Below are 202,143 nucleotides of genomic sequence, written 5' to 3'. Positions count from 1 at the left end.
GGTCAAAGGTGTCAAAGGTGTGAGAGGGTCAACAGTAATAGTCTTCATTTAAGCACCATTTGCTACTTAATTCAACTTAAAATTTAGCAGATAAAATTTGTTTTGAAGAGTAAAATTTTTTAACAGGTTTGTACATGTGGGTTAGGAATTTATATCCCTCAGAAGTATTTTTTTAATTAGTTCTGTGTACTGTCGCTTACTCGCACCTCAAGAGAGTCAGTTAATACTCACTGTTCTTTAAGGCTGAATTTAAGAAAAAGAGCAACAAGCATTCCAGACCAGGGGAGGTAGCTGTACACTGAAGTAATTCTGAGCCCCGTGTGATAAGTTTATATTCATCAATAACTGGCCTTCTCAAGCACATAGTGATAGACTTACCACCTCTCTAGCCTCAAGCAGCTTACATTTAGCTTGATATGACAAGCTCACTTGAAGTATTAGAATGGTTATAGTCTGGAACTCAGTTTAAAATTATCTTGGTTAAGGGATCACTCAACTTTCATTTTAAAATCTAAGATTAAAAAAAAATTTTTTTTTAAATTAATAAGTACAGTCAGTTGAAAACATCCAGACCAGGCTCCTGCTCCCTATGAAGATGCCTCTCATCCCTAACCCACTGCCACTTTTTTTTAAATTAAAATTTTCTATGACATTTTTTTTTAAGAGCAGTTTTGGCTTCACAGCAAAACTGAAAGGAAGATGCAGAGATTTCTCCCTGCCCCACACATGCACAGCCTCCCCCATTACCAACATTCCCCCACCAGAGTGGGACACTTGTTACAGCTGATGAGCCTACACTGAGACACAATCACCCAAAGTCCATAGTCTACATTATGGTTCACTCTTGGTGCACATTCTATTACCACCATTATAAATGTATAAAGGTGCAATGGCATACAATTATAAATGTATAACGGCATCTATCCATCGTGTATTTTCACTACTAAAAGTCTGTGCTCCACCTATTCGTTCTTCCTCATGCCATTCCCCACCCCCTACCCACTGGCAACCACTGATCTTTTTATTGTCTCGGGACTTCTGCATTTTCCAGAATGTCACACAGTTGGGATCATTACAGTATGTAGCCTTTTCAGATTGGCTTCTTTCACTTAGTAATACGTATTTAAGTTTCCTTCATGTCTTCCCATGGCTTGGTAGCTCGTTTTAGTGCTGAATAATATTCCGCTGTCTGGGTGGATCAAAGTTATTTATCCACTCACCTACCAAAGGACATCCTGGTTGCTTCCAAGTTTCAGAAATTATGAATAAAGCTGCTATAAACATCCATGTGCAGGTTTTACTGTAGACATAAGTTTTCAGCTCCAAAGAGTGAAACTGCTGGATCGTAGGGTAAGAGTATGTTTAGTTTGTAAGAAACTACCAAACTGTATTCCAAAGTGGCTGTAGCATTTTGCATTCCCACCAGCAATGAATGAGCTCTCTTGCTCCACAACCTTGCCAGCATTTGGTGGTGTCAATGTTCCAAATTTTGGTCATTCTAACAGGTGGGCTTTAATTTGCATTTCCCTGATGACAAATGATGTGGAATATCTTTTCATATGCTTATTTGACATTTGTATATTCTTCTTTGGTGAAGTATCTGTTAAGGTCTTTAGCCCATTTTTTAATCAGGTTGTTGTATATTTTGGAGAATAGTCCTTTATTAGATGTATTTTGCAAATATTTTCTCCCAGTCTGTGGCTTGTCTTCTTAATCCCATGACACTGTCTTTTGCAGAGCAAAAGTTTTTAATTTTAATGAAGTCTAGCTTACCAATCTATCATCATTTAGGAAAGAGAATTACAGATACTGAAAGTCTGGCTAAATAAATAGATCATTGAGGGTATTGTATAACCGGGGTATTACAAACGTAAATAACTATGGGAACAAAAATATAAACCTCACAGAAACCTACACACAGAAAACAAAGCAAGGAGTTTATATAGTAAAATACTTTAAAAGGTATAAATACAGAAACTATAACAATATGACACAACTAAGACCATATATATCCAATTAACAAATGTAAATGAGCTAAATTCAACTATTTAGAGAAAAAGAATTTCAGACTGAATCACAAAGCAAAACTCAAATCTGTTCTAAATAAAAGACCTACAACAAAAATGAAATGATTCAGAAGGGTTGAAGATAGAAGGATGAGTAAAGAGATACTAGAAACAAACAAGTAGCAACATCTTAGTAATAGATATGGCTGGATTCAGTCCCAAATTAAACCAGACCAGGAAAGGGGGGGGTACTCTGTAATGCTAAAGGTTACAATTCACAATAAAAATGAACAGTTATGAATATCTGTGGATCAAATAACCTTGCAACAATATTACATAAAATCTACAGAGGACATAAGGAAAAATAAAAGAAAAACATAGGTAGTAGGAAACTATAATTCATCTCTCTTGGTCCATGAGAGGTCAGTAATTTAAAAAATAAGATATAGAAAATCTTAACATATTGTGGTATACTTAATTGACATATATTGAGAAATTCTGAGAAGGGAAATGGTATAGACCTGGCATAACTAAGATGGATAGGATAACAAAGGACACTGACAGAGCCTGTCACCTATGCCAACAGCAAAACTCTCAGTCTTCCAAAGAGGCTTAGACAACTGACACTGCTTTTTTTTTGACTCATCGAGGTGTCTAAAATCAGAATTTAGGTCCCAGCCAGCAGAGACTTTAATGGGTCTCTGCTGGCTGCCAGCTAATCTGCAGCTCACCCCCAAAAAACAAAATCCATGGTTTCCAAACTACACAAATTCCCATTTTTGCTTTTGCTAGATGAAATTAATCCATTACTGGTTTCCCTTGTGTACGAGTAAATAGTGTACTAATAATTAACTATACCTAAGTTTTCTTTCATAATATTAAGCTCTAATGTGAAGTTTCACAAAACTTGACTATGTATTAACCCATATAGAAAACAATCAACTTCAAAAAGTAAAGTTAATGTAGAAAACATACTCTCATGAAAGTGCAATGAACAAAAAATACATAATAGGACCTCCCAAAAAATCTCAAACAATTCTTGGATTAAATAAGAAATCCAAACCAAAATTTCAAGAGTATGTACAAAATCACTATTGTGAAAATTCTACACACCAGGAACTCCAGAATAAACCTAAAACAGTGCTCAGAAGAAAATTAACATCCAACTGAAAAAGTATGAGAAATAACAAGTAAACCAAACAAAAACAGAAGGAAAGAAATGCAGAAATTAATGGATTATTAAAGAGAAAAACAAAGAAACTAATACATACATGCATGCAATGCAGCCAGACAAAAAAATACAGTTTAAAAATTGGAAAGGAGGAGGTAAAATTAGCAATATTTGCAGACATGATTGAACACCTGGAAACTCCAAGATAATCAATTGAAAAACTAATACAGAGAATAAGTGAATTCAATACATTGTCTGGGTACATAATTAAAATAGCTTTTATGTATACAAACAACCACCAGTGAGATTTACTGAAAGATATACTCAATTACAATGCCCACCAAAAGAAGGTAAAATGCCTAGCAATAAATATAAGAAATGTGCAAGATCTACATGAAGAAAACTTTAAAATACTTGTGAGTGACACATAAGAATACTTGAACAAGACATACCATACACTGGGGTAAGGAAAATCGACATGATAAAGATGTCAATTCTCCTTAAGTTAATCTATAAATTTAACAATCTCACAGGCTTATTTTTTTAAATGAACTGAACAAGTAAGAATAACTAGGAAATTTCTGAGAAAGGGATAATGAAAGGAGATAAGCCCTCTAACATATTAAAATACATTATGAACATGCAATAAATAAAACGCTATGGTACCAACAAATGACTTGACAGATAATTCAATGAAACAGAATAAAAATTCCAAAAATAAACCTAAATATATATGGAATTGAATATGTGATAAAGGTAGCACCTCAGGTCAGTGGAGGAAAACATGGATTATTCAATAAATTGAGTTGGGTCAGTGGGTAGCCACCTGGGGGAAAAAAAAACTGATCCCCATCTCAAAACATATAAGAAATCTAGAAGCTATAAAATTTAACTATATAAATTAAAACTTTTTTCCGCATGGCAAAAATCACCATAATCAAAGTTAAAAGACAATCACATGGGTCAAGTATTTGCAGCTGATCTCTAGGCAAGGGCTAATTTTCTTAACATACAAAGAGGGAAAGATATAAACAGGCAGTTCCCAGAAAAAGAAATACAAATGTCTCTAAAGGAAAGATGTTTAACCTCATGTTGAAGTTTGATGACAGTGTTGGTAAGGGGGTAGGCTTTATCTTACATGACTTATGTAGTGTCTGATTAAATAAAATTCTATGAAGGGCAAATTGGCAATTTGTATCAAAATTACAAATGCAAAAATATTTTAACTCAGAAATTCCACTTCTAGGAATTTATCCTACAGGTAGAGTTACATACATGTGAAATGAGCTAGGCACAAATTATTTTACTATTTATGATAAGAGCAAAAGATTCATAATCAACTTAAATATTCATCAATAAAGGACTTTGTTTTACTATCATAAATGCATTTAAAAGAACAAAGTTGAAAGAAATTAAAGATGATACCAGCAGATAGAGAGATATACCATGTTCTTGGATTGGAAGAATCAATATTGTGAAAATGACTATACTACCCAAAGCAATCCACAGATTCAATGCAATCCCTATCAAATTACCAATGGCATTTTTTACGTAACTAGAACAAGTCATCTTAAAATTTGTATGGAGACACAAAAGACCCCAAATAGCCAAAGCAGTCTTGAAGGAAAAAAAGGAGCTGGAGGAATCAGACTCCAGCTTTGTAGTATGACTTCAGACTATACTACAAAGCTACAGTAATCAAGACAATATGGTACTGGCACAAAAACAGAAACATAGATCAATGGAACAAGATAGAAAGCCCAGAGATAAACCCACACACCTATGGTCAACTAATCTATGACAAAGGAGGCAAAGATATACAATGGAGAAAAGACAGTCTCTTCAATAAGTGGTGCTGGGAAAACTGGACAGCTACATGTAAAAGAATGAAATTAGAACACTCCCTAACACCATACACAAAAATAAACTCAAAATGGATTTGAGACTGAAATGTAAGACCAGACACTGTAAAACTCTTAGAGGAAAACATAGGAAGAACACTCTTTGACATAAATCACTGCAAGATCTTTTTTGATCCACCTCCTAGAGTAATGGAAATAAAAACAAAAATAAACAAATGGGACCTAATGAAACTTAAAAGCTTTTGCACAGCAAAGGAAACCATAAACAAGACGAAAAGACAACCCTCAGAATGGGAGAAAATATTTGCAAACGAATCAACGGACAAAGGATTAATCTCCAAAATATATAAACAGCTCATGAAGCTCAATATTAAAGAAACAAACAAGCCAATCCAGAAATGGGCAGAAGACCTAAATAGACATTTCTCCAAAGAAGACATACAGATGGCCAAGAAGCACATGAAAAGCTGCTCAACGTCACTAATTATTAGAGAAATGCAAATCAAAACCACAATGAGGTATCACCTCACACCAGTTAGAATAGGCATCGTCAGAAAATCTACAAACAACAAATGCTAGAGAGGGTGTGCAGAAAAGGGAACCCTCTTTCACTTTTGGTGGGAATGTAAATTGATACAGATACTATGGAGAACAGTATGGAGGTTCCTTAAAAAACTAAAAATAGAATTACCATATAATCCAGCAATCCCACTACTGGGCATATACCCAGAGAAAACCATAATTCAAAAAGACACATGCACCCCAATGTTCACTGCAGCACTATTTACAATAGCCAGGTCATGGAAGCAACCTAAATGCTCATAGACAGACAAATGGATAAAGAAGATGTGGTACATATATACAGTAGAATATTACTCAACCATAAAAAGGAACGAAATTGAGTCATTTGTTGAGAAGTGGATGGATCTAAAGACTGTCATACAGAGTGAGGTAAGTCAGAAAGAGAAAAACAAATATCGTATATTAACACATGTATGTGGAACCTAGAAAAATGGTACAGATGAACTGGTTTACAGGGCAGAAGTTGAGACACAGATGTGGAGAACAGACATATGGACACCAAGGGGGAAAATTGCAGTGGGGTGGGGACGGTGGTGTGCTGAATTGGGCGATTGGGATTGACATGTATACACTGATGTGTATAAGATTGATGACTAATAAGAACCTGCAGTATAAGAAAACAAACAAACAAACAAAACCAACTAATACTAAACTTTCTTTGGGTTATTTGTATGGAAATATGTTAATATAAATGTTTCAGACATTACATGAAATCTCTAAAAATCTTATATGTTCTGGTATAATGTTATAAGTCATAATTCTAGTTATTACTTTAAAATGTATATCTCAGAAATAACAACAACAAAAATAGAACAAAGTATTTCTCTATATAAACTGATGTGGACAATCTCCAAGATACATCAAAGAGTGTAGAGTATGCTACCATTACACCAATGCTCACAGGATCACATGAGGTTTCTGTTTGTTAATGTTCACTGCTTTTTTTTCTGATTGGTGAACATAGAAAATTTGGAAAATGAAAAATATAAAGCAAAATGGCATAACTAATAACCTCCTTTTGGTATCCTTCCTGTACACACATATACACTTACATGGTTTGCACACTGAATATTTAATTCTTTTTGTATTTCATAATACATCTGCAATATTTTTATGAAATTAAAATATACTCAAAGTATATCCAAATATATTTTAGAAGAATTGTTGGTGCTAAATTATGTGAATACAATATATATTTTAATCATTTCCCAATGTTTTGAAACAATTAAAAATGCTCTAATGAACATGTATTTTACCATTTTCCTACAATGGACATTATTATCAAATTTTTTCATCTTCGTAAATATAACAGATGAAGATATCTCATTTTTGTTTTCATTAAATTCTGAATGCAGTTGAAAAGCTTTGAGTAAGTTTATTGGCCACTTATAATTCTTCTATGAAATACCTATGCCATTCTTCTATGGAATGTCGATTCATTTGCCGATTTCTCTTCAGTTGTTCTAATTTTGTTTTAAAAAGCATTTCATATAGTCAGGAATTAGCCTGCTAGCTATTTTACCTGTTACAAATATTTTTACCAGTTAAAATTTTCTTTTAAAGTTAACTTGCTTATAGCGTTGGGGGTACATCTTCCTATCCAAGAGTAAGATATACCTATTTATTAAAATCTTTGATGACTCTCAGTACAATTTTAAAGTTTTCTTCAGATAGATCCTACAGATTTCTTGTTGCATTTACCTCTGTGTATCTCACCTTTTTAAAAAAATTATCACAATTGTGAATGGGAATCAAAAACTTGCATTTTTAAAAGGCAATACAGAGTATTCTGGTACAGATAGTCTTGAGACTGTACTTTGAAAAACTATGCTTCATATAATGCAGAAACAAGGTACTTCTGTTGTACATGTGTTTCTTTTCCTAAAGGCTCCCAAGACACCAGGTGACATCTTTTCACCATAGAAGGCCACCTCATTGTAGAGGGCAGGGCTAAGTGGCACGCGCTCCAGATTGCAGCCGTGTCCTTGTACTGTCTGCAGATTATTCCTGTACCTACCTCCATTCCTAGATATTAGGTTACTGGGCTAGCATCGCATCCAGGAAGGGTGACAACCATGGCTAAAGTCTGGATCTCTTATATAGTTAAGTGGCATCAGAACTGAGCTAGTGTCAACATATGTCCTCAAGTGCTCTTTGAAGGTTATTCTTAACACAATTGCTAGTACTCTTATTAAACACTACCAAACTACTAGGCTTCAGGCATTATGTGTGGCATTAGAGGGAATTCAAAAATGACTGCCAAATGCCACCACTAATCTCCATCCCAACACACCAAAGGCAATAAAGTGGCTCAGCAAATGTTTTGTGTCTTTGCTTCTGGCACAGGTGCCTCATGGATTTCAGATAGTAGGGAACTGGCTCGCTATAATCTGAGATGATAGGACCATATCCTTCAATTTCACACCTCTCTCTCTTCTTTCACACACCAGAGGGAAATACTGTTCATATCTTTAAGAGAATAAAGCCTCTACTGGTCCTATTATCAAAGCATCACAAAATGTCATCCTAGAAACCATGATCTCCAAGAAGTACTGAGAACCACATACTGAAAGGATTGTTTGGGTATGTGCTGCAGATTAGCAATTAATACATTTAGGAAGACATGCTTTACAGAGATTCCTCCCAGCGAAGTGTGAAATGAGAGCAGTTGTTGGATTATTGAGAGGCTCAAAGCATTCCCTTATTCACAAATCACTTTAGGGTATTCCACTGGGTATGTTTAACTAATTTAATTTGATCATCTCAAAGGATGTTTGTCAAAGGCTTTAACATAGTTATTGCTGAGTAGTGGGCCTGTGGATGATTTTTATTTTTTCTTCTGTAACTTTGTCTGTGTTCTTTTTCTACAGTAAATATGGATTACTTTTACAACTGGAGAAAATACATTTTGTTTATCTATCTTTTTAGGGAGAACAAAAAACCTCTCAGATCAAGTAGACTGAGTTCTTCATTATGCCTCAAAGAGGTTCTAGATGAAAGCCTTAGAAAGTATTTCTGCAGGTTTCTTTTTAATAGGATCCCACTCTCAATGCCCAAAGATGTTTTACTTAGCAGAGAACAAATAAAGAACCAGCATGCTTTCAAGAAAAGTCATTTATATATCAACTTCACAATAAATCAATTCACTCTATAACTACAGACACTCTAGGTCAAGGGTCCCCAACCCCCCAGGCTGAGGACTGGTAGCAGTCCGTGGCCTGTTAGGAACCAGGCCGCACAGCAGGAGGCGAGTGGCAGATTGGTATTTACAGCGGCTTCCCATCGCTCGCATTACCACCTGAGTTCCACCTCCTGTCAGCATTATGGTGAGCTGTATAATTATTTTGTTATATATTACAATGTAATAATAATAGAAATAAAGTGCACAATAAATGTAATGCACTTGAATCATCCCGAAACCATCCCCCCCTCCCCTCCCAGTCCGTGGAAAAATTGTCTTCCATGAAACCGGTCCCTGGTGTCAAAAAGGTTGGGGACTGCTGCTCTAGGTGACCCAAAACATTTAAATTAAAACCCAGAGCTTGTGAAAAGATTAAACTTTTGGCATTATGTTACTGTTGAATGTGTAGCTTGAGGTGTCCTGCACTTTTCTTATAAGGTTACTGAAGTTATATGTTTCTGCCTAATATATTTGCTACTGGTGATGAAGACAGATAATATCACTTGTAGAGACTTATTTTTGTATAATGGTAGAAGTTTTGAATTTTATGGGATATTTTGTCAAGTACTGAAATAAAAATGACTTCACCATTAAGAAAAAACAAAAACAAACAAACAAACAAAAAAACCCCAGAGGTCAGGGGCTTCCTTGGTGGTGCAGTAGTTAAGAATCCGCCTGCCAGTGCAGGGGACACAGGTTCGAGCCCTGGTCCAGGAAGATCCCACGTGCCGTGGAGCAACTAAGCCCGTGCGCCACAACTACTGAGCCTGTGCTCTACAGCCTGCGTGCCACAACTACTAAGCCTGCGAGCCACAACTACTGAGCCCGTGTGTCACAACTACTGAAGCCTGCGCACCTAGAGCCTGTGCTCCGCAACAAGAGAAGCCACCGCAATGAGAAGCCCGTGCACCGCAACGAAGAGTAGCCCCTGCTCACCGCAGCCGGAGAAAGCCCACGCACAGCAACGAAGACCCAACGCAGCCAAAAAAATAAATTAAAAAAAAAAACAAACCCAGAGGTCTCTGGCTACCTAACAATAACACCATCAAATAAAGCCCTCAAGAAGATGGTGATGTTTTTCCATTTCGGAGAGGACACATTTCAGCATAAAACAGCTTTGAAAGAGGGGAACCCAACAGACAGACATGTGCTCCCACTATTTCCACAAAAGCAAAATAGTTTTTGCCAACTGTCAGAAACATGATAAAATTATAGTATATAAATTGTGTAAACAAAACATGTTTTATTTGTTCAATAACAGTATAAAATCATGTTATTTTCATCCAAACAGAAAGGCTTATTCCTCTAAATCCAAATAACCTAAGGCACCAGTTCCCACCCTAATACTTTTGATGTGCTATGTATAAGCTTTTGGAATGCCCTCTTTTGTGGGCAGTTGTAGAGCAGTGTGCTCTGTGGAAACCATTTCCGCATGACTGTTTTTATGACTCTGGAAGAGTTTCCCTTGTATCTGGATAAGTACTCTGATAACAGACACTAAGTCAAAGACCTTGAATAAGATTAAGCCTATCATGAAATCCTCTGGAGATGGTCAACCAAGGTGCCATTTACTCAAATGTCACCACTATCAATTTTTTAAAAGCCCAGGTGCTGTGGAGACAAGCATTTACCAGAAGAAAAAAACCTAAAGCAAAATATTTAAAATCATTATACCTATTTATTTTGAATTTTTAATGACCAGCATGGTAGAAAAATTCCATGCTGACATTTTGTTCATCAAAGTATTGTCATCACCAGAAATAGAACTAACCTTAGAATCTGATCCAGAACTTTGGAAGAGTATGGAAAACAGAACATCACAAAAGAAATCTGAAATGGTAACATTCTAAAGACTTTTGGGATGACGCTTTTTGTTAATACTAATAGGAGTTTTCACAGACTGTACTGAGAGTCCTTGGACTTTAAAATCTGGTTTCTCTCATCATAACTTAACAATGATCATTGTGAGGCACCTTCCCAAGCAGGTAGCTGTGACTAAACTCAGTGTCTGGTTTAATTCAAGAGTCTATTCAAGGGCTCAGAGAATATCTGGACAGGGCTGTAGACAGGAAGTGTATGACACAGACTGTGTTACCTACCCAAACACATGCTCTCAGTCAGCCTTAGTAACAAAACCCCAATTCTCAACTGGGCACATATGGTCACCGAGCCTAATTTCCCAGCCTCCCTTTCAGTTAGGTAGAGCCCTGTGACTAAGTTTCAGCAAATGAAATATAAGTGGAAGCACTCTTTGAGACCTCCAGAAAGTCTCCTTTAAAAGGGAGGGGGAGGGAATTCCCTGGTGGTCCAGAGATTCCAATGCAGGGGGCATGGGTTTGATCCCTGGTCAGGGAATTAAGATCCCGCAAGTGGCTAAGCATGGCCAATATAATAATAATAAAAATAAATAAATAAAAGGGAGGGGGAGATATATGCCGAAGGCCACACAACCAGTAAGTAGTGAAGCTGGGATTCAAATGCCTAACCGTGTGACTCCTCTACACCCTAAGGGGGTAGCAAAATCTTGTGAGCCATCTAGAGCAGAGTTGGGCAAGCTTAGGCCTGAAAGCTAAGAATACTTTTACTTTTTTAAATGACTGAAACCTCTGTGTTTCCTGGCTTGGCTGGAAAAGTACCAAGAGGGTCACTTACTGAACCAAGGGGTAAGATGAGTACTTTCTATACTCTCCATCTAGCCAAACTACTCTGTCCCTAAAATGGCTCATCAGTCCAAGTATGGAAGCAGAAGGAGAAGAAAACTGGTTTGGAAGACAGTCTAAAGTAGTAGTTAAGAGCATGGGTTCTAGTGGCAAGCTGCTTGGGTTCGTATTCTAGAGACACTACTTAATAGATAGAAACTGTACTTTAGTTTCCTTATCTGCAAAATGGAAATAATAATAATGCCTATCTCACAGGGCTGTTATGAAGATTAAAGGAGACAATCCAGGTAAACTTAGAGCAACTGGAATACAGTAAGCACACAGTCCATGTTAGCGATTATTATCATTTCTGACCTTGGGTTGGGTTTTATTGGGTAGGTGCAACAGAAGGACAAGAGTGCAAGAATGTAGTGGTTGAAGTGATGGGAAGTGGAAAGCAGAAGAAACTGATAGAGAAAGAGTAGTGCAGTCAAGGGCTTGGAGTCCTTGAAGCTGAAGTACAGATGCACTAGAAGTCATTCAGTTAGAAAGTTGGGAGAATGGGCAGAAAGTCGAAGAGTTTATTTTAAGCTTTTAAGGGTGAAGCTGACATAAATGATGACAAAGTCCAGGGAATGAGTGGCGTTGCAAAAAGGTAAAGGTCATTGAATTTAAGGAAGTCAAGCAACTGAGGGGCCAGGATATTGCCTGGGTTACCCATACAGAATTTTTAGTCACGTGGCTTAAAGGTGGGACTTGGGGAAGTAAGGGAAACTTAAAGCCAGGTACCAAAAGTCTTTGGTGAATGAAAGGAAATAAATGAGAAAGACATGAACATGAAGGGTCAGAAAGTGCTAGTGTGAGCGTGTATAAAGATCAAAAATGGGGAGTGAGGAAGCCAGTGGCACCTCCTGACCCCAGCTGAAGCTAGTTGGTGGGAAAAGACCACAGATACAAGGCTGCTAAATATCCTGCAATGCTTATGAGAGTCCAGTGGTGATGAACTGTCCTATCCTATGTTAACGCTGTCCCTGTTGAGAAACACAGCCACCAAGCTGCTTAGAGGGCTTTCACAAAGGAGCCTGTCTCTTCAAGGTATCAAAGCTCTATGAAGCCCCTCCCCTCCCCTTTATTTAATATGCTCTCCAGATTCTGGGAAGAATCACTGCTGTCTCTCTCTACTCCATGCATACTTTCATCACAGTATGGATCATCCTTCATCAACAGTTATATGTTTAAACATCACTCTCATATAGGTATTCCCAGGCTGTGGCAAGGTGTAGTCATCTTTTCATGTCTATCTCTTAACCCTGTGTAAGCACTTCATAAATGTTGTTTCTTAAACAAAAGACTTCTCACAGTCACCAAAGTTGGAGGCAGAGCATAAAAATAATATTCTGCCAATTAAAATGGGCCATCAAGAATTTAAGCAATTAAATATAAAGATTGATTTTCTAATAAAGATTAGAAAGGAAATTTAATATTTCTTCACCAACTTGTAGGATAACATTTATGAATACTCCATATTAAAAGAAGTCATGGGGGGAGAACTTCAAGATGGCAGAGGAGTAACATGTGCAGATCACCTTCCTCCCCACAAATACATCAGAAATACATCTACATGTGGAACAACTCTTACAGAACACCTACTGAACACTGGCAGAAGACCTCAGACTCCCCAAAAGATGCCAGAGGGTGACCTACACGCAGAGGCGAGGCCAAATCCAAAGCTGGACCTCAGGAGCTGTGCGACCAAAGAAGAGAAAGGGAAATATCTCCCAGCAGCCTCAGGAGCAGCAGACTAAATCTCCACAATTAACGTGAAGTACCCTGCATCTCTGGAATACCTGAATAGACAACGAATCACCCCAAAACTGAGGAGGTGGACTTTGGGAGCAACTATAGACTTGGGGTTTGCTTTCTGCATCTGATTTGTTTCTAGTTTTATGTATATCTTAGTTCAGTATTTAGAGTTTATTATCATTGGTAGATTTGTTTATTGGTTGCTCTCTTCCATTTTTTAATATACACAGACATATATATTTTCTTCCTTTTTCTCTTTTTGTCTGTATGTGTATGCTTCTTTGTGTGATTTTGTCTGTATAGCTTTGCTTTTACCATTTGTCCTAGGGTTCTGTCTGTTTTTTTCTTCTTGTTGTTCGTCTTTTGTTTTGTTTCTTTAGTATAGTTTTTAGCACTTGTTATCATTGGTGGATTTGTTTTTTGGTTTGGTTGCTCTCTTCTTTCTTTCTTTCTTTTTATTACTTAAAATTTTTTGTATTTTTAATAATTTTTAAATATTTTTTATTTTAATAACTTTATTTTATTTTTTTCTTTCTTTCCTTTTTTTCTCACTTTTTTTTCTGAGCTGTGTGGCTGACAGGGTCTTGGTGCTCTGGCTGGGTGGCAGGCCTCAGCCTCTGCAGTGGGAGAGCCGAGTTCAGCATACTGGTACACCAGAGACCTCCCAGCTCCATGTAATATCAAACAGCAAAAGCTCTCCCAGAGATCTCCATCTTAACACTGAGACCCAGCTCCACTCAATGACCAGCAGGCTACAGTGCTGGACACCCTATGCCAAACAACTAGCAAGACGGGAACACAACCCCACCCATTAGCAGAGAGGCTGCCTAAAATCATAATAAGGTCACACACACCCGAAAACACACCAGCAGACGTGGTCCTCCCCACCAGAAAGACAAGATCCAACCTCATCCACCAGAACACAGGCACCAGTCCCCTTCACCAGGAAGCCTACACAACCCACTGAACCAACCTTAGCCACTGGGGCAGACACCAAAAACAACAGGAACTACGAACATGCAGCCTGCGAAAAGGAGACCCCAAACACAGTAAGTGAAGAAAAATGAGAAGATAGAGAAACACACAGCAGATGAAGGAGCAAGGCAAAAACCTATCAGTCCAAACAAATGACGAGGAAATAGGCAGTCTACCTGAAAAAAAAATTCAGAGTAATGATAGTAAAAATGATCCAAAATCTTGGAAATAGAATGGAGAAAATACAAGAAATGTTTAACAAGGACCTAAAAGAACTAAAGAGCAAACAAACAATGATGAATAACACTATAAATGAAATTAACATTTCTCCATAAGGAATCAATAGCAGAATAACTGAGGCAGAAGAACGGATAAGTGACCTCGAAGATAAAATAGTGGAAATAACTACCACAAAGCAGAATAAAGAAAAAAGAATGAAAAGAATTGAGGACAGTCTCAGAGACCTCTGGGACAACGTTAAACGTACCAACATTCGAATTATAGGGGTTCCAGAAGAAGAGAAAAAGAAAGGGACTGAGAAAATATTTGAAGAGATTATAGTTGAAAACTTCCCTAATATGGGAAAGGAAATAGTCAATCAAGTCCAGGAAGCACAGAGAGTCTCACACAGGATAAATCCAAGGAGAAACAGGTCAAGACACATATTAATCACACTATCAAAAATTAAATACAAAGAAAAAGAATTAAAAGCAGCAAGGGAAAAACAACAAATAACATACAAGGGAATTCTCATAAGGTTAACAGCTGATCTTTCAGCAGAAACTCTGCAAGCCAGAAGGGAGTGGCAGGATATATTTAAAGTTATGAAAGGGAAAAACCTACAGCCAAGATTACTCTACCCAGCAAGGATCTCATTCAGATTCAACGGAGAATTTAAAACCTTTACAGACAAACAAAAGCTAAGAGAATTCAGCACCACCAATCCAGCTTTACAACAAATGCTAGAGGAACTTCTCTAGGCAGGAAACACAAGAGAAGCAAAAGACCTACAATAACAAAGCCAAAGCAATTAAGAATTTGGTAATAGGAACATACATATCGATAACTACCTTAAATGTAAATGGATTAACTGCTCCAACCAAAAGATATAGACTGGCTGAATGGATGGAAAAACAAGACCCATATATATGCTGTCTACAAGAGACCCACTTCAGACCTAGAGACACATACAGATTGAAAGTGAGGGGATGGACAAAGATATTCCATGCAAATGGAAATCAAAAGAAAGCTGGAGTAGCAATTCTCATATCCAACAAAATAGACTTTAAAACAAAAACTATTACAAGAGACAAAGAAGGACACTATATAATGATCAAGAGATCAATCCAAGAAGAAGATATAACAATTGTAAATATTTATGCACCCAACATAGGAGCACCTCGATACATAAGGCAAATGCTAACAGCCATAAAAGGGGAAATTGACAGTAACACAATCATAGTAGGGGACTTTAACACCCCACTTTCACCAACGCACAGATCATCCAAAATGAAAATAAATAACGAAACACAAGCTTTAAATGACACATTAAACAAGATGGACTTAATTGATATTTATAGGGCATTCCATCCAAAAACAACAGAATACACTTTCTTCTCAAGTGCTCATGGAACATTCTCCAGGATAGATAATATCCTGGGTCACAAATCAAGCCTTGGTAAATTTAAGAAAAATGAAATCGTATCAAGTATCTTTTCCAACCACAACGCTATGAGACTAGATATCAATTACAGGAAAAAATCTGTACAAAATACAAACACATGAAGACTAAACAATACACTACAAAATAACTAAGAGGTCACTGAGGAAATCAAACATACCTAGAAACAAGTGACAATGAAAACACGATGACCCAAAGCCTACAGGATGCAGCAAAAGCAGTTCTAAGAGGGAAGTTTATAGCTGTACAATCCTACCTCAACAAACAAGAAACATCTCAAATAAACAACCTAACCTTACACATAAAGCAATTCGAGAAAGAGGAACAAAAAAACTCCAGAGTTAGCAGAAGGAAAAAAATCAAAGGTCAGATCAGAAGTAAATGAAAAAGAAATGAAGGAAACAATAGCAAAGATCAATAAAACTAAAAGCTGGTTCTTTGAGAAGATACACAAAATTTATAAACCATTAGCCAGACTCATCAAGAAAATAAAGCAGAAGACTCAAATCAATAGAATTAGAAATGAAAAAGGAGACGTAACAACTGACACTGCAGAAACACAAAGGATCATGAGAGATTACTACAAGCAACTATATTCCAATAAATTGGACAACCTGGAGGAAACGGACAAATTCTTAGAAAAGCACAACCTTCTGAGACTGAACCAAGAAGAAATAGAAAATATAAACAGTCCAATCACAAGCACTGAAATTGAGACTGTGATTAAAAATCTTCCAACAAACAAAAGCCCAGGACCAGATGGCTTCACAGGTAAATTCTATCAAACATTTAGAGAAAAGCTAACACCTATCCTTCTCAAACTCTTCCAAAATATAGCAGAGGGAGGAACACTCCCAAACTCATTCTACGAGGCCACCATCACCCTGATACCAAAACCAGACAAAGATGTCACAAAGAAAGAAAACTACAGGCCAATATCACTGATGAACACAGATGCAAAAGTCCTCAACAAAATACTAGCAAACAGAATCCAACAGCACATTAAAAGGATCATACACCATGATCAAGTGGGGTTTATCCCAGGAGTGCAAGGATTCTTCAATATAGGCAAATCAATCAATGTGATACACCATAATAACAAACTGAAGGAGAAAAACCATATGATCATCTGAATAGATCCAGAAAAAGCTTTTGACAAAATTCAACACCTATTTATGATAAAAACCCTCCAGAAAGTAGGCATAGAGGGAACTTACCTCAACATAATAAAGGCCATATATGACAAACCCAAGGGCAACATCGTCCTCAATGGTGAAAAACTGAAACGATTTCATCTAATATCAGGAACAATACAAGGAAGTTTTAGCCACAGCAATCAGAGAAGAAAAATTAAAGGAATCCAAATTGGTAAAAAAGAAGTAAAGCTGCCACTGTTTGCAGATGACATGATACTATACACAGAGAATCCTAAAGATGCTACCAGAAAACTACTAGAGCTAATCAATGAATTTGGTAAAGTAGCAGGATAAAAAATTAATGCACAGAAATCTCTTGCATCCCTATACACTAATGATGAAAAATCTCAAAGAGAAATTAAGGAAACACTCCCATCTACCACTGCAACAAAAAGAATAAAATACCTAGGAATAAACCTACCTAAGGAGACAAAAGACCTGTATGCAGAAAACTATAAGACACTGATGAAAGAAATTAAAGATGATACAAATAGATGGAGAGATATACCATGCTTTTGGATTGGAAGAATCAACATTGTGAAAATGATTATACTACCCAAAGCAATCTACAGATTCAATGTAATCCCTATCAAACTACCAATGGCATTTCTCATAGAACTAGAACAAAAAATTTAACAATTTGTATGGAAGCACAAAAGACCCTGAATAGAGAAAGCAATCTTGAGAAAGAAAAACAGAGCTGGAGGAATCAGGCTTCAGACTTCAGACTTCAGAATATACTTCAGAATATACTACAGACTTCAGAATATACTACAAAGCTACAATAATCAAGACAGTATGGTATTGACACAAAAACAGAAATACAGATCAATGGAACAGGATAGAAATCCCAGAGATAAACCCACACACATATGGTTGCCTTATTTTTGATAAGGGAGTCAAGAATATACCATGGAGAAAAGACAGCCTCTTCAGTAAGTGGTGCTGGGAAAACTGGACAGCTACATGTAAAAGAATGGAATTAGAACACTCCCTAACACCATACACAAAAATAAACTCAAAATGTATTAAAGACCTAAATGTAAGCCAGACACTATAAAACTCTTAGAGGAAAACACAGGCAGAACACTATGACATAAATCACAGCAAGATCCTTTTTGACCCACCTCCTAGAGAAAGGGAAATAAAAACAAAAATAAACAAATGGGACCTAATGAAACTTAAAAGCTTTTGCACAGCAAAGGAAACCATAAAGAAGATGAAAAGACAACCCACAGAATGGGAGAAAGTATTTGCAAATGAAGCAACTGACAAAGGATTAATCTCCAAAATTTATAAGCAGCTCATGCAGCTCAATATCAAAAAAACAAACCACCCAATCCAAAAGTGGCAGAACACCTAAACAGACATTTCTCTGAAGAAGATATACAGATTGCCAACAAATACATTGCTCAACATCACTAATCATTACAGAAATGCAAATCAAAACTCCATTGAGGTATCACCTCACACCAGTCAGAATGGCCATCACCAAAAAATCTACAAACAATAAATGGTGGAGAGGGTGTGGAGAAAAGGGAACCCTGTTGCACTGTTGGCGGGAATGTAAATTCCATACAGCCATTATCGAGAACAGTATGGAGGTTCCTTAAAAAACTAAAAATAGAACTACCATATGACCCAGCAATCCCACTACTGGGCATGTACCCTGAGAAAACCATAATTCAAAAAGAGTCATGTACCACAATGTTCACTGCAGCTCTATTTACAATAGCCAGCACATGGAAGCAACCTAAGTGTCCATTGAGAGATGAATGGATAAAGAAGATGTGGCACATATATACAATGGAATATTACTCAGCCATAAAAAGAAACGAAATTGAGTTACTTGTAGTGAGGTGGATGGACCTAGAGTCTGTCATATAAAGTGAAGTCAGAAAGAGGAAAACAAATACCATATGCTAACACATATATATGGAATCTAAAAAAAGAAAATGGTTATGAAGAACATAGGGGCAGGACAGGAATAATGATGCAGACATAGAGAATGGACTTGAAGACAAGGGAATGGGGAAGGGTAAGCTGGGACGAAGTGACAGAGTGGCATGGACATATATACACTACCAAATGTAAAACAGATAGCTAGTGGGAAGCAGCCGCATAGCACAGGGTGATTACCTCGGTGCTTCGTGACTGCCTAGAGGGGTGGAATAGGGAGGGTGGGAGGGAGACGCAAGAGGGAGGAGATATGGGGATATATGTATAGCTGATTCACTTTGTTATAAAGCAGAAACTAACACTCCATTGTAAAGCAATTATACTCCAATAAAGATGTTTAAAAAAAAGTTAAAAAAAGAAAGAAGTCACGGATGAGACCTCAAAGGAAAAAAATCAAGATCTGAGGAATAAGGTTGTTAGGGAACTTGTAAAATCCTTTACCCTCAATATACCAAACTAAAACCAGATATCTTAAATTAGCAACATTGGGGCTTCCCTGGTGGCGCAGTGGTTAGGAATCTGCCTGCCAATGCAGGGAACACTGGTTCGAGCCTTGGTCCAGGAAGATCCCACATGCCATGAAGCAGCTAAGCCCATGGGCCACAACTACTGAGACTGCGCCCTAGAGCCAGCAAGCCACTACTACTGAAGCCCATGTGCCACAACTACTGAAGCCTGCGTGCCTAGAGCCCATGCTCTGCAACGAGACGCCACCACAGTGAGAAGCCCGCGCACCACAACGAAGAGTAGCCCCCGCTCGCCGCAATTAGAGAAAGCCCGTGCACAGCAACGAAGACCCAATGCAGCCAAAAATAAATACATTTATATTAAAAAATTAGCAACATTGCATTTATATTCCTTGCCCTAAAGAGTAAACGTAATGCTTATAAATTCACATTTGATGAAGGTAAATAATATGAGGGCTTAAAATTTTTGTTTCTAGTCCTCCTTTCAAGCGTCCCATGCCTTTCTGAGTTTATTATTTTGCATCAGTGAGATTCTCGCCAAATGACAAATTTTCCAAATTATCTACATTTGATATAAATTCTTCTTTTACTGTGACTTATTTATAGGAAAACCGAAAGATGGAGAAAAAAGTGTGGAAATAGTAGAAATTTTAAAGAAAAAAACTTTGAGGGGCTTCCCTGGTGGCGCAGTGGTTAAGAATCTGCCTGCCAATGCAGGGGACACGGGTTCGAGCCATGGTCTGGGAAGATCCCACATGCCGCGGAGCAACTAAGCCCATAAGCCACAACTACTGAGCCTGCGCGACGGGAAAGGCTGTGACAGTGAGAGGCCTGCGCACCGCGATGAAGAGTGGCCCCCGCTTGCCGCAACCGGAGAAAGCCCTCTTAAAAAAAAAAACAAAAAACTTTGAGGTAGTACAAAGCAATCATTAGGTACTTAAGAAATTCTTCAGTTATTGAACTCAAGGAACATATTTGCTCCAGACTTAATGAAAAATATCACTCCTCCTTGGAGCACTCGCCAAACCTTGAGAGGAATAAGCCTTTAATCAATAAGCATAAATTATTTTTAAAACCTCAAAAAAAAATGAATTGTTTTATTTGGGCCCATAAAATAACTTCCTGTGGGCCCCTGGGCTTATTCTCCTTTGGGTTTGGGGATTCGGGAAAGTATACATTGATACGGTCTGTGAAAGGAAATAAGTACTAAGAGGGGTGAACATTATTCCCTCCTTATTATTACACAGGCAATAACTTATAAAGGAATAAAAACTGCATTTTCTGTGAAAAAGGGTCATGAGAAAAGCAAACTGATAGTAGAAATTCAGAGAAGTTACTGGTTAATTTTCATTCAGTAATAATGTGCTGCAATGTGGTACAGAGTTTATTTTAGTGATAGAAATTTTAGTAGCTATGTAAATGACTTTATTTCTATTTAGGAGTATTAGTATTTAGTCTTTAAAAGTTAGGCATACAGGCATATAGGCCTTCCAGAATCCTGTGATGAAAATTATAGCTATAGTCATATTTAAGAATTGAGGGAATTCCCTGACTGTACAGTGATTAGGACTCGGTGCTTTCACTGCCAGGCCTGGGTTCAATCCCTGGTCGGGGAACTAAGATCCCACAAGCCACACAGTGGTGGGGACGGGATTGAAAGGATTTTGAACATTCTGGATCTATCCATCATGAATGTAAAGTAACTGCATGTATCTCATGTTTAGACAGACCACTGTGTATTTTGAGGGTAAGATATTGTTTGTTGACTTTTCCCAAATCCCTTTCATGATACCTCACATCTTGTTGGCCTTTCTGGCTACAGAAGAACACTTAGTTGATTATCTCCAGATAACAGTCTATACAACTGTATAATAATTCCTATGCCTTCTTCCTGGTTCTAACTGAAAGTGCAGGTATCATTAGACATACTATATAGTTGGGATAATTTCTTTAGTTACATTATTTTACACTTGCCCACCCCAAAACCTAAAACACTTTTCTGCCCATTCACATAGTTTCAAACTATTGTGCAATTATAATTTATTTTCATCATTCATAACTCAGACACATTTGTACATTTGGAAGAATGGCATGCTTAATCACCTCCAGAATACTCATAAAAAGTTAATAAAGATATGAAATAACATTTTCCAACTTTCGTTAAATTGAAGATCTCTGTGATTCCTTTTTAAAAAGTCTCTATGTTGGCATTTCAATTTTTATCATCCTCTTCAAGGACCAAAACATACTACAAATTAACACAACACTGTGAATCAACTACACTTCAATAAAGTTTTAAAAAAAATTTTTTTAAATGTACTCCACATTTGATGACAATCAACAACAGTAAGCAGAAAAGATGTTTGGAAAGAAACACCACTGTTTTTTAACAGTGCACTTTTGCATTCAAAAAAATGTTAGCAAAATATTTTTGCACTGTTGATACTATTATATTTTACGTCAACTTCAAGTAGAACACAATTTTTTAAAAAGTTGTATTTGCAATATGAAATGAAGATTTGCTTAATTCATTCAGTAAATATATATTGAGCATTTACTACATGCTAGGCATTGTTCTAGCTATTGGGGATTCAGAGGTGAAAAAGACAGAAATGATTCTTACTTTTCCACTAGCAAGAAGCTTACGTTTTATCTTGAATCATTTACATTAAAAAATACATAAACCAGCAATAAAATGTTATTAAGTCACAGATGTCATAGAACTGAGGTTGAAAAGGAGCTCAGAGATCACCTATGGTCTGTCATCAATTCCAAGATGCACAGTATTTTACATTCTGACATCTCTGAAATCAGCCACATCTTACAGTGTGGTCAGACCAGGCAGCAATAGAGTTGTCACTGCTAGCATGTGTGCATCAAAACTTATGGAATGAGTGTCAGGGGCTTGGAAGAAAATCCAGCAGATAATGGTGAAGGCACCCTTTTAAGGATTTTTGATGACTCAGGATTCAATAAAGTATAATAGTTCAAAGTGTTCATCTGTTACAGCAGAGGAAAATGAAATTCAGAGAGGTTAAATGACTTGCCCTAATTCACAAAGCAGAGTAGGCAGGACAAGAGTCCAGGTCTGAGTTCCAATCTCATTCTTCTTCTACCTAAGTCTTCAGTTAATGGAAGGAAAGCCTCTAGTACACGGCTCTAACTTTGGGACCAGGGGCAAAGATCTTAATCCCTCTTTGCCTCATTTCTCTATCTGTAAAATAGGAAGTTTAAGAGACCTAATTAATATGTTACTTTAAGTATTAAGCGAGATAATGCATGTATAGGACTTAACACAGAGATTAGCAAATGGTAAGTGCTCCAAAAAAGTTAACTATTTGAGATCAAACTTTACATTTGGTAGAAAATAAACTGATCATGAATTATCCCACAAATACAGATCACTATATGAAGCTCACATCTAGTCATTTGGCTAAAGTTTCAGAAAACTAAATAGACTGGTCAAACGTTTGAACTGATTAGTGTAATAAAAATGTCCACCTTAACAATGCTTTTGTCCAGGTCCATGTGGTACTGTGCCAAGACCCCAGCAGACCTACCTGCAAGAAACCATACAAAAAGTAAGAATCTCCCCCTCCACCCCTGACCATCAAATTACCAGTACTCTAATGTGTACAAATGCACTTGTAAACACAACCTCAAAGAACACATAAACAAGGAAAAACATTTAAAATGTATAACAGAGCATTCATTTTTGGTTTCTTTAAAATACTACTACAACTGTATATATTAATACTAGTACAAGAACTACATGTTTGGAGCTTAAAATGCACCACAGGGAGACATGATTTGGCCAGAAGAGTGAGAGTAATAACTGTTATGATTTATATATTACTTTATATATTACAAAGCACTTTCTCATCCATTCTCAATTCAGTGCTTTGCACATAGTATGTAATTGTAAAAACAAATCCCAGGTGCTTTCTAATGTCATTTATTTTCCACTCAAACAACAGAATATTCAGAGAAGGGGTAAATGTTCACATTTCTTTTTTATTTTCTTCATTTTTAAGACTTCCTAGGTCAGCTCTTTTAATTTTGAGAGTTTAAGTGAAAATCCAAATTACAACACATTACATTACATTGAATCAACCTGCTTTAAATATTAGTTTCCATATTTTTGTTTCTATAAAAATAGTAATATTCTGTATGTCTTCACACATTATCAGCTCATTACCTATTTCAGACAAATAATGGTTTCAATTGAGATTTGGAATCCAACAGATATACAGTTAAGCATTTAGGAAGTAATTTTAACTTCTTAAAATTACTTAATAAGTAATTAAGCACTTAAGAAGTAATTTTAACTACTAGGAAATATTAATCAACTCACATTTGTTCCTGTTTCACCCGATGACAAAACCTATAGGGCACCCTGCAAGAGAACTAACTCAAATTAATATATCTAAACCTAGAATTACTGTTGCACTTTCAGAACCTTCTGGCAATTAAAGCCTTATCGTGAGGTACAATTCTGGCATCTTCATGTTTCATCATAACTGCACAGCAGCAAAGCTCAGTAAAAGAATGCTTTTGGTAAAATCTAATAAGCACTAGCATGTTATCCAAATTTAAACCTTAAAAGAAAACCACCACATGACTCAACATGCGAACTTTCCCTATTCTAAAACTTACTAACATTATTAGTTTGCTTGTATTTGGGACCAAAAAAACCCAAACCAATCACATACTGCATTATATCAATACATATCCTAGATGTTTTTGAAGATCAAAGTTGAGTAAAGCTGGGTCGGCAGGGAAGAGCTCTATGGCTTACTCGGAGCGCCCCTTGGTGAGAAGCATCTCAGCCTCTAGCGGCCAGGCTCCAGAGGGGGCGGCAGTTCGGGGCTGTACTCTAGGGCGCCCCCAGCCTGGCCGCCTCAGAGTCGCCAGCGCGCCCCACCTATCTCTGTTCTACACTCCGGCCCACCCGCTCCTCCCCGGCCAGCCACCGCACTGCCCCCTCAGCTCCTAAGCAGCTGGAAAAGCCCGGAACAGAAACCCGGCACACAAAGAAGTGCTGGGTAGGAAGCGAGGCTCCACCCTGCCAAGAGGAGCGACTCCTCTAGAAAAACTTGGCGGCAAGTTAACAGGAATCGCGGAGGCGCAGTTTCTAGGACCCTTTGGGACACCCTGCCGCCCAGCGATCTCATCTTTTGTCCTTTGACAGGCCTCCTTGAAGCCCCAAACTCTGAGGGCTTCCCGAGCAACTCTTGACTCGACCTCCATTGCGGTCCATCACTGATAGCAGCCATGATAACTGCATCCGGGTGTGTCGGGAAGCCGCGCGTAGCTCTCCCGGAAGTGACGCTAGCGCGGAAGGATCGCGTTCGGCTGAGAGGGGCTGAGGTGAAGAGACAGCCGAAAGCCGGAGCGGAAGGGAAGCTGTTCGTGGCGGGGAAAGGTCGGGGACTTTGTGACAATCAACTCCCTAGAATAGTTATCACGTGTCTGGCATTGTGCTTAACACCAGCATTGCCATACCACTTAATCCCTTCTTAAACAACAGTCCCAGGAGAAAGAAATTTTATCATTTCCATCTTATGTACGGGGAAGCTAAGGCTAAGAGAGGGCAAGTGATTTAATATCATAGAGCTAGTATTTGGTGAAGCTGGTGTAACCCCGTCGTTTTCGCTGCGGAACCTGTGTTTGAAACCTCCTGCGTCGTGCTTTATTTAGAAAAGTTCAAACCCCTGGTGCTTGTTATCCTGGTGAGCCACTTCTGCAAGGGCTGTTTACCTTCAGCTCTGCATCCTGTTGCCCTAGAAGTGGGGCCGAGTCACAGCCCTTGTGCATTTTACGGTGGGCACAAGGCCGAGCGAGTGCCCGGGTCACCATCGCTATCCCGATGACCTGAGATTTCTCTTGGTCTCCTATCCCTTGACCCTGCACCGGCCCTCACAGTGCAGGTTAACTGAGGAAACTGGCACTGGCTATTCGGCTCGGGGAAACATTTAAACTCCTGTTAGGTACTTGTAAATTCGGGACTGTTAAGACAACGGGAGGTCAGCATCATCAAATGCAGTCTCTGGTCTTGACAAAGGGCTTGACAAGTGTTATCTTGGACTTTCCACCAAGTCAATTATGTTTCTTCTGGTTTCTGTTTCTTTAGAATATGACTGAGAATCAATCCTTTGATCTTATGTCTACATAAACCCTCAAATAACAAAGTGTGAATAGCCACTAAGGTCATATTTTTGTAAAAACATTATGCATAGAAAAAAGCACTAACAAATACATCAAACTTAACAGTGATAGTACTTGAAGAGTGGCCACTGAATCCTTTCATTTCTTTTATATTCGTCTACTTTCTATTTTCCATATCTGCTATATCTTTTTAATATAGACAAATTGTCCACAGTAAAACCTTTTTAATTGCCTGACATTATAATGAAGGCAAAGATATGTTGTCACATTTTGACAGATGACAGTCCTTGGTGCAAGTCACATAGTGGAATCCTGTTTGCCTGGAAGAGCATTGAGGTTTTATCAGGGTATTATCAAAATACAGTTTGGGTGAACAAGCCTCACAGGAAAAATGAAACAAATGAGTAAAAATTGATGTTTTTCACGAACTGTTATATAAAAAATATACTATAATCAAAAGTTTTTCTTCTAAAGAAAAAAGAGAGGAAGATATTTTGGGTTCTTGAAATTCTAGGGAATAAGTATAGAAAGCTATTTTTATTCTGCCTTCTTTGGGGTACAGATTTAAGCAATTTATCTTTTTTCAGACTATGCAAAATAAAGACTTCATTCTCTATTCTCTCCCTATATGGTGGAAAGATAGAAGAGAGAAATGAGAAGAAATCAGGGGAAGAAGAAAAGGTGGAGGAATAAAGGAAGAATCTGATATTGGCGTTGAGGTTACTTTGGAATTCCAAGGTGGCATGTAGCAAGCGTCTCATCCGAGTCCTGGCACAAGCCCAGTTGCCCATCCAAAGGTAGATTCACATATACAGTGTCTCCACTCACACACTCAGCACCCACAATGATAACTGTGGCCAAAATTCACTTTGTACTTTTACAAATTAAACATATATTTTAACAAAACTGGGAGTCACTGAACAACGAGAAATATAAAGTCCCATCATTTTCCATGGTGCTCCCTCTTACCATACCATTCATTCATCTCATGATTAATGGCCTAAATGGATATTGAATTGGAAGTTTTGCCTGCAGTATTACAGTGCAACAACTATGAAACATCAAAATGAGGTGCTGACAGACGCATGTTTTTGAAGGAAATATCTTTGTGTTAGTCTGATCCTATGAGAGGTGGTTGCTAAGATGAAATTAAATGTGCAGCAGTTTTATTAGAGGAAACACTTGTGAGAGAGAATGGGGAGGGAGCCAGGGGAGGCTGGGAGAGCTATCCAACTGTGATACAAGTCTGAAACTGAGTGTAGGAGAGAAGGAGGGAAGGTTGGTGGAAGTGTCCTAGACTTCTACACAGTCTGAGGAAGATTCAGCAAGGCTGTTGGGGATCTATAAGCCGAAATCACTGTCAGAGGAGTCCTCCTAGGGAAGAGCCTGCCTCATTATCTGTGCTGCACTCGGTCATTGGCTGGAGTAGCCCATTGGAAGCTTGGCTTTTGGTGCAAATGTGGCAGAATCTAGGACTTTTGGTCAATTTTGCTCCCTCTATTTGGTCACCACAATCCAAGAACTAGTTTTTCAATTATTGGAACTTTTCACCAGTTTCAGGCCTAAAAGCAGACTTTTGAATGAGATGATTTCATGAGGAGGAGTTTTGGAGAGAGCCATTGTTATGCTTTCCCATGCCCCTTCACGTCTGGTGAGTGAGGCTTCAATGGCACTACTCAGAGAGCTTGATATATGTCCCCTGGCTTTTGAGAAGTACGATAGTGTCTGACTCACATCTGGGAAATCCTAAGGGTAGGAGAAATGGGTCAGTAAGAAGTTTTGGCACAGGAGCAAAGGAGAGTTGCTATGTTGGGATCAGCTGTCCCTCCCACCAGGGAAAATGATGTTTGAGTATTTCTCATGCACCAGATGTGGGGCACATGAGAGAAAGAGAGAGCTTGCCTGGAGCCTTTTTGACTCTTTCCCAAGAGCCCTGCCTGGAAGGGAGATGGGGCACCAAAAGAGAGAATCTGTGTGGTGTGGCTTACTAGAAAATTCAGAGCTGTAAATGAAGCAGTAACTGGGGGAATAGAATGCATTGCCCATCTAGGTTGACCAGCTTTTCCAAGTTTGCCTGGAACTCTCCCTGCTTTAGTATTAAAAATCTTGAGTCCCAGGAACCCCTCAGTCCCAGGCAATTCAGGATGATTGGTCATTCTACATGTCACAGAAGGAGTTGCAGTCAGAAGGCACCCTAGCAGGAAGCCTCCAAGAACCCAAAAAATTGCTCGTGAGAGTAAGAGTCAAGTTGAAATATCAAGCAGGTCCAGAGTATGTGAAGCCAGCTTATGACCAGGTCGGTGTTAAAGTGGTTTTTATCAGAGGACAATTGGAAAATGATGCTGAAGCAGGATCTTCTTCTCCACACTATCCTTTTGGAGTATGTGTTAGTCTGCTCGGGCTGCCGTAACCAAATACCACAGATTGGGTGGCTTAAACCACAGAAATTAATTTTCTCACAGTTCTGGAGGCCAGAAGTTCAAGATCAAGGTTCTGGCTAATCCGTTTCTGGTGAGAACTCTCTTCCTGGCTTGCAGATGTTCGCCTTCTTGCTGAATCCTCACAGGGGCTTTCCTCACTCTGTGTGTGTGTGTGTGTGTGTGTGTGTGTGTGTGTGTGTGTGTGTGTGTGTGTGAGAGAGAGAGAGAGGAGAGAGAGAGAGGTATGTCTCTGGTGTCTCTTCTTATAAGGACACTAATCCTATCAGATCAGGGCCCTACTCTTATGACCTTATTTAACCTTAATGACTTCCTCAGAGGCCTCATCTCCAAATACAACTACACTGGGGGTTGGAGCTTCAACATATAAACTTTAGGGGGACAGAAACATTTATTTCATAACAGAGTATGACTTGGAACACAGAGATACCTTTTTTAGTGGGGAGCATAAAAATATTAGGTCTGTCCCATGCCTCACACCCTTATGGAGAAGATATGCTATAGTGTATCTGTATCTTTTTGTGAACAACAGTAAACATTATATTTGGAGATCATTTATGACTCTTTTAGAGCTCTTCAGACATTATTTTAATCTTATCAAGGTAAAGATGGACCCACCCAGAGGACTGTTTTCTTCTGTCCTACAGAGCAGAGGAAGACACAAGCTAATGCTAACACTACCTGACCCATAGAGAAACCCACAACGGACTGTGTAGACAGTGATCAGGACTTGGACTAAACAGAGATTTAGCAAACATTGGGACTGTTCTGTATGGTGCTGCTTGTATGTATGAAATTTGACATTTAAAAAAATGTTACGTGAGAGAGAGAGAGAGAGAGAGAGAGAAAGAGAAGAGAAGAGAATTGGATGTCTATGTTCATAGAATTGAATGTTGGATAGCATCCACTTGAACCCCTCCAGGAAGCCTAGCTGTTTTTGTTTAATTCCTTAAGGGCTTTAGTAGTTGGAACTAGGTTCAGCTGTGAGCACAGAGTAACAGAAGGCTCTAAAATGAAAGTTATTTAAACATGACATACATTTATTTTTTTCTTTCAAGAAATCTGGATGAAATCGGTCTGGGATTAGTATGGTGATTCATGGGGTGAGGTTCCTGCTATCTTGTTGCCTACTATGTGTGGCTTTCATTTTCTAAATTCATTTCAGTGTCCAAGATGGCCACTAGAGCTCTGGCCATTGCAGTGAACAGGGAGGATGAAGCATTCGAAAAGCATAACTCTTCCACTTAGGGCAATTCCCAAAAGTTGTACCCAAGCTTCTGCAAAAGAGGCTGGGAAAACGTAGGGTTTTTTGTTTTGTTTTTTTTTAATAAGCCAGTGACTAGCTAAAAAATTGGGGATTCTATCACTCTAGAACAGAGGTGCAGCAAACTATGGTCCACAGGTCAGCCGCCTGTTTTGTTTTCTTGGTTTTTTTTTTTTGGCTGCACCGCGCAGCATGTGGGATCTTAGTTCCCTGACCAGGGATCGAACCCGTGCCCCCTGCAGTGGAAGCACGAAGTCTTAAACACTGGACTGCCAGGGAGGTCCCAGCCACCTGTTTTTATAAATACAATTTTACTGGAATACAGCCCTGCCCATTTTACCTATTGTCTATGGCTACATATTTGTAAATAGCTTTATTAACATATACTTCACATGCCATACAATTCACTCATTTAAACTGTACGATTCAAAGGCTTTTATTATATTCACAGAATCATGCATCTAAATCAATTTAGACCACAATTTAGAATATTTACATTACCTTGACAAGGAGCCCCATACCTCTTAGCTGTTGTCCTTGAATCTCCTGTTTCCTCTTCCCCCCAAGACCTAAGCAACCGATAATCTACTTTCTGTCTCTATAGATTTGTCTATTCCAGACTTTTCATATGAATGGAATCATACAATATGTTGTCCTTTACAACTGGCTTCTTTCACTTTGCATAATGTTTTCAGGGTTCATCCAAGTTGTAGCATGTATTAATACTTCATTTCTTTTTGTGGCCAAATAATATTCCATTGTAGGGATATGCTACATATTGTTTATCCATTCATCAGTTAATGGAAATTTGGATTGTTTCCACCTTTTGGCTACTGTGAATAGATTATCTATAAACATTCATCTACAAGTTTTTGTGTTGTATGTTTTCATTTCTCTTGGGTACATATCAAGGAGTGAAATTGCAGAGTAGTATGGTAACCGTTATGTTTAACCATTTGAGGAACGGCTAGATTACTTTCCAAAGTGGTTATACCACTTTACATTCCCATCAGCAGTGTATGAAGGTTTTGATTTCTCCACAGCCTTGTCATGCTTATCATCTCTTTTATTATAGTCATCCTAGTAGTTGTGTAAAGATATCTCACTGTGGCTTTGCTTTGCATTTCCCTAATAGCTAAAGATGTTAGCATCTTTTTATGAGCTTATTGGCCATTTGTATATTTTCTTTGGAGAAAAGTCTATACAGATCCTTCTTCCATTTTTCAGTTGGGTTATTTGTATTTTGTTATTGAATTGTAATAGTTCTTTATATATTATAGATATAAATCTCTTATCAGAAATATAATTTTCAAATATTTTCTTCCATTCTGCTGGGTTTTTTTGTTTGTTTTGCGTTATGCAGGCCTCTCACTGTTGTGGCCTCTCCCGTCGCGGAGCACAGGCTCCGGACGCACAGCCTCAGTGGCCATGGCTCACGGGCCCAGCCGCTCCGCGGCATGTGGGATCTTCCCGGACCGGGGCACGAACCCGTGCCCCCTGCATCGGTAGGCCGACTCTCAACCACTTCGCCACCAGGGAAGCCCCTGCTGGTTGTTTTTTTTACTTTCTTTTTGGTACCCTTTGGATCACAAAAGTTTGTAATTTTGATGATCATCAGTTTATCTACCTTTCCTTTTGTTGCTTGTGCTTTTGGTGCTGTCTGTGGCTGCTTTTGTGCTACAATACCAGAGTTGAGAGTAGTTGTGACAGAGATCTGTAGAGTCCTATGGCCACATAGCAATCCTAAAATATTCCGTATTTGGTCCTTTAAGAAAAATTTGCCAACTCCTGCTCTAGAAATAGAGGGGAATGGATATATTGGGCAACTGCTCATAGTCCCTGTTGTGAGGAATGTATTTTGACTGTGGGAAACCTTTTCTAAAGCATCCTAGTATAGTAATGTGCTAAATATTTCAAGTACCTCTTTTCATCTTCTAATAAAAAACCCTATTTTGCTTCATAGCTGTTGAAAGGGTGCCAAACACTACAAACATTGTAGATCTCCTACAGCTTCACTCTTCTGCCAGAACTTTTAACCTCCTGTTTTAGTATTGATAGAATTATTCTCTTTGCCATGATAACAGCAGAGAGATGAATGAACTGATAAGTTAATTAGTACCAAAGTGGCATATTATCATTTCTGCTCACATGAACACAACACCTGTTGAGCCCAAGCTCAAGGTTAAGAGGATCACATTGAATATTGGGAATGACTCCTGGGCTTATTGTAGTCCATTCCTGCCGTTTCTAGAACTAGGACTGATTAGAGAGATGTTTGGATCTGAGCACAGACCTAACACACAGACCTACAGTTTTAAAGAAGCAAGCCAATAAGCAAAGAGAAAAACAAAGATCAGCAACAAAGAGAGAAGACCCTATTGTTATTGCAACTGTCCCCAGGGTTGGCTCTATACCTCCACCATCTGAGATTTGCTTATGTGAGCAAATATGTCCTTCTTTTCATTTACTAGTTTGCTTTGGATTTCTGATATTTGCAACCAAAAGAGCTTCAATTAATACAGAATGTGAAACTGCTAAAGCAGTTGTGCAGTCATGGTATTATTCATGCTAACAAGAGGTGGTTTTATAAATAAGCATCTGCAAAATACAATAAGCTGTTTAATATCAATTGTTATAAAAGTAAATAGCAACTACCAATATCCATTTTCTCCTGTTCCTCCTGGGCACACAGCCAGACTATATTTCCCAACTTGACTTGTTTCTAGATGAGTTCATAAGTCACCAGTGGAATGTGGGAAGAAGTAATGTGTGTCATTTTTAGGTTGTGATGATTAAGAGTAGGTATTGGCTTCTTTATTTTCCCTCCTTTTCTTTTTCTGAAGTCCAGATGTGGAGAATTTGGAGGACTCTGAGCCCCTTGGTGGCGGTGGAGTCCCTAGATATAGGAAACCTAGGTCCCTGAGTGTCTGCATGGAACAGAGCCCCCTCCCCGTGTCTGTTAACCCACATTGGACTGGGACATGAGAAAGCAATAATCCTTCATTTTGTTAAGACACTGAAATAAAACAAACAAACATATCAGCAGCTTTAAAACACTTCCTTATGGATTTTGATGGGACTGACTTGTTTGGGCAAAAATATTGTGTAAAGATATCAACCATCTAAATAAATGTGATTAAGATTTAACCAAGGTTTATGAGAAATAATATAGTACTACAGCTGTTGGCAGTCCCTATTCAGAGTTACATACTAGTTCCTAGTTTGTGAAAGGGTTCTCAGCAATGCTTAGAGATGAGATGTTACCTACAGTCTGCGTGGACATAAAGACATGGATGATCTAGATAATAGTCAATTACCCTGATGACAATGTAAAAGTTTTCACAGTGGATGTCCATCACTGGAATCTTGCATCATTTACATTGTCCTAAATGTATTCTTTGAGGTAAGAGAACTCAGAGTACCAATCTGAATGCCACATATGTGGTTCTTTACAAACCATCTCCCTTACTGCTTCCTCTTCTGCCTAGAACAAACAGATAAGTATACAGACTCTATGGATAGTTCTATGAAATCTTTGATGATAAGTCTTTGATGATAGTTCTGCGAAGTCTTTGATGAAGCTGAAGGGGTCAGCTTTCTCTATTGCTTAGCTATAATCGCCAGCTCTAGATTTGGGTAGCAGAAGTGTAGCAGTGACATAGAATGAAGCTGACATGCAAACAGTAACTGAGATAAGAGACTGATGGAAAAACATCTGAGAATTTTTATTTTTTTCAATTTATTTTATTGAAGTATAGTTGATTTACAATGTTTTTTTAAATTTTATTTATTTATTTTTGGCTGCGTTGGGTCTTTGTGGCTGCGCGTGGGCTTTCTCTAGTTGCAGCGAGTGGGGGCTACTCTCTGTTGCAGTGCGCAGGCTTCTCATTGCGGTGGCTTCTCTTGTTGCAGAGCACGGGCTCTAGGGATGCAGCCTTCAGTAGTTGTGGCTTGTGGGCTCTAGAGCACAGGCTCAGTAGTTGTGGCGCATGAGCTTAGTTGCTCTGCAGCATGTGGCATCTTCCTGGACCAGGGCTCGAACCCGTGTCCCCTGCATTGACAGGCGGATTCTTAACCACTGTGCCACCAGGGAAGCCCTGATATACAATGTTGTGTTAACTTCTACTGTATAGCCAAGTGACTCAGTTATACATACATACATATATATATATATATATATATATATATATATATATATATATATGCACATTCTTTTTCATATTCTTTTCCATTATGGTTTATCACAGAATATTGAATATAGTTCCCTGCGCTACACAGTGGGACCTTGTTGTTTATCCGTTCTACATATAATAGTTTGCATCTGCTCATCCCAAACTTCCAATCCATCCCTCCCTCATCCTCCCTCCCCCTTGCCAACCAGCCACAAGTCTGTTCTGTACGTCTGTGAGTCTGTTTCTATTTCATAGATAAGTTCATTTATGTCATATTTTAGATTCCACATATAAGTGATATCATATGGTATTTGTCTTCCTCTTTCTGACTTACTTCCTTTAGTATGATTATCTGTAGGTCCATCCATGTTGCTGCAAATGGCATTATTTCATTCTCTTTTCTGGCTGAGTAGTATTCCATTGTATATATGTACCACATCTACTTTATCCATTCCTCTGTCAATGGATGCTTAGGTTGTTTCCATGTCTTGGCTATTGTGAATAGTGCTGCAATGAACATCGAGGTGCATGTATCTTTTTGAATTAGAGTTTTCTCTGAATATATGCCCAGAAGTGGGATTGCAGGATCATATGGCAACTCTGGAACCTCCATACTGTTCTCCATAGTGGCTCCAATTTACATTCCCCCCAACAGTGTAGGAGGGTTCCCTTTTCTCCACATCTTCTGCAGCATTTGTTATTTGTAGACTTTTTAATGGTGGCCGTTCTGACTGGTGTGAGGTGGTACCTCATTGTAGTTTTAATTGGCATTTCAGATCTGAGAATTTTTATATCTCTGATTCTGGGAGTTTCTGAGACCCAGTAACATTCCTGCCCTTTCAGTAGTTGTATGTTTAACTCTTCCTTTCATTACAAAGGATATCACACCTTAGTATTTTTCCAATAAATTCATCTTTTTCAAGCTAGTTCATTTGTTTGAAACTAAAAGTGCATACATGATCATTGCCAAAAATAAAAAGCAACTATTATGCAAAAAGTGGGGGATTTCTCTTTCCATCTCAGTATTCCCATTATACTGAGTTAACTACTCTTAACATATTTGCTTAATATCTTCCCGTATTTTTTTCTAGGCATGTTACACATATGAAATCGTATCACCTTAGGAGTACTTTCATTTACATTTCACTCAGCAATCTGTTGTGGAATTCTTTCTAGATTAAGATATATACAATATACTTCATGTTTTTAATAGGTATATAATATTCTGTTATATGGTTGTGCCCCCAGTTTATTTAATTTCCTGATAATGGATATTCAAAGGCTGTTCACAATTACATGCTATTACAAAACAAAGATATAAAATTCTTTCATTCATTTATTAATTCAGCAAAAATTTTGGTGCCCATACTAACTGCCAGGCATTTTTCTAGGCATGGTAATTTCTGGAGTTTCTATTCGTGGGAGGGGAAGAAATAAACAAGAAAACAACTAAATGTGAGCTAAATAATTTCACCTAGTGATAAGTTTTGTGAAGACAATGAAACATGGAGATTTGAAAGAGTGAAGAGTGTGTGTACAGAACTTCTTGAGATTGGGGGATGTGGGCAGTGTTTCCACGGCTGACCTTTGACCTAAATCCAGAGTGATACATAGGAAGCAGCCCTGTGAGACCACAGCAGATGGAACACCAAGAGCAAAGATCCTAAGGCAGTAACATCTTGGCAGTTTAGAGGAAAAGGAATGAGGCCAATGTATCAGTTACAGTTCTCAGTGACAACCAGTAGAAACTAATGTAACAGTTTAAGGGGAAAAGGAATTTACTGAAAAATACTTGGCAGCTCACAGAATCTTTGGAATTACCAGAGAACCTATCTTAGAGATTGACTCAGCAAGACAAACTCCCCCAAATCCTACCACAGAACTGGTCTAGCGGGGGCGTCACTGCTGTGACTGCTAGTTATAGACTCTGTGGCTTGCACCAATGACAATATTGCTACTGCTGGCTCTGAAATTTCAATGTACCTGCCACCATTCCCACCCATCCCCCAGCCACCGCCCTTATTTGCAGCACCAGTTTCTAATTTAAAGCCAGTATAAGTTACTCGCTCACATAGATCCTAAATATGTATCTTTGCACATTCGTGCTGTTATTTCTATAGACTAAAGTTCTAGAGGAACTGTTGGGTTTAAAGGGAAGCACATCATGGACATATATACACTACCAACTGTAAAATCGATAGCTAGTGGGAAGCATCCGCATAGCACAGGGAGATCAGCTCGGTGCTTTGTGACCACCTAGAGGGGTGGGATAGGGAGGGTGGGAGGGAGACGCAAGAGGGAGGAAATATAGGGATATATCTATATGTATAGTTGATTCACTTAGTTATAAAGCAGAAAATAACAAACCACTGTAAAGCAAGTATAATCCAATAAAGATATTTTTAAAAATAAAAATAAAAAAATAAAGGGAAGCACATCTAAATTTTTGACAGGTACTGCTAAATCACTCCTCCCTAAAATGTTGTAGTGATTTATACTCCTACAAACAGTTTACAAGTATGCCAATTTCCTCAAAGCCTTATAAATTCTAGATCTGTGTTTTACAGTAGTTTTGTAAATCTGGACTCACCTTGCTTGATTCTGGCCCCATGACTTAGTAATTGTGTGCCATTGGGAAAATTAGTCCATTCTCTGGGTTTCATTTACCTTGTAGTTATGATATGGAAATGATGACCATGTTGCTGAAACTCCTAGTTGTCCCTTGATATCAATTTCCCCTTCTACACTCACAGAACCCCAATTTTTAGTTAGATCCATAGCTGTCCAGGGTCAATACTAATTTACTAGTTTCTTTTAGTCATAACCAGCATCAAAACCTGCAGAATGGGTGTAAGCTGTGTGTAATAATATCCTGGAGGTAATAGTTAATCACTTTTTAAAGAAATGCTGGATCACAAACCTGTGTTATGGTACAGAGGGTGACACCCAATAGAAAAACTCAGATATTTATGCCTCCAAGTTAAAGTGATTGAGAACACACTCTGAATGTGAAGAAAATTTTAAAATACCTTGGATGATTTATTTTGCTTACATATTCCTTTTTATATATACACAGAAGTAATATGTAATTAAGTTCATGTGTAAGTAAAGCAAAAAGTTCTATTTCAATAAGTACACAATAAAAATTCTAAGTGATAAGCATTGTCACACTTTTATTGGGGGAGTTTTTTTGTATTCTTAGATTCAATTAAGAAACAAACAGTAATGGTCTCAAATATCCATTCTTGCCTTCTTCTGCAGTATAGAACTCTCAAATTTAGTGGGTCACAGGCCTGCCAAAAACAAAAATTCAGCTTCCTAGCAATTGGGTCATATGACTTAGTTCTGTCCAATAAAGCATGAGCTGAAGAGATGTGTGCAAATCTCAAGGTTATGTCGTTAAAAGGAAAAGATGTGCCCTTTCCCTCTCCTTCTCCCTTCCTTGCTAATGGGAATCTAGATACAGTAGTGAGTCACCTTGGGCCATTAACCAAGGGTTTTTATTTGAGTAAAAGTCCTTCATCAGACCGTTGTTTTGCAAAAACTTTCTCCCAGACTATGGCTTATCATTTCATTCTCTTAACAGTGTATTTCACAAAGCAGAAGTTTTAAATTTTAATGAAGTCCAACTTACCAAGTTTTTCCTTTCATTGATCATGCTATTGGTGTTGTATCTAAAAAGTCATTGCCAAACCCAGTGTCACCTACATTTTCCCCTGTGTTATCTTCTGGAATTATTATAGTGTTGCACTTTACATTTAGATCTATGATCCATTCAGTTATAAGTTGTGAAAGGGGCAAGTCTGTGTCTAGATTCTTCTTCCTCTCTTCTTCCCTTCCTCTCTCTCTCTCTTTCCCTCCCTCCTTCCCTCTTTCCTTCCTTCCTCTCTCTCTCCATCTCTCACTCTCTCTTTCTTTCCTTCTTTCTTTCCATGTGGGTGTCCAGTTGTCCCAGCACCATTTGTTGAAAGACTACCTTTCTTTATTGAAGTGCCTTGCTCCTTTATCAATAATCAGTTGAATATATCTGTATGTATCTATTTCTGGACTCTCTGTTCTGTTACACTGATCTATTTGTCTATTCTTTTACCAATATTACACTGACTTTATTACCATGCCTTTATAGTTAAGTCTTGAAGTCGTGTTGTGTCAATTCTCCTACTTGGTTTTTCCTCTTCAGTATTTTGTTAACTATTTTGGGTCTTTGACTTTCCAGTAAAACTTTAGTTTGTTGATATTCACAAAATAACTTTCTGGGTTTTTATTTCGATTGTGCTGAATCTATAGATAAGATTGAAAATGTTTGGTTGAGAAGATGTTAAGATGTTAGTATATTTGGTTGGGAAGCCCAAACATCCTAACAATATAGAGTCTTCTTATCCATGAAGTGGGATATCTCTACATTTATTTAGATCTTACATTTATTTCATCAGGTTTTAAAAATTTTCCTCATATAGATCTTATATTTATTTTGTTAGATTTGTTTCTAAGTACTTCATTTTTTGGTGCTAATATAAATAGTATTTTGTTTTTAATTTCCAATTTCACTTGTTCATTATTGAAATAAGGAAAGCAATTTACTTTTATATTATTAATGTTGTATCCTGAAACCTTGCTGTAGTCAGTTAGTTCCAGTTTTTTAGATCAATTCTTTGGGATTTTCTACTTAGATAACTATTTCATCTCAGCCTAATTGTTGCTCTTTATTTCTAGCTGGCTTTATGTTTCCCCCCTCCCCCTCTCCCTCCTCCTCCCCTCCTCCCCCTTCTTCTTCTTGTGTGAGTGTGTGTGTATTCTTCAGTTTGTCTAAACTGTCTCTAGGTATAGTTGTTTTTCTATTTATCTTACTTTGTATTTGCTGGACTTCCTGAATCTGAAGATTTGTGTCTTTTCATCAATTGCAGACATTTTTAGTGTTTATTTATTCAAATATTGCCTATCCTGCATTTTGTCTATCATTTTCTTCTGGAACTCTAATTAGACCTTTGCTGAAATTCTCGCTTCTTTGTATCTTAGTTCTTTTCATTGTTCTTTTCTGACAGTGCTGCATTCAGGAAATATCTTCAGATCTATCTTCCATTTTACCACTCACTTCTTCATGAGTTTCTAATACATAATTTCACATAATTTTTGAGTTTTAATTTTCAGTTGATATATTTTCATTTTCTGGAAATTCTACCTGGTACTTTGTAAATATCTCTGGTCAGTTTTGATAGGCTCTTGGCTTTTTTCTCTGAGGTAATTTGTCAATTTTTAGAATAGATGAACATATTCATAACAGAAAGAATCAGTTCCACTGGGCTGAGGAGACAAACAACTGGAACTTTAGGGACAAAATTCCACAGCAGAGAGAATCAAAGGAAAGTGAGTCCAAAAACCTGTATGCCATCTTGCCTCAAGACAATTGCCAATTGTGGAGCTTTATATACACAGGATGATATTCCAAGAAATCCAGTATAAAGGAGTATCTTTGAGGCTAAAGAACTTAACAGAGATTCAGCAACTTCAATGTGCTAGGAAGACAGAGGATGGACTTAGACATTGGCAAAGGTAGAGAAACTATGTAAAGAGAAGAGACTACAGAAAAGCCATATCTTAGGAGTAAGGGCAAAAAGTAAATCATCTTTAACAAAGCCTAAAACCAAGCCTAGATAGGATTAAGATGATCTATTGTACCATGCCTATTTGCCAGAAGAAAACTTAATTGGCTCAGGAAAGAGATAGTGTCATACATTTTTAATACATGATGTCTGGTATCCAGTAAAAATTATGAGGCATGCTATAAACAAAAAAAAAGGTCCAAATTGCCAAAATCCAGATGGTGGAAAAAACAGATGGTGGAAATATCCCCACTGGTGGTTCACCAGTGCATACCTAGTCCTCATGCTTACCTAGTCCTGATGTAGATATAAAATTTTGGACTTGATGTAATGGGATGAATCTTTTGAGGATGAGTGTGTTTTGCATATGAAAGGAACAGAGTGTAGAATGTGGTAGCCAACCACCAAGATGGGCTACAGTTATTCTACTCTCTCAGTGTTAACACATTTGTGTAGCCCCCTCCCCCACTGAATACAGTTGGCCTCTGTAACCTATAGGATATTGTGGAAATGAGGGAGTGTAACTTCTGAGACTATGTCATAAAAAGCAATGTGGCTTTCATGCCAGACCTACCTAGTTAAGCTGCTTTTGGATCCCTCACACAAACTATATAAGATCTTAAATATTTATTGGTTTTATCGGCTAAGCTTTGGACAATTTTTTATGCATTTATAAATAGCTAATACATAAAAAATTTCCAAAACTGAGGGGTTTTTTTCATTAAAAAAAAAGCTGAGGGGTTGTTTTTACATACAAGAAAGAAAATCATAGTAAGCACTTAAGAACCAAACTGCTGAAGTCCGAGACAAAGGGAAATTTTAAAGCAAAATTGTCTCCTTACAAAGATTTTAAGAACACGTTATTTTCCATGGAACAAAGATTGAATAGATAGCTGTGACTTTTCAATAGAAACAGTGGAAGCCAGAGACAACTTAAAGATATCTTCAAAATGATGTAAGAAAATAACTGCCAACCTATAATTAATTCCATACTAAACAAGATACCCTTCAGTAATGAAGGTGAGATAAATACATCTTCAATGACACAAAAACTGAAAAAAATGAATCACCAGCAAACCCCCACTAAAAGACAAAAAAAGGGTATTCCTTTTAGGCAGAAGGAAAAGAATCCCAGCGGGAAGCTTGGAGTTGCAGCACATTATGAGGGTAAATAAGTCTGAATCAATTATGTCTGTATAAAAAAGTAATAACAAAGTCTTTTGGCAGTTAGAATATATAGAGAATTAAAATACATGAACAACAATAGAATGTAAGTCAGGAGAGATGGAATTAAACTGAGTTAAAGTGCTTTGTTTTCATTGTCCAGGAAAAGGATGAAGTACTAATACATGTTAGACACTAATAAGTCAAGGGTCAATAAAATAGGCTACGGGTAAAGCACTTACAGAGAATTAAAGAATAAATAACTACCAAGTTGATAAAAGACAGAAAAGAATACTAAAACAACCAATCAATACAAAAGGAGAAAAAAGACCACAGAAAATGTAGGACAAACAACAACAAAAACAGTAATACCATAGATTTAAGTTCACAAATGGCCAAGAGTATCCACAACAGTTTGAAAGAACAAGAGGAAAAAGGTGGGAAGATTTTCTCATCATATATCAAGACTTATATAAAGTTACAGTAATGAAGACAGTGTTCTATTGATTCAAGTATAGAGAAGTAGAACAATTGCCCAGAAGACACAGTCTGGAAATAGACCACATCTATGTGAACACTTGATTTATGAAAAGGGTGGTTCTGTAGAACAGTAATGGATGGACTGTGTTTTCAATAAATAATGTTGGGCAAATTGGATATCTTTAGGGCAAACAAATGAAGTAACGTCTACTTCTAAATGTGAAAAGTAAGCAATAATACTTCTAGAAGGTAATATATGAAAATATCTTCCTTCTTGGTGTGGGAACATAATTCTTAAACAGCATTAAAAAAGGCACCAAGTCTAAAAGGAAATATTAACATGTTTAAAAGTTTTGTTTATCAAAAGATACCATTAAAGGAAGTTCTATCATTTGTGACAACATGGATGGACCTAGAAGACATTATACAAAGGGGTATGATCACTGCATGCGTGATTCCTCTTATATGAGGCATCTAAAATAGTCAAACATATAGAAGTAGACAATAGAATGGTAATTACCAGGGGATGGAGGGAGACACAGGGAGTTGTTGTTCAATAAGTATGAAGTTACAGTTATATAAGGTGACTAAGTTCAAGAGATCTGCTGTACACCATAGTGCCTATAGTTAACAGTATAGTATTGTGAACTTAAACATTTGTTGAGGGCAGATCTCATGTTGTGTTCCTATCACAAAACACAACAAAACAAACTACAAAAGGATACACAAAAAATCTTTGGAGGTGATGGATATGTTTATGACTTTGACTGTGATGATGATAAATGAGTGTATGTATACATATGTCCAAAATCACCAAATTGTATACATTAATTATTTAAAGGTTTTTTGTATACCAATTACACCCCAATAAAGTTGGAAAAAAAGAGATTGAAAGTGCAAGCCACGAAAGGAAGATTGTATTAACAACATATTTAATCTACAAAGAACTCATATCCAGAATACCATATCCAAAGAACCTCCTGTAAATCAATGAGACATACAACCAAATAGAAAAATGGATAAAAATTTACACACCACACAGAAGAGAATCCACCTAGGCAATAAGTATATAGAAAGATGCTCAACCTCTTTATTAAGTAGTAGAATACAAATCTAACTACATTGTCAAGTATTTGTGTGCATGTGGAACCATTACTATTTTCGTATGTTGCTGGTCAGAATGCAAATTAGTATAAGCATCTTACAGATGATTTGGCAATATATGCTAAAAGTAAATATACACAGTCATATGATCTACCAGGTTCACTTCTAGGTATATATCCAGCATAAATGTGTGCACATGTACAACAAAAGACACGTGTAGAGTGTTCATAGAAACATTATTTGTGATTATCCCAGATTGGAAGCTGTCCAATTGTCCATCAACAATAGAAAGGATTAATACATCATGGTGCATTCATACAATGTAACAGTTTATAGCAATTTTAAAATATCTCATGCTACACAAGAAAATGGATAAATGAATAAATACACACAAGCACGCAATCACCCTTTATAATTTCATTTATATGAAGTTAAAAGGACAGGCTGAACTAATTTACGAGAAATAAAAGTCAGGAAAGTGATTACCTCTGGGAAGAGGAGAGTGTGTAATGATTCGGAGGAGGCATGAGAGTGGCTTCTGAAGTCCTGGCAATTTTTTTACCTATGTCGTGATTATATATATTCACTTTGAGAAAATTCATTGTAGTAAACCTTTTTTATTTGTGCATTTCTCTGTACGTTTTAAAAAATATTTTGTGAAAACATTTTTCATGAACTACTTACTCTTCTTGGGCAATAGCTACATAAAAACACCAGTTCTTGGCAGCCATGTTATGGCAGATGCACTGAGGACAATTGCTGGCTCTGGTACTTGTTTATCCCTGTGGAGTCATTTTTGCTCTGGTCTCTATTTGAGTTTTTTACCTCTCTACCTGATCAGCAATATTTTTTTTAATTTAAACTATGTTTGAAATTTTAGGCAGCATTTTTCAGGACTTGGTACTGGGGAATGTTTCTCTACACATATAATCTACAAAAAAATTCAGAAGACATTAATGTATTTAAATTCTGAAATGTGTTCTGTCTGAAGTCAGATTCAATATGACTTTTATGAAAACATCAGTGTTTCTTACAGAAAAGCTGGCCACTGAAGCATGTTTCTATAAAATACAACTCACTACAAATGTGACTATGAAGTTTACGGTTAAAACACTGGCTCTGCAAAAATCATCTCTTTCCAGAAAGAGATATACCTCATTAAAATGTTGAATTAAACAAATGTTTGTGAAATCTCCATATTCTTCAAGAGCAAGATGAAAATGGCAATCAACACAGCAAATCTTCTATTTTAAGATTATTTATTACTCCAGGTCAAAGACTTATAACAACTGGAATATGAACAGGACAACACTGAAATGGATATGGATGACTTTCTGTGGAATCTCATTTACATGAGATGACATTAAAGAATATTAAAACTTTACTGGAAATGTTTTCTTTGAAACAGACTATAATAGTTTACATATAATTAAAATTCTAGACTCAGAGTCATCACATGGAGATAGGATTATTTGACAATGAAGGAGACAGATGAAAAGATTTGACATGACTTTTAACTCCCTTCTTGCCATTTTCCATCCTGGTATAATTAACTTTCTAAAAATTATTAAATGTTACTTCATTTTCTATTTTTCACTTAAATTAAATTTTATCAATTTTGAGGTAGCTGCTCAGGTATTTTCCAATAGCTTATCTTTCGTCACCACTCTATTTGTAGTTGAATGATAGGCAGGTTTAATGATTATATTTTTTAAAAATTGTGTTTTGCATACTATGGTTTTTTTTTTTTTTTTTTGGAGTATGTTGCTTTACACTGCTGTGTCAGTTTCTGCTGTACAGCAAAGTGAATTAGCTATGTGTATACATATATCCCCTCTTTGGATTTCCTTCCCATTTTGGTCACCACAGAGCACAGAGTAGAGTTGCCAGTGCTATACAGTAGGTTCTCATTAATTATCTATTTGCATGCTATTTTATAACATATGTTTTTAGGTTACTGTATTTGAATTGTATTTAATATTTAGTTTTTCTCTCTTTTTTTTTTTTTTGCTGTACACGGGCCTCTCACTGCTGTGACCTCTCCTGCCACGGAGCATAGGCTCCGAACGCGCAGGCCCAGCAGCCATGGCTCACAGGCCCAGCCGCTCCTCGGCATGTGGGATCTTCCAGGACTGGGGCACGAACCTGCGTCCCCTGCATTGGCAGGCGGACTCTCAACCACTGTGCCACCAGGGAAGCCCTAGTTTTTCTCTTTAAAATTTTTCATTAATCTTGAAAATTTTAAAGAAAATACCCATCTTAATATGCATATTTCACTATGATGTGAAGTGAAATGAAACCTTATTTATATTGTCATTTTATCCTAGTTTTGGAATCATTAGGTTGTATGGTATTAATTCTAGGAAATGTTTTAGCACTTTGTGTCTTAAAATGTATTCAAGTTTTGTATCCCATTTTTCTATTCTTAGCTTTTTAAGTGCAGGAATATATAAATTAGATGAAGCTTGATGGTTTTATTGTTTAAATCTCTATCCTTCCTAATTTTTTTTCTGCTTGCCCTATCAGTTTCTGATAGAGTGGTATTAAAATCTCTCTCTATGATTGTGGATTTCTCAATTTCTTTAATTGTTAGTTTTTGCTTTAAAAATTCCAATTTTACGTTATTATGTATAAATTCAGGATTGTTATACCTTCTTGGTTGATTGTTCCTTTTATTATTACATATAGTGACTCTTTTAAATCCCTATTACAACTCTGTCTTTAAATGATATTTTGGACTCATATTAATATTTTAAACCTGTCTTCCTCTAGTTTAATATTTTCTTGGTGTATCTTTCTATCCTTTACTTTCAAACTTCATAGTTTTTTTTACATTTTCTCTTGTAAGCAGCATAGAGATGAAATTTGCTTTTTGTGATATATTCTGAGAATCTCTCTTTCAATATGCAAGCTTAATTTGTTGAAATGATTATTGATATATTTAGACTTATTTGTTACCATAGTACTTGCATTTTTTATTTACCACCTTTTATCATTGTATCTTTATTTTTTCCTTCATTATGTTGGATTGAAAAAAATTTACTGCCTTTTACTTCCTCCTCTGGTTTGGAAACGATGGAATGCATCTATTCTTTTCATAGTAACCCTTAATTTTACAATTTTTCTGACAATATGTGTAATTACTCAGTATTTCTATCTTCTGAATACAACATAACTTTTATCAGTTGAACACCAATCTTGTAGTTGTTGCATAGATTTTTTTCAAAGCTAAGATTTTTTTTGAAGAGTTATTAATTTACAGAAATACATTGTAAGTTTCAGAACTTACCATTTTTGTTAAATCTCAAACCTCTAGGTTTACTTACCTTCTGGCTAAAATTCATTCTTTTAATAGTACTTTTAGGGAGGATATATGGGGAATAAGCTTACTTGATCTTCATATAATGGCAAATGTCTTTATTTTGCCCTCATTATGCTAGTTTAGCTAGACATGAAATCCTAGGTTGACAGTCACCATCTCTTAACGTTTCAAAAATCATGCCACTGTCTATGGCATTTACTAAAGTATTGAAAATTCTGTCTTTAGGCTGTCAGTCATTTGTATTTAATCTGTCTTATCTCACTGAGAATTTAAAGCAATTTTCTCTTTACTTTTCATATTTTAAAATTTCAATATGGTGTATCCAGGTATCTTTTTATTTATCCCACTGATGGTTTGTGGTACATTTTTAAATGAAGGGCTCATATTTCTTCAATTCAGAAAAATGCTCAGCTTTTATCTTTCAAATACTGCTTTTCCACCATTAACACACATGCATACTTTTTGTACTCCTCCAACAGATGTATATGTTTGAGACACTCAGACATTTTAAATTTCCACGTCTATTACCTGTTCTTTCACATGTTTTAATGTATTTATCTCCCTTTACTGCATTTTGGGGAAATTCCTCAGAGCTTTCTTCACATTTATTTTCTTTTCTGTAGCTGCTGTAGACCTTATCCAGTCTGTATCATGTTATTTCAATGGCTATTCCAGGATTATCTAATTGTATTTTAAATCGATTCTTTCAAAACATCAGTCTATTTGTGTTTCATTCCTTCCCGCTTCATAATTGTTTGCCTGTTCTTTTTAATAACATCATTTCTTCATTTGCTTTTATGAGTGAGGCAGTTCATTTTCTTCCAGAGTGAATTTATGTTCTGAAGTTTGATGTTATAGGCTACTTTCATAACATTAGATTACTTTATGAGGTTTGGAATTTAATTTAATTTAATTCAGTGAGAAGTTTATCTTTTGTTTGTTCTCTTGCTTGCTCTTACTCTCTCACTCTTTGCTCACTTTTTCCTGTCTAGTTATTTTGAAGCTGTCTTTTTCAGCCTATCTCAGCCCTATGGAATGGAACAAGGTCTTATATGATAGATTACAAGCCCTCTCTTCCAGAGTAAATTGAGGCTATCACAGTTCCCCCACAGATCCAGTGGATGATTTTGTTTTGTTCCTGGGACTTTCTTTTACTATTACACTAGGATTTTCTTGTTCTTTCTCCTGACTTACGTCTCCTATGTCCTGGTTTCCATGTCTTCCTCTTTCTTGGTTTACTACCGCAAGAGAGGTAAATTTTGGAGAATTTCCCTTTCTGAAAATGTCTTGACTCTACTCTCATGTTTAGTTGATAGTTTGACTGGTTGTAGAACCCTATGTTGAAAAAAAATTGGAAGGTATTCAGAATTTGAAGATATTTTTTCAATTATGTCCAGACATTTGTGTAATCATTGAGAAATCTGATTCTATTTTTATTTACAATCGTTTGCATGTGACCTACTCTTTCTCTTTGAAAGATTATAGGCTTTTTATATCCTGATTTTCTGAATTTTGCAATGATATATCTTGGTGTAGTCATTTTGGTGGGCATTCAGTGAGTAATTTCAGTATGGAAATTTGTGTCCTTCAGTTCTGGGGCATTTTCTTATAATTTTTACTTAATGATTTCTTCTCATTTTCTGGAACGCCTATTAATTGCATGTTAGATTTTAATTTGTTAACGTTTTTGATTTTTTAATTCTGAATTTTTTTTCTGTTTTGGGGGGCAGTAATTAGAATTTTATCTTCAAAACTATTTATTAAATATTTAAGAGTACACCTTTAATTTTCAAGAGTGCTTTCTTGGCCTCAGGATATTCCTTTTTCATAGTATTTCTGCTCTTCTTTCATAGATACAATATATTTTCTTATCCATCTGGAGATATAATAGTGCTTTTGTTTTGTTTTGCTTTCTTCTGCTTGCCGCATTGAGTCTCTTCTTCAGTTACTTTTTCTGTTTTCGATATTGTTTTTACAAAAAACAGTCTATGTTTTTGTAAGCTTTTCTTAAATTTCTGACGATTTTTGGCTCCCTAAAGCTTTTATATTTAAAGGTGAGGCACTTGAGTGTTGAATGGATTGCTTATGACTAGTGGACTTTATTGAGGAGGCTTAGAGTTTTACTGAAAGACCCTAAATGTCAACCTCTATGATAATTTTCTTGAATCCTTCCATTTCACTAGAGGGGGGAAAAGGCAGTGGTGTAATTTCAGTGTCCATCTGGGCATTTTTTCATTTAAATCCATTGGATCTCCACCCTTTGTCCTAAGGACCAGTTCCTTTTGCATATCTCTGGTTTCTTGTTTTTTGAGGAACATTGGCCATATTGGTGATAGGATAAATTAAAGTGAAGACCTATGGTGTATGGAGATATTTCTCTCTCGCAGTTGATTTATTCAGTAAATGGAAAACGGACTCTCAGGATAGTATCTCCCTTTTCTGCTGTGGTCTAGTCTTCCCTCCAAGTTTCCCCCACTGTTAGGAAATCAGTGAAATTTAAAATGTCTTGACTATAGGCTCTCCTTCAGCTTCCCTTCCTTCCCTTTGTAACAACTTTAAAAAATATTTTACTATGGAAAATATAAAAATGTAGTGCATATACCAAAAATAGACAGAATTTTATAATGGTTCCTTCTATGCCCGTCTTCCAGGGCCAACAATTATTAACTCAAGGCCAATGTTATCTCATCCATACCCTCACGTATACCTCTACCTCTTTATTTTGAAGTAAATCTTGGACACATTATCAATTTCATCTGTAAATATTTCAGCATGTATCTCTAAATGATAAACTTTTAAAACATAACAGTATATACATTACACCTAAAAAATTAACAAGACAATTCTTAATATCATCAAATATTCTCAGTCTTCAAATTTCCAATTGTCTCAGACATGTCTTACGTGTGTTTTGTCTTTTGGCTTGAATCAGGATTTAAATAACTAACTTCTACATATAGCAGTTGATTGATAAGCATTTTAGGTCTCTTTTAATCTATAGATATCCCTTCCATCTCTCTTTTTTTTTTTCTTGCAATTTTTTGTTTGGTTGAGAAAACAAGTCATTTATCCTGTGCAGTTTCCTAAAGCTCATAGCAGATTTTATCCCCATGGTGTAGTTTAATATGTTCTTCTGTATTTCCTGTGAATTGCTAAGGTTACTTTATAGGTACTCTTTTGTTCTTCCATAATTCCTGGTTATCTCTCCCTCTTATTTTGATAGTAGCAAATGCCAAACATCTTCCACTGCAAACCAAAAGTTTCATTGCATCCTCCTCCTTGCTAGTTAACTACTATTTTTTCTCAGGTGGCAATTTGCCCATTCCCAGGGTATAAATCATAATTGATTTAAATCAATCACAACAATCCTGTTTTCCGTTGCCATTTCCTTTGTTCCAGGGGAGAGTATGTTACTCAGTCCTGGCCAATAAAATATAAGGAGAAATTTATTGGAATAGGTTTTTCTCCCTGATAAAATAAGACAGAAAATTTTGCTCTTGTCTTTTTATACTTCTACATTTTTCCAATGATTTCTTGCTCTTGCTTTATATACTATCTTCCCTCATCTCTTTATGTACTATCTTACCTCATCTAAGTATATTTAGCATGTTTATTTTAAAACATTTGTCTTTCTGTTATAATAATTCTTCATCATATAGTATATGTTGTTTGGTTTGGTATCTTTGTTTCTGTTAATTTTTCTTTTCACGTGTCTGGGGAGCTTGTGCTCCTCTTTCAGGTAATGTGTATTTGGGTCAGGTTGAAAACATATAGTCAGTATGTGTCCATTAGTGTGTGTTCCTTGGAGTGTGAGTTTAAGGAGAGAGGAATGAAAGAACCCCAGAGATGAGAGACCAGGTACCACAAAGCCACTTCTGATCACTGTGGCCAATCCACTCATCCCATCACATCATGAACAACTTTTTCCTTTTTGTTGATTAGCCCTAATTCACCTTAATAATTCCTGTTTCTGCTTTCTTTCTTTCCACTGAAGAATTGTTTAGTTTCTCTGAGCAAGAGCAAAGCAAGTCAAACATTTCTGAGATTATTTGCTCTTAACAGATAAGATTTCCAGCACTTTCCCTTTATCATACAGACCATATGTAGACCATACAATTATAGTCCAAACTGGAACACTTTTGACTGGAAGAGTGAGAGCTAGGGAAAGCAGGCATTAATCAGGGCTTTCCAGGGCAAACTGAGTTGTATGGTCCCTGTATTCAACATAGATGAACCTTGTGTCTGAGGGCAAGAGCAGGTCTTTGTATCCCCTGGCCCTTAGCAGGCATTCCAAAATGATTACTGAACTCTGGGCCACTCTTGTAATTTATACTTTGATAGTATCATTTATCTCCTCCATCTCTCCGAGGCTTTCTGAATCTATTCTCATATCAATCCTAGCTGTGTTTTTGTGTGCCTTTATATTCATCCACATGGTTTCCTCTGTGTTTCCAACTTCCAACTGATATCTTTCCATACATATATGTAAAGTTTTAGAATAGAGCTTTTCTGCCTCCTTTGCACTTAATTCTTCCTTCTTTGACAAATTATGCTCTTCCTATTGCTGTGTTATACACTTAAATCCTTTGCTATCCTAGTTCTCCAGGGTTTCCTCATCACCTTGACATTTTCTAATGTCAATAGGAACAAGGCATGTAAAGCTAAATGAAATGAGTTATTGGTTCTTTTAAATTTCATAATTGTTTCTCATTTATTCCATCAGACATTTCAGGATATACTTTAAGGACCTGTCTCCTCACATCCTCCACTTTCCCAACAAACGACATTAACAAAAACAGAACATGAACCACAACATTAATACAATTTTAAGACTTCTGAGGCATCATATATAGCAGTATTAAGGCATTATTAAAAGAAGTAAACAACCTGGGCTTAGGCTTTTATTTTTTAAAGAGAGGAGTTAGAGAAATGTGCAGATGGATGTAACTTGGAAATTTTGGAGTAATGAGCCATAATAATCTACTCTTACAAGTTCTTAAGTGTAATTTAGAGATAATAACATGATGCAGTGTCACTGGTCTCACAGAAATTAGGTTTACCCTTTAAAAAAAAAAACTTTCCACAAAACATCAAATTAATTTACGTAGTATTTAATCTCCAACAACAATGAAAAGAAAGAGAGAGAGAGAGAAAGAAAGAAAGAAAGAAAGAAAGAAAGAAAGAAAGAAAGAAAGAAGAAAAGGAAAACTCTATACTTTTATTTTTTTAAAACTTTAAGTAATGAAATGTACTAGTCATATAAAAGTATACAAAGGAGTATATATAACATATATATGTACCAGGTTTGTTCTTAAAAGAAATATAATTAACTAGCATTCAATTCCCTCTTTTTAGTTTTGCAAGGCCTTGAGTTATCTGAGCCCTCTGTTCTCTTGCCTTCAGGATACAGTGAATCTTAGAATTTTACATAATTCTCTCTAAGACAGGGAAAGGTGCCCTAAAATATTTATGTAAGGCCAATATAGTTTATATAGTTTAACATTCTTCACAGTTGAATATATTATCCACTGAAAGAATTAAGAGAGACTTTACTATCTTTAATAAAAACAATAGAAATAGCATATCCAAAGTCTTGGTCATCTAGGAAGTCTGAGTTGAGAGGAAACTGGCAGGGATGCCTACCCTAAAAAATATCTTTCTCATCACCTATCACAGTGTCTGAAATCCCACCTTTGTAATTGCTGTGTTGAATCATGAAATCTTTTAGGTATCAAAAATCTCCCATCATAATTGTTACTCCATGAGGGGTCATGTCTTATCACTAGCACAGTTTCTGGCACATAAACAGTGTTCAAGAAAATGTCTGCTGAATAAATATTGAATAACAAACATTGCAGAGGCCATTGGGAAGGATGATACTTGAAGCTCATGTTCAACTAACACTTGTTTGATAAACTGAAGAGAGTAATCAACCTATAATTTCTTAACCAAGAAGTGTGAGCACTTTAAGCTAGATCACCCAGGCTCTTGGTATCTCTATTTTTCCAATTCTGGTTACACTTGTTTATATTTTTGGAGGTAGGGCGTGTGGACTTGAGAGATCAGCAAAAAGGAGACAGCCATTTAAAGAGAATTGTTCTCCAAATTAATATCATTTAATTCTTTAATTATGGTTGTAACAGTTATCATTTTTATAATGCTTATGATATACAAGCTACAACTAAAAGCGTGCTTACATTTTTGTAAATGCATATATACGCTTGTTATAACTTTATTGTGGTATGATGTTATCTATGATTCGAAGGTGTGAATCCCTAGAGTGACATGTAATTTCCACTTATATGTTAACTATTTTTGTGAAGTATAGAATAATCCAGACTCCTTTCTTAAGCTATGTTTCAATATCCTCTTCTTTGTATTCTTTCTCGCTCTTTCTTTTAACCATCGTCTTTCCTTCCTTGTGTTTCATTCCCTTTTATGTGCTAATCTTAATGTTCTAAAAAGAGGGCAAGAGAGTGGATGGAGGTTGTGTGATACAGATGGAGGAAGAAAAGAGGGAAGAGACAGGTTTGGGGCCGATATAAACGTACAATCTAATTCTTTCATAACATATGCAGGTTTGCAAGATTTTTTAGGTGAATGTATAATGCAAGGGTGAAGTTGTATGTACTGCAGAGAAAAGGGGTGAAATTTCTTAATGTGAAAAACAAAAAACAAAAATTATATCAAAACACAAAATAACTGTTCATGTTCCCAATTATCATCTTTTTTGCTATTAAAAAAAAATCCTACTTCTCTTTCCTCTGTGATGTATGTGCATGTCTGACTTGCATGGAAATAAAGACGGGAGAGAGGAGGAGGATGTTTAATGCAAAATAAAATCCATTTTGTAAACATGTTCTTCATTCCATATTGGCATTCCTTTAGGTGTTTATGTAAGATTTCTCCTTGTGTGTTTTATACAGGCATACGAGTACAAGATATATGAACACACCTAATGTGTACTACCCCTCATTTCCTTTTTTTGAACTATGTAGACCAGTAGACAGTGGTAAGAAAATTCCTTAAAGACAGAGTGAGGATTCCACAGATTACATTTTTATTAAAGGATGCAGAAAATCGTGTGTATGGTTACATGTCAACATTTTCAAATCATACTCTAAGACAGTGAAAAATGTTTAACATTTTAAAAGTTTTTTTTTTCAATCACAAACGGCATATATACTTCCTAAGAACATATGGAACATAAAAAATAGAAGACAAAAATTCTATCTCACTGCCCCTTTTAATATTTTGGCATATCCCTCCCCTCCAGTCACGTTATTTTTTTCATTTAAAAAAAAGTTGCCACCATAACAACCCCCACCCCCTCCCAAGGAAGGTTAATTTATGTAAAAAAGTGAGGTCAATTAATAGATTTCATTTCAGAAATCCGCTAAAGGATAGAAGAGCCATACTGGCCCCTGGCGCAAACCTAATCATATTAATTGACCTCTTTGTCAGCCCTGTGTGTAGTGTTGGAAAAGATTCCTTTGATGGGGATGAGAGCCTCCCTTGTTGAACGATGGTTTTCAGATCAATTATTAAATATGTACATGTTTGCAGTTCAATATGTCTTCCAGCGCTGCTTGTGGCAGCTTCCTTCGTTGACATGGGCTGCAATGGCTGCTAAACCCTGCCATGTCAAAAGGAAGGAGTGGGGGAGACGCCATTTGCAAAGCCGGAAATGATTAAAATCTCAGGGTTGAGACCATTCCCAGTCAAGCAAGGGTTTGCCAAGAGCACAGTTCCTGCTTCTGATGTCTTCTCTGAAGAGCATAGAATGGAGGTGTGTCTCTCATTCCATTGAAAGTAGGCTCTCTCCAGCTGCTGGTGAGCCAAGGGGGGGAGCGAGCCACTGCCGTGTCAGGCACCCGTGAAGCGCGCTAAACGAGAGGTCAGCAGCGAGCCCAGCTCCGTGGCCTAGACTCACCAGGGTGGGGCGAGGACCCTGCCGGCCTCCGTCCTCTTCCGCTCGCCTCAGGTGCGGCACGAATCCCTCCGCCTCAGCGAGCGCTCCCGGTAGTGCTGCGATCGGCTTTTCGGCAATACCCGGATGGAAGCATAATGGCCGCCATCAGGGACTCGCAGGCAATGGGGACCACGACAGGTATTCCCCGTGAGCGGGGCCGCCCAGACCTGTTAGGATGCCGGGACTTATAGAGAGCCAGCCAGAGAGCAAAGGGCGAGTTTGTGGGGGCTGGAGGACCCCCCGAACCCTCTCAGGGTTCCGCCTCTCGTGATAGGAAGCGTCTGTTAAATAGTCCCGGCCATTCAGCGCTTCCGCCTAACTTGTCGCAAAGTTTTTCTAGAGAAGTCGGTCCTTTTTCTAGGCGCTCCTAGGCTGCCAGAGCTAACCTTCAGTCCTTTAGCCTGGGCTTGCTTTACGTCGAGGCTTTTTGAACTCCGCACTCTCCCACAGTCCAGGAACGGGAGCGGGAGCGCGGCACAGTGTGCCTCCGCGAGCCCGAGGGGCAGCCGAGCCCCGGAGGAAGGGGCGGATCGGGCGCGGTGTTTGGGACGGAGCGGGGCGCGCGGCGCTCGAAGCACCCACTCGGCGCGTACCGGGGCTGGTGGAGACTGCTTGGGCACCCCTCAGACCGCACCCCTCGAGCTGTAGGTTCGCAGGTCCACGGCACCCCGACTCGACGGCGTCCCCATTGTGGGTTCAGTCTGTGGTCTTTGGAGGTCTTTTTGTTGTTGCAGATATGCTCAAGTCTCTGGCGCGCGCGCCCTCCTCCAGAGTTGGCCAAGGGCGCTCTTCCGTGCAGACCCCAACCACACCCAGTGGCAGATGGATTTCTTTGTAACTGGCTTTCTTACTTGTAGGGTCCATTTTGAGTCTGTTCTTAACATGATGTCCTTATTGTCAAGTAGTAGACAGTCTCTTCCTAGATGGCTATGGTAATTGAAAATATATAGGATGAATGTATGTAAGGTAAAATGTTATAGCTCTTAAGTAGACCAATGAAACAAATACGGTAGCTTTAACGTTCTGAATGCAAAAGTCCAGGTTCAGTTTTCTTTTTAGGTTTAAATTTGGGGGCGTTTAGTGTTTGTGAACAATTTTAGCGAAAACATTCGTTGGGTATGTTTGGATATCAAAACTTAAAAAAACACTAGAAAAGTAAAATAAGTCAATGTTTAAAGAATACATAATAGTGTTGAACTCTGAGCGGTTGTCATGATGATGAAACATACCACCAAACTGTACATCAGGGTGGGAATTTCGTTAACTTTGAACGTCTATGTGTTAGGCCTAGTTTACTGAAATGGTTGAATTGTTTTTCATGCAGGAAGGGATCTGATTTGAGTGTACTGTAAAGTTATTGTACTCAAGTTGAACAGATAGAAATCACTTAAATGGATTCTGTGAAGTACCCTAACATTTTTCAGAGTTTAACTGCAAGTCAATAGAAATGGGTTCATTATCTTTCAGCAAAACTGAATTTTCCTGAAATTCATTAAGACATTGCATTGTATTAACTTTTTTCAGGGTGTTAGCATTTCATGAGGACGGTAAGCATAGTAGACCATGTTGATTTTTGTTAAAATTCTCATAAATAAGATGAATCCTAGATCTAGAAAATTAACAAAAGGGTGGGGAGGGAGAAAAATGTAGGTATCTAACACCTGTTCTGCACATCCAAATATTTCCTTGTTGTTGCCACGAAAAGTAAGTACAAGTATCAATTCAAAACGTTTTATGTCTGTTATTTGGGAAGGATAAAAGGACAGCAACCACAGTGAATATCTACTTTGCACATTGATAATGTATGAACTTTTAAATGCTTGCGATTTTTATTATCACCCTTCAGATCTTCTCCTATCCTGTCTGGTAATAGTGTAGTCTGTTGTGATCCCAAAGTTTTTATATCTTGAAACATTCCAGAGGGGATATATTTTAGCATAACTCTACAGTTTGACTTTAAAATATACTTTAAACATGCTCTTTTAATATATTTTTATTGTTTACTTTCCTGTTTTTTTTGTTAAGGCATTGTGTACTGTAGATCACCTAATACAGCTTTTTTTTTTTTTTTAAAGATAAAAGACTTGGACCTTGCCCAGTTTCCTTCAGTTACTCTACTAAAAGTTTTTTGGCAAAGCACTATAAGCAAAAGAAAAGAGTTAAAGTTGGAAGTATTCTTAGTTATCTTATATCAGATGTGTAGGCTATGAGTATTTCGGTTCTATATGGGGTATTGGCTTCACATGGTGAGCAGTTTTCATGGAACCATAGATATCAGAAGTGAGTATTAAGAGGTAGCATTATCATGGTAGGATATCTAGGTTGGAATCAGATCCAGATTCTAGTTCTAGCTTTGTGAATTTAGACAAGACTCATTTTCCTTATCATGTAATAAATGAAGATATTGAATTAGATTGATTCTAAGCTCCCTTCTAAGCTTTGAGTTTTGTGACTTGTAAATTGATGACATGTTATCACTGGGTGTCAATGATAGGTTATTTGTCTTAAGTGCAGAGAGATTTTTTTCTTCTAAATTTATACACATACATTGACTATGAAGCATAACTGAATCAAAAGTTTAAAAACATTTTATTGACAGTTTTTGCAGTCAAAGTTTTAAAATTTTGGTCTTCATTTCCAGATATCATCTCTTCTTTTGATCACTGCTCCTGATTGTGGCTTTGTCCAAGCATTAAATTGTGTGCCTTTTGTTCCTTGAAGAAAGAGGTATGGTGAAGATTGAAGTACTATAGTACATAGTCTATTAAGTAGTAAGTTAATATGTTTTAATATTGGGCAAAATGGAATAGTTACCTATATATGAATTTCCGTAAGTTATAGTTTTACTTTTGGCCTAAATAAAATACATGTGGGTTTTCATTTTAATGGAAGCAAAAAAAGTAGTTTTTTGTTTCATAGTTTATGTTTCAACATTGCATTAGAAATCTAAAGATGATTTTAACTGTATCATCCTTCTAAGTATAAAGATGACATTAAGGGCTCCTAGGTAATGGATGATGGAGATAAATACGGTAGGAAGATGTTTTGAAGCTGTATAAATGGCCAGAAGAGTGTTTCTGTTTTGCTCTAGTAAGTGCAAAGTAATGCACCTAAATAAAAATTATCTAATGTATATTTGTATTGTGATTAATGATATCTGCATTGTGAGACAGAAAAGGGACTTAGGAATCACTATAGAAGTTATGACTGGTTTCCTGGAAACAGTCGTCTGAATATCCTGGTTTGGACAAAAAGAAGGAAAAATGCCTGCCAACAAATCCATGGTGTTATAATAAGGAAGGCTTTGCACTCAGTGGAAAATACTTTACCCTTGTACGAAAACGTGGCATATTTATCCTTGAAACACAAGTGCCTCTTGCTGTTTGTGTTGGATAGATTTGGGGATATCACAGTATCATATAATTCCCCTCACCAAATGTATACCCATAAGTAGAACCCTAAGTTAGGAATAAGATTGTGTATGTAACTACTAAAATAATTTAAGTAGACTATACCAACTTAAATTATTACTTTAGTAATTGTAACCATGTTCTGTGAACTTTACTAGCAGATGGATTTTTTTTTTCAGGCCATTTTTCACAAAGGTACAAATTATTTTATTAAAAGTTAAGGTAATATAACAACTACAGTAAGAGAGCAACAAAGCTAAGTTGAGATACCAGGTTATCATTTATGTTCATTTACATGTGTCATTTCTTCGTATATAACATTTGTTTGATCTCTTACCGTGAGATTCACATGGGTACTGTGTTGCTACTTAACAGAGAAAGTAAATGCTGAGTGCTAAGAGTTTTCTTTGCTAAGTTTGAGCCAAACTACTCAAAAAAAGTAACATGGTGAACAATGAAAGCTTCACGTGTAACGAAGTAAATAAGAGACTGCTGTATGGTAACAGATCAAAATGATTTGGATTATCTGAGCTTAAAAATTATAATCAAAATCTGACTAAAATTTTAAAATCATGATTGGTGTGACTGCATGAAACCAGTGTCAGAATATTGGAATGCAGGTGCATGACTTGAAGCTTAGGAAAATTAAGTGGGTTTCATGTGGGTCTCATTTCAAAAAGTGGTAATAGCTGAAAACAAATATTGGCTTTATAGGAAGTCAAATAATTTCAAAATATGGTAAAGTCATCACCAATTCCTAATTAAAATTGAGTTGTTGGAGGTTGTGGCTGGTAGAAGACGTATATATATGTGTGTACGCATATTGTTTTCGTCAACCCAGTATCTCTTCGTTTGGGGAACCATCCTTCCCCTGTTATGAGTGGTTGGTGTCTTGTCTTATGAGTCAGTGTTATAACGCAAGCCCAGTCGTCCCTGTTGCAACAGTGATTGCCCATTACTCAAGCAGAGCCAATCAGAATCCTTTGAAATTGATATATGAATGCTGGGAGAAAGATGCTCCCTTTTCTCTAATGTTGTTAATCTGGGAGGATGCTAGTGACATTCTTTCCTATGTGTATGAGAACCGCATTTGTAGTAGGTGAAAGTGAAGCCATATAGATGGGAGATAGATGGAGGTAGAGTACCACTTTTAGTCCCAGGAGCCATGGTATGAGGTATCTATGGGTTTTTTTTGATTCTGTCTGCTACCCTGGTGTCCTTTCCAGTCCCTTGGCCCAAAATTCTGCATATAAGTTAGTTTGAATTGAATTGTAGCAGAAAACCTCCTGATGAATATATGGCCTTTATGAATTTAAGATCTATAGCTTCAAGTTGATCATTCATGTCCATACATAATTTGCCCTTTCCCTCTGCCTTATAAAAGATACCTTTTATTCATGCATGCATGCATGCATTCATTCATTATACATGTATTTAGTCCTTCATTCAATCTACAAATATTTATCGGATACATAGTAGTATGTACAAGTATGTGCACCTGCCTGGGTAGTCAAGGTTTGTACATACTTGGCTGAGTGGATGGTGGACTTTTTCTAATACAGCACATTTTTATATACTTAGGTTACACAGATCAACAAGCGTGTGTTGAGAATAATCTGTGGTGTACTTAGCTTTTTAGTAATATATAAGAATAAGAGGAGCTCTTTGCTTTCAAAGTGCTTATAGTTTAGTTAAGTAATCCAGATTAATATACATGAAACATAATACAAATGGCTAAAAAGGTTAAATGAATGCACAGTCATATGGGTTGTAAGTCTGAGTTCTGATAGGGAGGAAATTAGTGAGGGCTGGCCCAGTCTAGAAAGGTTTCTTGAAAGGAGATATAACTTCAAATGGATTTTGACTTATGAATTGGGTTTTGATAGGCATAAAGAATAATTGAAGAATGGATGGAGTTGAAAATGATTAAGTGCTCATCCAAGATTGGGAAGAGACTGGTTTGACAATAACAATTTGTATTTTGGGGGAATGAGAGGTAATGGGAAATAAGGTTGGCTGTTTTAGGTAAATCTATGTGTGAGGTATTTGGAAAGCCAGGCAGAAATTTTGCTTCTTTCTAGTAAGGTGGAGCTTTCTTTGAGTAAAATGTTTGTATTTCTTTCAGTGTGATACCATTTTTGTGATGCTAAGATATAAAATAAGTGTATTCAAGTGGTGTATATTTATTTGTCATGGAAAAGATCTTGTTGCTAATAACCATCCACCTTGAAAATTAAAAAAAAAAAAGTAATTAACCTGCGATGCTGTTCTGTGTTTTATATGTAGTTAATTTCTTCTTACCTCCTCCTTTTTGAGAGCTCCCTTAGTACAGTGGCGAAACCATACCTCCTCTGTAGAGATAAAGCCAGTTCAAAACTAATATAGCGATAGTTATAAAAACATTTGAAAAGAGATAAGGAGTGAAATTAAAGTAATGTTTGATTACTCATAGAATATTTGTTTAGAGCTCCAGGTATTAGGAATGATGTATAGGTTAATGTGTCATTCTCACTAAATGCTGTTGTTTCCTAGGTCTTTGTTTATCTTCTTTCTTCTTTGTTTATCTTCTTCTCTTTTTCTTCTTTCTTCTTTGTTTCTTCTTTTCTATCTGGTCCTCAGCTCAAAGAGTTAACAGAGATTCCAATATACCAGGGTTGGCAAACTTTTGCTATAAATGGCCAGGTAGTATATATTTTAGGCTTTGTGGACATATGGTTTCTATTGTACCTATCAGGTGCTGTGTAACACCAAAGCAGCCATAAACAATATGTAAATGAATGAATGTGGCTGTGTTCCAATGAAACTTAATTTACAAAAATAGGCAGCAGGCCAGAATTGGCTGTTGGCTGTAGTTTGCCAACCCCTGTCGTAGACTTAAATGAGGCATTTCTGTCCACAACCTCTCACAATAACATCTACCCACCTGCTGATGTCCTTTTCTTTCTCTTCAGTAACTACAGGTGAATTATCTTTGTTCTTTTCTAAGTTCAACTCTTCCATTTGTTCACTAGATTGCATCTCTTCTCACTTACTAAAGGACATTGCCTGCATTTCTTTTCTTTCTCTCTTCCATCACTAATTTTAACATTTTTACTGGATCATTTTTATGAGCATACAATCATACTATAATTTCTTCTACCTTTAAAAAACAAACAAATCAAAAAACTCCAACTCCTCTATTTCTTGGTCCTTTGTAGTAAAATTCCTTGAAACAGTTGTCTGTATTACACCTCTATGTCTCTTCCCATTTTCTCTTAAATTCATGTTTGTGAGCCACTGAAACCATTCTAATCAGTGTCACCAGCACTCTTGACATTAAGTCCAGGGGTCATTTCTCAGTCTTCATCTTATTTGACAGAGTTGATCATTATGATTCTGGAACCACTTTCTTCACTTTGCTTTGAGGGTACCACTCTCCTAATTTACCTTCATTCTCACTGCTCATTCCTTTCAGCCACACCAGCTCTTCTCTTCTTTATCCTCTAAATGTTAGGGTATCTTAAGGCTCACGCCTTGGACTTCTCTCTTTTTTTACTTACCCCTTTCATTCAGTTCTATATACAAAAATACATACACATATATATACACAGACTAATAACTCCCCAAATTTTATCTTAACACCTAGACCTCTGTATTTTGTATTCGGTTACACATTCCATGTTTCCATTTGGATGTCAACTGGATATCTCCAATTCTACATGACCAAAACCAAATTCTTGATATCCTTTCCAAACCTACTATTCCCACACTATCTTTTCTTAGTAAAGAGCAATGCATTTCTTCCAGTTGGTGAGGTCAGAACTTTCAGAGTTATCCTTGATGTGTTTCTTTCTCTCATAGACCAAATTTAGTCTGTCAGCAAATCCTATAGGCTCTATCTTTAAAATATATTCAAAGTCTGACCATGCATTATTGTCTCTACCAAGCCACCATCTCTTACCTGGGTAATTGTCGTATAATAGTCTCCAAAGTGGTCTCCTTGCTTCCATTTTTACCTCCCTCTCAAATACTGGGTTCTTAACATAGCAGCCAAAGTGATCTTTTCAAAAAACGATTCAGCTCATGTTATTTCTCTACCCGAAATGCTCCAGCAGCTCTCCTCATTACTTCTTTGATTTCATCTTCTCCGGCTGCTTTCCCTCTGGTGCTTTCTGTTCCCATCATACTGACCAACTTCTTGCTGTTCACCGGACATGTTAGGCACACTCCACACTCAGGGTGTTGGCACTTACTCTTTCTTTTCTTTTCTTGGAATGCTGCTTGTCTGCCTCAGCTCCTTAAGATCTTAGCTCAAAACAGACCATTTCAAGTGAGGTCTCCCTGACTTTGTATTTAAAATTAGAACTCTGGTTCTGCCTTTCCTTCTCTACTTTGTTTTTCTCCACAGCATTTGTCACCTTTGACTATATTATATAATTTACTTGTGTTGATATTATCTAAATAACCACTAGAGTGTTAGCTCCATGAGGGGAGGGATTTTTGTCTGTTTCATTCACTGCTGTATTCCCAAGGTTTAGAACAAAGGCCGGCACATATTTGGTGCTAGCTACAAGGCCAGCACTGTGCCAGATGCTGGTGGTATAGCAAAGAACGTGACAGGTGTGGTCCATGTGTTTATGTGCTTTTATTCTAGTGGTAGAGACAGATAGAAAATAAATTGACAAATAAATAAAATATTGCCAGAGGGGAAAATGTTATAGAAAAAGAAATACAAGGGGCTAAAATAGGGAACAATTTTTTTTGTTTGAGGAGGGAATGGCTTATAGGTTGGGGAAAGCCTCTCTGAGATGGTGACATTTGAGCTGCCTAAAAGATAAGAAGGATCTAACCATTTGAGGAATGGGAGAGAGAATATTTCAAGCAGGGAGTAGCAGGTGCAAAGGCCTGAGATAAGAAAGATAGGAAGGGAGTATCGAGGAACTGAGAGTCTATATATGGTAGCTTACTGGAGTATATTTACAGATGGGAAGAGTGGCATGAGATGAAGTTGAAGAGTGAAGTCCAGGACCAGATGTCACTGTTTCTTGCAGGCCTTGGCCAAGAGATTAAATTTTGCTTGCTAAGTGCTTTGGGAAGCCCCTGAGGAGTTCTAAGCAGAGAATACTGTAACCTGTTTTATATTAAGAAGATCACTTTTGCTTCTGTGTGGAGAATGGATTCAGAGAAGGGTTGGTGGGCAGGGGAAAGCATGAATGCCAGTTAGGAAGACTATTATTTTAATCCAAGTTAGAGACAGTGGACTAAGATGATGCCAGTGGGGATGGAGAGACGAAAATAAAAGAATAAATGAATTAAGAATTTGTTAGGTCCCTGTGTGCCCAGTCTTCTTGGTTTTTGAGAGGGATAAATGAGAAATACAAAATAGAACTTATTTTTAAGATGCTTATAAGTTATCTTGGGAGGTAAAACTTAAAAATGAAATGATGTATCAATAAAAGTGTAATAAAGTGATGCGCAATGGCTATCCTTGAAATGAATATTCAGAGAAGGGGGGAAATTAGTGTGTATTGCAGAATGTTTCATGTCCCTACAGGAAGTAGAATTAGAAAAGAAGTTTGACCAGAATTGAATTAAGAGAAAGAGGGATGACAAGCCTGGTGAAAGGAAACAGTATGAACAAAGGTAAATATAGGTGTATATATTGGGGAGCAGAAAGCATCTTATGTGTTGGGCTGTGTGTGTGTGTACAGTGAGCAGTTACAGTTTCAGAGAGTAAAAAGAAGATTCATCTGAGTCAGGAACTGCTTCTGTATTTTAATTTTTATTTTAAACTCCTTCATAATTGTATACCAGTGTCACAAATCTACCTGAATGGTATGTGGCTTATATGTACACTAGCATTTTGAATATTTCTATATCTGTACTTGATCACATTTGCATACTTAACTTTTTATTTCTCTTTTTTGTGGTAAGTTAGGTCATTAGACCACAATGATTTGAAGGGAGCTGACTTTCAATATAAATTTCTACAATATTTATTTTTCACTTGTTTAAAATAAGATAGGTGTCAGCTTCTGGGGTAAACTTTTTAAAAACTTAAAACAGCTACAAAAAGAGTAAGCCCAAAATGTTCCAAGTCATGAAAAGATAATAGTTTATTTTGAGGACATTAAAATAGGTTCTGTTAGTTTCTACTAACACAACATTGTAAAACAACTATACCCCAATTAAAAAATAAAATAAAATAAAATAGGTTCTGCTTTGAAAATAAGAGTTTTAGTATTTTGTGTATTCTAGGTTCCTTTTAGGCAGAACTTTATGTTTTTCAGCAAGCACTTCCTGCTGCATGCTGCTTTGTTCTGTCTCCAATTGTATGTTTATATGATTGTTTTGCATTCGGTTATCTCTGCAGAGAAAAATTCAATAACTCAAGGAATGCAGTAGTTATAAAAAATAATGACTAATCAGTTTTCTTAACTGTGTATGGACAATTAATGTGACAAGTTAGGTTACAGAGGTACATGCTGAGTCACAAATAGGGCTAAACTAAGAGTTTTTTTAGTTCTTTGTTTAATGTTTGAGCAACTAGAACGTTGTGAGTTAGCACATAGATTCTTTTTATACCTTTTCACTAAAGCTGAACACTGTAGAATGTTTTTGCTTTTTAAAGCAAAACAAAACTCTGTTGTAGAAAGCAAAAAAAACTCTCCAGGAATGGCACTTTTTGATTCACTCTAAGTCTCTATCCTTGGCATTTTATTCTGGGAATCATCTTTTAAAAACTTTCTCTGTACCTACTGTGTGATTCCTAACATATGCTAACACTGCCAGTTCTCTGGTTCCTCACTTTTTTGTTTGGATTGTCACTTAGTCCTCTTAGTTTTCTCACTTCTATTTTTACTCTCTTTCTCCAATATATCTTGCTGTCTAGTAGCATTCTAATACTATTTCTAAAGTACTGCTTTCATAACTCTCTGCTCATAAAGTAATATGGATGGCTCCTTGTTACCTTTCATTTCAAGTTCAAATTTGTCCTTTGTAGTCTTCTTTTTTTTTTTTTTTTGCGGTACGCGGGCCTCTCACTGTTGTGGCCTCTCCCGTTGCAGAGCACAGGCTCCGGATGCGCAGGCTCAGCGGCCATGGCTCACGGGCCCAGCCGCTCTGCGGCATGTGGGATCTTCCCGGACCGGGGCACGAAGCCGCATCCCCTGCATTGGCAGGCGGACTCTCAACCACTGCGCCACTAGGGAAGCCCGCCTCTGTAGTCTTCTTACTTAACCTTGCCATTCTGTCTGTGATCTAGATCCTGCAGTTCTTCTAATATTTCTTTTTTTCTAGTCTAGATAACCTTTCCTCATTTCTTACATGTTTAAGTCGTTTAACTCTTTAAAGGATCATCACAAAACCTTCCTTTCTGTGAAATAAACACAGTCAACATTGATCTATTAACTTAATGTCAGCGATGCAGACGTAGAGAACAGACGTGTGGACACAGGGAGGGAAGGGAAGGGTGGGATGAATTGGGAGATTAGATTTGACATAAATACACTACCATGTGTAAAATAGATAGCTAGTGGGAACCTGTGGTATAGCACAGGCAGATCAGCTGGGTGCTCTGTGATGACCTAGCTGGGTGGGATGGGGAATGGGAGGGAGGTCCAAGAGTGAGGGGATATATGTATACATATAGCTGATTCACTTCCTTGTACAGCAGAAATTAACAAAACATTGTAAAGCAATTATACTCCAATTAAAAAAAAACAAAAAGAAAGAAACTTTGGTTACAAGTAATAAAACTAGCTTAAGCTAGTTTAAGCTAATGTTAGCTGAAAAGGGGGAATTATGTTAAGGATGCAGAATTTCCTAGAATTCAAGGGCAGGAATATACAGGCAGGCCTCAGTAAAGACTTGTGGTAGTGACATTGCCTTCTTGGTTTCAGTCAAGGTTCTTATGAGATCTGATGATTCTTTCCCTGTTGTTTTGGTTTGTTTGGTTTTTTGTTTTTGTTTTATTTTATTTTGTTTTTGCTGTGCCATGCTGTCATTCCTTTAAAATAAATTAACCTGTTATCAGTAGTTTGAAGGATATCTATAAATTTGTCTATGTACAAACATGTACTCATAGGATCTTTGCTTCTGACATAAAAACAAGGCTCTTTCCTGCTAATTTAAAAATATATTACATGCCTTAGCCTGCAACTTCCTTTTTTGAAAACTAAAAAAATTTCACAATAAATATCTTTCCAAGGCAATTCAATACATATACCTCTTTCTTTATATTGTTTTCATGTGGATATTCCATAATTTACTTAATCATTTTCCTATTCGTGGACATTTAAGTGCTACTGATACATATCTCTATGTTGTGCTTTTATTTCTGTAGGATAGATTGTTAAAAGTAAGGTTTATGGAGGTATACTTAGAAAATGTGAAGGAAATTGCTTTTTTTTTTCAAGGAAAACATAAATTGCCAAAAGTGATTTAAGCAGTAGAAAACCCAAAGATCCCAGAAACCGTAGAAGAACTTACAAAGATTGTAAGTCTAAAATTTAAAGAGGTACCAGACCCATATGGTGTGTTGGTGCAGTCTGTGTAATTTTAAAGAGCAGGCAAGTCTCATGTTCAGTGAACTGTTCAAGAGCAGATTAAATGATGGAAGGTACCCCAGTTCATTTTACAAATTCTTCATAATACCAATACCAAAACTTAATGAGAACACTAGAAAAGAAAATAAGAATAAATACAATTTTGTCAGATCAAAGCCAGTACTTTATTAAAGAATTATATGCTTAACTACTGCAAAAACAGTTCAACATTATACTTGCTATTTATTTCTTTATATAGTGTATAGAAAAAAAAAGTCAAATTTAGATTGATGTTACAATTTTTATTCTTTCTTTTAACAATGTACCAAGATCAGGAATCGTATTATTAGTTGAATACTATTTGTTTTCTGTATAAAATACATACAACTTTTTATTTGTTTAACAGCAGTGCATACATAACTGCTATTCTGGTGGTGCCAACTCTCTTTTTACTTACTTTTTAAATAACCTCATGGCTTTCAAATTAATTGTTAAATTAAAAAATTTCTCTTCATAGCATGAATTTATGAGGTATAGTGACATCTAATAGCATAGTTCTTCATTCTCTGAGTATTATGTTTGCCATTAGCTTTGTAGCTGTTACAGTGTAATTGGGTACCTGTGTGTTGATAAGGGGAGGACAGCGTTGAATAATACCTATTTTGTTTTAATTTCTTGTCCACCTTTAGTGTCAACATTCTTCAATTTTGTACTGGTGTCAAGTTTACTATTTTGAGTTTGTTCAGGAAAAGCTTAGTTGGTTTACCACAAAGTCAGTTGCTTTGTTTGAGAATTACAAAAGTTTCATGGATTCATGCCACTTTTTTTGATAAAGCTTCATAATAGTGTGGTCTAGGGACAAAGAGATTGTCATTCTTGTTACATCCAAATGTAAGCTATTTGCTTGTGCTATGATAAGGAAGTATGCCAGTGTGGAGGTCATAGTAATCCAAGGATAACATTTTAAGAAACACTGACCTAAGGATAACCAGTAATCACTATAAACATTTTTTGTGTGTATGTTCTTGACTTCTTACTGAGAGTTTGTAGGGGACCATGTGTCTGTTTATCCATCTATTTTCTACCCATCTAATAGTTGAACAAATTAAATCCTAACATGTCTACTGTTTGAGTTCTGTTTTTTTCACTTAATGTGTCTTGGATCTCTTCTTGTTAATAAATGTGGGTTTACAATGTTGCTTTTAAAATTGAAGAATATTCCATTGAATAGAAATACCGTATTTATTGCTGGGCTTTTAGTTATTTTTAATTTTGTGATTTTGTAAACAGTGCTTCTGTGAACATCTGATTATTACCTTTAGGATAGATTTCTAGGAGTGAATTGGAAGTTAATGTACTTTCTCCCCCAGCATATATGTAGATGTAGATATGTTTATATTTATATTATTTTATAAAAATTATTATAATATTTATAATAAATACATATATTTTACAAACTGTTTTTTATGAAAGTTCTGTCAGCTTACATTCCCATCATTAGTATGTTGTAGTGCCTTTATTTCTAGAAAATGAAATTTTATAGGAAATCCATGCACAATGTTTATCGAACGAAAAATAAAATGATTTTTAGCATGGTAAAAAACAAAAAAGAAAATGAAATTTTAAAAAGAAAGCATGCAAAACAAGCCCACATTTTTATTGTTGGATTCAACAGACATAAACTTAACACTGTGAAAGTGCTGTTACAGTTTCTAAATGCTTACTCAGTTTCTGTACAAATCTTGTCATGGACTGGTGACAAATGGTTCATGGATCATCAGCAAACCACATTTTTAGTAGCCCTGTTTTAGCCTAGGAGCCAATTGGGGCATGGCATGGGGTTTGTGTCTCATATGTATATGGTCATTTAATCCTCTTCTTTTTGGTGTGGTACCCACTTTCTCAGCTGTGTCTGGTATCCTGTATTTCAAAGATTCTGTTTTACTTTCTGCAGAGAATAACCTCCAGACTTCTGCTGTGGTTGGGGAACAGCAGTAACCTAGCTTGATGGAGTGGGGAAGAGAATCTTAGCATCTAACCAAAACTCAAGCAGCTTTCTCCAAAATTCTCTCTTTTTTATCTTCCTCCTCCTTTCTTCTTCCCATTTCAGAGTGACTTGGTGCTGCCAGTTCCTAAGTCTTTTGAAGATTCAGAGTATAAAATGGGTTAGTTCTTAGTTTGCACTGTCTGCCTGGGATTGTTTTCTTGAGTCTGCAAGGTCATTTACTACTTATCTCCTTTCCAGTATCTAGAATTTTGTTGCTATTGTCACCTCTTCTGTTTCCCATCGTTAATTTTTCTGTAAGGGCTTCTTATATATTTGTCATTTTGCAGATGTTCCTATTCTCCAGTCTTTTCTGCTTTCTTAACTGTGTTTACAAAATATTTACATTTATTTCTCTTTTGTAGATGTTATTATTGACAGATATTTCTTTTATATCACATTATTTTTTTTAGTTCTTTTTTTTTCTGACTGAAATTTGGTTTTTGCTGAAGTATTAAAAATTTTCCTAGAAACAGTGCATATGTAGTATATTCTCTGAATCTTTGCATATCTAAAATTGTGTTTTTCCCTCCCATATGAGAGTTTTCCTGGGTATAGAATTAATTCTTGGGTTAATTATTTTCCCTCAGAACTCTATAAATGTTATTTCATTGTCTTCTAGTGTTTCGAATTGTGAGTAAAATGTCTGATTAATATTGATGTCTGATTAAAGTTGGTGCTGTGAATATCTTTTCAGGTAATTCCCATTCCACTCTTTTTTGGTAAAATTTCATTTTTATTTTTTAATTCAAACATTTTACTAGGATAAGTTTAGATAATGAGTTTTATATTTTCCCACTAATAATCTTGCCTGGCATTTTGGGGAGCCTTTGATTTTGAAAATTCAAGGCTTTAAAACAAAAAAAGCAACAACTCCATGTAATTTTTTTCTCCTGTTTTCAAAACCATTATTTCTCCCCCATCTACTTTGTTCTCCCTTTCATGGCAGTATGTGTTTTTTTTGTTTTTTGTTTTTTTTTTGCTGTGTGGGGGCCTCTCACTGTTGTGGCCTAGCCCGTTGCGGAGCACAGGCTCCGGACGCTCAGGCTCAGTGGCCATGGCTCACAAGCCCAGCCGCTCCGCGGCACGTGGGATCTTCCCGGATCGGGGCACGAACCCGTGTCCCCTGCATCGGCAGGCGGACTCTCAACCACTGCGCCACCAGGGAAGCCCGGCAGTATGTTTTATTTTTGTTTTTTGTTTTTCTCAGTATACTAGCTCAGGTCTTAGTGACATTGCCAGTCACTACTTGATTTTTTTTTTTTAAGCTTTCTCCGTTTTCCTCCAGTAACTTTCATTGTAGTTATTCGTTTTCACTGCTGGTTGAGAGAATGGGTGAGAGGTTTCTCTGAGTGTTCAGATTATTTTCCCTTTTTTGAGCTGCTGCATCCAGTGATGTTTCTGCCTGCTTATCTTTTTTGATGGCATTGGGAGTTGAGATGTATTGTTGGAGAATAAACCAAGATTTTCGTAGTTGGTTAGATGAAGTGGAGAAAGTTAATGTAATTTTCTTCTGACAGCTTAGAGTTAGTAATTTACTTACATTGAGAAAAGGCAGCACTCTTAAACAGAACAAGATGGCCATGGATTTAGGAAGATGTATCTTTGTTCAGAAATGATGTCTTCTTTACATCTCTCCTGACAGCTGGTGCTAGCAACCCCCAACTGTGTCTGGTCTCTGGACCCAGCTCAAAGCCCTGGATTCATTCTCTTCCCATACCTCAGCCTGAGCCTTCTGTCACCCCAAAGGGCTTCACACAAGCTTCCTCTCAAGCCCTCACTTCTCTCACAAGGTATGTTTAGGAGAGGGAGTGGGTGGACTTGTTACTTTTTTACTTAGGGCGTAATAGATAGATACTCATTGAATATTGGTTGAATGAACGTCTCCTAGTGTGCTTCCTCTTTAAAAGTGGTGCTTTAAAAGTGCTGCTTGATCAGCATTTGTTTTCACTCTTCTCTCTCTGGACCTTTTCTTTCCAAACACCTTGTGGCATAGCTGTGGAATGTGTTTTAGTTTCTTGCCATTTTGTAGGATTTGTTTTAATTATATTTTTTGGTTTGTGTTTCAGTTGGGAGAGGGAGAAAATCAAATGGCTTGAGTTGCTATCTTGATGCAGCAAACTCTCGGTTACTTTAAAGGGCCAGTCATACTTTAAACAAATAGTATTATTTTAAGGCTTGATGAGATGTTGTTCAAGTCTTATGAGATAATAATACATATATGTAAGGCAGTAATTTAAGTAGGAGATTTAAAATCAGTAATCCTTGTTGGTGGGGTGTAGAGATTGGTCTGTAGTGAAAATAGCATTAGCTAATAGGTTGGAAGATTAAAATTGTAATAAAATTTCTTTCCTTTTTTTTTTTTTAATGGAACACATTTTTTCCCCCCCATAGATGGCAACCGTAGTATAATTTGCTACCAGGTGTCATCTTTGATTGCTTCCACATAAAACAGGTTGAAAAAAATAAAACACATTCTCCAAACTTAAAATTTGAGGGCAAATAAACCCCAAAATACCTAAAATGCACAAACTCTCTTAAAGCTTCATTATATATGCCATACATTAAATATAAAAAATAATGACATTCAACATCAGTTAATTAGCAGTTATCAGACTTAAGTAAAAGCTAAGTGGATTTCTTAATGAGGTGGTCTCTTTTTTCAGCATTGTTTTTTTTTTTTTTTGCGGTACACGGGCCTCTCAGTGTTGTGGCCTCTCCGGTTGTGGACCACGGGCTCTGGACGTGCAGGCTCAGCGGCCATGGCTTACGGGCCCTGCCGCTTTGCGGCATGTGCGATCTTCCAGGACCGGGGCACGAACCCGTGTCCCCTGCATCGGCAGGCGGACTCTCAACCACTGCGCCACCAGGGAAGCCCTTCAGCATTGTTTTGTATGTGAGGAAGGGGCATGTACACTAATGGGTGAACTCTGTGGCGTCTGTTTTGGCTGCCATGCATCCTACTTAACTATTTTCTATTTTTTTGTATTAGAAGCTTAAGGTTGCTGGATGATCAACTCTGAATAAGCAGTATATTAACTTATTTGTCCTGCCTCTTCCTTTAGATTGCGAGTTGCAGTTAAGGGTAGGGACCATGTTTTTGCATCTCTCCATAGCACTCATCAAAATGCAACACATTCATAATAGGTATTTTTTTAGTAAGTATTAGTTGATGAAGTTATTTAAATCACACTGGTTGTCAAACTTTGGGATATGTGTTTTCTTCTAAGAAAAATTTTAAATTATATAGGTATTTTGAAATGAAGTTGATGATATTTAGAAATATTATCAAAATATGTAATTTTTTAGCATTATACATTTTTGGAAACATAATATTACTATAAGAAGCAATTTGCCTTTTGTAATGAAACCTATGATACAGACTTCTCTTGATTATATATAGAAATACAAAAGCTTGGGTATGGATAGTCTGGAGTGACCACAATATGGTATCCAAATGTGGAAGAATCATTACTTAATGTGCTTTAAAAGTTTCACATATTTGAGCCCCACCCTCAGATTCTGGTATGGTGTAAACTCCATAGATGACCATGATGCTTGTCACTCACTGTTGAGAATGTGTTACTCTGTAGAGAATCTTCTCAGTTGGTGTGAAGTATCCACCAGGTATCATTGAACTTTTTCCAGCCATTTATTATTATTCTTACTTTTGAAGAAAAAGTCTTTACATTTAGCTTTAAATAATATAGTAAAAAATTTAATATTTTTTTTACTGTATTAGGCATGGTATGTAAAAAAATTTTTTGTCAGTAAACTCATACCCTTCTAATGAATTTATTTTCAAGTCAGCATATATATATTTGAAAAATATTGAAGGTGTTTTTTAGACCCAACCAAAAGTTTTAAGTTTGAGAAATATTCAAAGGGCCTCTTAGTAGTAATGTAAAGTAATTTAACTTTTAATTTTATTCTCTCAGAAGGGATTTTTAAAACAGTGAAGTTCCTAGTTACTTAGATTAATTGAAGTTTAGAGGTGAGACCTTTGGATAGACATGGATGAAGCTTAATGTGATTTATACTTTATTTTTTTAGCTTACCTAATTATATCTATTACTCATATACATATTTAAGACCATGAAAGTAAGAAAATGTAGTACTGCTTGATATATTTGCTACTGAACCTTCAGTAGTCAGATTCCATTCTCAGCAATATATTGTCACATCCTTTTTTTTTTTTTTTGGCCCTGCTGTGTGGCATGTAGGATCCTAGTTCCCCAACTAGGGATCAGACCCGCACCCCCTGCAGTGGAAGCATGGAGTCTTAACCACTGGACAGCCAGGGAAGTCCCTGTCACATCTTTTTAACTCTACTGTTTTCTGTTCCTCTGCACCTTGAATCATAATGTCTCATACATGGTGATCACATACAGTAATGGTGGTAGCTACAGTTTATATAGTACTTTACAGAATTCTGTTACTTATGTGTCCTCATTTAATCTTTACAACAACCCTGTGAAAGGGGTAGGGGAAATACTAATTTTTTTTTTTCATTTTATAGATGAAGAAACTAAAACACAGAGATTGAAACTTGTCTAGAGTAACACAAACCAGTAAGTGTTTGAATTAATGGAGGCAGCTAGTAATGGGTACATTCTAATCTGCCAAGGGCTTGCCTTGCTGCCACCTGACTTAGTTCTAGGGACAAAAAAAGCCAAAATGGTAGGGAATCAGAGGTAGTAGCTAGACTTAGGAGTACCCCAGGGAAATGTGTTACTCCTTTTAATTTCTTCTTTTTTTACCAGTTATTAATGCTAACTTGAGACAGCAGGCAATGTCTTTTTGTTATTGTTGTTTAGGTGAATGAAACTTTTATTTTAAACGTAAATTATCCCTGAGGCACTAGGGAAGTAGAAAATCTGCAGAGAAGTCTGTTGAAATTCTCACAAGGTAATAGCTATAGGGTCAACTAAGTAATTGAGAAAGTTAATGGTATATATGTACAATTGGAACCATGTGTGTCAGTGGAACTTAAGTTTATAGGGCTCTCTTGTTGAGATTTTTAAAATCCTGTTTAAAAACTGTAGTATCAACTTTATATAAAATCTTAGAGCTTAAAGGTGCATATCCAATTGTGGTTTTCTTTAGATGAGGAAACTGAGGTGCAGAGAAGTCAAACCTTACCCAGTGTTACAGAGCAGAGCTGGAAGTAAAGCTTGTATTTCCTGAGATCCAGATTAGTGTCATTTCTACTTCAGACTATTACTTCTTGGTAAGCTGTTCTTAAAATACTAAATAGGTCTTTTCTGTCTTTTGTTTGATCAACATTCTTGCTTTGTGCCAAAATAAACTTAAAATATGAATTTTACTGATACTTCTGTGATGAAAATTTCAGTTCTTTGTTTGATTTTAGGTGAGTTAATGTGGGAAAAGTCCTGGTATTTTGAAGATGTCTCGGCACAGTATTGTTTCCTGTTCAAATTACAAGTAACTTCAAGAGTTTGCAGGAAAAAAAGAAATTGGGATATTTTTGGTTAAATCATGCCATCTGAACAGAAACATTTATTTTTTGATGAAAAACAGAATACTTTAAAAAGAGATTATGATGTGAAAAATGAGAGAGTTGATACTATCAGATCAGTACTTAAACCAAAAATTTCAGAAAGTAGTTTTCATTATGAACTAAAAAATGTGAAAATTGTTTTGCCGAAGATAAATATTCCAAATGAGGTCCTATTGAAACATGAAGTTGACAAATACAGAAAATTATTTCAGCATAAACCACAGACTGCAAGAAAATCTATCGGTATAAAGACTGTAAGCTGTGTAGAGGAGTGTATGTTACTCCATAAGTCTGAGAGAGTTGAAGAAGAAGGTACAAAAATGTCTGCAAAAATACTCAACTTCAACTGTTTGAAGTGCCGAGATAGTACTCGGTATAGCCCAAATGATTTGCAGAAACACTTCCAAATGTGGCACCGTGGTGAATTACCTTCATATCCTTGTGAAATGTGCAGTTTTTCAGCAAACGACTTCCAGGTATTCAAACAACATAGACGAACCCATAGAATTACTTTAGTAAAATGTGACATTTGTAACAATGAGAATTTATATACTTTATTAGACTTGACAAAGCATTTTTCATCCACACATTGTGTAAATGGTAATTTTCAATGTGAAAAGTGTGAATTCTCCACCCAGGATGTTGGCACATTTGTTCAGCACATACATAGACATGACGAAATCCTTTATAGATGTGGTAAATGCCATTATATATGTTTAACCAAAGGAGAGCTTCAGAAGCACCTTCATATTCATTCTGGTACGTTTCCCTTCACTTGTCAATATTGTAGCTATGGTGCTACCAGGAGAGAGCACCTTGTAAGACATGTTATAACTTTGCACAAAGAACATTTATATGCGAAAGAAAAACTGGAAAAAGACAAATATGAAAAAAGGATGGCAAAGACTTCAGCAGGACTTAAACTAATATTGAAAAGATATAAAATAGGTGCATCAAGGAAGACATTCTGGAAACGTAAGAAAATCAACAATGGAAGTGACAGAAGTATAGAAAGAAACACTCAAGTGCTTAAAAAAGTGAACAAAACACAGGCTAAATCTGAAGACCAGAGCCATCTTGTTCAGGAACATATAAATGAAGAAAAGGATGAAAGACTATACTGTGAGAATAATGATAAACCTGCTGAGTCAGAGTCAGAAAAGCCAACTCTTCTGTCCACTGGGCAATGTAACGGAGCTGAAGAGGGATCAAATTCTACTTCAGGTTTCTTGAAGACTGCTGTACAAGGACCTACAGTGTTAATGGTAAAAAATAATAGAATAACAATTCCTGCTAACTACAGTGCTAAGTTTATGGGCTTTAAGATGGTGGATGGAAAACAACATATTGTAATAAAACTGTTGCCTACCAGTAAACAGAATTTATATTCACCAGGCTCACAGTCAGGTGCTGTAAGGGACAATACTGCAATTTTGCAACCCCAGACTTTGGACACTACTGCATTTTTAACAGGAGTAACAACTGAGTTAAATGACACAGTTTACATGAAAGCAGCTACTCCATTTTCATCTTCATCTCCTATACTTTCAGGGAAGGTAACTTCAGAAAAAGAAATGGCTTTGCTATCTCAAACAAGTAATATGCTTCCAACAATGGATGATGGAAAAAGTGTTTCTCCTTTGCCAGTAACATCAGAATTGAGCACAGCATCGGTGAATTTGACCACAAAAGTAGAAACGAGAGAGAATGTTGACTTATGGGGAAGTCATATTACTCAGTGTCACCCTGAGGTATCAGGTAGTGCCATTAAAAGTCAAGATAAAGTCACCTGTACTACCAAACCAAACTCATACAACAGTGGAGATATGCATAACTATTGCATTAATTATGTCAACTCTGAGTTACCTGTTGACTCTTCCAACCAAGGATCATTACCTTTTCATAATTACTCAAAAGTGAATAATTCTAATAAACGTCATAGGTTTTCAGGGACAGCAGTGTGTGAAAACCCTCAAAGAGAATCTTCATCAAGCAAGACAGCAGTTCAACAGCCAATAAGTGAGTCAGTTTTATCACTAGTGAGGAAGGAGAGCTCAAACCCAGATAGCCTGTTAGCATCTATTAGTCGTTTAAATACTAAAGATGGAACTTCAAAAGCACAAGCTGAAATTGAAGAACAGTGTGTTTTAGAAAAAGGACAAAACATTGATGGGCAGAACCTATACACTAATGAAAATCAGAATTTAGAGAGCATGACTGAAAAGCCTAAATGGGATGACGTTTCTAGTGTTGAATCACCTATGATGCCTAGAATTACATCTGTTTTCTCTCTCCAGAGCCAACAGGCGTCAGAACTTTTGCCACCTGAAATAAACCAGTTACTTCAAGATGTATTAAAAGCAAAACCTGATGTAAAACAAGACTCTAGTAACACTCCAGATAAAGACCTGCCGCTTCATTGTGACCAGTCATTTCAGAAACATGAGGGAGAAGACAAAATAGTTGAATCTTCAAAAGACTTGAAAGTACAAGGCTTCTTTCCAATTCCATCTGGTAATATGGGGATTAATGTGGCTACAAATTATCTGAATTTAAAATTTAGTGGAAAAGAAAAACAAATGTTGTCAATGTCACAAGATGTGAGAGATTCAGAGAAGACTCCTAGAATTTCTGGTTTTGGCACATTACTTAAGACTCAGTCAGATGCAATAATTACACAGCAGCTTGTAAAAGACAAACTACGAGCCACTACGCAAAATGTAGGTTCTTTGTATGTGCAGAGTCCACTTGTAAATTCAGAACCAAAAAAGGCTATCTTTGTTCAGACTCCAAAAGGCTTTTTTGTACCATTGCACGTTGCTAACAAGCCTACATTACATGTTTCAGGAAGACCACTTCCATTGGTTAATACACAAGGTGTCCCTGCCTCTCTCCTTTTAAACAAGAAACCTGGGATGATTTTAACATTTAATAATGGGAAACTTGAAGGTGTTTCTGCTGTCAAAACTGAGAATGCTCAAGCTTGTGGAACTACAAGTAAGGAGCCTTGCAGAACACCTTTTTTAAAAGTAGAACCAAACAGTAATTGTCTAACCCCTGCACTTTGTTCCAGCATTGGCAGCTGTTTGAGCATGAAAAGTAGCTCAGAAAATACTTTGTCATTAAAAGGCCCTTACATTATTAAAACGCCAGCAAGTTCTTCAGTGAAAGGTGTTCCTGCTCCTAATACAGTATCTGAGCATCAGGGCACTAAGTTGAATATCTCAGATTCAGTAAAACAGCAGAACAAGATTTTTCCAAAACCACCTCTTTACACTCTTTTGCCTGATGGCAAACAAGCTGTTTTTTTAAAGTGTGTGATGCCAAATAAGACTGAGCTGCTTAAGTCTAAATTAGTCCAGAATAGTACTTATTATAAAAATATACAGCCAAAGAAACCTGAAGGAACACCACAAAAAATATTGCTGAAAATTTTTAACCCTGTTTTAAATGTGACTGCTGCTAATAATCTGTCAGTAAGCAACTCTGCGTCCTCATTGCAGAAAGACAATATACCATCTAATCAGACTATAGGAGGAGAGCAGAAAGAGCCAGAATCTTCTAGAGATGCCTTACCCTTATTACTAGATGATATGATGCCAGCAAATGAAATTGTGATAACTTCTACTGCAACATGCCCAGAATCTTCCGAGGAACCAATAGGTATCACTGACCATTCAGAGGCCAGGGTATTACGGTGTAAAACAAATTGTAGAATTGAGAGAAACTTCAGTAAGAAAAAGACTTCGAAAAAGAAATGTTCAAGAATAAAAACTCATGAAAGAAGTAAAGATTCTGAAACTTCCTTTGTATCTAGAAACAGAAACTGTAAACGCAAGTGTAGGGATAGTTACCAAGAACCTCCAAGAAAAAAAGCATTACACAGAAAGTGTAAAGAAAAAGCAAAGCCTGAAGATGTCCATGAATCATTCGGATTCAGCAGACCTAGGCTTTCAAAAGATTCAGTCAGAACTTTGCGGCTTTTCCCCTTCAGTTCCAAACAGCTTGTGAAATGTCCTAGGAGAAACCAACCAGTTGTAGTTTTGAATCATCCTGATGCAGATGCCCCAGAAGTAGCAAATGTAATGAAAACTATTGCTAAATTTAATGGACGTGTACTTAAGGTTTCATTGTCAAAAAGAACTATCAGTGCGTTACTGAAACCAGTTTGTTATAACCCTTCTAAAACAACTTACGATGATTTTCCCAAGAGGCACAAAACATTTAAACCTGTTAGTTCTGTGAAAGAAAGATTTGTGCTAAAATTAACTCTCAAAAAGACAAGCAAAAACAATTACCAGATTGTGAAAACTACCTCTGAAAATGTTCTGAAGGCTAAATTTAACTGTTGGTTTTGTGGTAGAGTATTTGACAATCAGGATGCTTGGGCTGGTCATGGTCAGAGACATTTAATGGAAGCTACTCGTGATTGGAACATGTTAGAATAATTTACTGTAATTACCAAGGAAAAGAAAAGTAAAATCACCTTAGAAGAAAATAGTGGGTTGAATTACTAATGCAGACATTTTTTACTTCAATATAGTACCTGAAGTTAAACATTTAAAAGTTGACTATATTTCCATGGAAGAACAAAAGTTTTAGTGTGATATTTGAAAATGCTGTCAGTGCACATGTAAGTTTTGAAAGAAACTAATCAGCACAGATATACCTTGATTTAATTTTTTAAAATGTGTTCTCGGGAAGTTAGGGCTAAAAATTTTGATAAAACAGTTTTCCGAGTTTAGTGACTCTTAGTAGAGAGTAACAGGTGACAGCCCCATTCCCTCTCTTCTTCCACCAGCCTTATGATTCTGATAACTGTAGCTCCCCTGAAGAGGTTGAGAGTTCTTTCATTATGGAACTGAAGGAGTTTCTCATCATTTGTGAAGATACTCTAAGAGAACTTGGGTAAAGAACTTACTCTACATCTGCAAAATGTAGTTCTTTTGAAGGTAGTTAAGCTCCTTTGAAGGTACATTTAACTCACTACAGTTACACCTCATATGATGGTTGATAAGAGTTTTTGACAAGCAGATCTTTTTTCCTTGTAAGCTGTGTTACATGTCATTGATTGGAACACCCTTCCAAGGTGATTTTCTTTTTCTAAATGGCTCTCAAGCGTTGCAGTAGATGGGCAATCTCGAGAGAAGAATTAAACTCTTTGTCTAGTTTGAAGTTCATTTAAAGAACTTGAACATTTTTTTGAATTTGGTTATATTCCCCAGTGATTCCCTTCCACAGAACTATGTTTATTTGATTTAAATTGTTTGTCCCCTCATAAACCAAGTGGCCAATTTTTTTCTTGGTTGCCATCCCTTTAAAAAGAGTGAAACATAGAAGCACTTCCAAGGGAATGGCTTTTCTTGAAAATTAAAAATTATTCCTCAGAAACAATATTTTGAAGTAAGATTAGCAAAGCAAATCATAATTTTGTGTTTATTATTAGTGTCTGAACATGTCCACATTGGGACAAACCATTTTTGTTAGCAACTTCTCAGTATGACTGACAACCCAAAGCAGATTACTGATTGTTTGCAGTTGGAAATTGAAGAAGCATTAATAGTGGACTCAGTGACAGTGCATAACACTTCAGGACAGATTCCGAAGGGATATGCCCAACAGGTAGAGTTTTAAAATGAATATTTTCGTGACAACAGAATCATCAATTTAAACTTCCCACTTTGTAAGTTTGAATCAAATTTTGTTGGACCATTGGACAATGGAGTTCTTGTATTAAAAAATTACATACTATATAATTTTTGTTACATTGTTACTACTAGTGTTATGACATTTTCATTGATTGAAAACTTCAGGGCTCCTTTTCTGTATATAACAAAGAATTTAAAACCTGTACATATTTTTGTACCTTTCAGTTATGTAAATTTTGCACAGAAAGTTTTTGACATAAAAAGTTTATTTTCTTTCAATTTAGTTCTGTGCATGCACTAATAAAACTTGTCGTTTAATTTAAAAGGAATATGTAAGACTTTACCCATGTTATTTTTTTGGTTTTCATTTCAGATGTACAATTTCTTTTTTTTGATAAATTCAGTTTTCAGGGATTGAACACTATTGTTAGCAAGTGCCTAAAAGATGTGAAACAGTTTACATACGTCAACTGTAACATTAGGTCCCAAATGGGCCCACTCCCCCAATAATTTTATTTTAAAGAAAGCCATACATAGATGCTTCAAGCTATCTTGCTATGCACATTATACATGTACTGTTTTTGTGCAGTTTGTCTACTTTCTTAGAAGTGAAGTATTTTTTGTATAAAACCTGTTACAATTGTGTTTCTTAAATTGAGCCTAAGAACGGAATTGATTGGAAATATACGGTATATATTAATAATGTATATGGTGTTTAAAGAATGGTAAGCATTGTTAAAATCTGTAACGAATGTCTTCTTCAATTAAATTTATCTTAAGTTTGTGTTTACATAATTTTTTTTACTATGATGAAGTCAAATGGGAATTTTATTCTAGTGGGAAATACTTAGTTTTCAAAGCTTTTTTTTTTTTTTTTTAATGCTAGTGAATGCAAAATGAAGTTTGGGATTTTATTCCCCAGAAATTATAGGTGAAATTTTGAGATTTTGTTTGAGAAGGGTAACATATATTATAATTTAACTATGCTGGTAAGAAAAGCCACAGAGAGGCTTATGTTCTTCAGTACCCTAATGGCAGTAAAACTGAAATGTTGCTCTGTTATGGTTAGATCTATTATGATGCATCACCTTCTGTGAATAGAGGAGAGAGAAGGAACTGTCTTGCCAATGTTTGCAGCACTATAAAAATACATTTCAGAATAGCCATACCAGTAAAAAAAAAAAAATCTAATGTCAAGATACATACTTTTTGCCTTAAGGTTTTAAAAGCTATTTTAAAAAGCTTCATGCCCCAGATACTCTAGTTGATACCTTTTATGAGTTTTTTTGTTTTGTTTTGTTTTTTAAACTAGGTTATTCTGAAGGAGGAAAGCCTGCTTGGAGCCTCTTTATTGCCAGAGCAGAAAGTCTGAAAATAAAACCCTCTATCCTTTCTTTCCTTCTGGCTGAAAGTTAGCTAAAGATGGCTTTCCAAAATATGATATTCATTAGTTTGAAGTTCTTATTACAACTGGAAGAGTTAGTGTTATTTTTGCAATCCAACTTCTGGGTCAGGAGATTTTCATTTTTTCCTATTTGTTCTTCTGCATTGAAATGGGCCTCACTATTTGTCATTCACTTAAAATAATAGTTCAACTTTTACAGTTTGAAATATAATTTCAATACTAAGCATTCAGCACAGATTGAATTCTAATAGTTTTTTATAAAAATTTTTGTTTTCATTAAGGAGTCAGGTATTTCAGTAAAGGGTCAGACAAATAACTTAGGCTTTGTAGGCCATTAGTCTCTGTTGTTAACTACTTTGTCATAATGCAGAAGCAGCCATAGATGACACATGAATGAGTTTGCCTGTATTTTAATAAAACTTTGTTTAAAAAAAACCTGTCAGTGGGCCAAATTTGGCCCATCAAATGGTTTACCAACCCTTGCTTTCTCTCAAAGATCGGTTTTTAGATTGAGATTTTTATTCAAAACAGAAGTTTGATATAGTTTTTTTTTGTGATATACACCAGCTATATAAAAGTTACAAGTATAAAAACTAAAATGTATGTATATACAGTTAACCAAGGTAGATGTATTTGTTTGAAAGTGAAGTGAATGTAAAGGTAATGAAAATAATTAGTGGGTGAAGTAGATAGGTCTTTTGTGTGCTAAGGGTAATGCAATTTATGGAGAGATTAAAAATGAGATCAGTTGCTGTGAGAATTTATGTCCAGGTTAGATGAGAAATAGATACTAGTTCTTTTAGTGACTTGAAATCACTGGTGAGAAAAAGTAATAGGAATTCTTTAGGATGGGGGGAAATGGAGGTTAGCTGAAAACAGAATGTTGTATTAATTCCATGCAACTCACTTCAGATTTTTTCTTTTTAGTAAGATTCCTTTTCACCATTGACATCTGCTTACTTAGGATATGTCCCATTTGTGTTGAGGTGTTGGCTCTGTTCCTTGTCACAGCAATTTGTTACGATCTTTGTTTTCAGCAAAGTGCCTTGGGGATCTCACCTGGTAAAACTTGCTGGGGGATGTTAGTTAAGAGTGCAGTATTTGCAAAAGAATTTCCCTATAATGGAGAGCTGAAATAGGATCAGCTTTGTTGATTTGGGTATTCATTGCTTTAAGTATGCTTCCTTTAATAACTAGACAAGAAGTAGCCAATATCTTGGAAGAGGTGTTTGATAATCTTATTTGAATTATTTTTTGACTATTTCTCTGTCTAAAATGACTTCTGTTAATAAATGCCCCAAGTTTAAGAATCTTTTTTCTTTAAAAAGTGAACATCATAAATTATTATAGTGTAAACTTGAGTAATGTAGGAGGAATGTTAATGTACATCAATTTTGAAAATCATGATTTTAGTCAATGCCAAGAATGTACTTATAAAAAATATTAATGCCTAGTAGAAACATTTTTAATATGTTAAAAGAAGAATTCTTCCTTAGTAATTTAGAGTCCTTCAACCAAAAGTGAAGGTTATATTCAGGCTGCAACTCAAATTGCCTCTTTCAATTAAGTAGTGAAACATAGGTGCCTACTGTCATCAATTATTTCATAACTTATTGCTATGTTATTGTAGGAAAGCAAAATGAAAACTTGGAGAGAGACCAAAATACTATTTGCAAATGACTTTATTTCAGTATTTTGAAAATCCAAGAGAGTACGTTGAGAAATAGTTTTCTGAACACTTAAGAGTAATCATTTGGGAGGCAATAAAAGAAGACCCATTTATAATAAGAGCCACAAAGTAAAAATTGTGTGAAGCTTCCAAAAGAAAAACCACAGAACCTAACTGGGAGAAATACAGTGTTTCTGGGTGTAAGGTTAAATATACTGCTGTTCAGAAGATCTCATTTTCCATTCTTGTGCCCCACAGAAGGCTTGTATTGAATAAGGTGGTGGCGGCTGGGTAGTGGTGCCCATTGCCCCATTCCTAATTCATGCAGTATAAAAATCAGGACAGGGCAGCTACAGAACTGTGCAGTCCCCCTTTCCCTCACAGCTCTGTTATAAGCGACTTAACCTGCTCTGGTTGGATTGGCAGTCATGTGGCAGCATACATCTCTCCCAGCTTTCTTGGGGCAGGAGAGCTATTGTGTGTACATTCAGCAGCTGGTGAACCTTGGCACATTCTAGTCTCCTCCTATGCCTTCCCCAGCCACCAGCACAGGTGTTCCACAGGGAGTATTCAGGGAGCATTCAATGTAGACCCAGTTTCTCAACATTCCCCCACCCCACAACCTGCTCCATAGCACAGAGGCACAGGGGTCCTGTTCAGGGGAGGGTTGGAGTGAGCTTCAAAGATTTGGTAAACAGGCTGTCTGGGGCCTGACTTTATCTGGATCAGACTGGAGCAATTTATACCCTATAGTATTGTTGAAAACAGTAGAGCAATCATCTAGCAGTTACTGAAGGCTAACAGTTGCTGGTGATACCACTAGATATCACTGAGAAGCTTAAAGATGAGAGAGAGAGAGAGAGAGAAAGTCTGAATAAAACTGCAGACGTCCTTTGTAATCAGAAAGAATGTGTGCATGCTCAAGGCTGCAACTGCATAGGAGCAACACTTGCTGAATGTAGGGCAAATCTTGTAAACTCCCTAAACAGTGAAAGCAGCCTCCAAGTCACAGATCCAATGGTAAAGGGTGTAAATCTCTTACTGATTCAGGGGGCTTAAGCACAACCTTTGATCAATCTGGCTGGTTGCTAGGTGGTGTTGACTTGAAAGCAACCCCTAGGAAGTCAGGCTTAAAGATAAAAATGAGGGGGAAACAAGTTGAGCAGTGACAACAGAGGGTGCATACTGTGAGGGGAAAAAGACTTGGTGAATTAGTTTAGCCAAATTACTAAAAACAAGTCCAGAGTGGGCGAGGAGTATGCAGAGATCCTACAATATGTTACCTAAAATGTCCAGCTTTCAATATAAAATTAGACATTCAAAGAAACAGCAAAGTGCGACATATGAGGGAAAAAGGCAATAGAAACTTCCTTTGAGGGGTACCAGATGTAGGATAAATGTTAAGCAGCTATTATAAATAGGTTCAAAGACCTAAAGGAAACCAGATTTAAAGAATTAAAGTATACTGACAATGTCTCATCAAATGGAAAATATTAAGAGAGAAATTACAAAAAAAGAATGAAATGAAAATTCTTGAGTTGAAAAATACAATAACCAAGGTGAAAAATTTACTAGAGAGGCTCAACAGTAGATTTGAACTGGCAGAAGAATCAGCAAACCTGAAGATAGATAGAAATTGTGAAATAAGAAGTACAGACAGAAAATAAAAATGAAGAAAAACAGTCTTCCTCACACCACATACACAAAAATTAACTCAAAAGGGAGTATAAACCTAAATGTAAGAAAAAACTATAAATCTTGTAGTAGAAAATACAGAAGTAAATATTTATGACCCTTGTTTAGTCAAAGCCTTATTAGACTTCTTCTTTGGTGTCATCACCAAAATCACAAATGAAAAAATAAGAGACAAAAGATATATCGAGTTTTTATTAGAAGAAGACATTGTAAAGCTGATCTATTTCACCTAGTTTGGATTAATACCAATTTAATTTCAATAATAAAAACTTTGCTCTGTAGCTTCATCTCTCCACCTCCCCCCATGCTGTTATTGTCACAGATTATATAGCTTTATAAATTGTGTGCCCATCAATGTAGATTTATAATTATTGCTTTATGCATTTTTCTTTTAAATGAGAGGGAGGAAAAGTTACAAGTAAAATGTATGTATTTTTTGTCTTTTATATTTACCTATGCTGGTATTTGTATTTACATTTATCAGTTGTGTATTTCTTTGTGTGGAATTGCATTACTATGTAGTGTCCTTTAAACCTGAAGAACTTTTTTTGTAGAACAGTTCTGCTAGCAATGTTTATCTGAAAATGTGTTAATTTTTCTTTCCTTTTTGAAGGTTAGTTTTGCTGAATATAGAATTCTTGGTTGGCAGTTTTTTCTATGCAGAACTTTGACTATGTCATCTCACTGCCATTTGGCTTCCATGGTTTCTGATGAGAAATCAGCTGTTAATCTTACCGAGAACCTTTTGTATGTGATGAGTCACTTCTCTCTTGCTGCTTTCAAGATTCTCTGTCTTTCAATAGCTTGATTATGATATGCCTTGTGTGCACATTTTAAGTTTATCCTACTTGAAGTTCTTGAAGCTTTGTGGGTTGATAGACTAATGTTTTTCATCAAATTTGGGAAGTTTTTATTTCTTTAGATATTCTTTCTGATGCTTTTTTTTCTCTCCTTCTGAGACTCACTTTTTTTTGTTTGTTTGTTTTGTTTTGTTTTTTGCGGTACGTGGGCCTCTCACTGTTGGGGCCTCTCCTGTTGCGGAGCACAGGCTCCGGATGCGCAGGCTCAGTGGCCATGGCTCACGGGCTTAGCCGCTCCGCGGCATGTGGGATCTTCCCGGACCGGGGCACGAACCCACGTCCCCAGCATCAGCAGGCGGACTCTCAACCACTGCGCCACCAGGGAAGCCCTGAGACTCACTTTTTAATATGCTGTTATGCTTGATAGTGTCCCACAGATCTCTCAGGCTCTGTCCATTTCTCTTCGTTTTTTGTGTTTCTGTTTCTCAACATGGGCAATATCAATTGACTTATCTTTAAGTTCATGGATTCCTTCTTCTGCCTGTTCAAATCTGTTGCTGAGCCCCTCTAGTGAATTTTTCATTTCAGTTATTTTACTTTTCAACTCTATAATTGAAAGTTCTAGAATTAAAAATTCTTTTCATAAATTCTGTCTATTTATTTATATTCTCTATTTGGTTGAGACATCATTGTCTTACTTTTTTTTCATTCTTTAAACATAGTTTCAGCTCTTTGAACATATTTAAAATAGCTAAATTAAAATCTTTGTTTAGAAAATCCAGTGCCTGGGCTTTTTCAGGATTTTTATTGATTGCTTTTCTGTGTGTCTGGGCAATACTTTCCTCTTTGTTTACATGCCTTGCAATTTTTTTGTTGTAAACAGGACATTTAAAATATTATAATGCGGCAACTCTGAAAATCAGGTTCTCCACCTCCCCACACACATCTTCCAGGGTTTGTTGTCATTTTTGCTTGTTGTATTTGTTTGTTTGTCTAGTAACTTTTCTGAGCTAAGTTTGTAAAGTCTTTATTCTTTGTTATGTGTCACCAATAAAGTCTCTGTAATGTTAGCTTAATGGTCAGCTAATGATTGGACAGAGAATTCCTTATATACTTGGAATGAAAAAGTCTCTCAGTGTTTACCAAGGGACACTGTGTGTGTTTTTGTGGTGACCCTGCCGCACTTAGCCAGGCAGTTTACAGCTCTGCCTTAGCCTTCACTTCTTACTTCAGCAGAGCCTCCAGGTCAGCCAGATAGGAGAGCTTATGGCATTCTTAGGTCTTTCCTTAGTGTACACACAGTCGTGGGCATGCGTGTGACCTTCTAGATTCCCAGGAGTATGTTAAAGCTTTACAAAGCCCTATTGCTTTTCTCCCTAGCTTTTTGGTTAGGAATAACCGTAACCAAATCGCCTCAAATTTTATCTGTCGCTTCAGACAGCAGTGACTAAAACATCTGCCTGTCAGTGTTTTCAACATGGCCCCTAGGTAGCAGCTGTATCTCTCTGCCAGCTTCATGTCAGGCAATAGCCAATCTTCCAGGAAGTCACCAGAGTAGTCAAAACAAATAATTACAATTCTCTATGAATGAAGTCTGTTTTGTTTCCCTCTGATACCAGGAATGAGGTTTTTTATTTATAGGACTCTGCTGACATCAAACTTAAGGGTGAAAGACTGACAACTTTCTCTTTAAGATCAAGAACAAGAAAGGATGTCCACTCTCACTGTGTCTGTTAAACATTGTACTGGTGGCAGTTAGGCATCCAAATGGGAAAGGAAGAATTAAAATATCTCTATTTTTAGGTGACATGATCTTATGTGTGGAAAATCCTAAGGAATCCATTAAAAAACCTCATAACTGGGCTTTCCTGGTGGTGCAGTGGTTGAGAGTCCGCCTGCCGATGCAGGGGACACGGGTTCGTGCCCCGGTCCGGGAAGATCCCACATGCCGCGGAGCGGCTGGGCCCGTGAGCCATGGCCGCTGAGCCTGCGCATCCGGGGCCTGTGCTCCGCAACGGGAGAGGCCACAACAGTGAGAGGCCCGTGTACCGCAAAAAAAAAAAAAAAAAAAAAACCTCATAACTAATAAAAGAGATCAGCAAAGGTGCAGAATACAAGATCAATAGAAAAATCAATTCTATTTCTATACTTTAGCAGTGAGCAATCAAAGTGAAATTAAGAAAAAAATTCCACTTGGCATCTAAGGGAATAAAATGCTTAGGAATAAATTTGACAGAAGAAATGCAAGACTTTTACACTGAAACTACAAATCATTGTTGAAAGAAAGAAGACCTAAATAAGTGTAGAAACATGACATGTTTGTGCATTTATTGTTAAGATGGCAGTACTACCCAAGTTGATTCACAGATTTGATACAAGCCCTGTCAAAATTTCAGCTGCCTTTTTGCCAGAAATTGACAAGCTGATTCTAAAATTCATATAGAAACAAGATACAGAATAGCCAAAACAATTTTTAAAATTAATTAATTTACTTATTTTTGGCTGTGTGGGTCTTTGTTGCTGTGCGCAGGCTTTCTCTAGTTGTGGCAAGCAGGAGCTACTCTTCATTGCAGTGTGAGGGCTTCTCATTGCAGTGGCTTCTGTTTGTTGTGGAGCATGGGCTCTAGGCACGTGGGCTTCAGTAGTTGTAGCACGTGGGCTTAGTTGCTCTGTGCTATGTGGGATCTTCCTGGACAAGGGCTCAAACCCTTGTTCCCTGCATTGACAGGCAGATTCTTAACCACTGCACCACCAGGGAAGTACCAGCCAAAACAATTTTGAAAAGAAGAATAACATTGGAAAACTCACACTTCCCCATTTCAAAACTTACCACAAAGCTACTGTAATCAAGACAATGTAGTACTGATTTAAGAATAGACATATAGATTGGTGGAATAGAATTGAGAGTCCAGAAATAAACCCAAACATTAATGATCAATTTATTTTTGACCAGAATGTCAAGACAATTCAACATGGAAAGAATAATCTTTTAACATATACTGCTTCAACAGCTGGATATCCACATGCAAAAGAATGTATTTAGATACTCCTTCATACCATGTATAAAAGATAACTCAAAATGGATCAAAGACCTACATGTTAGAGATAAAATGATTAAAATATTAGAAACATATAAGTTGAAATTCATTAAATTGAAAACATTTGTGTTTCAAAGAACTCAAGACAATCCACAAAATGGGAGAAAACACTTTCAAATCATATATCTAATGTGGGAATTGTACCCAGAATACACATAAATGATTACAACTCAATAATAAAAAGACAAACAACTCAGTTAAAAAATGGTCAAAGGAGGGAATTCCCTGGCGTCCAGTGGTTAGGACTCTGCGCTTTCACTGCCGAGGGCCCGGGTTCGATCTCTGGTTGGAGAACTAAGATCCCACAAGCCATGCAGCCCAAAAAAAAAAAGAAAAATTGTCAAAGGATTTGAATAGACATTTCTGCAAAGAAGATATACAAATAGCTAATAACAACATGAAAAGATGGTTAACATTTTTAGTCATTAGGGAAATACAAATCCAAAGCACAATGAGATACTACTTCACACGCTTTAGGGTGGTTACAGTTGAAAAGACAATAACAACGATTGATGAGTATGCAGAGAAACAAACTCATACACTGTTAGTCAGGATGTAAAATGGTGTAGTCACTTTGGAAAACAGTTGGGTGTTCCTCAAACTGTTAAGTATATTTGCCATAGGACGCAGAAATTCCACTTTTAGATATATACCCAAAAGAAATGAAGAACATACATCCACTCGAAAACTTGAACAAAATTGTTTATGGTAGTAGTATCCATAATAGCCAAAAAGTGGAAACAACTCAAATGTCCATCAATTGATTAATGAATAAACAAAATATGGTATAGCTATATAATATATTGTTCAGCAATGAAAAGAAATAGAGTACTGATACTATAACATAGATGAACATTGAAAACAGTAGGCTAAGTGAAAGAAGGCAGTCACAAAGGACCACATATTGTATGATCCCATTCATATGAAATGTCAAATATGCAAGAGTCTATAGAGACAAACTAGATCAGTGGATGACTAGGATGGGAGCTCGGGGAGAGTGGAGAGTGTCTGCTTATAGGTATGGAGTTTCTTTTTGATGTGAGAAGATTCTAAGCAGATTGTGGTAACGGTTGCCCAACTCTGAATATAGTCAAACCCACTGAACTGTATAGTTTTAAGTGGGTGAATTTTATAGTATGTTAATTATATCTCAATAATACCATTAAAATTAGCAACTAGTAAAAGTTGGTTAACTATTAGAAGGGGAAAATTGGATATTAAGGAATGCAGAAATGACAAGTGAGAATAAGCAAGAAAGAAACTAAGCACTTAGAATAGGTCTCACCAACCCCTAGTCTGAGATTCAGGCCTTGTTGAAGAGGTTGTAACTGCCACAGGGACATTCAGGCTGCTGATAGTGAAGAAATTTTCTAGAAGGTGCAGACCTGACTGAGCCGGTTTGTGGGAATAGTCAATTCAGTGGCTGTGAAACTCATTGGAGGGTGCTGGTCAGCTAGAGCTGGTCTACTCCTGCTAAGAGTTAAAGAAACTCACTGGAAGGTGCTGGCAGCCTTGAGCTGGTCCACAGGAAGTTTCCTCACCGAGTGGCAGACAAACTCATAGAGGGTGTGGCCAAGCTAGAGCCTACTGGGTGGCTGAGAGAAATTCATTGGTGAGAACTGGTGGGATAAAGCCAGTTAGCAGAACCTGGCCTGGGGGTGCTGCAGAAAAGCTCAGTGGAAGACGCCACAGCCCAGAACTGGTCGGCAAAAAGTGACCTGCTAGGTGGCTGAGAAACTCAGAGGAGAGTGATTGTCACTGGGCTTCCCTAATCCACTGATAGGGAAAAAGCACACTGGAAGCAGGGAGGGAGGGATATATATGTGTATATATATATATATATATATATATATATAAAGCAGCACCATTATTGGCCCATACTCTGCCTCAATTGATGCCATATTCTGTTAGCCTTATCCACAACTCTGTGAGCCCCCTTGATTGGTATCCTAATCTTGTTATGATAATTGAGACCCCCCCTGGCTTCTGATATGTAAGTGCTGCTATCAATGTCCCAGGATTTAGACTATTAGCCCTAGCTACCATTAGCCCTGGCCAGCAGAACAGGGCTACCAGTGAACTTCTTAGTGATATTTGCTCCTTTCTTACCAGTGCATTTCTAATGGCCTTGGTGATCACACTTGTCCTTTGGGACATAATTCTCTGGTGGGCCTTCTGCCCTCACATAATATATCCACTCCAGCACGCTCAGTTCCCTGAGCCTTTTAATTCCCTCCTCTACTATCTGCCATAGCAATTCAGGCATTTCACCCTCAATCAGTGAAGGTCATCACCTTTTCTAGTCTTCCAAGAGCCACTCAATGAGTTTGCATCATCTCCTAGGGTCATTGCCAGAGTATTAAATTATGTATCCTGAGAAGCGCCCTTAAGTTAATAAATTATTCCTTATCCAATCTTATATTCTGGCTTCTTTGCTCAAGTGTTCTCAAAATCTAGTTCCATGGTACTCCCTCAGCTCCTGCCAGTACATGGTGCCTAATTCATCAATCTCTTTCAGGATGTATTCTTTCCTCCCTCAGCAGGCCTAGCACATTTATAGCTGATTTAAGCTGCAACTTAACTTTAGTTATTGGCCTAGCCGCCCGGACAGAAGGTAGGGGCATATCCTGAGGGGTATTTCTGTTGCCTTGCAGGGGAGAGGCCTCTGCAGTGTCTTCCCACACAGGCAGAATGCTATTTCTTAATGACAGGGGTTAACTCTGCTGACTCTGAGGGTTCAGAGGAGTCTGGGAAGCCAAATAATTGGTGGCATTCACCATTAATGATGGTTTTACCATCATTCATCCCCAGATGTTCTCATCCCATCTGTCAGGGTCTCAGGGTTTTTGAACTAGGACTCTGACCTTGGTTGGACAGACCTGTCTTGGTTTAGCATTAAATTATCTTTGCATGGAATTCCCTGGAGGTCCAGTGGTTAGGACCCAGTGCTTTCACTGCTGTGGGCCTGGGTTTGATCCCTGGTCAGGGAACTAAGATCCCACAAGCCACACAGTGTGGCCAAAAAAAAAAAAAAAAAAGAGTTTTGCAGTTCAGCAACTGTATTAAATCCTGAGTTTGGTCTTCAGCTTTTTCTTCTCTCCCACTGCAGGAGATTAGCAATTGGGTCACCACTTTGTACCAGGGATGGTTCATGCCTCAAATACCCCAAGGATGGAGTCCTTATTGTCAACTGGGTGGTGAGTAATCTGGTTCAAAGATGCCATCTTAATGCCTACTTTCTTGAAACTACTCCTGGTACTAAATCTGTCATTTGGGTCTTCTGGGGAGAAGATGCTGAGATGTAATTAGGAGTACAAGAGGTTTATTGGACAATAATGCCTGGGGGATGGAGCAAGATTGAGTAAGAAAAGCTTTCACACCGTAATGCAGATCTGATACTCGTGAAAGAAAAGGTTGGTGAGTGGAAGCAGAATTAGGTATAGAAAGCCTCAGACTTCCATGCACCACTGACAAAGTCAGCCAACTCAATGGATACTTTAGGTTAAAGACTATCCATTAGTTAGAGGAATTCCATGTTGGGCAGAATTAGCGAGACCGAGGGCTGCTTAGGAAGAGCATAGGCTTGGCTCAAAACCCAAGGCAGATTCTGAAGGCATTAACAGATAAAGGCTGTCAGCTAATTGCACTCCTACAGCTGAATGCCAAATTTTTTCCTGATGGGAGATCCAAACAGTGCACCTCCATGGCTGCCATACAATGGGGCAATATCAAGTAGTGTGACATTCATGTAACTGGAGTCCCTGAAGGGGAGGAGAAGAAGGATAACAGAAAAAATACTTGAAGAAAAAATAATAATTGAAACTTTTCCCCTAAATTTGATGAAAACTATAAATACAAAGATCCAAGAAGCAACATGAAGCTCAAGCAGGAAAAAGAAAACCATACCAAGACACATTATAATCACATGTTCATCATCACAGGTGATAAAGAGAAAAGTTTTATTGCAGCCGGAGGAAAAAAGCACACATTATGTACTGAGAATCAAAGATAAGAATTACTGCAGACTTGTTGTCAGAACCGCTGCAGGCCAGAAGAGTGGAATGATATCTTTAAGGTACTGAAGTCATTCTAGAATTCTTTCTCTAGCAAAATTACCCTTCAAAAATGAAGATAAAACAAAGAAAATTTCACAAAAGAGAAGTCTAAGATATGTCATCACCAGTAAAGTTGCTCTATCTTAAATGTTAAGAGAAATTCTTCATGTGGAAAGAAAATGATACCAGGTGGATATTAGATCTATACAAAGGAATTAAGAGCGCTGGAAATGGTGAGTAAACAAATAAATATAAAAGTGAAAGGGGGGTATTATGACATTTAAGAATACAGTTATTTTTATAAGTGAGTTTGTGAGTTCATAACCTTCTAGAATTTCAAAATCCTTTCAGATTGCTGTCTTACTCAGTGATCAAGTGCATTCCTCATTTAATTATTAGATTTATCTTAATTAGCTGCTTTATCATTTCAGTGCTGTCTAAAGTACACAGTAGGATAAAAAGCTTTGATATGACAGAGTATAATACATTGCTGGGACAACCTAAGACCTTGGATACGGCTGCTCACAATGGTATCTCTTTTATTCCTGAGTGTTCATCAATGTCTGCTTTTCTGCCCCTGTTCTGTGGGCTGTTTCCCTAGGCTTTTTTTTTTTTTTTTTTTTTTTTTTTTTTGCGGTACGTGGGCCTCTCACTGTTGTGGCCTCTCCCGTTGCGGAGCACAGGCTCCGGATGCGCAGGCTCAGCGGCCACGGCTCACGGGCCCAGCTGCTCCGCGGCATGTGGGATCTTCCCGGACCGGGGCACGAACCCGCGTCCCCTGCATCGGCAGGCGGACTCTCAACCACTGCGCCACCAGGGAAGCCCTTCCCTAGGCTTTTAATCTAGTTTTGCTCTCATCCCACTCTGAACCTCATATCAAGTTTAGGGTCTATTTAATAGACATGCAGATCAAAGAGGGTACAATTGTATTTAATAAGCTAAGCCAACAACATAATCATGGATAAGAAAGTTCGTATCTGTATACATCTCCCATGGTTGGGAGCTCACAAAAAGGAACCATTACATCCCCCTTATTTGTATTTATAAATATCATATATTATCTATATTTTATTTTCTACACATTAAAATTTTAACCAAGGCAATTTTCAAGCACTGACAGTAGGCGTCCTAGTTACACTGGGGCACTAGGACCATTGTGGTGGTCTAAATTTTCAGCAGCTTTGTTTTATCCAAGAGCATCATTTTCTTTTTCTGGAAGTAGCGCGTTATTTTCTTACATGACTGAAAATACTTTACACCTGTTTTTTTAAATAAAGACATTTATTTGGAGAATATTAGTAGCATATTCTCAGCCTCACCAGATATTAACAGTTCATCAAGTCAGGCAACAGAACATGTCCATATGAGCTTCTTATAAGGAAATCGACGACCACCTCAACAGCTGCCTCATCTTCTATTTTATTACTGGACGATTCATAATCCAAAATATGAAGTTTTTGGACTTTTTCCTCAAAAGTAGAAGTAGGTAAAATGTCTGAAGCAATGATGTTGACTTCCTTTAAAAAATTTTTTTTAATTTATGAAACTTTAACTGCATATTTCAGTCTTGTGGAATCTTTTGTGTTATTCTGACTGTCAATAAGAACCAGGGGACTGTGTTGATGATTCTTGATGATTTCAGCAACACTTCCAAAGTACTAGAACAAGAAAACATAGATGAATTATAAATTGGCATTTATATTAACAGTGAACTCCACTCCTCCCATCTTCTCCAACTCTTTCAAGTTAGTCAGAGTTACTAGGTCCCAGATGACATTCTATCCAAAAAAGTCTAATTTAACAATGGATGTAACCTTTGAGGTGGCAGACCCTGGCCATTCAATGAGACTGAAAATGCAACTGACATCCTCAATTAGTATAACTTCTTAGAGAAAATTACTTTATTGAGTTATGATGTAATATTTTAATATTTTGTTTTTTATTTAGTGCCAAGTGTAAAACTGTCATACATTGAATTTCTCTACATTTTTATAAAACATAGATTATCTGTTATGTTGCATGTATTAGATACAAGGACTGATGTAGTAAATTAACGTTAGAATTTAATGTGAAGAGAGTTATTTCCCAGGTTAATTCATGTTTGTTTTTGTGTTCTTTTTTTTGAATAAATAAGGAAACCTTTATAAACCTTCATATACCCATTTTTGCTTTAGCTCTCAGTAAGTTTAGAGCTAAATTAGTGCCTAGCTAATAATTTCATGCTAGGCTCTTACTATACATACATATTTTTCCGTATATTAATTCCCATTGTCTATTGGTTTTAGTTTAAGGCGATCACAATTTTTTTCTGAAAAATGATCAATGTTTTAAGTGAAAGATAAAATAAGTATAACAGACCAAGAAGTGAAATGCATTGATTATACAAAAGTGCTACAAGCTCATGATCATCAGATAAATGCATTTAGAGTCATTTTTTTAAAGGGGTAATTGTTTTGCAACACTGCCATATAATTTAGCAGTTACCACCAATTGACTTCATTTTCTCTTAGTTTTTCATATAAAGATAAACATCTGGAATAAAAAATGTTTAAAAGCCTTTATTAATTATTTGAATAGCTTCCAAATATTATATATTAAAATAAGTAAAGTATTCAGAATACTAGTCATTTTTCAAACAAAACACCAGTTGTCTTTTAGATAATTGGCTTCTGAATATTAGGTCAGGGAGGAGAGACAGAGACTTTCAAGTACCTTTAGTCCTTATTTCTTACTTTCTCTTCAATCATTCAGCCCTCCTGTACTTGCCAATGAATTGTTTTTATGATATTCATAAAGACATTCATTCTGTTTGTTTGGCACAGCATATTGTTAATCTGAATGCAGTTGGAAGTTAAATTTATGGACTAACACACCAGGAAATGAAATAGTACAACCTCTTTGAAGTGAATTCCAAGTGAAAAAGTGTGTTCTGAACCCAGTAAATATAGGAGAGAGTTGCTTTGCTTATACAAATAAGCATCTCATTCTGTCCTTATACTCTTCTGAATATTTCTGAGGATTGCTGTGTTGCAGAGTTTGGGGATTAAAATGTTTGAAGTAGGGGGTTGAGCTGAGTTGAAATATTTGAAGTAAGGACTGGACTTGAGGCATATTTGTGATTTGACTGAATGAAGGATTGAGCATAACTTAATTGCAGTTTCCCCTTAACACTTTTTTTTTGGTCTACACTAATTCAGTGTATTTGAGATATTCATACATGGACAGAAAAACAATTGTTTGATAACTCAAAATCCCATGGTCAATAAAATAAAGCAAACAGATCTCAGAGTGATAAAATACTCACTATGTATCCACATAATGTCAAAACATTTGCAAAAAAATTAAACAGTTAATCAACTAGTTACTTTTTCTACCCATGAATACCCAAACACAAATACAGACAAACAGACTTTTCAAGATCTCCACATGGCTGACATCATGTAACCAAAGTTTTCATTTTTCAATTCAGATGTTCAGTATATGGGAGAAATTATCTTTTTATTATAGATAATTTAAGTAAGTGTTTTAAAGGACTCTGTCAGTACTTCCTGATGCTATTATAATAATATGTATTTATTTTGGTATCCATAGGCTGGATAATTGGGGAGTGGGGTGAAGCTCTGATCTATTCATTCTGAGGTAGGGATGAAGATTCTTTAAGCCAAGAAGAATCACTGTTTATCAGAGTTTCCTAGCAGGACAAGGAAGTCCAGAGCCTCTCTGAGAGCTCAAAATTTATCTGACTGAATTTCAGTACCACTAAAAAGGACAGCGCCTTCACCTACCCCTAAGCCTCTTATAGAAGTACTGGACCCCTGGGGAGGCTTTTTTTTAAAAAAATTTTTTATTATTTATTTGTTTATTTGGCTGCATTGGGTCTTTCGTTGCTGCGCGTGGGCTTTCTCTAGTTGCAGCGAGCGGGAGCTACTCTTCATTGCGGTGCACTGGCTTCTCATTGCAGTGGCTTCTCTTGTTGTGGAGCACAGGCTCTAGGTGCACGGGCTTCATTAGTTGTGCTTGTGGGCTCTAGAGCACAGGCTCAGTAGTTGTGCACAGGCTTAGCTGCTCCGCGGCATGTGGGATCTTCCCAGACCAGAGCTCAAACCCATGTCCCATGCATTGGCAGGCAGATTCTTAACCACTGTGCCACCAGGGAAGTCCCTGGGGAGGCTTTAGAATGTAACCATCCATCCAAAGTCACTCTGTCCTACTAGGATCACCACCATATCCTACTACTGATTACTGTTGAGGAGCATATAGTTTAAAAAATTTGTCATATCAAGGTTTCAGTGAGAATGAATGTTTTTGTGAGTAGGGAGAAGCAGACAGTTCTGTTAAAGTTTAACTGGTGTGAAATGAAAATGCAATCTATATTTTAAAACCCATTTGGTCTTTATCAGTGTTTTGTGTTTTCAGAGTTTTGCATTTTCTAACTATCTGAGACTTTATTAAAAGCAAAATAAAACTCCAAACTATAAAACTCCTCGAAGAAAACATAGGGAGAAAGCTTCACGAGACTGCATTTGGCAATGATTTCTTGGATGTTACACCAAAAGCACAGGCAACAGAACAAAACATAGACAAATAGGACTACATTAAACTATACGACAAAGTTATAAGAGTTCTTTACATATTCTGGATATTAACCTCTTATCAGACACATAATTTGCAAATATTTTCTCCCATTTCAGAGGTTGCCTTTTTACTCTGTTGATTGTGACCTTTGATGAACAGAAAATTTTAGACCATTTTATTATACCATATACAAAAAAAAAAATAGACTCAAAATGAATTAAAGATTTAAATGTAAGACCTGAAACCATAGAAATCCCAGAAGAAAACATAAGCAGTATGCTCTTTGACATTGGTCTTAGCAATATTTTTTGGACATGTCTCCTCAAGCAAGGGTGACAAAAGCACAAATAAACAAATGGGACTACACCAAACTAAAAAGATTTTGCATAACAAAGGAAACCATCAACAAAAGAAAAAGGCAACCTACTGAATGAGAGAAGATATTTGCAAATAATATGTCTGATAAGGGGATAATATCCAAAATATATAAAGAACTCTTGTAACTCAGTATCAAACAAACAAATAAGCAATCTAATTAAAAAATGTGCAGAGGACCTGAGTAGACATTTTTCTGAAGAAGACATGCAGATGGCCAACAAGCACATGAAATGATGCTCAACATCACTAATCATCAGGAAAATGAAAATCAGAACCACAATGAGATATCACATCACACCTGTGAGAATGGCTATTATCAAAAAGACAAGAGACAATATGCTTGTGAGGATGTGAAGAAAAGGGAACCCGTGTGCACTGTTGGTGGGAATGTACATTGGTACGACAACTATGGAAAACAGCATGGAGATTCCTCAAAAAATTAAAAATAGAACTGCCATATGACCCACCAATTCCTATCCTGGGTATATATCCAAAGAAAATGAAAACACTAATTCAAAAAGTTACGTACACTCTGATGGTCATACAAGCATTATTTACAGTAGCCAAGATATGGAAGCAAACTAAGTGTCCATCAAAAGATGAATAGGTAAAGATGATGTGATATATATATATACAATGGAATATTACTCAGCCATAAAAAGAGTGAAATTGTGCCATTTGTGACAACATGGATGGACCAAGAGGGTATTACACTAAGTGAAGTAAGTCAGACAGAGAAAGAGAAATACCATATGATTTCACTTATATGTGGCATCTAAAAAACAAAGCAAACAAAATGCCGAGTCAGACTGACCTCATTAAGCAACAGGATAAAAGAAAGCTTTTACATCATACCAGTCTTTCCTCCTCTCCGTTCTCTCATAGGATATACTGCCCAAACATAGTATTTTATCTCGTACTCTATGACAATGTGCAAGCCTTAGGCCAGGTACTCGTGTATCCTTTCTCCACATCTCTGGCACCTAATACAGTATGATGGCATTGTGCTCAAAACATAGTTATAGAGTTGGATTAGAAGAGAAATTACTGACCTCTTCACCAGTTTTCTTTCTGCCCAAAGCATACTGTTTTGTTGCTTCAATAAATCGCACAGGGATATTATATACTCGCTTATTAAAAAATACAACTAGTGTATATGGCTGTTTGGAATCATGGCCAGAGCTTTTCCGAATAAGAAATGATCCATCCTGTTTATTAAAAGAAAGAATAATTATGATTAGTGTTACTTGTATTCCCATAGGTTAAAAATCAGTTTATGAAAAATACCTATATTATATTCAAAAGGTAATTATTTAGGTATATGATTTTTATTACTAATTAGAGCTTGTTTTATTATTTTGCAAGAAAATACTTCAGTAAAATATATACTTACAGAAAATTCTGAAAGAAGTAAATGCTGGCATTTTGAGGCACTAAATAAGACCTTATGTTTATAGGCTTTGGAAATGTGTGAAGGGACACATTAAGATCAAACCTAAAGGGCACTCTTGAACTAGGAACCATGTTCACAAGTTGCCTATGAATAAAAAAATATATCAAACAAATTCCATTCAAAAGTGCTATAAGAAGAAAACAGATATTGGGAATCAAAACATTTCAGCTGATAAAAATTCTCTCTCCAAAAATTTATGTTGAAGTAGAAAAAATATTGTAACACAACATTCCAAATTTAATTAAATATCTTGTAAAATATTCTACAATCATAAATTCAAAAATTATGAACAAAAAATAGACAAAAACAGGAAGAAGGAATGCAATAAAAGTTGATCAAACCTGGGAAAAAGCACTTACCTGGTGGCACAGTGGTTAAGAATCTGCCTGCCAATGCAGGGGACATGGGTTCGAGCCCTGGTCCAGGAAGATCCCACATGCCACGGAGCAACTAAGCCCATGTGCCACAACTACTGAACCTGTGCTCTAGAGCCCATGAGCCACAACTACTGAACCCACGTGCCACAATTACGGAAGCCCTTGCACTCTAGGGCCCGTGCTCTGCAACAAGAGAAGGCACTGCAATGAGAAGCCCGTGCACCACAACGAAGAGTAGCCCCTGCTAGCCACAACTAGAGAAAGCCCACACACAGCAAACGAAGACCCAGTGCAGCCAAAAAAACCCACAAAAAACCAGTATATTCTGACAAGGCAAGGTGCAAGTGGGCGGAGAAAAGAGAAAGAAAAAGAAAAGTGGCACTTTAATCTTGGATTGTCCAGACTGTTCTAGTGTTCCTATATGACTGGGCTTCGACTCTCCAAAAATTTACTTCCCAGTACTTTTTGCCACCTTGATCCCAATCTTTTATCCCAAGCATTGATCCAAAATAGTCTGTTACATTTCACTGCTGGGTGGATCTCATGTAGCACCAAGCCTTACAGAGATCCCCTCCAGAGCTTTCTTCTCTTCCACTATTTGGAGAGCAGTGGAGCCTATGGATCCGTGTATAGATGAAAGGATAAGCAGCAATATGATAGCGGAACAAAGAAAGAGGGAGGTACTTCAAAGAGAGGAGGGGACGGCAGTTCCTCTTGAGTAAGTAAAGAGAAAAGATCCCTGCATCCATAATTGTTGCAATTACTTAATTAGCATATTATCGGGATGACAACTGTGCCGATATAGGCTGAGGGCACAACATGAGATTTTAAAATGGTCAGACCTTGTTCGATCTGTATAATGCCTCTTCGGCCGACTTTCGATCGCAGGCACCAGCGTACCATGGTTTACAGTGAACGTCAGCTTCCTGTGAGTGAGAGGGCATTATTAAGCATGAGATGGCCCTTCAATGACACTGAACCTTCTGTGCACTAGAAACAAAGTCCCATTTTGCATTACCAGAAAGGCCTAAGTACATTTGGGCCAGTAATCTGAAAATGAGTTTTATGCTTCTTTTGATCAACCACAAGGATTATAATTGACTTTTCCCCAATTTGGCTGTAGGGGGTAGACTTAGTATTTGAACTTGAGACCTAATCCTGCTAGATTCCTGAACCATTTATTCCTTTCTCCTAAATAAGTTATAATCTCCCTTTCTATTATGATCTTACTGTTGCTTTGTGGAGCGTTTTATAATTTCCGAAGTGTTTTTACAAATATCTTATTTGATTCTTGTAACAACTTTGAAGGCAAGACGAATACATGCTATCATCCCTATTTTACATTTGAGAAAGCTTAGAGACTTGCCCAAGGGCACACTGAGTCCTTTCTCTGTCTTTTCTTAAACTATGCTATTTTATGTGTTTTAATATCATATGCCTCCACAGATCTATTCTGAAAAAATTACATAGTTTAAATAGAATCTATGTGAGAGGAAGAACAATAAAAACAACACACTTCTTTGCTAGTTTTGAAGAAACACCAATTGTTATTTATGGCATCCAGAATACAAATTAGTATAAATGGAGCAAAGTCTTAACAGTTGGGAAAAAAATGTATTCTGTACCCATCAGCAAATGACAACTCACAGGCTCACTTAAAATAGAATCTGTTTCCAAGCTTCACTCCAAAGTCTCTCTTATAAGAAGTCATGCCCTTTCCTGCAGTTTACTGATAACGAGTTCATTTCATACCTGTTCTGACAAATTGGAATTAGATGAAAAGCTGGGTAATGGGCCATCCACAGTTGGGCTTCCCCCTTCTGGAAATCCTGAAAGGGATTTGAAAAATCAGTGGATCCCATTATATCTTGAGCAGTTACTCTGCCTATACCTCAACACTGTGCTGGGAGCTACAAGGAACACACACACTGAAAAATCACACACATAAAAAAAATCCTTAAGAGTTGTTCTTCTCGAAGTGAGGTCTGAGGACCCTGGGAATCCCCAAGATTCTTTCAGGGCGTTTGTGAGGTTTTTTCCAAATACATATCTCTGTGAAGCCCAATTTTCCTCATATACTTCGACCAGTAAAACATATTGTAACAGATTGAATGTAGATGCAGATATGAGAATTCAGCTGCCTCTGTTATTCCAGGCATTAAAGAGATTTTAAAAATGTAAAACAATGCCACTCTTCCCCCTAAATTTCTTTTGTTTGGAAAATGTATTTTTTTCATAAAAATATGTTGTTAACATGTAATGAGTTTAATATTTTAAAAATGGATTCATAAATGTTTTAAATGTCTTCTAACTAATACATTAAATATCGTTAGAAAGAAACACATAAACCATAGTTCTTTGGGTCTGCAATGATCTTAACAGTGTTAGAATGGTCCTGAGGTCAAAATGATTGAGAATTTCTGCCCTAAGGCATAAACTCCCTCAGGGAGTTTACCATCTAAATGTGGAGACATGGAGACACATGAAATGGAGAAAATACTTAGCTGTATTCATTCATTCATTCATCCACTCACTCATTCATTCTTTATTGTGTACCTGCCATGGATCAAGGCTTTGGGAATATACAGCAGTCAACAAAACAGCAAAATGCCCCTCCCTCTTGGAGCTTAAATTTTAACGGAGTGAGATAGGCAATAAAGACATAAGTAAATATATATACAATATTACAAAGTCGTAAGTGCTATGAAGAAAAGTAGGCAGGGAAGTGGGTGGGGGATATCTTCGGATAAGTAGTATGCTTAAATAGGCTGGTCAGGGAGAGCCTCACTGAGGTGACACTTGGGTAAGATCTGTAGGTGGAGAGGGAGGAGGCCTGTGGATATCTGAGGAAACAATGTTGCAGGTGTAGGGAACAGTGAATGCAAGGGCCTGGCATATTTGAGGAATAGAGAGGGGGCCACTGTGCCTGGACTGCAGTGAGAAAAGGGGTGAAGAATAAGGGATGAAGTCATACAGGAGGTGGTGAAGGGACCAGGTTTGTGGGACCCAGTGGACACTTAGCATGACTTGGGCTTTAACAAGCATGGTATGGGACGCTTTTGGGGGTTTTTGAACAGAATAGTGTGATTTGCCTGTCTTTTAACAAGGTCACTCTGACTCCAGGGCTGGAAATAGATAGAAGGGAGCAAGAGCAGAGAGAGGAGGTCAGTTGAGTCTTGCAAGCCCAGGCAGGAGGTGATGGTGGCTTGGAACAGATGGCATCAGCAGAATTAGTGAGAGTGACTGGATTCCAAATGTATTTTGAAGGAACGGCTGGAAGGTGTGAAGAAAGCAAGTGAAGGGACTTCCCTGGTGGCGCAGTGGTTAAGAATCTGCCTGCCGATGCAGGGGACACGGGTTCAAGCCCTGGTCCGGGAAGATTCCACATGCCACAGAGCAAATAAGCCCGTGAGCCACAACTACTGAGCCCGCGTGCCACAGCTATTGAAGCCTGCGCGCCTAGAGCCCATGCTCCACAACCAAAGAAGCCACTGCAATGAGAAGCCCGCGCACTGCAACGAAAGGTAGCCCCCGCTTGCCGCAACTAGAGAAGGCCCACACGCAGCAATGAAGACCCAATGCAGCCAAAAATAAATAAATACATTTATTAAAAAAAAAAAAGGAAAGCAAGTGAGGAGTCATGGGTGACTCTAAGGTTTTTGACCAGAGCAACTAGAGTTGTCCTTTCTTAGGAGGGGAAGTCTACAAGAGAAACAGGCTTAGATGAACCAACTGCTTCAGATAAAAGTGCCCTGGACGTTCAAAGGTGACAGCCACCATTGTTAACAGGAGGGAGCAATGAGGGCTTGGCAGGCCCAGGAGGGCTGAGTATGAAGGAAGGCTGTGTTCTGACAGGTGGGGACAGTATTCCCGGGTAGGAGCAGGAAAAATAGGGTGGGAGGTCACGCTCTTCTAAAGTACATAGTACAAGGAGGTTGGTGGTTTCCACAGTTTGGGCAGTTGGGGGGGTTCAAGGCTGACATTTTCTGATCCCTGAATATGTGCCAGCCCTGTCCTGTTTCTCACATCTTAGCTCACTTTGCCTTCACTTCCACCCTTTATGGGAGGAGCTATCAGACCCCATTTTACAGGTGACGTCTTCCCTGACCACAGCAGCCCTCACTGTCTCCATTCCTCTCTGTGCCCACCCACTGCCACCTTGCTTTATTTTTCTTTATATCACTTTAACATTTGCCTGATATTGTATGGCTTATCTAGTTGTTTATTTCTCCTCTAGTAGAAAAGAAGCTCCGTAAAGGAAGGGACTCTGTTTTATTCACTGCTGTATCCTCTGGGTCTAAAATATTGCCTGGCACATGGCAGACAGTCAATAAGTATTTGTCAGTTGAAAGAATGACTTGGGTTGAAAAACAATAAAGGGTATAATAAAGCTTTACGTAGTAAAAATACAATAAAATTTCTATAGCTATACCATTTCACTTTGTGTTCAGAATTTTAGAAAAGTTTCTTTTATTTAAGATGAATCAAAAATCCAATTAAAGCCTAAGAAACAGATTTATGTTTATATAAACACACATACTTTTTGTATATAATAATTATTCTCTTTATTTAAATTTATTGAATCTTGATTACTTTGGAGTATTTTCCAACTTATCCATGTACAGGAGGGTTTTATTTTGTGTTTTCATTTTTTTCCTACATTGAGTAGAAAGTAAATCAAGGTTTGGGCAGCTGTGTTCTGTGAGTCTGACTTCATATATTTTTAGGGTATTGTATTATTAGCCTAGGGAAAATTATCCAGATATCTGCCAGATCTTCTTTTCAGGGTGCCCTCTGTAGATACATTTTACGATCATTAAAATGTATTTTAGATTCAATTTAAATAGCTATCATTTACTGAGGACCTTCTATGTACCAAGCACAATATGTTGTTTTACTTAATCATCTTATTTTGAAAATAGTTGTATTGTTGTTGTGAAAAAAATTAAATAAATAAAAGATGACCAGTATGACCAGTAAAATATTCAATCAAAACTAAAAAAGTAAAAATGATCTCAAATCTATTTACTTTTCAGAACAGCTCCATGAAATAAATATTCTTGGCCCCGTTTTACGGATGAGGAAACAAGCTAGAGAGGATACTAAGATACTCCAGCTGGAAGAGGCAGTGTTGCCCTGGACCCCCAGGTGGCTCAGACCTGAAGAGCCAGCCTTAGCCGATACCTGATACTGCTCTCCATGCCTTCATTGTACTTACTTGGCAGAGGTATGGGTTTTTGATGAATTGGTCTGAAAGGAAGAATTTCAGATTAATTAAAGGGCAAAGCACAAGATGAATAAGTTTGACTTTTTGCTTGCACTGAAGATACTCAGAACAGGTGCATCACAAAGGATCAACAGGAATGGCCAATAAAACATATCTAAAGATAGGAGAGGCACCAAAACCTTCAGGATAAGTAAAATTGTTCCCTTTAATTTTATAAAAAGAGGAGACTTGACTAGTGTTATTTTTTAGTGAAGTCCAATAATCAACCCAAATATTAGTTCAGTCTCTGTAATTCTAAGCAGTTTTTTTTAAAGTTGTTACCTACTTAACACCTTTTTAAATTTAATTGCAAAGCAATGAAATATTAAATCTTTACCAATCACAACAAGCCAGTGTTTCTGTGCAGTATAACAATGCAGGTGTTAAGGAAACTTTAACTTTTTTGGCCACACCGCGCAGCATGTGGGATCTTAGTTCCCCGACCAGGGATTGAACCCGTGGTCCCTGTAATGGAAACGTGGAGTCCTAACCACTGGACTGCCAGGGAAGCCCCAAGGAAACTTAGTTTTAAAGGAAAGAATTCTTACTTCTGGGGAGGAGGAGGAAAAACTTGTGACTGCATATTTTCTTGTCTGTGACTAGACCCTCGGTGGCGTTCAGCAGGTATAGGTTTTTCTGCATTAAGAAAATTATCATAGTAGGATTAGGGTGAAATGTCTGTCCCCATGCCCAAACTCAGAAACATCAACCAAGAGGAACCAGATTTGGTCACATGTCTTCCCATGAGCATGTCTTTCACCAGGATGTCCTCCCTTTGTGCACCTGTCAGTGTGGTGGTGTGTCTGAGCTATTAAGACCAGGACTCCTACTCAGCGGTGTTACAAGCACACCCTACCACCTCTGCATTCACCTCTTGGCAATGTACAAATACATGGGGACTGAACCTGTGGAATCTGGACCTTTAGGTGTGTGATTACAAGTAAAAGTCAGAAGATGGGCAAGCTTTAGCCACCCCTGATTCCTATGTGGCCTCCACATAGGTGTTACAACACCCCGCCGTGTCTTCATTAGTCATAAGACATGGTATAAGTAATTTCTTACTGATAAGAGGCAAAATATCAGCGTTTGCGAATGATCTACTTTTCTGAAAATTGAATTGAGCAAATTCAAGTTTATCCCTATAATAACGTTAAATCTCACTTGCATTTCACTCTTTTCCTGAGTGAGAGAGGAAGGGGTGGAGTTATAATTAGTTCACAGGGAAATGTGCATAACCTGAAATCTAAGAAGTTTATGGTGAAGAACATTTATTGCTGAACCACTAATAAAAGTGATTATAAATTATTGTAATGCTTTATTCTCCCTCGAATTTCGTCTAGGGTGTGTTAAAGTCGGGGTATGTCCAAAGGTCTGTCTCCTGCATGGAAGAAAGTTTGAGAACTACTGATCTCCCACTAGAGGATCCCCAAATAAATAAAAGCAGTAAGAACTCAAAGACTCAAATAAATGATGATAGACTTCGGGGTTTCTTGAGGTGCAGAGAAATTCAGAAGCTTTGAATCTCTGAAGATTGTTTCAAGTTTGTGGCAAGTTACTTCGAGCTGCCACGTGAGATGTTTTGTTCATGACTTTACAACATGGTAATTTCAGGAGAAACAGTGAACACTTTGGTTCCCCACGGCCTGATGAGCTTTGACCACCCCTGCTTTTGCGCCCGTCCTCCAGGAGGCTTCCTTCCTAGGTCAGAAGAGGCCGCTCACCCGCTTTGGGTTTGGATGGCCATTGCCTCTACTCTTGAAATGAGAGACCACACTCCTGCACTGGGAGCCCTTTGGGAATGAGGACACCCGAGCCGCATGGGACATGCCAAGAGCCTGTTCTCTGATGGTTTTCAGAAGCTTCTGAAGCCATGAAATTTGCACAGGGTTGTACTTACTTCCTACAGAGGCTCACCCTAATGCTCCATTATCACTCCAAGCTCCCTGCTCAGCAGGCATGGAAGACTGTAAGGAATGGAAGGACAGCAAGGCAAAAGCATCAGGAAAGGCAGAAGAAAGCAAGACACAGGAAGGGAGCGGTACCTCAGGAACAGCCTGGGAGAAAGATGTGGGAAATGATGTAAAAAACTCAACAGAGCAGTCAAAGCAGACAGGTGAGTTGTAATGCACATTCAGAAAATGTCTACCGTCCATTGTGAGACCAGGTGTGCCCTCATTAACTCAGGAAATGGTGAGCTTTTAACATTGGGTACCTTCAAGATTGGAATTAGACGGGTGCAGGATTTTAATTTCTATATAGTGTTTTAAGTGTTGAGATTATGGATGATTCTTCTTCTTTCTGTTTTTTTCCCCCAGTATTTTTCAAATACAAATATTTTTTTAATGGGAAAGTTCTAATAAAAAGTATACATAAGGGTTTTAGATTATGATAAAACAAAGGAAGGGAAGCATTGAAGATGTACTAAGATAGATGTTTGAACTCAGGAAACATTATTTTGAAAACTTAGCACAAGAACTTGTTCGAACAAACAGGTTTTTTAAAATTCATTACCTTAGCCATTAATTCTAAGATACATGACTGGCTCTAAATAAGTCTTCACACCTATGTAACACTGTGGCACTGTTTCTGGCAAGTCATATCTGTCTACAAACAGGCAGGTTTTGGGCATGTAGACTGTGGCCTGCCCCAAAGGTGCAGCCTGGCATGCGCAGGTCCTGATCAGCTTTGCTACTCACTACTCATGGCAAAGTAAAGACTGTTCTGTTTAGAAAATTGAGTTTTATGTTCACAGTTGCCTTATGAATAATTAAAGAAATTTAGAAATACATTTGTATACAAATCCTTAATCAAAATAACTTTCAGAGTTATTTGCTCATCTGTCAAGGTAACATAGGCTTACCTTCACAAACACTTGAGGCATTCTGTTGAGAGACAACTGGAGTCTATTTAAAAAAAAAAAAGAAAGGCAAGGATCTTTAATACAGTGGTATGTGGAAATAAAAGTCAAAGCAATATTATTAAAATAAATACTGGGGGAGAACATTTCTTTGATGCATAGCTTTTCTTTCAGTCACAAGACCAACAATTAAAAACACACAGTCCCCCGGCCCACTTTTGCATTAAGTGACAATGGACTGGAAGTGTGTCAGGGAAGGAGCAGTGTCATCCTGGCCTCCCCACTCTGTCAACAGGGTTGGTGGATACCATGACCCCCAGCAGCTGCTGGGCAGTAGCGCTTATGCAGTGGAAATCTGGCATCCGGCTTTGGTCTCAGGGCCCCACCGTCTTGGTGTTTGTAAGGGACTGTAAATGTCAGGCTACAGTATAGATACCAGGTCAAGGTGGGCTTCCTCGAATAGTGGGCTGGCCCAGGTTCCCCACGTTCTGCCCAGAAGTTGAGTGTACTCAGGCCTTTGTGCCTGATACGCAGTTGTCAGTCATTAGTTCCCAGGCCTGCGGGTGGGAAGCAGACACAGGGGAAGACAAAGGTCTTGGGACGCAGGGAGCCTGACCGCTGATCGGCCGTTCATATTCAGTGAAGCCACCGGGTTCAGGGAGGATGTGACCCTCCCATGCAGCATCTTCCCTACCCAAGTGAGGATTCCAAGTTTCTCTTGGACTGTCTGGGCAGCAACATGATTGCTGTGTTCACCTTAGCGGGAAGCATCGTCAACTTTAAATAAGTGGACAAGAATAAACATTGCGGGAAACATGAAGCACATTTAAAAGCAGAATTAACTCACCGTCTTCAGCGGCGTAGCTGTTTTTTTCCTGGGGGATGAAAAGAAATTGGCTTTGTTAAAACACAACAAAGATAAAGAGGAGCTGATTTTACTCTCAAATTTAAACTAGAATAGTGAAAGTGATACAGGTGTGTAGGAAGACTGTCCTTGAAGGGAAGAGAGGGATGAAAGCAGGATTTAGCCATGATCCTTCATAGCCTCAGATAGGGTCTGCTGACAGATGGCAAAGGGGTTAATGGGGATAAACAGGAGGACCAGTTGCCAGGGAATCGGGATAACTGAGCTCTTGTTCCAGTTCTGCTACTGATTACTCTGCAAACTCAGGCCCGTTTCTCTCAGCTGTGAGGGCCAGTCTGAACTTTAGTTTCTTCATCTGTAAAATGAGGACCAGAATCAGCGTTTGCAAAGTGTGTATGTAGAGCCGTCCCTTCCCCCAACAGCACCCCAGGGCTACTGTCTTGGGAAGGAGGGTGGAGACATGAGGGTGGCCAAGCAGGTACATTTGTAGCCAGCACCTCCCCACGCCAATGTTCCCCCTGCTTCAGGTGACTCTTCTCTGCTAGACATCTGCCTAGAATTTCATTCCAAACAGATAAACCCAAGACCAACACAACACAAGTTTGAAACCCACTCTGATCTCTGGTCCTGAAGGTGCTTGCCTGACCTAAGGTACTGGTTTGTCTTAGTTCAGTAGAGATTGGACTCTAATATTGCCAAGGCTTTATAATTCTCTTCTGTGTTTATTTTGAATACTGGCTTTCTCTCTATCTCTCACTTTGTTTTGGCTGAGAGCTGGAAGATTGGGGGAAGAATACTAACAATTCCCAAGTGCCTCTAAGACGCCTGGCACTGGGTTAGGCTCTTCACATATTTTTAAATCTCACATTGTCCTTTTTAAATGGGTGTTTTTATTACATTTTAGAGATTAGGAGACTAAGTAACTTGCCTGAAGTGGTAAACCTAAGCCAAGAGAGAAGTGCGCAGAATTTTGTTTAATAAACCCCTGAAATGGAGAATTTCTTTGCTTTACTCAGAGGCAGAATTAAGGCTATAGCCACGCAGGCTTGCTTTGGACAGATTTAAATGTGCTTTTAAAATAACCTATTGAGCCAATATGAAATTATGGGGTCACTGTTTGTAATATTAATACATTACATTCACCCAATATCTTACAAAGCTCTTCTGAGTTCAATGAGAAAGAATGCCTCTCTCATCTCCCTTTTGAAAGGAACCTTGGCAGTGTTGCTTTGATTGAACACCCAGTGCATGCTGCTCTGTGTACACATTTGTTTGCAGATCACTAACTACTTGGAAGAGAAACTGAGGAGTAGAAAGTAGGAATGAAACCTGCTAGTGGGTCTTAAAATTATTCAGGTGCTGGAGTTTGTGTCTTGTGGAACACAAGTCAATGAGCTCAAGATTTAGCTATAAGTTTATGGGAGGAAAGACTACTAGTTTTTGATGTCAGCAGGGACACCCCTAGTCCAACTTGAAGCATGCATGGGTGTGGAGAACACCAGGGCAATAGGGTTTCATTTCCACACTCTTCAGGAACACACCTATTGTAATGTTAGGTGCACCTGCATATGAGCTTGGGCAGGTATGCTCTTCTGAATGGAAACAGCAGAAAAACACCCCCCTCTGGCCCCCAGATTCTCAAGCAGGACTCCTATGTGGATTCCAGGCAGCTCTGCTCACAGCAGTGATGGAGACCATACACTGAATTCACAGAGTTGCTTCTCTGCAACAGGAACTTACCCAGCCCTGGGCAGTGGGGATGGTGCAGCAGGTGAAGAGGTTGACTTAGAGTCCCAGGCCCCGCTCTTTCGACCTGCGCAGACATATACACAGGTCAGTCTCTAGCCCTGAACTGAGGGCTGGTGGTCACAGTGAGCTGGCCTTGCTGGCAGGCTCAGAAATACATGCACATTTTTTCTTACTTTCAGCTAAGCATATATAAGTAGTTACATTGAAGTTTTGGGGGAAAACCTATAGGCAAAGGTGATGAAACATTTTATAAATGCCAATTTATAAGCTCAGAACTAGGATGTTAATTAGGAACTCCATCTAAACATTGCTAAATGACCTTCTCATTTCCCCCATGGGACAAGTTCAGAGCCCCTGATTCTGTGGGTTCAATAAGAGCTCACAAGGGTTCCTATGGAAGGGAGCTAAGAGCTCTCACACTTGTATCTATATGCACTGCACAAATGTGCACAACAGCAGTGCCTAGAGACAGAGGGGCACAGACCCACCACTCCTGATCACACCTATAGACACTGCTCATTCCTAACCACATTTACACAGTACACAAACCTAACCTCACATTTGGAGAACACTCATTCATTCATTCATCTCTGAGTTCTTAGGGCCTTCGCTCATTGCAGAAATAAACAAATGGAAGAAGCAGCAAGCTATTACCCAAATCTCATCTTCTGAAGTCACAGAAGGGACCCAGAGGGCCTTGTCCCCCACGCCCATTTCCCCTCCCTCTACCTGAAGATAGAAGCCAGAGCATCGTTATGAGGGAAGAAGGTGAGAGACAGGCAGAGATTCACTGCTGAGATAGGCAGCAGGCCTGGATGCGGAGAGGCCAGAGCTAAGCCAGCTCCCCTCAGCGTGTCCCAGCTGCCTCCTCTCAGGCTGATACCGCCTGCCTGGACATTACTGCTCAGTGAGATAAAGGCTCTCTACTGAATTAAATTGAACTGAATAAATGTTTTAATTAAGAACTTACTACATTTATAAGTCCACAATTCCTAATGGACTTAAAGGGGATACTCTGTACATATAGGTTGGACTTGCCCACAGTATGTATTTGAGTTTGCAAGATAAAGCACACATAAGTAAACACTGAGGTAATAATCTATTAGCAAGAGTTATTGAGAACCTGGTATGTGTAAAGCCCTTGGAGGCACTGTGTTAGGGGCTGTGGAAGAGCTGAAGAAGTAGACATAGGCTTCTGCCCTCCCAGAATTTATAACAAGAGAAGACACATGCACCCCCATGCCACCTCATCTGACAGGACCACCTATTCCAAACACAAAAAAAGGGAAAAAGTCCTCGAAAAGTATTAAACACAGAGATCATAAAGTTCATTCTCATGTACTTGACTAGAGAGAGGCCTTCAGGCTCTCACTCAGAGCCCATTTACTCTTTCTACACATAGTCCTTACATAGGGCTAATTTCCATAAGCACTCACCAGTGGCATCTGGTGAAGGAACGGCCCCTCCCATGTAACCCTTACTTAGATGTAAGCTGACCCTGATGGGATTTTTAAAAACATTTTGAGAAAGAGACTACATATGGAATTATTTTTTTTTTGCGGTACGCAGGCCTCTCACTGTTGTGGCCTCTCCCATTGCGGAGCACAGGCTCCGGACGCGCAGGCTCAGCGGCCATAGCTCACGGGCCCAGCCACTCCGTGGCATGTGGGATCTTCCCAGACTGGGGCACGAACCCATGTCTCCTGCATCGGCAGGCGGACTCTCAACCACTGCGCCACCAGGGAAGCCCCATATGGAATTTTTAACATTTCCTCCGACAATAAACTGAAATGTCATCTGAATGTGTAGTAGTATGAGTCTAACTGTGTTTTATTAGCAAGGGTATCAAGTTGATATTGTTCTTCACATTCTCAATACTTAAGATTCACATTGTGAAAATACACTTTGCTACTCATAGATGTTGATAGAAAGTTTTAGGGAAGAGAAAAAAAATCCCTCGTCTGAAAAATAAGGAAGCAGAAAGAAGGTCTAAGTCAGAATTTCCTCCCAGGGGTCCCCTCTCTTTTCACCAAGGGCTCGCTTGGCCTGAGCATGTTATTGTTGTCATATCTACTGCCTGGCTTCTTTACTAAGCTTCCCTTTCCTTCATATCTGCAAACAGTTGGCCAACGTCTTCCTTTCCCCTTCCCTCCTCGTAAATAACTTCTGCAGTCAGAGGAGAGGGAGGGGCATGCTGGCTGTCCTCTGTGGTGGTGGAGTCCAGTACAAGCTCTGGTTTTGCATCAGGAAGACAGGGTTCCAGTTATTTCTCCGCCACCAAACTGGCTGTGTGACCTCTTACGAGCCACTGTGTCTCAGTTTCCCCCTCTGTGAGATGGGGATGCCACTAGCTACTTTATCTAACACAGAGTTACTGTGGTTAGGTAATAAGGTAACTTTGAACATGTAAAGAATTAGCCAAATATAAAGTAATATTGCTGGAAAGGGACTGAAAGTTTTGAGGGTCAAAAATGTTATGCTAAGTGAAAGGAGTGAGATGGAAAAGACTGTATATTATATGACTCCATCTATATGAATGTTTGGAAAAGGCAACTCTATAGCAACAGAAAGCAGATCAGGGTTACCCAGGGCTGAGGATGGGAACAGCACTGACCACAAATGAGCATAATGGCTCTTTTGGAGTTGGGGTAGGCACAGAAAGTTTCTAAAACTGGTAGTGCTGGTTACAAAACTCTATAAATGTAATGATTTACAAAAAACATTGAATTATACATTGTAAAATGAGTGAGTTTTATGATACATAAGTTATAGCTCATAAAGGATCTCAGTAAATATGATTATTGCTATTTTCATTTTCTCATCTTGTTATCTACCACGGCAGTATCTCTAGGTGCCGGGCACTGTGCCAGGTACTTCACATGTGCCACTTCTAGGCCTCACATAACATCAAGGGAAGCAAACAGAGGCTCAGAGGGGTTAACGGGCAGGGCCAGGGTTGGAAACCAAGGCCATTCAAGTTGAAAGCCTAGGCAGGCAGTGTCCTCTCTAGCCAATATCTCATAATGTTACTCTGGGGCATGATTTGGCATGTCAGATTCACTTGCTGCTTCTCCCTTATGTGGGGAAAGATTAGTGAAACAGAGGGCTGCTTTTGTGAATGCCCACGGGAGGATGGAGAGTTACTCCTCGTAGGCCAGTGACCCTCTCTGCCGCCCTGGCTGAAGTCAGACCCCGGGGCATGGCTGGGGTAGGACAACACTGTACCCTTCTCATTGCCAGGATCCCTGCTTCCTGGCCAAGCCGAATTCTTGGTTGGAAAGCTCCAAGGGAGAAACTGGGGATGCAATAGAGGGAGATGTGTCCAAAAGCTTACTAATAAAAGAGAAAAATCATCTTTGTTTAAATCATAGGGAGCAAAAAATTATGTTAAGGTTTGATTTAACAGCACAGGCCTTGCACAAGCTGGTGCTTACCGAAGTTTCTTAACTTGCAAAACAATTTACCCTTAGTTTTTCCTTCTACCACGTATATTTTATACATCATCCTCTTTTCAGTTTTGCATACAGTGGTGGTAGGTTTCCTTATTCTTAATGATCTCAGTGTTGGCATTGTAAGCCCTTGGGATTTAACTCTCTTTTAGCTGTTATAGACACCGTATTATCATTAGTGGGGCTTGCATACTAGCCGAAGCATCCCTTACTCACAGGTACTGTATGAACTCTTACAAAATACATAAAAGAGATTTAATATAAAAACTAATGAATAAAAAAATCCAGTGGGCTAATGCCTTCATGATGGGGCCATGTGATTCCTTAAAGACAGCCAGAGTTGGGGGACTCAATCTCTCTCTCAACCAACTGACCCATCTACCACAGCACCTACTCTGAGCCAGGTCCTGTCTAGGCCTTGGAAACACAGCTATGAGCAAGACATGGAGCTGAGAGTCTTATGGGAAAGACAGGCTGATTGGAGTACTGGGTGTGTTTTAGGAAGGAGAGGTCTGTGTAAGGCAAGAAGAGCATTTTAAGATGTAAGCACCAGAGAGTATTAAACTATTACTCTAAAGGAGGGTTTAAGCCTTCATTTATCTGTATCAGTGAAAGGTTCTCTATTCCAGTAATAACAGCCCTTCTGAGTTATCAAGTGTCAGGAGTCTCCGTTTCAGTTGGGACCAAAGCGACCTTGCCGTGACGTTTTAGGTTGGTGTGTTGACATTTGTTCCCAGAAATTAAGATGAGCTGGATAAGATGGCTCTGACCTCTAGTCCCCAAGTATAAAAAGCCTGTGGATTCCGAGGGGGAGGATAAATAAGAACTTGTGAAGAGGATGAGCAATTGCACAGGAAATGAGTCTAGGAAAAGATTTTTAAAAATACTCTTCTTTCATTTTCTCTCAAGGAGCACGTCCCTGAAAGCAGAGGTCAGTCTCCCAGTCTCTGTGTTCAGCCTTCAGGTCTGGGACAGAAGGGAGAGTGTGTGTGTGTGTGTGTGTGTGTGTGTGTGTGTGTGTGTGTTTGGTACAGGGTGGGGGAGAGGAGAAGGAGAGAATGCTGTTGAGGAAGCTCCTGCACTTCTCTGTGCTGTAAAAGGGTTGGGGTATGGGCGCCACTCAGTACTGTGGGCCTCAGTCTGGGGCTTGCCAAACCCTACAGGAGACATCTAGGAACCACTGAGTGTTCATGGTTTGGGTAGGGATGACATGGTAAAACTAACTTTGTAATGGAATGAAGCTAGCAACATTTGGAGGGGGTCAGAAGCTCATCTCAGTGACTGAGGAGAGAGCCTAGAGGCAAGATTATGGCTAGTGGACTCTGTAAGACAGAAGGTATGAAGTGATAAAGTAAAGAAAGCCTGGCTCAGGTGGTGGCAACTAAAATAGAACAGCAAATTCAGGAAAAAGCAAAGCAGAATTGGGACAGAACATGGGCACTCTGAGACATGGAGCCAGAGGCTGATGTGTAAAGAGGAATAAGGATGCCCAAAGAGTAAGGGTGTTGGATGCACTGAGCTTGAGGTAGTGGGAAGGTCAGTGTGTTCAGAAGGGAAGAAAGGTCAAGGTTGGACACCAGAGAGTTATCAGCTTAGACCAGAGAAGTGAAGCCAGAAGAATGGATAAACCAGGAAGAAGTGAAAAATACTACTCTACCGAGCACCTACTGTGTGCCAGGCACTGCATTAAGCATTTCCCATTCACAATTTCAGAATTCTCCTGTCTCAGGGCACGGGCTATCGTCTCCATTTACCGATGAGAAAATGTGATGCTTGGAGAGGTGAAGTACAGACCCAAAGTGATACAGTTGATAATGGGGAGCACTGGGATGCCTGGCCCATAACCCAAGCTCTTAACTGCACGACGTTCTGAAGGAAGAGCAGAGGGCTGAGGCTGAACAGTGCAGGCATCCTCAGCCAGGGGAGGGGAGAAGGAGGGCAAGCCAGCCAAGTGCCCAGAGAGGTAGGATGAAAAAAAGGACTTGTCTGATAGAGGCACAGGGGCATGGGGGCGAGGGTCCCCTCACATAGGTGCCCCCAGACGGTGGATGAGCCTGAGGAGAAGGCCTCTGTTACCATTTATTAGGACATTTGGATATACAGGGATTATTTCTTAATATTTGCTCTGAGTTGTTTGTTTTATTTAGAACAGATTAAAAATGAAACCCCCAAATGTAATCATTTCACAATAAAAAAAACAGAAACAAAACCACCAAATCTTGTGTACACTCTACCTGAAGCTGTCCCTGGAGGTGAGGCTGGCTTTGAGAAGTTATTTGGCTTGGTTGATCTATTCACCATGGGAGCTGAAACACAAAATCACACCTATATTGTAATTATATACACACACACACACACACACACACACACACACACACACACATATACATATATAGTAGATAGTCTACTGAGGGAGATTCACACTTATGGAAAAATGCATTGTGGAAATGATGGGTCAGACCAGAGAATCTGCAGAGAATGGAGGACACAATTAGTAAGCCACAAGCCATTAAAAGAAGCCTTCTCAGAAGAAAAAAACATTTTTAGAATGAATATATTAATAATTAAAGTGAATACTGGCTTGGAATTTCATTTGCCAAACTGGGTGTCTAGGAGATGAAAGAGTTTGTTTTTTTACCAGGAGACGTGCATTGAACTAACAATGGAGGGGCCAGATTAGTAGCCCCACCTTCCCTGCCACACGTAACACACATAGCACATATCATTCCTCTTGGATTTTGTAGGTTTTTGGGGGGTGGAGGTGGGGGCATTTAATTTGTATTTATTGTTTCATGGTGACGGGTGAATTCAGAAATTCTGGTGGGTCTAGAAGCTGTCGGTGATATTTAGGGCGTGGGAGAGGGCTGCGACGTGATGGCAGTGTAAAAACCGAGTATTGCTACCTTGGAGTCAAGTTTATTAGATGAGTAATGTTACTTGAAGAGGCAGCGTTTATACAGGATTATATTTTCCATAGCGACTATATCCAGAGTAATCACACACTGTTCCACACCTCATCTGAGGCTATGTGGCACGGGCTTTTGGAGATAATTTGTTTGTAGCTGCGTTTGTTATTTCGTGAAGGATTTACAAGTGAAATGTTTCTCATGGGCCTGAGATAGCACTCAATTTTAAAGAATTAGAACATAGAGCATATTTTACTCTTTCATTTTTTCAGTCCTCTGCAGAAACTGTTCTGGGGCAATATTTGTAAGGTCAACATGGTGGCTTATGACTTTGTGAGTATTAGGTTTTATAAGAAATCCATTCTAAGTGAGTAGCTAAAGAGAAGAACTTAGGTGCTTTTATACCTTGAGAAGAGAGTATTAAATCATGGAAGAGGATGGAGAAAGAAGGGTAAAGGCTATAAAACACAGAGATGGGTTGCTCACTATGCTCTCTGTTCCACTAGCCAAAGAAGGCAAATGCTACGGCCACAGAGGAGAGAGGCCTGGGCACTATCATTTCTGAGCCCCTTAGAGCTCGCTACCAAATGGTCTTGTATGCCTCTATCAACTGCAGAAGTTTTCAGGTGCTTAAAACTACAAACTCTTGCCTTTTTCAGATGGGGGTGAACTGTCTTCTGTGGGATGAATATAGTTTTCATCTTCATCTTCCACAGGGACCACATAATCAGCCTAAAAGAAATACAGAAATGCTGTATATTCAGAGTTTACTGCATAAGAAGCAGTGATATTTAGAAAAATCTTCTGAGATATAATCCATATACCATTAAATTCCCCTATGTAGAGTGGTTTGGTGATTTGTAGTATATTAACAGATATACTACACTGCAATCTAGCTTTAGAACATTTCCATCACCCCCAAGAGGACCCCTGCACCCATTAGTCACTCCCATCCATCCCCTCCCCTGACCTAGTCAACCACCAACCTTCTTTCTATCTTTAAGATTTGCCCATTCTGGACATTTTATATAAATGGAATCATACAATATTTCAATACACAGTCTTTCATGACTTCTTTCACTTAGCATAGTAATTTCAAGGTTTAACCACGTTTTAGTATTTCATTCCCTTTTATGGACAAATTATATTCCATTGTATGACTATACCACATTTTACTTATCCATTCATCAGTTGATGGACATTTGGGTTGTTTCTACTTTTTTGGCTATTATGAATAACGTTGCTGTGGACATTCATGTACAAGTTTTGTGTAGATGGACATTTTTCTTGAGAATATACCTAGTGGTGGAATTGCTGGGTCATATTGTAGCTCTATATTTAATAGTTTGAGGAACTGTTAAATTGTTTTCCAAAGTGGCTGCACAATTTTTCCATTCCCACTGGCAATGTATGAGAGTTCCAATTTCTCCACATATTCACTAATACTTGTTATTGTCTGTCTTTTTGATTGTAAGCATCCTTGTAGGTGTGAAGTGGTATCTAATTGTGATTTTGATTTGCATTTCCCTTAATGATGTTAAGCATCTTTTCGTCTGCTTATTGGCCATTTGTATATCTTCTTCAGAGAAAAGTCTGTTCAACCCCTTTGCCAACTTTTAATTGGGTTGTTTGTCTTTTTTATTCTTGGATTATGAGTTATTTAAATGTTCTAGATTTAAATCTCTTATCAGTTATATAATTTGCAAAAAAATTCTTGCATTCTACACGTTGTCTTTTTACTTTCTTTATGGTATCATTTGCAGCACAAACGTTTTACATTTTAAAGTCACTTTTATCTACTTTTTTCTTTTGTTGTTTGTGCTTTTGGTATTGTATCTAAGAAACCATTGTCTATCCCAAGGTCATAAAAGTTTATACCTGGGCTTCCCTGGTGGCGCAGTGGTTAAGAATCTGGCTGCCAATGCAGAGGACACGGGTTGGAGCCTCTGGTCTGGGAAGATCCCACATGCCGCGGAGCAACTAAGGCCATGCGCCACAACTGCTGAGCCTGCGCTCTAGAGCCTGTGAGCCGCAGCTGCTGAGCCTGTGTGCCACAACTACTGAAGCCTGCGTGCCTAGAACCCACGCTCCACAACAAGAGAAGCCACCACAATGAGAAGCCCGCGCACCGCAACGAAGAGTAGCCCCCGCTCTCCGCAACTTTAGAAAGGCCGCGCGCAGCAATGAAGACCCAATGTAGCCAAAAATAAATAAATAAAATAAATTTTTAAAATTAAAAAAAAAAGATTTATACCTATGTTTTCTTCCAAGAGTTTTATAGTTTTAGCTCTTACACTTAGACCTATGATCCAGTTTTATTTAACTTTTTATATATGGTGTGAGATTGGAGTACAATTTCATTCTTTTGCATGTGTATATACAGTTATCTTAGCACTGTTTGTTTAAAAAACTAATTTTTCCCGTTGAATTTTCTTGGCACCTTTGTCAATAATCGATTGACCATGAATATAGGGAGGGAGGGATTTTATAAGAGGTAAATAAAGTAACCAGATCTCAGAAGTGGTTTTTACAACCTGCCTTGGTTGGTTGCCAACATGGGGACTGGGAGAAACAAAAACCAAACATGTATTGAGCGCTTCTTGCCAGGTGCTCTTCTGAGTACTTTACGTGTGTAATCTCACTTACTCCTTGTAATAACCCAGAAAGGCAGGTGCCACTAGTACTATGCTGTAACACTATACTAAAGCTGTTACCTGCCAAGATAAGCAGATGGTCAAGAATCATCATAATCTGTGTCCTAACAAGTTCATCTTCACGGTGCTGCGGTGTTTTGATATAAACCCCATTATCCCATGTTCACATCACAAAAAACTGGCTGTAGTTACATGAATAATTGGTCTTTTGAAGCCAGGCAGATCATTCTACTGCCACAACCTACATGCTATTAGAATCCTTCCTCGGCTTTTACAATGGCATGATTAAAATATAGATGATTATTTAAACAATCATCTTAGATCAACTCCAGTGTTTAGATGTTCAGTATTAAGACACCTGCTGTAGGTATTTACATGTTTGCCTTCCCCCAAACTTTAAATGTGAAAAATAGGAGCACCACGGATTCATCTTATTTTCACTTTCCCATTGCCCTTCACCCCATTCCATGTCAGGAGTCGTTAAGATGAGCTATTAAATGCCCACATGAGTTTCTTGCTTAATACAACTCATGTGAACATTTAATAGCTTTACATACATTATTTTACTGAATTCTTTCAATGATACCTACGATTAAGTTAGGTGTACTTATCCTCATTTTACAGGTGAGGAATTTGAGAGCAGTTGAGTAATCTATCCAAGGTCACATAAAATCACAAAACTGATGCCCTGCAAGGACATGTACTGGGTCTGCTTTGGGCACCAATGAAGCCCTGGCACATTTGTGTTGAATGAAGAGCTGGTCTCTTCTCAGTGGATACTGGAGAGGTGGCACAGGATAGCTCTTTAGCCCCTGGGATCTAGTATGTAATCATCTGATTTCAAATGCTGGCTCTATCATTTACCTCTGTGACCTTGGACAAGTTCTTCAACCCCTTTGCACCTCATCTGTACCATTTCCTCATCTGTCATGGGGGTGATAATAGCACACACTTCCTAGGGTTGCTGTGAGGATGTAATGAGATAATACATACGGAGTGCTCAGAACACCACCGACACACAGCACTGGTCAAGTGTCAGCCGCTCTCGTTGTTATAGCACAGATGCTCCTTCCTCCCACTGCCAACTCTCTGGTCAGCCTGAACCCCCATATTATGCCTGTAACCTGCATGGTAGGGCTAAACGTCTTCATTTATGCTTCTGTTTGACTTCTTTTCCTGTCTAATGGCTCAGCCAGATCTTAACGTTGGCTTCTTTTTTCTTTTTTAAACCTCTTTCTCATCTTGACTGTCCATCTGCCCATTCCAGAATGTGCCTCCTCCAGACTTCTCCTTTTCCCACTGGTTCAGGCTTGCCTGAGCCACCTCCACAGGCTGCTATTAGCAAAGCTCGGCCTCTCCCCACTGGGGCCCACCTCCAGTTAGTCACAGAGATGGAGAGCTTCACATAACCCACAGTCTGCATTTGTATTCTGTGTCTGAATTGATATCTTCATATGGATTTGCCGAATGCCGAAAGAATTCACCGTGAGACCCTAACAGATGGTCTCCTACCATGTCCCACGCTCAGATTCTCCCGGCCACCCCGTTCTCACCCTGAAAGGGCAGCATCCCCTCTCAGACTGACAGACAGACTGAGGATTGACAAACCATACTCATTCTCAGTCTGCTGACTTCCTGACTTAAACTGTCTCTAGAGAGGGGGTCATAAACTCAAATACTTATAGGAGCAGGCGTGGAACAATAAGGGGACATGTACAGAGTCAGGGTGTGTGCAAGTCTTGTATGAGTGATGGGGATGATGACAAATGGAAACAGGGGCCAGGGATTCACAGCTGAGCTGGAGTATTGCCATGAGGCTCAGCTGCTTTGAGGCCATGGCTGGCCAAGTGTTGACAGGCCCTCAGTCTTCAGGAGAAACTAGAAAACTGGATTTTATAAAGAATCTAGAATATGGTAGAAAGGAATCCAATATCTATATATGATACATGGAATCCTTTGTGTGAGGCACTGTATTTAGTGATTTTATATATATATATATATATATATATATATATATATTCCTTTATTAAATCTTTAAAATAACCTGAAGAGAGGAAAAGCTGAGACTCAGAGAGTTATCTGACTTGCCTAAGTCACACAACTAGTAAGGGTCAAAGCAGGAATTTGAGCTTGGGTGCTGCCTCTATTTTATTTAAAAGTCTCTTTTCCATCTCTTCTTGGGCTACAAATTATTCTAAGGTGGAAATGAAGGTCATTTCACAACATGCTCATAAGCTGTAGGTTTTACCATCTACAGGCATTTAAAAACAAGTTACTTCTGGGGCTTCCCTGGTGGCGCAGTGGTTAAGAATCCGCCTGCCAATGCAGGGGACATGGGTTCGAGCCCTGGGCCAGAAGATCCCACATGCCGCGGAGCAGCTAAAGCCGTGTACCACAACTACTGAGCCTCTGCTCTAGAGCCCATGAGCCACAACTACTGAGCCCGTGTGCCACAACTACTGCAGCCCGCGTGCCTAGAGCCCGTGCTCTGCATCAAGAGAAGCCACCACAATAAGAAGCCGTGCACCGCAACGAAGAGTAGCCCCACTCTCCGCAACTAGAGAAAGCCCGCGCGCAGTAACAAAGACCCAACGCAGCCAAAAATAAATAAATATATACATAAGTAAATTTATAAAAACAAGTTACTTCTTCAAGAAGCTGCAGTAAGATTATGTCGTGATGGTTAAGAGTTGCCTTTAATGTTCTTTTCTTTCTCAGACTGTTACACTTGTAGGGTTGTTCTAATGGCTAAGTTTGAGGGCTTGTCTTTGACTTTATTTAAAATACAAGTACATCTGGGAGCCATAACATACTAGGCTTTATCAGTCATTCCTCCAGTAGCCTGAATGGGTTTACCTGTTCATTTTTAAATTGGAACAATTCCATGTGGAATAAGACGTGAAAATCTAGGTGCTGGCAGAAGGGAGATTGATGACATAAACCGAGAGTTGGGTCCTGGACAATTGGCAAAGATGGTCCCTGGATACCCAGGACTGGGGAGAGGGAGTGAGAAGCAAGAGCTGCCGAGGGAAGTGAAGGGTCAGCTCCTCCACGGGTTGTGCAGGGTCTTCCTACAGACTAGGGGTCTCCAGTGTATGTCCCACTGCACCCCTCTGCATTTTAGAGGAGGGGGGTGGAGGATCAGAGAGAAAAGAAGGTGGGGGAAAGAAAATGAGGCAGGACAGGGAGAGAAGCAATGGGGAATAAAGAGGGAAATATATTATGGAGGAAAGAGAGGTTTGCAGGAAACTGAGGGACCCTTTCTCGAAGGAATAATAAGAGGGGCACAGCTCCAGTATGGATATATATGCCTGTAGTAAATGAAAGTGCTTAAAATAAGACCATATATGCCATTTTTAAAGAAAACATCCTTTCAGCATAACAGTGGAGAGTTAGAGGGGGCAGGGTGGCTAGTGCCGGCCGGAGAGCAGGGCCTGGAGGAAGGAAGACACGCCTGAGGCCACACTGTCCTGCCCCTCCCCCTATCCGGCCCACATCCTGCCTTCCACTGGGTCTGGGCAGTCTTCTGGACAGAGTTACTTTACCTCATCCTCAAGGAGCTCTTTGGGTCTGGGTGGGACTTGAGGTTTGTGCAGAGAAGTCGGGGCTGGCAGAGTGGCGGCCTGCCTCGCCTTTGCCGAAGGCCAGTTGGGTTTACTGGGAAGGGTCTTGCTGAAGGGCGGAGACTGCCTCTGGCTTGACCGATTGTCTTTGAGAGGAAAAACAACAAGAACAACAAAGCATAAGATGAAGGGGTTCTGGATCATTCCCTGGGCAGAAGCCACCGAGATCTAGAAAGTAAAAAACCCCCAGCATCTATGTAGCCAACACATTATTAACTGGGGCATTCCCTTAAAGAGTAGAATGACATGTTAGGCAAAGATTTCAACTGCGCATTGACTTACATTATAAAAACCAGGAGAATGTCCTCATCAAAAACATCCTCCTAGGGACTGATGGAGACCCACAGACCCAGGAGAGCAGACAGCCCAAACACTCTGCTAAACAGAGTGGATGGTGACCTTGTGTGTGTGTCGGGGGGGGGGGGGTCTCGGGGGGGCGTTACTCCTCAGTGGTTCACTTTGCTCCATGAAGCCTTAAGGGCAGTGATTCTCAATCCTGCCTACACATAAGAACCACCCGGGAGCTTTAAAAAATGCCAAGGCCCCACTCCAGACATGCAGTTTGAACTTCTGGGGAGGGACCTGGTATTATAAGTTTTAAAATTCCCCAGGTTACTCTAAGGTGTATTCAGGGTTGCAACTACTTATGCGGGTGAACCTATACGTTCCTCCCCTTGATGATGTCCTCGAATCATGGGGAAGTCGTGAGTACCCCCTGGTCCAGGACCGTCCTCACCAGGTGTCAGGGAAGGAGTCCAGGCTCCTGCTCTCCACCCACCAGCGGCACTCCTTTGGGCTGCTTCTTCATTATGTAACCTCTCTGGGACTCACATTCCTCATTTTTAAAATGAGGATCAGAGCTATCCACCTCAGAGAGTTATCGTAGGGATTAGGGAGAAAGCAGCAAGGCAGAGCCGCTGCCTAATATACACAACTAACCTTACCTGCATAACGTGGTGGAGGGCTTAGGCAACAGGGCGTCTACCCAGTTGATCTGCGAGCACACATTCTGACTGATACACTGTAGGAAAATCTTCGCATAGGAGTAAGCTGGTGGGTTCCCCTTCCCGGAACCAGCTCAGGCGCTTACCCTGGCTTCCTGCTCCTTCCTCCTGCTACGGCCGGCCCCTACCTTGGTACAGCTGCCCCTGCCTCTGCCTGGCCCACTCCGCTCTCCTCCCGGCGCCTGCTCCAGCCCTCGGCCCGCGCTTCTGCCTCGCTGAGGGTATGTGGTTAACTTTACACTTGGTGCCTCCTTCTGGTGGCGTAGCTGCGTTCAGGCGCCAAGGCATCTACTTTACTGTGCCTATGACTGTCAGTTTGTGTAGTTTTATTGGCAGCTCTTGGAGTTTACTGAGATTTCTTAATATAAGATTTAAGCCCATCAGAAGGAGCAAAGCATAGAAGACAGGCTTCGAAGAGTATGACCTGGAATGAGCCGCGTAACCGTCCTGAATAGCGGTTTCTTGGTCTGTAAACAGGCCTGATGCAGCCCCTTCCTTCCCAGGGTTGTTGCGATGATTGAACGAGGTCACAAATTTGGTTGCGGTGTGTGGAGCAGAGTGGTAAAGAGCACGGGCTTTGGAGGCTGAAAGGCCCGACTTGCATCCCAGCTCTGCCACTTATAAACCTTGGTCCAGTGAGTTCACTCCTCTGAGCCTCACTTTCCTCCTTTGTGATTATCGAGAAGGTGAAGTAGGCCATGGCTGTAAAGCACTAAGTTGTAAACTGTAAAAAGTCGGGGAGTCTGCCTGTCCTGCTTGCTGCTTAGCATAGCTCCAGCACATAGTAGGTCCTCAACAGATGTGGCGCGAAGCAGGGGCAGTACCTGGTACCCCGTAAGGAGGAAGTTATCCTCAGGGATAAGGGACACTAAACCCTTTACACATAGGGATGCTCTGTATGACTCCTAGCCTCACGGTGATCACATGGACACACTCCCCACCTCACCTTGCTGAACTTAGTCACCTGTTAGAATGGAACACAGACTTCTTCTTGGGGGAGGGCGGCGGGGGGGGGCATTAAAAGCTACACTCAGGCCTGGAGGCCACACCTAAGACTCGTCCTTTTAAACAATAAGGCTAATTCCAGGCTTAGAGGGCTTCACTCCTATCCCCTCCCCTTGCCCCTCCCCCCAATTAAAACTCCACTGTCCAGACTCAGTGTATCTGTACAGCCTGCCAGCGTGGGGCTGCGGTGGGAGGGATGGAGGAAGGAGGGGCCTTAGCAGACACTGGGATCCCTGAAGGTCATCCTGGTTCCATACAGCCATCTCAAGAGAAATTCCAGAACCTCGTACGCAGGAAGCCAGAAGAGTAGAAGGGACTAATCTTGGGTTGATTTGTCTGGGGACTATTAGGAATTGAGGTGGGGTGGGGAACCACGTCAGGATGTGCTTGTTTTATCTTTTGCCTGTTTTCAACATTCCCAGTTTAGGGAGGATACCCCCTCCCTTCCCCAAAGGGCAAACTTACCAGCGGGGCCTCCAGTGCCTGTGAGTGACCAGATGACCCACTTGGAGGTGGTGAGAGTGGGAGGTGCCCGCCATGCTGCGACCTTGGCCTGCCCCGCTCCCTGCTGCCCTGAAGGCCGAGCGCCCAAGGTCTGGGTGGGGACTCACCTACGTACTCGCCCCTGGTGAAGGGCAGGGCCCGGTGAACTATCCGAGTCTCCTGCTCGGCGGGTGGTGGCTCGTAGCTGTCGTCCCCAGCCTCCTCGGCCGGCAGCACATACATTTCCGAGTCGGAGTGCTCATCTGGGTTTTCATAATCGCTGTCCTGCAAGTACAGATACCATGCTCAGCGCCCCACGCGTGCTTAGGAGGGACGGAGGGACAAGAAAGCAAGGCTGGGAGGGGTCGGCTAACCAGGGTTAGGCAGCTGTTGACAGCAGCCCTGGGGTTGAAGCCGGGCCTTTTGCCTCCAAAACGTATCACCTGGACTACTATCCTGGGGGAACGCATGGACTACTAACCCCAAGGGTGGCTGAATTCTGTATGTGTGCAAAGAACAGCCAGAGATAAAATATATTTTTGAGATGACAGAAAAAGGACCCAATAAAATAGAATAACCAAATAGGTTTTATTAATCATGAAGGTTGATGGTTGAGGAAAATGTAAGTTTAATAAGAGAGGGTAAGGAGAAGCTCAGGAATAGACACTTCTGAGGAGATAAGGTTTGTTTGTTTTAAACAGAGCTGGACAGTTGCAGGGACAAGGACTTCAAATTGACTCAGAGTCCATTCTCTTTCTTTTTGTTTGTTTTTTTATATAAATTTTATTTAAGTCCATATTGAAAATACATTGAGCCAGTCTGAAGTTCCAACAGTTCACAAGGAGGGAAGTCTTCCCAGCCACTCAGTTCCTCTCCCTAGAGGCAAACAGAGGGACTAGCTTCTTGTGCGTTTTGTTCAGAGATAGTTTATGTGTGTAGCACACATACATATACTCATGTGGAGGAAATATTTGATTCAGGACTTAAGAGGTCCTCTGACCCCTGTGCCCACTGCCCCCTCACACTGCCTGACATGATGCTCAATCCATACATGATTTTCCGATGAATCTATGACGTACCTGCCTTTTGGCCTGTCTCCTTTCCCTGGCAATTGTGTAACGTTGAGGCAGGTATAGCGTTTCCTTCATTGCTGTATCCTCAGGGCCCGTGACAGGGCCAGCACATGAGAGACACTCAGGATGTTTGGAACAAATGAAGGAATCAGTGAGCGAGCGCTGTGCTTTCCTCCTCAGTCCATAGGGAGATGCGGGAGAGGAGAGGAAGAGGGTGAAGAGTGGGATAAGGAAAGAGAAAGGAGGCTGAAAATAGAGCTTTTCCCGAGGTGGCTGGAGGAGTCGGGGGAGACAGAATAAAAGGAGGAAGGAGCCCAAAGGAGGGTGCTTGTCCTTACCCTGGCATGGGGGAGCCAGGAAGGGACAGGGAGAGGGGGGAGGTAAGAAAATTCCTGTAGGGGGGATTTTCCCAAACCCCTAGGTCAGAAATAGCAAATGGGAATATGAAATTAGGCTGAATAAAGTAATGATAATAGTAATGACTATTATTATCACTAACATTTCTATGCACTGTATACCTCATTGACCCCTCATCACAATCATATGAGATAGTTTTTTAAAAAGTCCCATTTTGCACTTGAGGAAACTGAGGCCCAGAGGAGTTGAGTAATTTAAGCCTGCGGTCTGTGCTCTGGGGAAGCCAAAGACTGTTCCCAGGCTGGAGGCCTGGGAGGTGGAGTGGGGGTGAAAGGGTGGGCCAGGGGGAGACTTAACAGGGCAAGACCCTGGCTTCCCAAGCCAGGGACTCTCTTCATCCAGGCCAAGGACCCAATTAGTGCTGCTGCAGCATCCCAGGGAGATGTCAGTATGAGCACTGAAAAGCAATTGCTTTAATAGACATTCAGAAAGTGAAAGAACCAGTGGGCAGCCAGACACATGTGCCTGAGTGGGGGACGGTTTGGGCACCCCACTTTGTTTCAGTTTTCGTGGAGCAGGGACTGGCTTCCTAGACTTAATTACCTGGAGGCTGAGGATCAGTGTGCATCCCGGGGAGGAGTCTGGAGTCCTTGCAGCCCCTCCGGCACAGCAGTCTGACTGAGAGGACCAGGTTGGCAGAGGTGGCAGAGAAGGTAGAAAAAGAGAGATCCCACGTCAGCTGTTCCTGGCAGCCGTCCTCTGACACTGGGCTGCCTACCAGACTGTGCCCCCATGAGGACCAGACTGAGACTATATACAGGGCCCAGCATGGGACCTGCTGCAGGGTAGGTGCACACTCAGCGTACTTGGAATGAATGAATGCGCTGAGCTGCTGCCTGGGCTCTGAAGGGACTGAGGAGGAGGGAATGGATGCTCAGGAAGTGCTGAACTGGCCCTTCATTTGGGAAGTCTTTTCTGTGGGAGATGCACCACAAGCCCCTCCTACTTCAAGCACAGTAGAATGTGTTGAATGCCTTTTCATCAAGAGAATTAAAAGGGAATCTATTCAAACTTCTGAGAGTTTAAAAAATCCCCTCCCCCCAAATTATTCTAAATTATGACAAATTACTTCTTTTGTTAATTAATTAATTAATTCATTCATTCATTCATTCAATACTTGAGGAAGTACAATACTTTGGACAGTCTAATGGGAACTTTGAAGAAGGGAATGTGTAATCAGACAAAAATCTTCTCAAATTGTCCATTCCTTCATGCATGTAATCAATATTTATTGAGCACCTACTATGTGCCAGCCATCATGCTTGACTCAGAGCACAGTCCCTGGCCTCATAGTGCTTGTATGCTAGCATGGGAGACCAACAACAAACAAATAGTGAATAATAAATAAGTAAATAATCAAACAGATAAAATAGATATGCCTGGTCATAGATGCACTGAGGGAATGATCAGGTTCCTGAGACAGAGAGCAAAGGGAAGAGGGATTCTGTCTTGGAGAGGGGTGCTGGAAAGGCCTTCCTGGTGAGAAGCAGACACTTAAGCCAAGCCTGAAGTACAAGAAGGAGCCGACCAAGTGAAGAAGGATGGGGATACCCTGGTTTCTCCTTTCTTCCGCTCTTCCTTCACCTGCCCAAGGACCATGAGTCTGAAATTGCTGAGTTAGGCAGGACCTCGACCTGCTGTAGGGACTGAGGGCAGGCCTGTGTGCCTGGGCTGGGATGAGCAACCCCTGCTGAGGGGGTGCAGGGAAGGCTAGACATGGCTGCAGGGGTCAGATTGCATCAGGTCTGGAGGCTTTAGCAACAAGCCTGGATTTCATTCTATGTACCAAGGGAATCCAATAAGGTAAAAGTTGTGAGTGAATGTTCAATCAATCCTTACTATAGCTGGTACCTTCATTTTGGTTGTTTAACTCTGGGGACACAAGTCATTCCCTCCTCTTCAGGCTGATTTTATTTTGTGTTTGCTAGGTCCCCACCTTGTCTTCTTCCAGCCAGCGAGCTCAGTTTTCTCGGTTGCCTGGGGGAGGTTGGTCCAGCGTCTTAACTTTGCTTCCGATGTGGCCCTGTGTGTGTGTGTGCCTCCAGCAGGGGGCGCAGCTGCAGTGCTTCTGAGGGATCAGTGCTGCTGGGCCCTGGGAGGCTCTCCATGCCTAAGTGACCCACAGTGAGGCCACCTCACTCCTTCTTTACAAAAATATTTTCTCTGCAGTTGAAACGGGAGGAACTTCCGTCTCCTGATACTCTGAATAAACCCCAGGTGATGTACACAGTGCAGAGCTGGGCTCAGGCTCAATTCTGGGCACTGGACAGGAGTCCTGGGTTCTCATCCTACTGGGTCACTGAGTCATTGAGAGATGGTCGGCAAGTCATTTTCAGGCTCTTGGCCTCAGTTTCCTTATGGGGTATGTGGTTGTGTGGAGGCCCTCTTGGATCCCTTCCAGATATAAAGCTCACAGACTGGAGCAGCCTAACATTCTGCATGAATCTGATATGTGAGGAATCATCATTGTACAGAAAAGTTTTTAGGATGTCTTGTCTCTATAAGATTCAGGCCCGAAGAGAAGTGGCCCCTGGGGCCCTGTGGGTTGCAGAGCCATCTTGAAGAGGTTCACAATTAATTCTGACACACCACTCCAAAGTCATCACGGTCAGGGAGAGCCCTCGCCATCTGTGGCCCCCAGAGTCCGTTCATATCTTCTTGGTCACAGCAAGCCCCTTGAGTTTTAAAAGTCTGCTTCTGAGATCTGAGAGCCTGGGTTTGAATTTTGGAATTGCAAGTTACTTAAACTCTCCATGTCTTGGTTTCTTCACCTGTGAAATGGGCAGGGCTGATGTCCAAACTGTTTAAGAACAAATCCAGCCCAGGTACTGACCATGACCTTAAGGAGTGTCCTGGAGACTCCCCGATGTGCCAAGCATTCACTCTTTAGTTTGTTTAGGGCTCCTGGCAGGGACCAAGCAATGAGGGGGCACTGCGGAATTCAGGGCAGAGGCATTTGCCAACTGAGGTGGAAATATTCAAGCATTTTAACATCTGTTTTGGCTGTGCTGATGAGTACTCTGAATACCCGCAGAAAATGGGGATAAGAATGCCTACTCATAGGGCTGTCATGAGGATTACATGAGGGAATAAGTAGGAAGCTCCTAGCCTGGCACATGATGGTGCTTGCTCAAGTCAGCCGTTGTGAGGTTATTGCTGCCCTGCCTATAGGTGGCTCTTCCAGCCCAGCCATCTCCCTTCCGTGATGGGCAGCTGACCACCAGCGTGTCATTCAGAAACAAGTCTTTATAAAGGCCTCCCAGGGGCCCTGGTGGAAATGATACCCTTCTAGTCCCAGGAACAAATACTTACAAAGTCATCTGACCACTGCTCCTCTTCGTCAGCTGGCCTCTCTGAAATGGCATGTGGGAAGCAGAATGCACAAACATAAGTCTCAGCTGACCAGCTCCACCCTGTCCACAAGCACCCCGAACCTGCCTTCTCTGCCTTTGAGCCACCAGCTCCTATCTACTAGGCCTTGAACGGTTATTACAGTCATCTCATGTTCATTCCTTTCAAATCCTTTTTTTGTTTGTTTTTTTAAAGTCAGTTCTCAGAGGGAAGTTTATAGCTATACAAGCCTACCTCAAGAAACAAGAAAAATCTCAAATAAACAATCTAACCTTACACCTAAAGGAGCTAGAGAAAGAAGAACAAACAAAACCCAAAGTTAGCAGAAGGAAAGAAATCATAAAGATCAGAGCAGAAATAAATGAAATAGAAACAAAGAAAACAATAGCGAAGATCAATAAAACTAAAAGCTGGTTCTTTGAGGAGATAAACAAAATTGACAAACCATTAGCCAGATTCATCAAGAAAAAGAGGGAGAGGACTCAAATCAATAAAATTAGAAATGAAAAAGGAGAAGTTACAACAGACACCGCAGAAATACAAAGCATCCTAAGAGACTACTACAAGCAACTCTATGCCAATCAAATGGACAACCTGGAAGAAATGGACAAATTCTTAGAAAGGTATAACCTCCCAAGACTGAACCAGGAAGAAATAGAAAATATGAACAGACCAATCACAAGTAATGAAATTGAAACTGTGATTAAAAGTCTTCCCACAGGGCTTCCCTGGTGGCGCAGTGGTTGAGAGTCCGCCTGCCGAGGCAGGGGACACGGGTTCGTGCCCCGGTCCGGGAGGATCCCACATGCCGCAGAGCGGCTGGGCCCGTGAGCCATGGCCGCTGAGCCTGCGTGTCCGGAGCCTGTGTCCGCAACGGGAGAGGCCACAGCAGTGAGAGGCCTGCGTACCGCAAAAAAAAAAAAAAAAAAAAAAGTCTTCCCACAAACAAAAGTACAGGACCAGATGGCTTCACAGGTGAATTGTATCAAACATTTAGAAAAGAGCTAACACCCATCCTTCTCAAACTCTTCCAAAAAATTGTGGAGGAAGGAACACACCCAAACTCATTCTATGAAGCCACCATCACCCTGATACCAAAACCAGACAAAGATACTACAAAAAAAGAAAATTACAGACCAATATCACTGATGAATATAGATGCAAAAATCCTCAACAAAATACTAGCAAACAGAATCCAACAACACATTAAAAGGATCATACACCATGATCAAGTGGGATTTATCCCAGGGATGCAAGGATTCTTCAATATATGCAAATCAATCAATGTGATACACCATATTAACAAACTGAAGAATAAAAACCATATGATCATCTCAATAGATGCAGAAAAAGCTTTTGACAAAATTCAACACCCATTTATGATAAAAACTCTCCAGAAAGTGGGCATAGAGGGAACCTACTTCAACATAATAAAGGCCATATATGACAAACTCACAGCAAACATCATTCTCAATGGTGAAAAACTGAAAGCATTTCCTCTAAGATCAGGAACCAGACAAGGATGTCCACTCTCACCACTATTATTCAACATAGTTTTGGAAGTCCTAGCCACGGCAATCAGAGAAGAAAATGAAATAAAAGGAATACAAATTGGAAAAGAAGAAGTAAAACTGTCATTGTTTGCAGATGACATGATACTCTACATAGAGAATCCTAAAGATGCCACCAGAAAACTGCTAGAGCTAATCAATGAATTTGGTAAAGTGGCCCGATACAAAATTAATGCACAGAAATCTCTTGCATTCCTATACACTAATGATGAAAAATCTGAAAGAGAAATTAAGGAAACACTCCCATTTACCATTGCAACAAAAAGAATAAAATACCTAGGAATAAACCTACCTAGGCAGACAAAACACCTATATGCAGAAAACTGTAAGACACTGATGAAAGAAATTAAAGATGATACCAACAGATGGAGAGATATACCATGTTCTTGGATTGGAAGAATCAATATTGTGAAAATGACTATACTAGCCAAAGCAATCTACAGATTCAATGCAATCCCTATCAAATTACCAATGGCATTTTTACAGAACTAGAACAAAAAATCTTAAAATTTGTATGGAGACACAAAAGATCCCAAATAGCCAAAGCAGTCTTGAGGGGAAAAAACGGAGCTGGAGGAATCAGACTCCCTTACTTCAGACTATACTACAAAGCTACAGTAATCAAGACAATATGGTAGTGGCACAAAAACAGAAATACAGATCAATGGAACAGGATAGAAAGCCCAGAGATAAACCCACACACCTATGGTCAACTAATCTGTGACAAAGGAGGCAAGGATATACAATGGAGAAAAGACAGTCTCTTCAATAAGTGGTGCTGGGAAAACTGGACAGCTACATGTAAAACAATGAAATTAGAACACTCCCTAACACCATACACAAAAATAAACTCAAAATGGATTCAAGACCTAAATGTAAGATTGGGCACTATAAAACTCTTAGAGGGAAACATAGGATGAACACTCTTTGACATTAATCACAGCAAGATCTTTTTTGATCCACCTCCTAGAGTAATGGAAATAAAAACAAAAATAAACAAATGGGACCTAATGAAACTTAAAAGCTTTTGCACAACAAAGGAAACTATAAACAAGACGAAAAGACAACCCTCAGAATGGGAGAAAATATTTGGAAATGAATCAACAGACAAACAATTAGTCTCCAAAATATATAAACAGCTCATGCAACTCAATACTAAAAAAACAAACAACCCAATCCAAAAACGGGCAGAAGACCTAAATAGACAGTTCTCCAAAGAAGACATACAGATGGCCAAGAAGCACATGAAAAGCTGCTCAACATCACTAATTATTAGAGAAATGCAAATCAGAACTACAATGAGGTATCACCTCACACCAGTTAGAATGGGCATCATCAGAAAATCTACATACAACAAATGCTGGAGAGGGTGTGGAGAAAAGGGAACCCTCTTTCATGTTTGGTGGGAATGTAAATTGATACAGCCACTATGGAGAACAGTACGGAGGCTCCTTAAAGAACTAAAAATAGAACTACCATATGACCCAGCAATTCCACTACTGGGCATATACCCAGAGAAAACCATAATTCAAAAAGACACATGCACCCCAATGTTCATTGCAGCACTATCAACAATAGCCAGGTCATGGAAGCAACCTAAATGCCCATCAACAGACGAATGGATAAAGAAGATGTGAAAAGAAAAAAAAAAAAAAAGAAGATGTGGTACATATATACAATGGAATATTACTCAGCCATGAAAAGGAACGACATTGAGTCATTTGTTGAGACATGGATGGGTCTACAGACTGTCATACAGAGTGAAGTAAGTCAGAAAGAGAAAAACAAGTATCGTATATTAACGCATATATGTGGAACCTAGAAAATGGTACAGATGAACCAGTTTGCAGAGCAGAAATTGAGACACAGATGTAGAGAACAAATGTATGGACACCAAGCGGGGAAAGTGGTGGGGGTGGTGTGGTGGTGTGATGAATTGGGAGATTGGGATTGACATGTATACACTGATGTATGTAAAATGGTTGACTAATAAGAAAAAGAATTTTGAAAAAAATAATATAAAATAAAATTAAGTCAGTTCTCAATGTGTTAAGAAAAGTCTCACTGGGGCAGAGAAATGGTGCATCTGACCCTTATATGTCTTTGTCAAGGGACGTTTTTGGGACCTGGGAGTAGCAATCCATACTGTGCTGCTTCCAAGGATTTCTTTGAGTCAATATGTGGATGGTGTAATAGGAAGAGCCCTGGACAGGGAGTCAGATAGACCTAAATTCTCATCCAGGATCTGTTTCTAACTAGTTGGAGAGTAGGCAAGAATATCTAACATCGCTTGGCCTCAATTTTCCAGATCTATAAAATAAAATTCCAGATCTCTAAAAGAGAGTAACTTCTATGATTCTCTGTGGCTCAATTATTGTTGACTTTCTTATAAAAAAAATTTTTTTCTGGTGCTTTACTCCATGCCAGGCAATATTATCAGAGCTTTGTACTCACTTAGCTCTCTCAAAAATCTTATGAGGAAACTGAGGACTAGAGAAAATAGATCATTTGCCGAAGGTCATATAGTAAATGGTAAAACCAAGGGTTGAGCCCTGGAAGTTGATTGACTTCCAAGTGCATGCTCTGAACCCCAGCGTCATGCTGCCTCATTGTCCTTGGGCTCCAGGGCGCAGGCACTGTCTTAGGCTCCACAGGGTGTATAAAGATGGATGTGACAGGTCTTAAGTAGCTTATGATCTTGAAGGATAAAATAGGTCTGGATTATGACAGTCAAGGAGACTATTAGACCCCTTTCCCACCAAAACACGTTTAGAGTATGAGAAGCTTAGTGTCAATCCCATCACATAAACTGACCTCAGAGTCTAAATACAATTCACTCAATGAGACACAGGTTCAGATGGCAGAGTGGCTCTGATGACTGCACCATAAAGCATCCCATCTTCCCTCCCACCCCACTGAGCAGCCATGGCTAGAAGACCTGGTGGATGGTCCCTGAATCCCCCAGAACCTCAGTGGAAGCTTTTCTTGCCATTTCTATCCCCTGCCACAGCAGACCACTGACTCCAGAACCAAGGGGAGTCCACAGAGGCACAAGGAAAAGAATTATGGAGCTGAAGCGCAGCCAGAAGGAAGTCTTTGGATCAAGGTGGCCAGATTTTAAGCAGTGGTATCAACAGCGCCCTCTCTCAGGAGAAACGTGATAGAGGCTCTAAGAAGGAGCTTCATTCTACACGTCAAACGTGAGTAAAACCTTGACATTAACAGAAAATAATTCTTATGAAATTATACTCTGGGTTGACTTATACCAAATTATAGTGTATCCTGATCATTAGGTTTGCCAAGAAACTCTAGAAGAATAGGTGAACGAGTCCTCTTCCCAATATGCCAATACTGGAACAGTGGGGGAAGAAATTTCTAATACCTTAAGTTTGGGGATAACTGAAGGTCAAAACGTAAGGCAGCAAGATGTTTTTGTTTCAATCATTTACAATAGAAACCTTTATAAAATGCTTTTATAAGACACACTTCCCTGACTTGGTTCACTCCTGTTCTCAGTCAGGCAGGGTCCACTTTCTGATTAGCTACTGGCGAAAGCAGTTGCAGCCACCGTCTAACTAGTTTTCCTGTCTCCATTATCCTTCCTCTTCGATTCATCCTTCCGACTGTTTCTGGCTATTTTCTTAAAATAAAGGTTGGATCATGCTGTTCCTTTCCTCAAGAATCATCAGTGGCTCCCTATGGAATAAAGTCAAGCTTCTGTATCAACACATTCAAACGCCTGAACCTGCTGTCCCTCCATCGGCTCCTCTTGCAGCCGGATCGTCCTTGTTCACGTCTAGTAATACCAGACAGCTGGTTCCTCCAGCCTGCACTTTTGATAGTTCTCTGCTCCGCTAGCGCCGCTCCCCCAGCCCATCTTCCTTCTTCCATGGAAATCCCTGTCATCCCTCCTCCATAAGGTCTTCCCCAGTCCCTCTGCTCATAACCCATCAACTTCTTCCTCTGAGCCCTCGTAGATGCTGCTGGCCCCTTGTAGCATGTACTTCATTCTGCCCTGTGCTATGACTAAGTTGTTTGTGTCTCACTGTACCGAAAAGCAAGACCTATTTAATTTATCTTTGGGTCTGGATGGCATTTTGCATTTGTAGTTCCGCATTAATAAAAGCATAAACTGATAAATGTGTTGAGTGGGTGACAATGAGGAAAATAATAATAGATTCCATCATTGAATATCTCCTATGTGCTGGGTGCTAGGGGAAGTGTTATAAGTGTATTTCTTCATTTATCCTCAAAGCAGTACTGTGTGGTAGGTGCCATTATTATCTCTGTTTTACAATCGAGGAAACTGGGGCTAAGGCACGTGTGTCTGAGGCACATGGCTGCTGAGTATGGGGGCTGGATTGGAGGCCAGGCTGTGTTGGCTCCTGCAGCTGAAATCTCATGTGAGCCACCTGGCCCTCCACTGAGCATTCAGATAAACCCAAGGAGAAACAGAAAGCTCTGCTTCTATGGTGGGCATTTACCCAGCAATCCCTGTCTAAGTATCTTTCTTTGCCCTGAGGTCTCCCTGCTTTATCATTTCTCCTATCTCCTCCCTGAACGTTATCAGTGGTGGGAGGAGAAGGTGGACCTCCTGGGGACATGACAACAGCCCCTGGCTGTCAGGGCCCTAGGGTACAAGGAGAGAGGCCTTGTTCAGTTCTGACCTCTCAGGGGCTTGCAGAGTGACGAGTGGGGCTTCTGCAGTGACCCCAGAAGACTCTGGGGGCACCACGACTGATCTCCCCTCCCCACCCTCCCTCTCCAGCCAGACCTTAGACTCAAAGATAGAGGAGGCTGTTCAACTCTGAAAGTTCAACAAGCAGGTGTTAATGTCAGAGGCTCTGGGGCTTTCAGAATAGTAAATAAGAAATGCCCCAGAAAAGTGTAGCCATCCCAGCTTGGGTCAAAGGGAGGAAAAATGGAAGCCTGGGGTGGGTCTTCTTTTTAGTGGCTGCAGTAACCTTGGACAGGTTACTTAATGTTCCTGAAACACATTTTCCTCATTTGTGAAACTGAGATAGTCATTTCTATATAATGTGCTAATGGAGATTAAATGAGCTAATGTCTGTAAAGAGCTTAGCATAATGCCCAGGACAGAGTAAACACCCAATATGTTTTGGATATCTTCCTTTCCCACAACAATGCCAGCTGTGCAGGAGTAATACAGTTTGCTCAGTGGACCGTGAGCTCCCTGTGAGCAATGTTCCCTCCTCAGAGACCAAGTAGGGTTGTGAGGTCTGAAGTGAAAGCAACAGGCTGCACGCTGGCCTGACCTGCATCTGTAGGAGGTCCAGGCCTCCATTCTTTGTATAATTCAAGCTTTGTCCTTACACACTCCACTAGAGGGACTGTGGTTACTCTTTTGCTGACCTCTGGGGGGCGCTGGCTCTTTCTAGCCTCTGCTCGCTGAAGGTCAGCATCACCAAGGTCAACACACTCTCCAACTTGGCTTAAAGGGTTTGCTTTTGCCATTTGCTTCCGGAACTGGAAAGAGGACATAATTCCAGCATCCAGCTGAAACAGGTGGGGCTGTTTCAGAAGCCTTGGGTGGATCAACTCTGCACAGACCTCCAGGGAGCACTCGATAGGCTTCCTGGGCTCAGGAGGTCTGGTGGGCTAAGGTCTCCAAGCACTGGGGCCTCCAAGATCCTTGAAGATGCTATAGGTTCAGGAGGAACTGTCAGGGTTGGTTTCTGAGGCCCCAGGCTTGCAGCTGAGCAGGGACCCCAAGGCTCAGGGAAAGTAGCTGGAAATGCTCCTGGGACATGAGTTGTGGGGGGCAGGGATTGGCAAAGGGGGTACTAACTGCAGGTGACGATGGTGGTTTTGCCAAAAGGACCTTTTCCAGGGATTGAGTGTAAGAGCAGGGAGATTAAGCAAGGCCGTATTGGTCTGGTGAAACAATAGGATGAATTTTAGAGATTCTGGAACTTCAACAGATTTGTCTCTCAGTTCAGGAGAATCAATATAAGAACAGAGTTGGTGGTTTATAGCAGGGTTTGTCAAATTTAATATACATTCAAATCCTCTGGAGTTCTTCTTAAAATGCAAATTCTGATCCAGTAGTTCTAGGGTGGAGCAGAGGTTTTGCATTTCTAACAAGCTCCCAGGTGATGCTGTTGCTGCCAGGCTAGGAATTACACTTTGAGTAGCAAAGACTTAGAAGACATGACTGGGCCAGGTTTCTGTGTTCCAAGAGAGATTAAGTACAAATGTACTGATATCAAGACTATTTGGGGGGTTTCAGGGAGGAGAGCAGGTGTCTGAGGTCAAGAAACGCAACTTCTGAGCATCAAGGAGATTGGAAGAGGCAAAGTTCTAAAGCCAGGGAAGGTTAGGAGAGACTTGCTTCATCACTGGGCCCTGGGCTCCCAGGACTTGTGTTTCTGCCAGAGTGTTGAGTATTTGCTTTGGCGGGAACCTAACAGGTCTTCTGGTTCAGCCCTGCATGATCTAGAAAAGGAGAAAAGAGCGAGTTGTCCAAAGTTACACAGCCATTTAGTGGCTAGGCATTGAAGGACCTTGTATGCAGGCTCGGTAGTTTGCAGTTCTTCTTGTTGATGATGGAGAGCCATGAAAATATTTAAGCAAAGGTATTTCAGAACAGTTCTCTGGTGGAGGTTGAGAGCACCCCGTGGAATTAGGAATTCAGGAGACTACTTAGAGGCTTTTGTTCTAGGACAAGCAAGAGATGACCAGGGTCTGAGCTGTAGCCATGTACATAGAGAGGGGCAAAAATATTTGAGAGACACTTAAAAGAGAGAATTAATAAGTTTTAGAGATTAACTTTTTTTGTAGAGTTTGAAGGAAGAGGAGGAATCAAGGATGATCTCCAGTGTGTGTGGGTTAGGCCAAAGGGTGAATAAATCATGAATCTCCCTGTCTTCCGCCCAAGTAAAAAGTAGAGGAAAGGAAGGGGCCTGGGTGAGGTCATGAGCAAGGAGACAGTTGAGTATGAGGAGGCCAGACATCCATCCTGAAGTCAGATAGATCGAACTGCCTCTGAGCACCTAATGTTTGTATCCAGCATCTCCAGTGCTGCTGGGTCATCTACAAAGTGACAAACGTTCCTCCTAACTCCCCAGGATCCAAATTGAATGTCACCGTCTCAGAGAGACCTTCCCTGACTGCTTACATTGTTCCCTTACCCCATACTGATTCCCTATCACTGCATCTGCCATGTTCCTTCACAGCAGTTACCATGTTTGGGAATTTGTATTTACCTGTTTATGTTCTGATTTATTGTGTGACTCCCCACTAGTCATTAGGCACTTTAAGGTTGAAGACTATATTTTGTTCCTTATTATATATCTAGCACAGTGAGTGTCAGACAGGCCACTCGTGTAATATTTGTTGAGTGAATCAAAGACTGTGTGGTATGGCTGAAGCACCTGGAGATGTTTATTCTAGAGAAGAAGCCATTCGAAGGACCTCACTTCTTAATTCTATCCTTGAAGTTTCACAGAACAACTCTGTTTCCCCTTTTTTTAATATTTAAAAACTTGCACTGTGTGGCCACCCAGAGAGACTTAGGAAGCCACAGGAAATGGATCACATCTTCATCACTCCAGGGTTGTCTCTCCATGACTGGACAAGACAGGCTTGGGAGGTCATCACAGGAGGTGTCCGAGTGGAAAGTGGGCCTTGTGTGTGGTGCATGGGGGGGGGGGGTATCTTTAAGCACTGGATTGGATGTTAGATTATATGACCTCTGGGGTCCCTTTAAAACCTGAGACTCCATGATTCCATATTTTCCGATCAAACCTTTGGGTACCTAACAGGTTCAGTCTGCTTTGATTTCTTTTCTTTTTTAGAACTTGGAGGGAAAATGTATTTGTTCTCTTTAACTTTTCTTTTTTTTTTTTGGCTGTACCGCTCGGCTTGTGGGGTATTAGTTCCCCAACCAGGGATTGAACCCGGGCCCTCCGCCAGGAAATTCCCTCGTTTGCTTTTGATTAAGTAGATTTTAGACAAGATTGGGTGTGTTCAGGGTGGTATGGCCATTAGGTAGATTTTAAAAGTCAGGACGGGGTGTTTATTCTTTAGCTCCAAATTGCAAAGGAATCCCCTAATCAACTGTCTAGGCTTGCTGACTGATTGGCAATGTGAGGTCAATAAATATTGTGTGACCTACTGAGTTCTGGAAAGTGACCAATGGGTCAGTCACCAGACTTGGTATGCTGGTCAGCATTTCTGAATGTGATAAGATTTCATCAGTGCCCAAGGGGAACTCAACTACCTGATTTAATGCTATCTTGATCAGTGGCAGAAAAAAATAAAATAAAATAGTAATCATCCTTTAAGGGTGTGATTTGGTTTTAGCTGTTGCCCTATAGAGGAAGAGTCTTCATCAATGTCTGTAGCCTTGTGGTTTTCACTGAGGGCTGTATAGATCTGTCCATATCCAGGACATTTTTATATTTAAGCCAGTAGAAAGAGATTTTAGACTTATCCTCCCAATGCATCTGTTCTAGAAAAGGAAAGTGTGGTGGATAGTTTACTTAGCTTACTGCTGCCATAAACACTACCAACCTCAAGACTAACTCCTCTTCCCTGACGAAGTTGATCTTAGGTGGAATGGGGTTGCAGGGCTAAAACTTGGAGAGCACTGAGTAACTATGTGCTATCAGTAATTTATTCCATACCCCTCCCCCCCACCTCACTGACCCTCAAATATCTTTTTAACAATTCTTTGTCTAGGAAGCCTTCCATTCCCCACTTCCTGCACATTCTCTACCTCAGATTAGATTAGGTACTGTTGCTGTGTACTTCCATAGAACTTTGTGCTTCCCCATCACGCTGAATTGTAATTGCTTTTAATATCATTTATCTTCCCTTCTAGACTATAAATTCTGTGAATATGGAGATTATATCTATTTTATTTTCACTGTATTTCTACTAAAGCCTTGTATGGGCCTGGCACATGGAAGTTGCTTAGTACATATTTGATAAATAGGTGAGTGGATGTATGTATGTATGTATGGATGGATGGATGGATGGATGGATGGATGGATTGAAGGATTACTACCTCCCCGCTACAGTCAAATGCCTAATAGATTTGGTCATTCTTAAAATTAGGATGGGCTCCTTTTGTTTTCAAATGAGGAGAACAGTGTTCCCTTTTCAAGAAGTAACTGTGAACGTTAGAGTAGTCAAGAGTCCAAGTATCTTAGAAATAACTCTTACCTGAGGCATAGTCCCTTCGCGGAACACTTGGAGGTGCTTTGACTTTCAGCCTGTAAATAACAAATTAGACAACTGGTCAGTGAGTAGGACAACTGTTGTCAAGGTCCATGATATAAGCATGTTTACAGATAATGGATAGATAACTAATAGAATAATAGCTTCTTTTGGACTCATCGCATTGAAAGACTAAATGTACTGTAAACATAGCGAAGCCATTAGTGAGCGGTTTCCCACCTCTCGCCATCTCCCCGGTGTGGCTGTGACTCGACAAAAGTGAAGTTGGGAGGTGAAAGGGCTCCGAGAGGCCAGAATACATGTAAGTGCTGAGCTCAGAGGTCCAAGGAAGGTAAATATTGATTGGTTGATAGGAAGGGAAGAGAAGATGAACTCTATTTTAACAAATAATTTAATAAACGCTTTAAATAATAGTAAAAAAATTAGCTATAATCAACAGTTTAGCTGTAGGTGGGACTGAAATTATTTTTGTACTATTGAAAAAATGCCAAATAAGTGAGCAATGAGTGTCTCCAGGTTGGGGATTGTGATATTTAGATTAGAAGTTGAACTGTTTCAAGCACTCTCAAAACTGCTATCTTTATGCACATATAAAATGTTCTGAATATGCACAATGCTTCCCCACTCATTAAAAGGAGAAAACTAAAATTACATTTCAAAAAGGTATCCCAGTTTTTAGGCTTTTTACAAGTTCTGACAACACTTTCTCTTTCATTATTTGAAATGTGTAAGGTTTATAGTAAATTATTATTTTTAATAATAGTTACCCATTTTATTTAAGAATGATTTGCTTAGTGAAATTTAAAATATATATAAATAAACCTATATAAAACTCAGTAGCCTTCATATACTAAAATATCACATCTCTTTATATAAGCAGTGTATAAGGTAACCATTACATACAAAACATATTTCATTTTTGGAGGAAAAAAGCGGTACAGAAAATCACGTTTGATTACAAAAAACAAGCCTTATAAACCAGAACTGTAATGTTGCAAAACTAACAATATTTATATTTGCCTAGAAATTCTGCTTTTTGTTTCACCAAAGGCTCTCCTGTTTGTTATTTCATTTAATTCTCAGCAAGCCAGCAGGGCGAGCTGGGAAGACATTGTCATTAGACCTATGATGAGGTCCAGAGAGAGCTTGTCCGAGGTGATGAAGGGAAGAAAAACAAAAACAAAAGTGTATCTGGTGCGAGATCTGTTCATGGAACATTAAGATTTCAAAAAACACAAACCAACTATTACTTTTTATTGCCTTCCTTTCAAAAAAGAAAAGAAAGGGTATTATAATACCCCCAAATGTGTGAAGGTCATCATCTCAGAATAAATGACAGATTCAAGAGATTACTGTTGTTCACTGAACACCGACCAGGAAAAAGAGGTGTGGTTTGGGCCTCACTGAGCAGCCAGCAGCTGCATGCCAACCCCCAACACTTCAAGGTCCTTATTTTCTCGTTTGACCATGAACCAGTGACAACTCTGTTCTGCTCTTCTGTTAGGAAACCAGTGTGCTCAACTGTGCTTCCTCCTTTCAAGGTGGCACCTGTTACTTGGTTACGAGTGAGAGCTTAACTTCGGGGCACTTAGACCCAAAGGGCCATTGACTTCACCCAGGGTAATGACTATGGCAGCCATATTTCCCAAGCTGAGAAGAAAACATGGTTTGTCAAGTAAAAGTGCATTTAGGGACAACGGGCAGAATGACGTAGAAATTATATGGAAAACTTTGAGCTCCATGGCTTCTGTTAAGTATGACTTGCCATGGAATAAAGAGACATTTTATACAAAGACTTCATAGTATTGAGAGAATTGGTGTATTGTAAAATTGGCAACTGTGGGATAATTAATCTAGAATTGCTAGTAATTGAAACAATGACTAGCAGGGTTCTCTCATTTCAATGAGATTCTATATATATCAGAAATAAGAAATGAAAATAATCACATACCTCTCCCCATCATAGGACAGAACATGAAGACAAATTCTTCTCCTGTATGAGGTGACAACTGCCCCACAAGCAGAAGACCATTTTAACTATTTTATGGTGATCAGTTATACATATTGAAACTCGTTTACATTTTATAGCCTAAAAACACCACAAAAAGTGATTTCTTACTCTTTTTTTTTAAATTTTATTTATTTTTTGGCTGCATTGGGTCTTCGTTGCTGCGTGCGGGCTTTCTCTAGTTGTGGCGAACGGGGGCTACTCTTCTTTGCTGTACGCAGGCTTCTCATTGTGGTGGTTGCGAAACACAGACTCTAGGCATGCAGGCTTCAGTAATTGCAACACACGGGCTTCAGTAGCTGCAGCATGCAGCCTCTAGGGCACAGGCTCAGTAGTTGTGTGGCGCACGGGCTTAGTTGCTCTGCGGCATGTGGGATCTTCCCAGACCAGGGCTCGAACTCGTTTCCCCTGCATTGGCAGGCAGATTCTTAACCACTGCTCCACTAGGGAAGTCCCTGATTTCTTACTCTTAAGTTTAGCAAAGACCAAAAAAGAAAAAAAAAAGATACTCTGTTCTGAAGGCACAAGGAAATGAACTCTTATCCACTATTGGTGGTACAAAATTTTTGGACAGCAATTTGGCAATATCAAGCAAAATTTCAAGGGCACAAATCCTTCTACCCAGAAACTAGAAATTTCAGTTCAGGAATTTAGCTTTCTGGTACATTCAAAGTCTGCAAAGGATATTTATTAAAGTATTATTTGTGACAGGTAAACTAAAAGAAATGGCCACAAAATTTTGATAGATATTATCAAATTGGCCCCCAAAATGTATGTTTAAACTCCTACTCCCACTTTAAAAAATGTCCATCAATATGTAGCTGGTTAAATTAATGATAATACATTTATAGTAGACTATTAATTATCTGTTTAAAAGGTATATGGTGGGCTTCCCTGCTGGCACAGCGGTTGAGAATCTGCCTGCCAATGCAGGGTTCAAGCTCTGGTCCAGGAAGATCCCACGTACTGCGGAGCAACTAAGCCCATGAGACACAACTTCTGAGCCTGCACTCTAGAGCCCATGAGCCACAGTTCCTGAGCCCGCGAGCCACAACTACTGAAGCCCATGTGCCTAGAGCCCATGCTCCGCAACAAGAGAAGCCACCACAATGAGAAGCCCATGCACCACGACGAAGAGTAGCCCTACTCGCCATAACTAGAGAAAGCCCGTGCGCAGCATGAAGACCTAAAGCAGCCAAAAATAAATAAATAAGTAAACTTTAGGAAAAAGGTATATCGTTATTTTTACATACTAACAAAGAAAGATGTCCATGATTTAGCATTAATTAAAACCAACAAAGCAAGTTGGTAGAATGTGTATGTTGCCACTCATGATGAAAATGTATGTACTATATCTATGTCAATGTGTGTATGTGAGTATGTAAGCATACACATATAGATATATAAACCAAATTCACTCATGCTGTGTCCATTTCTGGGGAGCGGGTTAGGGTGGGGATAGGAGAAAGTGAGAGATTTTGACTTTGTACAATTCTGAACTCTTTGATTTTTTTTTTCCTGGTGAATCTGTATTACTTTCATAAAAACAAAAACAAAAAAGCCTTAAACAAAATCTTAACAGAATACCATTTCCCCTTTCCTCTTGACTTAGATTTTGAGTGGCAAATGCTGGTATGTACAATGTACAATTTCTATTCTCTAAAAAGCAACAAAAAGAACCTTGGGAGCTTGTGTGTGTGTCTGTGTGTGCAGGAAGGTTTGGAATTCTAACTTGCCCTCTCCAAGTGCCAATTGAAAACACCATTTTAAGGCCATAATTGAAAAAGCAGAAATCAAAATATGGAAACAGTTATGGCATCCTAAAGAAGTCAGGCTGTGTTCTTGCAGCTTCTCTTTTGGACTTCTCCAAGTGTGTCCTAGTGACCCTTGGCTAAGTGGTCAGAGAAGCTGATTGTCCTGCTTTCCAGGAGTGAGAGAGAAAAGCAAGGTGCCTGAGTACCACCCACTCATTCACCATGTTTCCTGAATGTGGGTCTGACCACCATGACTCTAGCCATGAGTAAGAAAGTGTCGCATGCTAAAGAGGTTGCAACTCATCACTCGGGTAACAGGGAAGTTTTGTGTTCTTCCACTTAGTGCAGGCTGACATAAGATGTTATTCACATAAATAAGTGTTCACATAGTGCTATGGCATCTAACTTACTTTTTGATCTTGTTCATTATTCCACCTTCATTGTTCTTGATATCATGGACCATTTTTTGAAGCTGCCTGTAAGAAATGAAATTAAACATAAAATATTAACAACTAGGTTGATTTTTTAAAAAGTCTTCTCTCCTTCTTGAGTATAAAAAAAAAAGAGAGAGAGAAAGAAACACCTTACCATAAACCCCCAAACACCCGTTCAACGCCCCCACCCGTTGAAGTCTGGGTCAGTCTCAGGCTGTAAGAGGAATTCTGATTCTCAGATCAGAACAGAATATCTGTTCTGAGGAGACATGTGAGCTCTCATAAGCCTCACTGTTTATCACTTATTGTCCTCGGAGCATCAACATTGCAAGGATGCAGCTACCTTGAAGGACACAGTATAGACAGAAATCAGCCTCAAGATTTTTTTTTCTTGGTTAACTTTACTAGGTAGAATCTGGAAAATTGCACAGATATCTGAAACTTCTGCAGAACAAAAAGTAATATGCACAAAATCGAAAGATAAATGCCATGCTGGAAGAAATATTTGCAACACATAATAATAAGAAGAACTACATGTTTTGATTAACGAAGAAATCTTACAACTCAGTAAAAAAAGTTTAAAAATGTGGTAGGAAAATGAGCAAAAGATGTGAATGCAGAGCTAACAGAAAAAAAATACCAGTGGCCAACAGACCAATGAAAAGTTATTTAACATCACTTACATTTAAAGAAATCTAAATGGAAACAATGAGATATCATGTTCTACCTATCAGATGGGCAAAACTTAAGCGTAATAATCCCCAGGGTTGACAAGTATATGAGAATACAGATATTCTTGGGAATATAAATTATTACAATCAATATCTGTCAAAACGTAAAACCACTATGCCTTTTGACCTGGAAATTCCACTGCTAGGAATTTACCTTATGAACATAGTCACAAGCTATACAAACATTATACATATCAGCATGTTTATTGCAGAATTATGTGTAATAACCCTACTCCTTCCTGCCTTTCCCACTAAAAACACCTGGGAACTACCTAAATGCCCATTTATCATTAAAAGGGAACTAGTTAAATACACATTGATAAAACCATAAATGGAATACCACAGACCTTAAAGAAATACATCTATATTGCTGATATGTAAAAATACTCGAGGTATTAAGTTAAATGAAAATGGAGGATGAGGAGAAAGAAAAGAAAGAAGGAAAATTCAGAATATGCATATATTTTTTTGTGGGAAAAAGAAGACATACATACATGTGTGCTGATATGGGCGTAACTTTTTAGAAGGATATGCAAGGAGTTGATAAATGGTTTTCAAAGCTAATTGTAATGAGAAAAGTTTACAAATTAGAAAAAGGGTCAGAGTATAGGACCATGTTTTGTTTTCTTAATAATGATTTTCTAACTTAAAATATATCTAAATAAAATTTCACATGGTTCTGCCTTGAAAGAGTTACATATTTGAATTTACCTTCCAGGTAAGCCTTTCCTTTGTTCTGAGAAAACTATTTCATTGGGCCCTTTAGTTAATGAAATGTAAACTTGTATATAGCCATTGTTCTAGAAGAAAATGGACTTTTTTCATTAAAAAATGCAGATTTTTCTCACTTTGGGAGCTAAGCCCTCTGTTAGCTAATATGAAGAGTGGTGCATAATTAGGCTTAGCATAGGTCTAGGAAACCCCATTGACTGGAACTGGAATCTGGGAGAACTAGTCTCTTGGACTATGTATGGATTTATGACTCATATGCTGCAAAGTTTTTTGGTGTAGGGATGGAGCAGTTGAGAGGATGAGAGGACAGCTTGTCAGAGGAACTCCGCCTGGCCTGGCCTGTTTGCGTCCTCCACTAAGTGTTAATCTCAGGCTAACTCTCCTGTGCTGATGTTCTGCTGTAGTTGTTTCCTGAGGGCCACTGGGCATCAAGGAAATGGCGGGAGATTTATTGCATAAGTGATAGACATTCCCTCTCTCAACAACCTTGGGAAAAGGGAGATTGTCATACAAGAAGTGGGAACTTAGACTGGGGATTTGGGGGAGCTCTTTTCCCTTCTAGGTCTAATCACTGTGAGGACCTGGAGACCTGAAGAGCAGAGACAAACCTGAGGGGTTTTCAATGGTGGGAAGCTGGAGGGGTGGGGAGGTAGCCCTGAACCTGAGACTGGGTCTGGGCCTTTGCGTTGAGAAGAGCCATCCACAACGCCATCCGTAGCCATTTTCAACGAGATAATTCTCTTTATTGTCTCTAAATCTTCAGTAGTATCCTGTCAGGATCTGTAGCCCAGCCTTGGTTGGGCTGTGGGGAAGAGTGTGTCCCATTGGCACAGAGCAGTGGAGTGCAGAGGGAGGACAGGCTGGAGAGTGGAGTAGAAAGAGAAGAGAGACTTCTTTCAGGACATCCTTAAGGCTGCATCTTGGGGAATCATTTACATAACTGGGGGACCAACTGAGGGGCCCAAGTTCAGATATGGGAAGGTCAGTGCAAGTCATAATTTGGGTAACAAAGGAAATGAGGCCACATCTTATATCGCTAGTTAGGGAGGCTGGGCATGTTGACTCCATATGTGTGAGAGCTCAGCAAAGCACCAGGCTCAGCGGCAGAGAGAGAAGGATGGATGAGGGAGAAGAGGACCAACTGGCCCATCAGAGACACACAGAGGGTCCTTCAAACTGGACTCTTGAGTTACCTCAGAACCATACAGTATTCTAGAATTTGTTCACGTACATCCTGTACAAACCCCTTTCTCCTTTACCGGAGGAACTATAGAGAATCTGTGAGATAGAGGAATGGGTGAAAATGAAAAATAGGAGGTCTGGGAGTAGAGAGGAAATGAGATTGAGAGAGAGGTTGAAATGGATTGATTGGAAAGAACTTGAATAATTTCAAGTGGAGAGCAGAGGGCACCTCTGGTTATAAGCTGACTGTAACCGAGTGGAAAGTCTTTAGCCTAAGTTAATGCCTAAAGGGGTAAAAGGCCAAAATGAGCCAGAGTGAAGGATCCTATCAGAGGCCTGTCAAGAGTGGGACACAGGCAGAGTAATAGGGAGCCAGAGGCTGATTTGCATAAGTGAAACCTTTGCTGTAGGCGTAGACAAACAGATGTTACAAACAGTTGCAAAAAATTTGAGGTAATTTTGTCATTTGTTCAACTTGGTAGCTGATGCTTCTTGGCATTTCCTAATTACTTTTAATTATAGATTATTAAAATAATTATAATTTATAACTATAGTAAATCGTTGAATTTTTCTCCTCCCTCTGCGTCTCATTCACACAAATCCTGACGTCCACAGACTGCTCAGTTACAGCTGCCAAACTTAGGTTACCTTACAAGTCAGTGTCCCCCAAACCAAGAAAATGTGGTAACGCTCTCAGCTCATTCTATCAACTCTTCATACACTGTGCGATGCACAGCTTTTGCTGCCCTCTAGTATCTTCTGCTCCATTTTGGAGCACATTTTTTCCTCTACCACAACTTGAAGGATATGCAATAGCAAAGAAATGTGCAACTGGACTGTTTCAGGAGAGGATGCTCTCGAGCTGAACATCAGTTGTTTCACCGTGATAAGTTGTGTGTAGGTGAAAATAGGTAAGGCATAAAAAAGTTGCACTTTGATTTTTCGTTTCTGAGATATCCTTCTATGGTTGGGAGAATGCATAATAGGATCACAATGTTCTAATTTTTTAAAGTTGTGAAGAGACAGCCATGTGTACGTAACAAAATAAAACAAAGGACATAGCTTATCTAATGCACATTTTAAAACAATATTAATATGCAATTTTTAAGCAGTATGGCATTTAGGCGTTTAAAAATGGTGAGAAGGTAATATAAATAATTATATTTATTATTCCTTGTATAAACCAAATTGAATTTTATATTCTCTCCTTGGTCATTGTTTTAAATTTTTTTTTCAAGGTTTTGAGTTAATATCAACAAATTTATTTAACAACACACTGTAGTGTGTTGGCTGAGCCTGGATCTCAATAAATTTAGATCCCATGAGGTCCTGAGAGAGGAAAAATCATCATTTGAAAGTTACCAGCAGTTTTTTGCCTTCAAAGAAGCAGCTTACTTTAGAATCTGATAGACCCGTGGTCCTCACACCAAACTGCACCGGAATCACCTGGAGGCCCTTTGAAACCCAGAGTTTCACTCCACCCCCGGAGTTTCTGATTGGGTACATCTAGGTGGGGCTGGAGAATTTGCATTTCTAACAAGTTCCCAGGTGATGCTGACTCTACTGCTCAGAAGCCCACCCTTTGGGCTCAACTGTGACGGATCATACCTTTTCCCACTGCGGGCCTTTTAGTTGTGTCAAGTAAAGCAAATACCTGCTTGAGGAAAATTAAAATCCTTGTTAACCCCATGCAAAGTTTCAGACAGAGAAGCTGAGTGGTCAGTTTGGTAACCTAATTTGGACGTATTCTTTACCAGACTGTCACTTCTTTATGGGACCTGATTTTTCTCTGTGGGAATTTAGACTACCTTGTGCCTGTATATTTTTATTTTTCTTATAGTCACACACTTTCTTCTTGAGCCACAGTTTGTAAAAGCTGCAGAGTGGAGATGAAGGGGCTACAGGAAGGATGTGCCCCTGACACTGTGCAGTAGTCCAGAAGCAACTGGACCTGCTCTGAACGGAGTGCTATGGCTGGGATTTTGTCATTCCTCATATGGTGCTCTAACACGGAATAGCACGGAATGTGGTGGCATTGGGATGAAGACACAACCATAGCGCTATCTGTGGGGGATGAGCTGTCCTTGCTGTCACTCATCCTGCAAAGACTCCAGTCCAGAAACTGGCAGTGAAGAAAACGAGGATGTGGTCGGCAGGTCTTGGGCTCTGGTACCGGGATGTTTCCTGTCTACCTGTGGCCTCCTGGTTGCTGGTCCCTGGACTACAGGTTGAGTTGACCTCTAGTAGCATTCATTCTCATGATGCAGAGGTGAGCTGGCACTCGACGTGGTCTCTGGCTGGGAGCAAAGCAGGGAGGACCTGAGGAAGTGTCCAGGACACTAAGCGAAACCTTGACTAGTAGCAGATATGTGTCATTCTTTGTGTTATACTTCCCTTCTGTTATTCCTCAAACTTCAGTGAAGTCTTATTAACTCTGTTAGGACTGGGGGGAAATAAGGGATGGGTTGGTGGAAAGAGGTGGAAGGAGCCCAAGAAATCCAGATGGAACCTAGAAGATACCCTCTGCACCAGAGAATGGCTCCTAGAGACTGGTGAATGGATCTGGACACAAGCAAGAGCCAGAGTAGAGATGTGGGACGTGCAAGCAGCCCCAGGACACTCAGAATCCCAGGGGAAGGAAGTCTGTAAAAGTGGGCTAGGGCTACTATGATTTGAATGGCAAAAGATAACCATTTTTCTTTTCTTTTTTTGTTTTTTCTTTTCTTTTTTGGACTCACAGGCAAGTAGTGGCTGGTTACACAGGCTGTACAATTTTTAATTTCTGATGATTTCTGATTTAAAATGTAATGTGTGCTAAGTAAAAGAATCCAATCTGAAACAACTACATACTGTATGATTCCACCTGGAATCTGGAAAAGGCAAAACCACGGAGACAGTAAAAAGATCAGAGGTTTGTTAGGAGCTCAGGAGGAGGAAAGGATTTTTAGGGAACATGGGATTTTTAGGGCAGTGAAACTATTTTGTGTGAGACTGTTAATGGCAGCTGTATGCAATACATGTTCATTGTAGATGAACTTGGGTAGATTTCCTCCAGGCCGGAAGGTACCCCAGAATTGGGTTTTATTATTATTGTTGTTGCTGTGGGGTTTTTTTTTTTTTTTTGGTAGTGGCAGGGAGGGTTAACTGAGAACACTCCCGAGCCTGACATGGCTGGTTGGCATGGAAGTATGGCTTGGTGGGATGCAGAGCTCCACTAGGGCTGGGATTGGGGTGGGGGGCACTGGGAGGGCAGCTGCACGTGGCCAGATCAGCAAAGAGTAGTCCAAAAACAGACATATTTCACTAAAAACCTTTCTAATAATTTTTATTATATACAGGACATGATTTAAAATATGCTATCATCTGCAAGAGTGCTTTTTTTTAAAGTTTAGTAGAAAAAAAATCAGAAAACATTTTGTTTTCCTTTTAGCTTCTTATTGCACTCAGAGAGGACCATGAAAAGACAGGTTTTAGTGTATTTTTTTTCACTCTGTTTTTCTAGAAAAAGTGGAATGTAAAGCAATGTTAATCTGAGAAAATCCCTATTTAATCTGGATTTCGGAATGGATTAAAGAGGGTTTCATATTCAAGCAACTCTTCACAAACAAAAAGAGCAGGCAACTCCTTCCTCCTTCTTCCCCCCCACATCTTAACCTCAAGCCCAGTTCTGGAGTTTCATCCTTTCAGTATGCGCGGGGCTGGTCCTTCTCCTGCAGCCAAGATCCACGCCTACAGCTGCCCCTTTGCACCAGGAAGAAGCTGCCTCCGCCCGTGTACCTCTCCAATCCACGCTCTGAAGCTGTGTCAGGGCCTATTCAGCTAATGTTTCTAAAACCCAGCTTTCACCAGGCCGCTCCCTCCTCAAGGGCCTGCAGCACCCCAATGTCTATTGAATCAAGCCTGGCTTTTTGTTACTCTTGGCTGAGAGTTACTCAGTCTCACCCTGAGTTCCCGGAACTGCGAGGGTGACTGCCTGTGAATTAGCTACACCTGCTTGGTTGGGTACTCTTAGGACATCTACCTGTGTTCTCCTCACAACTGGCCTGGTATCTCCAACTTCTATGTTTCTTAGATCAAATCGGAGTAGAAATATCTCTAATATTGTCTTTGGTATATGGAGAGGCAAAGAGAACATCCAGTCTCTTAACTACTTCACGCTATGAACGGATTTTTTTAAATGTAACTCTCATCACTAGGTCTGCTGATTCTTTAGCTGACTTCCCCCTTTTACTTGAGTTTAAATGATCTCATTATTGACTCTGGATGTCTTTTTTAAGATGCTACTAATCATTTTATGGTATATTTTATTTTTGTTATTAAATTTAGCAAGTAATTAAATAATCTGGTGTTCTTGGATCTTCAGGCTTGAAATTTCCAAGCTTTTTTTTTTTTTAACTTTTTCTCTCTCTCACTGACTATTCATCTCCTCTCACCAGTTACATCAATTCATCTTTAGATGCATCTTACCCATCTCTGTACCCTCCTGTCCACTCCTTCAGCTACAGCCATTGTGATCTCATGGATGATGGACTATGCCAGTGGTCCCTCATCTTTTGTTTTTAACTTTTTATTTTATATTGGAGTATAGTTGATTAACAAGTTGTGCTAGTTTCAGGTGTACAGCAAAGCGACTCAGTTATACATACACACGTATCCACTCCTTTTCAAATTCTCCTCCCATTCAGGTTGCCACATAACATTGAGCAGAGTTCCCTGTGCTGGTCATCCACTTTAAATACAGCAGTGTGTACATGTCAATCCCAAACCCCCTAACTATTCCCCCCGCCCCGCTTCCCCCTCAGCAACCACAAGTTCGCTCTCCAAGTCTATGAGTCTGTTTCTGTTTTGTAAATAAGTTCATTTGTATCATTTTTCTTTAGATTCCTCATATAAGCGATATCATACAATATTTCTCTCTCTCTCTGTCTGACTTACTTCACTCAGTATGACAATCTTTAGGTCCATCCATGTTGCTGCAAATGGCATTATTTCATTCTTTTTTTTAAATAAGTTTATTTATTTATTTGTTTTTTATTTTTGGCTGTGTTGGGTCTTCGTTGCTGTGCATGGGCTTTCTCTAGTTGAGGCAAGCAGGGGCTACTCTTCATTGCGGTGCGTGGGCTTCTCATTGCAATGGCTTCTCTTGTTGCAGAGCACAGGCTCTAGAGTGCAGGCAGTAGTAGTGGCGCACGGGCTTAGTTGCTCTGCAGCATGTGGAATCTTCCCGGGCCAGAGATTGAACGTGTCCCCTGCATTGGCAGGCAGATTCTTAACCACTGCGCCACCAGGGAAGCCCTATTTCATTCTTTTTATGGCTGAGTAATATTCCATTGTATATATGTACCACATCTTCTTTATTCATTCCTCTGTGGTCCCCCATCTTGTCTCCCTACCTTCAGTCTCTCCCCTTCCCCATGTTCATTTTCTTAAATTGCTTTTACCATGTCATTCCACTCATGAATAGTCTTCGATGTCTCCCTGTTGCTTGCAGGATAAGGTAAAAACTCATTCGCTTGGCATTCAAAGGCCTTCAAAATTTGGACACCAAACATTTTAGACATAATTAACCCACTGTTATGAACACACAATTGTTCCCATTCCATCCCACCAGCCCACGGCCCAGCTCAAGTCATCCCTTTCCCCTTACAGATCATTTCTTGATCTGTACACAGGAAAGGCACAGGAAGGGAGGCCACTTAAGGAAAGAGCACTGGATTGAGAGTCTAGAGATGCAGATTCTACTCTAATCTCTGAAGCTTCCTGGCTGTGCAAATCTGAGCAATTCTTGTCACACTTAATGCTTCATTTTCTCCTGTAAAATGAGAAGGCTGGATTACACGGACATTCAAGTCTTTCGCAGCTCTAAATTATATTTCTATATATCCTGAATTCATAGCACTCACGTAGTACTTAGTCATTTAATCTCCAGTGCTATAGCAATTTTTGAATTATGATTTGGTTCACATGACATCTTTTGTATTTTATATCTTAAACTGTTTTTTTGTCCTAAACTGAGAATAGTTTTTTTGCTCAGTTTATGAAAGTAATACAGCTAATTTTTTAAAATTCATGTGATACAGATAGATAACAAGTGAAAACTACTCATAATTCTTTGCTGGGAACAGGGAAGATCAGAGAGCTGTAAGAATCCTAAAAAGGGAGTGACTCCTTTGAGGTTTTAAGATGAAGTGACCTGAGAGCTGGGTCTTGATGGGAAAATAAAAATTCACCAGGCAGAAGAGTGAGGAACAGCAGCTAAGTAGTGGGAACGGCAACTACAAAGGTTCAGAGGAAATTGTCTGAGATGTTTGGGGTCTAGTGAGAAGCTGAGAGTGCCAGGAATTGGGGGTATGGGGGGAAGGTGCCGTCAAAGCTGAGGCTGGGTTGGGGGGATACAGGGAGTCAAGGACCTTGTTAGTCAGGCCAAGGAGATGGGGTTTATGGGCAACAGGAAGCCTTTGGAAACCTTTACTCAGAGGAGTGTCATGATTAGGGTGGAAGAATGGAGGAGGGCCTAGGCATGGTGACACTGGTGACTCAGAGACCAGTAGGAAGGCAACTCTGCTGGGCCCTGGCCCAAGCCCACAGCAGTGGGATCCCCAAAATAGTGGGGTAACACTAGGAGTGGCCTTCAGGGCCTCAGCTGGGCAGAAGAGAGAATTGATGGCCGCAAGGCCAACAGTTCTCACAGAGGACTGTGCTGGAACACAGCGCCGTGTCAGTAGCCCTGGTCCTGTCTTCATTTAAAATGCCAATATTTTGTTCATCATGGAATTTTTTGCATTAATTTTGATTTTTAAAATATTGCATGAAAATATTATTTCTTGATTTACTGACTTGGGGGGCCTCCCCCTTAAAGTTTAATATTATTATTTGTTTTATGTAAGACATGTATTTGACTTATTTACTCCACAAATATTCAGTGAGTGCAGACTGAGTAGGGCATGTGTGGATCCAGAGCTACCCTGAACACAAACCCTGTGTCTGGTAATGCAGGAGGAAGGTCCCTTCTGCCACCATATCACATGACAGAAGCCTATGACTTATATCAGACCAGAGGACAGAGAGAGGCAGATGGGTGGGGGGTAGGAATTCTCTGATTCACACAAAATATCTTCCTTTTGGATAACTTCCATCTCAAAACTGAAGTCTGGCTACCGACCGTCATTTTGAAACAGAATGCCACTTTTTAGTGAGTATTCTGTTTTTTGCATGCAGCAGACCTTGTCCTATCACCAGCTTCCCTCCTCCGTCCTTTCCACAGCCTCTTCTAGCCCTGGCCTGGCTTCCTCATGCCCCATTTCCTCCACGCCAGCCTTTCTGTGGTATTATTGGTGTTATATTTAGATTTGCAAATTCAGCAACCAAAGCTGCTTCCTTCTGGAGAGCGAGTCCACGGTGAAGCTGGGACAGAAGTTTTGGCAAGTCCTTTCCATCCTGTGATAACCTGAGAAGCCTCCCAAGAGGGAGGTAGCTCCCCCAGCCCCATTCACAGATGCAGGTACAAGGCCCAGGAGGTCACCGGGCTGGTCTCAGACCACGCAGCTCTGAAATCCCAACTCCTAGTTTTGCCTGTTATCAAGGGAGTCACAGAAGTTTGGTGGTGAGAGAGACTTTAGGAATATCCTGGGTCAGCCTCCTACTGGAAGGGAGGACACTAAATTCCAGAGACATTTTCCCATTGCACCAAGATCAATTATTGAGGATTCCCCCAGCTCTTTCCCTCACACCCTGCTCCTTCCCTTTCCACACATGGTCTCAGTCTCCTTCTAGAGGAGCAGCTTTTCCATGGCAGGGATGTGCCTTCCAACTTCTCATACCACAGCCCAGAGCCATGGTTACAGTCCAAGCCCAGTGAGCCAGGCTAGTGGTCAGTTGGATAATCAATGGCGACAACAGTGAACGCCAGCACTCACTGAGCATGCGTTATGTGCCAGGTACTTCGCGTGCTTATCTCATTTAACCCTCACAACCGTGTGAGGTAGGTCTTATTATTATCCCCATTTTAAAAAGTGTGATGAAAACTAACCACACAACCTTAAATTTACGATCGTAACCAATTTTAAGTGTACAGTCAGTAGTGTATTCACATACGCATTGTATATTCACATTGTTGTGATTATCCTAATTTTTATAGTGAGAAAATATTTGCCCAGAGAAGTAATTTGCCCCAGGTCCTACATGTAATAAACAACAGAGCTGGGATTCCAAATCGGGCTGTCTGACTCCAGAACCCGTGCTCTCATCACCCCTGGATGACATGTGCTGACTTGTCTCAGCTTGGGCCCCTCACCAGGGTGGATGACCAGCTTCACCACGGACCTCTTTGGGCACCTTCCTCTCCGTCCCTGGAGAAGGCATCCAATCCCTCTCCCAGCCAAGTGGGTTTTACCGGGAACACATGTGCCCCCACTGCCCTGCCACTAGTCCCCAAGGTCAGACTTGTTGCTAGATGGTTGCATGGTCTCTTAGGGGCCTGTTTCAGTCTTTAGGGAGGGGCAGAGAAAAAAGAGGAAGAGACAGATGGCAGGAAAAGGCGGAAAGAGAGGGCAGGGCACGCAGGCGGCAGGAAGGAATGTGGCAGGGGCTCTCTGGGTCCGGAACAGGCTTACAAGCAGAGTGGCTGAGCTCAGCTGCAAGGAGACCTGGGTAGCTATCCCTGTGTGCCCTTCTTATCACCCTAGTCAGAAAGGCCACCTAAGAGTCCTGGAGTAGGGGCATGTGTGCACCTTGCACGTGAGCATCTCGCAGCCTGCGTTGTCTTACTAACCACCTATTAACCAGAGAAAGTAATTTTCAAGTTTCTGCAGACGCTCCACCATTTCCTTCTTTTTTTCCCACTGAGATCTGCAAATATTTTGTGGTAGTCTCTGGCATATCTAGATTGCTGATCTCGGTTATAAGCAGACCGAAATTGGGCTGACTTGGCATAACCAGGACCAAGGATGATCCTACTAATACCCTGATTCCTTTCCAAAAAACTCCTGGCACACTCTACCCTATCAGAGGCAGTGAGGCTTGGGCCACACCGCTCTGACACTGATGAGATGACAGGAAACTAGGTTATACTAGCTGTAAAAAGTTCTTAGAAGATTTGCCCCTTGATGTGACAGCAGAAATTGTCAGGCTCCCCCCCTCCCAGATTTTAGGGGTCTGTAGGGATGCAGCACTTTCCTTCCTCTTGCTGGTGCTTGCTCTCACTCACCCACACAGCAGGGAGGGGCTGGGATAGAGGGAAGCTTCTTCCTAAAACATGTGAAAGCAGGTTGTGAAAAGCAAAAACATTAAGGGAGGCTCATGGGTTTGGAAGAACCCCCAGAGGTCCTGTTACTTAATCCTGTACTGGGCTCTGATTTTTTTTTTTAAGCCTATTTTTTTAAATATAAATTTATTTATTTTTGGCTGCTTTGGGTCTTCGTTGCTGCGCACGGGCTTTCTCTAGTTGCTGAGAGCGGGGCCTACTCTTCGCTGCGGTGTGTGGTCTCTCATTGCAGTGGCTTCTTTTGTTGCGGAGCACAGACTCTAGGTGCGCGGGCTTCAGTAGTTGTGGTGCGCAGGCTCAGTAGTTGTCGTTTATGGGCTCTAGAGCGCAGGCTCAGTAGTTGTGGCGCACGGGCTTAGTTGCTCCACGACATGTGGGATCTTCCCGGACCAGGGCTCGAACCCATGTACCCTGCATTGGCAGGTGGATTCTTATCCACTGCGCCACCAGGGAAGTCCCTGGGCTCTGATTTGCTTCTTGTTCTAACTAGTTGCTGGTAGCAGGAATTTTGTGATGTTTACAGTTTTTCCTCTAACAGCATGAAAATTATTGTGTGAAACTGATGATTCTCAAATTTGTAAGACTCAAGGATAAATAAGTAACTCTAATCATTTTCATAAAATTCTGAAAATATAATCCTATGTAATTCTAGAAAAGGAATATGTTTTAAGAATTTGAGCGTGTTCTTTAAAAAATTAGCCTTAATGTAGAAAAAACATGAGCCTTGGCTGTGTCTACATGGTACACCCACTTGTCTGGGCATTCATTTCTATAGCTAAAAGCAAAGATATTTTCAGGGAGTAAAGAGAGATTTTGCAGAATGGTATTGCCGATACATTGAAAAAATTTGACTGAAGCTCATTTCTTTGGGATCTTAGTGAAAAAAAGATATTGGGGAATATCACGTGTAGGGATTGAAGTGGAAGGAAGCATTGACATTCTTAAATGTTTACCATCCAGAAACATTTATCGATAATACATTTTTTATTTTTTTGGGCGCACCGCGCGGCTCGCAAGATCTTAGTTCTCCAACCAGGAATCTAACCCGGGCGCACGATAGAGAAAGCCCTGAGTCCTAAACACTGGACTGCCAGGGAATTCCCCAGTTAATACATTTTTTTTTAAAAAAACAGCTTTGATACAGTATCTAATTGGTCGAACAAAAATATGATCATGGGGCTTCCCTGGTGGCGCAGTGGTTGAGAGTCCGCCTGCCGATGCAGGGGATACGGGTTCGTGCCCCGGTCCGGGAAGATCCCACATGCCGCGGAGCAGCTGGGCCTGCACGTCCGGAGCCTGTGCTCCACAACGGGAGAGGCCACAACAGTGAGAGGCCCAAATAGTGCAAAAAAAAAAAAAAAAAAAAAAAAGATCATGGATCCTCATAATATTTTATGGTAAATATGGAAAATAATTTCATTATCAAAAATTCATCATTCCACCATTTCAAAGTGTTCAATTCAGTGGCATTTAGTAAATTCACAGTGCTGTGCAATCACCACCACTAATTAGTTGCAGAGCAGTTCCTCACCCCAAGTAGTCATTAACAATTTTAAAGCTGATTTTTTTTTCCAATTTACTTTTGAGGCACATGAATAACTTTTGTTTTAGTCATGTTAGGAGTTGTTTTCAGCATTCATCAGGTGAATCTGACCAGTCATCTGGGATTGGTTGGGCAACTGAAATAATCTGTAAATGTGGTGATGACATGAAATCAAAAGGTTTTCAGTTGTAAAAAGCAGATTTTGACCCTGAACAGGCTGTAAAGACAATTCAAAAGGCAAAATAGTTACATGTATGTAGAGGGCCCAGTTTTCCAGTGATGTGGTATTACATTTGCCATGCTCCTTTTTGAAAGTATATTTCTCATGTTTGTATTTGATTCTACTGTAGTTATTTGCACTAAAATGACTGTTTCCTTCCTGTCCAGGATTAGGTATGGTCATTAATATGTCAAACATGCTTAAACAAACTCTTCACCCTGCAGTTTTTGCACTTTGAACCAAGTGAAGTTGTAAAGTAAACAGCAACAACATAGTCAATGCGGGAGGCATTTCTTTCTACCTTTGAGCTCAACTCTCTAATCCTCTGGTCCAAGCAACCTCAGTCACAGCCTCCCCGCTGGGAACTCCCTTTACTTAGGTGTGGTCTCCCTCCTCTGACCTTCCCCTCCTTCTTATCACCACTTTCCTGAACAATGTCCCCTTCTTTCAACTAACAACCATAGACTGAGCCACCTCTGTGCTGGAGACAGAAGAGCACAGCTCTCTGTCCCCACGGTCTGAGCTGTTAGACTCCCACTTGGATGTTAGTGACGGCTAAGGCTTAATGCCTTAACCTATTACACATAGTGATGTTTAAGTTTGGACCAGGACTCTGAGACACGCCTTATCCCAGGAGGATGTCTCTCTAATGACACAACTGGGGCAACAGGAGAGCCCAGGCCAGGAGGGACTTGTGCAGAGGGGACATTGACTGAACTTTTACTCTCTATTTAATATGTTTACTGTTACAACACCCTTATTATATTATATATTATTATTCCCATTTTCCAGGTGAAAAGCTGAGGCTAAAAAGGATTAAGTAACCTTCTCAAAGACCAAGAACAAGGGAGTACAGAGCAAGCATTCAAACGTAGGTCTGCCTGATTCCAAAGTTCAGCAAAAAACACCTTTCTGGGGCCCTTCTTAAATTATACAACATGGTCCTGTATGCTTAGTCTACACATAAGATCAACTCTGCTCTTTTTAATTATAACTCACTCTCAGATTCCATGAACAATTGTGGGAGCATTCCTTGAAAAATATATAGTCTCAGTAGGGTACCAAACATGACTGAGTCAGTGTGAAATTCAAGTTTGGACCTGGAAACATATAATAGCATGAAATACTGACAGTAATATTCTGTAGGGCCTCACTGGGGTTTCTGACTAGTAAATTAGCTGCTTTTTAGTTAAACAAAAAAAAAAAAGTCTCGGAAAAATACAGAACACAGACTAAGCTAGAACGTTTTACTGGCCAGTAAATAACACAGGAAAAAAAAAAGGAAGGCGTGGCCTGCTGTTCCTCCCTCCTCCTAGGCAAACATGGAAGTGTAGTTTTAGACTAGGCCTTTCTGGTGTGAGCTTGGATAAGTGACTTCACCTCTCTGGGCCTCTTACCTGAGGGACTAGAGAGATGGCCGCTCCCTCTCACTTGCCCTGTAAACCTTTCTGATTTGGGGGCTGGGGAGAGGAAAGGAGGAGGCTTCTCCACTGATGTTTGCGTCCTGACACACTGCAGGGAGAGCTGGCTCAGCCGAGGGGGCTCACGGAACTTGTGGCCAGCACTGGCTACCTAATTTCTGGGGCTCGGTGTAAAATGAAAATGCAGGGCTACTAGTTGAAAATTATTGAGAATCTTAAGACTGCAACAGCAGACATTAAACCAAGCATGGGGCCCTGTGAGACTGCACAGCACAGGCCCAGGAAACTTGGTGGCCTCTGCTGTGTATTCCCTACACTGTGGGGAGTGTTGAAACCTGGAGGAGATCTGGGGCCCCCAGCTAGCCTGCTGGGAGGCAGAGACGCCCCCGGGATAACGAGCTCCTTTTTCGGGAAAGTGGCCAACAGGGAAGCACCGCCCATCAAGGACATGCAATACATCCCTTAAGCTGGCTTCCATGCCTTGCTGTGGAAATGAGCATTGAAACAAGCCATGCTGGACTGAGGGACTACGGCCTGTTTGGGGGCCTAGACCATGATGCTGTAAAAGGGTTGTGAAAACACCCTGAGTGGAAAATCAGCCTGCAGATATAGCTGCTGATGGATGACCTTTCGGAAGGGAGGTGAGACAGGACAGGTAGGAGAAGGTGGGTCAAACAACGAGGAGCTGGAGGGAGGAGTTGTTGGGAGCAGACAGTTCTCAGCTGTGGAGCGAGGTACAGGCGTGGGAAGGAAGACAAGCTTGCCCACTGAGGGACGCAGAACTGGGAATGGGAGCACATGAGCCAGCAAGAGCCTCAGCCCACAGCAGGAGGTGTGCTTCTCTGAGGGAGGGTTTCCACCGCAGACCAGGGGACCTGTGCTCCAACATCAGAGCCCGGCACAAAAGCTGCTTCGCTACAGCGTGCTGGGGAGCCTCGAGGTCAGTGGGACCTAGCGGACAGTTAGCTGGAGCACGCTTCAGGGTTCACGGCTCCCTGGATCTGGAGGCAGGACTTGGATGGGGCTGGAATTCCACCCAATCTGCAGGGGGGGCCCATTTCTGGAGCCACAGGTGTGCCATCCTCTTAACCTCTAATTGTGTGCTTGGTCCCTGGAGGCTTAGGAAGCTGAGCAGGTACGTGGAATGAGAAAACTAAAGCTGTTTCTGAGAGCTTAGACATCAACACCTAAGGGAGCAAATAGAGAGGTGCAGGGTCACCTTAAAGAAGCAGAATGGTTCCAGGTCAGTGAGATTTAAGGGGACCTGATGGATCCAAATCACAAAGTAAGAGACACAATGTGTCTGATGGGGAGGCAGCGGCAGCCCCTGTGACCACTAACCTACAGAATCGGAGTCTGACTGACTTTTTATCCTAACTCTAGTGGTGTCCACTCAAGTTGCCCAGTCTACTTAGAGAGGTAGAAACATACTATTCTAAGGCGACATGATGTCTGGAAATCTTTTCCTGCTCTCACTTCTCTATCCAGGAGAGAACAACTTATGCTTCAGTGGTGCGTGGAGTTCCTGGAATCTAGTTTTGTTTGACACTAAAAATTCTTTTTTTCAAAAACAACTCATTGAAATATAGGCTCAAGCACTTCTGAACTTTCCCCTTGGCAACCCCTGACCCAAATCATCCCAGACAGAGGAAAATCAGTCCAGCAAGCAGAGGCCACATCAATTGCAAAGCTATGTATTATGAATACATACTGTCACTATAAGCACATGCAAGTGAATCTGTGCTTCCTGCTCTACACAGAATTCATTCCACTTGGTCTCGATCAGAGTTTCCCAGATGCAGCACTATTGACATTCTGGGCCAGATAATACTTTGCTGTAAGGATTGCCCTGCACAGTTCAGGGTGTTTAGCAGCACCCCGGCATCTACCTACGAGGTGCGAGCAGCACCCCCTCCCCAAGTGGGATAGTCAAATGTCCCCTGGAGGGCAAAATTGTCCCTGGTGGAGAACCACTGATCTAAATGATGCAGCTATGTCTTGGGGGAGGGCAGAAGGAGATAACTTCTATGGGGTTTATTAAAAAGCCAAAGAAAGCCATCCAGTGTTTCAATATCTCTATAACAGGCTATTATTTAATTTCTTTTTTTTCTTATTCATGTTTTCTTTAACAAGCCTAGATTCCTTCATGTCATTGCATGAGGGCAATAGTAAGATCCTCTTTGAAAAGGCACCAGATAAGTAAATTCTCCACAGAACAGATGAGGTTAATCATCTGTGGGGGAAAACCGAGAGATTGTAAATGTGTGCCTAAGGCATCTGGTACCAGCCCAATCTCCTCCCGTCCAGTGATGTAAGAGGCAGGGCTAGAGTGTAATTGTGGTTCAGTTCTTGGAAACCGAATTAATTGCATCATAGCCACTTTGGGGACAGGTTGCACGAAGAGGGAGGAATTGTTCAGCCACAGCACATATTGTTCAGGTGATTATTGGATCCAGAAGAGAGAGTGCTTGAATATGTGGACTCTGGTTTAGCATTTTCCTGGCAGACCCATGCCCAGAGTGGATGAGAAAGAGTGCCTTGAGTTTTCCTAGGTGATGATCCTGAAATCCACAAACACTAAGCAAATGTCTAAAGTGGCTCCCATGTAGCTTGCCCATGAGAAGACAGAGACCTTGTCTGAGAATTGCATCCATTGGTACAACACAATATAGCCTAGTTGTGCAGGTTCTCAGCTGACATAAGGCAGGTAGGCAGTGTGAGGAGAATAGGAAACCATACTTCCTGGGAAGTCTATCTTATCTCTACCATTAGATGCTGTGCCTCCTCTTGCCCTCCCACCTCAGCACTGGCCTCTGATCTAAACTTATAAAAGAATGAGAAGAGAGATGCCCGAGATACACTTGTATTCAGGATGTGCTCTATCCACCCACTGTGAGCCCCTGGGCAGCTTCCTGCTCTGCTTGCCCTCCAGTTAAAGGGGGTTGGATCTTCTACCGTGAGTAGGAAGAGAGAGAACAGATGGTCACTCATGAAGGGTGGGTTAAAGTACTGATTGTTGTATTTACTTTTTATTTACTTGTTATACTGACCATGTGACAAATATTCTGGGCACTTTAGCCCATGTCTTCACAACAAGCCTGTGAGGAAGGCATCTCTAGTTTTATTTGACAGTTGAGGAAACTGAGGCTTAGAGAAGTTGAGTGATTTCATCAGGACCCATAGCTCGTAATTGGCAATCGGAATCCTGACCTTTTGGGTGCCAATTGCTTTGTCCTTCTAAATACATCATAGCTACCTTCTAGATGATGCATCTGGATGCTGTCTAGATTAATCCTCTGTTCCCAGTGTTCTGAGTTGGGCAGTTTTCAAAATCTTTGTAAGAAAAGAGTTTGAAAATATTTTGAAAACTATCTCAAACAAGTTGATAATTCCATCAGGAAATATTTCCTGAGGGTCATGGGATGAAATGGTAGCCTTAGAGGATGTAACATTTCAAGCATGGTCTTCATGGCTAAAGGATCACACAGCATCAGAGCTGAGAGGGACTTTGAGAATTGTCAGATCCAAACTCCTCATTTTGTAGCTGGGAGACACAGGGTGATGAGGACCTAACCAGGATGGTGTGGTAGAAAAGGAAAGAAAAGGGCATATATGGAAGCATCATGAAAGAAAGACTAGAGGTTGTGTTAGGTGAGTGGAGGTACAGAGGAAAGGATGCATCAGGCTTAGAGTTGATGATGACACCATTGACAGAAACAGGGAGGACCAGAGAGAGATCTAGTGGCAGAAAGGTGAAAAGAAGATAACTCTGTTTCTGAAGAATTGAACTTGAAAAGTCAAGTAACTGGAAATGCCAATTGAGGATTCCAAGACCTGAGAAGAAAAATCATGTCCCAGGATCTGTCAAATAGGATCTCCAAATGAGAGCCCTAGCCGTGAGACCCAGACACCCATGGCAGGGCTCTGTCATGCTCAACAGTTTATTAGCCACTTAGATTAGGGCAGAGAAGGGACGTTTGTCACGTCACAGCCCATGCAAAGCTAAATGCCACAGATGTCAGAAGCAACAGGTAAAATAGACAAAATAGCTAAAAAGAAGAACTGAAACTGACATGAAATTTATCAAGGATCAACGTAAAGTACTATGTTTCTGTTCAGAAAATCAATTGCACACCTATAGAATTAATAAGAATAACAATAAGATATTAAATAACCACCATTTTTCAATCCAGTAATTACTATGTACCAGGATCACTCTAATCCTTACAACAGCCCTGTGGGATCGGTGCTGTTATTATCTCTATCTTTTCAGCTGAAGTAGCCGGGACCAGGGAATTTAAGTAAACTTTCCTAAACTCACACATATGTTAGTTTGACTGAAAAATACCATACTCTTCAACCAATAATATAAGGATTAGGGAGACTTGGCTTGACCACACCTGTGTCAAAGACTTTTTCCATTTGTAAAAATAAATGAGTATGTGTTTGTGGGAGCTACAAAGAAAAATACACACGCACAGACGATGAGTCATCTGGGAGGTTATTAAAAATATAAAAACGTAAAATTTCCCTTACAAACTAGTTTCACTAACTTGAAAGGAATATAGTCATTGTGATTCAGGACTGTAAATGTTGAAACGTTTACCTAGGAGTGTAATATTTTTATGAATAGGAATACTTACTGTGGAAGGATTGAGACCCCAGGTCTGAGCTGAGTTTCTGATGATATCATTACCTTATAAAATCCAGGGAAAATCATGGCTAAGAATCAACTAAAAGATCCTGAGAGTTTTTGAATTCCCATTAACAGAGAAACCAACTTCATGTAGTGCCCCAAAGGGAGAAAAAAAGCAAGAATCTGTGCTCACACATTTCTGTGGTCACATACAACTTAACCACTTCGCCTTTCTCAATTCCTCTGCAGTAGAAACTCTCAGGCTGACTACTCATCCCCAGCTGTCCATCTGGGAAGGTCCATCTGGAACCTTCTCTTTCTCCTTCATGTTGAGAATCTTTTTTTTTTTTTCCCCAATCATGCCTGCTCTCTTTTTCTTAGCTGACTCTACTTTCCCTCCCTCCTGGTCACTCCTTCTGCCTCTAGTCTCTTTCCAGCCCTGGGAATACACCCCCTAGATCAGGGTCATCCCTTTTACTCCCCCTTGATGGACACTCACTATCTCTCTGTTTTTTCTGGCTAAGAATTTAAGCAAATTATCATATAAACTTTGATAAACCTAAGAGTATGAACACAGCTCTTCACTTATACTGTCATCTGATGCCAAATAATTACACAGCTGGCAACATTCTGAATTGGTGATAACCTGTCAGGACAGAGGATACAAACCACAGGGATCAAGTATTCATTGACCTATTCCTCGCCATCCCATCTAATTACAGAAAAGATTTAAAATGGTGCTTCAAGTTCACTGTGTTTACAATTTCATTTCTTTGAAACGTTTCACATCGACAGTGCACATTTTATTAAAACAGGCCAATTCTGTAAAAACAACTCAGTAACCAAGTAGAAAAAAAAAGTTACTTTTGCCTGAGCAGATGAATGTAGTATATGATTATCCACAATACGGTTTTGGTTTTCTACCCTCTAATCTAGTGTTGTATGTTGTCTATCGACTGCTCTGTGACAAAGCTGAACTTTGTCCCCGAGGGAAGGATCATAAAGTGATTTAGGTTCTGTTGCTTCTCTTTATTTAAATCCCCATCTGGATATCCTGAAAGAGGTTCTAAGACTTAGTATAGGCCTAGGTTATGGAATATCTCTGAAAAGGACCTTCTAAACCCTCTTGCTCATTTGGGAGAAATCTTAATATCTATGCCTTGTTAGTTTCTTTGGCATGTCTTTCCTTCGCTCTCCCTTTTCACTGCTCTGCCCCAAGTCCAGGCCTGCAGCACTAGAGGCTTGGGTTACTTAACCGCCCCTCTAACTGAGCATCCCTGCCTCCAGGTTCCGCCCCTCCAGTCCATCCTGCCAACCTCCCTTAAGCCCGCTGGCATGACATCTGTCACTGTATAAACCGTTCTCCAGCCCTCCGTGGTTAGAGCCCTCTCTGCCCTTTGTGATCTGGCCCCACCCTACGCATCTAACCTTTTGAGGACTTTCTGGTCCCACAGGCCTATTCTACAGCCTCTGTTGGGCAGAAGACTCTCCTCATCATCCTACAAATGGACCTAGTCAAGTCCAGCTCCCAGCGTCAGCTTCCGTCTTTCCTCCCTCCCAGCACATCAGGCTTTCCCTCCAATTCTCCAACTTCTTTTATCTTACCTGCCTCTCAAAGCCTAGCTCTTTATTTATTTATTTTTATTGAGGTAACATTGGTTTATAACATTATGTACATTTCACTTTTACAACATTATATTTCTACCTCTGTATGTACCATAGTGTGCTCACCACCAAAAATCTAGTTTTCATCCATCACCATACACTTGACCTCTTTTACCCATTTCACCCTCCGCCCCCTGTCTCTTCACTTCTGGTAACCACGACTCCGTTCTCAACATCTACATGTTCGTTTTTATTTGATTTTGTTTGTTCATTTACTTTGACAAAGCTTAGCACTTGAAGCGTCTTCTCTGTTAAAACCTCTCCAGCTACTCCAATTCACTTCTTATACTCACTGAGTCACTTACTACTTGCACTGTTTTACCTACCCACCTCCCATGACGGTGTAGCAACGTGAGACCAAGGGCAAGACTGAGGAAGCTTTTTGTCTCCTTACCAGCACACCCTTGAAAGGGCTGACCGCGGCCATGCTGCCTCTTGATTCCAGACCAGCAGTTCGTTTCAAACTATCATTTACCAAGTGCCTACCAGCTATATGACCCATATTCTAACTGTGAAGGGCTGTCCCTCTGCCATTCTCAGACTAATTTCTCTTAAATTCTGTCTCAAAAGCTCTGATTCTCTAGCTCCTTATCATTTCTGATAACTTCCTTGCTACCCGTGTCACATCACCCTGTGAAAAACTGAAGTTCAAGTGGTAGCTGAAATATAAAACACTCATTGAACACTTAAAAGTTCCAGTCTCAAAAAGCCATGATGTTGTCACAATGAGACAAAAAGAAAATCTTCAAAATAAAAATTTGGGAAGTCTTTTCTTCTATAAGTCAGAAGAGTTTCTTGATTCTTTTCCCTTGGGACACTTCTGGTTTATTTATTCTTTCTAAGTGGCTTTTTATAGATAATTGTTACACTGACATGAAGACACTGGAAAAACAGATCTAATCTCCCCAAAACACTTGTGACATACAGCCACAAAATAAATGAGATAGTAAAATGACAACGGATACAAATTATTACAACAATCTTTAACATTAAATAGTAATCCACAATGAAATATTTGAGTACTCAGATTAGACCAAACTCTTTTTAGAAAAGCTTGCTGTGTTCAGACTCTCCAAGCTGACCATTGGTAGAGTCTAAGCCCTTGGCTTTTCTTTTTTCTTTTCTCTTCAAAGCTTTACACTTCAATCCATCACTGGCAAAGCCAGCTAGAGTAAGCTCACTTGTTCCTACACATTTCTTTAAAAATGCAAGTCCCTTTCCCTATAGCAATTGACACCCCACTGCCTTACAGCTAGCAAAGTATTCCAGGATTTCAGTATTTCTGAGATGCAGTAAGATGACTGAAAAAAAATAAATAAATAAAGGAGAAGAAGAAGGAAAAGTATTGGATGGCGAAAATCTTACCTCAACTTCTGACTGGCGGGGACAGTTATTTTATTAAGCTTATCCATTATTTTTGGTAACTATACGAACCACAGATCACTGTCCAGTGGTCACGTCAGCAGTCCCTGGCTGTCCTGGGGAGTAGCATGGTAAGCCTTTGATCTCAAGAGTCCTAGTCACTTGAGTCTGATTTCTGAGACTGCAGGCTGCTGGCAGACACCCCTGCACGAGGAAGAAGTAAAACTTGCTTGAGCATGTAGTCAAGTTTCGTGTTTCTACATAGTCATGTGACCTGGGTAGCCAGCCGGCTTGGCCGATCACTCCACGTTGTGTAAACTTTAATAGTGAAACCTATTGGACATGCAAATTGCTTTCCAGCTGCTTTCTTCTGTAACCAGATTTATAATCAGGTCAGGGCAAGCTTCTGGCTGGTCACTACTTCCTGTTGTCCTGAACACATATAGTCCTTGTTTTCAGCAGGTGTCATGCTGTCCCCTTCCTGAGCTCAAGGAAAAGCAGAATAATCAATTCCATCTGAAAGTCTCTTTGGGACTTTCTGCTCATTTGCATAAAGTCATGGATAAATTTTTCCACTTAAAGGATTGTTATACGAAAATGGTGTTTTTGTGTAGTTTCTCCTCACTCCTCTCCCCCAAATGGTTTTAAATAAATATCAAGATGACAGTGACACAGTGGTTAACAGTTTACTTTGAGAGTTAGAATTCAGTTTTCCTGAAGATCTGTGTAAAATGGGAAGACAATTCTCTAGGCAAGGTCATTAGGGATAGAGACAGATAGGAGATCTGGAAAAGGGGAGAGGATCTCCATTGTACAGCATGGTCCCTTTATGAGGTTGATGGTGTCAGGAGTTGTGCTGATAGCCAGATGCTTTCAAACAAAATCAAGATGTACTCAAAGGTCAGCTAGGAACAAATCTAACAACCTCCCAACAATGCAGTTCTGACATCAGGCCATCCAGAAGTCCCCTTAAAAGCAGGGTGCCACTCTCCTCACTGCCTTTGTCCCCTCCTGGCTTCATCCACTGCTCACCTTCATCCCCTCACCAGACCTAGTGATGGGCCAGTGAGGAGGGGAAGTGGAGCGGGAGGAAGGTGAGAGGCAGAGATGGATGTAGTAGATGGATTCCTTTCCTCCTGTACCTCTCCTTTGTACAAACAGAGGTTCTGTATTTCTCCAGGTAAATCTTTTTTTTTTTTTTTTTGCGGTACGTGGGCCTCTCACTGTTGCGGCCTCTTTCGTTGCGGAGCACAGGCTCCGGACGCGCAGGCTCAGCGGCCGTGGCTCACGGGCCCAGCCGCTCCGTGGCACGTGGGATCTTCCCGGACCAGGGCACAAACCCGCGTCCCCTGCATCGGCAGGCGGACTCTCAACCACTGCGCCACCAGGGAAGCCCCTCTCCAGGTAAATCTTGATTATTCACATTCATGTACCGTTTCTGAATTTCTAGTTTAACCAGATGGTCAGGAGCAGAATCCACAGGGCTATTGAAGGGTGGGGCCCTTCTGCTCGGCCAAACCCCTGAATTGGCCAGGCCAGCAAGAAAGATCATCTTTCATGAGAAAAATGTAAGTGCTTGGCTCTTCCAATTGTTTATTTTCCCCAAACAGGAAGCTCAATTTTCTTTCAATTTATCTTGAAAGAGTTCTAGACCTTCGCCCCTCAGCTCCTCACAGGTCTTAACAGAAGGGAACTAGTAGACCAGGAGAGTGAGGGCACGGAGAATGTCATCAGGGTCAGGAAAATCAAGCTCCAACGAATGGGGCAATAATCGGCTTGTCCCTTCTAAATTACTGTAAAGTGCACCCCGTCAGCTACTTGACTTTTCTCTCAACCAACAACTCTGTTCAGCACCTGCACTGCGTACTTATTATTTCCCCAGAGAAAAAGACCAAGGACAAGGGTTACACTTCTGCTTTTTCTTTTTACAGCCACTTGTCTTTCTTCTTTTTACTGTGTCTAGTCTGACGTGATAAAAATGAGTGTCTGCTTTTCCAGACTGGGCATTTTACCCCATGTGGTACGTAGTGTGATAGCCATGATGTTCCAGGCTGCCACTACTTGGTCAGTGCAAACATGGAAATTGAGGACACCAAATTTTAGCCTATGATTTGTGAAAAGAGTAAGACCACACAACATGGTTTCCACAGCACATGGAGATCAACGTACCATGATAAACAGTCTCGAACTACACGGCACAGTGAACATGACAATTAATTAATTACTAGATTAACAAATGAAAAATGGATAATACCAACCTTAAAGAAAATGTGGAACTCCTGTACACTGCTGATAAAAATATTAATAGGCACAACCACTTTGGAAACAGCTTGGTATTACCTAATACACTTGATGACATACATACCTATGACCCAGCATGAGGTCATACATAACATAGCACTGTGTCAGAATACTAAAAATATACCATGTACACCAAGTCACGTGCAAGAATTGTCATTGAAGCACCATTTCTAACAGAAAACAAAACAACACTTGGAACAACCCAATTGCCCCTCAACAGGAAAACAGATAAATTAATTGTGGCATATTCATGCAGTGGAGTACTATTCAACAGCGAAAAGGAGTGAATACAACTGATCAGTATAGATAAATAGCAAAAATAATCTGAGCAATAAAGGCAAGTTAAAGAAGATCATACACCATGATCCAGTTATATTTAGGTTAAAGACATGTAAAACTAATTTATTATTTAGGACATATACATATATGGTCAAACCAAGGGAGGGAATGATAAATATAAAATTCAGGTGAATGGAACTAGGGAGTGGGATTGGAGTGAAGGGGCACATAGGACTTCGAAGGCAACGGTAGTGTCCTATTTCTTAAGTTGAGTGGTGGGTATATAGGTACTTATTGTAGATATTAAATATTTAACAAAAATATATAAAATAAGATCTGGTCTAAAGCTATGGGGCAAAGCCAGGACAGTCCGCCCAAGTCTCAGTTAGCTCTGTGAAATGATGAGGCTTGAGAACGAGAAGACATTATATTGGAGTCTGGGGATGAGACCGACCAGCCCTGGTTTCTGTTGGGTTCTTTTCCTTGCATCCGTTAATGACAACCAACAACAACATGCTTTTTCAATGCTTTTATGTTCGTGTACTATGACACCATTCATTTTTTTTTCTTTTAATTAATTTATTTATTTGGCTGCGCCGGGTCTTAGCTGTGGCACGCGGGATCATCGCTGTGGCATGCAGGCTCTTAGTTGCGGGATGTGGGATCTAGTTCCCTGACCAGGGATGGAACCCGGGCCCCCTGCGTTGGGAGAGCAGAGTCTTAACCACTGGACCACCAGGGTAGTCCTGACACCATTCATTATACATGTGAAAAAACGGATTCATAGGGAGGTTAAGTAACTGGCCCAAAGTTACACCACTCGTCAATGCTGGGATTCAAACCCAAGCTTGTTTCCATAGTCTAAGCTGACAATCACAGGGTTTTGCCATCACAAGAGATACCTGTGCTTCAGCAGAGGGCCCTGTCCTGACATCAAGGCACCAACTTAACCAAGACCTTGGGTGAATCACTTAATCTCCCTGGCCTCAACTGCTCACCTTTAGAGGATGAGAAAGGGTATTCAAGAAGGGCTCAGACTCCCTCTGACTTGGCATCTGGACATTGGCCCATGTGCACAGAAACTGGATTCCGTGAGCAGAAACACTCTCACAGCTTCCAGAAGAGATGCCTTTGGTGGTCTGTGCGAGATTGCTTCCCAGAGCGAGGCTAGGTGGTTGTGTCAGTTTACAGACCTTTGGAAATAGTCCAAGTCCTCACTGAAACTGGAAGGTGAGCCACGGTTCACCCTCTCTGCTCTGCCACCCACCTGCTCATGGCTCTTCCCCTGCCAGGGCTGGTTGAGGCAGATTGCCAAAAGGAAGTAGACGAAGTGTGGCATGGACACTATGCTTCTGTTGTTCTAATCATAACCTACTCCCTCGAAGGTCAGCCTCACAACAACTCTATGAGGGGCGTACGCTTATCATTCACGATGTGAAGTCTGAGCCTCAGAAAGGTGACAGCACTTGCCTAAGGCCACCCATTCTTCCTGATCCCTGAGCCAGGGCCCTTTAACCCCCAAACCATTCCCTCTCTTTTCCCTGTGCTGGCCCCCATTCTTGGGATGGGGGTGGGGGGGCTGTCCTGCAGGAACGGTGGCCCTGGCAGCTTTCTGACACGTGCAGGCCAAAGGAACAGGGGCTTGCTGTTGGTCAGGCCCATGCCTGGTGAATTGGCCAGTGCCAGTTAAGGGCCCCGATGGAGGAAGGTTTGGGAGGAAGTTAGGGAGCCTGGGTAAAGCACTGGAGAAAAATAGCAGACGAGGCCAGAGAAAGGCCAAGAGAGAACAGGAACTGAGGCAGACGCTGCTAGTGGTCTATCTGTTCTCCTTTGCGGGGAGGGGGCAGGAAGGGAGGAAGAAGGAAGGAGACGACACAGCTGTGACTTGAACAAAGCGGCAAAGGCTCTTTTAAGCTCGAGGCTTCACTTTCTGTGACATGAATCAGTTCCCTATTTCATCTGTTCAGTAAACTCAATATTCTGCATATGAAATTGGCCTGGAGTGCAGTATCCGTATTACGAGGAGAATCGCTTTGAAGAAAACCGTCCAAGTATCAGTCCAAGTCCTTGGTTGGTAAGAACATTACCATAGCCTGTTGTCAGGACAGACAACTCCTGGCCTTTGCCTCATCTTCACCTCCTCCCTTGCCTTCAGCCCTCAGAGCCAGTCTGCGAGCAGGACTCTCCTTTGTAATATTTCCACCCTCGCCCAGTTCTCACTCCAGCCTAGATCCTCACCTGGATCACTGCTCAGCCTCCTGCTTCTTCTCTGCAGCTAGATCCACCCCCACTCTCATTCCCAGGCCATGTTCCCAACTGCTGACTCTCAAGAAGGATTTCAGAGGTTTTTCCTTTCTTCTAGAACCAAGTATGAATGTCATTCATGCCCCTGTCACTGAGTCTCACCTTGGGGCTTCATCTTATTCCTCACTGATTCCCAGCACGTGACCATCCCTTTGGTCAGACTGGTTCGCAAACACCCGTACTCCTCATCAGTCACACGGCCCAGCCACCAGCCAGAAATAGCTCTCCAAAGATGGGGTGGGAGGCAAGTACATGGGGTCCTCGATGGTCAGGAGGCCAGGTCTTCCCTGTTAGTCAGGGCCACGATGAAGCCAGAGAGCAGGCAAGGGTGGAGAGGCAGAGTGCTCTGTCCAAGGAATGGGAGTGTCAGAGAAGTAGAAAGCCAAGATAAGGCTCATGACCTCCAGGGGTTGAGGTCCTGGAGGCCAGGAGAAGCCCTTGAGAGCAGATGCTGTGGCTGTTGATGACAGATTTCTGTTACCTTTTATCTGGTGGAGCGCCACTAGTCTCCTAGTCCTCTTACCCAGACAGTCCATCTAGATTCAGAGGGTCCCCGACTAAAGCAGACTTGAACAAATCGGGAGATGGTCCATGTTCTTGGGTAGAATGACTCAGTGTCACCAATGCCATTATCTCCAAGTTAATATATAAGTTTAATGTGATGCCAATAAAAATAGCGATAAGATCCTCTCCTCCAACGACACCTGAGGGAAGTAGATTCTAAATTTCCTCTCTCTATAAAAACAAGCAAGAATTGCCAAGAAATCTCTGACAAAGAAGATCAAGGGAGTGGAAGGAGATAGACCTCTCAGATTTAAAGCACGCTATGAAGCCTCTCTAATAAAAATGGCATGGTATTTCTGCATGACCAACAGAACTAAAGAGAAAGTGCAGAAATAAACAGAAGAATTTAAGGAGATTAAATGCTATGAATGTGGCATATCTAATGGGAGAAAGATGGACTTTTTTTTTTTTTTTTTTTTTGCGGTACGCGGGCCTCTCACTGTTGTGGCCTCTCCCGTTGCGGAGCACAGGCTCTGGACGCGCAGGCACAGCGGCCGTGGCTCACGGGCTCAGCCACACCGCGGCATGTGGGATCTTCCCGGACCAGGGCACGAACCTGCGTCCCCTGCATCGGCAGGCGGACTCTCAAACACTGCGCCACCAGGGAAGCCCAGAAAGATGGACTTTTTAGTAAGCAGGGCAATTGCAAAGCCACTGGGGAAGAGATAAGATTTAGATTCATACCTCAAACCATTCAACAGAAAAAACTCCCAGTGGATCAGAGCTCTAACTATAAAAATGAAGCCATAGCTGTACCAGAAGTAGACACAATTAAATTTCTTTATAACCTTATCTATGACTTAAAATCCAGAAGCAATCAAAGAAAAGACTGATAAATTTAACTAGAAAAACATAAAGAACTTTTTTGTGGCAAAAAAACATTATAAACATCATCAAAAGACAAAGGACAAATTGGGAGTAAAGAGTTGCATCATGTATCACAGATAAAAGGCTAATCTCCCTAATAGATAAAGAGCTCCTAAAAATTGAGACGGAAAAAAAAATGACCATGAAAAGCCTTTAAATGGATGGAAATATGCTCAATCTCCTATTAAGAGAAAGGTTATAACCAGGCCGAAGAACATATGCATGTTTACGTACCAGATTAGCAAAAATCTGCAAGTCTGATGATAGGATGCTCTCAGGAAACAGGCACTCTTTGCTAACAACATGTTACAATGCCATGGAGGGGAACTGGCAATATTTAACAAAATAAATGAATTGACCTCGTAACCCAGCAATGTCACTTCTAGGACCCTCTCCTGAAGATACACTTTCACAGACACAGGCATGCAACATCTGCACAGAGTTATTTGTTGCAGTTTTATTTGCAACAACGAGAATTGGAAAAACCTAAATGCTTTTCAGTGGAGGACTGGTTGAATACATTTTAGTTCATCCTTGTAGCAGAGTTCTGTGCCGCCATAAAAATGGTGTGACCTCTGGGATACGGTAAGTGGAAGAGACAAGGTCAGGACAGTGTAAGCTACTTCTTTAAAAAAAACAAGAAGATAGAGGAAAATACACATACTTATTATTGCAAAAACAAACAAACACTAGAAGGAGAAATCATAAACTAATACAAATAGTCATCTATAGGAGGCAGGAGGGAGCTGGAAACAGAGCAGAAGTGATAGGGATGTAGATTGATTCTCGGGATCTATCTTTTCATAGTTTTGACTTTTAAACTAGATAATGGCTTGACATATAATAAAAAAACAAAATTAATGCAAAAAATTTAAAAAGGCAAACTTTAGAATAAAAGTAAACAGAAACAAGTGAATGTAAGTAGTAACATACCCTGGAAAAGAGAATTATTTTGACTTTTTTTTTTTTTTTTTTTGCAGTACGTGGGCCTCTCACTGTTGTGGCCTCTCCCGTTGCGGAGCACAGGCTCCGGACACGCAGGCTCAGCGGCCATGGCTCACGGGCCCAGGCGCTCCGCGGAGGGGCACGAACCCGTGTCCCCTGCATCGGCAGGCGGACTCTCAACCACTGCGCCACCAGGGAAGCCCTATTTTGACTTTTGAACACAGTCCTCTGTGCATCCTCAGTGAAACATATTCTAAGAATGAAAATGTTACAAAGAAATCTCAAACTCTACTCAGTATTTTTATTTTTAGTAATAAAATGTGTATTATAATTTTCAAAGTTTTTTTGGTATAATGTAGATAAAGCTAATAAATATGTTCATATTAGCAGAAACTAAGGTTTTTAGTGTGAGAGAAAAAATACAAATATAAAATCAAAGAAAAACTTGGTAATGTTAAATTTAATTGGAAATATCAATCTGAACTCACTATTTAGTTCCTAGCACTAAATCTTGAAAGGACCTAGAAGCAATGACATTCCAGATTTTAAACACATGAAGTGATGCTCAATTACAATTATATCAAGAAACAGACAAATTCCCCACTAGCAGGAGCTAGAGGCTAGAAGGCAGGGTTGATTTCAGGTCTGGGGCATAGACAATGGAAGCTGAACCTGGAACATCTTGTGCCAGAAAACATCAAAGATCCAGGAGCAGATCTTTGAAGGGGGTGATTTGAGCAACAAAAAAAGAATAATGACTGTAATTTATTTTAAAATTTTGAACAAATTAAAATCCACTGGTGTACGATAATAAAACCCAAAACCAAAGTCAATTGCGAAAATTGGAGATAACTATTCCATCAACTCCTTACTTCTGGTAATTAACACATTAGAAATGAAGGAAGCATTTACCATTTTTTAAGAGGAATTGAAAATCCTCCTTGATTTTCTAAGAATGCTAGCTAGTAAAGAATGCTAGCATTCTAAGAATGCTAGCTAGTACAGTAAAAACACTGTAACAGAATAAGAAAATCACCATTTTGCAATGGCAAATAAACAATTGATTAAGGTGAGGATCATCAGTTATTGCTAAAACTAGTAGGTGAATGTTGGGGAACAGGATAGTCTCAAGGTGTGAAAGGCTCATCCCATGGGCTGCTGGCTAATTGCCAAGGGAAAAGCCAATGTTTGCAGAGATGAAATCTGGCTGTCATTGTCTTAAGTGTTCAAACTCAGCATGATCCTTACTTCTTCCTGATGTGATGCAAAACTAAATACATCTCACTAAGAAGCACTGTTGCCACAAATGTTTGATCGCAATCTAATCAATTTTTAGACCTAACTTCCAGTTCACAGAGAGTGAACATATAATCAATCATCCAAACTAGGGCACTTATGAGAGTGAAAGAGGATTCATTTAACAATTATGCCAGGACTACAGGTGTAAACAGGCAGGACATTCCCAGATAAACTGGAATGTGAGATCTCGCTAAGTTTACAGGAAGTAAAGGTGGTAGAGAAACAAGTTGGACAGCACTAAGAGGGAAGAATATAATTTTTAAAAATCCAGATGTGGGGAATTCTACAGAACAACTACCTGGTCTTAAAAAAAAGAAAAGAAAAAGAAAAAAATAGAGGAGATGTTCAAAATTAAATCAGACTGAAGAGTCGTAACAACCAAATGCAATGCATGAACCCAAATAGGATACTGGTGGAAAGAAACCAACTCTAGAAGACATTTGCGGACCATTGGGAAAATTTTCATATGGTCTGGAGATTAGATGATATTAGGGAATTGATAACATTCTTAAGAACAATCATGGTATTGTGGTAATATAGAAAGATCCTTATTAGGACATTTTTGGGAGGTGAATGATTTTGGATTTAAAGGTTTAAGTAGGCATGTCTACAACTTACCTTCAAATGATTCAGAAAAAAATGTTAGCAATGATTGAAGCTGGGTGGTAGGTATACAGGTGTTTGTTGTACCGTTCTTTCAACTTTTCTATACATTTGAAATTTTCATGTAAGAGTTTAAAAAATGGCAGGACTCCAAATGTTTCTCACCCTCAAGCCCTCTACAGAGCCATCAGGGGTACTGGAACTGCCTGGTTCCCCAGGCCTCCTCATCAGCGCCCTCTCCATCAATGTAGAATCCCGCTCAGGAGTTCCCAAGCACAGTCTTTCTGTCTCCCATTTCTGGCCCCAATCTTGACCACTTTCTAATTTCTTGTGGCCTGTCCAAATCCCACTCACCTTCAAGGCACATTTCCTCCTGGAAACTTGTCCTGTCTTCTGGTCCACCTGGGCTACTACTCTGACCTCCTCCAGCTCTTCGAACTTGGACCACAGTTTTTGCTTTTAGCCATATGCCAACTCTCTAATATTTTTCCCAAGTGTATATCCTACTACCTTGATGAGATTATAAACATACCAGTGAAAGGACTATATTCTATTTCTTTGGTCTTTCTCTGTAGCAAGCACAAAACTAGAATATTGTTTGTATATAATAAATACTTTCTGAATTAAACCTGACAGTTATTAAAAGATATGTGCAAGTAAATAAAGTAAAAATTAGTTGTGAGACACAATTACTATTCAAACTCAGGAAGTGAATCAATGTTAAAAATCATTGAAGTTGCTGGTTTCATATGTAAGGAGCTTGGTAGTTGTCACTCCATCCTAACAACAAGTGAAAAACTGAATAGACTGAAAAAATCAACAATTCTTCTTTGCTCTGTAAGAGAGGAAGTATACAGTGCAAACTGCTGCCCCCAAGGTCGAAGAGACCGACAGGTGCATACAGGTCATTATGGCTTACTGGAGCAGAGACTTGCTAGCGAAACCACTGTAGGAACGAGTAAGGGTGTAGAAAAACCTGAACTGCAATTGATGAATTGCTGGAGGCTCAGTGGGGACAACTCTGAGGATTAAAAACTCCAGGAAGACCCAGTCATAAGGCGACAATATTTTGAGATTTACCTCTAGGAGCTTGACCAGGTTCCCACAGTAAATATCAGAGAAAAATCCCCTTGAGATTCCGGTAGGGGTGGAGAAAAGAAAACATTTTGAAATAAATCAGAGCACTCCATTATTAACAAGCCCTGCCCCCAGTGGAAACTAGTTAACCATGGCCTAACCTGCTGGTGTATTATCAGAGCCTAACTGACCTGGGAAAGGGAAGTACCCAATTCCAGCCCACTCTAGTCATGCTGTCCCACCTAAGTGGGAGAATAAAAAAGAGAAGCATTTGTGAAGTTCACGGTCCAGAGGCTTAAGCTCACTAAGACTGAGACCTGATCACAGGACTGCAGAATGCTCCCCTGCCACATTACTAAAGGCCTGTTTACAGCAGTTCCTTTTACCTCATACATCATGTCTAGCCATCGAAAAAAAAAAGAAAAAAAAACCAAGGCATACCAAAAGGGAAAACCCCACAATTTGCAGAGACACAGTGAGCATTAGAACCAGACATGGCAAGGATGTTGGAATTATCAGACCAGGAATTTAAAACATCTATGATTAATACGTTAAGGGCTCAAATGGATAAAGGAACCCAGCATGAAGATCAGGTAGGCAATGTAAACAGAGAGATGGAAATCCTAAGAAAGAATCAAAAAGAAACGCAAGAGATAAAAAACACTGTAACAGAAATAAAGAATGCTTTCGATGGACATATTAGTAGACTGAACATGGCTGAGGAAAGAATCTCAAAGCTAGAGTAGATTTCAAGAGAATCCTGAAAACCCGAAAAACAGAGAGGACAAAGGCTGAAAAAAAAACCCCAAACCAGAACAGAGTACCCAAGGACTGTGGGATAACTAAAAAGTTATAACATACACAGAGTGGGAGTACCAGAAGGAGCAGGAAGAGAGAAAGAAGCAGAAGCAATATTTGAAACAATAAGGATGGAGAATTTTTCCAAATTAATGTCAGACACCAAACCATACATCCAGGAATCTCAGAGAACCCCAGGCAGGATAAGTACCAAAAACTACACCAAGGCGTATCATTTTCAAACTGCAGAAAATCAAAGCTAAAGAAAAAATTCTGAAAAAAATCCAGAGGAAAAAAACACACAGAAAAAGATAAGAATCACATCCGACTTTCCTACACAGAAAAAGATAAGAATCACATCCGACTTCTCAGAAACCATGCAAGCTAGAAGAGAGTGAAATGAAATATTTTAAATGTTGACAGGAAAAAACCACCAACACAGAATTTGGTACCCTGTGAAATTATCCTTCAAAAGCAAAGGAGAAATAGGACTTTATCAGACAAATAAAAATTGAGGAAATTTGTTGCCATTAGAATTGCCTTGCAAGAAATGTTGAAATAAGTTCTTTAGAGAGAAGGAAAATAATATAGGTCAAAAAACTGGATCTACATAAAGTAAGAAAGAGAATTGAAGAAGGAATAGATAAAGGTAAAATAACTTCTATTTTTCTTATTCTTAATTAGTCTAATAGATAACAGTTTGCTCAAAATAATAATATCAACAATGTATGTATGTTTATGTATATATTTTATGTATATATATGCTTATGTATGCTTATACATAAGTGAAATAAATGACAGTGATGATACAAGGGATGAGAGGGAAGAAATTAAGAGTTATTTTATTATCAATATAAGGTACTGACACTACCTGTGAAGTGGTATATTCACAGGTTATTTGAAAGTGGACTTGGATTAGCTGTAAATGTATCTTGCAAACTCTAGCTCAACCACTGAAAAAAGTAAAGAAGGAAGTATAAACAATATGCTAAGAAAGGAGAGAAGATCGAATCACATTAATCACTGGATTAAAACCACGAAAGCCAGAACCTTCCTGGACTGAACAGGCTACAGAGTTACATATATGGTTAGGACTGTTTTTCATGTACTCTGGGCCTCTTGGTTAATTCCTTACTGGCGAGGTGGCTCTGGCTCAGTGGGTTGCTGGATGTAGTTCATACCAGCTCTTGAGAGACAATTGTTAAAATTTTAGGAATTTTGTGAGCCTGTTGTTAACATAGCCATTATTTGAAAGAGATAAATTATTTAAGCCTACAATTAAATGTTATAATTAAAACAAAGGTAATACGGTGACTTCCCTGGTAGCGCAGTGGTTGAATCCGCCTGTCAACGCAGGGGACAAGGGTTCGATCCGTGGTCCGGGAAGATCCCACATGCTGCAGAGCAACTAAGCCTGTGTGCCACAACTACTGAGCCCATGTGCCTCAACTACTGAAGCCTGCGCGCCTAGAGCCCGTGCTCTGCAACAAGAGAAGCCACTGCAGTGAGAAGCCTGCACACCGCAACAAAGAGTAGCCCCCGCTCACCGCAACTAGAGAAAGTCTCCACGCAGCAACAAAGACCCAATGCAGCCAAAAATAAATTAATTAATTAAAAACAAAAGAAACCTTAAAAAAAAAGGTAAAATATACTCTAAATTCATCTTTCATAGTTATTTTTTTACATTTTGCTCTTATCTGTGCTCTTAAGGTTATGTACATCCATTGCATCCATGTCTGTGGTGGAAGGATTACGTGATGGTGGTGCTTCCCAACTCGGTGTTCAGCAACATTAGGTTGGAGCTTGGAATCAGCCATGGTGGAAATGTTTATAGCCCTGGAATTGGCAAATACTGTACTACAAATCAGGGCTGGGTTTTTTTTGAGAGCCAATTATTAAACATTGACAAATATACCACTACTCTGCTCTAGCCTCACAGTCCCTCAGGTTCAAGAACAACAGAATGGTGACAGCACCTTCAAATGTAGTGATATCTACCCTGTTTGGATATTTTGGTCATATCTCCATCCCTGAACCAAACACCAAGGCCAGGGGGAAATTTATGCCCTGTCCTCCACCCTGGACCTTGGTCAGAGGCTGTCCCATGCCCATGTATGTGGGGTGATCCCCACATGAAAATCAGGGGCTTTCACTGGAAGAAGGGACATAGGCTACTAGAAAAACTTCAAAATATAACCACCATAGCTTGTAAAGCAGTGGCTTCCATGTAGTCTCCATCTCCCCTAACTCACCTGAAGGTGTCTTGGGCAAGAAGCAAGTGGTTCCGGACCAGTGAAGCTCCTGGTACGTGGGGAGAGATGGGGAGGCTCTGATCTGAGACCTCTTCTGCACAATCTCCAATCTTCCCCTTTGGTGGAATGATGTCCCCACTATCTTCCCCCCCAGTCCTGTTTATTCCTGCTCACAGCTTGCTTCCAACTTAGACAAATGAAACATGCATTCTTGTGTTGTGTGGGTTTCTGAGATATTTTAAAAATCAATTTAAATTATTTTTCCTGTGATGGGTCCTAGTTAAGTGGAGGAGATATACAAACAAATTATTACAAAGCAATGTGAAGTGAGTTTTCAAAGAGATATTTATAAGCTGTGCTGAGAGCTAGTGGGGAAGTTAGTTAGGAAAATGGGGGCAGCTCCCCAGAGAAGAGGACTTGTGACCTGGAGATTTACATACAAGTAAGAAGTTCCCTATGTGGCAGGAGATGCACAAAGGGGACTATCTATTCCAAAGGAACAATGTGAGTTGTGGTACCACTAGGTCAAGCAGCTTCATTTATCCCTTCTCTCTTTTTCCCAATACTCTAGACACCTCGGGAAAATTTCCCTTCCTCTCTTGCTCTCCTTTCTATTCTGAGCCAAAAATAGAACCCAACCATGGGAGTCGCACCAAAACACTGTGGGGTGCACCCTTGCATGGGGGACAAAGAACACCAGGGCTTTAAACTGAACATGCAACGAGCCCAGGCCATGGAAATGACCCACATGCACCCTGGAATCTCCAGCTGCCTCTACTACCGCCTCAGGTGAAACCCACTCCTCTTAAAGCATAAGCATTCAAAGCAAACAAGTTCTTACTTTGTTAGCTTTTCTCTTTGGCTCAGTTACTATATTGCCAGAGAGTCGTTTTCTATTTTCATCACCAGAGCAGACATTTCTCCAACAGTCTTTTGAGCCTGGGGACCAAAGCACCATTTATAGCTTTGCTTCTATGGGGAAAAGTGCTTTCAAGTTCCAAACAACGGACTTACAAATAAATTATTGAACTCAAACTGCTTTTAAGCAATGAGCTTCCTGTAATGTTCTGCACACTTCAGTGCTAAAGGCTGGTGTGTGTGTGTGTGTTTAAAATTGTCTAAATATGGGTGCCAGGTGTTACATTTTCAGACTGACCGAGTGTATCTTTTTTTCCCTCTTAAAGCAACAGAATCATTTCTTTGCTGAACACATATCCGCTTTAAAATAACTGATGAAAGAAATGACTGGGGCTGCAAAACTAAAATAGCAATGCTGAAAATTCAGGGGTAAAGATATGTATTTGCGCAGTATGCGAAAAACGGTTACCTTACTTGTAAACTTTATTATTTCAGGTTCAGGAAAAACAGTAAAGTACCTCCAAGCACAGGGAGAGTTAAGAGATCAAAGCCACCTGTACAGCTTGGTTTTACTTCGAGTCCAGTCACCCAAGGAGATCGCCAAGATGAGGTTTCTAGTCTGCTTTGAAGCAAGCCAGACACAGAAAAGTTTAAAAACCACACAGTGAAGAGAGCACACAATCTGTCTCCCTGTTGTCAAAAATATCATCAGATAATGCGCATATCAGTCAGAAGGGGTGAACATGCAAAATGCTTTTTTCCATGGAAAGAAGACTCTTGGGCTCAGTACTTGATTCATTTCACTCTCCCACCCTCAATTCCTCCCTATTTCTTTTCTACACCCTTGACTGCTCTTCTCTGTTCAGTCTCTTTATTTCTCTCTCACTTCCTCTAATGATAGGAGATGACATGGTTAGAATTAATCCTCCTGAACCAAAGAAATTAATTCAGCTACAGTTTTTTTCTTTCAAAACCTTTTATTTATTTCTGTTTATTCCAGATTCATACCCTATATATATATATATATATACATTGTCATAATGAAGCATTTTTCCCTGTGAGCATTAGCACGTAATTTTATATGTACCTGAACAGTAGGCATTTAAAAAAATAAATATGATAACTAACAAATTAAACATTTTTTTAAAACACCTGTTTGCCCTTTTGAACAAAGTCCAATACTTCATAGTGAGCAGAACTGGCTATATATTTTCTGGGATCCAGCAGAACATGGAAATGTGAGGCCTCTTGTTAAAGAATTAAGGATTTCAAGATGGTGATAGCAGAGCACTGAACCACTGTGTGGTTTTTCTGAAAGTTGGGACCCTACATGACTGCACAGGCCACATGCCCATGAAGCTGGGCCTGCTGGTGGGATTTTATTAATGAGAGTGACACACACATAGACACATACACATTTCTCTAGGCTGGTATAGAATTAACCAGCAAATTTACATTGAAAATGTAATAATGTGACCTTACAAAAAAGTGCAAACATCTTTTGGTGGTTTCCAATATACTTCCTGAGAATTCACTTATTCACAATAACTGACACAGAGAAAATATTGTAATTTGTTATGACATCTGGGACAACTGATGAACAGGGTGTTTTGGATGACCTGTTTTCAAATTTTTAGAACTTGATAAAATATGCTCAAAATGTGCTAAACATGGAAAAGGAATTTTGAAGCCATCTTTCCCCTGGGGCTAGAAGCATTTGTAGTAATGTATGTGGAAGGGCTCTGAGTATTGACAGCCACGATCAACCTTAGCCATCATGTAACAGATTAACAGAATGGCCGATAAAGCCGAGTTTACAGCTGAAGGAATCCTGAACAATTTCTCTGGTTCCAACAAATTAAATCACAGTCACATTTTTTCTTCATTAAGTGTCCCATAGCTGCAACTCGAATGGTGGTTTCATTCTCTCCTGGTCCTTCTTCTGCTAGTCTCATGGATGCCCCTCTTTTAAATCCCCATCCAGTGGCCCCACCCATTTTCCTCCTGAACACTCTATCTTCCCCCTGTGGTGATGGAGTCATCATCCCATGTCCTTTCTTGCAAACTTGGTGGGATATCAGTGGCACCTTCCTCTGTCCACACTTCTGCTAGCTTCAACGTAGGGAGAGGCATTCATCTGCGGGATGAGGAAGGCTGATTGCCTGGACTCCAGTTGCACCTGCCTCCAGCCAGATCAGTTGCAGACAGACTCTGCTGCATTTTACAAGGACCACCATTATGAAATTTACACTTTTTCTTCAACTGCCCACTCCAATCCCTGATCTAGTCTCACACAAGTATGAAGAATGCATATATGAATATCATTGCTTTGAAGATGAGAAAACTGGGCCTGCAAAAAGAAGAGGGACTTTGATTCAACCACTGTACTATCCTACTCTTAGCCTCTACGCTGTACTGCCCTCCTGTAAATTAAATTATGAAACAGCAAATTTTAAAATTTTCTAGGAAATAATTATAAGATTGCAGATAAGCTCATTCACTCTCCCTATGATTCTCCGTGTTTTCCATCCTTCCAGCAAATCTCTCTCCTTCCCCCATGCAGATTCACTTCCCTCTCCCTCAAAACCGAATGGATGATTCTAACTTTCTAATCTTCCCTTCTCTTCCTCTCACTACCTCCCCAACTCAGACGCTGTCAGAAAACACAAAAATAAACAAAAATTAGCAAACGCAGAATGCTCACCAGCAAAGAGAAAGAAGTTAACCATCTCCAAAGAAGTTGGAAGGATTTCAAGAAAATTGATAAATTTAAAAATCTAGAATTTTGTTGCCTAAGTCAACTGGTAATGCTGTACCAACTTGTAAAAATTCAAAGAACAACTAATATGCCTATTGCCCTTTATAATTTATAAAGCTCTTTCACATTTATTAATGCTCTTGAACTTCACAATATAGTATGACATAGATGCTATTATTAGTTCTGTTTTACAGAGGAGAAAACTGAGGCACAGAGCAGTTACGTGACTTGCCCACAATTACTCAACAGGAGAAGTGAAGTCAGGTTTTCTGAGCCCATGTTCTTTCCACTCTCCCACACAGCTATTTGTTGAACTAAATTTTCAGATCAATGCATGTTTATTTCTTCTTTTTCCAAATGACAAGAGACACAATTCAGAAAGAGCTAAGAGCCTAGTCTAAAGTTCTACAGCTTGGACATCCTCCTGCTGCCAAATGGAGAAGTTACTGACCTTCTTTCAAAACCTAAGTAGGTTTCGAATCAGTGGAGAAAATACGGATTATTTAATAAAAGGATCTAGGACAACTCAAAAGCTTATTGGAGGAGAAGAAACTTGGATCCAATACCTCAGTTTGTACACAAAAATAAACTCCAAGCAGATTAAAGATGTAAACATGAAAATAAGGCTGTAAGAAAACTAAAAGAGAAGATGGGATTTTTTTCCCCGTTTTAGAATCTCAGTGTGGGAGAGGGCTTTCTAAATATGACACAAAACATAGAAGTCATAAAAGATAAGATTGAGATATTGACTATATTAAAAAATCTATATGTTTGAAAAACATCACCATTAACCAAATCGAAAGTCAGTAGACAATCTGGGGCAAGTATTTGCAATCTATATGCAGGAAAAGGGCTAATTTTGTAATATGCAAACAAATCCCACAAATCGGTAAGAAAAAGCCAACACACCCAACAGAAAAAGACAAAGATATAGATGGGTGATTTATAGAAATAGGTGAAAAGAGGCATAAACTCACTTATATTAAAGAAAATGCAAATGCAAACTCCACTGAGATACCTTTTTCCACATGTCAGATTGTCAAAGATCCCAAATAATAATATTTGATAATGCACTGTGTTAAGAGTTTGAGAAAATGGTATATAATCTGAGTGTAAATTAGTACATCCTCGTGGAAAGCAATTTGCAGAAGGGCAATAGCTATAATTTAAATGTACACATGGAGGATTTCAGTCATTTACCTGTCATCAGGTGTAAATGATGGAACCTAGACTGGGTTCCAAACCCCACACTATTGCAGAGCCCCAGAGCTGGAGGACCATGAGGCCAGAGCAGCCCCTACCTGTCATGTTAAACAGACATTCAGTAAGTACCCGTGAGTGCAAGTAACACCTTTAATTTTCATGATAAACTGGATGCTTATTATGCATTCTTATGTATGAGAAGACTGGCTCAAAGAGGTTAAGTTTCTTGCCCAAAGCCACACAGCTGCTAAATGGCAAAGCCAGACTCAAAGCCAGGGCCAGCCTCTTTCCACAGTACTGCTGCCTCCAGTGGCTTCCTTTGCCCAGTTTATGCTGACAGCTGGAACCCCAAAAGCTCTGTATGAGGAGGGACCTGTATTACACCATGCTGATTTCCAACATCCGTTGGTCATATAAATGAATGGTGTAACCCTACGCTGGCCTTTGTAGATAAAGAGGATGCTGCCCTTTTTCTGCACAAAGGGAAGAAAATTACAAAGCAGAAAATGAAGGAGTGAATTTCAGGGAGACAAACATTGAGCCCATAACAATTGGTAAAAGCCAAAACCAAAAACCACTGTTTGCATGTTACATGCATACATTGTTACATAAATATTGGTTCTCTACTTAGGACATTGGTTCACAACTCTGGCTACACAATAGAACTACGTGAGCTTTAAAAATATCAGGGACCGGGCTTCCCTGGTGGCGCGGTGGTTGAGAGTCCGCCTGCCGATGCAGGGGACGTGGGTTCTTGCCCCGGTCCGGGAAGATCCCACATGCCGCGGAGCGGCTGGGCCCGTGAGCCATGGCCGCTGAGCCTGCACGTCCGGAGCCTGTGCTCCGCAACGGGAGAGGCCACAACAGTGAGAGGCCCGCGTACCGCAAAAAAAAAAAAAAAAAAAAAAAAAAAATCAGGGACCAGGCTCCATCCCAGACCAATGGAACCCCAGTCTGAGAAGGTGGAGGTGGGGCTGGGCATCTGTGTGCTTTTTCACGAGCTCCGCATTTACCCTCCTGGGCTGCCAAGATTGAGAAACTGCTGGAAGAATATTTTTTTAATTAAATAAAGTAATTTATTCACAGTCAAATGCTCCAGACTTTCTCCAACAGGAACTTTGCTTTACAACCTAGAGACATTTTAAGATAGAAAATAGTGACACCAAATGGTGACAACTAGAACTTCCATGCATGGGGGAGCAGAATCTGGGAATGAAGCCCCGCTGCATCCGGCCAGCTCACTGAATGATGTCAGTAGTTCCCCGGCAAACCGGCTTGTCAATGGCACCACTGATGGGTTTCATTCTGCAGCATTTCCCATATGCATATGTCAGGATTTGCCTCCAAGAAGCTGGTATTTCTTCTCTGCCACCAGAATCCCAGACCATGCCAGGTGCTGCCCACCGCTGGCCTGTACTTCTGAGTTCTCCATCTATGGAGGCATATACATATACAAAGGCATATGCAGATTGTTTATAAGCTCATGTGTCAGGTTGCAAGATCACTTACCCTACCTTATGTGTAAAGAGAAAATGGGAGCTTTGTTATTTTGTCCAGAGAAAAGCTGATTTTCTTTCTTCTTGCTGGAATGTGGGGAAAGCACTAAAGTTTAGTCCCATCTGGCCATTTTGGTTCAATCCAAGAATTTAAATTGCCCCATTAGGTATCTCAGTTTCTGCTTGGAAAACTCCAGGAAATGTCACACCCCCAAGATGGCACCTGGGTATGGGAGAAGCATGTGACCATGTGTCCCTGCGGCATCTTGGACAGTGTCTCACGGGGTGGTGATGAAGTGGAGCTAGTACTCAAAGGGGGGCAATGCCTTCTCCTGATGCCCTGCTTGATGCCATTTGGCAAGTGTTGGTTGGTGTAAGTTTGAGGTGTCCAGAATATTGAGGAAAATGTTCCACCAGTTAAAAGTAGTGATTTCCACCACTCAGAATGGCCATCACCAAAAAATCTACAAACAATAAATGCTGGAGAGGGTGTGCAAAAAAGGAACCCTCTTGCACTGCTGGTGGGAATGTAAATTGATACAGCCACTATGGAGAACAGTATGGAGGTTCCTTAAGCAGCTAAAAATAGAACTACCATATGACCCAGCAATCCCACTACTGGGCATATACCCTGAGAAAACCATAATTCAAATAGAGTCATGTACCACAATGTTCACTGCAGCTCTATTTACAATAGCCAGGAGATGGAAGCAACCTAGGTGTCCATCAACAGATGAATGGATAAAGAAGATGTGGCACATATATACAATGGAATATTGCTCAGCCATAAAAAGAAATGAAATTGAGTTATTTGTAGTTATTTGTAGTGAGGTGGATGGATCTAGAGACTGTCATACAGAGTGAAATAAGTCAGAAAGAGAATAATAAATACCATACGCTAACACATGTATGTGGAATCTAAAAAAACAAAAAAAAGTTATGAAGAACCTAGGGGCAGGACAGGAATAGAGACACAGACGTAGAGAATGGACTTGAGGATATGCAGAGGGGGAAGGGTAAGCTGGGACGAAGTGAGAGAGTGGCATGGACATATATACACTACCAAATGTAAAACAGATAGCTAGTGGGAAGCAGCTGCATAGCACAGGGAGATCAGCTCCCTGCTTTGTGACCACCTAGAGGGGTGGGATAGGGAGGGTGGGAGGGAGACGTAAGAGGGAGGAGATATGGGGACATATTTATATGTATAGCTGATTCACTTTGTTATACAGCAGAAACTAACACACCATTGTAAAGCAATTATACTCCAATAAAGATGTTAAAAAAAAAGTAGTGATTTCATTTAGCAAATCCAAATATCAAAAGGGAGTAGGGCAGGAGTCTGTCTCTATATCTTTTTATCTATATATAAAGGAGGACAAAATAGAGTTAGCAACGGCAGCCATACACACAAAATTCTAAACCAGCAGTTTCTCAAACTTGGCAGTACAGGAAGGTAATTGTGGAGTTTGTAAAAAACACAAAGGCCTAAACTCCCACCCCCACCCTCTGAGATTCAGATTCCATTAGTCTGGTATAGAGCCTGATCCTTGATATTTTAAAAGCTCAGCTAGTGTAGCCAGGGTCATAACCAAAGTTCTAAGTAGAGAAAAAAGTATGTATGTAACAATGTATGTATGTCACAGGCAAACAGTGTTTTACGGTTTTGTTTTTGTTTTTACCCATTGTGATGGACTGAATGTTTGTATCTCCCCAACATTCACATGTTGAAGCCCTAATCCCCAGTGTGATGGTATTTGGAGGTGAGGCCTTTGGGAGCCCATTAGGTCATGAAGGTGGAGCCCTCGTAAATGGAATTAGTGCCGTTATAAGACGAGACACAGGGAGTTCCCTGGTGGCCTAGTGGTTAGGAGGCGCAGGTTCAATCCCTGGTCAGGGAACTGAGATCCCGTAAGCCACACGGTGTGGCCAAAAACAAAAAAATCATACTGAGTGAAGTAAGTCAGACAGAGATAGACAAATATATGATATCACTTATACGTGGAATCTAAAAAAATGGTACAAATGAACCTATTTACAAAACAGAAATAGAGTCACAGATGTAGAAAACAAACTTATGGTTACCAAGGGGGAAAAGGGAGGAGGGATAAATTGAGAGATTGGAACTGACATATGCACACTACTATATATAAAATAGATAACTAATAAGAACCTACTGTATAACACAGGGGACTCTACTCAGTACTCTGTAATGACCTATATGGAAATAGAATCTAAAAAGAGTGGATATGTATAACTGATTTACTTTGCTGTACAGCAGAAACTAACATAACATTGTAAATCAACTATATTCCAATAAAAATTAATTTTATAAAATTAAAAAAAAAAGAGGAGAGACACAAAAGACATGATGTCTCTCTCTCTCTGCCATGTAAGGATACAGCAATAAGGTGGCAGTCTGCAAATCAGGAAGAAGGCCTTCACCAGGAACCATATCGGTTAGCACTTTGACCTTGGGCTTCCCAGCCTCCAGAACCATGAGAAATACATTTCTGTTGTTTAAGCCACTCAGTGTATGGGGGTTTTTTTGTTTTTTTTTTTTTTTGCGGTACGCGGGCCTCTCACTGCTGTGGCCTCTCCCGTTGCAGAGCACAGGCTCCGGACGCACAGGCTCAGCGGCCATGGCTCACGGGCCCAGCCGCTCCACGGCATGTGGGATCCTCCCGGACTGGGGCACAAACCTGCGTCCCCTGCATCGGCAGATGGACTCTCAACCACTGCGCCACCAGGGAAGCCCCAATGTGTATGGTATTTTTGTTATAGCAGCCTGTGCTGACTAAAACACCCGCCATGCCCCAGGAGACTCTAACATCTAGAATTTACTGAGTTTTCCTCTCAGAGCTGACAGCCTCATCTTGGATTTTCCTGGAACACTCCCCCTTCTCTCTCTCTGTCCTTCCTTAAAGCTATCTGAAGCAAACCTCTTCCTTCAGCCAAAGTTCTTTCTTCTGGACCCTCTTCTGCCTTTTCTAATAAAGCTCAGACTTACTAGTAGTGCATAGGTTTATTTTCTCTGAGACTAAGTAACCTGCTGCCTCAGAAAACTTTTGAAAGGAGCCAGGCTTTTTTACACCAAAGTAGTATATAGTTTCTACAAGCTAAAACATTTGATTAAATTTAATCACACCATTTAGCATATAACTTACAAGCTAAACTATTGTCTCCACTGTTTTAAAACATTGCATATGAACTTTTTTCAGTTTTTTTAGAAAGTAAACAATTGCCACAAACCTTTATGAAAAAAGTTATGATGCTGGAAGTGAGCCTCTGCTCCTCACCCCCTAAATTATTCTCTTTGAGAAGCACACATTCAACAGAAATTTCTCAAAGTTGTTGTATCAAGAACTGAGTTTCATACCATATTCACCAATGCGAGGTTGTTTTTACTGGGCCTGAGCGGTTGAACCCCTTTTTCCTCCCAGGTGGTGATAAAAGACTTTCACTTCCTGGCAGGGAATCAGAGAGGGTTTTGGCTGCAAAACCAGCTTCAGAGAAATGGTTTGGCACAAACATCTGTGGGCCTGAGCTCTCTTCTTCTATGCACCAGGGTGTGTCATCCACACAATTCTCATTGGTCTCCTGGATGAAAGCAGAAATGGGCTCTTAAGCCTGTAATTAGGGACAGTCATTTACGGATAAGGACCCTGGAGGGTACACAAAGAGGTCAAGCACAGTCTCCTTGCCCTCAAGGAGGTTTTGAAGAGAATTTCAAGATGGCAGAGAAGACGTTGAGATCACCTTCTTCCCCACAAATACATCAGAAATACATCTACATGTGTAACAACTCCTACAGAACACCTACTGAACGCTGGCAGAAGACCTCAGACCTCCCAGAGGGCAAGAAACTCCCGACGTACCTGAGTAGGGCAAAAGAAAAAAAGAATAAACAGAGACAAAAGGATAGGGACGGGACCTGCACCAGTGGGACGGAGCTGTGAAGGAGGAAAGGTTTCCACACACTAGAAGCCCCTTCGCGGGCGGAGATGGGGGTGTAGAGAGCAAGTAGAGAGATTCCTGCACAGAGAATCGGTGCCGATCAGCACTCACCAGCCCGAGAAGCTTGTCTGCTCAGCCGCCGGGACGGGCGGGGCTGGGAGCTGAGGGTTGGGCTTCGGAGGTCAGACCCCAGGGAGAGGACTGGGGTTGGCTGCGTGAACACAGCCTGAAGGGGTTAGTGCGCCACGGCTAGCCAGGAGGGAGTCCGGGAGAAGTCTGGAGCTGCCGAAGAGACAAAAGACTTTTTCTTCCCTCTTTGTTTCCTGGTGCTCGAGGAGAGGGGATTCAGAGCACCGCCTAAACGAGCTCCAGAGACGGGCGCGAGCCACGGCTACCAGCACAGACCCAAGAGACGGGCATGAGACGCTAAGGCTGCTGCCGCCGCCACCAAGAAGCCTGTGTGCAAGCACAGGTCACTATCCACACCTCCCCTCCTTGGAGCCTGTGCAGCCCGCCACTGCCAGGGTCCCGTGATCCAGGGACAACTTCCCCGGAAGAATGCATGGCACGCCTCAGGCTGTTGCAACGTCACGCTGGCCTCTGCCACCGCAGGCTCGCCCTGCATTCCGTACCCCTCCCTCCCCCTGGCCTGAGTTAGCGAGAGCCCCCTAATGAACTGCTCCTTTAACCCCGTCCTGTCTGGGCAGGAACAGACGCCGTCAGGCGACCTACACCCAGAGGCAGGGCCAAATCCAAAGCTGAACCCCAGGAGCTGTGCAAACAAAGAAGAGAAAGGGAAATTTCTCCCAGCAGCCTCAGGAGCAGCGGATTAGATCTCCACAATCAACTTGATGTACCCTGCATCTCTGGAATAGCTGAATAGACAACGAATCATCCCAAATTGAGGCGTTGGACTTTGGGAGCAACCGTAGACTTGGGGTTTGCTTTCTGCAACTAATTTGTTTCTGGTTTTATGTTTATCTTAGTTTAGTATTTAGAGTTTATTACCATTGGTAGATTTATTGATTTGGTTGCTCTCTTCCTTTTTTTTAATATATAGATATATGTATTTTTTTCCTTTTTCTCTTTTTGTGAGTGTATGTGTATGCTTCTTTGTGTGATTTTCTCTGTGTAGCTTTGCTTTTACCGTTTTTCCTAGGGTTCTGTCTGTCCTTTTTTTTTTTTAGTATAGTTTTTAGCACTTGTTATCATTGGTGGATTTGTTTTTTGGTTTGGTTCTCTTCTTTATTTCTTTTTTCTTTTGTTTTAGTACTTTTTACTTTTTAATAATTAAAAATGTTTTTATTTTAATAACTTTATTTTCTTTCTTTCTTCCTTCCTTCCTTCCTTCCTTTCTCCTTTCTTTCTTTCTTTCTTTCTTTTTCCCTTTTCTTCTGAGCTGTGTGGCTGACAGGGTCTTGGTGCTCCACCCAGGTGTCAGGCCAGTGCCTCTAAGGTGGGAGAGTCGAGTTCAGGACATTGGTCCACCAGAGACCTCCCAGCTCCATGTAATATCAAATGGCAAAAGCTCTCCCAGATATCTCCATCTCATCACTAAGACCCAGCTCCACTCAATGACCAGCAAGCTACAGTGCTGGACACCCCCATGCCAAACAACTAGCAAGACAGGAACACAAACCCACCCATTAGCAGAGAGGCTGCCTAAAATCATAATAAGGTCACAGACACCCCAAAACACACCATCAGACGTGGTCCTGCCCACCAGAAAGACAAGATCCAGCCTCATCCACCAGAACACAGGCACCAGTCCCCTCCACCAGGAAGTTTACACAACCCACTGAACCAACCTTAGCCACTGGGGGCAGACACCAAAAACAATGGGAACTATGAACTTGCAGCCTGTGAAAAGGAGACCCCAAACACAGTAAGTTAAGCAAAATGAGAAGGCAGAGAAATATGCAGCACATGAAGGGGCAAGGCAAAAACCCACCAGACCAAACAAATGAAGAGGAAATAGGCAGTCTACCTGAAAAAGAATTCAGAGTAATGATAGTAAAGATGATCCAAAATCTTGGAAATAGAATGGGGAAAATACAAGAAATGTTTAACAAGGACCTAGAAGAACTAAAGAGCAAACAAACAATGATGAACAACACAATAAATGAAATTAAAAATTCTCTAGAAGGAATCGATAGCAGAATAACTGAGGCAGAAGAATGGATAAATGACCTCGAAGATAAAATAGTGGAAATAACTACCACAGAACAGAATAAAGAAATAAGAATGAAAGGAATTGAGGACAGTCTTAGAGACCTCTGGGAAAAATTAAACACACCAACATTCAAATTATAGGGGTCCCAGAACAAGAAGAGAAAAAGAAAGGGACTGAGAAAATATTTGAAGAGATTATAGTTGAAAACTTCCCTAATATGGGAAAGGAAATAGTCAATCAAGTCCAGGAAGTGCAGAGAGTCCCATACAGGATAAATCCAAGCAGAAACAGGCCAAGACACATATTAATCAAACTATCAAAAATTAAATACAAAGAAAAAATCTTAAAAGCAGCAAGGGAAAAACAACAAATAACATACAAGGGAATCCCCATAAGGTTAACAGCTGATCTTTCAGCAGAAACTCTGCAAGCCAGAAGGGAGTGGCAGGACATATTTAAAGTGATGAAAGGGAAAAACCTACCAAGATTACTCTACCCAGCAAGGATCTCATTCAGCTTCAACGGAGAAATTAAAACCTTTACAGACAAGCAAAAGTAAGAGAATTCAGCACCACCAAACCAGCTTCACAACAAATCCTAAAGGAACTTCTCTAGGCAGGAAACACAAAGGAAGAAAAAGACCTACAATAACAAACCCAAAACAATTAAGAAAATGGTAATAGGAACATACATATTGATAACTACCTTAAATGTAAATGGATTAAATGCTCCAGCCAAAAGACATAGACTGGCTGAACAGATACAAAAACAAGACCCATATATATGCTGTCTACAAAAGACCCACTTCAGACCTAGGGACACATACAGACTGAAAGTGAGGAGATGAAAAAGATTCCATGCAAATGGAAATCAAAAAAAAGCTGGAGTAGCAATTCCCATAACAGACAAAATAGACTTTAAAATAAAGACTATTACAAGAGACAAAGAAGGACACTATATAATGATCAAGAGATCAATCCAAGAAGAAGATATAACAATTGTAAATATTTATGCACCCAACATAGGAGCACCTCAATACATAAGGCAAATGCTAACAGCCATAAGAGGGGAAATCAACAGTAACACAATCATAGTAGGGGACTTTAACACTCCACTTTCACCAATGCATAGATCATCCAAAATGAAAATAAATACGGAAACACAAGCTTTAAATGACACATTAAACAAGATGGACTTAACTGATATTTATAGGACATTCAATCCAAAAACAACAGAGTACACTTTCTTCTCAAGTGCTCATGGAACATTCTCCAGGGTAGATCATATCTTGGGTCACAAATCAAGCCTTGGTAAATTTAAGAAAATTGAAATTGTATCAAGTATCTTTTCCAACCACAACGCTATGAGACTAGATATCAAATACAGGAAAAAATCTGTACAAAATACAAACACATGGAGGCTAAACAATACACTACTAAATAACCAAGAGACCACTTAAGAAATCAAAGAGGAAATCAAAATATACCTAGAAACAAATGACAATGACAACACGATGACCCAAAACCTATGGGATGCGGCAAAAGCAGTTCTAAAAGGGAAGTTTATAGCAATACAATCCTACCTCAACAAACAAGAAACATCTCAAATAAACAACCTAACCTTACACCGAAAGCAATTAGAGAAAGAAGAACAAAAAACCCTGAAGGTAGCAGAAGGAAAGAAATCATAAAGATCAGATCAGAAATAAATGAAAAGGAAATGAAGGAAACAATAGAAAAGATCAATAAAATTAAAAGCTAGTTCTTTGAGAAGATAAACAAAGTTGATAAACCATTAGCCAGACTCATCAAGAAAAAAGGGAGAAGACTCAAATCAGTAGAATTAGAAATGAAAAAAAAGAAGGAACAACTGACACTGCAGAAATACACAGGATCATGAAAGATTACTACAAGCAACTATATGCCAATAAATTGGACAACCTGGAGGAAATGGACAAATTCTTAGAAAACCACAACTTCCAAGACTGAACCAGGAAGAAATAGAAAATATAAACAGTCCAATCACAAGCACTGAAATTGAAACTGTGATTAAAAATCTTCCAACAAACAAAAGCCCAGGACCAGATGGTTTCACAGGTGAATTCTATCAAACATTTAGGGAGAAGCTAACACCTATCCTTCTCAAACTCTTCCAAAATATAGCAGAGGGAGGAACACTCCCAAACTCATTCTATGAGGCCACCATCACCCTGGTACCAAAAACAGACAAAAATGTCACAAAAACAGAAAACTACAGGCCAATATCACTGATGAACATAGATGCAAAAATCCTCAACAAAATACTAGCAAACAGAATCAAAGAGCACATTAAAAGGGTCATACACCATGATCAAGTGGGATTTATCCCAGGAATGCAAGGATTCTTCAACATACGCAAATCAGTCAATGTGATACACCATATTAACAAATTGAAGGAGAAAATCCATATGGTCATCTCAATAGATGCAGAAAAAGCTTCTGACAAAATTCAACACCCATTTATGATAAAAACTCTCCAGAAAGTGGGCAGAGAGGGAACCTACCTCAACATATTAAAGGCCATATATGACAAACTCACAGCCAACATTGTTCTCAATGGTGAAAAACTGAAACCATTTCTTCTAAGATCAGGAACAAGACAAGGTAGTCCACTCTCACCACTATTATTCAACATAGTTTTGGAAATTTTAAGCACAGCAATCAGAGAAGAAAAAGAAATTAAAGGAATCCAAATCAGAAAAGAAGAAGTAAAGCTGTCACTCTTTGCAGATGACATTTTACTATACATAGAGAATCCTAAAGATGCTAGCAGAAAACTACTAGAGCTAATCAATGACTCTGGTAAGTAGCAGGATACAAAATTAATGCACAGAAATCTCTTGCATTCCTATACAATAATGATGAAAAATCTGAAAGAGAAATTAAGGAAACACTCCCATTTACTGTTGCAACAAAAAGAATAAAATACCTATGAATAAACCTACCTAAGGAGACAAAAGGCCTGTATGCAGAAAATTATAAGACACTGATGAAAGAAATTAAAGATGATACAAACAGATGGAGAGATATACCATGTTCTTGGATTGGAAGAATGAACATTGTGAAAATGACTATACTAGCCAAAGCAATCTACAGATTCAATGCAATCTCTATCAAACTACCAGTGGTATTATTCACAGAACTAGAACAAAGAATTTCACAATTTGTATGGAAACACAAAAGACCCCAAATAGCCAAAGCACTCTTGAGAAAGAAAAATGGAGCTGGAGGAATCAGGCTCCTAGACTTCAGACTATACTGCAAAGCTACAGTAATCAAGACAGTATGGTACTGGCACAAAAACAGAAATATAGATCAATGGAACAGGATAGAAAGCCCAGAGATAAACCCATGCACATATGGTCAAATTATTTTTGATAAAGGAGGCAAGAATATACCATAGAGAAAAGACAGCCTCTTCAATAAGTGGTGCTGGGAAAACTGGACAGCTACATGTAGAAGAATGAAATTAGAACACTCCCTAACACCACACACAAAAATAAACTCAAAATGGATTAAAGACCTAAATGTAAGGCCAGACACTAAAACTCTTAGAGGAAAACATAGGGAGAACAATCTATGACATAAATCACGGCAAGATCCTTTTTGACTCACCTCCTAGAGAAATGGAAATAAAAACAACAATAAACAAATGGGACCTAATGAAACTTAAAAGGTTTGCACAGCAAAGGAAACCATAAACAAGACAAAAAGACAATCCTCAGAGTGGGAGAAAATATTTGCAAATGAAGCAACTGACAAAGGATTAAAATTTACAAGCAGCTCATGCAGCTCAGTATCAAAAGAACAAGCAACCCAATCCAAAATGGGCAGAAGACCTAAATAGACATTTCTCCAAAGTTGACAGATTGCCAACAAATACATGAAAGGATGCTCAACATCACTAATCATTAGAGAAATGCAAATCAAAACTACAGTGGGGTATCACCTCACACAGGTCAGAATGGCCATCATCAAAAAATCTACAAACAATAAATGCTAGAGATGGTATGGAGAAAAGGGAACACTCTTGCACTGTTGGTGGGAATGTAAATTGATACAACCACTATGGAGAACAGTATGGAGGTTCCTTAAAAAATTAAAAATAGAACTACCATACGACCCAGCAATCCCACTACTGGGCATATACCCTGAGAAAACAATAATTCGAAAAGTGTCATGTACCACAATGTTCACTGCAGCTCCATTTACAATCATCAGGACATGGAAGCAACATAAGTCCATTGACAGATGAATGGATAAAGAAGATGTGGCATATATATATACAATGGACTATTACTCAGCCATAAAAAGAAACGAAATTGAATTATTTGTAGTGAGGTGGATGGACCTAGAGTCTGTCATACAGAGTGAAGTAAGTCAGAAAGAGAAAAATAAATATCATATGCTAACACATATATTTGGAATCTAAAAAAAAAGTTATGAAGAACCTAGGGGCAGAACGGGAATAAAGATGCAGACCTACTAGAGAATGGACTTGAGGACACAGGGATGGGGAAGGGTAAGCTGGGACGAAGTGAGAGAGTGGCATGGACATATATACACTACTAAATGTAAAATCGATAGCTAGTGGGAAGCAGCCGCATAGCACAGGGAGATCAGCTCAGTGCTTCGTGACCACCTAGAGGGGTGGGATAGGGAGGGTGGGAGGGAGACGCAAGAGGGAGGAGATATGGGGATATAGGTATACATATATCTGATTCACTTTGTTATAAAGCAGAAACTAACACACCATTGTAAAGCAATTGTACTCCAATAAAGATGTTTAAAATATAAAAAAGGAGGTTTTGACCTGCGTAGGACAAGTCATGCTTCTCTACATAAAGAAAGGTATTTTAGGATCAGTAGGCAATAAATATAGGATAAGTGGGCTTCCCTGGTGGCGCAGTGGTTGAGAGTCTGCCTGCTGATGCAGGGGACACGGGTTCGTGCCCCGGTCCGGGAAGATCCCACATGCCGCAGAGCGGCTGGGCCTGTGAGCCATGGCCGCTGAGCCTGCGCGTCCGGAGCCTGTGCTCCGCAACGGGAGAGGCCACAACAGTGAGAGGCCCCAACAGTGAGAGGCCCGCGTACCGCAAAAAAAAAAAAGATAAGTAACAAAGCGGTGTTCTTAGTGTGAGTTCCCAGGAAGCTGGCCCTGAAATGGGGATTTGTATGCAGGAAGTCTATTGAGGATGCTCTTGGGATCAACATCTGTGAGGGAGTGAAGGGAGTGGACTAGGCAGAGGCAACAGTGATCCACAACACAGTCACAGCACAGGCTTCAGTCAATCCCACAGGACGCTCTGGAGCTGGGGACTCCTTCAGAGTCGTCACCCCTTGAAACAAGATGGCCTCACCTGCATAAACCTCCCCGACCAGGAATTAGATGCAGCTGTCCCCAGGGACGGTCCTGACCTCAGGCCAGGTGGCTCCCTTTGGCAGTGAGCCATCAGCTGGCAACACTCCCAGCAGCAGAGGAAATGGGTGCCTGGGTCCTGAAGGGGGGCTCTAGGCAGTACACCACAGCATCCACTGCAGGGGGGATCGGTGACCTTGGTGATAAATGTTCATAGCAGGAGGAGGCGGAAAGGCCCATTCCTAAGGAACTAGGAGCAATCAGGGAATTTGAAGCATATTATTATCACCAGGCTCGGTTTGCTATTCATTTCACTCTGACCTAAGACCATCTCAGACCTCTAGAGTTACAAATACTACTGCAATGTAACATTTGCCCCATAAAATCTAGTAAAGAATAATTGAAAACTCAGCTGGCTCTTTTCAAACCATAAAGGTCAAACACATTCCAAATTTGGTTTAATTATCTATTTTACAATTTTGGCTATGATCCTATTGTTTTCCAAAACACTGTCTAAATGACTGTGAGATTCTATCTTTATAAAATTGTTTCTTTCGGATTCGCCTCCTTGGTCTGTCACATTTATCCCAAGTCTCCATTCCTACTGCCATTAGCTTCTTTCAAGTCTTTGCCCAAATGTCACCTCCTCAGTGAGGCCTTCTGACCATTTTTTTTTTTTTTTTTTTTTGGTACGCGGGCCTCTCACTGTTGTGGCCTCTCCCATTGCGGAGCACAGGTTCCAGACGCGCAGGCTCAGCGGCCATGGCTCACGGGCCCAGCCGCTCCGCGGCATGTGGGATCTTCCCAGACCGGGGCACAAACCCGTGTCCCCTGCATCGGCAGGCGGACTCTCAACCATTGCGCCACCAGGGAAGCCCTGATCCTCTTCATTTAAATTGCCCCCCTCACCTCCACCTTAACATCTTTATTCTTTCCATAGCACTTATCACCATCTGGCCAACTCTAATTCATTTATTAGTTGTATTTATTGGTTCCCCCCCACCCCACCCCACTCCGTGATAGAATGTAAATTCCATGAGGACCAGGATAGTCTGTTTTATTCACTCTGTATTCTTATTGTGTAGGATAGCACCTGTAGTATAGTAATCGCACAATAAATATTTGTGAATGAATGAATTAATGAATAACCCCAGTTTAGGCCTCCATCAGCTCTCTCCTCTCCGTCTCCACGTCTCTGAGGTGTCCCCTTTCTAGACTACTGCGGCATCACTGCTAGGCTGACTTCCTCACGCCACTCTCTGCTCGGAAGCTCTCCATGGCTTCTCAATGCCTACTCAGGCTTTCAGCACTCTCCGAGAGCTGGTGCAGCCCTCCCGGCCCTGGACAGGCCCCCTCCTCTGTGAGCAAATTCTCTGCCTCTCCCCTCCCCTCTCTCCTCTGAATTCCTCCAGCAAGAGATTGTAAGAGGGGCAACTTAAACATCCTCTGGGGTGCTCTGAAGAGTGAGTGTGAGGTTGAAGGTTAACGCACGTCACAGAGACTAACATCTTTACAGATGACCACGACTGCTATGCCATCATCATACGATTCTGCCATCAACTTCTCATTTAAATCATAGGTGTCCTGAAGCTAGGAGCTAAAAAATCAAGTCGGATTCTCCAGTTTACTAGAAACAAAGCTGATCTAGTGACTCAGATCACTGTGGTGTATCAGAGCTGGCTAGTGCCAGCTAACAAGATCCAAAGGTGAAATGTTCTAGAACTTTGAGAGCGGATTGTTAAACATTCACACACTCCTGGCCACCTATCTGATTCCTGTGTTTATTTCTGGTTTGCAATCCAGAGGGGATAGAGGTGTTTTTGGTTACTTCCGAAATACTATCAAGTGAGAAGGAGAGAATTAAAAGGATCTGGGGACAGAGGTGAAGGAGAAGTTTGGGGAGTGAGGATAGAAGTTCTGTTTCAGACATTTTGAGTAAGACCCATAAGAGGAGACTATATGGGCTAGGCATTCAAGGGAGAGGAATGAACCAGAGATAAAAATTAGGAAATCCCCTGGTTCTGGCAGCACTGGAGGACTTACCCCAGGGATCCAGCAGCCACTGCTAACCCCGTCCACCCAACCTACGGCCAACAGCACAGTCACCAGGGCCTGCCTCTGTCACTTTAGACTCAGTTCAGGTTCTCTCCTGCCGTCCCAGATCAGTCTTTGATTACCTCATGCCTAGATTAATCCAACGGTCTCCTAATTTCTTCCCTTCTCTCTACCTTTCCGATTCATCCCATTCATTACTACCTGGTTGGTTTTCTTGAGGCTCCATTTCATCACATTGTGCCTTTGCTCAAACACCTTCAACAGCTCCCAATTCTCTGCAAATAAAATCCCAGCTCTCCTATTCAAACTCTTCTTCAAGGCAAATACCTGTACTTTCTTACCTCCATGCTTGACACCCATGCTTTCACCCACCATTTTGTCCGCAGCTGGAGTTCAATAAATATTTTTTTTTATCAAAGTATAGTTGATTTCCAATGTTGTGTTAATTTCTGCTGTACAGCAAAGTGATTCAGTTATACACATATATACTTTTTTAAAATATTCTTTTCCATTATGGTTTATCACAGGATATTGAATATGGTTCCCTGTGCTATACAGTAGGACCTGTTGTGTATCTATTCTATATATAATAGCTTACACCTGCTAACCCCAATCTCCCACCCCATCCCTCCTCCAACCCTACTCCCCTTTGGAAACCACCAGTCTGTTCTCTATGTCAGTGATTCTGTTTCTGTTTCATAGATAGGTTCATAGAGTTTAATAAATATTTTTGAATGAAGACTAGAAGTCACAAATAAGCTGTTGTTTCCATCAATTCCCTTGTTCTTGCCATCATTCCTCACCTTGTGGATGAAGGGGAAACCTCAAGTTATAACTAAAATATAGAATTTTCTTGTATTTATTGGCATCAAGGATACAGAGCTACAGATTGATTTTCAGTGGCAAGAAGCAAATTTTCCAAGATTTTTGTCATTCAGGAAACCCCAGGAATTTTCCTGAGGAGGCAGTTCAAAGCTCCAAAAAACACTTGCTGCTGAGAACCAAACACAGCTGTCCAGGCAGCGGAGGAAGCTGGTGCTTGGTGAGAAACCAAACCAAAACAAAGCCCTGCCCGCACATTTGAGGATGGCAGAGTTCCCAGGTCGACAGCTTGAAGTGAGTAGATGATACAAGATTTTTGATATAAAAGAAAATAAAACTACCGGAAGCAGAAGTTTTCTCTCTCAAACTGACTTCTAATGCACAGAAACGGAACAACAACAAGACTTCTCAGGACAAAAATAACGTTTTGGTTTTTTTTTCTTCTTTTGACGGGAAGAAGCCCACTTCCCCACCCAACCCAGGGAGAACCTGCAACCCTCTCCCTTCTCTCCTGCCCCAGATACTCATACTCAATAAAGGTCTGTAATATCAATCATATGGATACCAAGTATTATCCCAGATGGAAAAACAAATCAAGATTAAATGAAGGAGAACAGCAACTGCATAGGAGCCGGAGAGTGGCAGCCAATGGCCAGGTGTGCTCTCTGTTTCCTCATAGCTGCCATCACCTACCCAAGCCAGGACCACTGGTTGTGTCTCCAGCACATGGGAGTGGCAGTACGAAGGGGAGGGTAGAATAGGGACCACGAACCCACAGTGGGCCAGGTGGCTATGTTCATGTTATCTTGTTCATCACTTACAATGCAATGAAGTCGGCACTATGATTGCCGTTTTACAAATCGGAAGCCGAAAAGCCCACAGGTTAAGTGACTTGCCCAAGACCACACACCTGGTGAGTGGCAGGTGGTTACCAGGCCTAACTCCAAGACCCCAGGCTGAGTGTGTATGCAGCTGTCAACACCTGTGGTGTTCAACAAGGTGATCTAGGAAACAAACCAACCAAAAATACAAGCAAGTTGGGAATACATTGGGCTAACCTAAAATAAACAGGTTTCTTTACTGCAAGGCTCCCCGAATAGTCTAACACACATAAAGCTTTTCTGGCTTCCCTTAATACACCACAGAACTTTCTGTTTTGCATGGAACACTTCATGAGAATGGTGTCACCCAGCACCCATTTTGGGAATCATGGCAGGACACCCTTCCAGTCTCATTGAGATCCTCGGTCTGTTCTTGAGTGGGCCTGACACCACTTTTGGAAGAGTCTAGGGAAATCAAAAGTCCAGTGAGAAGTACACTGACAGAAATACCTCTCAATTGTGTGGGAACACCACAAGGGACAGGGGAGGGAAGGGGGCAAGAAAGATGAGCTATTATAGTGACAATGAACACTTTTTACCACTTGCTGCCTGCCGGGACTCTTTGAGGTAATTATTTAGTCCTTATAACCACTATAACGTAGAAATAATTATAACCTCCATTGCACAGATGAGAGAATTGAGGCACAGAGAGGTTTGATAACTTACCCAAGGTCACACAGCTCATAAATGTCTGGGTGTTGAATTCAGGTAGTCTGGCTCCTTTATTACTGTGTTATACTTGCTCACATTGAAGAGACATTTAGGTGGGAACTTGTAGCGTGGAGAAAGGCAGACATGACAGAAGATTCACATCATAGTTATCCAAACAGCATAAAAGCTTAACAAAAACACCAAGTTAGATTTGATTTCTAGTTTATTCTACTTTTACTGGTGCCTACTGTACGAGGAGGTGTGTTAGGTGCTGGAGATTCAGATGTTAACATGCCCTACATGATTCCTGTCCCAAC

At 40.0% G+C, this 202,143-nt stretch overlaps 2 protein-coding genes and 1 long non-coding RNA gene across 17 annotated transcripts; 1 reads left to right on the top strand and 2 right to left on the bottom strand.

The window, feature by feature from the left end:
* Positions 1 to 21,953: 21,953 nt before the first annotated feature.
* LOC307174832 lies at positions 21,954 to 24,646 on the bottom strand. Its single transcript, XR_013824170.1, has 3 exons — positions 23,877 to 24,646; positions 23,024 to 23,082; positions 21,954 to 22,736 (listed from the first exon to the last, which is right to left on the bottom strand). It is a non-coding gene; the product is annotated as an uncharacterized lncRNA (long non-coding RNA).
* Positions 24,647 to 24,822: 176 nt separating this feature from the next.
* Positions 24,823 to 108,597, top strand: ZNF518A (zinc finger protein 518A). 15 transcript variants are annotated; one of them, XM_079899261.1, is made up of 7 exons: positions 24,823 to 24,947; positions 26,334 to 26,487; positions 55,848 to 55,933; positions 68,831 to 68,978; positions 71,705 to 71,756; positions 72,292 to 72,415; positions 72,557 to 81,945. In XM_079899261.1, exon 7 carries the CDS (start codon positions 72,685 to 72,687, stop codon positions 77,152 to 77,154), a length of 4,470 nt encoding a protein of 1,489 aa, XP_079755387.1. In that variant the 5' UTR covers positions 24,823 to 24,947; positions 26,334 to 26,487; positions 55,848 to 55,933; positions 68,831 to 68,978; positions 71,705 to 71,756; positions 72,292 to 72,415; positions 72,557 to 72,684; the 3' UTR covers positions 77,155 to 81,945. The 15 variants fall into 15 exon arrangements, with proteins under 15 accessions (XP_079755387.1, XP_079755386.1, XP_079755378.1 ...); XM_079899252.1 differs by lacking the exons at positions 24,823 to 24,947; positions 26,334 to 26,487 and adding exons at positions 52,371 to 53,023; positions 62,150 to 62,238; XM_079899256.1 differs by lacking the exons at positions 24,823 to 24,947; positions 26,334 to 26,487; positions 71,705 to 71,756; positions 72,292 to 72,415; positions 72,557 to 81,945 and adding exons at positions 53,245 to 53,344; positions 62,150 to 62,238; positions 90,131 to 90,218; positions 102,896 to 103,086; positions 104,466 to 108,597.
* BLNK (B cell linker) lies at positions 92,334 to 166,464 on the bottom strand. The gene is made up of 18 exons (XM_079899265.1): positions 166,290 to 166,464; positions 143,509 to 143,574; positions 139,322 to 139,371; positions 128,523 to 128,563; positions 125,754 to 125,828; positions 123,849 to 124,005; positions 121,151 to 121,314; positions 115,602 to 115,683; positions 114,280 to 114,351; positions 108,588 to 108,660; positions 106,830 to 106,857; positions 105,986 to 106,028; positions 103,674 to 103,761; positions 103,078 to 103,109; positions 99,612 to 99,688; positions 98,702 to 98,785; positions 97,082 to 97,237; positions 92,334 to 92,734 (listed from the first exon to the last, which is right to left on the bottom strand). The coding sequence occupies exons 1-18, from the start codon at positions 166,334 to 166,336 to the stop codon at positions 92,615 to 92,617; spliced, it is 1,455 nt and encodes a 484-aa protein (XP_079755391.1). The 5' UTR covers positions 166,337 to 166,464; the 3' UTR covers positions 92,334 to 92,614.
* Between the last annotated feature and the right edge of the window lie 35,679 nt (positions 166,465 to 202,143).

This window comes from Stenella coeruleoalba (genome assembly GCF_951394435.1).
Source record: "Stenella coeruleoalba genome assembly, chromosome: 16".
Lineage (NCBI taxonomy): Eukaryota > Metazoa > Chordata > Mammalia > Artiodactyla > Delphinidae > Stenella > Stenella coeruleoalba.
This window is presented reverse-complemented; position numbering and strand designations above follow the sequence as displayed.

Coding starts and splice junctions, on each gene's coding strand:
- ZNF518A (XM_079899261.1), top strand. CDS start 72,685: ATGCCATCTGAACAGAAACATTTATTTTTTGATGAAAAACAGAATACT.
- BLNK (XM_079899265.1), bottom strand. CDS start 166,336: ATGGATAAGCTTAATAAAATAACTGTCCCCGCCAGTCAGAAGTTGAG. Junction 108,661..114,279: donor ACCTCCAGGGACAGCTTCAG/GTAGAGTGTACA, acceptor ATGTCTGCGCAG/GTCGAAAGAGCGGGGCCTGG. Junction 103,762..105,985: donor TGCCTCAAGTGTTTGTGAAG/GTAAGCCTATGT, acceptor TTCTTAATGCAG/AAAAACCTATACCTGCTGAA.